Here is a 288358-nt window from a genome sequence, read left to right as displayed (position 1 = left end):
GTGATGAGTACCTTTCACGTCGAATCATAATCGAATGAAACGAAAGTGTGGAAAGGTCTAGTGTTGCGGAAAGTTTTTATTTCTTTTCTCTTCTCTCTGTTTTGGAAAACTTTATTTTAAGAAAACAGCCAATCCAGTATGGTTGGTCCATGATATGGGTCCAATAATAGTGTATTTGGATGGGGCTTGCAAAGAACTTTCCAACGATATATTATAAGCCCAATTCCGATGAATATTGAGGAAGTTATGACCAATTTACCAAACTGGGCCCGGTTTGAGCTTTATGTACGGCCCAATGATCTAGGGGAGGGCCTAATATGATTTATCATTCCTAATGCAATTAGGAATGGTTTTAGTCTTCTAGAATCTTCTAGAAGGTTCTTTTCATTCCTAATTCAATTAGCATTGATAAGTTGACTTTGTTGACTTTTCAGAGTTTTAATCAAAATCAAATAGCATTTTTGAAGAAATTATATTATTTTATCCTCCAGTACGGTAAATTTATCAGATTTTTGGAAACGCGTCGAAATCAAGCTTGGCGTCCAACCCCAGGCCTTGGCGCCTGGAACCAGGCTTGGCGCCAGACGCTAGCCATTGGCGCCTGGCGTTAGCTAGCCAGGGTTGGCGCCAGCTCTGTTTCCTGAGCGTCAGACTCTGTTTTGTTAAATTATCTTTTTTTTGTTGATTTTCTCTATAAATATCGTATTTAAAACTCCGTTTTCATGGATCATCTACATCTATCATTCACCAATTCTCCTCATTCATGAGTTCTCATCTACAATCAGTTTTTAATTAGCATTCTTTAATCTTTCATCTCTGTCTTTCTTCTTCTAAACCTTGTTTTCATACAAAATTTCGCATTCACAAGATCTAGAAACACCTAGCCATATTCGAAGTTGCCTTCGCCCTAGACGTGAAAGGTTTTAATTTTTGAGGGTTTGGTCCCAAATCTCTATTTCAATTATTTAATTTAATTGTTTTGTTTATTATTTTCCTTGAAGTTACTGACGTGTGTATTTTGTTATTAGAAAGAGGTACGAGGCATCAAAGTAAGTGCTTTAATGGTTTTAATTGATGTTATGATGTAGAAATCATGTTTATATTGTTATTATGATATTCCTAGTATCATGTCTAGGGTATTTTTAATATTAAATATGATTGTTATGATGCTTCCTATATTCTTCCTAATATTTATGATTGTTAGTATCATGTTAGGGTTAAAGGTTTGATTTTTATTGCTTAGTGACATGCTAGGGTTTGTTATTAATCTTGTTAGTATCATGCCTAGGATCTTGCTATTTTTATTATGCTTTAAAATTAACATGAACATGATTATGATTATAATTGTTATAATTTATGATGATTATGAATATTATTATTATTTTGATGATGATTATAATTTTATTATCATTATTATTATTATTATGTTGCTTGATTATTTATATTTATTGCTTGATCACATCTTTATGCATGTTTAAAGGGAATTTGGTACTTGTAATCACGCTTAATAAGATAATTAATAATCTTGTTAGGGTTAATATGATTATAATTCAAGTGATCGCCAATAATAGTTTGTTTGTGCATTAATATTCAACCAACATAGATAAACAGGTTTAGGGTTAATCCTATTGCTTGCATGTTAATCAGAAAGCGCACATGAATACGATCAGAATAAAGTAGAGGCCTATTATTAGGGCAGGTTCAATCTCTTTTATGTTGGATTTGTACCTTCATCCCCGGACCCTTATTTGGTTCATGACCTTATGGAGTTGACGATCTCTTGGATCGTTAAGGGGTGTAACCTTCATTCTATGAACGGTTTACAAGTTCCTTAAAAAACTTGTTGGCGACTCTTTTGCTCTATCTTCTTCCCTTTTGGACGCCACCGTACTTTAGTGTATGATCATAGTGGGGTTCGAGCTAGTGGGATTAAAGGCTTGAATTATTCCCTACAGATTGATAATTATGTTTTAAAGAGTTTGAAATTGAATAAAACTACTCCTTTTAAGAATCCTTGTTTTGTACGAAGTGGAATATATATTCAGATTTTATTTTCGTGCCTCATAATATTTATCCAAATTTTATATGGTTGGATAGATCTTGAAATTATATTTCCAATGATATATTATAATATTAAATCCGAGTTATAACGAAAAAGATATGAATGAGACATGAAACTTTATCCAAAATTGACACCCTTCCACTACTTTGGCCATAATTTTTTTTCTACAAAATATTTTAATCTGATTCTAATTGGGTTGGAAAGTAGACTTTAAGAGCTTTCCAACGACATATTATATGCCTTATTTGGACTTCCGGATCAAAAGATATGATAAAAACAAAAACGCATTAAAAACAGGCTTGGCGCCAGCCATTGGCGCCTGGTGCTAGCCATTGGCGCCTGTCGCCAATGGCCAATGTCTGGCGCCAACCTCTTTTTGTGTGCGCCAGACTCTGTTTTGTTTATTTTATCTTTTTGGCTGATTTTCTCTATAAATAACGTATTAAAAACTCCGTTTTCATTCACCTACAATTAGTTTTCATTCGCAATCATTAATTCTCTAATTCTCTCTTAATCATTCACCAATCCTCATCAAGTTTTCTTGATTATTTCATCTCTCTCTCTCTTCCTTTTCTAAACTTTGTTTTCTCATACAAAATTCCGCATTCATTAGATCTAGAAACACCTAGCCATATTTGAAGTTGCCTTTGCCCTAGACGTGAAAGGTTTAATTTCTGAGGGTTTGGTCCCAAATCTCTCTTTCAATTATTTAATTTAATTGTTTGATTTATTATTTTCCTTGAAGTTACTAATGTGTGTATTTTGTTATTAAAAAGAGGTACGAAGCATCAAAGTAAGTACTTTTATTGGTTTTTATTGATATTATGATGTAGAAATCATGTTTATATTGTTATTATGATATTTCTAGTATCATGTCTAGGGTAATTTTAATATTAAATATGATTGCTATGATGCCTTTTATTCTCTTCCTAATATTTATGATTGTTAGTATCATGTTAGGGTTAAAGACTTGATTTTTATTGCTTAGCGACATGCTAGGGTTTGTTATTAATCTTGTTAGTATCATGCCTAGGATCTTGCTATTTTTATTATGCTTTAATATTAACATGAACATGATTATGATTATAATTGTTATAATTTATGATGATTATGAATATTATTATTATTATTATTATTATTATTATTATTATTATTATTATTATTATTATTATTATTATTATTATTATTATTATTATTATTATTATTATTATTATTATTATTATTATTATTTTTATAATGATTATTTTATTTATGATTATTATTGTTTTGATTATGATTATAATTTTATGATGATTATTATTATTATCATGATTATTATTATGTTGCTTGATGCTTATTATTTATTGCTTGATCACACCTTTTATTGCATGTTTAAAGGGAATTTGTACTTGTAATCATGCTTAATAAGATAATTAATAATCTTGTTAGGTTAACTTTGATTATAATTTCAAGTGATCGCCAATAATAGATTTATTTGTGCATTAAATTCAACAAACATAGATAAACAGGTTTAGGGTTAATCCTATTGATTGCATGTTAATCAGAAAGCGCACATGAATACGATCAGAATAAAGTAGAGGCCTATTATTAGGGCAGGTTCAATCTCTTTTAGGTTGGATTTGTACCATCATCCCCGAACCCTTATTTGGTTCACGACCTTATGGAGTTGACGATCTCTTGGATCGTTAAGGGGTGTAACCTTCATCCTATGAACGGTTTACAAGTTCCTAAAACTTGTTGGCGACTCTTTTGCTCTATATTCTTCCCTTTTGGACGCCACCGTACTTTAGTGTATGATCACAGTGGGGTTCAAGCTAGTGGGATTAAAGCTTGAAATTATTCCCTACACCTACTGACTTAATTGTTCTTGAAAACCCCTTACATCAGGTTAATTTATTTATTTTCTTTATTTTATGAATATTATTATAATTATTTTATAAAAATTAATTTATAATAATAAATTATAGGTTGTAGATATTCCTTCTAGCTCAAAGGATTCTGATCAAAGTGTTCTAAATGAGGTTGATCAGGTATTTACAAAATTTTTAATAGATGCATTTTGTACTTTCCATTTTATATGTACATTTTTAACATTTTCAAAAATTACTGGCAAAAGCTCTCTTCAATCCAATATATCTGTTGATCTAGATATTTCTGCTATTGCTAAGGTAATATCATCTTATTTGTTCATTTTGTTTTTAGAAATTGAACATTTAATTGTCTCATAATGTTTAATTTTCTTGTGTAGGAAAAGGATTCACATATATCTACAAATGTTCAAAAAGGGTTCATTTTGGTTCTGTGAATGATAATGTGCTAGTAGAGCTCCAAGAGTTCTAATACGTTCTTCTATTCTTCCTTCTATGCAAAAGAATGTTCAAGCCAATGCTAGTGGATATACATCTACAAATGTTTCGAAAAGGGTGCGTGTTGGTTCTTTGAATGATCATTACGCTGTTAGGGCTTCAACAGTTCCAATACATTCTACTGTTCTTCCTTCTACTCAAAAGAATGTTCAAGCTAGTGCTACTTCTTCAAGGGCTAATAATGAGAGTGCTTCTAATGTTACAAGAAATGATGATGTTGGTTCTGGACAGTTTTCTACCAAGTATGATAGATTTTTAGCTTTTTTTTTATACTAATGTAGCTAAGAGATTAGCTAATAGTGGTAAATAAGAGAGCTTATCAGTATTTCATACTTGTTTTAAGAATTATATTGTCAGATTATACATCTTTTTTACACCATTATTGATATTAGAATGTGTTTCTACCAAATATTATAAACAATTCCATTTTTTTATATATATATATTTTGAAAATATGTTCTTTTTATTATTTATATATGTATGTGTTCATATTTGATCATTTATCATAGTATTATATATGATTTTATCAACACATGCAACTTTTTATGATATATGATCATTTTGTATTTGTACATTTAATGGTCATATAAATGATCATATTTTAATTTGAACATTTATTCTTAAATAAATGAACATTTTATATGTAATTTTTTTATACATGAAATTGATTTAAAAAAAAATCTAAATACAAGCTTTTTAAAATAATAATGCTGATATGTAAATAAAATTGTCTAAATATGAAATATTGTTTATACTTGAAATTGTCTTTATATGAAATATGACTATATTACTACTATTTTTCCAACTTTCTTGCTTTTCTTCTGTTAATCCTAGACTCAGTGTTTTCTTCAAAAAGCATCAGTTCTGCTGTGTATTGCATCCTCAGTTTCCTTATTTGGTTCAGCTGCGAATAAGAATGAATTATAAGTTAAGAACAAGTATATGTTATATAAATGAACATTACATGTTATATAATTGAACATTTGATATACTTACGTTGTTTGCTTCAAATCACAAATCCATTCTTCATTAGGATCAGCAGTGAAAGTTTCCATATGCTTCATGATGTAGACTCCACAGTTTGTGTAGTCGGCATTGCTGCGCCATTTCATTTTTTCCAATACAATTTGATAATCTTCAATGAAACTTGCATCCTCATAACCAATGTGTTTCATGTATGCAACCAATCCTTTTAGCTGTTTTGAACATTTATCAATCAATAAGTGAATATTTATTGATCAGAAAATGAACATTTAAATTATATATAATAAAAATTAGTCATTTATCAAAATGATTGAATAATATTTTAACTTACAATCATTTTTGGTTGGTCAAGATATTTTTGAGGTACTGATACATGTTGTGGTAGCTTTCTATTGTCGATGATATGGATGGTATCCTTCATATGATTGATGCACAACACGAAAAAATGATTGGCAGTTGCTACTGAAAAAAATAACTGAACAAATAATATATTGTTATTGAACATTTAATTTATTAGAATTGAACATGTTATAATATATGTATTGATGTTACTTGTTTGTATCCAACAATGCTTTTGATTTTGTACATCTTCAATTCATTGTTTATTCTTTCTATGAATTCCTTACATCTTTTTCCATTGTTGACCCCTCTCTGCAGACATTATTTGTGCACATAATTTGCTGCATTTTTAAACATGTAAACATTAATTAATAAAACCTTTGTTGAGTAATAAATATCTAAAATAATTGAAATAAACTTACATGTGGCATTGTTGAGAAATATATCTTGTTTTTTGTGTTCTTATGATTTAGAATTGTTGCCCATGAATCTATGACACAATTCATAACTTGTACATCATCTCCAAGTGTTTTCATTTCTGCTCTATTTATGTTATTTAATCCATCATGATATAAAAGTGCACTGCAAATGAACATTAAGCAATGTGTAAATGAGTAATTTCTCAAAAACTTATAAAAGTTTATGTATTATGAATAAGTTACCTTTCATCTTCTCCACTATAAGCAAAGTCACATACAAGTTGATTCATTTTTTGCTCATCTTTAAAAAGATCTTTGTATTTGACCATATATGGAGATCTAAATGCAAGAGGAAGAGTTTGGGATTGACGCTGTGGCCTCTTTGATGAACTGAACATATTATGAACCAAATATTATCATATATGTATGTACAAATGAACATTTAAAATAATTAGAAAATTAAGGATTGTAATTTATACATGTCATCTATCTTCTTTTCTGGTTGTGTTTCATTTGACTTCTCGATGACTTTTTTTATATTTTCTTCCCTGAACAAAAAGTAATTTATATATGAACATATTGGTTTCCACAAATGTTCATTTATTTGTTGAGCAAGATATGTAATATCTTTACCTTTTGCCATCTGAGGAAGATGAATCTTTCTTCTTTTTCTTCATTGTCAAAATTTTCTTCTGTATCTCCACTGTTAGATTTTTCATTTGTTTTCTGAAAAATCAAATCAAGTTAGTAACATAATGTTATGTTTATATTTTAACAACAAAATTATTAATAGAAATAGTTTACACCACACAAAAACTAATTAATATTACAATAACATGTTGAAATTCATAAATTACATAACCCTTAATTATTCTTGATTTAATAAAACATTCTTCAAAGTTACATAAACCTTTATTGTTTTTTTGACACAACAAAATAAACTACATTATTACTAATAATACATAGGACATCACTAATTGCTGGGGGTTTTGTTTATTACCCTTGTTCCTGTTCACTTTCCTTGTTCCTCATAACTTCACTAGCTGCTGGAGTTTTTTTTTTTTTTTTTTTGTGAATTGTCTTCTCCAACTTGTACAGAACCAGAGGCTTGATTTTCAGTGCTCTTTGGATTTGCCAATTCTGCAGTTTTTAAAATGAACATTAACAAATATAAAAACATGAACATTATCAAATATGAATATGAACATTATACATAATAATTATGAACATTTTTTTCACCTATAGGAGGAGATTTTCCAGTAGGATTTTGATCTTCTACAGAAGCAGAAGCTTCAGCTGCAATAACACCCATTGTTGTAGATATTGGATTTGTTGTATCTGATTTCATTTTTTTTACAAAAACAATTGTTAGTTAAACATATCATTAAATATATTGAGTATCATATTTAAACATTTTTATTTTGTTCTTACCAATTTGTGGAGATGGAGGAGTAAGTCCCAAACTGAATGCTTTGTTGATGTTGAACTCCTCCTTTCTCTGTTTTCCTTTTTTGTTTTTCTCCATATCAGCTGCTTTAAAAAATTCCCTTTCAGCTTTTGCAATTGCATTAAAGAAATCTTCGGAGCCATAGATTTCTTCATCTTGGCTTAAGATTGATGGTTCTCTTGCCACTTTCCCCATACCTCTACAACTTTCTTTACCAAGTCATTTTCAGGGAATATTTCCTTAGCTTTCAACAGTTTGCTTGATAGTTTTGACAAGGAACGACCAGTTTCAATCACCACATCAATGAAATCATTCATAAAAATCTATATTATAGATAAATTGTTAGATTTTAACCAATATATTTCATATCAAAGAAATGAATATTTATGTATTTCAAAGTGTTCATTTTACATACCTCAGGACTGATTTCAGCTTCTTCAACAATTCTAGGAAGTATCTTCCCTTTACCAAGTCCCAATTCCAATTCATTTTTTATTCTTTCAAGAACCATGTCCCGTTTCCAAACAGAAATAATTGGAATTGTTCTTGGTGGCTTTTTCCCCAATCTCTGGACTCTATCAAAATAGAACAGCTACAAAAGAAATAAAATTATTAATTATCAGATTATATATGATCAAAATTATATATGATCAATTATAAAACATATTTGATCAATTACCAAATAATAAATGAATATTTTATTTGATCAATTATCAACATATATATTTGAACAATTATTATAACAAATTTGAACAATAATTAAAAAATGAACATTATTATTCATACCATTAGAAATTGTAGGGGTCCTTTGTAGAATCCCTTGCTTGACTGTTTTCTCTAATCAACATGGTTCTTCATCAGTGAATCAAACACATATTGACACCAATTCAAGTTTTTAATATTTTCCTTGTGCATTGTTGAATAGAGAAACTTGTAATGGCATCGATTATTTTGTATGCACTTTATCAATGCATTCACTGCCACCACCAAAAAGTTTGTAATGAAATCTTCATTGTTAGGTCTGTTTTTCTCAAACTTTTTGTCAATGTATTTTGCCACAATTTGGCTTACGGAAGGAATTTTTCCATTCCATTTTCCTCTCCACTTCTTCATAAAACCTTCAAATTCCTCACTTGCTTTTTCTGATTTTGCTTCAACAATGGGTATTTCTCCCATTGGTAGACCATAAACTACTCTAACATCCTCTACTTCCACTTCAATCAAATGCTTTTTTGGAAGTTCAAAAGTTTGTCTGTTTTCTTCAAAACTGTTCAAAATCCAATAACAGAAACTTTTGATCCAATTGAGGTAACTGGATTTCAAGCAGGGCTCCTAATCCAATCTCCTGTATCTCTAATTTCTGTTCTGCACTCATTTGCTTTATCCATTGCATCAACTTCACATGCCCCCCTCTTGTTGATGCTTTATCTTCTTGAAACTGTTCTTCATCAATTTCTTCAACTTCATCTGCCTCAATTATTTCAGTTTTTGCTTTCCTTTTTTTCTTATCTTCACCTTCTGACTTACACACAACCAACTCTTGCACCTTCTTCTCAGCCTTTGGCTTCACCACGTTCTCCTCCTTCTTTGCTTTTTTCTTCTTTGGATTAATTTCAACCTCCTCCTCCTCCTCCTCCTCCAATTCATCATCTTCCTCACTAACAGGTTCTTTTTCAGCTTTATAGACAGATTCTTCACTGTCATCACCACTGTCAGAAGGATCTTGAGATGGTTCATCAGATGGCACTTCTTGAATTTTTTTTCTTTTTCCAACATTTTTCTTGGCAGCTGAAAATTAACATGAATATAAAAGTCATCATATATGATTATCCATGTATTTAAATGAAATTTAATCAAATGACAAAATGAACAATATAGTTTTTATATATGATCATTCTATACATTGAAATTGAACTTTTATCACAAATCATTGTATACCTGCTTTTCTTTTGCCAGCAACCTTAAAAGTTTTCTGCAATTGTCCTGCAGGTCTCTTTTTTCCACCTATATAATTTTAAAGTTTATATATTACATACAAATATTAAATTAATTAAAACATAACAAACTTTTAATCAATTGAACATTTACCCTTTTTTCCTTGTTGCTCCACAACTTTCTCAGCAGGAGCACCAACCATTTTTCTAATAGGTGCTTGAACATATTCAGCAGGGGCACCTGCCATTTGTTTTATTGGAGTAGGTGCTGCAGATTTCCTTGGAGAAATTCTTCTTTCCACACCTTTTTTTGTGGATACTTTTGCAGGATCAGCAGTTGCCTCCTTTTGGCCTTCATTAGCAGATTCATCTAACAAAACATCTATTGTGTTTTTAAACTTTTTGTTAGTAAAGATAAATATTTTCTATTCAACATTAAATCAAAAGTATTATGTTTACCTTGGCTTCTTGTAACTCTTATACTTGGCACTATAGGTGTTTTATTTTTGTTTTTTCTTACTAATGTTTTGTATCTTGTTTTCCTTTGGCTTGATTGTTCACTCTTTTGAGATGATGGAGCTGGATCATCATTTACACGTGCACTATCCAAATCCTCAGATATTAGATCAGTCTCATCCTCAATTTCATAATAATCATATGCCATTTCTGCTGCATATTAAATGATCAAATGATAAATTGTAAATGATCATTTATGGAAAAGAATGTAAAATGTTTATTATTTACAATATAAATGAACATTTTACCTTTAGTTTCTTTCTGGGTTGCCTTTGGCATATCTTCCTTTTTCCCTGCTATACATATTTTTATCATTGAAATAAATTAACTTTCTCGAACATTATATATTATGCAGATCCAAAATGAACTTTGTATGTAATAAATATGTACATTTTAAAATTTTACCTTTCAAATCTGTTGTCTTTTGAGAAGCATCTTTCACAGATTTCTCTATAGGGATTTTCTCATTTTCTGGCCCTCTATTCCCTTCTCCTAGTATAAGAATTATATTAGGGAAATTTGAAATTTATGCAGATTAAAAATGAACATTAAATATAATGCAGATTAAAAATGAACATTTTATCTAATAATTAAATATGTACATTTTACATTTTTTACCTTTTTGCTCATCTGACTTTTGAAAAACATTTTCCACGGTATTCTTTTCAGTGTTTTTGTCTATTTCTTGCCTCTTTTCCTCTTGTGCTTCTAAGAGAATTATTTCAGTTAAAATTGAAATTGATTAATCTTGTTGAACATTACAATAATTTATCATATATATCAAAAATGAACATTTTATGAAATAAATATGTACATTTTAACTTTTTACCTTTCAGCTCTTTCTTTTCAGGGCTTTTTTCTTTTTCAGGAATATTCTTCTTTACAGAATCTTTTTTCTTATGTTTTTCTTTACCTGCAAACTGAATATGATTATTACAACTGATATATATAAACATTAAACAAAATGTTCAATATATGTGAACATTTACCTTTGTTAAATTTCTTGTACAACTCTTCCCTTCTTTTGAGATTTTTCATGATTCTCAGTGTTGATTCATTGTATTTCCTGTAATTCTGAGATAGTGTTATGAAATTTTTTTTATATAACATTATTTATTTTATTTTATTTAGTTATTCAAATTTGAACATACTTTGGGTTTTCTTCTATGTCTATATGTACTTGTTGCATCTTCTCCTTTAAAGTTATTATTTTTGGCTTCTTTTGATCATCATTTTTGGTTTTTCTGATAATTTATTAAAAACATACATGAATATATAATTTTGACTAATTAATTATAAAATGAACATTTAGTCTATAAAAAATGAACATAAAGTCTATATAAAATGAACATTTAATATTTCTTACTTTGGTCCAGTAGTTATCTTTTTTGTATTGCTTTTCCCCTCTGATTCAACTCCTTTTACCTTGCTGAAATCAATATTAGGTAATACTTTTAATTAAAAAAGCACATAAATGGTACACAAAATGGACATTTATCTATGATAAAATGAACATTTTTTATTAATACCTTTGATCAACATTATCTTTGTCCTTTCCAGATGGAATTGTATCCTGTTTTTGCTCCACATTTTTATCACTGAATATTGAATATGTTTATTAATTCTAATTTGTTAAAAAAAAATGAACAAGTATCATATGTAAAATGAATATTTTTTAATACAAAAGTTAGCATTAGCATACCATTGATCCCTACTCTCTTGTGCAGATTGATTTCCAATCTCATTTTGAGTAGCAGAGACATTCTCACTTTGTTCACTAAAAAAATTAGGATTATTTTATATAATATGACATTGAAGTATAAATAATTTATACTATGAAGTAGAGCACTAGTTATTTTGGTATAAAGTTTTTATACCTCATTTTTTGATTTGTCTCTGGTGGTCTTGATTTTGACATAATAAATTTCACTCGAACCCTTTTTTTTTCACTAAAATATTAAGAATTACCTAATAAGTTTGATATATATACACAATGTAGAATTATTGCATATAAAAACAACTATTTAATACATATAAACTTACTTGTTTAGAGTGTATCTTTGATAACTACTACCAAATTCATTTTGTTCAATAACTTTCTTTAGAGTTAATGGTTTAGATTTTCCATCTCTAAATTGAAGCAAGTGTATCACTCTAAACGGTACATCACTACAATATAAATTAATTACATCGTATTAGTTTGAATGCATACAACTGAAATGATTATTATCATATTTCTATATGTGCATGGAGTTTCAATTAAATGTGCATTTAAGCCCCAATGAATATTCAAAGAACAAATATAAATCAAACGATATCTATAAATGAACATTATGAGTATCAAATATGATCATATACGATTATATGATTATATAACTAAGATCATGATAACATTATAAATAATCAAATCCAAATAACATATTAAACAATTATAAAACCATATGATCAGATGCAAATAGTATATTCAAAATGAACATAATATATTATGTAAATGATTATATACCTTGGTATTGGAGACATTTTTAGATCTGTACCACTTGACTTTTCAATATCTTTTAAAAGTTCAGGATCTACAATTGGACTTTTTTCGCGCTTTTTTCCAATTTATCTACTCTTGACTGAAGCGGTATTTAATCATCATCTCTGTTTTGTTTAATTAATTGTTAAAATCGCACTATAATTGCAAGGAGTTTAACAAAAATTATTGTTCACACATAAAATCGCAAGAAATTGAACTAAATTAGGGTTCATACATATCTTCAGTATTTTTCTCCGAATTACTCAGTTCTAAAGTGTTCTTCTGCAAAATGTTCTTCTCTGAAATGTTCTTCTGCAAACTCACACTACAATCGCAATAAATTGAACATAAATTAGGTTTAATACTTAAATCGCACTATAATCGCAAGAAAATGAACAAAATTAACAATATTACTTACTCTTGTTCCGATTTTGCAGTTTCAACTTCAGTGTTCTTCTGTGAAGTCTCCTTTTGCGAAATTACACTTCAATCGCAAGAAATTGAACCAAAAATTAGGTTTCATATCCAAAATCGTACTACAATTGCAAAAATAAATGAACAAAATTAACAAAATTACTTACTCTTTTGCTAAATCTTGTTCCGATTTTGCTTTTTTACCTTGAATTTCAGACATTTGTACTAATTTTCAAGTAATTTTTAACAATTTTTTGCTGTAAGTGCTTCAATTTTTTTGAATTTTATGAGAGAGAAAATGGAAGAATGTTTGAGAGGAATGTTTTAGAGAGAGAAAATGCTGGGTTTTTTTTTTTTTTTTAAATATATATGGAAGGGGTAGGGGCGGTTACTGTGCGGTTAGTATTTTACTGCGGTTAGTGTGGGGTTATTGGGGTTAGTGGTTACTGTGGGTTAGTGGAGTGATACGCAGCGTTTAAGGGGGGGGGGGTGTAGGTAGTGGAAGCTACACTAGGGGGTACGTGTTAAGAATTAGTAATGAGGAAGTTATAGCCAAAATACTAAACTGGGCCCGTATTGGTTTTTATATGCGGCCCAATGATCTAGAGGAGGGTCTATTATTAATTATCATTCCTAAAGCTATTAGGATTGATTATAGTCTTCTAGAATAATCTAGAAGGTTCTTTAAAATCCTAATGGATTTAGGATTGATAATTATGTTTTAAAGAGTTTGAAATTGAATAAAACTACTCCTTTTTAGAATCCTTGTTTTGTATGAAGTGGAATATATTCAGAATTTATTTTCGTGCATCATAATCTTTATCCAAATATTATATGGTTTGACAGATCTTGAAATTATCTTTCCAATGATATATTATAATATTAAATCCGAGTAATAACGAAAAAGATATGAATGGAATATGAAACTCTATCCAAAACTGACACCCTTCTACTATTTCGGTCATATCTTTTTATCTACAAAATATTTTAATCTAATTATAATTGGCTTAGAAATTAGACTTCAATAGATTTCCAACGACATATTATATGCCTTATTTGGACTTTCGGATCAAAAGATATGATAAAAACAAAACGCGTGAAATTGATTATTAGCACCTGACGCCAACCATTAGCGCCCGACGCCAAGCATTAGCGCCTGACGCCAAGGCTTGGCGCCTGGCGCTAACCTTCAGCGCCTGGCGCTAATCGTGTTTTATTCTCGTTGAAACTTTGATTCGTTTTTTTATCCATCCGATTGATTTTCTCTATAAATAGCCTCTTAAAATTCTGTTTTCAATCATCAATTCTCATCAATCCTTCTCATCTAATTCTCATCAACTCTCATCAAGAAATTCTTAATTTCTCTCTCTTTTTCTCTCTTTCTAAACCTAGAAAACCCTTTTACAAACACAATTCCTCATACATTAGCACTAGACACACCTAGCCAAGTTCGAAGTTGCCTTCGCCCTAGACGTGAAAGGTTTGATATTTCTGAGGGTTTGGTCCCAAGTCTCTATTTCAATTATTTAGTTTAATTGTTTGTTTATTATTTTCCTTGAAGTTACTAACGCGTGTATTTTGTTATTAGAAAGAGATACGAGGCATCCAAGTAAGTGCTTTAATTGATTTATTGATATTATGATTTAGAAATCATGTCTAGATTATTATTATTATGATTCCTAGTGTCATGTTATGGTGTTTTGATTTTCCTAGTATCATGTTTAGGGTAACAACTATAATTTCTATTATCAAATATGACAATTGTGTTTCCTATGATGCTTCCTATTTCTTCCTAATATTCATGTTAGTATCATGTTAGGGTTAAAGCTTTGATTTTTATTGCTTAGTGACATGCTAGAGTTTGTTATTAATCTTGTTAGTATCATGCCTAGGATCTTGCTATTATTATGCTTTAACATGAACATGATTATGATAATTATGATTATTATTATTTCGATGATGATTAAAGTTATTATAATTATTATTTTGATTTATTGTTTCTTGATATATATTTATTGTTATTGCTTGATCACACCTTTTATGCATGTTTAAAGGGAATTGGTACTTGTAATCATGCAATAATCTTATTTAGGGTTAATTTGATTATAATTCAAGTGATCGCCAATAATAGTTTATTTGTGCATTAATATTCAACCAACATAGATAAACGGGTTTAGGGTTAATCCTATTGATTGCATGTTAGTCAGAAAGCGCACATGAATACGATCAGAATAAAGTAGAGGCCTGTATTAGGGAAAGTTCAATCTCTTTTAGGTTGAATTTTTACCTTCATCCCCGAACTACCAGTCATGGTTCCAGACCTATTGGAGTTGACGATCTCATGGATCTTTAAGGGGTGTAACCTTCACCCTGTGAATGGTTTACAAGTTCCTAAAACTTGTTGGCGACTCTTTTGCTCTATCTTCTTTCCCTTTGGACGCCACCGTACTTTAGTGTATGATCACAGTGGGGTTCAAGTTAGGGATAATGCTTGAAATATTCCCTACAGCATCGAACGGGTTTCCCCCTAACCTGCTCCAATAAAGGAGTATTAACACGGGAGCTAACTGTGCCTGTATAAAAGAACCACTCGTCAGTGGCGGAATTCTTGCTCATAATAAAAAGGAATGTACAGTGTCCTGTAATCCCATTAGAAGTTATGGTTAAATATAAAACCCAATAACTCCCCCACCATATGTTCATACTCAAGGTATATACGTTTCAAGAGTTTTGCTGCGTAATCTCTTTCACTTTACATTATTTACATTTTTTTAGACTTTGTGATGACTCTCAAACCATAAGTCCATAACACAATCAATCATTATAAATCATTCAAGCAATATAACATACCAATTTAATTCTTGAATAATTAGTGACCATATAAATATAATGTTGAATCCTTTTTAAACTACCTCGGTGTTAAATAACACCTTTAACGCATAATGAGCCACAAATCTTATCTCTCGGTGTTTAACACACCTTAAGTGCACTTAGGCACCAAAATATAATTTAATTATCGTGTACATAGACACTTAAATAGCTCCTTTCTCATGCTTATAGTATCAATAAAAATTATATGAACCATAATAAAATTCCCTTTCACTACTCCAAACCAAATTAATTAAACATTTAGTTTAATTAAAAAAGTTCTCAATCATGCCAATAATAAAAGTGTGGTTCATAAACATGCTAACATAATTAATTCCATCAACAATTCACCACCAATAATTCATACTACATAAATCAATCACCAACATCAATCCAATCAACAAATTCCAATCAACACCTATCATGATACTACTTTGCAATTAATTAATCAAAGCCTAGCATGCTTTTATACACTTAAATAATTACCTAGTATGCGAACGTACCTCGGATATAATCTCAAAATCGCCACGACTAAATGAAAACACTCACTTGGAAGTCTTCTACAACCCAAAATTACAAAGAGCTAGACATTAATACCTATTCAATATGAATTTCCAGCAATATATAAACTTTTTAAATCACTTATAAATCCTGTAAAACAAGCTTAAAATTAATTTAAAACCCCTGCTTTTATTCCCAATTAATGGGTTATTAAAGATCCTTTTAGGAAACATATAATTCTAACTTTCATATAAAAATTCCAACTTTTTTTTTTTTGTGTGTTTAGAGAGCTACAAGGGTGAGTGATGAGAATCGATCCCTTAATGATCATCTAGATCGAAAGGGGGGCTCTAACAAACCACTCATGTGTATCTCTAGCAAACCACTCAATAAAATCCCAACAAAAAGATTCTTCACTACATATAGACTCAACAATAAACCTGGTTTCTTCATTTAGACCCTTATAAATCACTAAGCACAAATCCCATTCTTCAATTCCATGATTAGGACCAACAAAGTCACCAAGCCTATAACAATATCTCCAAAACACCTCATTCTCATATTGTGAAAAATATAAAATAGCCATTAAAATAAATCCACAAAAGAGCAAGAAAACCTGCAAACACAAGAATTAGTAGAAGAAAAAACAGAAAGAAAAAATATATACAGATTAATCTCACCAAATAAGAAGCTAAATAAATTAAGACTTCTCCCCGGCAATGGTGCCAAAATTTGGTAGGTTGTCGTATACCTGTTAAAATTAAATTCCTAACAAAATCAACTAACAATGTAGTAGGGCAAGTAGGGTCGAATCCACAGGGATATGGTATTCTATCTGACTTCTAAGAAATTGGAGAAACTAAAGTTATTGTCGTATTATTTCTAATTATTTTACTCATGAATTGACTAGTAGCTAGCCATTGTAATTAGAAACAATTGTGTAAGTTGTACTGCAACCGTGCAAGTGCAAGCGGTTATATAGGAGAAAGCAGACGTTTGAGAGAAAAAAAGGAAAAAAAACGATGGAATAAAAAGATAGTCTAAATTAAAGTAAGAATAAAAAAACAATTAAAAGGCCTAGGGTTATGGTTAACCATGCTTATAATTATAAATCTATCAAAATATATATGAATAACAATTCAATTAATCAATAATCTAGATCAGTGGCTAAAGCCTATGGTCGGGTCTTAATGCTCCCAATTCAACATGTGCAGTTTGGTCGCTAACATAATCAAAATTGCTAATTGTAGGTAAGCCTCTAAAATTAAGAGCTTTTGATTCAAACTCTTATTAACAATAATTAATCAAACAATTGATCAGGTTGCAAGATTAACAATATAACACTATCAATTAGAGAAATTAATACTTAAAATATCAATAACATCAGTCAAGATTCATCATATAAACATGGATTCCCAAACCCTAGCAATAAAACTATTCAAACATAAAATAAATAATTAAACTAACTCTAAGGAATAAAACATAATTAAAAGAAAGAAACATAAATAAAAGGAAAAATCGATTCTAATAATCCCACCTTTGATTGGTTCGCCATTAATAATCCTACCTTTTGATTCTTATTTAATAATCCCACCTTTGGGGGACATCTTCTTTTAATGGTCCCTAACTTGTTGATAACCGGTGTAATAGATTAACATGCCACATGTTACTTTGTGATTTGCCGAAATTTTTTTATATAATTTTTTTTAAAAAGTAAATATAATTTTTTTTATCACCCTTATCCTGCTTCTTTATCCTTTTCCCCTCCTTCCTCCATACTTTTCGGTTAAGCAGCCGCAGCCCAATACTCCCCCTGCAACTAGTCACACCACCCTCGAAACACTAAAATCCAGCCACACCCACCCTTATAACAGCCTACCTTAGCCACGCCCACCCGGAAACACCGTACCTCAACCTATTCCCACCCTAAAGAGATTCATTTCAGCCCTCCCACCCCCCAAAACGCCCAGCCCCAACCTTCCATAATCCCTGAAAAACTCCAGCCCATCCCTTCCCACCTTGAAACACCCCACCCTAACAACGGCGCGTCTAGGGTCTATAAATTGGAGCATCAATTGAAGTTGTTGGTGTCAAATTGCTAGATTAGAGGCCAAAATTATGCCTTTTGGTGGCCGAATTGTTGATTACGGGTGGTTTGAAGGCCAAATTGTTGTCAATTGGAGGTGGATTGGAGTGCAAGGACTATGAAATGGATGAGTTGCGTCGTAGTTGTTGCGTTGTTGAGTTGGTGGCGTGATTGTAGGTGTGGATGTTAGTAGTGAAAAGGTGGTGTGGATGTTGGTGGCGTGATTGGTGATGAGTAAGTTGGGAATAACGAAGGCAAGGGGATTACATGGTGTAAGGGTATTAATTGGGACAATTGATGTTGATGGTGCCTGGTGGTTGGAAATGAAGGGGGATGGTGGTTGGGGAAAGGAGGGCTGGTGTGAAAGGAATGGTGTCCTTCGAACAAGTGTACTATTCCGTTAGTAGGTTCAGAATTATTAGAAAGCTAATATATATTCAGTGAGGTCAAGTGATCGGAATGCCTAGGTGGAGGCCGCTTCCGATCAGTAATATTAATGAATAATTAATATTACAGCTTAATCTTGACTGAACCCTTCGGGTCACACCCAAGCATTCAACAAACCGAACCGACGAATTAATTCGGAAGGAATTAATGAGTCGACCGAGTATATTTATTTAGACGTCGGAAATTCAAGCTTAGAGCGTCGAAATCGAGCGTCGGAAGTCGAGTCGAAAAATAGTGAAAGACGAGACGAAAAATAGTAATAAATCAACAAAAGACCAAAATACCCCTAGCATCGGAATGCCCAAGCACACCGAGTGCTAAGGACGTATGGCCTAGCATGGTGGCTAGCATGCGCACCAAGACGAGCCTAGGCTGGCTGGTGCGTGCTAGCGCACCCATGCTAGCATCGCAAAGCTAGGCGCTGCCTAGTGCGTGCTAGCATGCTAGGCACAACCTTATGCGCGCAATGGCTAGCAAGCCATGCCGCAACAAGCTGCATCAGCTAGCACGTTAGGCGCGCCAGCTCGCCACAGCTAGTAGCAGCATGGCTAGGCCATTGCTTGCTGCCTAGCAGCGCTGGCCAAGGCACAAGGCCAGCAGCAGCCCGCACAAGCATGTTAGGCTTGCTGGCCAGCAGCGCTTGGCAGCCCGCATGCGATTGCTGGGCCTGCTGGGCTTGCTGGGCGTGGCTGCCACGGACAGAAGCACATGGCAGCCCACCTTGGCTGCCTTGGTGCCCAAGGGTGGGTGCCATGTGGCTAGTGGTCCTTGAGTGTGTGTGGAGTGAGGTGGCCGGTTATGGGAGAGGGAGTGGGGAGCAAGTTTGGTCCCCCCCCTTCTCCAAGTGGTCCTCACCTAACTACTCACATGAGCTTGCCACTTATTAATTTATTACTAGCTTGATTATTAATTTTATTTTAGCTTTAAAATAAAATGGAAAAATCATACTATCCCACATTGATGGGAGAGTAAATGATACTCCCATCATTTCCTATAAATGCCCAAGTATGGGCATTGGGAATGATGCTTGAGTAAGAGTTGAAAAAGGCATCACAATTAGTGAAAACCTTTGAACTCAATATAATTACTCGGGTTTTATTGGTCGGGTCTTGCTAACCCCAAGACATTGGACCTAGTCGGTTTTGTTGGTGCGGGTGGACTTCGTTGGAGGTCTCCGTGTGAGCGGGACTTGAAGCTTTCAAGTAAGAGCTCATTTTGGAGCGAAGCACGCGTCAAAGGTAATTAGCTTATCTTAATCTCGTGATTAATTTAATTATGTTTATGGTTTTATTTTTTGCGAGTGCGGTCTTGTTTTTGGGTTTGTTTCCGCGGTGAGTCGGACTCACCAAACCCCAACAGCGGTATCGGAGCCTCGCTCGTTTATTTTTAAAATCATAATTTTTTTTTTCAAGGTGTTTTTATGGCTTAATTTTTCTGGTTTTAAGTTGCTAATTAGATTAGTAACTCGTTTTTCCAATTTTTACCTCGTATTCGAGCTGTCTTCAGCTCCCGAACCCAGATTTCGACCTAAAAATAGTGAATTTTTGGTGGAAAAGGCGTTCTGGAAATGGTTTTACCCTTTCAGGCCTCTGTTTTTAGCCAAAAAACGACCAGAAATGCATTTTTCGAGGGATTTTTCGTTTTGACGAAAAATTTTAAGTCTTTCTAACCTTGAAATTTGATTTCATATTTATGGTGGTTATGTATTTGGTTCTTTCCTTAATTTATATGCAATTTTAGACCACTTTAAGCATGATTACTTGGTAGTAATTGGTGCTTGAAAGTTTGGTTTTATTTTTCACATAATTGCAAATTGATTGCATTAAGTGTGAAATTGTTATTCTTTGTTGCTTCCAAGTACTAAAGATTCAATCTTTATTTATGATAAGTGATTGAAACTTTGAGTTACTAAATTCCATGAATTTTGGTTAAACTTTGTTGATTTAATCATTTTTTAGTTGATTGGAATCATAAAGTTTAAAACTTGTGATTGAAATTGGTTTATCTTCATATTGGAAGATATAATTTTTCATGAAGTCACAAGTATTAAAGTTGGAGTCTTTATTGAACTTATGTTCATTTTTCCAACTCCCTTTTATTTTGTCCAAATCTCAAGATTAATTTAAAGTGATTAAATTAATAGTGAGAATTGCCCTAATTTATTTTATTACACCAAGTTAAACCAATTTTATTAAAGAATGGTTCTTGGAAATAAATTTAGTTAATTGCATTTGGATGAATTATTTAAGTTGGACTTGTTATTTTTCATTTTTCCTCAAAATTGATTCTAAAATTAATTTAGAATTGATTTATAATGTCACACACAAAAATCGATAATTTTCGAAGCATTAGCACGCAACACGAGGCCTAAGAGCCCCGAGCTAGCTCTCGGCCAGCTGGGCTGCTCACGCAACCCATATGTGGCTTCCGAGGCTGCTGGGCACTTCGTTCTTAGGTGCTTGGTGCTGTGCGTGTGTGTGTGCGAGGAAGGGCGTGGGCTGCTACTCGCTGCCAGCAGCATAGCGCGCCAGCCAGCAGCAAGCAACAGCATGGCGCAGCAGCAGCATAATGCTGTGCGCGCTGCTACGCTTGGCTGGGCTGGGCGTAGCGCATGCGAGCACAAGCAGCCCACATGCATGCTTGGTGTTGTGGGGGTGCGCATGGGCATACTACGTGCTTGTTGTACGGTACGTACAATCCCATAATTGGCACAATAACCCCGGGTTATTAAGGCGATGCTATTTTAAAGTTAATTTTAGCGTTGCTTAATATGTAAGTAAAGGTAATTTTTGGACTCCAAGTCTTAGTGCTAGGCACTTAGACATTTTGGAATACGTATTTTGCTTAAATTGTTGTTTTAATTATTTTAATTATTTTGTTTATTAAATTAAAATTTTTGGAGGCTAGGCCTCGGGTTTTGAGCGACATTTGCAAAATTAATTTTGGCAAATATTTGGGTTCACCGACTTAATTAATTGGATTAGTTAAGTTGGATGCGGAATTTAGTGGGAGCGTCTCTAAGTTATTACCATAACCGGTTAAAACAACTTTGACTAGTTTAATTAGGCGTGTTAATTGGATTAACCACCTAGATTAGTTACTAGTTCTCGCGCGTTTTATGCATTGTTACTTGTTTATCGTTGTAAAATGCATGGGCCATTCACAGATAGTGAATGGATGAATGGAATGTAAAATTCTCTCACAGGTTTTATGAAATGGCAACTAGTGGGGCCCGATTAGGATAGAAAATACGGACTGTGATCCGTGATGTATTTTTGTAAATCTAAATACGGTCTGCGAACCGTTGAGTATTTTTGTACCTTAATATTTAGATTAGTCCTAATCATAGATACTAGCAATTGTAATATTTTGGTCAAGTCTTGAAGACGGGGTTCTTAGAAGACAAAGCCATGAAGTTGCAAATGAAGACCTTTTGAAGACTTGAAGATCTCAAGGGGTCATGCTAGTTGCCAAATGCATCTCTATTTATGTTTTCGATATATATTTATGTTTATATATATGAATTATATGTTAGATGCATGTTTAGGATTTCGAATGTTGAGATGATTAATTAAGTTCACTTAAATCAACCAACATAGAAACCCTAGGTCCCTAAAATATTGAGTAAAACTTGCCATTCAAAAACACACTTACCAACCGAACGAGGGTAGTTGTGGGCTACGCCAAAGCGAGGCATCACTACTTCTCCAAGGAATGTAAGGCATACCGGGTATGCAAGGTGGTTTTGGTTATACTCAACGATATGAGTGATGGAGTCCTAACATGTCGTGGCAAAGTGAATAACTTGTTTAGAGAGCATTGGATGCGACGATTTATTCAACCAAGAGTGGCTTGGAGCCATTAGCAAAGCGTTGCTTACCTTAGGAGATTGAGTGTTAAGACAAGACAAAGCATGCTTAACCACTCTTTGTTTCTTTGGATCTTGGAATCGACTTGTTCTCACCTAAAATGGGGACAATCTTTAATGTGTGAATAAGACGTTTTAAATAAGTTTGATTAAAATGCATGAATTCAATCTTATTTAAGTATAATGAATGGTTTTTTATTTCAAATTCTTTCAATTGTAGAATCATGTCTTCAACTAATGTCAACGACCTTATGCTCCCGGAATTGCCCGAAAAGTTGCCAATTTCTCTGAACTTGGTAAACTTTAAGGAATGGGAAGAGGAACTCCGAAAGACCCTCCGAAATTGCTACCTAGAGCACATTTTGGACACTCAAATCCCGAGTTTCTACTCAAAGGGGATTATGAGTGATGAGGCACATAAGGTATGGAGTGTGGATTGTAAAAGAGTTTCCAGACTCATGGCAAACTCCATCCCGGTACAATGGAAGGGGAAGTTCTCCAACTATTTTCCGGACATGATGCTCAAAGCTCTAGAAGATGTAGTCAATTAGAGAGTCACCAAAAGTACCAGAGGCAACTATGATGGACTTGTGGAAGATGTGACTAGGTCACTCTCGAACAAGAGGATGAAGCCACCGCAAGATGGGTGTCTCACGAAAGAGAGACAAGAAGTATGGGCTAAGGTCTATAATGCAAGACTTAGACCCGGGATGCCACTTCAAGCTCATGTGCTCAACATGACAAGGCTATTCACCCATCTGGAGCTAATTGGCAAACCAGTGGACGATGAGCAAGCGGCTCTCATGCTACTAAGCTCACTCCATTCGGGGTATGTTGCATTAAAGATGCGACTTACGGCCAAGCGGAACAAACTGTCCTTGACGGAAGTTGTTCAAGAGCTCCATAAAACCTATTCTTACAAGAAGGCTAAGGTTGCTCTGAGACCAAAGAAGGAGTTCAAGAACAAAGCTAAGATGCGCTGCTTCTATTGTAGTAGACCCGGACACTACAAAAGAGAATGTAGCATGTATCTAGAAGATGAGGCGAAAAGAAAAGTAACCTCAATCTCAGGTATCATCTTTACACTTGAACATAAGCCATTTATAAGGTATTAGATACCGGAAAATTGGCTCACTATATGCTCCTGTTTCAGGAACAAAGTGAGCGGTGCTTTTCAAGTGGATATGAGTACACAAGTGGAAGAAGAAGATAATCTTTCAAAGAAAGCTTGTAATCTCATATTTTGTCTAGATTTAAAACTTGTTTAGTTTTATCTACCATATTTTGATCTTGTGGCGTTGGACGTCATTTTGAACTTGATCACAAGACATATCATCTTGTTTATATTTATGGAATGACACGTTTGTGTCTTTGGACAAATTGTTTATAATGATACCAAAAGAGCTAAGACCATAGAGTCAAATCAGACTTACTTGTGGCATTGTCGTCTTGGCCACATCAACATCAAACGCATCAAGAAACTTCTACAAGAAGGTGTTCTTGACTCTTTCGATTTAGAATCGTTTGAGAATTGCAAGGGATGTCTATTAGGCAAGATGATTAAACATCCATTCTCCAAGTTGGGAGAAAGGGCAAGTGACTTATTGGGTCTTATACATACCGATGTATGTGGACCAATGAGCTCAACCACAAGAAATGGACATCGATATTTCATCACTTTCACAGACGACTATAGTAGATATGGCTATGTCTACCTCATGTCGCATAAATCTGAATCATTTGAAAAGTTCAAAGAATTTCAGAGTGAAGTTGAAAATCAGCTTGGCAAGAAAATCAAAGCCCTTCGATCGGATCGAGGTGGTGAATACTTGAGCCAAGAATTCGATGACCATCTGAAAGAAAAGGGTATACTTTCAGAATTGACACCTCCAGGAACTCCTCAATGGAACGGAGTATCCGAAAGGAGAAATCGGACCTTGTTAGACATGGTACGATCAACAATGGGTCATAGTGATCTTCCTATCTCTTTCTGGGGACACGCACTTCTAACTGCGGCACTAACACTGAACCGTGCTCCATCAAAAGCTATAGAAAAGACTCCATATGAATTATGGACGAAGAAACCTCCCAGGTTATCTTTTCTAAAGATATGGGTATGCGAAGCATATGTCAAGAAATTGATTTCTGACAAACTTCATCCCAAATCTGACAAGGTTTACTTTATGGGCTACCCAAAAGAAACCAAAGGGTATTACTTCTACAACAAATCGGAGAACAAAGTGTTTGTTGCTCGCGATGGTGTCTTTTTGGAGAAGGAGCACTTTTCCAAAATGACAAGTGGGAGGAAAATTGAACTCGGCGAAGTTCGTGAGGATGAGCAACAAAATCATAATGACAGTCAAAGTGCTCAAACAGCAACTGTTGACGCAGGTCAAAATGATCAAAATGTGCAAAGTCGAACCGACAATGCAAATGCTCAATCCATTACCCTACGTAGGTCTCAGAGGCCGAGATCTCAACCTGATAGATATCTTGTTTTAGTATTAACCGAGAATCAGGACATCCTGATTATGGATGGAGATGAACCGGAAACCTACAAGCAAGCGATGGCAAGCACCGACTCTGCTAAATGGCAAGAGGCCATGAGATCTGAAATGGATTCCATGTTTGAAAATCAAGTCTGGGACTTGGTTGACTTACCCGAAGGTTATACACCTATCGGATGTAAGTGGATTTTCAAGTTGAAAACCGACAAAGATGGAAATGTATTCATTTACAAAGCTAGATTGGTGGCAAAAGGTTACAGACAAGTTCATGGTATTGATTACGATGAAACCTTTTCACCAGTCGCAATGCTTAAATCCGTTCGGATCCTCCTAGCGATTGCTGAATATTACAATTATAAAATATGGAAGATGGACGTCAAAACCACCTTCCTTAATGGTTATTTGGAAGAAACTGTGTATATGACACATCCTGAAGGTTTTGTCGACCAAAGCAATGCTAGGAAAGTTTGTAAGCTTAAGAAGTCCATTTATGGACTAAAGCAAGCAAGCAGAAGTTGGAATCTGCGATTCGATGAAGCCATCAGTAAGTTTGGTTTTATCAAGAATCCAGATGAATCTTGTGTTTACAAGAAGGTTAGTGGGAGTGACATCGCCTTCCTAGTCTTATATGTCGATGACATATTGCTCATTGGAAACAACATTCCGTTGTTAGAGTCTGTAAAGGCCTGGCTTGGAAAGTGCTTCTCAATGAAAGACTTGGGAGAGGCTCAGTACATACTAGGCATCAAGATCTATAGGGATAGATCGAAAAGGATGATTGGATTGAGTCAGAGTACTTATATTGATAAGTTACTTGCTCGATTTGGCATGGAGGAGGCCAAGAGAGGTCACCTGCCAATGTCACATGGCATAACCCTAAGCAAGAAGCAGTGTCCAGAGACACTTGATGAGCGGGTAAGAATGAATCAGATTCCATATGCTTCGCTTATTGGATCTATCATGTATGCCATGATATGTACTAGGCCAGATGTATCATATGCCTTGAGTGCTACGAGCCGTTACCAATCAGACCCAGGAGAGGCGCATTGGACTGCGGCCAAAAATATCCTAAAGTACCTGAAAAGGAACAAGGATAAATTCCTGGTGTATGGTGGTGCAGAGGATTTAGTTGTGGAAGGCTATACCGACGCAAGCTTCCAGACAGACAGAGACGATTTCAAATCGCAATCTGGATATGTGTTCTGTCTAAATGGAGGGGCGTTTAGTTGGAAGAGCGCAAAGCAGAGTACAACTGCAGATTCTACAACTGAAGCCGAATACTTAGTAGCTGCTGAAGCAGCTAAGGAGGCTGTTTGGATTCGTAAGTTCGTTGGTGAACTTGATGTTGTACCCTCTATAAAGGGTCCAATAGCCCTCTATTGTGACAACAATGGAGCTATTGCTCAGGCCAGAGAGCCTAGGGAACATCAGAAGGTCAAACATGTCAAGCGGCAATTTCACATGATTCAAGAATGGAAATCAGAGGGTGAAATAAGAATTTGCAAAGTTGGAACGGATGACAATGTAGCCGATCCACTTACTAAACCTTTGCCTCAAGTGAAGCACAACAAGCACGTTGAGGCAATGGGATTCAAGCATGTAGGATACTGGCTTTGATTTCCTTGTTTAGTGTTTTAGTTAATTTTGAGAAAAATTAATGTAAGACGCTAAGGAAAACCATTCAAGTTTTGGAGTAATATAAAATTTCATGCAATATTTTATTACTCCGTTATGCTATTTAATTGTGGTTTAGGATTAAATAATGAGTCTATTCGATTCTGAGAATATTAAAAATAGGGTATCAAGACCAGTCTTGGTAAGGAAACACCTATTAAGTGAACATTGAATATTATAATCGAAAATTATCCCTAATCAAGGTCATTTAAACGATGGACGATTAATGACCGATTGAGATTAGTGTGTAGTTTGATTTATAGCACCGTTTCATGTGCTACAAGGACATGATTGTCATAAATCATTTGCACAGGTATTGGTTTAGAACCATACTGGATCGACCTATGAGAATACTTTAAGAAATTAAAAATTTGTCATAAGTATACTTCTCATTATGGCTATCGGAACCTATTTCCTCGACCATGAGTATTGTGAGTTCTCTTGTTTGAGTACTAGTTCGCTTTGATGTTGTCAAACGTTTGCCGTAATAGGGGATTATAACGGCAACACTCGGGCGACTAGGTCCTCTCAGTAAGAGGAGCTACATTACAAGACTGGGAATGTCCCCCTACTAAAATAGGGAAGATGTCTTTGTTGTATACCAGGCCTCTCGTAGAGCGAGACTGTAAAATGCATGGTCGTGCTCGGATGGATTTTAGAAATCATCTGTTTATTGACAGTCGGACTCGGAATCGGGAAACACTTCTGGACGTAATAAGGATGACAAAATAAATCTTACCTTATAGTTCATGAAGAGACATTAAGCGACATAGGAAAAAGGCTGTACACAAAATTCGCACTTGTCCGGAAGGACAAGTGGGAGATTGAAAGGAATGGTGTCCTTCGATCAAGTGTACTATTTCGTTAGTGGGTTCAGAATTATTAGAAAGCTAATATATATTCAGTGAGGTCAAGTGATCGGAATGCCTGGGTGGAGGCCGCTTCCGATCAGTAATATTAATGAATAATTAATATTATAGCTTAATCTTGACTGAACCCTTCGGGTCACACCCAAGCATTTAACAAACCAAACCGACGAATTAATTCGGAAGGAATTAATGAGTCGACCGAGTAATATTTATTTAGACGTCGGAAATTTGAGCTTAGAGCGTCGAAATCGAGCGTCGGAAGTCGAGTCAAAAAATAGTGAAAGACGAGACGAGAAATAGTAATAAATCAACAAAAGACCAAAATACCCCTAGCATCGGAATGCCCAAGCAAACCGAGTGCTAAGGGCGTATGGCCTAGCATGGTGGCTAGCATGCGCACCAAGCCGAGCCTAGGCTGGCTGGTGCGTGCTAGCAAACCCATGCTAGCATCGAAAGGCTAGGCGCTGCCTAGTGCGTGCTAGGCACAGCCTTGTGCGCGCAATGGCTAGCAAGCCATTCCACAACAAGCTGCAGCAGCTAGCACGCTAGGCGCGCCAGCTCGCCACAGCTAGCAGCAGCATGGCTAGGCCATTGCTTGCTGCCTAGCAGCGCTGGCCAAGGCACAAGGCCAGCAGCAGCCCGCACAAGCATGCTGGGCTTGCTGGCCAGCAGCGCCTGGCAGCCCGCATGCAATTGCTGGGCCTGCTGGGCTTGCTGGGCGTGGCTGCCACGGACAGCAGCACATGGCTGCCCTCCTTGGTTGCCTTGGTGCCCAAGGGTGGGTGCCATGTGGCTAGTGGTCCTTGAGTGTGTGTGGAGTGAGGTGGTCGGTTATGGGAGAGGGAGTGCGGAGCAAGTTTGGTCCCCCCCTTCTCCAAGTGGTCCTCACCTAACCACTCACATGAGCTTGCCACTTGTTGATTTATTACTAGCTTGATTATTAATTTTATTTTAGCTTTAAAATAAAATGGAAAAATCATACTATCCCACATTGATGGGAGAGTAAATGATACTCCCATCATTTCCTATAAATACCCAAGTATGGGCATTGGGAATGATGCTTGAGTAAAAGTTGAAAAAGGCATCACAATTAGTGAAAACCTTTGAACTCAATATAATTACTCGGGTTTTATTGGTCGGGTCTTGCTCACCCCAAGACATTGGACCTAGTCGGTTTTGTTGGTGCGGGTGGACTTCGTTGGAGGTCTCCGTGTGAGCGGGACTTGAAGCTTTCAAGTAAGAGCTCATTTTGGAGCGAAGCACGCGTCAAAGGTAATTAGCTTATCTTAATCTCGTGATTAATTTAATTATGTTTATGGTTTTATTTTTTGCGAGTGCGGTCTTGTTTTTGGGTATGTTTCCGCGGTGAGTCGGACTCACCAAACCCCAACATGGTGTGTGGCTAAGATAATAAAAAAAAAATTAAAAAAAAAACTTACCCAAAGAATAAGTTACCGGTCATAAGGGACCATTAGAAGAAGATGTCCCTCAAAGGTGGGATTATTAGATAATAATCAAAAGGTGGGATTATTGATGGCGAACCGGCTAAAGGTGGGATTATTAAAATCAATTTTTCCTAAATAAAATGCAAAATTTGAGTTTATAAATTCCAACTTTGGGTGGTTTACTTTGAAAAATCCCAACTATGTATTATCCCTAAAATATCCCAACTTTGATACCCATCTTCTTTTAAAGATCTCTGATGACCGGTTACCTGACGAGAAGGTTAACTCATTTTTTCTAAAAAAAAAAATGCCACTTGTAAGAATTTTAGAGGTCCAAAAAATAAAATTAATTGTTTTTTAAAAAAAATCTGATTTATTCAAAAATTAAAAAAAAAACAATCCAGCCCCCACCACATCCTGGAAAACACCTCACCCCATCCTAACCTGCCAGAAAATTGCCCCTCATCCCCAAAAACCACTCCCTGTCGCTGCAAAACGGCGCCCATCCTTCCCCCACCCCCGATAATCCCCCCTTGTCGCCGGGATCTGACGTAAAACCCTCCCCCACCCTCGCGAAACCCTCTCACCCTAAACCGTAAAACCCCCTCCCAAAATCCCCACCCTCGAAATCGCCCCGTGGATTATTGAAATAATAAATCCAAGAATCATCCATGGAAGAATCCATGGAGATGCCTTCCATGAGAAACTAGGTTTCCAAAGAAAACAATAACGAGCGTAAAAGTAACAAGTTTGGTAACCTGTTGGGATCTTTAAAAGAAAATGGGTATCAAAGTTAGGATTTTTGAGGGATAATGCATAGTTGGGATTTTCCATAGTAAATCTCCCAAAGTTGGGATTTATAAACTCAATTTTTCCTAAATAAAATACCTCAATGAATTGAAATAATAAATCCAAGAATCATCCATGGAAGAATCCATGGAGATGTCTTCCATGAGCAACTAGGTTTCCAAAGAAAACAATAACGAACGTAAAAGTAGCATAAAGGAAAAATAATATCCCTTGAGATATTTATAAACTTCCTAAATTCTAATATAAAAATAATTAATTAAATAAATAAGAAATTATATACATAAGTTGCAATACTATTGGACGATAGAAGCTGACGTGGCACGAATAAGATCAATGGAATCGAGGGCCGAGTGAAAATGTGCGGTGATGAAGCCTTGTGGTCATGGGCTGGTTGTGCACTCGCCATATCCTGCGGGCACAGGCTAGGCTGCAGCCTAGCAGTAGCTACGGAGCTTTGATTAGACACGGGGTATGGTTGCAGGCTATATAGCTCGGATTAAAACAACAATAACTTCTTGTCTAGAAGGCTTCTTGGGGAGTGTGACCTATCACTACAAATATATTCAAGCTACTTTCCAACGCAATTTGAATCTCTTCAATTTGTTATGTAGAACTTAAGTTATGATCAAAAGAGTGAGCAAGGGTTAGTTAGGACACTTCATAAACCATTGCTTTTCTTCGTTTCAAACTCAAATTAAATTTTGAAAAGTGAATAACGATACTTGTGGATTCTATATTGTAGGGAATAATTTCAAGTGTTAACCCCTAGCTTGAACCCCACTGTGATCATACACTAAAGTACGGTGGCGTCCAAAAGGGAAGAAGATAGAGCAAAAGAGTCGCCAACAAGTTTTAGGAACTTGTAAACCGTTCACAGGGTGAAGGTTACACCCCTTAACGATCCAAGAGATCGTCAACTCCATAAGGTCTTGAACCAAATAAGGGTTCGGGGATGAAGGTACAAATCCAACCTAAAAGAGATTGAACCTGCCCTAATAATAGGCCTCTACTTTATTCAGATCGTATTCATGTGCGCTTTCTAACTAACATGCAATCAATAGGATTAACCCTAAACCTGTTTATCTATGTTGGTTGAATATTAATGCACAAATAAATCTATTATTGGCGATCACCTGAAATTATAATCAAATTAACCCTAAACAAGATTATTAATTATCTTATTAAGCATGATTACAATTACCAAATTCCCTTTAAACATGCATAAAAAGGTGATCAAGCAATAACAATAAATATAAAGCAACATAATAATAATAATCAAAATAAAATTATAAAAATCATAATAATTAAAATTATAATAATCATAATAATAATCATCATCATAAAATCATCATCAAAATAATAATAATAATATTCATAATCATCATAAATTATAACAATTATAATCATAATCATGTTCATGTTAAAGCATAAAAATAGCAAGATCCTAGGCATGATACTAACAAGATTAATAACAAACCCTAGCATGTCACTAAGCAATAAAAATCAAATCTTTAACTCTAACATGATACTAACGATCATAAATATTAGGAAGAACATAGGAAGCATCGTAACAATCATATTTACCTACTTTATAAAAAGTAGAATCTTGCTCTTATGAATAGTGTTGTGACAATTATAACCCCAAAAATGTATATTTACGCATTTGTCCCCATTTAATATTACAAGATTTTTTTTAATTCGATATATTTTCTCTCTGTTATTACGTACTTTTTCATCTTCCCATTCAATCGGTTGAATTATTGGTTTCAAGTTTCAACCACAAAGTCACTGACAATCTTCAAAGGTATTTTTCAATTTTAATTTCAACCCTAAAAATGTATATTTACGCATTTGTCCCCATTTAATATTACAAGATTTTTTTTAATACGATATATTTTCTCTCTGTTATTACGTACTTTTTCATCTTCCCATTCAATCGGTTGAATTATTGGTTTCAAGTTTCAACCACAAAGTCACTGACAATCTTTAAAGGTATTTTTCAATTTTAATTTCAATTGTTTTATAAGGTTTTGATTGATTTTAGATTTTAAGGTATTATCCTTATTTAATTTTAGGGTCTGGTATTCATCTATTTTCCCTAAATTTGATTATCTATTTTCCCTAAATTTGATTAAATTTTGTAAGAAAAAAATAGTAGATAATTGAAGTAAATAGAGAACCAGAAACACTATAAGCGAGGGAAATATACCAACTTCCGAGCACTACCCCATGGAAGCCCTTCATGCTCTTTCTATTCTTTCAATTTGATCATTTCATGAATATTTGTCAGTGACTTTGTGGTTTGTCCAGTTAAGCGCTACCACAAATCCGATCAAAAGGTACTTTAATTTTTCCCCTATACGATTTTTAGGATTTTTATTTATGATCTTTAGATTGTACTTTGGTTTTGATTTTGGGGATTATAGAATTTTACAAAGGTGACTTTCATCATTGCTATTAGATTCGTTGTTATGAGATGCGAAGGACATCTAAATTTCGATTAGAATTTTGGGATTAAGAGCGTAAAATGAGAGTCCACAACTTTAAAAGATGCAATTTTTCAAGGTACATGTTTTTTATAGGGAGTAGAATTCCTTTGTGCTTAGGCTCTGGATGCATATGCTATATTTGAAGGAAAGGAGGTGTGAATAGTTCTCTTATCAATCCTAACCTACCTTAAAGGTTTATTGTTACTTGTTAGAAGAGAAGATACCACTTTTCTGGTGAGATTCTGATATGATGCATCCTAATAATGCTATATGCGCTGCATCTAATGAGTATCGGCTTACTGATTTACTGTATTTCTTTGTATTGTTGAGTTGAATTAAGTTGAGCTCAAGCTTGGCTGCATTGGCTAACTCAGCTCTTCTTTCATTGGGTTTAATTACAGAGTATTAAAAAATAAAAAATAAAGCCCCTGGACCAATATACAAAGAGGAAAAAAAAAAAAAAGCTACTCCGTATTTTATTATTTTGGATTTTTACATTAGGTTCAAGCTACCAAAATTTACATTAGATGATCATATTAGACTTAACAGCAATACTAAGTATAAAACTATAAATGTAAGTTGCATTGGACTTGAGCAACGCAAAATCCAAACTCAAAACTAAAATTTAACACCTAAGAGTCCTAAGTCCTAACTACTCATAGGGTACCCAAGAACAAGTTGATGCGAAATTTCATTATTCCTCTGTTTGTTTCTCTTTGTTTTTCAGCTTGTAATATGTATCAAAATTTTATTCTAGAGAATCATCTAGACTCTATAAGAAAAGCATGTAAATGCTATTTTTTACTCTTTAAAATACATAAGAAAAGGTTAAGGATGATTTTAAACTTAATAGTCGATTATTACTCTTTCTAAAGGTTCATTGTATTAAATCTTACCAGTTTCAAAATATTTAAAGATTATATAAGACATTTTACGTGCAAAATGCTTACTAATCATAACTATGTACAAGCTAAAATCTTAAGTATAAAGACAAGCCTTGAATTGATAACTTCTCCGCATTGGCTAGCCATGTCGTGCGCATCGCGCGTGTTGGCCACCCTAGTAATATTAAAATTACCCTAGACATGATACTAGGAAAATCAAAACGCCATAACATAACATTAGGAATCATAATAACAACCTAAGCATGATTTCTATATCATAATATCAATAAATCAATTAAAGCACTTACTTGGATGCCTCGTATCTCTTTTTAATAACAAAAAACACACGTTAGTAACTTCAAGGAAAATAATAATCAAAACAATTAAATTAAATAATTGAAATAGAGATTTGGGACCAAGCCCTCAGAAATTAAACCTTTCACGTCTAGGGCGAAGGCAACTTCGAATATGGCTAGGTGTTTCTAGATCTTGTGAATGCGGAATTTTGTATGTGAAAAGCAATTTTTAGAAGAGAGAGAGAAAAGAGAGAAAGAGATGAATGAAGCATTAAGGAAATCTTGATGAGAATTAGCGAATGATTAAAGAGAATGAAAGAGAAAGATGAATGAAGGAATTAAAAGAGAATGAGAATTGAAAACTGATTGTAGGTGATTATAATTGAAAACTGGTTGTTGATGAATGAAAACGGAGTTTTTAATACGTTATTTATAGAGAAATCAGCCAATAAGATAAAATTACAAAACAGAGCATCTGGCGCACGAAAAACAGAGCTGGCGCCAACCCTGGCTAATTGGCGCCAGGCGCCAACACTAGCGCCAGGCGCCAATGCCTAGAGTCAGGCGCCCAGCCTGTTTTTGACGCGTTTTCGAAAATCAGATAAGTTTGCCGTACTGGAGGATAAAATCGTATATTTTCCTCAAAAATGCTATTTGATTTTAATTAAAACTCTGAAAAGTCAACAAAAGTCAATTTATCAATGCTAATTGAATTAGGAATGAAAAGAACCTTCTAGAAGAATCTAGAAGACTAAAACCATTCCTAATTGCATTAGGAATGATAAATCATATTAGGCCCTCCCCTAGATCATTGGGCCGCATATAAGGTTCAAACCGGGCCCAGTTTAGTAAATTGGCCATAACTTCCTCAATATTCATCGGAATTGGGCTTATAATATATCGTTGGAAAGCTCTTATCAAGCCCCATCCAACTACACTACTATTGGACCCATATCATGGACCAACCAAACTGTATTGGCTGTTTTCTTAAAAAAAAGTTTTCAAAAACAGAGAGAAGAGAAAAGAAATTAAAACTATCCGCAACACTAGACTTTCCACACTTTCACTTCATTCGATTATGATTCGACGCGAAAGGTACTCATCATCGGGTTTGGTTTGGGGAGACACAAATGGGTGTCTATAGAAGCCCCCACTTTGACTGAGTTTGGAGAAACGCAAGTTTCGAAAACAAAAGTCAAAGTAGCGATAGGGACGGAGAATGATTCAGAACGTTCTGCGATCCTAAATCACTCTTGTAACGCCGATACTTGCAAACTAGCGTTAGTTAAACAGATAAAAGAGTTAAGAAACGCGTATCTTGCACCGTCGAGCACACATCTCTAAAAGTAACCGATTGTTTTGATGACCTCCTATAAGCTAGAGAATGTCATCCCGCTTGAAAACCGCTACGCCCGTAACTGCTTCCAAATTAGAATATTGCTTCGCCTGAAACGATCCTCCTCCTCTTTGATAATATTCCACATCCAAGGGAATACTATCAAAGATTGCTTCTCTTGAAACAATCCTCATCCGCATTGATAATATTCCACGTCTAAGGGAATACTATCGAATATTGCTTCTCTTGAAACAATCCTCAGTTGTTTGTGACAACTCTCCACAATCTAGAGAACGCCACCTTGCTGTTTTGATGTTCACTCGTCTCTGAACAAAGAGATTCTTTTTGATATGTTCACTCGTCTCTGAACAAAGAGCTTCTGAATGATATGCCTCCAATTTCCGCTGTGATAGTCTTCGAAAAGATCACTGCTTTTTAATCCTTAATGCTGCTACGTCAGTACGTCGACGCTTTGTTGCTTGTGAACCAGTATGTCGACAATCCTCTTTTATTTGGGAATAGTTGCCAACACAACTGTTCGGGTGTACTCCGATGGGAATATCTGAACCACTGACAGCACTGCTGGAGTCTCGGGCTGCCTCCTAGGGCTTCGGGCTGCCTGCTGGGACCTCGGGCTGAACCTCGGGAAACTCCGTCAGCACCACTGGAGGACCTACAAGAGAGAGAACGTAAACTGCCCTCGGGGGTGGTTTCGAGGAACCCCCCTCCGATGGCTAAGTAAGTGTTTGCCTTTTGGGAGAGTATAAAGCTTAATATGCTTAAAGCGAGAGAGAGAGAGAGATTGATCAACCCCCTTTATGTGGCATATGTGGGGGTATTTATAGTGTATGATAACCCTAATTTCAGTGGTCAGCCTGTGGCCGACTTACTCTGCCAGGCTGGCAGCCGGGAGTTTGTGACCGACTTACTCTAGTTGGGCTGGTGGCTGGGAGCCTGGAGCCTGGAGCCGACTCACCCTGGTCGGGCTGGCAGCTGGGAGCCGGGAGCCTGGAGCCGACTTACCCTGGTCGGGCTGGCAACCGGGAGCCGGGAGCCTGGAGTAGACTCAACGGGCTCAAAATGGTACTCGAGGTGCGTCATCCCTAGAGGGGCTGAGAGCGGGAGGTAGTTCAGCAGGAACTATACTATACAACTAGCCCCCTAGAGATGATATGAGGTGACTCATGCCAACTTTCTTGGTCGTCCTTCATCCCTTGAGTGAGGCCGGAAGTGAAGGAACAACTCAGCAGGAGTTATCCCGTATAACTAGCCCCCCAAGCGGTGGTATGAGGTTACTCATGCCAGCTCTTTTGAGGTTGTAACCTTATCGGTAATTACGCAATAGGTTGTCTGACTGAGGACCTCCCATACAACTAGCCCCCCAAGTCTTAGGAGTGCTTCCGCGGTTCTAAGACTTGGAGAGATGTGTTGCCAAATGATAAAGTTGTCGTTTTTCACGCAAAGAACAGTAATTAGGAGCTTAAGCGAGGAATTTCTGTTACTCCCGTTGAAAACCGAGAAGTTACAGCCTGAATCAAGGAGCTTTGATTACTCTCACTCAATTTGGAGAAGTTATGGGCTTGGGCAAGGAATTTCAATTACTCCTGCTGAAGTTTGAGAATTTCAAGGAATTTTGATTACTCCTCGCTACACGCTGAAAAATTACGAGCTGAGCTTAGGCGAGGAATTTTGATTTCTCCCCGCTGAATGCTGATAAATTTCGAGCTGAACTTAGGCGAGGAATTTTGATCACTCCCCGCTGAATGCTGAAAAATTACGAGCTGAACTTGAGCGAGAAATTTTTATCTCTCCCCGCTGAATGCTGAAAAATTACGAGGTGAACTTAGGCGAGGAATTTTGATCACTCCCTGCTGAATGCTGAAAAATTTCAAGCTGAACTTAGGCGAGAAATTTTTATCTTTCCCCGCTGAATGCTGAAAAATTTCAAGCTGAACTTAGGCGAGAAATTTTTATCTTTCCCCGCTGAATGCTGAAAAATTTCGAGCTGAACTTAGGCGAGGAATTTTGATCACTCCCCGCTGAATGCTGAAAAATTTCGAGCTGAACTTAGGCGAGGAATTTTGATCACTCCCCGCTGAATGCTGAAAAATTACGAGCTGAACTTGAGCGAGAAATTTTTATCTCTCCTCGCTGAATGCTGAAAAATTTCGAGCTGAACTTAGGCGAGGAATTTGGATCACTCCCCGCTGAATGCTGAAAAATTACGAGCTGAACTTGAGCGAAAAATTTTTATCTCTTCCCGCTGAATGCTGAAAAATTTCGAGCTGAACTTAGGCGAGGAATTTTGATCACTCCCCGCTGAATGCAGAAAAATTACGAGCTGAACTTGAGCGAGAAATTTTTATCTCTCCCCGCTGAATGCTGAAAAATTTCGAGGTGAACTTAGGCGAGGAATTTTGATCACTCCCCGCTGAATGCTGAAAAATTTCAAGCTGAACTTAGGCGAGAAATTTTTATCTTTCCCCGCTGAATGCTGAAAAATTTCAAGCTGAACTTAGGCGAGGAATTTTTATCACTCCCCGCTGAATGCTGAAAAATTTCGAGCTGAACTTAGGCGAGGAATTTTGATCACTCCCCGCTGAATGCTGAAAAATTACGAGCTGAACTTGAGCGAGAAATTTTTATCTCTCCTCGCTGAATGCTGAAAAATTTCGAGCTGAACTTAGGCGAGGAATTTTGATCACTCCCCGCTGAATGCTGAAAAATTTCGAGCTGAACTTAGGCGAGGAATTTTGAATACTCCCCGCTGAATGCTGAAAAATTTCGAGCTGAACTTAGGCGAGGAATTTTGAATACTCCTCGCTGAATGCTGAAAAATTTCGAGCATAACTTAGGCGAGGAATTTTGATCTTTCCCCACTGAATGCTGAAAAATTACGAGCTGAACTTAGGCGAGGAATTTTGATCACTCCCCGCTGGATGCTGAAAAATTTCGAGCTGAACTTAGTCGAGGAATTTTGATCACTCCCCGCTGAATGCTGAAAAATTACGAGCTGAACTTGAGCGAGAAATTTTTATCTCTCCTCGCTGAATGCTGAAAAATTTCGAGCTGAACTTAGGCGAGGAATTTTGATCACTCCCCGCTGAATGCTGAAAAATTTCGAGCTGAACTTAGGCGAGGAATTTTGAATACTCCCCGCTGAATGCTGAAAAATTTCGAGCTGAACTAAGGCGAGGAATTTTGAATACTCCCCGCTGAATGCTGAAAAATTTCGAGCATAACTTAGGCGAGGAATTTTGATCTTTCCCCGCTGAATGCTGAAAAATTACGAGCTGAACTTAGGCGAGGAATTTTGATCACTCCCCGCTGGATGCTGAAAAATTTCGAGCTGAACTTAGGCGAGGAATTTTTATCACTCCCCGCTGAATGCTTAAAAATTACGAGCTGAACTTTAGCGAGAAATTTTTCTCTCTCCCCGTTGAATGCTGAAAAATTTCAAGATGAACTTAGGCGAGGAATTTTGATCACTCCCCGCTGAATGCTGAAAAATTTCGAGCTGAACTTAGGCGAGGAATTTTGATCACTCCTCGCTGAATGCTAAAAAAATTTTGAGCTGAACTTAGGCGAGGAATTTTGATCTTTCCCCGCTGAATGATGAAAAATTTCGAGCTGAACTTAGGCGAGGAATTTTGATCACTCCCTGCTGAATGCTGAAAAATTTCGAGCTGAACTTAGGCGAGGAATTTTAATCACTCCCCGCTGAATGCTGAAAAATTACGAGCTGAACTTGAGCGAGGAATTTTTATCATTCCCCGCTACGTGCTGAAAAATTTCGAGGAATTTTGTTTTGGCCATGAGTTTTTGCTTGCGCTCCTTACTTAATTTATGTAAGGGCTTATGCAATGGTCTTCTTTCAGCTTTTTTTGGTTGTGACCTTTTGCTTATGCTCCTTACTTAATTTATGTAAGGGCTTATGCAATGGTCTTCTTTCAGCTTGTTTTGGTTGTGACCTTTTGCTTGTGCTCCTTACTTAATTTATGTAAGGGCTTATGCAATGGTCTTCTTTCAGCTTGTTTTGGTTGTGACCTTTTGCTTGTGCTCCTTACTTAATTTATGTAAGGGCTTATGCAATGGTCTTCCTTCAGCTTGTTGGCTGACATGCTGAGGAATCGAGTGGAGCAGAACCAAGAGTGCCTTGGTGCCATTCAACTCTATCCTTTTTGCTTGCAAGAGTGTCAAAGAGAAGTACCTAAGAGATCCTTGGTACCCCTCACTGATTCTCTGCGATGCGTGACCGAACAGCTATCCTCCTGCTCGCACTTAGTTTAGGGAGCGAACTTTGAACTAGAGCTGACGAGACTAACAAGACATGACAACAGGACATGACCCAGACACGAAAAATCGAGTTAATTTAAAACATAGGTATGAATTGACACAGCACTATTGTCAGCTCTAGAATATTCGTATCGTCCTCTTTATAGAAGCGAGAACAGTGAGGAATTGTTGCTGCTTGTTGTTGTAGATTTCAATCTCTCAGTTGGACCTGGTTAAGACCAAGTCCTGGCTGCTGCTTTCAATATGATCTGGTTAAGACCATGTCTTGGCTGAATTTTGATATCCTCATGCTGGACATGGTTAAGACCAAGTCTTGGACGCTTTCTTCATTTTTAGCCTCATATTGAGGTGGAAATTCTTTGGATCCCCAAATGAGTAAGAATTGATATCATGTTTCTCACTTTGATCTATAGGGTTCCATATCAATTGTCACTTGACTTGGTGCTCTTTTCTGCACTATGTCACCAGTAATCCTTTATGTCTGTTATACACAAATATTTGGCATAAAATAGCATTAGTGCAAATAAATTATAGAGAAGTCAATGAGCTCCTCTTTGAAGGAACTTTTAAGGGAAGAAGTAGTTTTATATAGCTTAAGCTATTCTTTTTTTGAAGCAGAAGCAGTGTTTGGGGCAGGATCGCTTGTTGTGAGAACCGGATTTGTTAGTGATATGACTCCGAGGGGGTCATCCCACATTACAGAACCCCCAAATAATGGAGCATTGTAGAGTTGATCCCTTGCATCTAGCCCCCTTAAGTCTTAGAGGTGCTACAGCGGTTCTAAGACTTAAAGGAGACTGATGATTCACGGCAGCCTTGAGGTACATTATGCTCTTCTTGTTAGTGCTGAGTTAGATGGCTTGGTGTACTTGGAAAACTCTGACTACATTGCTGAAAACTTCAGCTTTTGCTGAAAAGTCTAATTGGCTTACTGAAGATTTTAACTTTCTGGCTGAGACACCAATTTGCTCTGCTAAGATTTTGATTTTTCTACTGAAAAATCTGAACTTTTTTGATGATAATCTTACTCTCTTGCTACAGCATCGGAATATTCCGCTCGCTGAAAAAATTCTGACTTTTGCTGAAAATTTCGATTTCCCTGCTGAAGTTTTTAATTTTTCTACTGAAAAAATCTAGTTGACTTGCTGAAAAATCTGATTCTTCTTGCTGAGGAACTTTATTTCCTTGCAAAAATTTCATTTCTTCTTCTGAGAAGCCTACAACCTCGCTGAAATTCTCATTTTTCTGCTGGAAATGCGGACTCCTGCTGAAATTTTGCAAGGATATAGATTTTTCTTCTTGAAAATCTTGTTGTTTTTTGAAACATTTGATTATCCTGCTTGCTAAAAAGTTCTGATTTTTGCTGGAAACTTCAATTTTCTTGCTGAAACTCTGACTGACTTGATAAAAAAAATCAGATTTCCCTTGTTGAGAAACCTTATTGCTTTGCCAAAATCTTGAATTGTCTTCTGGGAAAGCTTTCTACCTCGCTGAAATTTTTACTTTCCTACTAAAAAATTGAGTGCTACTGCTTAGAATTTGTGAGAATATTGATTTTTCTTCTGAAAAATCTTACTATCTTACTGAAATTTCTGATTTCTTCTGCTGACAAAACTTGCTGCACTACAAAAATTCTGAATTTTCTTTCGAGGAAGCTTACTACCACTCTGAAAATTCAGAAGAAATCTGCTTGCCCTGCTAAAAAATTCGGATTTTTGGATTGAAACTTCTGTCTATTCCTCAAGAAATTCTGATTAGACTGCTGAAAAGTCTTATTGCTTCGAGAGACTTCTAATTTTCTACTGAACACTCTAACTATTCCCCCTCTTTGCTATGCTCTGATTGCTTTCCCTTTGATTTAAGTGTGTATTATTCATTTCATCAGAGCTTGATAATTGCAGACTTACTCGTCATTGTTGATGATTTCTTGAGTGTTCTCAAGGTGCCAAAGATGCTTCCTGTTCTTGTATCTTCTTTTCGTCGTCTTGTACGCTTCGTTGAGGATTTGCTTATCAATTGAGCTGCTGCTCTTCTTAAGTGTTTTTTTTTACCTACATGCTGCTCATAGATTTGGTGGTTTAGGCTAAGCTTGTTCAATTTGCGTTCCGAATCGCATTGCTATTGAAGATTAGTCCGGCTGTGCTTTTCTTCATAGACTACTTCTTGAGCTGGCGCTTCAGTTAGCCTATTACTCCATGCGTGGAGTGTTTTCACAAGTTGCGCCTGAGCTTTTAGATTTTTGCCAGCAGATGCCATGCACTAAGCTTGCTGCTGCGGTTCTAAGCTGATCTGAAATCTTCATCAAACTTGTTGTATAGAAGAATTTGACTTCGAACTTACTGTCACTACTCCAATTCTTGAATTGTGTAATCCTCTGTGCTTTTCATCCTTTCCATTAAGTCGATCAGAATAGAGCAGGTGTCTTTGCTTTCTCTGTCCTCACGATTATGACATCTTAAGAGGTCAAGTATCGCTTTGATATTCTATCAGGCACAAATATATTTTTTCTTCTGCAAAAATAGTTGTTGAAAGAGCTGTTTAGAATTTATTGACAGGGGAAAATTCCCTTATTCTGATAGGACACAACTAGCATTAAAATCTGCTAAGCCTCTTTACCAACGAGATGTAGCTGCTAGCTTTCGGGTCTGCAGGCCTCACTAATCACCCTTTGCTATTGCAGCTGATCGTAGAAGGGTGGCAGAGCTTATTCACTTTCAGAAATCGAGCAGGACGTCTTGCCTTGTTGTGATTTTAATATGTATGAGAACTTTGCCATGCCAATTGTGATTTATTCTAAACCTTGCAACAACTCTTTCACTCCTTAGTTGATGGGTACTCTTGTAACCATAGCATGTAAGGTGCCTTTGAAGGGATTTTCATCAACCTCCTTTGCTGAAATTTGCAACCATTAAGTGTGAACCCGATGATGCTCAGATATTAAGTAGTGATTCTATACATTCTCCCCTAAAAATGTTATAGAATGTTAAGTTTAAGTGAGAATGTAGACAGAAGAAGAAGACAGTCGAGTTGCTTATAAGCTTCAGCTAAGTTGAACTCTTTTACTCCCCGAGCTGTTGTGTGCTTGGTCAAGAAAATGCATCACTATACACTTGTTTTTTGACACATGCCGCATAGCGACTCCATCAGATACCTGTTGAAGGTCTTGAAACATTTTTCAAACCTTTAGATCCAAAATTACTCTTGCCTTCCCATCTTTATATTGCTGACAGGACGACTAAGTAGCTTGTATTACTAGACTATTTGAAGGTTTTCCGGCAGATTATTTTTTGAGTTTTGACCCTCTGCATTGTGATCTTATTGTACTCATAACCACTGCTCATTATAAAACTTGTGTCATATGATCATGTGCTTAGGAGGATTTTCATGAAACTCACGAGTAGCTAGAGGTAGGAAGATGCCACTTTAATAAATAATAATCCTCCTCAAACTCCGTGCTTCAAACATAACATAGCCCGCTTCTGCTGATTTAAAATTGCAATTCCACTAAGAATAGAGTCATGCTTTCAAAAATGAGTTGATGATTACGGTAGAAAAATAGGAAGTAATTCCGCCCATTCTCCCTCAAAAATGCAATGAATTTTTTATTTTGAGTGAGAATGCAGCCACAAGAATATACCAAGATCGCCTGCGATTTTTGGCTAAATTGAACTTTTTACCCTCGAAGTTGCTGCGTGCCTGACCATCAACCATATGGCGGCTTGCATCTTGCGGGTTGAAAGCTTCCAACTGCTCGTATGCAGCTGCTAGCGTCAGTGGTTGTGAAGCTCTTCCATCTGCACAAGTTTGCTGTCTGAGCATACCTGTACTCTGGTTAACATTGAAGTAATGCTATGCGAGACCTCATTAGCAAGTTTTACATTTGTACTTCAGTGTTCCAGCTACTTGTCGAACAGAACAAAAATAGTGAAAGATGCGCTGCTGCAACTTATTTTCATCATGCTGCTCCCAAGCTCTGAGCCTAATATGGCAAACCTTGCACTCGCTTATAACAACAGTAGTGGTTTCATTCATCGACCGTTGTAGTAATAAGTTATATCACTCAATGGAGCTGCTATTTCCCAGCTTAATGCGGTTTAGCTTTTACTGCAATTGCTTCTCTTTATTACCCTTCTCTTTCTAAACTTCATCCTTAGGAGCTTGGTATAGAATTAACTCAAAAATTTGTAATCAAAGTTTGATTTTGGCATCAAATAAGCTCTGAGCACTAAGTTTCTTTAATAATTTTTCTCCTTGTTGCTCTGTTTCATTCTGGACTTTTCACTTATTCTAAACTCTTATGCAATTAGCTTTCACGTTCCGGACTAAGCGTAAAATTGGCTCTGAATTTCTTGGAGAAGCAAACGACATGGTAGAACGATTGTGCAATTGCTATCATCTTAGCTAATAATCTTTGGTTTCCGAAATGGTAGGAGCTTCGAAGTACACATAGCTTTTTGATCGTTTGTGAAGATCTTCCAGGGGAAATTTCCCTTACTCCAATAAGATATAGCAAGCACCATGATTGGCCAGGAAACTCTACTACAGAGCTTTAGCTGCGAGCTTTAGAGTTCGCAAGCTTTGCTCATTTAAAGAATCGCAGCTACAGTATCAATGTTGCTTTCAGAATACTCGATGAAGGCACGAATTTGAGATATAACATAATAGACCCTTTACTTTGCAATTGACCGTGCAGCATTATCATATCGATTGCATCCCGCCACTCAGCATTCGTTTTTACCAATAACAAAAGCTATAGACAGTGACTTGTAATGTAACATTCTACCTTTCACTAAGTCCGGCAGTGGTATAATGCTTTATGTCAAGCTATTAGTCCGACTTATCACTTACATTGTCCAGAAAGTTCATGAGTAATGCTAATTTCTAACACCCAGCTTCGAAAATATCTCTTGGGCGTTTTATCAAACACCTACTATGCAAATCCCATTTTCGCCTATTTTCAGTAAATTTTTATAAATGTTTCTCTTCTTAACATCGAGCTCTAATTTACTTAATTATAATTTTGCCATAGACTATTTATCCATGCTTCTCAAAAAATAATCATTCCCCAAGCTCAATGCAAAGAAGATGCAAAACTAATATGCCCAACGTTAAAGTCATTCATGCCATTTAAAACTAATAATTCTTAGTCAGGTAATTCTACAAATTTGCAGGATTGGATTTTGAATATTTCATGGCTTTGACCATTTTTCCACATTTCTCAGTGGATTAATGCAACAGGCTTAATGCCTAAATTTGTGCTTCTATGAAAAATATTAAATAATAGTATATGAGATGAAGAATGTTGCCTGATTGCAGAGTTGGTGATGGGTCTTGAGACCACTCAATATTAGAACTAATCACACTTAATCGTGGAGAAACAGAGACGCCCAGATTTAGCTCTTCTAGTAGCTTGACTTGCCTTCCATGGCTTTGCACTAGTACTTTTGTGCTAGATCCGAAGTACACCCGAAACAACAACTGTTGTATTATGTATGACAATCCGATTTAGGGAAAGTTGCCATGATGAAGCGACAATCCGTACCTCGGAAAATTTGCCAAAGTCCAATCTTTCGAAAAGTTGCCAATGCTTCGTAACAATCTTTCATAAGAACTTTGCTACGATCGACAATCCACATCTTGGAAGATAACTCTTGAAAGCAATCCACCTTAGAAATTTGCCAACGCTATGCGACAATCCTTTTAGGAAAATATTGCCACACTTGACAATCCGCGTCTTGGAACATTTGCAAAAAAGAGTTGACCGACAATCCACTTCGGGAAAATTTGCCACTTGCTGAAATGAATGACAATCCATGTTGAGGAACCTTTACCGATATTTATGATGAATAGAAACCTACAACAATCCTTTGGGAAATTTTTCCATAGGGAACTGGGTGTATGACAATCCAATCTCGGAAAACTTGCCAGCAATCTATGAATGTATGACAATCCGAACTTGGAAAAACTTGCCAAACAAAGAAGGAGCACGACAATCCACGCTTGGAAACCTTGCCAGAGATGGCAATCCAATCTTGGAAAACTTGCCAATGAGTCGATGAATGTATGACAATCCGAACTTGGAAAAACATGCCAACAAAGAGGGAGCACGACAATCCACGCTTGGAAACCTTGCAAGAGATGACAATCCAATCTTGGAAAAAATTGTCGTTTAAGAAGATGTACGACAATCCATTTTTGGAAATATTGTCAGTTGGGGATGACAATCCAAATTGTCGTTTAGGAAGAATGTGCGACAATCCATATTTAGAAATATTGTCGTTTAAGTGTTTGCTTTTGAACCGATTGTAATGAGCCAGTGTTTTAGGCGCTCAAGCTAAGTGAGATGATCTTTCGTCAGGTCGATCACTTATTGCAATTGTAATCAAACCGACTACTTAATCATGTCAAATTGCTTATAGGGGCTAACTGGCGTACCAAGGAACCCAAAATTGTTGTATAAGGTCGAAATCACCTTTCTGAGAGGCTTCGAGCTCTGTCGTTGCTGAGATATTTTTGGCGCTAGGAATTGGAGTAGGGTCCTCCCTATTCTGCTGCACCTGTATTTATTTTAGACTATAGAACTTTGCCAATCTCTTTAATTATCTTAAGGTTGACCTAAGGTTTAATGTTGCTTGACTTATCGACTTGACATGACTCAAGGCATAATCTTGACTCGCTGTGATTGACTCGACTTGAAGTGAAATGACTCATGTGTGCATTTTATTGTGATCGTGCGACTCGAATAATGCAAAAAGGCAAAAATTTGCATCATTTTTGTGGAGGGTACCGACTTTCTCCCGAAAAAGAAAGACGCGAAAAAAAAAGAATCAAAATGTTTGAAGGTGCATGTTGAATAAGCTTAGTCAAATGTTGTTTGATACTATCTCTCAAGGTGCAAGGATTAATCCATCCTAGGCTATCTCAATGGTTGACTCAATGATGAAAAAATTTGGGTAACTTAGGCACGGAGGCTAAGCACTTCATACTTCGTGATGCAATGACAATTATGATTGATGAGCGATTTTGATATGACAAGGCATGCTTCAACGTTGTGTTAAGATTTCATGACAAAGGTTTCCTAAAGGAAGTATATTTAGTCATGTATTTGTGATGTGTTGAAAGTGATACTAAGGTTAGGCCGTAAGAGCTAAGTGTGTGGAAAGATATTATTTTTAGAAGAGTCAAATGATGGTGACTCTTAGGTTAGGTAAGTTAATGATATAAGGATCAAGCCCCCAAGTCTAGCTCTAAGTGAATAGGGATAAGCATAGAAAATCCCTTGATATGATCATGGTGCAAGTGTGTGAATGTGAATGTAAATGCATGTTTATTACGGCCGCACCTCGATGTGAGGTTGCCTACGTATCCGTTAGGGATCAGGCCGAACGTAGCTCTAGCCGAACCTCGCACAAGTATGTGTTTACCTCAAAAAGGTCTTTTTAAGGGTTGTAACGTGGTTAGGCTAAAGGTTATAGAAGAAGAGGATAAAAGGCTCAAGACCCTCGATAAGCCCCCAAGGTGTACAACTTTGCTTTTGAATCTTTATATTTTTTTGCTTGAGGTTTTACTCTTTTTTAGTTCTCTTTTATATTTTTCTTTAGCATTTATTTTATTTTTATGAGTGTGGGCAATCCCGATCATGCGGTATATCACTCACTTGGCATTCATGTTTCTCAGGCACGGTACCGAGCACTCGATAAGAGACGCAAACTGAGACGTGTTCATATCAAAGACATGTTCATATCAAAGACATTGGAACACTTGCCCTTTTGTACACTTTTATTATTTTTTGCTTATTTTTTGCTATTTTAATCTTTTGAATCACTCAAGCTTTTATTCTTTGAAAAATTGCATAAGTTACACACCATCCCATCCCAAGGTTAGGTAGATGTAGGTTGAAAAATGAAAGGTCTATCGTTAGACGAGGCTCAAAGTGGTTTATGAAGAAAGGATGTATAATTGAAGGGTGAAAGGAGATATGATGTGGCTACAAGGGGTGCCTCAAATCATTGGTATACCTTGTGCTTAATTCGACATGGATTTTTTTTTTTAATATATTTAATGTAATATAATGAAATGATCATATATAAGGAAATAAATGCTCATTTTATTAAAAAGGGGAAAAGGAAAAAAAAACTACAAAATTAATCTAAAGGAAAAGAAAAGGTGCCTATGCTAGACTTATTGGGGAAAGGAAAAAATGAAAAAGAAATAGAAAAAGAGGTCATGAAATCTTGTCGTTGAAGCTCGCCTCTGTCTTGTGTCATTAGCTTCATCATCACCCAGTCTTCTCGCTAGCTAGAGGCAACGGGATCTTGTTTGCTTCTATGAGATCTTGAATGAGATTTTGAAACCTGTAGCATTCATCAGTGGTATGAACGTTTCCTCGATGGTACTTGCAATAGGAGTTCGGATTCCATCTCGAAGATCGATTTTCTGGTGTTGGATCCTCGGTGGGGCCAATAGGTTTGATTAATCCTCGATCGTAAAGACGGTCGAACGCAGCATCGTAGGTCATTCCAATGGGTGTGAACTCTCTCCTGGGTTTCCTTTTAGATCCTTGATTTTCCATGGCTAAGACACCATTATGGTCAAAGGTACTAACATTATTACTAGAGTGGGCGTTTTTGGACGAAGAAGGATTGTCGTTCTTCTTTCCTTTCCAGCCACCGTGGTTACTATTGTTAGTAGCTTTTTGCATTGCGAGGTCATCTTTGATTTCAATTCCGATGTCATAAACGGCCTTGAAAGTATTCAGATTGTGTTGATATTTTAAATGCTTCGAATACTTCTCTTGGAGATTCTTGATAAACATCCTCACAAATTCTTTTTCAGTGGGGACCTCAATCATCTTGGCGAAAGTTTCCCTCCACTTATTAAAGAAAGAAATAAAACCTTCATTCTCTTTTTGTCTTAGCATCTCAAGTTGTCTATGATCGGTTTCAACTTGAATATTGCACTTGTACCTATCGATGAAAGCGTTTACTATCGATTCCCAGGTAGAGGTTTTCTCTTTGTCAAGGGAGAAGTACCATTGCTGACAAACGGTTTCAAGGGTCAGTGAGAATAGAGAGGGAAAAACCTTCTTATCGATACCCTTAATGTTCATTATAGTTTCGAAAGCTCTTAGATGAAAGTAAGTGTTATCTGTTGCCTTGAATTTAGGGATGTCAGTGGCGTTAAACTTATTCGGAAGAAGTTCCTTGTCCAACGAGACCCCTTGTGAACTCATGCCTTGAAATTTATAGTCACTAGATAGTTTTCTCAAACTTTCTTGCATGAGGTTCATTTGTTGTTGCTTCACGGGATCATCGATCTTGAGTGTGAGGAGTTTCAGTGTCTCAGTCACGGTATCCAATTGGTTCCTAAGCTCATTGACTTCTTCTTGACTTGCCATTATCTTTTTAGCCTTCCTCTTTTGACGAATCGGTTTATCAAAAAGTGAGACTTGAATAAAGAGGTTGTCCTTGATTAATCGTCCTTCTCTCCTCGACCAAGTACTGTGAAAAAGGAATTTGGGGATATTCATTGTTAATTATTTGACTCAAACTTTATTCAATATGCAATGGATGGAAGAAGTGAATAAAGATGGAATAGAATGTGAAGAAAAATGATGTAGATGGAGGGATATGGAGAATTAGAAATAGGATGTACCCCCCACTCAAATGACGGAAAGACCGACTCATGCAAGAACCTAAGACATGGTCACGGTGATGTACTCAAAGTGTGTGCTAAGACTAGTGAGTGTAGGTGATATGTGAAGACTCGTGTCATGACCATGTGGCTAGACTATGTGACTAGACTCAATTAATGACTCGACAAGGTGTTATTGACAGCGAAAATTAACCGAATTATTTAGCGAACTGGTTAAGTAGACCCTAGGTGATGACTTGACCAATAATCCAAACTGTCTGCCAAACGACATAACTGGGGCTGCACTGTGTAGCTTGGCGCCAGACGACAGAGCTGTCGCCAAGCGCCACACTCCACAGAGTGGCGCTAAAGCTCAGATTTTGGCGCCAATGGTGGAGCTTCAATCTGAGACTGTTTTCCGTGTTATTAGTCAACTGGGGTATGCCTAAAGTCGTACTAGGTCAATTCCGATTAAAATATTAGACTTTATTTACTCAAATTAATTAATTAATTAGGCAAAGTTCTTTAAGTAATTATTTTATTTAATCTTAACACAAGTCAAACAAACAGTTAAGAGAAACATAGAATATATGCACAACAAATAATGCACAATTAGTCAAGTAGGCACAATATGATGCAATGAGTTTGCAACCTAACCATGGCTCTAGTTCTCTAAAGCTCGGGATATGGTTTAGTCAATAGAGGGTCCATGGTTAATTGTCCGGACGCACCGCGCGGAAGCCTAACCGTGAAGGGTTGGCGCAAGTGGATGGGACACCGCGAGTTTTAGAAAAAACTCGCTTCCATGGTTTGGTGAATTCAACATTCTCGGATGTACCCTTTGTTGCACGGAGCGTTCAATCGGGTAGATGGAGCATGAATTCCCAGAGGGTTATGTCCATATTTAGAACACATATGGGTTTCAGAAAAGTGAGAAAAAATTCAATCAAGAAGTAGGATCAAGCAAACAATACGAAAAACTGGTCGAAATTAGAACGCATATTTATGGCTCGGTAATGGGGGAGGTTGGCGCCAGCAATCAGAGACTGGAGCCAGTTTTTAACTGTAGCGCCTGGCGCCAATGCTAGCGTCTGGCGCTACGGATAAAAGTCTGGCGCCAAGCTCTGGCCTCTGGCGCTACTTCCCACATGCCTCAACAGCTGTCTGTGCTCGATAAAATTTTCCAGTTTCGCACGGTGTTATTTCGGTCCTAGTTGTGAAAGATATTTCTCAAATTTCCTACGTGTAAAATCCTATGTTTTTAACTCATTACGGATGGTCTTTCCAATGAGATCTTTTTTATGCATATGACAATAATGTTAATCAAAATTACGTACATGAAGTACTTAGAACGTTTCGAGTCTCATCCACTCATTCTAAATCATTGCCGAAACAAATTCAGGAATTAAAATAGAAATCCTCCCCAGCGGAGTCGCCAAAAACTGTAGGGAATAATTTCAAGCGTTAACCCCTAGCTTGAACCCCACTGTGATCATACACTAAAGTACGGTGGCGTCCAAAAGGGAAGAAGATAGAGCAAAAGAGTCGCCAAAAAGTTTTAGGAACTTGTAAACCGTTCACAGGGTGAAGGTTACACCCCTTAACGATCCAAGAGATCGTCAAATCCATAAGGTCTTGAACCAAATAAGGGTTCGGGGATGAGGGTACAAATCTAACCTAAAAGAGATTGTACCTGCCCTAATAATAGGCCTCTACTTTATTCAGATCGTATTCATGTGCGCTTTCTAATTAACATGCAATCAGTAGGATTAACCCTAAACCTGTTTATCTATGTTGGTTGAATATTAATGCACAAATAAATCTATTATTGGCGATCACCTGAAATTATAATCAAATTAACCCTAAACAAGATTACTAATTATCTTATTAAGCATGATTACAATTACCAAATTCCCTTTAAACATGCATAAAAAGGTGATCAAGCAATAACAATAAATATAAAGCAACATAATAATAATAACAAAAATAAAATTATAACAATCATAATAATCAAAATTATAATAATCATCATCATAAAATCATCATCAAAATAATAATAATAATAATATTCATAATCATCATAAATTATAACAATTATAATCATAATCATGTTCATGTTAAAGCATAAAAATAGCAAGATCCTAGGCATGATACTAACAAGATTAATAACAAACCCTAGCATGTCACTAAGCAATAAAAATCAAATCTTTAACCCTAACATGATACTAACGATCATAAATATTAGGAAGAACATAGAAAGAATCCTAACAATCATATTTAATATTAAAATTACCCTAGACATGATACTAGGAAAATCAAAACGCCCTAATATAACATTAGGAATCATAATAACAACCTAAGCATGATTTCTATATCATAATATCAATAAATCAATTAAAGCACTTACTTGGATGCCTCGTACCTCTTTCTAATAACAAAATACACACGTTATTAATTTCAAGGAAAATAATAATCAAAACAATTAAATTAAATAATTGAAATAGAGATTTGGGACCAAACCCTCATAAATTAAAACCTTTCGCGTCTAGGGCGAAGGCAACTTCGAATATGGCTAGGTGTTTCTAGATCTTGTGAATGCGGAATTTTGTATGTGAAAAGCAATTTTTAGAAGAGAGAGAAAAAAGAGAGAAAGAGATGAATGAAGGATTAAGGAAATCTTGATGAGAATTACTGAATGATTAAAGAGAATGAAAGAGAAAGATGAATGAACGAAATAAAAGAGAATGAGAATTGAAAACTGATCGTAGGTGATTATAATTGAAAATTGGTTGTTGATGAATGAAAACGGAGTTTTTAATACGTTATTTATAGAGAAATCAGCCAATAAGATAAAATTACAAAACAGAGCATCTAGCGCACGAAAAACAGAGCTGGCGCCAACCCTGGTTAATTGGCGCTAGGCGCCAACACTAGCGCCAAGCGCCAATGGCTGGCGCCAGGCGCCAGGCCTAGCTCCAGGCGCCAATGCCTGGAGTCAGGCGCAAAGCCTGTTTTTGACGCGTTTTCGAAAATCATATAAGTTTGACATACTGGAGGATAAAATCGTATATTTTCCTCAAAAATGCTATTTGATTTTAATTAAAACTCTGAAAAGTCAACAAAAGTCAATTTATCAATGTTAATTGAATTAGGAATGAAAAGAACCTTCTAGAAAAATCTAGAAGACTAAAACCATTCCTAATTGCATTAGGAATGATAAATCATATTAGGCCCTCCCCTAGATCATTGGGCCGCATATAAGTTTCAAACCGGACCCAGTTTAATAAATTGGCCATAACTTCCTCAATATTCATCGGAATTGGGCTTATAATATATCGTTGGAAAGCTCTTGTCAAGCCCCATCCAACTACACTACTATTGGACCCATATCATGGACCAACCAAACTGGATTGGCTGTTTTCTTAAAATAAGTTTTCAAAAACAAAGAGAAGAGAAAAGAAATTAAAACTATCCGCAACACTAGACTTTACACACTTTCACTTCATTCGATTATGATTCGACGCAAAAGGTACTCATCACCGGGTTTGGTTTTGGGGAGACACAATTGGGTGTCTACATATATATATTCATTTCCCATGCATAAAATCCTTAGAGCCAACAGCCACGAGCATAAATCCCTCGATTAATGAACTCAAACCATTGACTTTCATTCAAATATCTTCTGAATCATCTCCAAACACTTCAAAAGTGTCCAAATGACTATGAAATTACCTGAAACATAATGAAAAACACAAGCGAAGTCTAATAAAACCTTAAACGGACAATTTATGCAATTGAGACCTAAAAATCAACGAAAAACTAAAAAAACAATTATAAACGTGCCCATAAATCCTTTATAAATGTGATTCATCAGAACTCAAGGCATTGTTTCATTTTGAAACCGTAGACCAGTAACTTATGGTGACCAGCTTTCACTTTTCTTCATTTCTTACTGGAACTCACAGTCCAAGTTCTTGTGGAACTTGTTGTCATCTTCTCTATTCCTTGTTGGAACTCGTAGTCCATGCTGCTATTATGCCGCCCCTGTGATAAATTTTGGGTGAAGTGAGAATGGAATGACTTAATTATTATTCCAATGTGTAAAATATTTATACAAAACCTACAACATAAGATATTAAACAATCTTCCTAAAAGATATACTACATTAACTATATATCCTAAATATATAGTCACTATATATTTACTTTAACATAAATAAACCTAAACATATTATTCTCCTAATAAGATCAATACAAAACATATATCACACATATATTTTTCAATAATATTGATTGTCTCATATCTTTTACACCCTCTCGCAATCATAATGGCAGTAACACGAACATTGTGATTGAAAATTATTCACTTTGTCGAAGTTGAGATGCCTAATTTGGTGATGTCGCCTTCATTTTTTTTCTTTTGAACAATAAGAACGTTCAGCTTTTTGAACCCATCAATCGTCAAACAAGCAAGAACATCATTCTTTTTGAACCTGCAAAAATAGCATTACAACGAGAACGTCTCTTTTTCTTGAACTCGTCATATGTTTGCCCTATCTTCTCAAGGTACAATGTCATGTCCTCTCAAGGTACAAGGAAACCAATATGCACTACTACAAAATTGGCCAAAGAAACCATATCAAATTGGCCAAAGAGACTACCTTAGGGGTGGTCTCTAGCTCACAGGTCTCTTTATGGTCTCTACTTTTAAAAAGAGAGACTGATTATTTAAAATAGATATTCTCAATTTTTTATAAATTTAAGACCACTTATTAAAGATAGATGGTCTCAATTTTTTAAAATTCGAGACCACTTATTTAAGATAGATGGTCTCAGTTTTTTAAAAAGTGAGACCACCTATTTCAAATAGGTGGTCTCTTTCATGTTTTTTTTTAAAAAAAAAAATCCCAACCCCCCCGCCTGCACCCACCTCAATCGAAACCCACCCCAACAAACTGCACCCACCTCAACGCCCCTCACCCACGCCCACCTGTACCCACCTCGACCGAAACCCACCCCAACAACCTGTACCCACCCTCGATGCCCCTAACCCACGCCCACCTGCACCCTCATCAACCGAAACCCACCTCGATTGAAACCCACCCCAACAACCTGCACCCACCTTGACGCCCCTAACCCACGCCCACTTGCACCCACTTCGACCCACACCTACCCTCACCAAGACCCAAATAGCCCACTCCACCCACCCAAATCCCACACAATCACCACCTAATCTAACCACTCCATCCACGGCCTCCCACAACCACCACCCACGACAACATCATACAAAATAAAAAACAAAAACTTAAAAATTACAAAATTACCAACAAATATATCTCTAAAATAAAACAATTCAAATTCAAATGTTTACAGCAATTATACATAGAAATCTAAAATTTTGAATATAAATTATAACACAATCTGTAGGCGTCGCTCGAAGTGCGCCTACGTTAAAGCATGTGTGAATATACTTGGCACTCATAGGAACTGGGAATTGACATAATACGATTAGAGACAAGGAAAGTAAGGAGCCGCCAACAAGTTTTTAAGGAACTTGTAAACCGTTCACGGATCATAAAAGGCAACCACGAAGAAGGGACAACAATAGGCAACAACGATTGACCCGTGAAGGTTACACCACATTCATAATCCATGAAATTACTAACTCCATATGGTTCGGAACCACGAAAGGAGGATCGGGGATGATGGTACGAAGTGAGTCATGGAGTCACATTCGCCCGTATTGGCCTCTACTTGATTCTTATAGTGAAAAGTGATTCCTGCGATCTCAAAGGCATGCAAATAAAATATTCAATTTGCTCCAAATTATTATTAAGCTAAATTGGTTGAATATTAATGCAACATATAATTCTAAAATTTTAGTGATCACTTTAATTAACAACAAGATTAAAAAGGAACCTAAACCTGTTGTCCAAATTATCTTATTAGACGTGATTTTCAATTACATATTCCCTTTAACATGTAATATGGTGATCATAAAATATAATAGAATAAACATTAATATTGGAAGCAATTCAACAATAAATTGTTAGTCAAATCAAATGTAAAATGACCTAATCACGATACTAGTAATAATAAAATAAAATAAGAATAATTGAATTAATTAATTACACACATTCTGCGCATTCCTTTAAATTGCTTTCACGCCTTGGTTTAAGGACGGAACCTCGGGTTAAGTATGGACTCCTTGGAGCGCTTAGGGGAATTATTATGGAAGAATAAGGAGGCAAGATATTAGGTTGAAGAGGAAGAAGAGAATGGTTTTTGATGTAAGGTGAGAGAGAATGATTATTGGTGCCCCGAACTATAGAGAGGAGGGGGGTATTTATAGGGAAAATGAGTAGGGAACACACGGAACCCTAAAATAATGGATAAAAACCCTAAAAACCCTACCGTGACACGGGGGAAACTTGTGTGACGCGGGGAACTGTTGTGTGACGTGGGGGGTTTTCGCGTGAAAAAATAACACGGATAAAACACGGGAAATACGAAACCCAAAAAGGAGGATAAAAACCCTAAAAAAGGTTACCGCTACACGGTAGATTCTACCGCGACACGGCAGATTCTACCGTGTCACGGTGGAATAAGCATGCAAAAATGGCGCGGAAAAGCACCGTGTCACGGTATGTGTACCACGACACGGTACATACTGCCGTGACACGGTAAAAAAGCCCTGTGCCACGTCACTCTCTCCCGCGACGTGGCAGTTATGCTGTTTGCGCGGTAGTTCCTGTTTTTAACCCGTTTTTAAAATCATCATAACTTTTGATCCGAAACTCGGAATAAGGCATATAATACATCATTGGAAAGCTTATCAAGTCTAATTTCCAACCCAATTGGAATTATTTTTAGATTTTAAGATATGGCCATTTTAGTGGAAGGGTGTCTGTTTTGGGTCGAGTTTAATGTTTTGCTCATATCTTTTTCGTTATAGCTCGGAATTGGGCTTATGATATATCGTTGGAAAGCTTATTTCAAGGCCTATTCAACCAAATAATAATTGTATCAAAATTACAAGACCAAAAAAAATCAGTTTCTCTCGGTTTTGCGATGTGGACACGAAAAGTGGATAACAAGCTATGGTTTAGGGAAATGAGCAAGTAAATGGATTAGTTCATGAAATATATTGGATAGAACATGGATTTAAGAACTCCAAAGATTAAATACTCAACCTGACCAATAATGGCGGTGAAAGGTGTTCATCATAGGGTTTGGTTTTGGGGAGACATTTTTAGGTGTCTACAGAAGCTCCCACTTTGACTGAGTATGTAGAAACGTCAGTTTCGAAAACGATAGTCAAAGTAGTCGATAGGGACGGAGAATTATTTAAGACGTTCTGCGATCCTAAATCACTCTGTATACGCCGATACCTGCAGAAAAATGTTAGTTCCACAGATAAAAGAGTAAAGGAATAGAATGCTTATCTGACACCAGTGTATCGGTGAAAAATGAGTTTGGTAGCTTCCTATGCTTGAAGGAATCCACCGAATGACGTTTTGTTGAAATACTTTTCATGACTGGGGAAAGTCGACTGATGAGTTTGGTAGTTTTCTATGCTTGAAGAAATCTACCAGATGATACTTTCCATGCTTGAGGAAAGCCGACATATGAATTTGGCGGTTTTCTATGCTTGAAGAAATCCACCGGATAATACTTTCCATGCTTGAGGAAATTCGACAGATGATGAGATTGCAAGTCTCTGTGTATTGAGAACCTTGCGTCGTGAAATGATGGTGGTTTGATTGTCCCCGAACGTGGGTTGTAGTTGGTTCGCTTGTCCCCGAACGTGGGCTGTAGATGGTCCTCTTGTCCCCAGTCGTGGGCTGTAGATGGTCCGCTTGTCCCCGTACGTGGGCTGTAAATAGTCCACTTGTCCCCGGACGTGGGCTGTAGATGGTCCGCTTTTCCCCGGACGTGGGCTGTAAATGGTCCGCTTGACCCCGGACGTGGGCTGTAGATGGTCCGCTTGTCCCTAGACGTGAGCTGTAGATGAGACCTGCAAAATAAAATTTGCCAAGGGACTCGTATATACTGTGATTGACTTGACCAACTAACTTGACATGACATGACATGTGTATGACTTGTGATTGTGTGTGTCTTGAGTGAGTGTGTGAAATGACAAAAGAAATTAAAAATGGCAAAAAATTTCTGTCATTTTTGTCATGAGTGGAGGGAACCGACTTTCTCCCAAAAAAGAAAGATGTGAAAAATGAATTTTTGTTTTTAAACTTCCCCAAAATAAAAGTCATGATAAAAAAGGGAAGAAGTTTTGAACTTCCTTGTTGAGCAAGACGAAATGAATCACATGGATTTTCTTCTTGTCATATTGAACTGCTAGTCTTGTATGCATGATGCATGTTCTTAGGCTAGGAGGCTAAGGACAATTACGTCATGTGACACGATAGGTGAATGAACTTAGGTCATGAAGCTAAGCATCATATATGCATGGTGTAAAGAAACGATCTTGAACGTTACTTAGGTCTGGAAGCTAAGCACATATATATAGACGAAGTGATCGATGAGTATCGCATAACATAGGTCAAGGTGCTAAGCACGATATGTGATGTATGAAACAATGAACATTGTTTAGGTCTAGAAGCTAAGCAAGTATACAATGTCTCTTTTGATGTTGTCTTGAAAGATGACAAAACATGCACAACGTTGAAGTAAGATTTCATGATAGAGGGTTCCTAGAAGGAAAGGTGATATGTATGTGTGAGTGAAGTGTGTGAATGTGATACTAAGGCTGGCTGCAAGGGTTATGGTGATGGAAATATATGTGAGAAGAGTCAAAGATGATGACTTTTTAGGCTAGGTAGGCTAAATGATGTGGGTTCAAGCCCCCAAGTCTAGCTCTAGATTTATAGGGTCATAGGGATAAGCATTGGGTATTCTTTGACTCAATCATGCATATGAATGTGACCGCACCTCGATGTGAGGTTGCCTACGTATCCGTTAAGAATCAGGCCGAACATAGCTCTAACTAAACTTTACACAAGTGTATGTACACCTCAAAGAGGTCTTTCAAGGGTTGTAATATGATTAAGTTGATGGTTTAAGGAAGAAAGGGGTAAAAGGCTCAAGACCCGAGAGAATCCCCAAGATGTGTAATTTTGAATTTGAAAATTTTTTTTTCAATTTTTTTTTTTTTTTTGAATTTCTTTTTTTGTTTTATTCTTTTGAATCAATGTAGGCAATCTCAAATGATGCGGTCCATCACTCACTTAGCATTCATGTTTCTCAGGCACGGTACCAAGCACTCAATGAGAGACACAATTTGAGACGTGTTCATATCAAAGACATTGGAACACTTGCCTTTAGACATTGTTTTATTGTTGCTTTGCTACTTTTTTTTACTTGATTTTTAAATTTTATACATTTACACATCTACCAATCCCAAGGTTAAGTGAATGTGGTTTGAAGAAATGAAGGTCAAACGTTAGACGAGGCTCAAAGTGGTTGATGAAGAAATGGAATGTGATTGAACGGGTAACAGGGAATGACAGAGTTGCAAAGGCGCCTCAAATCATTAGTGTACCTTGTGTTTAGTTCGGCAATTGATTTTTTTTTTTTAGTATGAGTGAATGAAAAATGTTATGGTCAAGATGTAAAGGAAATTGCTCATTTTATTAACGGAATAAAGGTGAACGAAACACATGAAACATATAAAAAATTGAAATGGAAAACCTATGCTAGACATGATTGGGGGAATGGAGATGAATGATAAATAAATCATGAAATCTTGCACAAAGGATCTGCTGTGCGCCTTGTGTTCATTACTTCTTGCCGCCAGGAGGGACAAGAAGTTTGTTTGCATCCACCAAGTCTTGAATGACTTCCTTCAAATTCCAACATTGCTCTGTAGTGTGGCCCCTTCCTTGATGGTACTTGCAATGGGCATTGGGATTCCATTTGGCGCTCCTTTCTTCAGGTTTTGGCTCTGGAAATGGCCCAATAGGTGTGATCAAGTCTTGACCGTAAAGGCGATCAAAGGCCGCATCATAAGTCATTCCTAAAGAAGTGTAAGTTATTTTCTTCTTGGGCAATGAAGTATCAAGAGCTAACACTTCATTGAGATCAACTTGGCTTATATTGTTGGTAGTATTTTCGTGCTTAGAAGACAAAGAAGAAGGATGGTCGTTCTTCTTGTTTTTCCGAGCGTTATTATTGTTACTGCCATCAGTCTTTATTAGATCATCCTTGATATTGATGTCAATGTCATATACAGCTTCAAAAGTGTTCAAAGGAAGAAATTTGAGATGTTGCTTGTATTTGTGAGTCAAATTTTGGATGAAGAAGAGAATCATCTCTTTTTCTTTGGGAGGATCTACCAAGAGTGCAGCTGTTTCCCTCCACCTGTTTAGAATAGCAGTGAAGCCTTCATTCTCTTTCTGTTTGAGAATGGAGAGTTCACGTTCAGAAGTTTTACTTTGAATGTTACACTTGTAACGGTTCATGAAACTATCGATGACATCTTTCCAAGTCGCAGTACGCTTGGCATCTAGGGAATAAAACCATTGTTTGCAAGCATGTTCTAAGGAGAGAGGGAACATCGTAGGGAAGAGTGTTACGTCCAATCCCTTAAGAGCCATGGTTGCAGAGAACGCCTTCAAATGGAATATTCAAATGTCAGTAGGCTTGAATTTTGGAATATCAGCAGTGGAGAACTTTTCAGGGAGTCTGTCCTTCACATCCAAAGGAGTGGGAGGCCGTTCCACATAGGTGAAATCCTCATAAATCTTGCTCATTTGTTCTTTGATCTTGTCCATTGCAGCCGCAGTAACGTTATTTTGCTTTACTGTATTGACTCTGGTAGTGAGTGCTTGTAACATGTTAGACATTGTCTCAATGGACTTGTTAATGTTCTCAATATCTTCTTTAGTGGCCATTGGGACAAACTGCAAGTAGTTTGAAGGTGATGAGTGACGTGGAGATGTCAAAGTTCTCTTTAAACGCCTCTTAGGTCTAAGAGGTTGATGTAGTAATGACTCGAACCGTACCAATCTACCCCTGCTCCTTGACCAAGTGCTATGAAATAAAAAAAAAAACCACACTTAATTGTTTGATACATTGCTCAAGATGGGAAAAAAATTCATTTGAAAATAGGTGAGAATAACTCCGATCCACTCATATTTTATTATGACGGAAATGGGGGTGCATGAACCTAGTATACAATCATAAACGACATGGTGTATGACTCGAGTAAAAAAAATAAAGAAAGTGTATGGACTATACTTGACTCGTGAGTGATTAAGTGATGTTATAAGACTCGTGGTATGATCGTATGGCTAGACATGTGAACAGTAACAAAAATGACTGACGCGAGGACCAAATTTACACGGAAGACTAAAAAAAAAAGCTGACTGGACTTATTTCCTAGGCACCGTGACACGGCAAGCTATACCGTTGTCGTGTCACGGTACAAGCTGCCGTGACGCGGTGATCATTTCCAGTTTTTTTTTTTTTTTTTTTTTTTGGAAATCCACCGTGCCACGGTGGAAACTGCCGTGACACGATGAACTTTCCCGTGCCACGGTGGATGCTGACGTGGCACGAGAATTTTTTTTTGATGGAAATCCACCGTGACATGGTGAACTTTCCCGTGGCACGGTGAATGTTGACGTGGCACGATAATTTTTTTTTTTGCGCTAATTACTAAGTGAGTATGGTCCATTGGCAATCGTTAGTCATAAAATAATCCACCATAGACAAAGAAAGATCGTTAAGGTTAGGATCAAAACGACCAAACATAAAACACGTAGGCACAATGATGCAAAGAATAGTTCGCAACCTAAGGTCAAGTTCTATGTTTGACTATGGTCAGGTTTATTTGGAGTTAATAGGGTACCATGGTTAAGAGTTTGGACGCGTCAGCAAGGCAGCCTCCCTTGAGGGTGTATGCCAACAGGCGGCTCCGCGAGTTCGTGATGAAATCGAACTCAACTCCATGGTTTGGGTGGATTTAATAGCTCGGATGAACCCTTATTGCCATGGGTTGATAGAGTTTAAATCCCCCGGGGCTAAGACGCATGTAGAACACACACGTTTTTTTAGAAAAATCGAAGGAAGTTGACTGTGAGAAGAGAAAACAAGCCACCGGACTGATTTTAAGACTGGCGTGATACGGCAGAGAGCACCGTTCCACGGTGCTGCACACCGTCAGACGATGTACTGCACCGTATCACGACAGATTTCGCCGTGGTACGACAGTCAGAAAATCTGACTGGTGCCCTGTTTTCCTTCGTACGCAATCAAGTTATTCAATTTTTCCTACGGGACAGACCTAAATGCGACGTTAAAACGTCTATGCTTATGCAACAATGCCAAATTAATCACAGGAATATTTTTCAAGAATATTTCAAGTCTCATCCACTCATCTTAATTAAATACCGATCACTCAAATCGATAAATAACCAAGAATCCTCCCCAGTGGAGTCGCCAAATTGTAGGCGTCGCTCGAAGTGCGCCTACGTCAAAGCATGTGTGAATATGTTTGGCACTCATAGGAAGTGGGAATTGACATAATACGATTAGGGACAAGGAAAGTAGGGAGCCGCCAACAAGTTTTTAAGGAACTTGTAAACCGTTCACGGATCATAAAAGGCAACCACGAATAAGGGACAACGACAGGCAACAACGATTGACCCGTGAAGGTTACACCCCATTCATAATCCATGAGTACTAACTCCATATGGTTCGGAACCACAAAAGGAGGATCGGGGATGATGGTACGAAGTGAGTCATGGAGTCACATTCGCCGTATTAGCCTCTACTCGATTCTTCTAGTGAAAAATGATTTCTGCGATCTCAAAGGCATGCAAATAAAATATTCAATTTGCTCCAAATTATTATTAAGCTAAATTGGTTGAATATTAATGAAACATATAATTCTAAAATATTAGTGATCACTTTAATTAACAACAAGATTAAAAAGGAACCTAAACCGGTTGTCCAAATTATCTTATTAGACATGATTTTCAATTACATATTCCCTTTAACATGCAATATGGTGATTATAAAATATGATATAATAAACATTAATATTGGACGCAATTCAACAATAAATTGTTAGTAAAATCAAATGTAAAATGACCTAATCACGATAATAGCAATATTAAAATAAAATAAGAGTAATTGAATTTAATAATTACTCACATTCTGCGCGTTCCTTTAAATTGCTTTCACGCCTTGGTTTAAGGACGGAACCTCGGGTTAAGTATGGATTCCTTGGAGCGCTTAGGGGAATTATTATGGAAGAATAAGGAGGCTAGAAATTAATTTGAAGAGGGAGAAGAGAATGATTTTTTATGTAAGGTGAGAGAAAATGATTATTGGTGCCCCGAACTGTAGAGGGGGGCGGGTATTTATAGGGAAAATGAGTAGGGAACACACGGAACCCTAAAAAAATGGATAAAAACCCTAAAAACCCTACCGTGACACGGCAGATTCCACCACGACACGGTAGAACCTACTGTGACACGGGGGAAACTTGTGTGACGCGGGGAACTGTTGTGTGACGCGGGGGGTTTGTGCGTGAAAAAATAACGCGGATAAAACAAGGGAAATGCGGAACCCTAAAAAGAGGATAAAAACCTTAAAAAAGGTTACCGCTATACAGTAGATTCTACCGCGACACGACAGATTCTACCTTGTCCCGGTGGAATAAGCATGCGGAAAAGCACCGTGTCACGGTATGTGTACCACGACACGGTACAGACTGTCGTGACAGAGTACAAATGAAGGAGTTGTGTCTTCGATAAGTGCAATTACTAGATATATCAAGGATCACTATTATGGAGATAATAAGTTTGTAATCTTGGGGCGTCATCATCCGTTGCTAGACTATGAGAGATGATCTTTGGGCTAGTCAAATAGTCCAAAGCCCGCTAGAATGGATCCTATGAGGTCACACACAAGGGTATTGGGTTAAGCAAGTTAGAGGCCCATTAATGGGCCTCATGAGCAATTAACTAATCATGAAATGGATTGGGCTAGCATAGTTAGATTGGAATTAAGTTTTGGGCTTTTGACATGGGCTCTTATTTAGAGATGAGATCTATAAATAAGATCCATGCCTAGAGTTGCATGCAAGCAAGCAAGAAGTCATAATTCACACACAGTGTATTTTGACATCAAGGCAACCAATCCCAAAGACCCTAATTCCTCTCTCTATCTCACGGCTATCTCTCTCCTCCCCTCGTTCGTACGGCCGGCCACCTTGGTGGCGCGTGTGGTGGTTCGTGGTGGTTTATGGTGGTTCGTTGCTCGCACTTCTCCATAGAAGGTCAATTGAAGGGTTCAATTGCAACTAACTAGCATTAGTGGAGGTCTTAATCTGTGCCCGTGGACCAAGTAGAGAAATCACGCTTGAGGTTCTTTATCTCCCATTGTTCTTGCTCGATCGCACGTGGAATCACGCTTCAAAGGTACGATTATATGTTCTTTATGTGTTATGCATTAGATCTTGGGATTAGGTACTGTATGAATATGATTCATGTTATTTCCGCTGCGTAGTACCTATAATTCCCTACAGTGGTATCAGTTAGCCTATTGCATTTACGCATATTGACTATAATTCTTTGATAGTCCACAATTTTAATTCAATTAAGAGGGAGATTAATTTAATTATGGTTCAATTATTATATTTAATGTGATTAAACTTTTGGAATCAATTAAATGTGATTTAATTATGCTCAAAATAGCCATGAAGAAACCGAATTTTAGCCCTAATATGTTCGAAATTTTCGAACACCCTAACCCTAAATTTCGAATTTTTCGAAAATCCTAGCCCTAAAATATGACTTTTGTGCTTGATTTTGATTTAATTCGATTTATTTTATGATTCATAATTTTAATCGGATTGATTTATGCATAAAAGCGTTTTGTGTATGATCATCAATTTAATTTTAAAAGTTAGAATTAAATTGGGATTAATTTTATGAAGAACCCTAATTTTAAGATTGAATGTGATTTAATTTTAATCTTTTGGACTGATTTAATTTAATTATGATAAACGTTATTTTAATTAAATTAAAACACAAAAAAAAATTGTTTTAGGTGGTCGGCAACCGCTGCTGGGTGGCGCAGCCACGGCGGATGTCGACCAGGTGGCAGTCCGAGAGGGAGGGAGGAAGGGCAGGCAATCTCGGGCGGCTGTGGGTAGCAGCGTGCAAGCGTTGCACGGCTGCTGCCACGACTGCCAGAGCAGCTGCCCGCTGCTGCCTTGCGGCAGTGGCTGCTGTTATGGCAGCCAGCCACCGTGGCTAGCTTCGGCTAGCCAACCACGGTGGCCGGCGGTGGTGGCTTGCAGTATTTTTTCAAAAAAAAAATAATTATCTTATTTTTAAAATTATTTCAAGATAATTGTGAATTATTTTGGGATAACATCAGTTTTATTTTGGATGGGATAAAATATTTTGAAAATATGATCTTTTATCTTGAAAGATAAAATCGATTTTATTTGGATAAAACCTTTTATTTTAGGATAAAATCAAATATTCAAAAGTTGTTATATTTGATATTATCCATATTTAAAGTTATTAAATTGGTAATTATCCTAATTAAAGTGGTTAATTATGGATAAGATTGACTAGGATATTCTGAGCATATTCCAAAAGGATAATAATTGATTTAAATAATGTTATTATCCCATAATTATTTTTGGATAATAATTGTTTAAAATTTTGTGATTGGCTAGTAATTAGGATAGAATTTCCTAACATTGTTAGGATAATCTTTGAGGATAAATATGATTTATCTTTTAAGATTAAAATAATATTTGATTCTATCTCATGACTAATTTAGAATATATGATATTTTATTGATGGTCATGAATAATATATGATATTATCTAATTGCATTAATTAAAATATGAGATATTTTGGTGCCATGTTTCCTTAATTATGTACATTCGATGTTGTAGTTTAGGAAAGCATGATGAGTGATTTATTATGTGGCAATTTTATAATATATGATGTTATTTATTGTTATATAATGACTAGTATGGCCCAGTAGATTACTAAATACGATCTGCGCATCGTGATGTATTTTTGTAATCTTAGTACGGTCTACGTACCGATAAAGTATTTTTGTAATTTTATTTCATTTTATTTAAGTAGTAGATAGAATATAGTAAAATTACAGGTTGCAGTTAATCCAAGAAGCCCATGAAGTGAAGGCCTAAAGGAGCAAGGTGGATGAGATCCATGAAGGTTCAAGTGGGAGCTTTTTGCTTTATTAGTTTCTTAGGATTAGGGGCCATGCTATGTCTTGTTTATGCATTCAGTATTTTATGCATGTTAGATTTTATTGATGTTTTGTGATGATGCGCTAGAGTTCACTATTTAATCACAACATAATGAATCTAGGTCCCAGAAATATTGAGGTAGCTTTTCCAATCAAAAACCCGATGAAACCTTCGATATTTATGATGGGTCATGCCAAAGCAGGGTGTCATATTATATCTTAGGGGAGTGGGGGTAAAACAAATTTTACACTTTTGATTGGCTATACTCAACAAGGTTACCTAAAGAGTTTAGAACCTTGAAGCTAAGGGTAATTATTAAACATGTGATGGATAATTATTCAACCAAGAATTACAAAGAGTTGTAATCAGTAAAGAGTTTACTCACCTTGAAAATGTAATAGTTGATGGTAGGGCCAAAGTCCGGTCAATTATTGAACAAATAAAGGATCTTGGAATCATTCTATTCAATAGGGATCAATTAAATTGAATGAATGTTTTAAAGTTACCAGTTTTATAATCGCTTATGGTACTTTAAATTTTTTATTAAACATAATTGAATTTTGCATTTACTTTTAAGTAATATGTCGTTCTAATTTTATTATTATATATAATCTCCTCGATTGAAAATAAAGTTGAGAAACGTTCTCAAAAGGTTAAAAGATAATCCATAAACCTATATTCCAATTTTGCTAAGATGGATCTAAAAAGCAAGTTTTAGAAACCCATGTCATATGTCTGAAGTTGGCTTTATTCAAAATGTTTGAGTAAATTACCAACACATCTTCATTTTGACAAGTGTTTCAAGGGATATAATGAGATGGGAGGCACAAACCCTCTAAAAGACAAGTATAAAAGTCCAATAACATCTCTTATCTTCAATATGATTGAATATAAGAAAGTGATTGGAAATCTCTATGATCAAAAGTTGATCAAATGACGCTATTCTTCATCCACTTTATATAAGAATTAAATAATTGATTAAACTCTATTATAAATAATGATTGAATAGACTTAGCAAAATCATGAAAAGCGCTTAAAGTAGTTAAGCAAAGCATCATTTTGAACCTAAGAGAAGTGTTCTAAGTGGCTCAAATGGGAAAGGTTTAGGAATATATGAGGATTGCATTAAGAAGTTATAGGTCAAGAAATGGAAACAAGTTGCTACTTTTCAAACCTAGAACTACTTACATGCTAAAAGTTGTTATGAATAACAAATGTTTCAAATTAAATGGACCAATTCCAATTGATTAGAAACTACCTCATATAGTTGGAAGGTAAAAGAATGGAAATGTTCCAATTTAAGAAGTGTATTATAGAAATTGATTTAGCACATTGATACTTCTTGGACATATGATGTCTTGTTTAGTTCTCTCATTGAGAATGAGGTTGAACTAAATGAAGAAGTATGGCTAAAGGAGAAATAAATCTACAAGTTTAGAAGCAAATGTTGCTACTTCACAAGTAGAATCTACAAGTTTGGAAGCAAAAGTTGAAACTTTACAAGTAGAACCTATATTTCACCTTACCTTGTTATTGGCTAGAATTAAATAAATGTTGTTCAATTTTGCCATTATCAAAACACCATTCAATGTTAGTAAAGACTAAACATCGAAGATTCAAAAAACGTGGAATAAATGTTATTCTATGCTTTATTGAGTCCTTATGTGTTTTGAGATTGCTAAATAGGTTCAAAGTTCTATATGATAGAAAAATTAAACCATTTCTATATATAAATTGTCTCTAAAATGTCAAAAAATTCGAATGAAAATGAACATTGCATGCGAAAGATCCAAAGGGATGGACTTTCAATATCATTGGATTATGAATCCATTGATATATGTAAATATCATTCTAATTTGAAAGTATTGACAAAGTCACCATTTAGAGAAATGATGATGAGAACTCAAGGTCGAATACATATCGATGTAAGAAAACCAAAGGTTCAAAGGCTAGAGACGGACAATGAAACTTCATTTGTGATATGATCACATGTGCTTAGTTGAAGCATAAGAGTGAAATTTTGAAAATTTCAAAATGTTCGGTATGAAGTTCAGTATCAACTTGACAAGATAATAATTGCATTACAATATGATTGTAATTGTGAAAATTTAAGTCAAGACATATACTTGGCAACACATTCAAAATATTGCGATATGATCGTAATAATGAAAATTTAAGCCAAGACCTTGATGAACATCCAAGAGCTGTGAAATCGTTTTACGACAAACTCCAAAAGAAAACCTTGTGAAGTGTTTATGAAGGGAGCTATCAATCTATATAAGATATATTTTGATAATGGATGAAAATTACCTATCTTCCAACCATTGTTCAAGGGATATACTTTTAAGATAAGCTACAAAACTAAACAAAGATACATAAGTCAAATCAAATTGCAGCAAAGGTTTCATATGTGATATGGATAAGAAGAGTTCTTATAAAGTCTTTCTACAAAACAAGGAATAAAAGTTGTATTAAATCGTTTAATGCACGATCAATTCCTACATAGAGCACGGGGTACTACTACACAAATCATACTTAGCACAAAATGTTTGTTGCTCAAGTAGGTGCCCTTTTGGAAATTATTCCAAAAGGTCAAGTGGGAGTAGTGTAAATCTTGACAGAGTTCGAGAAAAGCAACAAACAAACATGGTTCAAACCATGATTGGTTCACCCTATGCTAAAAAGTGCCTCCTCAAAAAGGCAAGTGGGAGTATAAGATTCTTGAAAAGTTCGAGAGCCTTGAAAGAGTTCAAGAAAAGTGATTTCGAAAATCTTGAAGAAATTTGAGAAGTTATCGAATCAAAGCAACAATATGAGCATGATTCACCTCATGTTACAAGTGACAACGCTTGGTCTCATTAAGTGTAATGGGAATAATAACCATGTGTCGAAGGTAGTACATTCCAAGTGCACATCCTCAATTGTTGTTTCTCATTGAAAGCTAAATAAAGTTGTTGTATGAGTTTCAATTGTTACATAAAAACCCACAATGATGACTAGCATATGTAAAACTTAGTCAAAGAAATATAACTTCATAATGATTAAGAGTTCTAAAATATTCATTTTGGAACATGATGATTATGCAAGTAACAAAGATGATTTGACAAGTTATAACTTCAAGTGGTTTAAAAAACCAGGAAATCTGAAATAGATTCTAAGTTTGTAAGCAAGTGGATGACACTTGAATAATTTGCCTAATTGGGTGAGACCCATTATAAGCAAAACAGACAAGAAAGAAAAATGTTTTCTAACTAAAGCAAAGACTTATTAAAGGATTCAACTAATTCGTAGTATGACTATGACTACGATGAAAACTTTATATTAGTCATGTTGCAAAGATCTATTAAAGATATTTTAGTGATTACTACCTTATGAGATTTGGTAGATGGATTTCAAAACGCTTTCTTGAAATTGTTCATGAAAGAAGATTTGTATATGATACAATCAAAAGTTTGAAGATCCAATAATCCTAGGGATGCATAGCATCATGGAGTTAGTGTTCTTAATTTTGTGAGTAAATCAAATCGTTTAATGTTCTCGTAAAATGAAGAAAAGGTCTTGTGTGTACAAGATGTTTAGTGGGAGCTATGAAGTCTTCTTGGTCTAGTACAAAGAGAAATTATTCATTTCTTAAAGGGTCAAATGATGGCTAATGCATTTTGTATGAAAATCTTGAAGAAAAATGACGAGTACATTTGGGATTCAAAATCTATAGAGATAGGTTTTGATGGATGTTTGAGCTTGGTTAAGAAACTTATATTGATATGATTCTTATAAAGTTCAACGTTATATTGAAAGGAGTTTCAATCCCATGTAACATGGCACATTGCTTATGATTCATTACTTTGAGAAAGGTTGATGAAATTAAGGTCTTGAGTAATGATCCTTATGCAGTTTACAAAGGATGCATCATGCATGTCATGGACTATACTCGTCTATTTGATTCACATGTTTTAAGAACAAGTGATGATAGATTTCAATTGAAATCCAATGTTACGTTGGAATACAAATTAGAAATTTCTAAGTTCCTTGTGAAAGGACGAAGGAAAATTCTTAGTGTATGGAGATGAAAATGATTATAAAATTTAGAAATTGCAAAATTCATGTTTATGAGAATGTCTCATGAACTCTACTTTCTAAACCCCTTCCATTTCCAAAGCATGAGAAACATGCTAATGAAATTGGATTGAGGCAAATGATGTAATTAGAAGTTGTACTTGTTTTTGGAGAAAAACAAGTTACATATGTAATACATTCATTCGCAGAATTATGTTTATCAATTGAAACAAAGTTTCAATCTTATTTAATTGTGGTTTAAAGATTAAATAAAATGTCCAAAATAATTATGAATTGATGGGCTTATCAGGTTGATGACCTGGTGAATGAAATCCCACAGGTGAACTAAATTCATATATTATTTAAGTTCCTAGTTCGGAATCATTAAACTGGACATAAATGATTTCAATTTATGGACTAGTATGTAAGATTGATTGGATAGTGCAGTTTCATGGGCTATAGGAGCATAGTGATGATGCTCGGTCAATCACATGGATATGCATGAATGATGCATGATCGAACTATTGACCTACTTTGAAGTTCAAGTATAGAACTTCCGGATATATTAGTGGATTCCTTTGACATGAGTGGAACATTGATTTCATTCAATGGATGTTATGGCTGTGGTACACTCAAACGTCTGCCCGTACCTAGAGATTATAAAGGGTGTTTCCCGGTTATTTCAGAAGTTGAGTGGGAGCTATGGTTGCCACAAGATTGGATAGAGTCTACCTATTTAATTAGGAATGTGTCTTGGCCCCTTGAAGAGGGAGAATTTAGAAAATGCATGGCCGTGCTCAAATGGATTACATAGTAACCATTTGTTTTGTAACTCTCACTCAGTTTTCAAGAAAAGATTTGTAGACTAATATGATCACGACATGAGATGCAATCATATTATCAAATCGACACACATTGACTTAAGGAATTTGAATATTGCGCACTTGTCTCAGACAAGTGGGAGATTGAAGGAGTTGTGTCTTCGATAAGTGCAATTACTAGATATATCAAGGATGACTATTATGGAGATAATAAGTTTGTTATCTTGGGGCGTCATCATCCGTTGCTAGACTATGAGAGATGATCTTTGGGCTAGTCAAATAGTCCAAAACCCGCTAGAATGGATCCTATGAGGTCACACACAAGGGTATTGGGTTAAGCAAGTTAGAGGCCCATTAATGGGCCTCATGAGCAATTAACTAATCATGAAATGGATTGGGCTAGCATAGTTAGATTGGAATTAAGTTTTGGGCTTTTGACATGGGCTCTTATTTAGAGATGAGATCTATAAATAAGATCCATGCCTAGGGTTGCATGCAAGCAAGCAAGAAGTCATAATTCACACACAGTGTATTTTGACATCAAGGCAACCAATCCCAAAGACCCTAATTCCTCTCTCTATCTCACGGCTATCTCTCTCCTCCCCTCGTTCGTACGGCCGGCCACCTTGGTGGCGCGTGTGGTGGTTCGTGGTGGTTTATGGTGGTTCGTTGCTCGCACTTCTCCATAAAAGGTCAATTGAAGGGTTCAATTGCAACTAACTAGCATTAGTGGAGGTCTTAATCTGTGCCCGTGGACCAAGTAGAGGAATCACGCTTGAGGTTCTTTATCTCCCATTGTTCTTGCTCGATCGCACGTGGAATCACGCTTCAAAGGTACGATTATATGTTCTTTATGTGTTATGCATTAGATCTTGGGATTAAGTACTGTATGAATATGATTCATGTTATTTCCGCTGCGTAGTACCTATAATTCCCTACAACAAAGCCCCGTGCCATGTCACTCTCTTTCGCGACGCGGCAGTTATGCTGTTTGTGCCATAGTTCCAGTTTTTAACCTGTTTTTAAATTCATCATAACTTTTGATTCGTAACTTGGAATAAGGAATATAATATATCATTGGAAATATTATCAACTCTACTTTCCAACCCAATTAGAATCAGGTCAAAATTATTTGTAGATTTTAAGATATGTTCGTTTTAGTGGAAGGGTGTCGGTTTTGGGCCGAGTTTAGTGTTTTGCTTATATCTTTTTCGTTATAGCTTGATATTGGGCTTAAGATATATGGTTGGAAAGCTTATTTCAAGGCCTATTCAACCAAATAATAATTGGATCAAAATTACAAGACCAAAAAAATCAGTTTCTCTCGGTTTTGCGATGTGGACACAAAAAGTGGATAACAAGCTATGGTTTACGGAAATAAGCTAGGAAATGGATTAGTTCGTGAAATATATTGGATAGAACATGGATTTAATAACTAAAAAGATTAAATACTCAACCCGACCAATAATGGCGGTGAAAGGAGTTCATCCTCGGGTTTGGTTTTGGGGAGACATTTTTAGGTGTCTACACAATCATATAAAAAATTATAAAATTTAATTACAAACATATCAAAAGAATAATCATACTTCAGAAATCAAAGCAAAATATACCTAGATCTATTGTTTAATCTAAACTAAAATAAGATCTGATATTAAAAAAACTTAGGGTCGGGGTAAATAAAGGCCAGGCTGCGACGGTTGTGTGTTGAAGGTCGGTGTGCAGTTTGCAGTGCTCGACGTGAGTAAAGAAGGATATTGAACATGAGAGAAAAGAGAGGAAAAAGGATAGGATCAGGATGAAAGAGGAGAGAGGAAAAAGATGAGAGAGAAATAATTTGGGGGGGGGGGGGGGGCGGCTGAGCATATAGAAGATTAGAGTTTTAGGTGTTAGGGTGGTGGGCTTCACAATAAATAGATAAGATCAAAAGTTTTACTTTTTTTTTTTTGAAAGAAAGTTTTACTCCGTATTTATTCACTGTTATTAATTAAAAAGAAGGGGAAACCATTTCTCTTAAATACATGTTCTCTCTTTTTTTTTATTTTTTTAATTAAAAAAAAAATACAGAGACCATTTATTTTAAATAAATGATCTCTCTATTTATTTAATTAATAAAAAGAGAGACCACTTTTCCTAAACAAATGGTTTCTCTCTTTATTGATTCATTTAGTTAAAAAAAAGAGAGACCACTTATCTTATATAAATGGTCTCTGGTACATTTCATCTCCCTAGTATAGTACCTTAGAGACCAATTATTTTAAATATGTGGTCTCTTGATACAAAGAGACCAAATATTTAATTAAATGGTCTCTTACTTGTGGTCTCTTTGGCCAATTTTGTAGTAGTGATGCTTGTCTTGTCTTTCAAGGTAAAACATCTTGTCGTTTCAAGGTACAAGGAGAACCAAACCTTGTGTCACGGCATAAGGAGAACCCATATAGAAAACCCTGTCTCATAGCACAAGGAAAACCAATATATAAACCCTGTCTTACGGTAAACGATATATCATATTTCACGACGTAGTAGAGCCAAAATAGTTTTTTTTTTATATAAAAATATTGGGAAAATCATTTATGGCCTGGGCGGCTTTTCTTCATCTCTATAGAGATGTATATTACGGAAGAAATCTCACTCACATACTTCAACAAAATCACATACCATCACATATAGGGGTGAGCAAAAATTCCGGGTACCCAGAATTGGAACCGGAACCGGTTAGGAACCGACGGGTCCAGAACTGGAATTGGAACTGGTGGTTCCAATTCCGGGTAATAAATTAAGGACCCGTTATAACCAATTCCAATTCCAATTCTCAACTTTTTTGGAACCGAAACCGGAACCGGTTGGGTACCCGGTTACCTAATATATGCTAAACTAAATTAATTTTAAATAATAAAAATATGTTGAATGTATCTAATTTGTAAATTAAAAAAGTATTATTAATACCTAACATAAAGACAAATAGCTTAATGCATACATTAATATAAGTATTAAACGCTAAAAATGAAGATAACTAAAATAAGAATTATAATTTGTATTATATTTTAACAATTACATACATAAGTGGGTACCCGAAACCGGAACCGGTACCCGGTGGTTCCAATACCAATTCCTAAATTTTAGGACCCGATTGAACCAATTCAAATTCCGGATTCGAATTTTAGGACCTGGTTCCAACCAATTCCAAGTCCGGGTCCTAAAATTTTGACCGGGTACCCGGTTTGCTCACCCTATTCACATATTCGTATATGATTGATTAATCAAGTGTACCAACCAAAAAACTTGCACAACGTGGTTTTTTTTTTTTTTTTTTTTTTTTTTTTTTTAATGCATTTTTGGCTAAAAGTTTATCCCATTGGTGGGTTTAATTGTGTACGTTCCTGTTATGGACCACTCCTAAAGAACCTTCCAGCTTCTCATTTGAGAACTTCCTTCCAACTTCTCGTTTGAGAACTTCCTTTTGAAACTCATCTTCTTCTAAGATAATTGCTTGTTTTCAGTACTTTGAGTCAACTCCGTTTCAAGCTTCTCTTCAACTCCTTGAGTTTACTTTACCTTTGAATAGTTAAACACTAAGGAGCTCATAAATTGAAGTTAGCTTGTCATCAAGGTCAAGACGAATAAAATTAATTAATTCAAACTCAACAAAAACCACCCAAAGACCAAAAAAAAAGGAGGAAAATTTGTCAAAAATAACACCACCTTTCACTGATCTTCCAAGAATAGCACCACCTTTTCATTATTCCAGAATAACATCACCTTTCACATGCATTTGCCAAAAATAAAACAAAAAACCGGTAACCTGTTTTATAGGTTACATTTGACACATGTCACATATGTGATTGGTTAATTTTTTTATTTTTTTTAATTTAACTAATTTTCTAAAATATAATGAATAATAAAAAAACAAAACTTAAATTAAAAAACTGAAAAAAAAAAAAAAAAAAAAAAAGAAAACCCCTCCCCCTTAACGACAGCAACCCCACAGCCACCCCGCCAGGGCTGCCACCACGCGGCGACCAGAGCTCCGTAACCGGCTGTACCAGCCTGACCACCCAGCCACTCCGCTTCCCCTGAACCACCTTCCTCCACGCTAAAACCCTTCTCCCTCCCCTAGGAAACCCCGTTACCCTCACCAACCACCGGCCAGGCCAAACCCCTTCCCCTATGCCGGCGAACCCATTCCTCCCCTCCACCAGCCGTCTCCACCTTCCCCTTTCACTAGAGCTTTGTACGTACTCGACGCCTCGGCGGTACCAACCCGACCACCCAGCCCCTCCTCCCCTTCCCCTAAACCACCTTCCTCCACCCTAAAACCATTCTCCCTCCCCTCGAAAACCCCCCTCCTCTCACCGGTTGCCGGACAAACCGCCTCCCCTGTACCGGCGAACCCATTTCGCCCCTCCATCGGTCGTCTCCACCTCTTTCTCCTTTGAACCACCATCCAAAAACCTTAAAACCCCAAATCGATCAAGTGGTTTTAGGGGTTTCGACTTTCTGATGGTGGATTTTATAGTGCAGACGACCGGCGAAAAGGCTAAGCCGGCACGGGGAAGGGTTTTCAGGCGCCGTGGTGGTGGCAACCCTGGCAGGTGACGATGGCGAGGGATTTTCCTTTTTTTTTGTTTTTTTTTTCAATTTTAAGTTTTATTTATTTTTTTATTTTAAGGATTTTTTTAAAAAAAAATTGTTAAAAAAATTAACCAGTGATAGAGTGACACGTGTCTAAGGTAACCTTTTAAATAGGTTACCAACCGGTCATGTTTTATTTTTGGCAGATGTGTATCAAAGGTGGTGTTATTGTGGAATAATCAAAAGGTGGTGTTATTTAGGGAAGACCGCTTAAAGGTGGTGTTATTTTTGACAAATTTTCCAAAAAAAAAAAAAAAACCAACCAACACCATGAAAACCACCACCCTCCTTTTAGAGTGAGATGAAAAATATTTGTTCATAACCACGACTTAACATGGTCAAATATACCATAAAAACTCTAAATTAAAAGTGTTGATGATGGTTTTGATCTCTAAAATTTTCATAAGAATAATGTTGGAAAATTTGAGAGGTTGATGCTAAGGAAAACGAATGTTTATTTAGAAAGAAGGAAAAGAGGAAGATAACAAAGAAAGAGGGAGGAGAAGACATTGTTCTTAAAGTAAAAAGAGAAGGTATTGCGTCAGTCTGGACTAACGAAATGCATATTTTTTGATATTCTCAATTAGCGGGATGATATCCTCTATTGACTATATGATATCCTTTATTGGCTGGATGATATCATTTATTGACTATATGATATTCTTTATTGGCTGGATGATATTTCTATTGGATGGATGATATCCTCTATTGGTTGGATGATATCCTTTATTGGCTGGATGATATATTCTATTGGCTTGATGATATCATATAACCAATAGAGGATATCATCCAACCACTAAAGGATATCATAGACACAATCATAAATGATATCATATATCCAATAGAGGACATCATCCAGCCAATAAAGGATATTAAAGACACAATCATAAATGATATTATATAGCCAATAGAGGATATCATCCAACCAATAAAGGATATCATAGACACAATCACAAATGATATCATATAGCATCTAACTTATAAATGATATTAGCCAAGAAATAAATGATATCATCTATACAATTAACCATGTCATATATATCCACTTAATCATAGATTCATGATACCATTTGCATTTTTACCTCCACACATGACAACATATCACTTGGCTGCAATTGAACCTCATCTCTGCCATTAAATTAAACCTCATCTCACCTCCGCCACAACTGCCACGTGGACGGGAGGAGAACAGGAGAAGTTCGCGAAAGAGAATAACCACAACGAAGGACCTCTTAGCAATTGAAACAACAAACTCATTTATTTGAAGCAATGAAGGACGTTGACGGAGAAGATTGCCATTAACAAACGAAGGACGTCGACGAATATATCATTAACCAGCAAACTCTAGCAATTGAAGCAGCGAACTCCAACAATTGAAGCAACAAACTTCAGCAATTGAAGCAGCTATTAAACCAGCAAACTCCCCTGCGACCTCAATAAAGGTTAATGTTGGAGGATGCAAAAGGAAATTTGCCGAATCCGTAAATTGCGAACTCCACAACTGCAATTGCACCACCAAATCGCAGGAGAGAGATAGAGAAGGGAAAAGAAGGAGAGAGAAAGAGAAGTAGGAAAGCCGCACACCACCAAAACGCTGCCGCACGAAACTATAGGTGGACTGACAAAACTATTGGTCAGGCTTGACTAACCCAATAGTTTATGAAGTAAAAATAGGTAAATTGTAGACGACCAATATATTCCTAATAAAACTCAATCAAATCAAAGACGTTTACTACTTCTATATTTATTCGATTTAGCTCAAGTCAAAATTGACTTTGATCACATTCATGCTTATTGGCATTAATTTTGTTACACTTTTTCATCAAAATCGATCATTTCATTTAGTTTTTTTTTTCATAATAAGGCAAATTTGTTAGAATCTGTAACCAAAACTTCTAATTTCAAATATAGTACGGGTCTTTCAAACTCTAACAAATAACTCAAGTTTTACCAAATTTATAGATTCTAATTCCGTATTTTAAAAAACGCAACAAACAAAAAGGAACAAAGGTCGCAAAGCAACCCTGAAAACATCAAATAACGGTGAACGGGCCCCGCACGCCCTCACTTTCCTAGAACCCCACTACTTGTTCAAACTTAAAAACACCAAAGCCTCAGCACGTGCATTACCCCCCGTAATTTGGGGATAATACTTCCCCCTTTCAATGGCGTTTTCGTAAATACTCCCCAACTCCAACCCCATTTCCTAAACCCTACTCATTTTTTACCTCTATCCTTCCCTCACTTTCTCTCCCCGCACAAAACCACACTTTCTCTCTCCTCAATCAATCCTTTCTCTCTCTAGAATCCAAAATACCACCCCCGGTTTTCCGATTAGAAAAGTGGTTTTCCGGCCACAGGTAAAATGACGGGAACAAGGATGCCGACATGGAGAGAAAGAGAAAATAATAAGAAGAGAGAAAGACGACGTCGTGCGATTGCTGCTAAGATCTACTCAGGCCTTCGTATGTACGGTAATTATAAACTCCCTAAACATTGTGATAATAATGAAGTTCTTAAAGCTCTTGCGAGAGAAGCTGGTTGGGTTGTCGAAGAAGACGGTACTACTTATCGCAAGGTAATCCTTTTTTTTGTTTTTTTTTTTTTTTTTTTTTTTTTTTTTTTTTGGTGGTAGATTTTGTGTTAATTTAATGTTCTGGTCTCCGGAAAATCGTGAATTTTTCCGGGTTTAATTGAACCCACTTGTTTTTATCTCAAAAAAATATGTAAATTCATGGATTAGTTGAAACTAATGAACCCATACTTGATCCGTCCCCTAGAATGTAAAATTCCGGGTTTAATTCAGCTGAAACTATTGAACCCATACTTGATCCACCCCTGGTTCGTGTCTTTATCAAACATTTTAGCCGGGGCGGAAAATGCAGAATTCGCAAAGTTTGATCTGAATTGATAATCTTGATTTTATTTGGTTGATGATCAATTTTCTGGTAAAATCTTTTATTGTTTTGGTTAAAAGTGATGGAATTTGAGGTGGGAAATAGCGTACGGAAGAAGGTGGATGAGTACAGAGCAATGTCATGCTTCTGGAAGACTCTGCACTTCTGTAGTCGTATTACCCAGCAATGGATCTAAATTTTCAGGAGAGAGATTATTTGGTGTCATTATTCTGACATAATTACCCTTGAATTTACCGTTAAATAAGCTTTAAATGTCGTGTAGTTTTGTGTATGATTGTCAAGGGTAGAATTGTCATGTTAAGTAAAATTCCGCCATTGCTGACGAAAAAAAAGGCAGATAGCGAATCAGAAACTGATGGTAATTTATTCTATAATTCAGAGTCGTAACAAACAGTCTGTTAGTCTTATGTGAACTTTGTCCTTCTGTCTTCATTATTTTCTCGGGATTCCAAATTTTTTTATTATTTTTTCATTTTTTATGTTGTCGATAATTTGCCATTTTGCCAACAGAATTACAAATGTCTTACTCGGTATTATTTAAAAAAGGAAAAAAATATGCAGCCTGCATATAAGAAATTAAAAATAAAAAAAAAATCAATAATAAATAAATATTTATTACACCAATTTACTTGTGAATTGTTAATAAATTCTCAATTTAATATTTTCTGCGTCTCTTATACAAATCTTTTTGTAGCATTTATTACTCACATAATAAAAGAAAGAAGCTTTGTATTAAGGGACGGAGGGAGTAATGGAGTAAAAATAAGGTTGCATATAACATTACTCTTATAAAAATAACAATGGGAAACTTGTTATTGTACTGATGCACTAATCGTTTGATTTTATTATGTTTAATAATTAAGTACTCGTATGTTTTAAAATTGGAAAATGTTAAACATAACCCTTAGGGCTACATATAAGCATTATATTTACACTTGAAAATTGTAAAAAGTTAAAAAATCATCAAAATATAAACATTAATAATACTGATTTACGCGTGTTTCAGTCTTAAATTTCTAATTTTATACATTTTTCAAAAGTATATTTAATGCTTATATTTAGGCCCTGTTTAGTAGTTAGCTTATTGAGGGTATATTAGCTTATTTGACTAACTTTAGCTGATTGACTAGTCAAACAAGCTAATACAAGTGTTTGGTACTAAGCTTATTGAAAGAGCTTATTTCACTAAATAAGCTCTTTTTGAAAAAGCTCATTTTAGGAGCTTTTTCAATTAGCTTATTCATTAATTATTGTGAAATTACACTTATAAACTCATTTAATTTAAAATTCTATCTAAACTACCTACCCCACAATTAGCTTATTGGTCATTTCACATACTCATTCACCTTTAAGCTATCAGCTATTTACCAAACACTTTTATATAATCAGTTAATACAATAAGTTAGTCAAATCATTTAATAAAATCAGCTAGTCAAAATCAACTAACTCAATCAGCTTCAGCTTTCAGCTTTCTCCCAAACAGGGCCTTAGTCCTTAGGGCTACATATAACATTATTCTTTAAAATTAAGTTTAATAAATATTTATTGATATCCGGCAATATTTAAATATGTTGATTTCTTGGATCAATACTTTATCCGTCTTTAACTGTTATTCTTACTTGATTTTGATTTTATATGTGAGAAATATAGAGAGAGTGTGTCCATTTGAAAAATAATTACTTTATTTATTGATTACATGATAATGTATGACGGATAATATTCTACCTTCCAATACTTGTAATTATCTTTTGTGGTTGATTCCGTAACAAATGTAATATAATGTAATCCCCCGTCCTTTTATTAGAATTTCATTTCTCTTTATTATATGAATAATAAATATAAGAAGTGAAATTCTAATAAAAGGACAAAGAGAGTATCTCGTACGGAGTATAATACATGCAGTTAGTTAACTCTTCACTTGTACTAGCAAAATGAGTCCAAATAAGGTGTAATCCTATCGCCCCTTATATTTCATTTCCGTAACTTAACTCCGCTAGTGATGTACTCTCTTCGTCCCTATGTTTTTATTTCCATATATATAATGCCTTATTATATCATTGTGATTGTGGTCGTTCTTAAAAGATTATCTTATACCAAAAATATCGATAATAGACCATAATTAGTTAACTCCTTAATCAATGTAAGGTGGGGGTAAAATGGAGAAATGAAGTGCATTGGGAGGGTAAAATTTAAGGTAAAAAAGCGAGATTCCCGGGAAAAAACTTTAGGAAACACGAGCATGGGCATGCGTGGAGGAGAGAGAAAGAGAGTATTGTGGGGTTGATAGGGAACGTGACTCGTGATGACACACCTGTGGGCAGTGGGACCCACTTTTATATTGTGCTTGTTTTATTTCTCTTTTTGTTCGTTTTGGTCAAGGTGAGGGTCCCATTTTGCTTTATTTTTCTTGGATTAGTTTTATTTAATTGGTGAAAATATTGGGGTTATGTTTTCATTATTTTATGTTATCACTAATAATAATGATAATAATCTATGAAATTATGAAACCGTGTGCCAATTAGTATAAGCTGGACTATTATGCCGTGTCTATTACGTTTTGAGGTGGTAAACGAGTTTTGTACAAGTTGATTTTTGACTTTTTGGGGGTTTGGATGTTTAGTCTGAAATTAAATGAAGCAATTTTAACTGAATTCAAATGAACTGTGCTGGTATCGTGATATGGTACTCCTTCCGTTCTTTTGTGTTTGTCCTATTTTGAATATTCTATTTTGGGATGAAGAAAATTTGACGCTCATTGATATATTGAAAAAAAAAAAAAAGAAATGCTTTTGCGGGATCTGGTAGATTTGTCTCAATGTTTGGTATCGAAGTACTCTATATTAATTTGTCAAAAAGATTTAATTATACGTAGTTAAGGATATAGGTATTTTTTTTCATAGATATTCATTGAAAATCGTGAAAGAAAAAGTCAAATGAGAAGAAGATCAAATAAATTAAGGAGTAGAGTTGAGAATATAGAGTGTAGAGCAAAATTAGAACTTGTTTTTACTAATTCTACTCTTGTTTTTTAAGGGCTATGTTTAGCAATTTAACCATGAACTAGACATAGGCCACATAGCTCATGGTTGAAATAGTGGTTGGAATGTCTTTTGATTTGGAGTAAGTGGTACGTGATGATATTAACTAGATTAGTTGGTATAGTTTCAAGGGGAGGGGACGGAGATGGAGACTTGATTGAAATTGCATTTCAAGGTAAAGTTAGGATGATGAAATCTACGATAGTTTGTTAGAATAATACATGATAAAATATCGATGTCCATTTGCTATGTGTGGCTAAGGTCAAGGAAGTAGGAACACGAGGGGAAAATGAAGGTGGTGGGACAATGGGGCTACAACCCCATTTTGGAGGTTTTGGACCATGGAGGAGACAACTCGAGTGTAGAGGCCCACACGGGTCCTATACATGGGATTATGATGTTTATAGGTTAAGAGACAAAAGCTCATGGTCAATATTTGGTCATAATTTTGAATGGTCTGGCACCTTCTGCTTTCTTTTGTGAACATTTATCTAAAGAGGAATTGAATTGTCAAAGGATCTAAACACAATGAATAATCTATTTGCCTTTCCCATCATGAGTAAATTCAATTCCTAACCATGATGATTTTGCAAGGCATGAACAGTGAATCCCAACCTAATTAATTATGCCGAAAAGAGATCTCTCTTTATTATGTTCCGTGTGTGAGCCCGGTTGTGTAAATATACAATTTGACCTCTGTAGCACACACATTTGCACCTACACTTGAGAACATGATGACCTGTGAATAATTGCACCTGTATCTGAGAACATGCTCTCTAGCTAACAAACTGCGATGTCATCTGGTGTAGGATGTTTCTCAAAAAGTACCTAATAACCTAAAGTTGGGTATGTAAGTTCTCCGATCTGACTGATACACAGCAGACTGTAATCCTTTATTTCAATCTATGTTTTACTGGAGTATGTGATGTTCTGTGATGTATGAGAATTGTGCTCCTACCCCTGCTGCCACTTTTTATTCCTGTTGTTTTTTTGCTCATAAAGGGCATTTGTTTTGCAGGGATGCAGACCCTTGGAGTCCATGGATATTATTGGTGGCTCTGCATCAGTAAGTCCATGCTCATCATACCCAGTCAGTCCTCGAGCTGGTGCATCCTATAACCCAAGTCCTGCTTCCTCCTCTTTCCCGAGTCCTGCTCGTTCATACTTTGCTCCTAATGCCAATGGCACTGCTGATCCTAATTCCCTCATTCCATGGCTGAAAAACCTGTCTTCGTCTGGATCTTCATCTGCATCTCCAAAGCTTCCTTATTTGTATGGCCCTGGAGGCTCAATAAGTGCCCCTGTGACACCTCCATTGAGCTCACCGACCTGCAGAACTCCTAGAACCAAGACTAATGACTGGGATGATAATAATGTTGCCCCACCATGGGCCAATCCACAGAATTACTCTTTACCTTCTTCGACACCGCATAGCCCTGGCCGCCAAAACTTTCCTGAACCTGGATGGCTTGCAAATATCCAAATTCCAAATGGTGCGCCCACATCTCCAACATTTAGTCTTGTATCCTCCAACCCATTTGTCTCAAGAGATATGGTGATGGCTGCAGACGGGGGTTCAAGGATGTGGACCCCAGGTCAGAGTGGGACGTGCTCACCTATTGTTGCTACTGGCTCTGATCGTACAGCAGATGTTCCTATGCCAGACGGAATGACAGCTGAGTTTGCATTCGGTAATGGAATGACAGGAGGCTTGGTTAAGGCGTGGGAAGGAGAGATCATTCATGAAGACTGTGTACCTGATGATCTTGAACTCACTCTTGGAAGCTCAAGAACAAGGTGATCACATTGTACAAACAGACTAGTTCTGCGACATATTTAGAGTCAGGAGGTCATCTGCTTCCGCGTTCCCTGTCCAAGAGTGCCTAAAATTTGTCCCCTGTGTTCAGTTGGTTGCATTTTCTGGGATGACAAATGATTTGGTTTACTGGAAAAAAGCCGGAATTTCTCCCTGCTACCTTGAGGAGAAGATGAGCAGGGTGAACATGGATAGTTTTGTAATGCGGGTGGTTTATTTAATTCGTTTATTTTTCCTTTTTAGACCTGGTTTATTTTCCAAAATTTGGGGAAAAAGGGAAAAGAAAAAAATCACAATACCTATAGGCTATACAGCATTATTAATTTTGATTTGTTTGAAGACTGGATTTGTGATTTATAAGCTATTAATACCAGATTAGAGATTGGTTTGTGTAGTCCTGAATTGCTAGAGCTCCTTTTGCATTCTTCATATCTGTGACTTCAGGCTGCTATGGCCTTCTTTACAGCATCGTTTTACAAACAACCTTCGCATCCAAGCAAACAACCTTCGCATCCAAGCAAACATGATAGATTATACTCCCTCTGTTATTAAATAATTTAACGCTCTTGCTTAAGATCATTTTGAAGGAACAGCTATGATTACAACCCTTTTTTTTTTTTTTTTAACAAGAATAGGTACTTATTAAAATGGAAAATATATAGTAATTATGAAAATAAAAAAGTTTGGTACTGGTGTTGTATTATTGTCTATAAATCATCATTACTGTTCGAAAAATTATAATAACCACTCGTACAATTAAATATGATTAAAATGAATTCACATTAGTAAGCACTTGAGCAATCTCTATGTACATGGAGTTGCTTATGCTTCAATATGACTCGAAAAGTCGAAAGGCTCGATTAATCTCTTCTTTTGAATCATCAACATTTATAATCACCCTTATTAGATAGACTACTCTCATTGCCATAATATCATCCAAACGAATATTTATGAAGTGAATGCACTTGATTAGTAGTTGAGATCATATGTCCCATCTATGTCTCGGCAATCATCTAACGCCCTCGTGTTTTCTGATTTTGACACATCAACAAACTTAATAAGAAAAACATTTTTAGTAATGAAAATTGGTGTGTTAAACAGATGATGTGGCAAAATTAGAGGATAAAACATACGATTTGACATAGAATGAGACAGATGATCCAGCACACCGAGTGATTAATAGCCAGGTTTCTGATACAGATCTGCCACAGCTTGATAGAGAATAGATGCAGCAGGAGGACTGGGCAATGAACCCAGCAAAATATCCGAAGCACTGATAAACTGACTCACATAAAATCGAGTATTTTCCCTTGTCCTAGTGGTAAAAATATTTCCATCCAGTAAACAACCGAGAAATGCACCTGAACAAAGATTTTATAAACAGACGAATACAACAGGACCTGACTACAGGAGCCAAAAAACATAAAACAGAAACTTGTTTCCAGATAGGTTCGAAAAACTACAAATGTTGAATATGTTAGAAAAATAATGGTTAGACCATGTTAAGTTTTCATTAATGAACGAGGAATGATGTAAATCTGCATCAAGCATATTTTGCACAGTTCCTAGCAATCAGCTTGATGGGTTTTTACCCACAAGGCATATTTTGCACATATAAAAGCTTTAATTAGTTGGCCATGCTGGCACGCTACCTGTTGGAGTTTATGATGGTCAAACATATTTTGACTTAGTTTGTTAGTTGCTTCCTTCGCTCAAATTAAGTTTGTTAATCATGTAATTAGTTTGGAGAGTATAAATAGGTTGTATATCGTATTAGTTCATTCTTAACACAACAATATAAAAAATAGAGTGCATCTAGGCGCATAGGGCCTATGTATTTGACATACACATAGGAAGGCAATCTGGAGTTCGGTGGTACATTTTCTCTTTTATTTTAGTATAGTGGTACATTTTTGTGTACTACTATACATGTATAATGTACCATCAAAGTATAAGTTATTTGAATAGTATTTTTTATGTACTATTATGCAAGTAGTGGTACATTTTGTCATCATATTTTTCACCTTCAGATTCCAATTATTTACAATAATGTCATCCTATTTGCATCCTTAATACATAGGGACTATGCGCCTAGAGTTTTCCTAAAAAATACACATTTTACTCTTTCTTCCTCATCTCTCTCTACTGACCAAAACTCAAGCTCTACATTAATGGCTTCTCTCTCTCTCTTCTCTTTTCTTCCTCCATAAATTCACAAATTTATTATGGTATCAGAGCCTTGGGTTGTGTTGTGATCTGGGCCAATATCATGGACAACTCAAATTAGAAGTAACCATTGAGGCTGATTTTTTATACCCGGTTTTTTGAACTTGAGGCTGATTTTTTTTCATTCTCATCCATATTTTCGAACTCCCTTACCTTCTCTCTCTAACTTTCCCCTTTTCCCTCAAACCCTAACCTTCAAACTCATCAAAACCCATCAAATCTCACTCAAATTTCTTCATTATACCATCACAAAACATTAAATTCATTACTTCACCTTTCTCCATCAACAAAGGTCCGAATTTTTCGTGGTTTTTCATGGGTAAATCTTGAAGCTTGCATGGGATTCTGGTTCTTGAGGCTAGTTGGAGTTGATGTTAGGTATAATTTATTGGTATAATCACCTCATCTCTAGTTTTATTTGAATTTAGAGCATTGCTTTTGTGATTAAATTTGTTATATATATGTGGATTTATTTGGTGAACTTTGATGTGCGAATGGTAGTTTGTGTTAAAATTTGTTGATTATTCTTGGTTAATTGTTATTTGTTGGTTGAAATTTGTGATTGTTGGTGGTTTGTCTTGGTTGATTTGTGTTCTTTGGTGGATTGTGGAGTTTGTGGATTGTGAAAGTTTGGTGTAGTAAGCAGGATTGTTGCTTGCTATTGGAGTTGTGCTACTAGAATCTTGGTGATTGTGAATATGGTGGGTGGTTCTAAGAAGAGAAAGAGTGGGAAAGAGCTTTAACGATTCTCTTCTCAAACCCCTCAAAACACCGAACAACCACCACCACCTTTGCCACCACTAAAATTCAATAACAAACACCACAAGCCCATACATGAAAACTTGCTATCCCAAAAAATCCTACCCACCAAGCTAAGAACTACCACAAAGCCACAACAACCAAGCTTGGCATAGATGATTAGATGAGGATTGTTGGTTCTTATTCAACCATTTAAGGTTAGGTTCCTCTATGAATAAAGCATAGCGAACCTATAGAGAGCCTACCCTTGAATTTCTAGCCTTATTTAAATGCCATGGTGTGGTACCTGGTTTTTAGTGGACAGAAATTAGTCTATAAAAGGTTCCACTTAGGTGTCTGATAAGACTTATAAACAAAACTTAGAGTCGCCACCTTATTTTTATCCGAATAAGGACGGATTTTAGAACAGTCAATTTTAAGAAATTAAAACTTAATAAAAATCAACTGCTAACTCCATAATAGGAAATAAGGCACAGGGTTCGGGGTTTAGGTTAAGAGAATCGAACGTCTGGAACTCGTCTTCTCTTCCGTTCTATGGAACGGGCTCTTACTATTGCGTTGTCAAAAATCAAGTTTTAAGACATATTAAGCACATAAAAAAAAAATAATTAATACAAGGTAGGTTTGAGCACCAAAGTTGCACTACGTACCGATCATAGTGAGATTTTGAATTCACTCACGGATCAAAACCTTCGTAGTTCGGACAAATGTCATGTTTTAAATAACCAATTCAATTGGGTTTTTAATTTGGGTTGTTGACATAAACGTCATTTTTGTAAGTGGGATTTTAGTGATCTTTGACGGATTCACTCATAAAAGTAAAATGAACCACCTTGGTTGAGGAAAATCACCCCGATTAGTGATCACCAAAGATGTCTTTTGAATAAGACAATTCAACAAATGCGTCCCAATTGACGACTTTTTAGTGGGTCAAGGTATTTTTTGGAGCAAAACTGTAAGGGTTCACTATATAATCTCACTTTGGGTTTAAATTCACTCAAGGATAATTTTTGTAAAGTTTTAAGGGTTATGTGTTTGGCTTAATGGCATTGGCCAAGTAAAACACGACACCTGTCAAGGCCTTACTTCTAAATAAAAGGCAACAATAAACTATTTAATCATATCTTATTGTCAATTAATCCATCGGGTAATTATAATGGGATGTAAGCTTATTTTCATGGAGATGGATAATTGTTACAACCTTATATGACTAAATAATTAATCTTAACCTCATGTTTGGAAATGAGGCCATAACCTCATATTAACTATTATTACCTAAAAAAAACAAACAATCAAAGTTATGATTCATTCTTGTTCACAAAAGGGTTTGAAATAAGAAGGTTCACAAAATTATAAAAGAAAATAATGCTTGTTAAAACTTTTATTTCTAAAGTCTTAAAAGAAAATTAAAGTCCTTAAGACATCATTTATTTCAAAAGGTATCTTAAAAACTAAGATTAAAGATTTTTTTTTTAAAAAAAAATATTTAGAATTAAAGACTCTTATTTCTGAAGTCATCTTTAAAATAAGATTAAAGTTCCTTAAAATAACACTTATAATTAAGGCTTGTTAAAACTCTTATTTCTAAAATCATTTTTAAAATAATATTAAAAACATTTTTATTAAAACTTCATAAGTTAAGAAGTAAATATATAATATAGTGTAATATAGGTTTCATACCACCATTAATAAAAATTTTAAAAAGCAATTAAGAGAAAATCGTGCATATTTCATCTTTTTGATAGCTTGAACTTAAAAAATCATTAAAAATCATAGAAAAATCGAAAAAATTATTGTGAGATATGGTTGGAAAGCTCTTGAAAAGTTCTATTACTCAAGCTAAAGAACTGGAACTGATTCTGGTCGTAAATGTTCTTTCATAGGCCATCTTTGGGATGTGGTAAGTAATTCCTTACTCTTGAACATCCTCTACGTAAACTCTTAATTCATTAGGTCTTTAAGCTCACTTTAAGAAATAAATCATTCTAAAAAATATGCTTTAGGCAGGCACATGAATGTATTGACCTTTCATATTTAAAATGCATTAGAAATAGATGCAATGCAAAATGCAATTACCCCCCTCTTTTGTAACCTATCACCTCACCAATAGGCTTGGCTTTCTAATGTGGAGTAATGAAAGATTTAGGGCTAATTTAGAACCTAATATCGTCATTACCCCTGTTGGTAACACCACATGAAAACAAACACATTAGTTAGCATAATAATAATAATTAAGGAAATTAAGAAAGGAATAAACATAATACCTTGAACTAGATGTAGCAATATTTTTGGATAACCCTTCTTACTTATCAAGAATGAAAAGATGATTACTCCTTAGTTAAAGTGTAATAAAGAGACTAAGTGATTTTTTTTTTTGGAATTTTGAGATATTAAAAGAAATTAATGCAAAATAAAGCTAAAGAACCTTTTTTTTATGATTTTTTTTTTTTTTACTATAGAAAATAATCTTGAAAAATAAAACTAAATCTTAAGAAATAATTTTTTTTTTTTGGTTTTTTTAATATAGACTAGGATACTCAAGTAATTAAACTAGTGTTTTTAACAAAGATAATAATAACAACAATACTTGAACTTGAAATATTTTTTGTATTTTTTTATAGGAATTAAAGATAATAACAATACTTAAATAAAAAAAAATAGAAGTAGCAACTTAATTGTAAGATGCTTTTAATAAGCTAATAACTTAAAAATAAAGCTAAATTAGAGAGATTTTAACTAAAACAAAGATTAGAAGATAAATTTTTAAAGAGAATTTTTAGGGAGAGAAGTTGTAAGAATTTTTTGATGTGTTTCAAAACTTGAGAATTAGGGGGGTATTTATAGGAAAATAAAGGGGTTAATTTGTAAAAAAAAAAAGTAAATAAGTTAAAATTCAAGGATTACTTTGGTAAATATCAAGATTTTGGTAATAATGTGAATCTTGATATTAAATTATCTTGTTTTACATGTAACAAACTTGCTAATCTGTTTTGTAACGCTTAAACTGGTAAAATAAAGAAAATCGTAATAAAATCAACTCTAATATTCACATAATAAAAAGGTTCTAAAATGCCAGGGTATATATATATATAAAAAAATATGTATGACCAAGTCGTGTCATAACTCAAAAAAAAAAAAAAAAAAAAATTATACTCACATGGTATACAATAAAAGAGTGCCTAAATTTAACTAGTCACTATTATACTCACCAAGGTGTTAAAACTCCGTGAGGAGGTGGATCCAGATCCATATCCTGCTCTTTCATAGCGAGGATGGTAAGAATGGGACTCGTATTCCTTTGTTTATAGCAACCTTGTGGGGGCTCGGGAAGTCAAGGAATGCGAGATGTTTCAAGAATGCAAATGGGAATGCAAGGTTGGTTGCAGAATTCACTAGCCAAGCAATGGAAGACCATGAGGTCTTTACCCATAAGGATAACCATGACAGGGACAACATGGGGATAAGGAATGAGGACCCTACCATTCCCCCAGGGTTCAATCATGTGCAGTTAAGAAGTGACAAGACTGGTTATAATGATTTCATAGTGGAGGTGGATGGGTCCTGGGTTAAAAAGACCTCAAAAGCAGGGGTTGGATGGGCAGTGGTAGGGAATAACTCGGCTAACTTGATGAATGAATGAGGTCTTAGTGGAGCAGCTTCATCAACACTACAATGTGAAGCATGGGCATGCCTGGAAGCAATGAAATGGACAAGAGCAAAGGGGGGAAATGATATTCTTTTGCTTTCTGACTCCATCTCCCTACTTAATAACTTACAGGATAACATGTGTAAGGATGTTAAGATTACCTGGTTGGTTAGGGAGATTAAGGAAATAGGGGCAACATTCCGAAGATGTGCAATCTTAAAGGTCCCGAGAGAACAGGTGAAGAGGGCAGACGACATAGCTAGGAAATGCCGTCTTACCTTGTCTAGCTTATATTAGTTTTTAGCTCCTTTGCTTTTGTCAAAAAAAAAAAAAAAAAAAAAAAAGGTGTTAAAAAAACACTTATAAAAAGTTAGCTCTGAGATGTCAGCTCTAAAAGATACACAAAGACATTAGGTTACAATACTAAAAGGGTTGGACAAAATATCTCAGAGTTAGTAAAAAAAAAAAAAAAAAAGAGAAATAACCCCTACTCTTATTAGATAGTACATATAAATTTACCCAAGAACATCTGAACATATGACAAAACCTTATACATACGAGTATTTCAAATAATAACCCTTACTAAAAAAAGTGGATCATATAAAACCATAAGATTGACATGGTCAACGTGAAAATACATCATACAATACTAAGTCATACAACATAAATTTAAGGTGGTCAAGAGTAAAATATATTCCCTTAACCGAATGACCTTAAAAAAAAGTGAACTCTTATCTTACTTTACTCTACTAAAACGCAAATTTATATTTATCATAGTCGTAAAAAAAACAAAGACAAAAGATACAAAACTAGATCAAAACAACAGGAAAACAAATAAAACAGAAGCCAAATGTATGTCGGCAAAGTAAATTTTCATAACGAAAATTACTATTTGGAATAGTGCCAAATAGTGTTTGCATAATGTCAAATAGTGTTTCGAATAGTAAAATACAATACATGACGCGTATAAAATCCTGTTGTCCCAATTAGCGTCGGATAAATATTGATACAATTGATCCAAATTGAAATTTATTGGATACCATTAACCGCGGGGGATAAAAAAAAAAGTAACGTTAATTCACTATTGACAATTGCTCATCAAAAATTGACAAAGGAACACACAAACTAGACTGAAATAAGCAAGTTATACAGAAATATAAAAGATAAAAAAAAAGACACTGAGCAACGTACAAATGATGAATGATTGAAAAGGAAGAAAAAGACAAAAAAAAAAAAAAAAGTTGCAAAATGCATGTATGATGTCTCCACTTCATATATGTTAGTAGTGATTAAAACCATGCATTGGTATGGTGATCCGCAAAATGCGCCGCCAATACAATAAATCCTAACTGAAATCAAGATAAATACTCCACTGTCTGTACTCACCGAAATACAGACCGTATTATTTCTATACGCGTAACATTCTAACCATCAAATTCCCACTGTCCCGCAAATCGCTCACGTCTATATATCTATCATGCTAGATAAATGTTGGTACAATTGGCCCGAATTAAAATTAATCGGATTCAATATAAATTGAGGGAAAATAAAAATAAAAAGGTAGTATTATCTTAGCTCATACCTCATAATGGTAAAAAGTGTTAATTCAAGGAGGTCCCTTTAGGACTACAACATGTAGTACCCATTTAGATGTGGGAATGTTTGTCACTTCCCTATATTGGTTGGACATGAGTCTTTAGAGTAATGGACTTTATAGCTTAGGTAAATTGGTCATATAATAGGGTAGTGCACAAATCACAAAAAAAAAAATACTAGATAAAATAAAAAGCACCCTAACGGTCTAAGTGAACATATTAATATACTTACTATACTCTAAAGGGTTAAACGATACTTGTTTATAAGTAAAATGACATATTCCCATAACGAGACAAAAAAGTTGTACTTTATACTATACGATTATTATACAAATACGTACAAAAATACGATTATTATACAAAAATACTTACTTTTTACTATAAAAAGAAATTACCCTTATCCAAAATCTCCACTCACCACTTAATTCTTATCTTCTTCCATCTTCCTCCTTACCCGAAAAAATCAAACAAAAACCACCATTAAACTCAACCACCATGTTTCAAGAAAACCAGGAAGATCAGCCTGTCTTCACCTTTGAGGAAGACATGAGGATGATAAGGGTGTATTTCATGTACATTGTGGGGCTAGTGGTCCTCCTAATGGATGTATTAATTTACTTGTTAATCCATAGGTAAAAACCCGAAAATTACTTCGGTGGAGCAGGGTAGAAATGTATGTAGTGTCAGTTGTACTTCAATATTTTGTAATTTAGTAATTTAGAAGTACAAATTGTAACATGTATTTTGGAAATTATGAATAAAAATCATTATTATTACTTGTTTCCTTCGTTTTATGTAATAAAACAAACGTCATTAAGTTTATAAAAATAATTAGCAAAATAATAATTATTATTTGAAAAAAAACAATAATTATAGTAATGAAAAAATAATTAATAGTGATAATTAAAAAGGTAGGATCAAAATTTGGTGTCTACAGATTGCCCCACATTGATTGAGTTTAAATAGAACGATAATCAATGTTTGAGAAAAGACACAAAATTTTGATGTATGTTAAAAAAAGAAATCCTAATTGATCTTCATTTAAACATTGACCTGAGTGCAGTTGAAAAACTGGCTACAAAATAGAGTGAAATTCTCACTCAATTGCAACACAAATGTTGGCTTGGGTGCAGTTGAAAAACTAGCTGAAAAATAAAGTGAAATTCTCACTCAATTGCAACACAAATGTTGGCTTAGGTGCAGTTGAAAAACTGGCTGAAAAATAGAGTGAAGTTCTCACTCAATTGCAACACAAATGTTGGCTTAGGTGCAATTGAAAAACTGGCTGAAAGAGAAAGAAAAAAAAAATAGAGTGAAATTCTCACTCAGTTGCAACACAAATGTTGGCTTGGGTGTAGATGAAAAACTGGTTTAACCTTGCAGAAGATTAAAATTTCGATTTGCACGAGCTTGAAGAAAAAATAACAATCATTCTTGAAAAAAAAAAACACAATTTTTGGATTTCGGATGCAAAAACAGCAGGTGGTTTATTGAGTTTTCGGAAAAGTAAACTCCTTCGGCCTTTTCTCCCTGGCTCTATTACCACCATCACTCCTATAAAAAATAAGTGGTATTCATTCCTTTCTACACCAAATCAACTCCCTTCTTCTTCTTTCAAGCTTTTCAAGTCTTATATATTCTCTCCTCAAATTTCTAAGAAAAAATGAATGCCATGTTTCAAGAATTCAATGAAATCAGTGGAGCTAGAAAGCTCCAACTAAAAGGGGTGATAGAAAAAATTTCTCCACCTCGTCTTTCCTCTTATACAAGTGTCTTTACTAGAACCATCATCCCTCTCCTAGTTATTCAACCTCGGTATGATATGATTCATGCTGCTGTTGAATTTTGGGATGAAGAACGCCATGTTTTTCGTTTTGGAGAGACGGAAATGACTCCTCTTTTAGAAGAAGTGGAGGGTTTACCAGGTCTTTATAAAGAAGGTCGTGTGATTACATCTGCTGACCCAAGGGTAACCAATGCAGCCATGAGGGATTTGCTAGGCATACCATTAAATATGGAAAGCAATTATCGCCTGCTTGACAGCTTAATGTTAGAGAATTTCCTTGAAACCTTCTCTTTATCTCATTGGGAATCTGCCAACAATGAGGATTTCAAAAGGTGCCAAGAGAGAGCTTGCATCCTTTTATTGCTCGACCTTGTTTTGCTCAAAGAATCATTATTTTCCTGTCATGTTCGTTGCCTTTCTTTGCTGTCACAGATTGAGTCAGGGAACCGTTTAGGGCCTCTTATCCTAGGGGAACTTATGATGGGGCTTGACCATCTGAAACAAAATCCAGGTGGTTTTGTTAAAGGGTGTCCAATTGTGCTTCAACTTTGGTTATGCGAGAAATTCAAGCTATCTAGACCACCTTTTCGAACTCCCTACCAAACCCGACATATTCGGGAGAGAGGCTTTTTTCCTATATTTCGTCAATGTTGCAATCACGGTGGATGGGTAGACTTCTTTGCCGTAGCTGATGTGGAATGGATCATTTCATTTCTCAACATAAATTCCATAACAATTGGCACTAGCAGGCGCAGAGGTGTTCAACTTCCAGGATTGTGTCGCGTCACATTCTATCTTCCTTGGAGATGCTTGAGACAAGCGGGCCAACTCCAACGACTCATAGAGCTCCATGAGCTCCCAGTGGTACCTTGTACCACTTATGAAATTTGTAGTGTGGAAGCTCTTAGGGTGTCATCCCGTGTATGGCAATTTGCACGAATGCTTCTAGCACTTTCAGTCCTCGAAGATGATGTTCCAACCGCGTCCTATACAACATGGTTGTTGGAGGACCTCGAGGGTGATGCTTGAATAAATCCTTAGAGGGATTTCGTTATTTGTACTTCATAATTTGTATTTTGTGTTTCCCTTGCTTATGTATTTTCAATTCTAAAAGAAGAAATCGTATCCGAAGACATTGGTCTCTTGGGTATGGTGTATGTGGTTGTTGTTTCCATGTTTAAAAATGGATGTAATCTTGCCAAAAACTGAGAGAGTTTGTGTTATGATCAAATAATAAAAAAAAATGTTTGTTGTAATCATATTTTGTTAAGTATTGCCTTGATCATGATCTTTTAATAATAATGAATATTTCTACATGACCCTTAAGCATGCTATGCAAACATGAATGAAATCTAAACTTTAACATGATACACATAACTATCTAGAGCTAGTAGGAGATTTACGTTTTTTTTTTTTGTTTTTTTGCGAATCCCATAAATACAACAGCGTTCTAATCAAGCATAATACTTTTTTAACTGATCAAGGTTGGTGAAATGAACAAATTCATTTCCATCAAGATCCATCAATTTTACTGCTCCTGCTGGTGTAAGATGTTTGACCAGGAAGGGACCAGACCAGTTGGGCTTGAACTTTCCACGTGGATCATGAATCGGTGCTCGATTTTCCTTAAGTACCAAATCTCCCTCTTGGATATTCCTTTCCCTGACCTTTATATTAAATGCCCGAGCAATGCGTCTTTGATAAATTTGAATGTTGTGAAGGGCTTGTAACCTTCGTTCACTTGCCAAAGAAAGTTCATCATATCGTTCTTTAAACCATTGTTCTTCAGATATCTCGCTTTCATTCATTACGCGAAGAGATTGAATCTCCGTTTCGATTGGAAGAAGCGGATCCATTCCATATACCAAAGAATATGGAGTAGTCCCAGTTGGTGTTAGAATGGAAATTCTGTATCCCCAAAGTGCGTAGGGAAGTTTATCGGGCTATTCTCGAGCCCTATCTGTCATCTTGGCGATTATCGTCTTGATGGTTTTGTTAGCTGCTTCAACAGCTCCATTGGTTTGAGGACGATATGGTGATGATTGGTGAAGTTTGATTTTGTATTTCTCAAGGGTTTCTTTGAGATGGCCTTCAAATTGCGAACCATTGTCGGAAATAATTTCAAAAGGTACCCCATACCGACATATAATGTTATTGATTACAAATTTTGAAACTTGTTTTGCCCCTAGTTTCGAATATGATGACGCCTCTACCCATTTGAAAAATAATCGACAGCAACCAATATATATTGATGCCCGTTCGAAGCTTTCGGATGTATTTGCCCAATGATATATATGCCCCAGCTAGAAAAAGGCCATGGAGAAGTAAAATTATTCAGGCTAACTGGCGGCATATGATTAAGGTTTGCAAATAGCTGACATCTTTTGCATGTTCGTACGAAATGGATGCAATCACTTTCCAAAGTGGTCCAATAATACCCTGCTCGCAGAATCTTCCGAGCAAGCATTCGTCCATTCATGTGAGGCCCACATTATCCCCCATGTACCTCTTCCATGATCCTTCGTGTCTGCTCCCCATCGATGCATAATTGCAAATTTCCATCGAAACTCTTATGATACAACAAACCTTTCAATATTGTGAAATGAGAAGCTAGCCTTCGAATAGCCAATTGATCCTTCTTGTGACTTCCTTCAGGATATTCTCCGTTGATTAAATACTTCTTAACATCAGTATACCAAGCATCCTCATCATCTTCTTGGATTAATAAAGCAATTGTTGGTTTAAAATTAACCACTGGAATTTCTTTTTCTACAATTGTTACCGATTGTACCTTCACATCATCGTCCCAAGTTAAATTTACCGCCAGATTTGCCAAAGCATCGGTGAAACTGTTTTGTTCGCGAGGGAGATGTTTGAACTCTATTTCTTCAAAGAATGGGATAAATTGTTGAAGATACTCCGTGTACATTTTCAACCTTTCGTCCCGAACTTTCCAAGCTCCAATAGTCTGGGAAATTATGAGATAAGAATCACCGTATACTGTGAGATTTTTTGCACCTGCTGCTAATTCCGCTTTGATTCCATAGATGCAGGCTTCATATTCAATCGCGTTATTCGTCGTTGGGAAACTAAGCTTCACAGCAAAAGGAATATGTACTCCATAAGGATCGATCAATAATACCCCTGCACCATTTCCCCTTCTATTTGAGGCTCCGTCGAAATACATCTTCCATTGTGACGTACTAAGACAGAAAATATGTTCATTTGGAAAATCATCATCAAATTCATCACCCGATATAGGTCCATCAGCCACAGCTTCAGATATAGCCCTCCCTTTGACAGACTTTTGATTCACGCACTGAATGTCAAATTCTAACAATATCGCATGCCACCTTGCTATTCTTTCACTCAAGATTGGCTTCTAAAAAATGTACTTGATTGGATCTAACCTCGAAACCAGATAAGTAGTATGTGCTTGCAAATAATGTCGAAGCTTCTTTGTCGCGTAAATAAGGGCAATGCAAGCTCTTTCTAAAGGAGTGTATCTAGTTTCATACTCAAGGAACTTTTTACTGAGGTAGTAGATAGCTATTTCCTTCCTTGTACCCTCTTGGTATTGTGCCAAAAGAGCTCCCATGGCTGTTTCCGTAATAGTAAGATATAATATCAAGGGCTGCCCTGGTTTCGGCGGCATTAAAATCGGAGGATTGGAGAGGTATTCTTTCATTGAATCAAATGAGGCTTGACATTCGTCATTCCATTTTGTAGGAACATTTTTCTTAAGTAACTTGAATATAAGTTCACACCGGGTTGTCAATTGCGATATGAACCTACTAATATATTGAATTCTACCAAGAAATCCCCGAATCTCCTTTTCCGTCCTTGGCGGAGGAAGCTCTTGTATGGCCTTTACCTTGTCAGAATCAACCTTAATTCCGTCTTGACTTACGACGAAGCCTAGAAGTTTTCCCGAAGTTACTCCAAATACACATTTCTGAGGATTCAATCTCAGATTGTATTTTCTAATTCTATCGAAGAATGACTTTAAAGCATCAAGGTGCGTTTCACGATCATGACTTTTGACAATCATGTCATCAACATAAACCTCCACAATATCGTGGATGAGGTCATGCAAAATCGTCGTTGCAGCCCGTTGATAGGTTGCCCCGACATTCTTTAATCCAAAGGGCATTGCTCTATAACAAAAGGTTCCCCATGGGGTAATAAAAGAAGTTTTGGACATGTCCTCTTCTGACATAAGCACCTGATTATATCTCGAGAATCCGTCCATGAATGAGAACATGGCGTGTCCAGCAGTGTTATCAACCAGAACATCAATGTGGGGCAAAGGAAAATAGTCTTTTGGTGATGCTGAATTTAAATCCCTAAAATCAATGCACACTCTGACCCTTCCATCTTTTTTGGGTACTACCACCACATTCGCCAGCCATTCCAGATGCTTAATTGGTTTGATGAAGTTGGCATCAAGCTGCTTTTGAATTTCCTCCTTAACTTTGAGACTAACTTCCGGTTTCATTCTACGAAGCTTTTGTTGCTTTGGCTTGCTATCGGGATAGAGTGGTATACGATGTTCAGCAATGCTACGATCGACACCGGGCATATCAGCATAAGACCATGCAAACACATCCACATATTCTTTAAGTAAAATAATAAATGCGTTTTGTTCATCAAGGGAAAGGGAGGATCCTATCTTGACTTCTTTTACATCATTATCCGTACCTATGTTTACAGTTATAGACTCTTCCATGGGTGTCACACATGATTTAGGTTCATTGAAAAGTTCATTATTAGAAAATGCTTCATGATCAAGATCAATTTCTTGTACACAAATATGTTTACAAGTAATTTTATCGATATCTTCATGATATGGGATATCAGGCAGTGTATGGATAGATGATTGGCTAGATGATGAGCTATCGATTTCATAACCGTTTGAGATAGAGGATTGAAAAGGATATAGTTTAGGGAAAAAAGGGAATTGTTCTCGAGTTTCGGATCGGATATTGTAACACCCCCAAATCTCCCTCTACGTAAATACTATATTTATACGTATACAAATACCGTAGAGATAGACTTAGGCGTATTACCGCCACGTGAAAACGTAAGGCTTAATTAATTACTCAAATTGCAGCGGAAAAATAACTAACTTTTATTAATAATATGAATAACCATAATAACTGTTTCAAAATAAACCAATAAAAACTTGTCCATACATAAATAAAATTAATTCCTATCTATGTGATCCCAATCCCGACTCTAGTATGCGTACGAACAACTTCACACCTGAAATCAAGACTGCTTACCAAAATGGTAAACAGGGCGAACCAAAACAAAAAGGAAAACAGATTAGCAAAAACGCTAAGTACGTATAAGTGCAAGGCATGTAAATACTTTTATTAGGCAAACATGCTTTCGAAATAACCATTTAAATTTAAACCTGTCACGAGTCACTTTCCAAAATTAAACTTTCCAAAAAATAATTAAACCTTCCAAGGGTAGTAATATCCATCAATAAAAGCTTTCCAAACCAATAGATTTCTAATTTATAAACTTCTCAATTTTTGATATATTTCTAAACCAATTTTCCTCACCTAAGTGTGCACACCCCCCAAGCAAGTTATACTATACTCGAGGAAAGACCAGATCATACAAAGCTCATGGTCTTACTTAACCAGTCCTGGGTAGAGGGACAATTAAAATATCAAATACTCAGGCTCATAATGAGCTACAAATTAATTAAACCAAGTGATTTATAAATCAAACAACTTTTATTAAATCGATCAACACTTTTAGAGATCAAACCTTCAAATCATAAAATTATATACTTTAACTTGTCATGAAAATTGTTAAATTAAATATTCATACGCAACATTTATTCAACCAATCATTAAAACAAACATTATACAAAACACGCATTCAAATTGTATCAAGGACCTAGCCACCTATACGTACCTTGATCCTTTCTTAGCTATACACACCAAAAGAACCTCAAGAATCTTGGTCGAACTCACCCTACAAATAAATATAACCTTAATCAAAATAAGGTTAACAAACAATTAAAAACCCCCCAACTATATGTACATGAACCTTTTAATTAATTTCTCATAAACATCATAAAAATATGATTTTATGCAATTAAAACTACTCATAATAATTTTTATAAATCCCCCATAATAAAATAATAATAATTGAATAAGAGAAGAGAAGAAGAAAAAATAAGAAACCAAGGAAAAGAGAAGAATTGGATTTGCGTAAGAAATAATAGGCAGAACTTGCAGAGGCTATAACTCCTTTAATATAGCTCGGAATTGGGTGATTCTTGAGCCTAACCTCAAGGACTTTTCGAGAGGAACAACTTTCTGTGAAATTTCCATACCCCAAAAACTAAGCAGAAGTGCCCGAAAATTGGCTTCAAAGATAAACGGCATGATTTGTGTAAAATTGAGGAGAAGAAAAGAAGAGAATTGGTGTGAAGAATGTGAGAGGTATGAAGGGGTATTTATAGGCTAGGGTGTAGAAAGGATAGAGTTTAAGGTGTGATATGATTACTAGAAAATGTGATAAGTTTTTGGGGTTGTTAAGTTACTTGAATCAAATTAAGTCTAGATTAATAGTTGGTTTAAAAGATAAGAAAATTTAAATGGATATACATATGGTTGGGAGAAGAAAGATAGGAACAAAATGAGATAATGAAGAAGAAAATTAGAGGATAATTTAAAATATAATAATTAACAAACTAAAGTGATAACAATCAATAATAATAAAATAATTGAATAAATAAATATTTTAGATAATATCAAAATTAGTTAAATACATAATGTATATTAAATATTTCTCTTGAAATAGTTAGTAAAATATGGACCGACCTTAAAAAGATAATTAAACCTATATTATTAATTTAGAAATCCGAAAATAATTAATTATTCAAATGATTAAATACTTATATTTGGCGCTAAAATTCAAATATTATTTTGGCCCCAAATAATGAAATTACTAAAATACCCTTTTTTATAAAATAATTCTTACTTAATTAATTTTAAAATACGTATGAAAATACGGGGTATTACAGATATTGTTTTCAACTTCTGTTTTTATTGGAGTAATAAGCGTAATGGGATCCAATCGGACTTCATAATCAGAAATTGAAGAAAACAAGCCTCTTAGAACTCCTTGCTTTAGATGGTCAGCCCAATCAAAATCTTTCTTAGATACTGGTTTCTTATCAAACCATTTCTTAATAAATTCTTCATTCCTTGCTTCTGCAAAGAAAATTTCTAACCCAGGGAGAATTTTCTCTTTATCCAAGTCATACCAAGGTTTAGGAAACTCATAAAATGGCTCAGTGTCATTTTGCAACACAAATTGCCCATTCAAAGTGAGAGACTTTTTTTTCATAACCTTAGAACCCATGTTCTCATCGAAGCCCAAACCATGACGATTTCGCTTATCGATTATTGGGATTGGGTGCCTCATTCCTTCACCGTTTCATCCTAAACCAGCTCCTGGAACATAACCCATTTTCAACATCAATTGAAGTCCTCTAGTAAGTGTTTGGGGTATTGGATCTTGGATTTCTTGAATGGAATCCGAGGGTAGAGTAGATTTTCGAGTTTTGTTGGTCATGGGTTGGCAAAGGATACCTAAACATTACATACCGAAGATTAGGATTTCCCCCCCTTTTTTTTTTGAAAATAATAAAAAAAAGTAAACGATAAATGCAAAAATGCATGCGAAAGAAAAAAAAAAAAGATTTTGGTAAAAATTAAAGGACGTCTATTAAGTTAGATAAGTTAGTGGGGTGTTCATTCCCAAAAAAAAAAAACTTTTTAATTATTTCGGGTCGCGCCATAAGGCTGCCTACGTATCTCCAGATAGATTTTTTTTTTTGTATTTTCACATATTTTTTTTTCCTTTTTTTTTGGAGAATCAGACCCGTCGTAGTTCAAAACGGAAGAAGGAGGTTTTTTTTTTTTGAAACAGCAGCACTCGATCAGAGTTGCCTACGTACCCCAATAACAATGTGCGTGCAAGTACAATTTTGTGTATGATCATGAAATAGTGCTTTAGGGGATCAAGCTGTACGTAGTTCTTTGTACCAAAAGAAAACATAAGGAGGAGAAAAAAAAATGCTTGGTTTACAGTGCTCATACTACCCCTTTTATTCATCCTTCTTGATGGAGGATAAGATAGAGGTCACCATGTCATTGTAGATGCTTCATTTCCCATGTATAGATTCCTTAGGCTTTAAGGTTTTCAACAGTATTTCTCGTAGTCCGAGTAGTGACGAGCAATCAAAAGAGTGGGATCATCTTCGTGTGTCCAAAGAGAAAGGGAATTTATGGACACTTTATGATTCGGGCAGGAAATTCCAGTTGTGCGCTTTATACACCAACGGAGGGCGTGACATTCGTTAGTATCATGGCCATGTAACTGATGATAGTGACAATATTTGTTGAGATTTGGTCCAACCGGATCAGCTCCTGCTCGACGAGGTAGTGGCTTGATACGACCTTCTTCAAGTAGTTGAAGGAACAAATCAGCTTGAGAGGCCCGTGGCTGTGCCGGGCTTGTCTCTGGTACGCTAGACTGAGGATGGGCCGGAGTGATGATCCCACGATCAATAAGATCTTGGATTGCACATTTAAGGTCGTAACAAGTATCGGTTCTATGCCCATATAGATGACAATAACTGCAATATTGTCTCATATCGGTCCCATGTGGTGGTAACGAATACACATAGCTTTTTGCCCGAAGAATACCCTTTTTGCTCAAACGATCGTACACCACACTCAATGGTTCGTCGATTCGAGTGAATATCCTCCTGTTAGCTCTTTCACCTTGAGGGTGCACCGTAGGCCTTCTTTCCTGTAGTCGATAGGCATCAATTTCGTAACCATGTCTCTCCATGTGCGAGAGATCGGCTTATTTGATGGAGACCATATGTTGATAATAAAAATCATTTAACTTTCTTAGCAATATCAACATAAACTCCCGATCAATTATGGGAAAACGAAGTCGAGCCCGAATGTAAGAACATCTTGAAAAGAGATGTGAAAATGATTCCCGGTCACTTTGCTCCATATTCACTAGCTTCAGTTTTTCGGTGTTAGTCTGTCGAAATTCAAATGCCCAGTCACTGAATGCTTGAGCTATTTCTCCCCAAGAGCCTTTACTCGTTACCCCTGAGGTATAATACAAGGATAACGCGGGTCCACCCAGACTTCTATTAAACAACATAGGAAAATGTTCTTCTGGAACATTTAAAGGGTATAAGGTATTCACAAAGTTGTATAAATGGAGAATGGGATCTCCTAACCCATTGAACTTCTCAAACTGAGGAAGATTAAGATAACGATCTACATGCCTGTAGTTAGGGAAAAGAATCAACTCCTCCGGGTATACCAACCTTCTATAACACAGGACATCAAAATCCAAATCAAAATCCTCGGCCCTAGACCTCTTCCGAGATCCCTCATCATTTTTAAAGGAATTACTTGTCCAAGATTCTCCTCTAAAACAAGGATCGCTGTCTTTTGGAGTTTTAGGCTCCTCTTCTACCCCATCTTCATTGGACCAGTTTGTTCCATGTCTAGCTCCTTGAGGATTAACCTCAGAATCATTGTCATTTTCTTGAAGCTCTTCTTCTAGATCTTCCTCAGTTTCCTCTTTCGGATCTTCCTCAGTTTCTTCGTCTTCCTCTAAGTCCTCTTCCGGATCTTCCTCCGTTTCTTCTTTTTCTTTCCATGAGCTACTTGAATCAAATCCAATATTATGAATAGTGAATCCGTCTAATCGACTACCCTCTTCTTCATCTAAATGGAGCACTGATTTTCCAACACTAGAAACATTCATAACTTCTGGATTACCCACAAGTGTCACTACACCATGATCTGTGAGCAGCTTCACCTTTTGGTGTAAGGTAGAGGCTACCGCCCTATTCTCATGAAGCCAAGGTCTACCGAGCAAAAGGTTAAAGCACGCTTCAATATCAATTACCACAAATTCAACATTTCTAGCCACTGGTCCATATTCCAAAAGTAACTCAATTGACCCCAAAACGTCCCTTTTGGCATTGTCATAAGCCCTAACAACCTGTCTTGAAGGTGTCAAATCTTTTTTTTTGATAACCGAGCTTCGTCATAACTCGATAAGGACATACGTTGATGGCAGAACCATTGTCAATAAGTACCCGGGGTATTGTCCACCCATGACATTTCACAGTTATGTGCAAAGAGTTGTTATGGTTGACACTTTCTGGGAGATCATCGTCGGTAAACATTAAAGTGCGGTTGGCTCCATGAATAAGTCCTACCATTTGATCCGGTGTTATGGATGCATCAATTGAAACCTCATTGAGATGTCTCAGAACAGCGACTCGATGAGGTTGAGAATGAGTCAGTAACTTCCATATAGAAACATTTGCATTAACCTCCTTCATGCGCTTAATAGCATCATCTTCTTCCTTATTCACCTCTACTAATTCCCTGTCTTTTTCTTTCCTTCTCAGGGCTTCCACAGGGTTCTCATCTTCAAGATATGAAGGTTTAAAATGACGACCTGCACGAGTCAAATGGGCCACATGTAGATCTTCATCATCACTAAGATCATAAAGATAGATCGGACATTGGAAATTACTAGGGGTACTAAGGTATGCCCCAACATTTTTCTCAGCCATTGACAACAACGAGAGAGCATCCTCTTCATCATCTATTAGGCAAAATGCCCCATCATATCCTCTAGTGGCGCAGACATTGGAGAACGAATCTCTATTAAAGATGACATCCAAACCTTTGCATGGCACAAGCTTGACCTTTTGCTGAGTGGAGTGATCATACACAACACACACATAATTTCCGGATAATGGCATCTCATACATTTGAGGGGTATTTCGAACCATTAGTAATGTTGGATCAATCTGGTTATTGGTAGTGGATATGGTGTTTATAGAGACAGGAGGCTTATGATTGGGGAGAGGATTATTAGTGATGCTTGGTTGTGTATTTTTAAATTTATCAGAGGGTGCCCCAACTGAAAGCCTTCCTCCATCTACTAGATCTTGAATACGGTGCTTGAATGCTGTGCAATTTTCAATGTCATGCCCAGGCCCTTGATGGAATTCATAGTGTTGGTTTGGGTTGTAACTGGGAGGAGGGTTTCTTTGGGGTGGCCTTGGGTTTAAAGGTTGAACAAGGTTGGCCTTTTTTAGTTTGGAGAAAGCTTGAGCATAGGTCATGTTCAAAGGAGAAAAATTCCTCTGCGTCCTGAGTTGGAATGCTGGCGCGACGCCGATATTGTGTATCAAGTTTGTTGGTTTTGAGGGTATTGAGTCGTTGTTATTGGTTTTCCTATTCCCCCAAAACTTAGGATTGTAAGAGGTGTTACTGATGCTCCCTTCATCCTTTTTGATATCTCCCTTTTTTATGGCATCCTCTACCAAAGTTCCTGTTGATATGAGGACTTTAAATGACGGAAAATACTGGAAAGCCATTTGTCCTTGATAGACGGGAAGAAGATTCTTCACTATCATCTGTAATTGTTCTTCCTCGTTTGGCCTATTCACCATCTTTGCAGCCTTGTTTCTCCATCTAGTAATGAAGGCGGAAAACGTCTCATTAGGATTTTGTGCAGTTGTCTCCAAATCCCTCCTTGTCACATCGATCTCTTCATTATATTTGTATTGGCTAAAAAATTCTCGCACAATATCGGCCCACGAAGTTTTCTTTGAATTTTCCAGATTAAGAAACCAATGAGCGGCAGCCCCATCTAAATATTGCTGAAACAATTGCGCCATTAAAGGTTCATCAACACCCCAAGGAATCATAGCCCCTACGTATAATTTTAAGAAATTGGTGGGACTTCCTGTACCATCAAATCTCGTGAGATTCAGCATCTTAAACCCAGGTGGCAGTCGTGCTTTCGGAAATAAGGTGAGACCATGAATATCTAACCAAGGTTCTGCTTTGGTCATACCCTTCAGTACTTCCTTGAGCCTGAGAATATCTTCCTCAATTTTGGTAGGAGCTTCTCTATCACCATTTCCATCATCCAAATGCAATGGTGAAGCTACCTCTGAATCATGGTGAGGAGGAGGAGCACTTGCACTCTGTCTTAACAAACTCTGTATTGTTTGTTCCATAGTATCTTGACGATCAAGGATAGCTCGCATCATTCCTCGAAGATCATTGGATGGATCAGGGTTTAGCGAACTTTCATGGCCAGGAATCTCGGACATTTTGCTTGGTGGTGGAGAATGAATTTCCCTTGGTGTCGAATGACCCGGTGAGAAGGCTACTGAATCGGATTGTAAACTGTGAAAAGAGGTTTGCCGGACAAGCCTAGATCCTGTGCGGGTCCAGGTGGATTTCCTGGGTAAAAAGGGAACATTACAAAAAAAAAAACTTCTTCAACAAGCTAAAAAAAAGAATAATAAAAGATTTTTTTTAAAGAAAAATGAACACCCCTTTTTTTTTAAAAAAAATAGTTTTTTTTTTTTCCAAAAATAAAATAAAATAAAAAATATTGGACCCTACTATGAAGATTCCTTGCGTGTTGAACACACCATTGGTTATTGGCTTATAAAAAAACTAAAACTTGAACAAGGATTATTCACCCAAACTTCTTCTCTCTCTAAAATCTCAAGTGTTTTCTTTTGAGATTTTGCTTACTTTGCTTAAATTTAAGTTATGGATCCTAATGCCTCACGCGTTAGAGATTTAATTCACTTATTCTCTGACACTTCGCGCTCCTCCCTCCAAGAGTTACGAGAAAGAGAACGCAACGAGATTCTTAGTTCAATACGGCCAGAAGATCATCCATCTCAATTTTTTAGGGAAAACCTCTCTCTCCCTTATGATCAAAATTCTACAGCTATCCCACCTTCAGTTCCTCAAGTGAAACTTACACTAGTGACTGGTCCACCCCAGGTATTCGAGATAAATAACTCTCCAGAGTCACTTTCATTATTTGTGGCAGATACAATGGTGCTAGCTATGTCTCTATTTCTTCGTTTCTCTGAAGACTCGTTTTACCCTATCATAGCTACTATAAGCCAACAAAACCTCCCATTCGCTAGCCAACTCGTAGAGAGTCTGAACCTGCCATCACATTTCCCTTTTAATCTTCCCATGTACTCATCTCTCAGGTTACTGTTTTGGGATGCTCGTGGGTACTGTACGAGTCAAATATTACATAATATCTCCCTATTACACAAAACCCATATTCCTACTTGTTTGGTCTTACTCATCTCTAATTTGTCGATTGGCAAGGAGGTCTCTGAAAACATAGATGTAACAAGGTCTTGTATTCTAGCAGGGTATAATTCTCTCCCATCAACTCTATTCCTATGGAGTGACACGTGTTTCCTTTCACTCACTCGATTGTCTGAAGGATCAATAGCCATATCGGCTTACAATACCCCTCGCAGTATTTATTCTGGGACTTCCTCGCGCCAAGGGAGAGGCCCACCCCAAAGCTCAGTTAATCATCCCTGGTTGGGTGTATCAGACTTCATAACCTACAATCACTTAACAATGATGATGGGTGGTCCTTCAAACTATCGAGAATCTAAGGAGAATTTTCTTCAAAAACTACCTCCGCGTCATAGGCGTTACGTGTCTCGTCTCCCTGAGACTTTATGGTCAATAGGTTAAAGGAGTCTCTTCATAATAATATATAGATTAACTAAGGCATTGTCGACTACTCCTTGGTCACAAGAAGATCCTCATACTCTATCTCTAGCAGCCTTATCGGATGGCTTAGATGGATGTAGAGGTGGGTATATATTGCGAGAGCCCGGGCATGTTTGGAAGTTTGGTTTTGGTTCATGGCTTAAAGGACCTAGCTTTTCCTTTTTCTCGCTTTGTTTACTTCAAAATGGATTGCAAAAGGATCGCTCTCTAGAGGTGAAACAATTAGAAGTAGTGATGGACGTTAACCGCTTCATCTCATCTCTCTCTAGGCTTGATGTCTACCCAACAAATACCGAGCAAAAGTTATGCGAAATACTACTCCTAATGCACTCTCGTGGTTGGGAAGTTAGTATTCGACATTCCCCTCAAGACATGCTTCGAGGAGTCTGTCTTATGGTTGATCATTGCCAAGGGTTTACTTGGGGTCAAACAGAGGTGTTCGAAGCTCCCCCGTCTCCTAAGATTCAGTTAGGGCCTTTTTGACTTTTGCATTATGTATTTTTTTTATTTACTGTTATGGTTATATCACTATGTAAATATGAATTAATGTTCTTTTTCGTCTATTTTCCACCTCATGATGAAGGAAAGCAAAATAAATAAATAAATCAATAAATAAATAAGTGAATCCTGCAGCAATAGCAAACTGTTAGTGGCCGGGCCCGAAGGTTGCCTACGTATTCCTGAGTGCGGAAATGTGCTGAGTGTAATGTGATTCTGGAAATCAGGCATATCGTAGTTCGACACAATAAGGAAACCAACTTTTAAATTTTTGTGACTGCACTCAAAGCGAACTGCCTACGTACCCTGTTACAAGATTTTTTTTCATTTTTTTTAATTTTAATTTTTTTTCTAGGGATCAAGTCGCTCGTAGTTCGCAACAAAAAAAACTTTTACAAAAATAACTTTAATGAAAATGACACTACCATGCATCTATTTCCCCAGTCAAAAGTCGCTTCTCCCAAGCAGCTTTCCGTTTAGCAACATAGAAAGGGTTATCTTCTTTGTCCAAGATCCATGATGCCCATGCTTTACATACTACTGTGCACGATTCCATTGTAAAAAGGTTGATGTTGTCGAGGAAGACGTAGGGTTCCATGATTTCTCGAAGAGATGCCACTTTATTTGCAGATGTTTCAACCCCCTCATAAGGAACTGCTATATCTTGGTCGTAAAGCCAATTAAACCTTCTTCGGATATCATCGGCCTTTGCCTTATTAGGCATCCAATTTGGCTTGTCCCGATCATTCTCCGGAATAGGAAAATATATTGTTCTTTTTGCAAAGGGTGGACGCCTTATTACTTCAACAACTTCACTATTTTCTATGCAATAACCTGCTGTGCTTATGGTGTTTATCCAACCACCATACGGTGACGAGCTTTCTCCTTCAAAGGCTCCCCTGCTATAGTCACCACATATAGTGATGATGCCCCATGACGCTCTCATTCTTAATTTTTGATGTAAGCTAGACGAGACTGCTTTACACCCGTGCAACCATGGTCTCCCTAGCAACAAGTTGCATGAGAGTTGAAAATCGACTACCATAAACTCTATGCTGAACAGAGTGTTCTCATGTACCAAAGGTAAGACTATAGAGCCCGTCACTTCCTTGGGTAATTGGTCAAAACCTCTGAGAAGAATGGAGCGGTAAGTGATATGTAAATCGTTGTACCCTATCTCGTACAAGTATTCTCGGGAACAAAGATTAACATCAGATCCGGTGTCAACCAAAATGTGATTAATATAACTTGCACCGTGTCGAAGAGTGATATGCAGTGGTTCATTATGATAGTGATTAGGAGGTAAATAGCTATCTGTAAAGGTGAGTCCATGATCAATATCGTGATGTTCGACATTTTTCCCTTTTCGTGAGGAAGAGTGAAAAGCGTCTAAGGTTTTGAATACGTTTTGAGAATACATTGATTCATGGATAGGCACATCATATAATAATTCTAGGCTAGTTTAACGAGAATGGGGGGCAGTGTTTTCTTGGCGAGAGGCCTTGGATTGTTCTATAGTGGAAACTTTTGGATGTGGGCTTTTATCATTTGGAGATTCAGGCCTTAAATTTAAACTCTTAGAGCCATCATGGAAGGTCAAGGATTCACGAAGTCGGGTCGGCGTCTTTTGGGATTGAACTAACATAAGGGGATGAAATTAGTAAATCCAAGGCTGACCGAGTTTGATATCATAGGGAACTAGTATATCACAAATTATGAAACTTGTGGTGAAACTTACACCTTTGTATTTAACAATTACATCAATTTTACCACATACATTTTCATATAAAACGTTGTTACAAAAATCATCTATTGTTACAGGTTTAAGTTCTTCTTCCTCGAATTCCCAATCAACAAATGTATGGTACGGGCATATATTAATGGAAGATTCTTCATTAATGTGAACATGATAATACTTGATGTTATGACATATCATTGCATGATCCAGTGAGTCATTTATAAAACCCTTTCTAATCAAATCGTCTTTGACCTGGTGCGGATCAAGTTTGAAGATTTCCTTCAAATCTCTAAAAGGGGTTGAGGCGTTTATGATTGTTCTTTTGAGATAATCACTAAAAGCCCCACGATACATTGAGGAATTTGATAGTAAATCCCATAATGATTTTTCACAATTCTCCTTCTTTGGTTTCGAAGTCGAACCTTCCCCAAGGCTCACCATATTACACACCGTGGTTGCCGTGTGCGGTAGGAATGCATCCCCATGAATGGTTATTACGCCGCCCGGGGTTGAAAATCTGACTTTCTGATGGAGTTCAGAGCCAATTGCCCCTATGTGTTGTAACCATGATTTTCCCAGGGTAAAGGTGAGGCTTTCCGGGTCATCGATTACTTGAAACTCAGCATTACAAACCCAATCATTATATCCTAATGGTAAGGTGATTTCTCCAATTGCCCGCATGAGAGTGCGATCGCTTGTTCTAACCACCTTCTTTGAGGGTCTTAAAGGAGCGTCTTCACACCCTAATTTCTTGAGAATCTTTTTGCTGCAGATGTTGAATGTGGACTCTCTATTTACCGAAATTCCTGAGACCTTGTAACAATCCGATACCAAGGTAATGGACAAGGGCCGGTCATTACTGTAGTCATTCGGCAAATCTGCATCGGTAAATCATAGAGTAGGTGGAGTCCACGATCTTGGAATTGGAATTTTCCCATCATCAATGAGTTGTTGGACTGCATGTCTCAGATCACTACAAACATTTGTATTGTGTCCGTAGTCATGACAATAGTTACAATACTTTCCCATATCAGCCCCAGGAGACGGCATAGTGTAGTTATTGTGTTTTGACTTGAGGAAACCCCGTAACTTCAGCCGATGATATATAGAACTTAGTGATTCACACCTCCTAGAGTAAATCTGGCGGATGGAACCCCAACGTTGTCCTCCAATACACATTTGTGCTCCTGTATCCATATCTCGGTCTCTGAACAACAAGTAAACTGCAATTTCAAGAACATGGTTAAGAAAACCTTCAAGGTGTTGAGGGGTATAAGACTTTCCTTTGAAAAGAACATTAACTCATATATTAAATCATCAATAGTGATTAAACCATTCTTTAAGTTGAAAAGGTTTTAGAGGGAGATTTTGGCATTGCTTAAAATGCACCACATGTGGTGTTAGTAGTCTTAGAAAGTTAAACTCTCTTGAAATCATATGAGGGAAGGTCTAAGGATAACTCTTAGTTTATTATCGGGTCCATAAGTAAGCTTTCTAAAAAAAGTTTCACTTAAAACAAGTTTTTGTCGAAAAAAGAAAAACTTTCATGACAACACGAATGAATCATTAACACAAATGACTGTAGAGACTTCATGTATGTATTGATGCACATGTTTCTTAATCTAAAGGTCAATCCATTTTTAGGAAATTATTAACCAAGTGGCCTCGTATCACTTCCAACTGTGAACACCAAGGTTGGTCGTTCCTAATAGAGCCGATTGCAGTAGCGCACGGATGTAGGTTTACGCCCTTAATTCATTAATTTTGTTGTCTAAATCCGACCTTACCAATAGGCAGAGGTGCCGGCCTAAAAAAAGAAAAAAAAAATGAATGCTTATGCTCATGACAATTGATGAAGGATGAATGACCACATGCGTACACTTAAACAAATTAACAACGCAAATTCAGGTTTAAACCACTACACATTTATACAAAAAAAATTCCCTAGTGGAGTCGCCAGACTGTGGTACCTGGTTTTTAGTGGACAGAAATTAGTCTATAAAAGGTTCCACTTAGGTGTCTGATAAGACTTATAAACAAAACTTAGAGTCGCCACCTTATTTTTATCCGAATAAGGACGGATTTTAGAACAGTCAATTTTAAGAAATTAAAACTTAATAAAAATCAACTGCTAACTCCATAATAGGAAATAAGGCACAGGGTTCGGGGTTTAGGTTAAGAGAATCGAACGTCTGGAACTTGTCTTCTCTTCCGTTCTATGGAACGGGCTCTTACTATTGCGTTGTCAAAAATCAAGTTTTAAGACATATTAACCACATAAAAAAAAAAATTAATACAAGGTAGGTTTGAGCACCAAAGTTGCACTACGTACCGATCATAGTGAGATTTTGAATTCACTCACGGATTAAAACCTTCGTAGTTCGGACAAATGTCATGTTTTAAATAACCAATTCCATTTGGTTTTTAATTTGGGTTGTTGACATAAACGTCATTTTTGTAAGTGGGATTTTAGTGATCTTTGACGGATTCACTCATAAAAGTAAAATGAACCACCTTGGTTGAGAAAATCACCTCGATTAGTGATCACCAAAGATGTCTTTTGAATAAGACAATTCAACAAATGCGTCCCAATTGACGACTTTTTAGTGGGTTAAGGTATTTTTTGGAGCAAAACTGTAAGGGTTCACTATATAATCTCACTTTGGGTTTAAATTCACTCAAGGATAATTTTTGTAAAGTTTTAAGGGTTATGTGTTTAGGCTTAATGGCATTGGCCAAGTAAAACACGACACCTGTCAAGGCCTTACTTCCAAATAAAAGGGAACAATAAACTATTTAATCATATCTTATTGTCAATTAATCCATCGGGTAATTATAATGGGATGTAAGCTTATTTTCATGGAGATGGATAATTGTTACAACCTTATATGACTAAATAATTAATCTTAACCTCATGTTTGGAAATGAGGCCATAACCTCATATTAACTATTATTACCTAAAAAAAACAAACAATCAAAGTTATGATTCATTCTTGTTCACAAAAGGGTTTGAAATAAGAAGGTTCACAAAATTATAAAAGAAAATAATGCTTGTTAAAACTTTTATTTCTAAAGTCTTAAAAGAAAATTAAAGTCCTTAAGACATCATTTATTTCAAAAGGTATCTTAAAAACTAAGATTAAAGATTTAAAAAAAAAACAATATTTAGAATTAAAGACTCTTATTTCTGAAGTCGTCTTTAAGATAAGATTAAAGTTCCTTAAAATAACACTTATAATTAAGGCTTGTTAAAACTCTTATTTCTAAAATCATTTTTAAAATAAGATTAAAAACATTTTTATTAAAACTTCATAAGTTAATAAGTAAATATATAATATAGTGTAATATAGGTTTCATACCACCATTAATAAAAATTTTAAAAAGCAATTAAGAGAAAAACGTGCATATTTCATCTTTTTGATAGCTTGAACTAAAAAAATCATTAAAAATCATAGAAAAATCGAAAAAATTATTGTGAGATATGGTTGGAAAGATCTTGAAAAGTTCTATTACTCGAGCTAAAGAACTGGAACTGATTCTGGTCGTAAAGGTTCTTTCATAGGCCATCTTTGGAACGAGGTAAGTAATTCCTTACTCTTGAACATCCTCTACGTAAACTCTTAATTCATTAGGTCTTTAAGCTCACTTTAAGAAATAAATCATTTTAAAAAATATGCTTTAGGCAGACACATGAATGTATTGACCTTTCATATTTAAAATGCATTAGAAAGAGATGCAATGCAAAATGCAATTACCCCCCTCTTTTGTAACCTATCACCTCACCAATAGGCTTGGCTTTCAAATGTGGAGTAATGAAAGATTTAGGGCTAATTTAGAACCTAATATCGTCATTACCCCTATTGGTAACACTAAATGAAAACAAACACATTAGTTAGCATAATAATAATAATTAAGGAAATTAAGAAAGGAATAAAAATAATACCTTGAACTAGATGTAGCAATATTTTTGGATAACCTTTCTTACTTATCAAGAATGATAAGATGATTATTCCTTAGTTAAAGTGTAATAAAGAGACTAAGTGATTTTTTTTTGGAATTTTGAGATATTAAAAGAAATTAATGCAAAATAAAGCTAAAGAACCTTTTTTTTATGATTTTATTTTTTTACTATAGAAAATAATCTTGAAAAATAAAACTAAATCTTAAGAAAGAAATTTTTTTTTGGTTTTTTTAATATAGACTAGGATACTCGAGTAATTAAACTAGTGTTTTTAACAAAGATAATAATAACAACAAACTTGAACTTGAAATATTTTTTGTATTTTTTTATAGGAATTAAAGATAATAACAATACTTAAATAAAAAAAAATAGAAGTAGCAATTTAATTATAAGATGCTTTTAATAAGCTAATAACTTAAAAATAAAGCTAAATTAGAGAGATTTTAACTAAAACAAAGATTAGAAGATAAATTTTTAGAGAGAATTTATAAGGAGAGAAGTTGTAAGAATTTTTTGATGTGTTTCAAAACTTGAGAATTAGGGGGGTATTTATAGGAAAACAAAGGGGTTAATTTGTAAAAAAAAGTAAATAAGTTAAAATTCAAGGATTACTTTGGTAAATATCAAGATTTTGGTAATAATGTGAATCTTGATATTAAATTCTCTTATTTTACATGTAACAAACTTGCTAATCTATTTTGCAACGCTTAAACTGGTAAAATAAAGAAAACCGTAATAAAATCAACTCTAATATTCACATAATAAAAAGGTTCTAAAATGCCATGGTATATATATATATAAAAAAAAATATGTATGACCAAGTCGTGTCATAACTCAAAAAAAAAAAATAATAATACTCACATGGTATACAATAAAAGAGTGCCTAAATTTAACTAGTCACTATTATACTCACCAAGGTGTTAAAACAACACTTATAAAAAGTTAGCTCTTAGATGTCAGCTCTAAAAGATACACAAAGACATTAGGTTACAATACTAAAAGGGTTGGACAAAATATCTCAGAGTTAGTAAAAAAAAAAAAAAAAAGAGAAATAACCCCTACTCTTATTAGATAGTACATATAAATTTACCCAAGAACATCTGAACATACGACAAAACCTTATACATACGAGTATTTCAAATAATAACCCTTACTAAAAAAATGTGGATCATATAAAACCATAAGATTGACATGGTCAATGTGAAAATACATCATACAATACTAAGTCATACAACATAAATTTAAGGTGGTCAAGAGTAAAATATATTCCCTTAACCGAATGACCTTAAAAAAAAGTGAACTCTTATCTTACTTTACTCTACTAAAACGCAAATTTATATTTATCATAGTCGTAAAAAAAACCAAAGACAAAAGATATAAAACTAGATCAAAACAACAGGAAAACAAATAAAATAGAAGCCAAATATATGTCGGCAAAGTAATTTTTCATAACAGAAATTACTATTTGGAATAGTGTCAAATAGTGTTTGCATAATGTCAAATAGTGTTTCGAATAGTAAAATACAATACATGACGCGTATGAAATCCTGCTGTCCCAATTAGCGTCGGATAAATATTGATATAATTGATCCAAATTGAAATTTATTGGATACCACATTAACCGCGGGGGATAAAAAAAAAGTAACGTTAATTCACTATTGACAATTGCTCATCAAAAATTGACAAAGGAACACACAAACTAGACTGAAATAAGCAAGTTATACAGAAATATAAAAGAAAAAAAAAAAGGACACCGAGCAACGTACAAATGATGAATGATGAATGATTGAAAAGGAAGAAAAAGACAAAAAAAAAAAAGTTGCAAAATGCATGTCTGATGTCTCCACTTCATATATGTCAGTAGTGATTAAAACCATGCATTGGTATGGTGATCCGCAAAATGCGCCGCCAATACAATAAATCCTAACTGAAATCAAGATAAATACTCCACTGTCTGTACTCACCGAAATACAGACCGTATTATTTCTATACGCGTAACATTCTAACCATCAAATTCCCACTGTCCCGCAAATCGCTCACGTCTATATATCTATCATGCTAGATAAATGTTGGTACAATTGGCCCGAATTGAAATTAATCGGATTCAATATAAATTGAGGGAAAATAAAAATAAAAAGGTAGTATTATCTTAGCTCATACCTCATAATGGTAAAAAGTGTTAATTCAAGGAGGTCCCTTTAAGACTACAACATGTAGTACCCATTTAGATGTGGGAATGTTTGTCACTTCCCTATATTGGTTGGACATGAGTCTTTAGATTAATGGACTTTATAGCTTAGGTAAATTGGTTATATAATAGGGTAGTGTACAAATCACAAAAAAAATACTAGATAAAATAAAAAGCACCCTAACGGTCTAAGTGAACATATTAATATACTTACTATACTCTAAAGGGTTAAACGATACTTGTTTATAAGGAAAATGACATATTCCCCTAACGAGACAAAAAATTGTACTTTATACTATACGATTATTATACAAATACGTACAAAAATACAATTATTATACAAAAATACTTACTTTTTACTATAAAAAGAAATTACCCTTATCCAAAATCTCCACTCACCACTTAATTCTTATCTTCTTCCATCTTCATCCTTACCCGAAAAAATCAAACAAAAACCACCATTAAACTCAACCACCATGTTTCAAGAAAACCAGGAAGATCAGCCTGTCTTCACCTTTGAGGAAGACATGAGGATGATAAGGGTGTATTCATGTACATTGTGGGGCTAGTGGTCCTCCTAATGGCTGTATTAATTTACTTGTTAATCGATAGGTAAAAACCCGAAAATTACTTCGGTGGAGCAGGGTAGAAATATATGTAGTGTCAGTTGTACTTCAATATTTTGTAATTTAGTAATTTAGAAGTACAAAGTGTAACATGTATTTTGGAAATTATGAATAAAAATCATTATTATTACTCGTTTCCTTCGTTTTATGTAATAAAACAAACGTCATTAAGTTTATAAAAATAATTAGCAAAATAATAATTATTATTTGCAAAAAAAACAATAATTATAGTAATACAAAAATAATTAATAGTGATAATTAAAAAGGTAGGATCAAAATTTGGTGTCTACACATGACACTAGTGACAAAGACCTTGCCATCTCCTTCCAACTTTTCAACAAGAAAGAAACCACGAATCTTCGTTAATTCAATCAACACCTCAATATTAACCTCGATGCCAATCTTTTCTTTCCCGAACATGAAGGTTTACATGACTATAACCCCTTACATATTGGAATTTCATCTCAAGAATGGATAACTTCAATGCTAAGTAATCCTTAGTTTGCCAAATCATGCACCTCGTCCTTTGACTTTTACACTGAATTCTTGGGTATATGGTTTTTAATAAGCAAGACTTTTTTTTTTTTTTTTTTGACAGCAGAGAAAAAGGGACTTAATCCCCACATTTGCTAATACTAAGATAGTGAAATAAAGGAATAAGGTTTTGGATACTGTTGAGCAGATCCCTGGTATGATATGCCCTGCTAAGTCACCCTGCACCCATTTGGCCAGCCTGATGTCTGGAGCAAAAAATTTTAAGTGCCACTGCCGCTTATCCAAAGCCATTCTGGTTCCTTCCAGCATCGAACCAACCATGTTGCTCACTCTATCAATATCATGATGCGAAGCCTCTCCCTGGTACACATTGCCATCAGTATAGGTAAGATCCCAGAGCCATAGATTGTTGGTGTTCCTGTATCTTACTTTCCTCAAGCCAAGGGTGGCATTCGTGCAATTGCTGCTCCCTGCAATTAGCTGCACAATATCATAATGGCCAAGCAACTTGTTATTTACAGCACTATCTTCAAAGCCTGGGGGCAGTCCTGATTAGAGCCAAGTGTATCAGCATACACTTCAAAATGGTTAGTAATCCTGTAAGCTTTCACTTTCAGTTCCATACTCTTAATAGTTGACCAAGCATTCTGCTTGTTTTTCTTGAAAATTAGGTTGTTCCTTGCCTCCCGAATGCTTTCCAGACCTGCAGCAAAAAGAGAATAACTCTCTCCCAATCCTCTCTTATTGTCACATAACAATCTTTGCCAATTATAGACCCAATCAGCTATAGGAATGTTATCTTGGTAATTAACATTGAGCCCCAAGGAGCAACCCTTCCAAACGTGACTAGCAAAAGTGCAATCTCGAAAAAGGTGTTCAAGTGTTTCCAAGCTAGACTTCTCACGCTCTTCCTTATTGAAACATAACACACAGTGATGATTAGAGCCAAGTCCTCTTCTCTTTCTTTCACTCCTTGTAGGAAGAGCCCCTTTTAGGATTTTCCACAGAAAAGTCTTTTGCCTAGGATTTCCAATAAACTCTAAAAAAGCTTCCAGTTGACGTTGCTATCTTCATAGTGTTGATCATGTAATTGATTACCATTGAACAGGAACATGTATCCACTCCTTACATAGTAACAACCCTGCCTATCACCATTCCAGACTATTAAATCTTCATGACCAATCTCTATTAGGTGGATGGAAGTGATTTTCTTAACTGTCTCTTCATTTAAAAGCAAATTACATCCATCCAAATTCCACTCTCCATTACAGTTAAGAAGAGAAAATATAGTTGCATTAGTTGAAGCAGTATGACCATTCCAACTAGGCACCTTGCCATAGATCCAGGGGTGGTGAATTTTAGCTATGCACCCATCCCCTACAGACCACGAGAAGCCCTTTTGCAACATTTGTAAGCCCCATTTGATGCCCATCCAACCCCACGAGCCAAAACTCCTGTTACTCCATCTATTCTCAAAAAGAGTTGTCCTGTTGATCCCATATTTAGCACTAAAAATCTTACTTACCACGGAGTCAGTATTCATAATTATACGCCAACCTTGTTTTGCTAATAGAGCTTGGTTGGAAAACCAAGCATCTAGGATAACAAGACCCCCATTCTTCTTAGGGGCTGTGAGGTGATTCTAGCTCTTCCAATAAACCCCTTTACAGTCCTTATTACCCATCCACTAGAATTTGGCAATGATACTATTTATTTTCTTGAGTATCCCCATAGGGCATTTGAAGACTGAAAGGACATAAGTCCCTAGACTGGAAAGGATATATTTAATAAGAGTGAGTCTTCCTACAGAGGAAAGAAAAAGAGAGTTCCAAGCATTTAGTCGTTCTTTCACTCTGTCAACCATGAAATCGAAGATTTCCTTTTTTGTAGTTCCAAAATCAGCCAGGATACCCAGGTAAATTCTAAAATTATTGCTTCTACTAATGCCTAAAATATTGCTAAAATTGTTGATATCCTCCTCTGAATTTGGGCTAGCAAGAAGCACTGATTTTCTTTGGCTAATAACCTGACTAGAAGCCTTGCAGTAAATATCAAGGGCATTTTTAAGAGCTCTCACATTGTTTTTTTTCCCATGAAGGAAGAACACCGAGTCATCAGCAAAAAAGAGATGGCTGATGTTAGGAGTTCTTTAGGCCACTTTTAAGCATACATGTTCCCAAGCTGTTCATTACTTCTAATTAGGACCGACAAAGCTTCCATGCAAAGGATAAATAAGTAAGGTGATAGGGGATCACCTTGACGAAGGCCACATTACATATTGGGTTAAAAGGTTTTTGAGTGCAGCCATTAAGAATTACAGATAAGGAGACAGAACTAACACACTTCATAATAGTCTTAACCATCAAATTAGGGACCCCAAAGTTGTACAACACACTTTCTAAAATATCCCACTTAATTATATCGTACGCTTTGCTCATGTCCGTTTTAATGGAAATTTTCCCCTTTACTCCTTTCTTAGTTTTCCTAATGTTTTCAAGAAGTTCATGAGCAAGAAGGATGTTATCCGAGATAGCTCTACCCGGGATAAAAGCATTTTGAAAGTGGATAACCAAGTCATTAATCACCCTCCTAAGTCAATTAGTGATGCACTTGGAAATAATCTTGTAAATGACATTGCATAAACCAATAGGCCTTAGCTTATCCATAGACTCCGGATTCTCACATTTAGGAATGAGAGCGATGTTAGTGAAATTAAACTCTCTTAGAAGGTTTCCTGTGGTTAAGGCCGATTAAATGGCTTCGATAACATCATCTTGAATCCAGCTCCAATTTTCCTGGTAAAAGTCAGCTGGTATCCCGTTGGGTCCTAGAGCCTTCCATGGTTTCATAGCAAAAAGTGCATTCCTAATCTCCCTTATTGAGTATGGTCTTAAAAGCCAGTCCCTCTGATCCTCTGAGAGGTAGGTAGTGATTCCCCTTGCGGCTTTTGCAATTTCAGCCTCTCTGTTTGTGGAGTGAGGTTGGATGTTGCTCTCATAAAGCTTTTTAAAATAATCCACAACAATTTCCGCGATTTTCCCCTCCTCTATCAACCAATCCCCATTTTCGTCTTTAGTAGCTTCTGATTTATTTCTTGTCTTTCTCCTTTTAACAAAGTTGAAAAAATACCTAGACCAGGTATCCCTTGCAAATTCCAATTTAATTTTGCCCTTTGCCTCCAGTAAAAAGCCATGTTTCTTGCATATTCCTCCATCTTCTTGCTAACTCGCATGAAGTCCTCTGCTTCTCCTTCGTTCTCCAGAAGCAGTTATGCTTCAAGGAGGTCCTTTTCAAAATTGTCCCATTCTCCATCCCACTCGCATATTTTATCAATTCTCTATTTTTTAATTTCCAACTTGGCATGTTGAGTACGCCTTGCTAATTTGTACATCGGTGAACCATTCTACTCCTTGTTCCAATTCACACGCACTACCTCAATGCAACATAATTTAGACTCCATCTCTCTAGTTTATATGCACTCTTCTTTTTGGTAGGCAGTTGTTGAGTTTGGAAGACGATCATGGAATGATCAAAAAATTGAATTGGTTGATGACTAATGATCGAATGGGGGAAAAGATTTAGCCACCTTGTGTTTGTATATCCTTTATCAAGCCTTTCCAATACCAATTTATCTCCCTGTCTACCATTTGACCAAGTATACCTAGGTCCTTGGAAGATAATATCATGAAAATTATTTCTAGTCTTCCATTCATTTAAAACGTTGACTCCCTTAATATTTGAGGAGTGTTGACCCGTTTTGTCAAGGTGAGAGTCCACTTGATTGAAGTCCCCAACAATTGCAATTGGAAGATCAAGGGAGGGATTTGTCCATTGATTAAGACAATCCTAAACCCCACCTCGTTGTGAAGTACAAGGTTCCCCATACACCAAAATCAATATCCATTTTCCATTAATAACATCGTTAACGTTTACAACAAGGAAATTGACACAAGTAAAGACTACTTCAAAAAGGGACTTATTTTTCCAACCCAGCCAAAGACCCCCACTTAAGCCCCTAGGATTGATACCTTTAAAATAATTAGGGGTTTTCTATGCTATACCCCTAAGATGAGTTTCTAAGGTGTACCCATGCTTTTTCAAGTTTCTAAGCCGTGCCCTTCAACTTCTTATCAATACTAAAATGTACCCTTATTAGTTATTTTAAAGTTAATTGAGAGTGTGATTTCGTGGCTTTAGTTTTCGTTATTAGGGTTGTTGTGGTTAAGATTTCTTTCTCGCATCATTTTCTTACCTTTTATCATCTTTTTATTAAATTTATAGTTAACTTTAGGTGATGTGAATGTCCCAAGGAGGGTACCATTCATTAATGGTAGTGAGTTGAGGGGCACAACTTAGAAATTTGAAAAATCATGGGTACACCTTAGAAACTCGACTACCTTAGGGGCATAGCTTAGAAAAACCCAAATAATTAAAACCTAAACTTCTTAAACGATTAAAAACTAAAACCGAGCTACTTTTAGTTTTCGCAAATAAAATCCGGACCAAAAGACCTAACAAGCCTTTTAAGTTTTGGAATTATCGGTGTAGTTGGGCTTTGAATACCCCAACAATTCCACAAAAGACCAATCACTGAGACGGAGTTGGTTGAATTGCGTCAACCACCGCAACCCCATCACCTGCAAAAGTGAGCGTAAGACAAGCATCAAAAGAGAGAAAAGGACCTGACCCAAACCCAGTCTTGGAAGTAGACGGGCCCGCAGACGATCCTCCATCATCAAGTCCTTTCCCTTTTTTCTTCTTTCTGGTCAAAAGAGAATCAGCATCATCTTCAGTCTTGTCTATAAATTAAAGAGAGACGAGGTCTAGGTCTGAAATTGCTTTTTTTTAGAGGGCCATTTGCTTGTTTAAAGAGCCTCTTCTCTTCCCCTTTCTTAAAACGCCTGTTCTTCACCCTCCTCCCCCTTCTATCCTTCTCACTCCATCTGGTAAAAGAGACCGCGCTGTCAGACATGGTTTCTGATGGAGAGTGAGAGTCAATCCCCCTGATCCCAAAAATAGCAACCTCCAACTGTTCAATTTGGGGGTGAGATTAAATTGACAGATTTGCTTGAGCATCAATGCTGTTCTCCTCTATTTGATTGTCTTTATTAACATCAATCTAGAACTCCCCTTCCCATGGGTTCAAAGGGTCTTCTGAAATCTGGCCATTTGGAAAAGCGTCGTTGTAGACACCCAAATGTGTCTCCCCAAAACCAAACCCAGTGATGAGTACCTTTCACGTCGAATCATAATCGAATGAAACGAAAGTGTGGAAAGGTCTAGTGTTGCGGAAAGTTTTATTTCTTTTCTTTTCTCTTCTCCCTGTTTTTGAAAACTTTATTTTAAGAAAACAGCCAATCCAGTTTGGTTGGTCCATGATATGGGTCCAATAGTGGTGTAGTTGGATGGGGTTTGCAAAGACCTTTCTAACGATATATTATAAGCCCGATTCCGATGAATATTGAGGAATTTATGGCCAATTTACTAAACTGGGCCCGGTTTGAGTTTTAAGTACGGCCCAATGATCTAGGGGAGGGCCTAATATGATTTATCAATCCTAATGTAATTAGGAATGGTTTTGGTCTTCTAGAACATTCTAGAAGGTCTTATCATTCTTAATTCAATTAGGATTCTTCAGAGTTTTAATTAGATCAAATAGCATTTTCGACTGAAATTATATTATTTTATCTTCCAGTACGGGAAATTTATCAGATTTTCGAAAACGCGTTGAAAGCCGGTTTGGCGTCCAACCCCAGGCCTTGGCGCCTGGAATCAGGATTGGCGCCAGACGCCAGCATTGGCGCCTGGCGCTAGCCACTGGTCCTGGCGCCAATGAGCCAGGGCTGGCGCCAAGTTAGTTTTATGGTCTTCAGACTATGTTTTGATAAATTATCTTTTTTGGATGATTTTCTATATAAATATCGTATCAAAAACTCTGTTTTCATTCACGGATTGTCCATATTCATTCATCTACAATTATCATTCATCAATTTTCAATAACATTCATGCATTCTTTCTTCTTTGCTTTTTAATACAAAATTCCGCATTCACAAGATCTAGAAACACCTAGCCATATTCGAAGTTGCCTTCGCCCTAGACGTGAAAGGTTTTAATTTCTGAGGGTTTGGTCCCAAATCTCTCTTTCAATTATTATTTAATTGTTTTGATTGTTATTTTTCCTTGAAGTTATTAACGTGTGTATTTTGTTATTAGAAAGAGGTACGAGGCATCCAAGTAAGTACTTTATTGGTTTTTATTGATATTATGATATAGATATCATGTTTACATTGTTGTTATGATTCCTAGTATCATGTCTAGGGTAATTTTAATATTAAATATGATTGCTATGATGCCTTTTATTCTCTTCCTAATATTTATTCATGTTAGTATCATGTTAGGGCTAAAGATTTGATTTTTATTGCTTAGTGACATGCTAGGGTTTGTTATTAATCTTGTTAGTATCATGCCTAGGATCTTGCTACTATTATTATGCTTTAATATTAACATGAACATGATTATGATTATAATTGTTATAATGATTATTTTATTTATGATTATTATTGTTTTGATAATGATTATTTTCTTTTATAATGATTATTTATGATGATATTTATTATTTATTACGTTGCTTGATGATTTATTTATTTATTGCTTGATCACCTTTATTGTGTATTTAAAGGGAATTGGTATTTGCAATCACGCTTAATAAGATATTAATAATCTTGTTTAGGGTTAATTGTGATTATAATTTCAAGTGATCGCCAATAATAGTTTATTTGTGCATTAAATTCAACCAACATAGATTAAACAGGTTTAGGGTTAATCCTATTGATTGTATGTTAGTCACAAAGCGCACATGAATACGAGCAGAATATAGTAGAGGTCTATTATTAGGGCATGTTCAATCTCTTTTAGGTTGGATTTGTACCATCATCCCCGAACCCTTATTTGGTTCATGACCTTATGGAGTTGACGATCTCTTGGATCGTTAAGGGGCGTAACCTTCACCTCGTGAACGGTTTACAAGTTCCTAAAAAACTTGTTGGCGACTCTTTTGCTCTATCTTCTTCCCTTTTGGACGCCACCGTACTTTAGTGTATGATCACAGTGGGGTTCAAGCTAGTGGGATTTTAAAGGCTTGAAACTATTCCCTACAGTTTTTGGCGACTCCACTAGGGAGGATTTCTTTTTTAATTCTTGAATTTGTTTCGGCAATGATTTAGAATGAGTGGATGAGACTCGAAAAGTTCTAAGTATTTCATGTGCGTAATTTTGATTAACTTTGTGTCATATGCATAAAAAGGTTCTCATTGGAAAGACCATCCGTATTGAGTAAAAAAACATAGGATTTTTACACGTAGGAAATTTGAGAAATGTCTTTCACAACTAGGACTGAAATAACACCACGCGAAACTGGATGATTTTATTGAGCACAGAAAGCTGCTGAGGCATGTGGGAAGTAGCGTCAGGGGCCAGAGCTTGGCGCCATACTTTTAGCCGTAGCGCCAGACGCTAATATTGGCGCCAGACGCTACAGTTAAAAGTTGGCGCCAGTCTCTGTTTGCTGGCGCCAATTTCCCCCAATACCGAGCCAGAAATATGCGTTCTAATTTCGACCGATTTTTCGTATTGTTTGCTCGATCCTACTTCTTGATTGAATTTTTTCTCACTTTTCTGAAACCCATATGTGTTCTACATATGGACATAACCCTCTGGGAATTCATGCTCTATCTACCCGATTGAACGCTCCTGGCAACAAAGGGTACATCTGAGAGGTTGAATTCACCAAACCATGGAAGTGAGTTTTTTCTAAAAACTCGCGGTGTTCTATCCACACGCGTTAACCCTTCACGGTTAGGCTTCTACGCGGTGCATCTGGACAATTAACCATGGACCCTATTTGACTAAACCATATCCCGAACTTTAGAGAACTAGAGCCATGGTTAGGTTGCGAACTCATTGCATCATATTGTGCCTACTTGACTAATTGTGCATTATTTGTTGTGCATATATGTTCTATGTTCCTCTTAACCGTTTGTTGATTTGTGTTGAGACTAAAATTAGTGACTTAAAGAACTTTGCCTATTTAATTAATTAATTAATTAATTTGAGTCAATAAAGTCTATTTTCTTTAATTGGAATTGACCTAGTACGACTTTAGGCATACCCCAGTTGGCTAATAATACCGAAAACAGTCCCGGACCGAAGCTCCAATATTGGTGCCAAAATCTGAGCTGTAGCGCCACTGTATGGTGTGTAGCGCCAAACATTTACTAAAAAGTCTGGCGCCAACCACCATATTGTGACGCCAGTCCTGTCGCTTGGTCGACAGTTCGGATTATTTGTCGAGTCATCACCTGGGGTCTAATTAACCAGTTTGCTAATTAATTCGGTTAATTTTCGCTGTCAATAACACCTTGTCGAGTCATTAATCGAGTCTTGGTCACATAGTCTAGCCACATGGTCATGACACGAGTCTTAACGCACCATCTACACTCACTAGTCTTAGCACACACTTTAAGTATACATCACCATGGCCATGTCTTAGGTTCATGCATGAGTCGGTTTTTCCGTCATTTGAGTTGGGGTACATTCTATTCCTAAATCTTCATATCCCTCCACCTCCATCTTTCTTCTTCATATTCTATTCCAATCTTTCTTCAATTCCTCCATCCATTACATGTTGAATAAAGTTTGAGTCAAATAATTAAAAATAAGTATCCCCAATTTCCTTTCCCCCAGTACTTGGTCGAGGAGAGAAGGGTGATTAATCAAGGACAACCTCTTTATTCAAGTCTCTCTTTTTGATAAACCGATTCGTCAAAAGAGGAAGGCTAAGAAGATAATGGCAACTCAAGAAGAAATCAATGAGCTTAGGAATCAATTGGTTACCATGACTGAAACACTGAAGCTACTCACCCTCAAGGTTGATGATCCCGTGAAGCAACAACAGATGGACCTCATGCAAGAGAGCCTAAGCAAGTTTTCTAGCGATTACAAGTTTCAAGAGCTTACATCACAAGGGGTCTCGGTGGACAAAGATCTTATTCCGCACAAGTTCAATGCCAACGACATCCCAAAATTCAAGGCAACAGATAATCCTTACTTCCATCTAAAAGCTTTCGAAACTATAATGACCATTAAGAGTATCTATAAGAAGGTGTTCCCCTCTCTGTTCCCACTATCTCTTGAAACCGTTTGCCAACAATGGTTCTTCTCCCTTGACAAGGAGAAAACCTCTACCTGGGAATCGATAGTAAACGCTTTCGTTGATAGGTACAAGTGCAATATTCAAGTTGAAACCGATCATAGACAACTTGAGATGCTAAGACAAAAAGAGAATGAAGGCTTTACTTCTTTCTTTAATAAATGGAGGGAAACTTCCGCTAAGATGATTGAAGTCCCCACCGAAAAGGAATCTGTGAGGATGTTTATCAAGAATCTCCAAGAAAAGTATTTGAAGCACTTAAAATATCAACACAATTTGAATACTTTCAAGGTCGTTTATGACATCGGAATTGAAATCGAAGATGACTTCGCAAAGCAAAAAGCTACTAATAATAGCAACCACGGTGGCTGGAAAGAAAAGAAGAACGACAATCCTTCTTCTTCCGAAAACGCCCACTCTAGTAACAATGTTAGTACCTTTGTTCTCAGTGAAGTTTTAGCCATAGATAACCAACGATCTAAGAAGCAACTAAGGAAAGACTTCACCCCCATTGGGATGAGCTACGATACTGCCTTCGATCGACTCCATGCCAAAGGACTCATTACTCCCATTGGACCTATTCAAGATCCCGCACCTGAAAAGAGATTGCCTAGTTGGAATCCAGACGAATACTGCAAGTATCATCAAGGTAGGGGTCATACTACTGAGAGCTGTTGGAAGCTAAAGGAGGATATCCAACATTTGATTGATAATAACAAGCTTCCCATGCCTCCAGTTAACAAGAAGAGCGAGTGATGATAAAGGAAACAACACAAGACAAGAGGCGAGCTCCAACGAAAAGATTTCATGACCTCTTTTTCTATTTTTCATTTTTTCCTTTCCTCAATAAGTCTAGAATAGGTACCTTTCTTTTCCCTTAGATTAATTTTTGTAGATTCTTTATTTATTTTCTTTTAATAAAAATGAGCATTTATTTCCTTGTATATGATCATCACATTTGTAGACACCTAAAAATGTCTCCCCAAAACCAAGCCCGATGATAAATAACCTTTCACCGCCACTGTTGGTCGGGTTTAGTATTTAATCTCGAGAGTGCTTAAAAAATCGTATTTTATTAAATTCATATTTTTGAAAGATCCATGAATCAGTCTTGGTGTTTGGTAAAAGCATAGTTTTAATTTGTTAATTAATTTTAAGCCCAAACCTTTTTTATTTTATTATTATTATTTTTGGCCCAAATATTTTATTTATTATTTTCTTATTTTAGCCCGAATATTAAAAGTCAGAAAAAAGCCCGTAATCATCAATCGGCACTCAAAAAGCCGAATGAAATTAGGGTTTAAAATGAATTTAGACGGAAAAGTGAACTGGAATTGACCGTGTCACGGTCAAGCTTGACCGTGTCACGGGAACACTTCCCGTCTGACGGTGGGACTTCCCATGACACGGGAGGTCTGCCGTGACACGGGGAGTTCCGTGTCCTTTCCGCGTAAACCCTTAACGCGTTTTCCGTTCCGTTTTCTGGAAATTTCCCGCGACACTCCAAAGACTGACCGTGTCACGGGAACTTGTACCGTTTGACGGTACAGTCTAACCGTGTCACGGTACAGTCTGACCGTGTCACGGGATATTTTTTTAGGGTTTTTTATCATTTTAGGGTTCCGTGTGCTCCCTCAGCACATTTCCCTATAAATACCCCCTCATTTCTGATGAACAGGGGCAACCAGAATTCTATGATTCTTATTTTTCCTCTCCTCTATGCTCTTAACCTAAACACTAGCCTACCCTTTTCACTTCAAAATTCCCTCTTCAAGCATTCAAAGGAGTCCATATTTTACTCGAGGTTCTGTCCTTAAACCAAGGCGTGAAAGGTAGAATCGTTTGAGGGTTTGGCCCCAAAATTAACCTTGTTTTTATTTAATTTAATTTAATTGTTGTTTTATTATTTCCTTGAAGTTACTAACTTGTTTTATTATTTTGTAGTTGCAAGCAAACAGATTCAAAGTAAGAGTTATGCTCCTTTTATTATTTTTCTAACAATTTTTCTGTTGTTAGAATTATGATTAAATTGATTCTTTTTATGTTTATATTGATTCTATTATATTTATTGATCACAATATTGCATGTTAAAGGGAATATGTAATTGAAAATCACGACTAATAAGATAATTTGGACAACCGGTTTAGGTTCCTTTTTAATCTTGTTATTTAATCAAGTGATCACAAATATTTTAGAATTATGTGTGCATTAATTTTGAACCAATTTAGTTAAATAATAGTTTGGAGCAAATTGAATTATTGTTTGTATGCCTTTGAGATCACAGGAATGCTTTTCACTATAAGAATCGAGTAGAGGCCAATACGGGCGAATGTGATCCCATGACTCACTTCGTACCATCATCCCCGATCCTCCTTTCGTGGTTCCGAACCATATGGAGTTAGTAATCTCATGGATTATGAATGGGGTGTAACCTTCACGGGTCAATCGTTGTTGCCTATCGTTGTCCCTTATCGTGGTTGCCTTTTTATGATCCGTGGACGGTTTACAAGTTCCTTAAAAACTTGTTGGCGGCTCCCTACTTTCCTTGTCCCTAATAGTATACGTCAATTCCCACTTCCTATGAGTGCCAGGCATATTCACACATGCTTTTAACGTAGGCGCACTTCGAGCGACGCCTACAATTTAGTGTCCCGTGACACGGGATACTAGTCCCGTCAGACGGGAATCCCTGACCGTGTCACGGGAACCTTCTGACGTGGCGCGGCAAATCCGAGTCTGGTCAGGGAATATTCCTTGCTTTTTGACCAGTTTGGCTGACTTTCCGGGTTTATTGGGAGATTATTTTTTTCGCTACAGTTACGCGGAAAACCCCAACTGATGTTTAAGGGGGACTAAAATTACCATTTTACCCCTGGCAAGCGTCAAAGCCTATTTTGCGGCATTTTAAACATTTAATATGGTCGGATAATCGGTTTCAAATTGTGAATCACTTATAGCCCATGTTCGGGGATAATCAAACCACCATACATTTATCAATTTTCAGCAACCGTCGGTTTTCCTCAGGCTTGGAAAGCGTTATCGGTGGATTTTTCTTCAAGTATAGAAAACCGCCAAGTCGGCTTTCCTCAGGCATGGAAAGCATCATCCGTGGATTTTTCTTCAAGTATAGAAAACCACGAAATTCCTTTGTCGGCTTTCCTCAAGTATGGAAGGCATTATCGGTGGAATTCTTCAAGCATAGAATGACACCAAATTCGTTTGTCGACTTTCCTCAGGCATGGAAAGTATTATCCGGTAGCTTTCTTCAGGCTTAGAAAGGTACCAAACTCTTCAGTCGGCTTTCCTCAAGCATGGAAAGCGTTTCAACCAATGTCGCTCGGTAGATTCCTTCAAGTATAGGAAAATACCAAACTCGTTTGTCACCGACACACTGGTGCCAGATATGTATTCTATCTCTTTACTCTTTTATCTGTAGAACTAACATTTTTCTGCAGGAATCGGCGTATACAGAGTGATTTAGGATCGCAGAACGTCTTAAATCATTCTCCGTCCCTATCGGCTACTTTGACTATCGTTTTCGAAACTGACGTTTCTACAAACTCAGTCAAAGTGGGGGCTTCTGTAGACACCTAAAAATGTCTCCCCAAAACCAAGCCCGATGATAAATAACCTTTCACCGCCACTGTTGGTCGGGTTTAGTATTTAATCTCGAGAGTGCTTAAAAAATCGTATTTTATTAAATTCATATTTTTGAAAGATCCATGAATCAGTCTTGGTGTTTGGTAAAAGCATAGTTTTAATTTGTTAATTAATTTTAAGCCCAAACCTTTTTTATTTTATTATTATTATTTTTGGCCCAAATATTTTATTTATTATTTTCTTATTTTAGCCCGAATATTAAAAGTCAGAAAAAAGCCCGTAATCATCAATCGGCACTCAAAAAGCCGAATGAAATTAGGGTTTAAAATGAATTTAGACGGAAAAGTGAACTGGAATTGACCGTGTCACGGTCAAGCTTGACCGTGTCACGGGAACACTTCCCGTCTGACGGTGGGACTTCCCATGACACGGGAGGTCTGCCGTGACACGGGGAGTTCCGTGTCCTTTCCGCGTAAACCCTTAACGCGTTTTCCGTTCCGTTTTCTGGAAATTTCCCGCGACACTCCAAAGACTGACCGTGTCACGGGAACTTGTACCGTTTGACGGTACAGTCTAACCGTGTCACGGTACAGTCTGACCGTGTCACGGGATATTTTTTTAGGGTTTTTTTATCATTTTAGGGTTTCGTGTGCTCCCTCAGCACATTTCCCTATAAATACCCCCTCATTTCTGATGAACAGGGGCAACCAGAATTCTATGATTCTTATTTTTCCTCTCCTCTATGCTCTTAACCTAAACACTAGCCTACCCTTTTCACTTCAAAATTCCCTCTTCAAGCATTCAAAGGAGTCCATATTTTACTCGAGGTTCTGTCCTTAAACCAAGGCGTGAAAGGTAGAATCGTTTGAGGGTTTGGCCCCAAAATTAACCTTGTTTTTATTTAATTTAATTTAATTGTTGTTTTATTATTTCCTTGAAGTTACTAACTTGTTTTATTATTTTGTAGTTGCAAGCAAACAGATTCAAAGTAAGAGTTATGCTCCTTTTATTATTTTTCTAACAATTTTTCTGTTGTTAGAATTATGATTAAATTGATTCTTTTTATGTTTATATTGATTCTATTATATTTATTGATCACAATATTGCATGTTAAAGGGAATATGTAATTGAAAATCACGACTAATAAGATAATTTGGACAACCGGTTTAGGTTCCTTTTTAATCTTGTTATTTAATCAAGTGATCACAAATATTTTAGAATTATGTGTGCATTAATTTTGAACCAATTTAGTTAAATAATAGTTTGGAGCAAATTGAATTATTGTTTGTATGCCTTTGAGATCACAGGAATGCTTTTCACTATAAGAATCGAGTAGAGGCCAATACGGGCGAATGTGACTCCATGACTCACTTCGTACCATCATCCCCGATCCTCCTTTCGTGGTTCCGAACCATATGGAGTTAGTAATCTCATGGATTATGAATGGGGTGTAACCTTCACGGGTCAATCGTTGTTGCCTATCGTTGTCCCTTATCGTGGTTGCCTTTTTATGATCCGTGGACGGTTTACAAGTTCCTTAAAAACTTGTTGGCGGCTCCCTACTTTCCTTGTCCCTAATAGTATACGTCAATTCCCACTTCCTATGAGTGCCAGGCATATTCACACATGCTTTTAACGTAGGCGCACTTCGAGCGACGCCTACAACATTGCATTGCAAAAAATAAAAAAAATAAAAAAAAAAGAAGAAAAAAAATCCATGTCGAACTGAGCACAAGGTATACCAATGATTTGAGGCACCCCTTGTAGCCACATCATATCTCCTTTCACCTTTCAAATTTACAATCCTTTCTTCATAAACCACTTTGAGCCTTGTCTAATGATAGACCTTTCTTTTTTTCAACCTACATCTATCTAATCTTGGGATGGGATGGTGTGCAACTTATGCAATTTTCAAAGAACAAAGCTTGAGTGATTTCAGAAAATCAAAATAGCAAAAATAAGCAAAAGCAAAAAAATAAATAAAAGTGTACAAAAGGGTAAGTGTTCCAATGTCTTTGATATGAAAATATCTTCGATAAGAACACGTCTCAGATTGCGTCTCTTATCGAGTGCTCGGTACCGTGCCTGAGAAACATGAATGCCAAGTGAGTGATAGACCGCATGATCGGGATTGCCCACACTTATTAAAATAAAATAAATGCTAAAGCAAAAGATAAAAGAGAGCTAAAAAAGAGTAGAAACTCAAGCATAAAAATACAAATATTCAAAAGCAAGGTTGCACACCTTGGGGGCTTATCTAGGGTCTTGAGCCTTTATCCCCTTCTTCTGTAAACCTTTAGCCTAACCACGTTACAACCCTTAAAAGACCTTTTTGAGGTATACACACTTGTGCGAGGTTCGGCTAGAGCTACGTTCGGCCTGATTCCTAACGGATACGTAGGCAACCTCCCATTGAGGTGCGGCCGTAATAAACATGCATTCATATTCACATTCACACACTTTCACCATGATCATATCAAGGGATCTCCTATGCTCATCCCTTTTCACTTAGAGCTAGATTTGGGGGCTTGATCCCTACATCATTAGCTTACCTAGCCTAAGAGTCACCACCATTTGACTCTTTTAACAAATAATATTTTTCCACATACTTAGCTCTTGCGGCCTAACTTTAGTGTCACTATCACACACTGCACATATACATGACCAAATATACTTCCCTTAGGAACCCTTTGTCATGAAATCTTAATACAACGCTGAAGCATGCCTTGTCATATCAAAATCGCTCATCAATCGTAATCATCATTGCATCATGAAGTATGAAGTGCTTAGCCTCCGTGCCTAAGTTACCCAAATACTTTCATCATGGAGTCATCAGTTGAGATAGCCTAGGATGAATTAATCCTTGAACCTTGAGAGATAGTATCAAACAGCATTTGACTAAGCTCATTCAACATGCATCTTCAAACTTTTGATTTTCTTTTTCGCGTCCTTCTTTTTCGGGAGAAAGTCGGTACCCTCCACAATTGACGGAAAATTTTTTCTTTTTTGCATTTTCGAGTCGCACGATCACATTACAATGCACACACGAGTCATGTACACATTGAGTCATGTCGTGTCATATAACTTTGATTTGAGTCTAACACATGTCGAGTCAACCTTGAGTCAGTCAACATATCGAGTCAAGTTTATGCCTTGAGTCGTGTCAAGTCGATGAGTCAAGCAACGTTAAGCCTTAGGTCAACCCTAAGATGGTTAAATAAATTGGCAAAGTTCTATAGTAAAAAATAAGTACAGGTGCAGCAGAACAGGGAAGACCCTACTCCAGCGCCTGGCGCTAAATCTTTTCAGCAACGACAGAGCTCGAAGCCTCCCAGAAAGGTGATTTCGACTTCATGCAGCAATTTCGGGTTCCTTGGTACGCCAGTTAGCCCCTATAAGCAATTTGACATGATTAAGTAGTCAGTTGGATTACAATTGCAATAAGTGATCGACCTGATGAAAGATCGTCTCACTTAGCTTAAAGCGCCTAGGCATTGGCTCAAAAGCAAAAGCACCGACATACAGGTTCAAAGCAAAAGAGCGCCGACATACAGGCATAGCAAAAGCAAAGTTCGAGCGAGCTTTAAAGATCGACAAGTGTTGGTCTTCGGTAATTTTCTTTGGAATATTATCGCAACAACTGAGGATGACTTCAAGTAAAGTTATTTTTGACGGCATTCGCTAAGATTGTAGAGGTTGTCACCCAAGACTTGAGAAGATAGCACGAGATGGGCGGTCTTCGACGACATTCGCTAAGATTGTGGAGGTTGTCACCCAAGATTTGAGAAGATGGCACGAGATGGGCGGTCTTCGACGGCATTCGCTAAGATTGTGGAGGTTGTCACCTAAGATTTTAGAAGATAGAATGAGATGGGAAGTCTTTGACGACTTTTGCTATGATTGGAAAAGTTGTCACTATGATTCAAGAAAAGGCTCAAGATGTAGCAACATTGATCGACGGCGTTCCCTAGATTGTGGAAGATCGTCAAAACAAAGAGCAAGATGGCGTTCCATAGATTGTGGAAAGTTGTCACAAACAACTGAAGGTAATTTCAGGGCGAAATTGTCTTCGATCATAATTCCTGAGGCATGGAAGATGATCGTAATGCGGATGAGAATTATTTCAAGAGAAATAATTTTCGATGATATTCCCTTGGACGTGGAATATTATCACAGCGGAGAAGGTAGTTTCAGGCGAAGAAATCTTCTAATTTGGAAGCAGTTACAAGGCGTAGCGGTTTTCAAGCGGGATGGCATTCTCTAGCTTGCAGGAGGTCATCAAAACAGCAGCAACAATCGGTTACTTTCAGAGCCGTGTGCTCGACGGTGCAAGATACACGTTTCTTACTCTCTTATTTGTTTAACTAATGCTAGTTTTGCAGGTATCGGTGTTACAAGATTGATTTAGGATCGCAGAACGTTCTGAATCATTCTCCGTCCCTATCGTTACTTTGGCTTTCGTTTTCGAAACTTGCGTTTCTCCAAACTCAGTCAAAGTGGGGGCTTCTGTAGACACCCAAATGTGTCTCCCCAAAACCAAACCCAGTGATGAGTACCTTTCACGTCGAATCATAATCGAATGAAACGAAAGTGTGGAAAGGTCTAGTGTTGCGGAAAGTTTTATTTCTTTTCTTTTCTCTTCTCCCTGTTTTTGAAAACTTTATTTTAAGAAAACAGCCAATCCAGTTTGGTTGGTCCATGATATGGGTCCAATAGTGGTGTAGTTGGATGGGGTTTGCAAAGACCTTTCTAACGATATATTATAAGCCCAATTCCGATGAATATTGAGGAATTTATGGCCAATTTACTAAACTGGGCCCTGTTTGAGTTTTAAGTACGGCCCAATGATCTAGGGGAGGGCCTAATATGATTTATCATTCCTAATGTAATTAGGAATGGTTTTGGTCTTCTAGAACATTCTAGAAGGTCTTATCATTCTTAATTCAATTAGGATTCTTCAGAGTTTTAATTAGATCAAATAGCATTTTCGACTGAAATTATATTATTTTATCTTCCAGTACGGGAAATTTATCAGATTTTCGAAAACGCGTTGAAAGCCGGTTTGGCATCCAACCCCAGGCCTTGGCGCCTGGAATCAGGATTGGCGCCAGACGCCAGCATTGGCGCCTAGCGCTAGCCACTGGTCCTGGCGCCAAGTTAGTTTTGTGGTCTTCAGACTCTGTTTTGATAAATTATCTTTTTTGGATGATTTTCTCTATAAATATCGTATCAAAAACTCCGTTTTCATTCACGGATTGTCCATATTCATTAATCTACAATTATCATTCATCAATTTTCAATAACATTCATGCATTCTTTCTTCTTTGCTTTTTAATACAAAATTCCGCATTCACAAGATCTAGAAACACCTAGCCATATTCGAAGTTGCCTTCGCCCTAGACGTGAAAGGTTTTAATTTCTGAGGGTTTGGTCCCAAATCTCTCTTTCAATTATTATTTAATTGTTTTGATTGTTATTTTTCCTTGAAGTTATTAACGTGTGTATTTTGTTATTAGAAAGAGGTACGAGGCATCCAAGTAAGTACTTTATTGGTTTTTATTGATATTATGATGTAGATATCATGTTTACATTGTTGTTATGATTCCTAGTATCATGTCTAGGGTAATTTTAATATTAAATATGATTGCTATGATGCCTTTTATTCTCTTCCTAATATTTATTCATGTTAGTATCATGTTAGGGCTAAAGATTTGATTTTTATTGCTTAGTGACATGCTAGGCTTTGTTATTAATCTTGTTAGTATCATGCCTAGGATCTTGCTATTATTATTATGCTTTAATATTAACATGAACATGATTATGATTATAATTGTTATAATGATTATTTTATTTATGATTATTATTGTTTTTATAATGATTATTTTCTTTTATAATTATTATTTATGATGATATTTATTATTTATTACGTTGCTTGATGATTTATTTATTTATTGCTTGATCATCTTTATTGTGTATTTAAAGGGAATTGGTATTTGCAATCACGCTTAATAAGATATTAATAATCTTGTTTAGGGTTAATTGTGATTATAATTTCAAGTGATCGCCAATAATAGTTTATTTGTGCATTAAATTCAACCAACATAGATTAAACAGGTTTAGGGTTAATCCTATTGATTGTATGTTAGTCAGAAAGCGCACATGAATACGAGAAGAATAAAGTAGAGGCCTATTATTAGGGCAGGTTCAATCTCTTTTAGGTTGGATTTGTACCATCATCCCCGAACCCTTATTTGGTTCATGACCTTATGGAGTTGACGATCTCTTGGATCGTTAAGGGGTGTAACCTTCATCTCGTGAACGGTTTACAAGTTCCTATAAAACTTGTTGGCGACTCTTTTGCTCTATCTTCTTCCCTTTTGGACGCCACCGTACTTTAGTGTATGATCACAGTGGGGTTCAAGCTAGTGGGATTTTAAAGGCTTGAAACTATTCCCTACAGTCGTCTTCATCTTCTCCTTGAAAATCCATTGGCTTATACACCGATAAGTCGGGTTCCTTGATCTCCACCGCCCTTAGGCTGTTCTGCGCATCGAATTCTACAAAAAAACGTTGGTTATTGCCCGAGTTGCCCAACCGTCTATCAGCTATTCCATCATTCAATTCCACCCTTGATTATATCGTCGAGCTCATAAGCACATCAAAACGAATCCGTTCAATTTCTGGTCCATACTGAGGTACTGCAGCTGTCGTATAGGCCGCCGGAGCAACCGGATCCACTTTACCTTGGCCTTGATCTGCCGCCGTCGCGTCCAGGTAAGGGTCGCCTCCCATGGAATTAATTTGCTGGTTTGCAACGGGAGCTGTTATCTCTCCTTGCTCTTCCTGCAACCCTTCACCACCCTGTTCCACCTCCATAGCTGCCGGGGCGTTTTGAGGGTTTGGTTGGAATAATCCCCCAGGCCCCAGCTTCTCCCACCACTAGGCCCCTGAAAGGAGCTCTCATTCTGTTGAAAACTTGCCCTGGCTGGACTGTCCTTCCCCCATTCTGAATACCCAAATCGAAGTCCACCAGAATATCAGATGCTCTGAATTAGGTGATTGAGGTCTGTCAGGTTCCTCAATTAGCCGTGCCCTGGTGGTGATGGTGCGTTCCGACGAGGGGGTAACCCTCATATCTAAGCTTAACATTGAGAACCCCTCGTCCATCTCCATGGTTGGAATACCTCGAGAAAGATACTCCATCATCTTGTGATCAATGTCTTGTTTAATTAGGTCCTCATGTCTCATGCACCTCGTGTACTTGTGCCCGATTCTGCCACACCTAGTACAATATTTAAACAAATGTTCATACCTCAACTGAATCAGATGATTGAATCATCGTCTAGCTTTAGAAAAAACCCCGGGATGAGTGGTTCTCCTAAGTTTAGCAAGACATTAATCCGGAGGTAGTCATTTCTGGGCACAAAGTTAGGTTCAAGGTTGATTTCAAAAGGCATGCCTAGCATTTCCCGTCTAGTTTCAGCCATGTGTGAGTTAAGATAGTCACATGGCAAGCCACAGATTCTTACCCAAAATTTCGCCCTCCTAAATCTCACAGTTAATGGCATTTGGTTAGGCCACCATGGGGAGAACACCATTAACGCTCCATCGAAGCAAGCTTTTGTCATAGCAAGCATTTCCCTCTTTTCTTCATCATGTGAGCAATTGAAGACGTATTGAAAACCTCAATGAGCCTCTTTTTCGCCATCTAGAATTGATGAATTGACTAATTGAGTGTACGCTTAGGCTACGGTAATCCATGAGGTAGCCATACACGCAATGTTGCCAGAAAGCCCTGCTCCCTTGACTCTGTAGGACTCTAAAGCTCAATTATGTTAAAAAGGTAAACGACATGACGAAGACAAACAGAATAAAGAGGAAAGGGAGGAAACGACGCTTAACAAGGGGGTAAAGATTATTAACACTGTTAATTTAATAATGATTGCACTTAGTAAAGCTATTGGCCTTTTATGAAGGCACCAAAGAGAGATGCCACTTGGGAGCTCGTGGTGAAGAATAGCTAGGAAAAGAAAAGTCGTAGGCACAACTTACCACAAAAAGGAAATGATGAGTTGATGGTAATTAGATGAAAATAATTCGGTGGCCACCACCACTAAAGAAACTTTTTTGGATAAACTCTAATTCTAGAGTAAGAAGCTCTCTTCTTAGAGAGAGAAAGCTATTTTTTTGTTGACATATTAACAAGCCATATCAACATTCCAATAAGCAAGACTTGGGTAAGATAACAGCGGAGGAAATCTGGGTTTTGTGGCTTGCTATTCAGCCGGATTTGGACCATAGAGAGAATTTTTGTTATCTTTTCACTAACTGTATTGAGGCTATTCTTACGGGGACAAAGACGAGGCCAATTCATTGTGAGGGTATGGCACAAGGTTCGCGGAATAGTTGGATCATTTGGATAAGTTACTTTCTTGCACCCCTGTAGGGAAGAGTGATGGAAGTTATACTTGGTTTGATATTAAGCCTTTGAAAGCCATGAAATTTATTGCGAATATGGAGGATAAAGGAAGGACATGTAGCTTGCTTGTCTCCCTTGAGAATCAATGTTTCCTCCCCAATCCAGAGTTCACTTTCTTCACTAGGGAAGGAGTTAATCACACATGGTGGGTGAGGAAGGTTACGGGCGTCCTCCCTCAAGCAAGAATGGAGGTAGATGGAGATGATGAAGAGGATGGTAATCAAGAGGTGGAGATGGTCCCTCCTATTCAACAACAACAACATCATCAAGGAAGAAGAAGAGGGCAACATCAACAACAACAATATGACTACCAATAAGAGATGGCGGCTATGAGCATCAATCTAGTCGAGTTAATTAGCATGTTTGATTGTGCGGAAGTGAATAAAATGTGTTAATTTCTCCTAATTTAGCTCTTGATCATTTATGCACATTTGGTTGGTTGAATTCATCAATATGCCTCGATTCCCCAATCCCTAGTGCTTTTATCACTTGATTTTATTTATCTTGTGTTACTTAATCTTCTCTTCCAACTTTTTATATATCCGACCTAGTTGTTTAATTGACTTAAATCATTGACCCTTAGTCCTTGTGGTTTGATCTTTTGCTTGCCCCTATACTTGTTTTAGGGTAGTAAAATGTTTATAAATAATGTTTGATTAGGAGGAGATAGTTCACGACCTATATTCCTACCTCTTATCAAAATGAATTCAAAAATTAAGGTCGCCAATTTTAACTAAAGTATAGATTTTCCTAATTTCTAGGGTTCTTCCAATTTCATTCTTTATTGTTTGAATTTGAACAATTAGCCCCAAATTGTAAAAGTTTTTCTTGTTCAACCTTCCTTATTTGAGAATTTACAGCTGTTTGCCGTTTTTTTTTTTTTTGTGGTTTTATGGATATTTCTTAAAGATTTTTTATCGATTTATGGGGTTTCATGTTATGGATTTAGAGATGTTTATAGATTAAAAATTGTCTCGGATTCAAGGTTCTAGGTTTTTCCGCCAAAATTACTGCCCGTGAACTTTGGTTTCTATGTTCTTGTTAAGCCCTGTTGTTGGTAGCCACCACCGTCATCATTGCGAGTTGCTGGCATGGTTGCTGTTAATGTTTGGGCCTTCTTTTCTTCAATGGTGATTGAAGGAAATTGGGTGTCTGGTTCTGCAGGGAATAAATTTCAAGCCTTAATCCCACTAGCTTGAACCCCACTGTGATCATACACTAAAGTATGGTGGCGTCCAAAAAGGGAAGAAGATAGAGCAAAAGAGTCGCCAACAAGTTTTAGGAACTTGTAAACCGTTCATAGGATGAAGGTTACACCCCTTAACGATCCAAGAGATCGTCAACTCCATAAGGTCTAGAACCAAATAAGGGTTCGGGGATGAAGGTACAAATCCAACCTAAAAGAGATCGAACCTGCCCTAATAATAGGCCTCTACTTTATTTTGATCGTATTCATGTGCGCTTTTTGATTAACATGCAATCAATAGATTAACCCTAAACATGTTCAATCTATGTTGGTTGAATATTATGCACAAACAAACTATTATTGGCGATCACTTGAATTATAATCACAATTAACCCTAACAAGATTATTAATATCTTATTAAGCGTGATTACAAGTACCAAATTCCCTTTAAACATGCATAAAAGGTGATCAAGCAATAAATATAAATATCAAGCAACATAATAAATAATCGAGCATTAGAATAAACATGAATAATAATAATCATCATCAAAATAATAATAATAATAATAATAATAATAATAATAATAATAATAATAATAATAATAATAATAATAATAATAATAATAATAATAATAATAATAATAATAATAATAATAATAATAATAATAATAATAATAATAATATTCATAATCATCATCAATTATAACAATTATAATAATTATCAGGTTCATGTTAATATTAAAGCATAATAAAAATAGTAAGATCCTAGGCATGATACTAACAAGATTAATAACAAACCCTAGCATGTCACTAAGCAATAAAAATCAAATCTTTAGCCCTAACATGATACTAACAATCATATATAAGTATTAGGAAGAACATAGGAAGCATCGTAACAATCATATTTAATATTAAAAATACCCTAGACATGATACTAGGAATATCATAACAACAATGTAAACATGATTTCTACATCATAAATCAATTCAAACCATTAAATTACTTACTTTGATGCCTCGTACCTCTTTCTAATAACAAAATACACACGTTAGTAACTTCAAGGAAAATAATAAACAAACAACTAAATTAAATAATTGAAATAGAGATTTGGGACCAAACCCTCATAAATTAAACCTTTCACGTCTAGGGCGAAGGCAACTTCGAATATGGCTAGGTGTTTCTAGATCTTGCGAATGCGGAATTTTGTATGTAAAAGACAAGGTTTAGAAAAAGAGAAAGAAAGAAAGAGATGAATGAAAGAATGCTAATTAAAACTAATTGTAGATGAATACTTGTGAATGAAGAGAATTGGTGAAAATTGGAGTTTTTAATACGATATTTATAGAGAAAATTAGCCAAAAAGATAAAATAAACAAAACAGAGTCTGACGCACAAAAAACAGAGCTGGCGCCACCCTAGGCTAACTGGCGCCAGGCACCAACACTAGCGCCAGGCCTGGTTCCAGGCGCCAAGGCCTAGGGTCAGGCGCCAAGCCTGATTTTAACGCGTTTTCGAAAACCAAATAAATTTACCGTACTGGAGGATAAAATCATATAATTTCCTCAAAAATTCTATTTGATTTCAATTAAAACTCTGAAAAGTCAAAAAGTCAATTTATCAATGCTAATTGAATAAGGAATGAAAAATACCTTCTAGAAGATTCTAGAAGACTAAACCATTCCTAATTGCATTAGAAATGATAAATCATATTAGGCCCTCCCCAAGATCATTGGGCCGCATATAAGGCTCAAACCAGACCCAGTTTAGTAAATTGGCCATAATTTCCTCAATATTCATCGGAATTGGGCTTTTAATATATCGTTGGAAAGCTCTTTGCAAGCCCCATCCAACTACACTATTATTGGACCCATATCATGGACCAACCAAACTGGATTGGCTGTTTTCTTAAAATAAGTTTTCAAAAACAGAGAGAAGAGAAAAGAAATTAAAACTTTCCGCAACACTAGACTTTCCACACTTTCACCTCATTCGATTATGATTCGACGTGTAAGGCACTCATCACTGGGTTTGGTTTTGGGGAGACACAAATGGGTGTCTACAGAAGCCCCCACTTTGACTGAGTTTGGATAAACGCAAGTTTCGAAAACAAAAGTCAAAGTAGCGATAGGGACGGAGAATGATTTAAAACGTTCTGCGATCCTAAATCACTCTTGTAACGCCGATACCTGCAAACTATCGTTAGTTAAACAGATAAAAGAGTTAAGAAACACGTATCTTGCACCGTCGAGCACACGCCTCTGAAAGTAACCGATTTGTTTTGATGACCTCCTACAAGCTAGAGAATGTCATCCCGCTTGAAAACTGCTACGCCCGTAACTGCTTCCAAATCAGAAGATTGCTTCGCCTGAAACGATCCTCCTCCGCTATGATAGTATTCCACGTCCAAGGGAATACCATTGAAGATTATTTCTCTCAAAACAATCCTCATCCGCATTGATAATATTCCACGTCCAAGGGAATACTATCGAATGTTATTTCTCTTGAAACAATCCTCATCCGCATTGATAATATTCTACGTCCAAGGGAATACTATCGAAGATTATTTCTCTTGAAACAATCTCCATCCGCATTATGACCATCTTCCATGCCTAAAGGAATATGATCGAAGATAACTTCGCCCGAAATTACTTCCAGTTGTTTGTGACAACTTTCCGCAAGCTAGGGAATGTCGTCGAAGATATCCTCACTTGAAGTCATCCTCATTTGATGTGATAATTTTCCAAAGGAAATTACCGAAGATTCACGCCTGTCGATCTTTAAAAGTTCGCCTGAACTTTGCTTACGCTATGCCAGTACATCGGCGCTTATGTTCCTGTATGTCGGTGCTCTCTTGCTTTTGAACCTATATGTCGGTGCTTTTTGTTAATAAGACAATGCTTAGGCGCTTTAAGCTAAGTGAGACGATCTCTTATCAGGTCGATCACTTTATGTAATCAAGCCGATTACTAAATCATGTCAACTTGCTTAAGGGGGCTAACTGGCGTACCAAGAAACCCAAAAATATGTTGCAGAAGGGTAGAACAACTTCAACAGGTGGCTGGGTGCTCTGGCGCCGCTGAAAAACCATCAGCGCCACCTATTTAGCTTTAGTGCCAGGCGCTGATATTGGCGCCAGGCGCCAAGCCTAATTTTTGACGCCAATTCATAGGGCTTGGCGCCAGCACAGGGATTTCCTTAAATACCCCTTTCCGCTTCATTTTGATGGCTGCTCGTCGCGATTTTGCTCGAAAAAAGTCCGAAAACTTCAATTGCTCGGTTCTTGCTCGTTTCTCAACCGAATTCGCTCAAATTTGTTGCAAATCAAAGCTCTTTTCATCTATTTTCCCGATCTATGTAAGTTTTCTTCAAACCCACATCAGTTTTTATGAATTCTTGGCATGTTTATTCACGAATTTCATAAAAATTCGAAACTTATAATGCTCAATTTGCTTTATTTGTCAAGTTTTATGCCATGAAATTGCTTTATTATGTTTGTATATTGCCTTGGGAGTAATTTGAGACTTGTTTGACTCAATTTGGTAAAGAAATGAGCAATTTGCCATTGTTGGACCTCTTAAGGTCGTGAAGAACAATGTGGCTTGTTCTTGATGTTTTTGGCTAGCAATTCTTGTTCAATTTGTCACAATAATCACTGTAGTTTTGCAAGAAATTGTTTGATTGCTTGAAAAATGCTGTTATGCTCAATTCGAATTTGTACTCTGTTTTAGTACTACGTACTCTATTTTTGCGAACATAGTATCATGCGGCTAGGCGAACCTTAGATACTATAGAACCTTAATTTATGATAATTTTTCACAATGTAGCATGGCTAGACAACGAGGCTCGGGTTCACGGTCCCGAAACACTAGATGGGAGCATGAGCCCGTGGAGGATGACGCCGAGCCGTCCACTTCGCTTGGTCGACTTCCGGAGTGGGATGAGCGGACCCTGTTCTTCGCCCCCATCCACCACATTTCTGAGAGGGTGAGACAGAGCATCGCGTCCGGGAGGACGCGGCATCACGGCTCCGGCTGTGATGGTTTAGGCGATTTGTACAGGATGTACATCGCCAGGGATCTTGAGACGAGGCTCATATGGGAGTCGTGCTAACTAGCTACTCTATTCGAGACCTCCGAGGCTATGGTTGCCTCAAGCGAGGGTCACCATGTAGTGCGCGCTTTGGTGGAGTTCTTCTAGGACACCACCAACACCTTTCATTTCCCCTGGGGCGAGATGATGGTCACCCCTACGGACTTCAGTCTCATCACATGACTGGAGTTCACTTCCGTGCCACTGCTGTTTGACTGTGGAATCGACGTCTTCTCTTCGAAGGTCGAGGAGTTGTTGGGGCCGATCACTATTCGGGCCCGAGCTGGGGTCGAGACGACTCAGTTTAGCGCTAGGGGAATTCGCCGCTCGACACTGGCAGCGGCTCTTGATGATGATGCGACCACCCGAGAGAAGCGGGTGCACATCTTTGCGCTTATGTTGTTGTCAGGGACATTCTCCCCTGACAAAGGTAGTAGGGCGTTGCTTTACTATCTTCCTGCTGTCCGTGATCTTCACCGGATTGGGACATATGACTGGGCCAGCGTGGCCTATGCTGACTTCGTTTGCGCGCTGAGGGACTCGTGTCGACACTGGTCCTTTGGGACGAACGTCTCTTTGTCTGCCTTTTGGAAGGTCGTAGAGGTAAACATTATTCCCTATAAAGTTTAGCTCTACATATTAGTTAGCATTTACTCACACTTTTAACTCCTTGTAGATCTGGTTCTACGAGTACTTTCCTTCTGCTGCGCCGGCGAGACCATCACCGCGAGGATTTCCAGTGAGCGCCTCTTGGGGCGGTCATCATGTGGATATGTCTACTACGCATGTCCGGAACTAGATCATCTCGGTACGACTTTTATTGTTTATTTTGCCTTTCCGCGGTGCTTTAGACATATTCTTGCCTGATTGGTGCTCTTTATAGGGGCCTGAGGTGGTATACCGGCCGTGGAGCGGTTGGACAGCCCCAGGGTTAGCCGCACAGTATTCTGCTGAGCATCGCTATTTTCTGGGGACTTATAGAGCGATCGCGTACTAAGGAGAGAGGGTTGCCAGACAGCATTCTTCTGATGTCTTCGTCGTTCCTACTGCTCCACCACGTCATATGTTCGACGAGGCGCGGTTGTCGAGCATGTCTGAGGGAGCTGGTACCCCTTGGCGATCCCATGTGATCCTCGGGCGGTGTTATGTTGAGGAGCTACTACCTTTGTTAGCTCCAGCCCCCGTATCGGCTGAGGATGTGAGGGTAAGATTTTTTTTTTCAGCTTTTACTTTCCATTAAGTAGCCCCCAAGTAATGTTTTACTGATTTTTTCCTTGTTTTATCACGACGGTGCTGCTGAGTTCGTGCCACCCCGTATGTCCATCAACTACCAGGGGATGTACGGGCCGATCGAGGAGATGATTCCTCCGGCTCCCGAGGGCGAGCGCTTCGTGGAGCGGTCGATTCCTCGCCACCAGACTCGAGTGAGGCTAGTTTTTTTTTTTAGAATTTTGTGTTCATATATCATGCATATTTACTGACTTATTTTTCTGACAGTTTTCACGCGAGGTGGTTTCGGCGATGGCACGATGCATAGATGCTTTCCAGAGCCAGCTCGTCCGGATGAGGAATGCGGCCACTTGCCGTCGGGATGACGTTATCCGAGAGGTAGCCTTTCTTTACTCATTATTTTTGCATTGTTGCTTCAATTTCACCTTGTTTCTGATTTCATTCTTTTTGCAGGGCCAACCTATTGCTTCTCACACCCGCACGAGACCTGAGGGGCGGAGGGATCTAGCGAGGTCTAGCTCGAGACGTCGTCGCACTTCGTCAGGGGGTAGAGGTTGTCGCTCTGAGGCTGCTCGTGCTGACGTTGCGGAGGGCTCGGGATCTTCTTCTGAGGGTGCTCACGCTGCACCGGTAGGAGAGGCTACCTCGGCTTTCAGAGGTGGTGGGATGTACGAGATATGCTCGTCAACGCAGCAGCCTCCGCGGCCTCAGCCTCAGGTTGATCCTGGCTGGAGTGGTCTCGCATTGAGTCTTCCTCCCCCTACGTAGACTGGAGCTGGAGCTGGAGCTGGTGGAGAGGTGACTCCTCGTACGGCGCATTTTTATGATATGATGGGCATACGTCCTCCGGCGCCGTAGTTTGTTCCTGTGTATATTTTATTTTGACTTTTCATAGAACTTTGCCTTAGACTCATTATTTATAGACATATTTTGTATATTTATGTTATTATGAGTTTATTTGATTGTTATTATTATGTGTATGTTAGTGTGTGCAAGAAAAGTGTGACAAAAATATTTTGCGCAAAAATTCCGTCATTTTTATTATTGATGGAGGGTATCCTACTCTCTCCCCCAAAAAAGAAAAAATAAAAAAGGAAAAAAATCAAACAAAATGTCAGGTGTTTGGAATTTAATTTAAATAAAGTCCAAAAAGAGTAATATAATTAAAAATAATAGCTATTTTAATTAATTAAGAAAAAGGATAAAAAAAGATGTTTAGAAAAATAAACGGAGCCATAAAGTCATTAACCGACTCAAGTTTAATATGAAAAACGCAAGTTAAGCACGCGCGGCTGATGTGGAAACTTGGCGCCAGCTGGCGCCACAATATAGCGCGTGGCGCCAGGCGCTACACTTGGCGTGTAGCGCCAAGCTCTGGCGGCTGGCGCCAATTGACGCCGATGCCGTATATGATTAAAACTCCTCGCAATTTGTGTATAAATAGCCCCCTGCCAAGCCGATTCTTCTCATAATTCCAGCGAATAAAATAATTTTCTGCTTTAGAAAAAATAGTAATCATGTCTTTAGTCACCAAAACCTTCACCTTATACACTCATGAATGGTGTCGATCTCTTAATGCTAGAGACAGAAAAGAATTAGATTTATTTCACTTGGGGGTAATTTATGGCATCAAAAGGGTAGATCTTGACCTAGGTTTCATACATACCGCTTTAGAATTTTGGAATGTTGATACTCATTGTTTCAGAATAGGGTATGATGAGATTAGCCCTTTGCCAGAGGAATTTGGTGCTATTTTAGGCTTCCCTGCAATAGACCTCATAGTAATCCCTAGAGTAGATGCATACTATTATAAGAATTTTGAGCGCTTCTTTAATTTAAAAGAAAGGGATTTATCAAAAATAGTGGATGGCAACATAGTTAAGTTGAAAGAATTCGCACGCCATTATTTTGATAAACCTCTTTCTGAATCTTTTCATATATATCGAAGAAGGGCGTTCTTATTTTGCATGCTTAACCAATTTTTTCTTAGTAGTGGTAAAAATAATGAAGGTCAATCAATTATAACCACTGTACTAGAACAAATTGAATTAGGGAGAAATCCAATGCCATTAATAGTTGGAGAGACTATGATTAGTCTAGATGAATTGAAAAGGGACCAAAAAGCACCTTTTCGCGGCTCTCCAATTTTATTACAGGTAGAAAAATAATATTTTTAATTACAGAAATCAAAAAATATATTTTTGTATTGTAATAATAATTTATTTGCATTGCAATGTTTTACAGATGTGGCTAATGGAAAGGCTAGGATTAATTAGCCCTCCGGACGATATTGAGAAGTATACTCCCAATTGCTTTGTGAGAAGGAAGAAACGATTCCCTAAGATTGGGCGCCAAGGGTGGAGAAAAGTCTTCGAATCACGTGATTTTGCTATCAAGTGGGTCGTCCCATGGTGGAAAATAAAAAGGATGGTTGGTGTTAACAAGCAACCTTTCTGCCGTCTTCCAAGCTTGTCTCGTGTGACTTATTATTATCCTTGCAGGGTAAAAAGACAATACGGCTTGCTTCAGAATATTCCTTCCGGGGATCTTCGTCCTCCCTTTGAGTACCCTATTTCTCAAGAAGTAGACAGATTTGATGCTTACTGGGGTGCTAGACCTTTATGGGAAGTGATTACCCAAAAGGTTCCTCCTTCCTTTCCCAATGATGTGAAGAAGTGGTTGTTGAAGAAACCTTTGAAGGATTCAAATAAAAATCAGGGTAAAACTGATGTGAAGAGTCGTCTGGGTGACAGGGTGATTCCTGCCAAGGAACGCCTAGGTGCAAGAATTGAATTTAAAACACCTGCAATGCCTAGGAAGAAAAATGCTACCAAAGATAAAGGGAAAGGGAAAGCTAACACCACAGATAAAAAGGCTTGGGTGGAAAAGAAGCATGGGGTGTTAGCTGAAGGGGAGACTATCTACTCTAAAATTGAATGTAGATCCTCTAAAGGGGGCCTACTAGCTAAGGTTATGGATGAAGAGGAGGAAGCAGACAAAAATTGGAAAAGGGCTAGAAAGGAAAAGAAAGATTAGGAGCATTGCTTATCCTTCAATTTATTAGACTTAGTTTGTTGTTTTTTTATTTAAAGTTAATTTATGTCAGCTTTATTTAAATTCCATCAATAATGTAATTTTATTTTATTAATGAAATTTCAGCTTTTAATTAAATTTTTTACTTTAAATTTATTTTATTAAAGCAATGAAAACCGAAAAAAAAATTAATTTTCAAGAAATTCTTCGAGTACGGAAAACGAAAATTTTCCGAAAAATACCGAAATTCTCCTAGAGTTTGTTTTGAGATTGGCGCCACTTATTGGCATTTGGCGCCTGTCATTTAAGTCTGGCGCCAAGCGCCAATTTCATCGGCTGGCGCTGATGACTTCTGGCTGGCGCCAAGCTCTTCTTTGCGACGCCGATAATTCGCCGATCTTCTGTTGAATTTTTAATTAATTCTGGGACGCGGAGAGGTCGAAAAATAAAGTGGCCGCACCCGTAAAGGGTTGCCTACGTATCCTTTCATAAGGAATCAGGCCGAACGTAGCTCTCTTGAGTATCTTACTCAAGTACTTATGGGTAGTATTACTTAAGTTGGTCAAGATTTGTCATGTTTGAGAATTCATTGCCATCCATAGCAGTTAGTTTTGCTGCACCTCCTGACAGGATTATTTTGACAATGTAGGGTCCAGACCAATTAGGTCTAAATTTACCCCTTAGGTCTAAAACATTTTTCCTTAGTGCTTTTAACACCAAGTCTCCTACTTTGATATTTCTTGTCTTGACCTTCTTATTAAAATTCCTAGCCATACGATTTTGGTAACACTGAGTGTGATGTAGAGCTTCTAGTCGTTTTTCGTCGAGTAGAATCAATTCTTCGTATCTTGCCCTAGTCCATTCAACTTCATCGAGTTTACTCTCTAACGCGATGCGTAGAGATGGTATTTCTAGTTCGACATGTTGTACGGCATCCATTCCATATACCAAAGAAAATGGCGTATTTCCTGTTGATGTATGGATTGACGTGCGGTAACCCCACAATGCGAAGTGAAGTTTGTCGGGCCAATCCTTATAATTTTCCGTCATTTTCTCGATGATAGTCTTTAAATTTTTATTAGCTGCCTCGACTGCTCCATTTGCTTGAGGTCTATAAGGGAAGAATGATGATGTTGAATGTCGTATTTTTGTAGCAATTCTTCACATACGGCTTGAAAGTGAGTTCCATTGTAACTTATCATTTCATGTGGGACTCCGTATCGGCAAATAATATTTCTCTCGATAAAGAGTGCTACATGTTTTGCAGTGAGTTTAGCGTACGATTGTGCTTCGACCCACTTTGTGAAGTAATCAATTGCTACTAGAATAAATTCATGGCCTCCCGTTCCTGGGGGGAGTGATTTTGCCAATGATGTCAATTCCCCAAGTAGAGAACGACCATGGCGATGTGTAAGTATAGAGCAAAGATGGAGGGACATGTTGTAAATTAGCGTAAATTTGGCATTTATGGCATCTTTTTACATATTGATGGCAATCCCTATTCATTGTAGTCCAATAATATCCTTCTCGCATTATTTTCTAGACTAACATTTTGCCATTTATATGAGTGCCACAGATTCCTTCGTGGACTATTCTCATTGCTCTTTGTGCATCCATCTTTCCTACGCATAAGAGAGCTCGACCTTTAGGTACCCTTTTATGTAGCTCGTTGTTTATGAGTACGTATTGGGAAGCCAAAAGCCTCAATGCTCGTTTTGCTCTTTTGTCAGCATGAGGAGGGTATTCTCCATTGGTGACATAATTGAGTATGTCTGTGTACCACGGTTCTTCTTCTTCTTCTTCTTCTTCTTCGCCTTGGACTAATTCGTCGTCTTCTATAGCCTGGATGTATGCTGGTTTGTGCCTTTTTTCTATAGCTAGAGGCATTTGCTCGATTTTCGTGGGAATCCTAACCATTAAGGCTAATCTTGCCAAAGCATCGCCAAATTGGTTTTTCTCTCTAGGTAGATACGTATATTCTACCTTGTCTAATTGATCAGTAAGCATTTCCATGTAGGTTTGATAAGGGGCTAGACTTTCGCTCCTTACCTTCCACATTTTAGATATCTAATTGATGATCAAAGAAGAGTCTCCGAATATCCTCAACTTCTTTACTCCCAATGCCAAAGCTGTTTCAAGGCCTACCACGCATGCTTCATATTCAGCAGCATTGTTGGTAACGTCGAAATCAAGCTTTATTGAGATTGGAACGTGCTCTTCTTTAGGTGATACTAGTAGTACTCCACCGCCACATCTCTTTTTGTTTGAGGCTCCGTCGAAATACAAAGTCCAAGTATCATCTTCAGTAACCATTAGGTCTTCATCTGGAAATTCATTGTCCTGTATTGGCGTCGAGTCTTTTATCGGAAAATCTGCTAGAAAGTCTGACACCGCGGATCCTTTAATAGCTTTTTGTGGCATAAACCTTACATCGAACTGGGCTAGATTGACTATCCATCTTGATATGCGTCCATTGAGTGTAGATTTCTCGAATAGATACTTGAGTGGATCTAATCGGGAGACCACGAAAACGGTATGCACCAACATGTAATGTCTTAACTTAGTTGTGGCCCACACCAAGGCGAGGCACAATTTCTCGAGCGGTGTATAGCGTGCTTCGTATTCGAGCATCTTTTTACTTAGGTAATAGATTGCGTTCTCTTTGCCTTCTACTTCTTGTGCTAGCATGGCTCCCATTGTCTCTTTTGTAACCGTCAAATATAACCTAAGAGGTATTCCGGGAAGTGCTGGTGCTAGTACGGGAGGATTTGCGAGATAGGCTTTGACATTTTCAAAGGCTTTTTAACACTCGTCATCCCATATTACTGGTACATTCTTTTTGAGCTTCTTGAAGATTGGTTCACATATTGTCGTCAGCTTTGATATGAACCTACTTATGTATTGCAACCGGCCAATAAATCCTCGAATCTGTTTCTCAGTCTTGGGCGGTGGCATTGACATGATTGCTTTAATCTTGGTTGGGTCTAACTCTATTCCTCTAGAGCTTATGAGATATCCCAAAAGCTTGCCTGAGGTGACTCCAAAAGCACATTTTTATGGATTCAACCTCATGTTATATTTTCTTAGCCTTTCGAAAAATTTCCTTAAGGCTAGTTGATGTCCTGGACGGTCTTTTGATTTTAAAATCATGTCGTCGACATATACTTCGACTTCTTTATGCATCATGTCATGGAGTAAGGTAATCGCTGCACGTTGGTAAGTGGCACCCGCGTTTTTCAATCCGAATGGCATTACCGTGTAGCAGTAAGTGCCCCATTGCGTTATAAAAGTTGTTTTCTCCATGTCTTCTTCTGCCATGAGAATCTGATTGTAACCTGCGTACCCATCCATGAACGAGAGAAGCGCGTGATTTGTCGTGTTATCTACCAAAATGTCGATGTGTGGCAAAGGGAAGTCGTCCTTTGGACTTGCCTTATTTAGATCTCGATAGTCGACACACATCCTTACCCTTCCGTCTTTCTTCGGAACTGGGACGACATTGGCGACCCATTCGGGGTATTTGGACACCTTGATGAAACCTGCAGTTATCTGTTTTTGAACTTCTTCTTTTATTTTAAGGGCTACGTCGGGTTTCATTCGACGTAACTTTTGTTTTACAGGTTTCATTCCTGGAATTAGTGGTATAGTGTGTTGAGCTATTTCTCTATTAATGCCTGGCATATCTTCATATGACCAAGCAAATACATCGATAAATTCTTTAAGTAAGTTAATTAAATCAGTTCTTTCTTGTTTATTCAATGTTAATCCGATACTCTTTTATGAGTTGAATCATTCGATATATCAACTGTTTCAGTCTCTTCAATTACCGGTGTTTTCTTTTCGAGTGTTTCCATTGCTTTAATAATTTCTTTGTCTTTTTCATTGTTAGTTAAGCAATGCTTGTCATCTTGGGTTAGAGAAGAACACGAGAAGTAAGGAGAATGAGAAATATTATTGTACTCTGAGATCATTACATCAAAGAGTGATATGTCCTCAGGGACTGGATCACTAACTATCCTAGGAGAAGCAATAGTAGGGGGAGGTGTTACTACTAAAGACTTAGAAGATTCTAAAGGGAAAGACTCTGACTCGGACTCGGACTCTGACTCAGACGACTCGTCAAACATCGGTCCTTGCCCTGTCGTGACGGATATCTTCCTTCTACTTGGAGTAGTCACCTTGATAGTCTTGCGCCACCCTTGTAGTGATCCTTCAGCTGGAATAATTAGCTTCGAGGGATCGAAGCTTTCTCTTTGTAGGATTGTTTGAATGAGCGAGGAGTTATCCTCTTTATAGGTGGGCCCATTCTTTTCTCGCCCAAACAGTAATCCCATGACGTTAAAGTCAAAGCATGGGGGTGGTTTCTCCTTGTGGACGGGAGTTGGGATTTCGTCAGCGAAATAGAAATCCAAGAAAATCTCGAATCCCGGTTGTCGTATGCCGTTTACAACAAATGGCTCGGGAAATTCATGACATGGATAGTCCTCTCCTTCTTTTATGAACTGACCATTAAGCGTAAGGGGGTACTGATCCATTGGAATTGCTTTCTTTTGAATGCGAGCGTCCCTACGTGCTCTCGACTTTTCCTGGGCTCGCTTGAGATCTTTCCGAGTCGGTTCGAAACCAAGTCCGAAAGTGTCTAACTTAGGGAGGCCAGGTAACTCCAGCGGTTTTGTCGTTCCTTTCTTCTTCCCTAGGGTCATCCCAGGAAAGTGTCCTTGTTTCTTCAGCATGGCATTGACAATCATGTTTGAATGGGGGTCATGGAAAAGAGGGGTTTTTTCATCCTCCTGGATTAACGAGACTTCTTCGTTAAATCCCTATAGGTCTTCATCATCCTCGTCGTGTTCCACATTAATAATTGGAATTTCTATAGATTTGATTCTCATTGGCGAAGCATCAATGGTGATTGGAACTCCTCCAACTGTAGCTTTCACTTGTTGGTGGAGAGATTAAGGGACGACCTTTAGATCATGAAGCCAAGGGCGTCCCAACAGTAAGTTGAATGAAGCTTTGATGTCTACTACTTGGAAAATGGTAGCATGTTCTATTGCTCCTGCCGTTACATATAGGGTAATCTTGCCAAGAGCTTGACGACGAGTATTGTCGTAGGCCCTTATTCCTTGTGTAGACGGAGTTAAATCTTCGTCCCTTATACCAAGCATCCTTGCGGTTCTAAGTGGACAAACGTTGATGGCTGATCCATTGTCTACGAGAGTCATAGGAATATTCATCCTCTTGCAAACTACTGTGAGGTTTAATGCCTTGTAGTGTTTGTCACCTTCTGGAGGTAAATCTTTGTCAGAGAAGGTGATCAGATTAATCAGGCTTGGAAGGTCACTTGTGAGGAAGTTGGCTAGTCCCTCAGGAGTAGTGTCAGAGTCTATCCCGATTTTGTCCAAGGCATTAATTACAACCAACCCATGTTCTCGAGATGTTGCCAGAAGTTTCCATACATTCATCTCAACTTTTGTCTTCTTAAACTGCTTAACAATGTCATTGTCTTCAATGATAGGTATGGTAACTTGTTGTGTGGTTGGTATAGGTTGTTTTGAAACGGGAGGTTGCATTCTCCCAGATCTTGTGAGGACGTCTATCGATGAGTCTTCTTTAGCCCAAATGTCATCTGTGGTGTATGACACAGAAGGCGGAAGTTCTACTAAGTCCTTTAGATAGACATCTTCTTCATCACTGTCCCAAACTCCATTAATGGTTGCGTCTTCTTCTTGTCGGAATTGGACTAGTTTCTTTTCATCAATCATTTTCTGTACCAAATCCTTGAATTTGAAACAATTTTCTATAGTGTGACCCCCTGATTGATGATACTGACAGTAATACCTATATGTCCGTTTCAATTATTCGAATGGTCTCGGTTCGAGAGGTTTGATCTCGCCACTCTCGGAGAGCATTTCGAACATTTGCGCATATGGGATCCCAATTAGAGTGTAGATTCTATTGCTCTTCTTGGTCTCTCAGTGACTTGTAAGGGAAAATACTTTGCCTCATAAGTCGTTCTCACTGGTGTGGATTCTCTTTTAGGTTCATCTTTCGGAAGTGGAAGCTCATCATATTTCTTATGGAGTTCATTCATAACTTTGAGAGCTTCACGTAGTAATTGCGATACCTCCCTCATAGACAGAGTGAGAAATTGTATATCATCTTTATTCGCCGGTTCTGGAAGGTTATCCTTGACATCGAAAAAGATCACCTCTTCTTTTTATATGGCACTGATTTCTTTGACAGGTCTAATGAGAGAAGAGGGGTCAACCTCGTTTTCCTCATCGGAGATATCCAGGGTATGAGCTAGAGGTGCATTGTCAATGCTTGGCTTCTTACTGGCAGGGGGCAACGGCAGTTTGTTGTTGTCGATCAAGTCTTGGATACCTTCCTTAAGCTTCCAACAGTTTTCAGTAAGATGGCCCCTACCTTGGTGATACTTGCAGTGTGCATTGGGGTTCCAATTGGTTGACCTCTTCTCAACTGGTGGGTCCTCAAATGGTCCAATAGGAGTTATAAGACCCTTTGCATTTAATCGGTCAAACGCGGTGTCATAACTCATGCCAATAGGAGTGAAGTTCCTCCTAAATGGTTTCTTCTGTCCTTGATTGTTCATAGCAAGGACTTCTCCTAAATTAAAGGTGCTCACATTGTTTGAGTGGGCGGTTTTGGAAGAAAAAGGATTGTCGTTCTTCTTTCCTTTCCAGCCACTGTTGGAGGTATTGTTGGCAGCTTTTAATTTAGCCAAGTCATCTTCAATATTGATCCCAATGTCATAAACGGCCTTGAAAGTATGGAGATTATTTTGATATTTGAGATGCTTGGAATATTTTTCTTGGAGATTTTTTATGAACAGTCTCACAGATTCTTTTTCACTTGGCACCTCAATCATCTTAGCTGAGGTTTCTCTCCACTTGTTAAAGAAAGAGGTGAAGCCTTCATTCTCTTTCTGTTTGAGGATTTCAAGTTCCCTATAATCAGTCTCGACTTGAATATTGCACTTGTACCTATCAACGAAAGCGTTTGCTATTGACTCCTAGGTAGAGGTCTTTTCTTTCTCGAGAGAAAAGAACCATTGTTGGCAAACGGTCTCGAGAGATAGTGAGAACAGAGAGGGAAGACTTTCTTATCGATACCCTTAATACTCATTATGGTTTCGAATGCTCTTAAATGAAAGTATGGGTTATCAGTTGCTCTGAATTTTGGGATGTCGTTGGCGTTGAACTTCTGCGGAAGATGATCTTTGTCCACCGAGACCCCTTGTGATGTAAGCTCTTGAAACTTGTAGTCGCTAGACAATTTGCTTAAACTCTCTTGCATGAGGTCCATTTGTTGTTTCTTCACGGGATCATCGATCCTAAGTGCGAGAAGCTTCAGTGTCTCAGTCACAGTAGCCAGTTGGTTCTTAAGATCATTGACTTCTTCTTGTGTTGCCATTATAACCTTAGCTTTCCTCTTACGAGCTATGGGTTTGTCGAAAAGTTGGACTTGTACGAAGAGGTTGTCTTTGATTAATCGTCCTTCTTTTCTTGACCACGCGCTGTAAATTAAGCCATTTTGCGTTTTAATTATTCGACTCGAATCAACTTGACTTTACGGTTTATTTTAAGGAAAAAAGAAAAGAAAAGAAAAGGGTGCATATGTTTTGCAAAAATAATGTACATATTTTTAGGGAACTAAGTATAGTTTTTTTTATATATATATATTTTTTTATTGGAGGATTAATATCCGACTTACCCCCCTAAAAAAATGACGGAAAAAACGCGCACACAAGACTCTCTTAATCATGGTCAAAGTATGTGTATTGGTGTGTGCTTTGAGTGTAAGTGACATGCTTGGACTCTTGTGTAAGACCATGGGACTTAGTGCCTAAACTCGATCATTGACTTAATTAAATACTATTGACAGAAAAATTAACCGAATTAAACAGAAGAATGATTAATTAGACCCTAGGTGATGACTCGACCAATAATCCGAACTGTCGGCCAAGCAACAGGACTGGCGTCGCACTGTGAAGCTTGGAACCAGACGACAGAGGTGTCGTCAGGTGCTACACTCCATATTGTGGCGCTACAGCTCAGACCTTGGCGCCAGTACTGGAGCTCCGTTCTGGGATTGTTTTCGGTGTTATTAGTCAGTTGGGGTATGCCTAAAGTCGTATTAGGTTAATTCCGATTTAGAAATTAGACTTTATTGACTTAAATTAATTAATTAATTAATTAATTAATTAGGCAAATTTCTTTAAGTCATTAATTTATGTAGTCTCAACACAAGTCAACAAATGGTTAATTAAGAGAAACATAGAATATATATGCACAACAAATAATGCACAATTAGTCAAGTAGGCACAATATGATGCAATGCGTTTGCAACCTAACCATGGCTCTAGTTCTCTAAAGTTCGGGATATGGTTTAGTCAATAGAGGGTCCATGGTTAATTGTCCACATGCACCGCGCGGAAGCCTAACCGTGCAGGGTTGGCGTGAGTGGATGGGACACCGCGAGTTTTAGAAAAAACTCGCTTCCATGGTTTGGTGAATTCAACATCTCGGATGTACCCTTTGTTGCACAGAGCGTTCAATAAGGTAGATGGAGCATGAATTCCTAGAGGGTTATGTCCATATGTAGAACACATATGGGTTTCAGAAAAGTGAGAAAAATTTCAATCAGGAAGTAGGATCGAGCAAATAATACGAAAAACCGGTCGAAATTAGAACGCATATTTCTGGCTCGGTATTGGGGAAAATTGGCGCCACCAATCAGAGACTGGCGCCAGATTTTAACTGTAGCGCCTGGCGCCAATACTGGCGTCTGCCGCTACGGCTAAAATTATGGCGCCAAGCTCTGGCCCCTGACGCTACTTCCCACATGCCTCAGCAGATTTCTGTGCTCGATAAAATTTTCCAGTTTCGCACGGTGTTATTTCGGTCCTAGTTGTGAAAGATATTTCTCAAATTTCCTACGTGTAAAATCCTATGTTTTTAACTCATTACGGATGGTCTTTCCAATGAGATCTTTTTTATGCATATGAAAATAATGTTAATCAAAATTACGCACATGAAATACTTAGAACTTTTCGAGTCTAATCCACTCATTCTAAATCATTGCCGAAACAAATTCAGGAATTAAAATAGAAATCCTCCCCAACGGAGTCGCCAAAAACTATAGGGAATAAATTGCAAGCCTTAATCCCACTAGCTTGAACCCCACTGTGATCATACACTAAAGTACGGTGGCGTCCAAAAGGGAAGAAGATAGAGAAAAAGAGTCGCCAATAAGTTTTAGGAACTTGTAAACCGTTCATAGGATGAAGGTTACACCCCTTAACGATCCAAGAGATCGTCAACTCCATAAGGTCTAGAACCAAATAAGGATTCGGGGATGAAGGTACAAATCCAACCTAAAAGAGATCGAACCTGCCCTAATAATAGGCCTCTACTTTATTCTGATCGTATTCATGTGCGCTTTCTGATTAACATGCAATCAATAGATTAACCCTAAACCTGTTCAATCTATGTTGGTTGAATATTATGCACAAACAAACTATTATTGGCGATCACTTGAATTATAATCACAATTAACCCTAACAAGATTATTAATATCTTATTAAGCGTGATTACAAGTACCAAATTCCCTTTAAACATGCATAAAAGGTGATCAAGCAATAAATATAAATATCAAGCAACATAATAAATAATCGAGCATTAGAATAAACATGAATAATAATAATCATCATCAAAATAATAATAATAATAATAATAATAATAATAATAATAATAATAATAATAATAATAATAATAATAATAATAATAATAATAATAATAATAATATTCATAATCATCATCAATTATAACAATTATAATAATTATCAGGTTCATGTTAATATTAAAGCTGAATAAAAATAGTAAGATCCTAGGCATGATACTAAAAAGATTAATAACAAACCCTAGCATGTCACTAAGCAATAAAAATCAAATCTTTAGCCCTAACATGATACTAACAATCATAAGTATTAGGAAGAACATAGGAAGCATCATAACAATCATATTTAATATTAAAAATACCCTAGACATGATACTAGGAATATCATATCAACAATGTAAACATGATTTCTACATCATAAATCAATTAAAACCATTAAATTACTTGTTAATTGAGATGAACACTACAAGAGGGGGGGTGAATTGTAATTGAGTTCCTATTAGTAATTTTGCAAATATAAAACAGAACAAAATAGGAACTTGCGATGCACACAGAGTTTACGAGGAAACCTTCTAGTGCCCAACTAGAAGTAAAACCTCGACCCTACCTTAGGGATTTCAAACACAAATAATTCCACTATAATAAAGCAAACACCAAGTTACAACCTACTATAATTCAGCCACTACTCTCAAGTTCCAGAATGAACTTGCTACAGAACAACACCTTGTTCTACCCAGTTTGAGTCCCACACTCAAACTCACTCGTACTCCCTAAGTACAGATCTTCCCCCTTCTCACCAGAAGCTCTCTCTGTATGCAATGATAAAAATACTCTTACCCTAATAAACCCGAAACCAAATACAAGAATTAACACCTAGTATATGATCGGCAAGCTATGCATGAAACTCGAAACTAATATGACAGTATGATAAGCTTGGCAAACTTACGCAACTATAGCTCTGTAAATTCTTCACGCATAAAACTCACAAAAACCTAGGCTCATATTATTCTCTACTATTTATACGAGTATTACCTGTATAAACAGTAGGTTTACATAAAGATAAATAAGTAAAACTTAACTTATCTTAAAACACGGTTTTTTAATTAAATCCTTTGAAGAAAATCTTTTCAGAAAATAAGATAGAAATATTGAACATAATATCTTTTTAACAAACTGATTTTAAAAGATAAATATTTAAAGAAAATCTTTTTCCGATTTCTATCTTTTATCTTTTCCGATTTTAATTTATTTGCCAAGCTAACTGTCACGCTTCTAATAAGTTTCATGCATATCCTACTCAACATATTTAACAATGAATCTAGAAGATAAAATCTTAACTAAAACATTGCTGCGCTGTACTCTTGTTCTGGTAGATTTACTTGGACTCCACGCTTACTAAGTTCCTCCAAAGATCTTAGCTAGCAATCTTCAAGTTCCTGTGAAGGAACGTTCCTGTGAGGGAACTCAGTTCCTGTTAGGGAACTCTTCTTTTATATTGAATAACTTTCTTGATAAAGAACTCCTTCAAGTCTTCTTAGCTTTAGTTACTTCCTCCATCTCCAAGATCAATTTCACCTAGACTGCACAAACACTTGAAAAGTCTTTATGAGATGAGTTTGCTGTAACTTAAGTTCCTCATCATCAAAACCTTTAAACATCAACAATTTCCCCCTTTTTGATGATGACAAACTTAAGCAAACTCTTGAGAAAGTTAAAACAAAATAAAAGGTCGTTTTTTGTATTTTAATTTTATTGACAGAAAATAAACACACAACAGAAATAAAACAAAAACAAAAAGTAAGCTAAGTAGACTAAAAGTAAACTAAACTGAGAAAGTTATGATACTTTCTCAACTGGAACCCAGAACAACTTCAACCTTCATGTTTGCTTCTTCTTTTCCCCCTTTTGGCATTATCAAAAAGTCCTGTATTTTCAAGTGTATTAAACATCCACCAACAGCCCCACAAGCAATTCATCGAGTGTGGGAAACTAAAGGCAGCGCTGCTAAACAACCTCAAGTAAGATCTACTCTTCAGCATAAGTGTTCGAAATATACACAACACACAAGTATAAGCAAGAGTTCCAACTTTTCATTAAAAATATTTAACATCCAGATGAACAATTTTAAAAATTTACAATCAAAATCAATTGTTCAAATACTTAAAAACAAAAATTAAATATGTTCATAACTAAGACAGGGAAAGAAAAAGCTAGGCTGATTTTGAGATGGGGTAGGCTGAATTTGAGATGGGGTAGGCCAGGTTTCAAGAAACTCCAGAATCTTGTTGAAGTCCTCCTTTGTTTGCTTTGCAGAGGCCTCCAACTTTTCTTCAACTCCCTTGAGCTTCACTAGGAACTCCTCCTTCTATTCCTGTAGAGCCTTGTGAAGTTCTATCTCCTGGAACTCCTTCTGTTCTTGAAGGTCCTTGGTCTGTTTGAGCATCATTCTCTTGAGTTCCTTTAACTCCTTCCCCTGCTCCTGGACCAATTTTTCAAGTGTCAGCACATGAAGTTTACCAGCAGAGTCCTTCATTTGACTCTCTACCCTCTCCATTCTGTCAGCCAACTCAGCAACTTGCCCTTCAAGGATATTCTCCTCGACATCCAATTCCAGTGGTTGTTCCATGCTAGTTTGAGGAACACCACTGGAAGAAATCCTCCTACTTTTCCTTACAGGCTTCTCTGACATAGCCTTTTCCTTCCTCTTCTCCCTCGCTTATTTCTTCTTCTTCTCTGTTCTCCTCTGTTGTCTCTTCTGGGTTCTTCTCTTTCGCAAATTCATCAACTTTCTCAATTTGCTCTTCCAGAGACTTCACACTTTGTTTTCTTTCCTTCCACTCCTTTAATTTTTGAAGAACATTCGAGACAGAGAAATCCCCTTGATCGATTGTACTCTCTACTTCTTTTGGTTTTGGAGGAGATTTCTTAGGGTTTTTAGAAGGTGTTTGAGAGGTAGAAGATGCTTTGTAGTTTACCATGGTTAAGGGAGATGATTCTTCCTGAATTGAGTTTTCTGGACTTTGGGATTCTTCAGAGGAAACAAACTCAGCAATGATCACCATTGAAACTTAAGGAAGGGTTTTAAAGGGGTTATCAAAGTCTTACTGAGAGGGAGTAAATTTGATGTGACAGTGAGGTGAAAGAAGTGGGTGAAAATTTACTTTTATTATAAATGAAGCGGTGTGAGGGAATTTAGGATGTTTTCACTGTTTAGTTATTAATTGAACAAATTCAATTAATTTTTCAAAATTTAAACACTGGACGAATCTTTCAAAAATTTTAAATTTCCAAATTCAATTAATCTTGAATGAAGTTTCTATAAAACACAATTGGAACACGCTTTCAACATGTATGCAGTGTACAAATTTAATAACTTAAGCCGTTGAGCAATTTAATGAACTTACCTTTGGCAGTTAACAACGGTGACACTTTAGCTATGTTTATCACACCAAGTTTGTGGTAGAAGTTCTTTTTGCTCTATTTACAATATTTTTGACTTTGCCATATCTTGGAACTTCAGAGGCTAGTACTTCAGCTTGATCATTCCAAGTTCCAGTCTCAATTTCTCAAATCTTTCTCTGTTCAAGGGCTTGGTTAGAATATCAGCAATTTGATTTTCAGTTTGGCAAAATTCTAACTTAATATTCCCTTGCTCCACATTATCTTTAAGAAAGTGATGCCTAATGTGGATATGTTTTACCTTTGAGTGTTGAACTGGATCTTTAGAAATACATATAGCACTTGTATTATCACAATAAATAGGCACACAATAAAAAATAATACCAAAATCTCTGACTTGTTGTTTTATCCATAAGACTTGTGAGCAACATGCTGCTGCAGCTACATACTCAGCTTCTGCTGTAGATAAAGCAACTGTGTTTTGCTTCTTGGAACCCCAAGAAACTAAACAAGGTCCTAAAAACTGTACCATACCTGAAGTGCTTTTCCTGTTGTCACCTGCATAGTCAGCATCTGTAAAACTATTCAAATTAAAAGAATCACTTCTAGGATAGAAGAGACTCAAATCGTCAGTTCCTTTCAGGTATCTAAGGATTCTTTTTACTGCTGTCAAGTGAGACTCCTTTGGATTTGCTTGAAACCTGGCACACAGACCTACACTAAAATATATGTCAGGTCTACTAGCTGTTAGATAAAGTAGTGAGCCTATCATACCTCGATACATAGATTGATCAATGCAAGTTCCAGATGGATCCTCATCCAATCTAGTAGCAATTCCCATAGGAGTATTGTTGGTTTTGGCATTTTCCAACTTGTATTTCTTGATCAGTTCCTTAATATATTTTTGCTGATGAATCATAATTCCCTCTTCAGTTTGCTTAATTTGCAAACCAAGAAAGAAATTTAATTCTCCAGTCATGCTCATTTCAAATTCTCCACTCATAAGGTCAGCAAAATACTTGCACAGAGATTCGTTAGTTGCACCAAATAAAATATCATCAACATAAATTTGTACAACTAAGATATCAGTTCCATTTGACTTTAAAAACAATGTTTTATCAATTTTGCCACGTTTAAAACCATTAGCCAAAAGGAACTTAGATAATCTTTCATACCATGCTCTAGGAGCTTGCTTTAACCCATAAAGAGCCTTGTCAAGCTTATAGACATGGTTTGGGAACTCTGGATTTTCAAATCCAGGAGGCTGTTCCACATAGACTTCCTCATTTAAGTATCCATTTAAGAATGCACATTTGACATCCATCTGGTACAGCCTAAAACCCATATAAGCAGCAAAAGCAATAAGTAAACGAATAGCTTCTAACCTGGCTACAGGTGCAAATGTTTCTTCATAGTCAATTCCTTCTTGCTGGTTGAAACCTTGTACAACTAGTCTAGCTTTGTTCCTGACAATAATACCATGTTCATCTAGTTTGTTTCTGAATACCCATTTTAGTCCAATTGACTTCTTGTCTTTAGGTCTAGGTTCCAGATGCCAAACTTTATTTCTTTCAAATTCATTTATTTCAGCTTGCATAGCATTAATCCAGTCTGCGTCAGTTAAAGCCTCAACATAATTGTTAGGTTCCATGGAAGAAACTAATAAACAAACAACTAAATTAAATTAACTATCATTTTCTTCTCTTTTTCAGCTTCTAAACACATTCTCTTCCGCATTCATTCTCTTCTTATTTTTCCATTTACATTGGAGCTATAGTGTATTTCTATATTGTTGGATATTAGCTCAATTGTTAAATTTGGACAATAAAATAAGAATCTGCATTGTTGATGGTGTTTCTGGTTGGAGATCTATGGTGATTGTGTAGTATTCTGGTATGAGCTTGTATGTATGAAGTGTGACGGCATGTATGACTTAGAGATCCTTGTTGAGTGTTTATATATGATTGTGGGAGGTATTTTGGAGACTCAAGACAACATACAACAGTAGCTATCTGGTGATTTTTGGTTTGACTGGTAGTTTCTGAGATTGGTGTTTTAATTTGGTATGCAACAACATAGATTAATAGTTCAACAAGTTAAGTTAATGGTGATCATGTGGATGCCTTTTTCATACTACATAAATATGAATGAACTTCAAACTGGAATGGTTTTTGTAACCATTCCAGTTTGAGGGGGAATGTTAGACATTGAGAATATTGTGTAATTGTCTGCTTGCATATGATATAATCATCACATGTGAGAGTTTGGAGCTTTGAGCACAAATTTAACACTATCTTGAACTTATAACCATAATAATTTTCTACATTTAGTAATAGGAAAAATTAACACAAATAATCCGAACTTTTCGTGATCTTCCAACAATAAGTCAAACTTTGATTTATTCGAAAAAAAAAAGCACAACTTTACTACTACCATTCTATTACTGGATAAATGAAAATTTTAACCGGATGATGGAGATCAACTTTCTTATGTGGCATGGGCAGTTGATGTGTTGGAGGTTTTTTTATTATTTATTATTTATTTTTTAAATTTGATCTTTTAGCTAGTTAACCTTTTTTATTTGTTTTTTTTTTCTTTTTTTTTCATTTTAACGGTCCATTTCTTTCTTTTGTTCCTCTATTTCTTTACATTCTTAACCTCAACTTTCAAGATAATTTTTTTATTTTTATTTTTAATTTTTATAAAGAACATGGCTGGATGTGGAACAATCTCAAATGTGTGTGGCTCATCCGCAAATTTGTCAAAGGCTAATTACCCACAATTGAAATGTAGGTGTGGGAATGATATGGTGGTCAGTGAAAAATTCACTAATTATGTGTAATGTAGTATTCTGTACTTGCTTTATTGATGAATTCCCATAATTTCATAGTTAAAATGGAGGAAAATTTGATAATTACCACCAACTATTGTTGCCAAAATTGAAAATACCACCTCAAGTTTTTTTTTTAAATTTTACCACCTAGTTTTTTCTAAAAGTTTTCAAATTCCCACCTTTTTGCCGCATGACGTCATCATGGGACCCACACTTTCGTTTTCCCTCATTCTTCCCTCGATTTCCCCTATTCTTCTACTCCCTTCTTTCAATTTCATCTCTCAAATTTGATTTCAAATACAAAAATTTCGCAAATTAGGTTATAATTTCTACAATCTAACCTACAACGAATTGAATTGAGTAGTTTAATTAGGGTTTGGGTAATCAATTTGGGGGTTTTGCTGAATTCGAAAAATTAGGGTTTATGAATTCATTAATTGGATGAATAAGTGGACAATTAAACATGTAATTGGGGTAAAAACATAATTTAAATGGGCAATTAAACATGTAATTCATAAAATGTTAGTGTTTTCGCCCCAATTACATGTAAAATTAGGGTTTATGAATTCATTAATCACCACTACAATGTTAGTGTTTTCGCCCCAATTACATGTTTAAATTATGTTTTTTTCCCAATTACATGTTTAATTGTCCAATTAATCAACTCATAAACCCTAATTTTTTGAATTGAGCAAAAACCCCCAAATTGATTACCCAAACCCTAATTAAACTACTTAATTCAGTTCATTGTAGGTTAGATTGTAGCAATTATAACCTAATTTGCGAAATTTTTTTATTTAAAATCAAATTTAAAGATGAATTTGGAAGGAAATCGCAGGAAGAAAGAGGGAAATCGAGGGAAGAGAGAGGGAAACGAAAGTGTGGGCCCATGCTGACGTCATGTTACACAAAAGGTGGGAATTTGAAAACTTTTGGAAAAAACTAGGTGGTAAAATTTAAAAAAAAAAAAAAACTTGAGGTGGTATTTTCAATTTTGACAACAATAGTTGGTGGTAATTATCAAATTTTCCTAAAATGGAGCAAGGAATTGTAGTATGTTGATGTGAATTTCTGGTGTTTGTGTGTTGCTAAATGTACGAGAGCCAATATACAACAATATTTTACTTCTAACTAATAAAAACGGGGACACTACAACATTTTATCAACTAACATACGACTATAGCATAAACAAACATAACTTTTCATGTCATGTATTACAAAGAACCATGCTTGGCATAGATGGCATAAATTAGCCAAATTAAACAATTTTATAATGGTTTAAGTGACACTCCGTCCATTTTTAAATACTTGTTCCATTTCTCCATGCGTGGAGTTTTAAGAGAATTTGGAGTATGTAATAAAACATGGAGGTAGTTTGGTGGTTGAAAAAAATAAAAAATGGTAAAAAAAAAAAAAAAAAAAAAAAAACGAAAGTACTTGAGAAATTGGAGGAGAAAGAGTATGAAATTTTTTAAAAAAAAATGATTTATGTTGTGTCTACTAGTTGAGAGAAAGAAATTAAATATTATAAACGCTTTCCAAATAAGAAAATGGAACAAGTATTTAAAAACAGAGGGGGTACTACAAAAGTTCAACATTTTGTTAAAAAAATTACATAAATTCAAAATAAGTTTGTAGGGGTTATCATTACATAACAATCATTAAGTTCATAAAAATATGGTCGTCAGGGAGGCCTGAGGGTAGGCCCCGAATGCAGCCGCCTAAGGCCCACACCAAAAGGGGGCCCACAAATTTTAAAAAAAAATCAGCTTCAATACTTATAGAAAGCTACTCCGTACTTTTACTTGTTAAAAAAAAAAAGACAGCCAGTTTTAAAAAGATAATTATTGCCTTTTTTTAGCAATTAACATTAAATTAGTATATTAATTAGCTGTCAATTTAGGTGGAGATTACAAGGAAACGCTTCACTTCTTCTTCTATCTACTGTCTTTTATGAGAATTTTCTCCAGAATTTTTAATCTTTCCAAATACACCGTTTCAGATTTATTCCATTACCGAAATTCAAGACTTTTAATTTTGGCTAATTAATATTATGGCAACGGTTAAAATATTAAACAAGGTAATAGCAATAAAAATAATTCATCTATCACCAAATATTCAACTCTCATCTTCTTATTATTGGTTGTTTATGATGAATTTTATGGCATCATTGGCAAATTGATCTTTTTCTTTGGTTACCGATTGGGCAAAGGTATACAATTATACAATTCTTCCTTTGTTTGTTTTTTATTTAACAAATTTGTCATGTTTCAAACTTCTAATTTCTATTTTGAAATGTAACAGGTTATCAATCAGTTAAATTGTGTATTTAAAAATTGTGGAAATTTGAGATTGCTGCCAATTACATATTGTAGGCGTCGTTCGAAGTGCGCCTACGTTAAAGCATGTTGTGAATATGCTTGGCACTCATAGGAAGTGGGAATTGACATAATACGATTAGGGACAAGGAAACTAGGGAGCCTCCAACAAATTTTTAAGGAACTTGTAAACCGTTCACGGATCATAAAAGGCAACCACGATAAAGGGCTAGGACAACGATAGGCAACAACGATTGACCCATGAAGGTTACACCCCATTCATAATCCATGAGATTACTAACTCCATATGGTTTGGAACCACAAAAGGAGGGTCGGGGATGATGGTACGAAGTGAGTCATGGAGTCAAATTCGCCCGTATTGGCTTCTACTCGATTCTTATAGTGAAAAGTGATTCTTGCGATCTCAAAGGCATGCAAACAAAATATTCAATTTGCTCCAAACTATTATTAAGCTAAATTGGTTGAATATTAATGCAACATATAATTCTAAAATATTTGTGATCACTTGATTAAACAATAAGATTAAAAAGGAACCTAAACCGGTTGTCCTAATTATCTTATTAGGCTTGCTTTTCAATTACATATTCCCTTTAACATGCAATATGGTGATCAATAAAAATAATAGAATAAACATTAATATTGGAAGCAATTCAACAATAATAGCGTTAGCCAAATCAAATAATAAAATAACCTAATCATGATGCTAGCAATATTAAAATAAAATAAGAGTAATTAAATTAATTAATTACTCACATTCTGTGTGTTCCTTTAAATTGCTACATCATGAATAAACTGTTAGTAACTTCAATAAAAAATATAAGTCAAATGAAAATTAAATTAAATAAAAAGTAGAGTTGATTTGGTCCAAACCCTCAGTTATTTGTACCTTTCACGCCTTGGTTTAAGGACGGAACCTCGGGTTAAGTATAGACTCCTTGGAGTGCTTAGGGGAAGAATGATGTAATTAGGAATATAGGTTTGAGGCTTAGAATATGAGTGAAAGAGAAGAGAATGATTTTTGGTGTAAAAGAGAGAAAGAGAGAAGGATTTGGTGCCCCGAACTGCAGAAATGAGGGTCTTATTTATAGGGAAAATGAGTAGAGGGAACATACGGAACCCTAAAAAGATAAAAAAACCCTAAAAAATAACACTGCGACATGGCGGAGAACACTGTGACACGGTTCAAGGCACCGTCATACGGGGCACACTCTCATGACACGATGGAAAACAGTGCGACGCGGGAAATATTTGACCTACAAAAAGTGAAAATGCGTGAAGGGTTTACGCGGAAAAGACACGAGAAAATTCCGTGACACGGCACACGTACCGTGCCACGGAAGTGTCCACCATGGCACGGTACATTACACCGTGTCACGGAATGGGAAAACGCGAAAATTACATAGAAAAAGCACCGTGTCACGGTGTTCAGTACCGTGTCACGGCACCAGGTACCGTGTCACGGCAACATGTACCGTGCCACGGTGGAATTTGACGCGAAAAAGATTTGAAAATATCACCGTGACACGATTTTAAGTACCGTGACATGGTGCCAGGCACCGTCATACGGGGCACAATCCCGTGACACGGTGCTTTTGCACTGTGCACGGTGATTCCACTTTTTTACCCGTTTTTAAAATCATCATAACTTTTGATCCATAACTTGGAATAAGGCATAAAATATATAATTGGAAAGCTTATCAAGTATAATTTCCAACCCAATTAGAATCAGGTCAAAATTATTTGTAGATTTTAAGATATGTCGTTTTAGTGGAAGGGTGTCGGTTTTGGGCCGAGTTTAGTGTATTGCTCATACCTTCTTCGTTATAGCTCGGAATTGGGATTATGATATATGGTTGGAAAGCTTATTTTAATGCCCATCCAACCAAATAATAATTGGATCAAAATTATATAGCCATAAAATTAGTTCAGCTCGGTTTTGTGATGTGGATATGAAAAGTGGAAAATATGTTATGGTTTAGGGAAATGAGCTAGAAAATGGATTGGTTTATGAAATGTATTGGATATAACATGGATTTAAGCACTCCAAAGATTAAATACTAAAACCGACCAATAATTTCGGTGAAAGGTGTTCATCATCGGGTCTGGTTTTGGGGAGACATTTTTAGGTGTCTACATATATGCTCACTTCAGATTCTACAATTTTTCTACACAAATCTATATTTTATAGTTGCTATTGTTCTTAATCTAGCTCTTTTTTTTAATATATGATATGTTTCCTAAAAAGCATTTATCTGGCAGTCAAAAACAAAATAAAAGAAGAAGAGATGAGGAGTTAGTAAAATCACAACATGTAGCTCTTGATAAATTTGTTGTTGAAAATATAGCTCAGTCCAATGAAAATATTGATCAGTTAAATGACAATATTGATCATAAGAATGATGACTTTAATGAGGTTAATAATGATGATTCGAGTGTTCCTACTGACATGCCTAACACTTCTAATCTTGATAATTTTGGTGTTGATAATAATGAACAAGAAATTCCTTATATTGATATTTATGATCCAAGAAATTAGGAGAATCTTAACACCAAATCAAAGGATATTTTAGTTAAAAAGGGGCCTATTAGATATATGAATGTTGAATTTCCTCTGGACAAAAATTTTAGGCATTTTTCATATTCCTGTTATTCCTGAAGATTAAGCAATGGTGAGATTAATGATAGAGAATGGTTAGTTTATTGCAAAGCTAATGATAAAGCATATTGTTTTTGTTGTAAGTTGTTTAAATCTTCTAGTAACTTAAGATTGCTAGCGAATGATGGTTTAAATGATTGGAAACATATTAGTTAGAGACTCAAACAACATGAAAATGGTATTAAGCGTATGACTAAGATGAATACTTGGAATGAATTGAGAATGAGATTGGATAAAAATGAAACAAGATCATGTGAAATGTCTTGGAAACAAGTTCTACGTAGGATATTTTCGGTTACGAAGAAATTATAAAAGAAAAGGAGCGTTGGAGACAAGTTCTATGTAGGATATTTTCGGTTGTGAAATGTCTTGCTAAGAATAATCTTGACTTTAGAGGAACAAATGAAAAATTATATCAAAATAGCTATGGCAATTTCCTTAAATTGATTGAAATGATTGAAGATTTGATTTAATAATGCAAAATCATGTGAAACGCATTCAAGATCGGGAAATTAATTATCATTATCTTGGACATAAAATTCAAAATGAGTTTATTTCTTTTTTGTCCCAAAGTGTTAAAAAGTCTATTATTAATATCATCAAAGAAGCAAAATATTTTTCTGTAATTCTTGGCACCCCTGATGTGATCATATGGTAATGGTTCCAGTATGATAGGAAATCATCAAGGTGTTCAAAAGGTTCTTGAAATTAATCCTAGAGCATTATACATGCCATGTGCTTGTCATAGTCTTAATTTAACTTTTGGTGATATGGCTCATTCTTGTGTTAAGGCTATTTCCTTTTTTGGAGTGATACAACGCTTATATTCACTCTTTTTGGGATTTACAAAAAGATGGAAAATTTTACTTGGTAATGTTCACGGCTTAACAATGAAATATTTGACTAATACTCGTTGGGAAAGTCGAATTAAGAGTGTTAAATCTATAAGATTTCAATGTCCTCAAATAAGATTGTTATTGTCAGAATTATATGATTCTTGTGATAATGATGCAAAGACAAAAAGTGAGGTAAAGAGTTTATTTAATGCAATTGGAAGTTTTGAGTTTTTGCTAGGTATGGTTATTTGGTATGATATTTTGTTTGCTATAAATATGATTAGCAAAAAAATTGCAATCTAAGAATATGTGCATTAATGGTACAATAAAACATGTGGAAGTTGTTTTTTCTTATTTTGAAAAATATCGAGAAGAAGGTTTTACAAAAAGTATGATACTTGCAAAAAGTATTGCATTTGAAATGGATGTTGAACCCATCTTTCTAACAAAACGTACTAAGATAAGAAAAAAACATTTTGGAGAGAACAATGAGGATCAAGATGAAAATATGTCACCCGATGAATCATTTAGAGTACATTATTTTCTTGTTGTTGTTGATAAGGCAATTACATCCTTGGAAAAAAGATTTGAGGAATTGAAGACATTTGAAAGGATTTTTGGTTTTTATATGATTCAAGAAAGTTAAAGTCATATGATGATGATGAGTTAAAAGAATGGTGTGTTAGATTTCACACTACCTTTTCTCATGGCAATTTATCGGATGTTGATGTAGATGATTTGTTCTCTGAATTAAAGGTGTTACAATTTAGTTTGCCAAACGAATTCATGTCTGCCATTGATATTTTTAAATTTATTAAACTTGCAGACTATTATCCAAACGTGTCCATTGCATATCGAGTTCTATTAACGATGCCTATGACCATGGCAAATGCGAAAAGAAATTTTTCAAAATTGAAGTTGATCAACACTTACTTGAGGTCATCAATGTCACAAGAAAGGTTGAATGGTTTGGCAACATTGTCAATTGAGGCGGATATGCTAGAAAACATCGATGTTGATGTAATTATAAATGATTTTGCATCAAAAAATGCTAGAAGAAATCGGCTTTTATGATTTTTAAGGAGGGAGAAATTTAATTTTAAAATTATGCAAAGTCATTATTGTGTAACGAGACTTACTATTTAAATAATATAAGTTATTTTCATTGTATTTTTATTTAAATCTATTGCGTATAAAAAAATTGTTTATGTAGGGGGCCCTCTTCTTACATTATGCCTAGGGCCCATAAATTCCCAGGAAATGGATTATTCGTGAAATTAAACATTTACTAAGATTTGTGAACGGATGAAGCTTGGCTTGATTGTGGCCCAAATGTTGATGTATCGATCACAAAAGGAAATGGACCGTTGAAATGGAACAAAAAGAGAAAAAATAAAGAAATAAATTTTTTTTAATAAAATCCCCGACGTACTGTCTACGTCATCTTTTGTTTAAAAGAGGTTCAACTAAAAGAAATTTTTTTTAAAAAAAAATACAATAAAAAAACCTCCAACTCATCAACTACCCATGCCACATAAGCAAGTTAATCTCCATCAGCTGATTAAAATTTTCATTTACCTAATAATAGCATGGTAGTAGTAAAGTTGGGTTTTTTTTTTTTAATAAATCAAAGTTCGACTTATTAATGGAAGATCACGAAATGTTCAGATTATTCATATTAATTTTTCTTTAACAATAAAAATACTCCGTAAGATTTGACCTAGATATCCGATACTGTGTACAGATAAAACACAAATGAAACAGTAAAACTAATTTAAGCTCGTAAGGTGAAGGGAAAATGATCTCGATATTAGGAGTAAGCCTATAGGAGCATGTACAATGATGGTCATGAGATATGGTACACAAATGAGAATTAGATATTTGTCTGGAGTTTAATTCTAGTTGATTAGGTGGTAGTATGAGACTATTTATTTTGAAGTTGAAGGTAACAAATTCTTCAAGCATATCTGTTTCTCAAGATGTGCTACATGTCTAGCAAGTTTCTTAGTTAACTAGATATAACCTACCAATAAAATCCTCTAGCCCAACCCCCCCTACATTCCCAATCAAAGAAAATCAAAAGCTTGCCATCGAAATGAGAGCTAGAAGCACTAACTACAACTCCATCTCTTGATAACAACATATTATGAATATGTGGCATACACAAACAATACATCCATAATAATCTTTAAGAACAATCTCATGCTTTAAGAATATTAACCAAAAGTACCTTTGTTGAAACTATAGGTATAACAAGCACTGTAGCCACCAATGCCAGCCCGAACATCAGCCCCAAGGGTCCTTCCAGCAATGCCTATAGCTCCACTCATTCCAGATCCGACTGAAATATGCCCACTGCCACTAAATGTGAAAATCAAATGTTCATAGCACAATTATGAAATTTGTCAATTCACCTCCAGCCTGAATAGTACAATAAAGGATAATCCACTATTAATAAAGGAAAAGCATTGTGACCTGATTTACAAAATTCAAGCCATAACTGGTCCTACTAAAACTACCTAAGTGCATCAAAAGTCCATAATGTATTTTTTTTTACAAACCATCATACAATCATTTCCGTGTTGTTCACCAGAGTTAGAATTCAAACACTGCAATTACACCTTCATTTACCGATTTTTTTTTTTTTATATATCTATGGAAATATTAAGCTTACAACCAAGGTGTGCTCAAAGTTTGAATATCAATTAGATCTTTTTCTTTTTTTTAAATCAACCTCTCTACATAAGCAATAAGAAGTAAGAAAGCAAGGCAAAATATAAGATCAACAACATGCTAATATCAAGATAAGATGCTAACCTGAGCTCCCCAACTTACACCAAATGATGACATTGCTGATGGAGGAGACCATGAACTATCTTCCCTACGTGCAACTACAAGTCATGTACCAATGTTGTAGCTCATCATGACCCCAACTTTCACAACAGTAAGTATTGCCAGGCCTTTTGCTTGCTTCAAGATGACACTTGGAATTGCCTTCTCTACTTTTAATGCACCCACCTAAGCAGCGATGTCATGAATGTGGTTTAGCGTGATGGAGTTAGGAGATGTATGTACTTAATTATCCAATAAATATATTAAGTACAGTTATATAATATATGTTACTCAGAGGATATCACACAGATGAAAGTTGGGCAGGTAGGTAGTAATAGATTAAGTGGAAGCCCCACTTAGGCTGTCATACGCCATAACATAAATAGTATTAAACTACTCCATCCATTTGGGACCCATGATTCTTGAGGCAAGTTTTGCTATTTATTAGTAGTATTCTTTACATATTGAGAGCAAATTGCAAGAGAAATGATATCACGAACAAATTTTTTGATATGAATCTGGTGGCATTAAAGAAAATCTCAAATATATACAATAAAAATGAACTATCTAGTGTGTTTATAATCTTTACTTACAGTATAACTTGCATAAGATATGATACTTCGAAGAACTCACAGTAGTAAAATCATGCACAGGGCTAATTATCAAGCCCTCACTTAGGTGTCTTAGTACAAATGATAGTTAATCTACTCCATCCATTTTATTCTATAAGGAATGCGCAGTTTTTCAAGCTTGAACTTTGACAATTGATCAATCTTAATGAATATAGAAAATCTGAAGGAAATAATCTTATGAAAGTAATTTTAAAAATAAATTTAATGGAATAATAAGAAACTATAAAAGGATGTACATGCCTTGATCAAGAAACATATCAAGATGGAACTGTATGCATTAAGTACTTTAATAACACACTCAGAAATGAACGATTACCTTACTACAGTACCCACGAATTGTGTTTGTTGCCTTATTTATCTCATGTTCCATTGAATCACCCCAAGGAAAATTCAACCATGACCTCAGGATACTAAGGTCTATCACATCATGGATTGGCAACTGAGCAACACGACTTACGTGATCCATCAAATATGGTTTAACTAATTCTAGGCGCACCCAGCATACATCACAGACACGTTGTGATTAAGGAAGATGGAACCTTACAGGTAACATGCTCCTACCTTTAGTGCAATCACCACAAAAAACGCCTCCACAAAACCGGCAATGATGCCTTGAACACATGATTAGTTGAAACCTTAGACCACACAACATAGCAAAAGCAGCACTATCAGGCAACCACTTAGGAGGGTCCATCTCTATTATTTTATTTATGACAACAAGATTAGCCTTTGTAAGGGTCGCAGCTACATCTTTCCATGCTTGCTCCAGTAGTGGCCAAAAGTTGAACCTCTACAAGCCACTAGACGCCGAAGAGCCAACCTTTTCTCTCCTAGCATAATAGTTCAACAACCACATCCCATATTGTCAAGTGTTTATCATCTCCCAACCAAAATTCTTTCTCCTGATAGTAGCCTCCATTTTAGGGTAATCCATGCATCCACTCTTCATGCTTGACTTTTGACATTGGGTTATTGAAATAAGGATCCACTCTCCAGTTTCTTCAACAAGTGCGGCATCATAGTCGAAGTACTTTTGCTGTTTTAAGTGACAATGATCATCTTCAGTAAGAATGACAAGCATATAGTCAATGTGATCAACTATAGCAGTGTATACTTTGTTCAGAATGGACACGGGGCTTGTTTGAGGTATACATATAACTTTTACCTTTACAATCAATAATTTTTTAATTACTACATAAGTTTTTGCTAATTTAAACTACATCTATTCACTACATTAAGCAAGAACATTCAATAATGCATCATATGATGGCAAATAAGTCACATAAACAAGGATGAGCACACGTGTATATCATTTGTTTGAAAAAATTACTTGCCACATCAGTAAGCACCTACACACCCATTCCCCTAGTTACAACCTCTACATTTTAATGATAAGGACGTTTTGTCGTTGCATTCGTATAAAATCCCCAAAATCCCTCAAATCATTACCTATGTAAGATGGAATCTTCAGTTCAACTAAAGTATTTGTGTTACATACCCAATACTATGATTACCTTGGACCAAGAAAAAATAAAATTTTATAAAATGCACAATTTGATACTTCAAAACATACTCATGTCAATTTTGAGTAACACAGACTATAAGCCAAGTCTGAGTAACAAGCTGAATTACCCAATTCCAAAGAGCACAATCAGTACATTGTGAATTGCATATTTGTACATCATCTCAAAGGAATATCACACTGCCAACGAACAAACAGAAGAACATAATAATTAAACCTTAGCTACAGTTTCTACTTGCTACTGTTCACATTATCCAGTCCTACAAAATGTTAATAGTCTCTGTCCTCAAATGGCTATTGCCGATTTCTCTTCTCAATTCACTTACCAAGCTTGCTAACATCACTTGTCTACTGCTCGCGCTTATTATCCAATGCTCACCCTTTTCTCCACAAGGTATCCCCTCCCATTATGCCACAGACCTAATAAACACCCTAACCTAAGGGCAACACCCCAACCCGGCCCCGAATCCTGTCCACCTCATCCTATTGGCAAATCTATGGAGCACCGTCAAGGGAAACCCCCACCTACCCATCTCCATCTCCGGCCCCGATTCTTCCACGGGCCACCTCTTCCTATTGACAAACCTATGGAGCACACTAATGGGAAGCCTCCCACACCAAGTTTTATTTCTTCTTGCAATAATCCAATTGATCAGAATTGAATTTTAGCCTTGCTATACTAGAAGCTTATAACTTTATGTTAAGTTCCATTAATTGAGCATCAGTTTGCAAAGATACACGCCTTAATTCCTTAAATATACAGATCATGATCATATTTTCAACAACTTATTTTGATTTTGACAATGATATATTATTCATCCAAATATTATGTAGGACAATTAACCATTTGTAATAGGCAATTTATTAAATATTTTGGCAACTTTACAATCTAGCAAATACAAACAGACCAGTAATTAGGAAAAACATACGAAAACTATACTAAATATTCATATTAAAACAAAAAAAAAAAGTTCAAACAATTCTAAAGCAGAATTACAGAAACAAAAGGCATGGTATATGATAAATTTATCGTACCTTTTTAAATTCCAAAAGATGGGTTTTTGAATTATCCGGTTGAGGACATTTGGGGTTTTTGTTACCGTTGTAATCCATGATTCAATTGCATTTGTTTAATTATTTACTCAACACAATCGCCACAACAGGACACGCAGTAAAAAATAATAAAAATTAAAATACACAAGTTCTAAATGCAGTCCAAAATAACCTAAATGCATAATTTACTTAAATATTTAAAAGACAATATTACCCTTTTTTTTTATGATTCCTAGTATCCCACCCAATTTCGTTTTAAATTTATTAACCCCAATTTCTCTAATTTTCTATGCATTGTATGTCACTGTATCGAAGAAATAACATTTTATACTTGTTGGCGCTGCCATTTTTACCTGCACCTCCTATTCCCCATTAATCCAACTCTTCAGTCTCTCTTGATAATAATAATTATAATAACAATAATAATTTAAGCTCTAAAAAATCCAACACCTTTTACCTCCCGAGAGAATTTCTAAATTTTCAATACCCATTATCGACCCCCCAAATTCATTCTAATACCTCCAATCAACCTCTGGAAATATATTTTGGCACCTTTTATCACCCCCTGGAAATATATTACGGTGCCCTTAATCAACTCCCGAAAATATATTCCGGTAGCCCAAATCAACCCCCAGAAATATGTTCCGATACCCCTAATCAACTCCCGAAAATATATTCCGGTAGCCTTTGTCAACCCCCCCTCCCCCCCAAAAAAAAAAAACATAAATTCAGCAGTATGTAGTCGGCAGTCCTCATTTCCTGTAAAATTTACTCCAGCATTTGACCTTAAGATTCAACAATTTCTAGCATAGTAGAACCAAGTGTGATTATATCTATACAGTTTTTTTTTTTTTTTGGAAACGTTAAGGGTGATTGCATAACTTATAATAGGACAAAAAATAATTTAGATTAAAATAGGGTAAAATTGGAAATATAAGTTGTGAGTTATTTAAAACTATTCTGCATGTAGGTAAATTGTTACCTGCATTTAGTACCACCCTAATATGAAGAAAAGTTGTGGCTTGGTTGTCATAAACTTGGAATATCCTTATCTAAAGCCAAATCAAAAAAACATGGAAAAGAAATAAAGTGGCAAACTTGTAATTTAATTGTTTAGCTCAATGTAGAGACATAAGGCCAGAAATAATTTAATTGTTTAGCTCAATGTAGAGACATAAGGCTAGAAATGTTAATGGTGTTTGCAGTTTTAGTAGAGGCAATCCTAAATTTTAGACTTGGCGTTTTTTAAAATCAAATCTCATTTCTAAATCCACAAATGACAGCTTTGTCAGGCCAAACCGCCAAAGTGGACTATTTGAACTTTTCGGGCCAAATTTAGGTTTTTAACTAAAATAATAATAAAAATAAAAAAATCAGCTTGCCAAAATCCGTCCCTTTTCCGTGTTGGGTCGTAGTTGATCACCTCTAGTTTTACCCAAACTATTAGAGAGAGAGATTGCTATATATACCAGGGTGTACCGTACACCCATGAGTATTTTGTTCTCATTTTTATTGTTTTTCATTTAGTTTGCCTTTTTCGCTTATCATCATGGTGATAAAATGGGCTTGTTTATCCGAATCAGATTCATACCTTATAGAAATTTTAAGATAACTCTATTGAATAGTGCTTGGATATTTATAACCACTAAAAAATTTATTTATTTATTTACCCTCACTAATGTTAATTGGCCTTTTTTTTAACTCTTAGCAATAGTTTGTGGACATTTATATATACTCCTAAAAATATTTGTTTATACATTTTCCATCATTGGTGCTGCCAACAGCTAAATTTGTGATTAGGTTTAGCTGAAAGAGATCCCGGCTATAGGTAGTTATGGGTGTGCATCGCGCGTGTTAACCTTCCTAGTATAATAATAATACTAGATGAAAGCCCGTACGATGCACGATTTTTCCTCTAAGGTTTTAATTATTTGATTTATTGTATTTAATAATTTCAGACAAAATAACAAAAGTTTAATTTTAATTTTTTATTCATTATAATTGAATTTATTATATATAAATAAATTGTAAATATGATATTTCATCTATTTTTTTTCAAACAAATTAATTCATTAATAAAAAACCATCTGGCATCTACAAAGAAATCTAAAAAATACATAAAATTGAATCAAACTACTAAACTAGGGTTTCCTTCATCAAAGCTACGATCGTTGAAAAGATCTTGCATTGTAGTACATCTCACGCACTCATCGCTGGAATATACAGCCTTTTTGGAGACACGGTCTAATGATTTGTTGTAGCCGTAAGGATGATTTTCATTTGATTTGCTTGAAGGCATTTGAAAACTTGACAGTTGTTGTGATCCCGAATAAATCTTTACCAACGAATTGACAATAGGGCAAAAGATGATTTCCTTTTTGATAAACCCTAACACACAAACAAACTCTAAATGCAAATAAACAACTAAACTAACAAAAACTAACGACTCCACCATAGGGAGACGGGCGAATATCAACATTAGTGTAGATTTATTGAAACCTAAATTGCAAAACTAAAGAAATTAAGTGAAAAGGGGCGGAAATAGTCTAATTTCCGACTTAAAAGGCTAAGATTTTAGAGAAACCCTAGAAAAGAGGAGAAGAGAAGAGGAGAGGCGAGAGAATTTTTAATCTATATATTTCATCTATTACATACTTATATAAAATGTTTAATGTAAAACGATAGATTTTTAATTTTTTGAATAATTTAAATCCTAAATCATTATTTGTTGTTTTTTGTATACCATATCTTTTATTTCGTAGATTCACCAACTACAGTGAAATGTTAGCAAAAATAAAATTATATTTTCCATGTGATGTATGTTAATTCTGCAATAATCCTAAATCATTATTGACCAGCACTTTTGCCAACACAAAAATTTGACCAATAATATCGTTAATAAGTGTAGACACCCATTTGTGTCTCCCCAAAACCAAACCCAGTGATGAGTACCTTTCACGTCGAATCATAATCGAATGAAGTGAAAGTGTGGAAAGTTTAGTGTTGCGGAAAGTTTTAATTTCTTTTCTCTTCTCTCTGTTTTTGAAAACCTATTTTAAGAAAACAGTCAATCCAGTTTGGTTGGTCCATGATATGGGTCCAATAATAGTGTAGTTGGATGGGGCTTGAAAAGAGCTTTCCAACGATATATTATAAGCCCAATTCCGATGAACATTGAGGAAGTTATGGCCAAATTGCTAAACTGGGCCCGTTTTGAGCCTTATGTGCGGCCCAATGATCTAGAGGAGGGCCTAATATAGATTTATCATTCCTAATGCAATTAGGAATGGTTTTAGTCTTCTAGATTCTTCTAGAAGGTTCTTTTCATTCCTAATTCAATTAGCATTGATAAATTGACTTTTGTTGACTTTTTAGAGTTTTAATCAAAATCAAAGAACGTTTTTGTGGAAAATACGATTTTATCCTCCTGTACGGCAATTTCTATCTGATTTTAAGAAAACGCGTGAATTTCCGAGTCAGCACCAAACGCCAGCTGTAGCGCCTGACGCTATGCTTGGCGCCTGACGCTAGCCTTAGCGTCTGGCGCTAAGGTCAGCGTTTGGCGCTAACTTGGTTTTTTGCGTCAGAACTCTGTTTTGATGTTTTATCTTTTTGGCTGATTTTCTCTATAAATAACGTCCTAAAAATTCCGTTTTGACTCACCAATTCTCTCTCTTTCTAGACCAACTCTCTTCAAGATTTTCTTGATTACTTTTTCTCTCTCTCTTTTCTAAACTAGTTTTTTCACAAATACAAAATTCCGCATACATTAGACTTAGATACACCTAGCCATATTCGAAGTTGCCTTCGCCCTAGACGTGAATGGTTTAATTTATGAGGGTTTGGTCCCAAATCTCTCTTTCAATTATTTAATTTAATTGTTTTAATTATTATTTTCCTTGAAGTTACTAACGTGTGTATTTTGTTATTAGAAAGAGGTACGAGGCATCCAAGTAAGTACTTTAATGGTTTAATTGATATTATAATATAGAAATCATGTCTAGGTTGTTATTGTGATTCCTAGTATTATGTTAGGATGCTTGATGTTTAGAATGACAACAATAAATTCCTAGTATCATGTTTAGGGTAAAGAATATAATGTCAATTATGATTTCTATGATGCTTCCTATGTTCTTCCTAATATTTATGTTTGTTAGTATCATGTTAGGGTTAAAGCTTTGATCTTTATTGTTTAGTGACATGCTAGGGTTTGTTATTAATCTTGTTAGTATCATGCCTAGGATCTTGCTATTATTATTATGCTTTAACATGAGTCATGATTATTTTTATAATTGTTTTGATTATTATTAATATTTATAATGATATATTATTATATTGATTATGATTATGTTGCTTGATATATTTATTTTTATTGCTTGATCACGCCTTTTATGCATGTTTAAAGGGAATTTGTACCTGTAATCACGCTTAATAAGATAATTAATAATCTCGTTTAGGGTTAATTTTGATTATAATTCAAGTGATCGCCAATAATAGATTTATTTGTGCATTAATATTCAACCAACATAGATAAACATGTTTATGATAAACCTATTGATTGCATGTTAGTCAGAAAGCGCACATGAATACGATCAGAATAAAGTAGAGGCCTATTATTAGGGCAGGTTCAATCTCTTTTAGGTTGGATTTGTACCTTCATCCTCGAACCCTATTTGGTTCAAGACCTTATGGAGTTGACGATCTCTTTGATCGTTAATTAAGGGGTGTAACCTTCACCTCGTGAACGGTTTACAAGTTCCTAAAAAAACTTGTTGGCGACTCTTTTACTCTAGCTTCCTTTCCTTTGGACGCCACCGTACTTTAGTGTATGATCACAGTGGGGTTCAAGCTAGGGGTTAACGGTTGAAATATTCCCTACAATAAGCAATAAGTATAAATTATAAAAGTTGATATAAAAAATGAAAAATGCATGTTAATAATCTCCCTTTGCCCAATTTATTTTGAATAATCCTAACATTTAATTATTCTGCAATAATTCAAACTTTTATATGCGTTTTCTCTATTTCTTCAATCCCGTAAACCAATAACCTAATTAAACTGTATGTTAAATTTTTTTTTAAAAAAAATAAATTATAGTTGTCACGTGACATATGTTTATTGGTTCAAAAAAAAATTAAATAAACAAAATAAATAATAAAATAAACAGAAAAAAGAAATAAAATAAAATAAAACCCCAATCTAACAGCCACCACCAAAGCCGATGACCACTTCTACCCCTTCTTTTCCCCAACCTCGAAAATCGCTGATGTTGTGCATTAAAAGGGAGGGAGGATCGGTTTCAAAGGTGGAGGAGGATTGATTTAAAAATATTTTTTTACAAAATTATTAGTTTTATGATAAAATTGAATTATATGATTGATCAATAAGTATTCTCATTATTTCGGATAAGTAAATATCAAATTTTGGGTCATCACTAAGGGGTTTTGTGCGATCGATCACCCTACACACGCTCAAAACCATCACTGAATGTATAATCATAGCATGGTGCAAGGATAAGAATTACCCCTCTAACAGCTACTTCCTATGTTCTTTTTTACTTGAGCCGCTTTGGCTTTTACACTCTTCACCACCCCTCTATTATCCATCTTTTGAAATAATACGTACAGAAAAATATAATGATAAGAAATATTGTTAAAATCGACCAAATAAGTACTATCATAATACAAATTCTTAAATGAACCTGGTTCACACTAATTTATTGTGGACCACAAACATTAGAGAAACTATGGTTGTTTTATTAATAAAAAAAAAAATCACTATAATAAAATGAAGGTTACTATGTTTAAAATAAAAGTCATTTTGGTAATATATAAGCTATAAGAGGTTAATTTTTTTAATGAAATATTTATAAGGTCAATATTAATAATAAAGGTCACTATGTTAAAATTAGATTCATAACGTCGTACTTCAAGTTCACAATAGTATTAAACATTATACAACTTTTAATAAAGGTTACTATGTTAAAAATAAGGTTACTATGTTAAAAATAAAGGTCACTATGTTCAATATAATGTCAGTTGCGTGTGTATAAACCTCGGGTCCACAATAATATTATTGTGAACCAGGTCTATATAGGAAATTTTGTCGGGAAAAATCATTTTAAACAACTTTTTGTTGGAAAAAAATCTTATAAATTTTTTTTTGACAACTAGAAACCAGATTGTAATTTTTTTTTATTGAGGACAACCTGAAATCTCTAGTCACTCAATTAACCTCTAATTTCCCATTAATTCTTCTAATTACTCATAACTCTCACTAATTAAACTATGTATACTTTGATCTTACCAAGAGATTCTTCTATCTCACGAGTATTTGAGAGCGTTGAAGCTTTCTTCTTCTCCAGAGTTTTCTTGGTCATCAATACGACTTGTCTTTAATAGAAGCTGCCCCTTGCTCTCTTTCCCTACCTTTTTTGGAGTCCGGGAAAGGAGCGGGGGTAGAAACAAGCGATCGGGATCATGAAATCCAATGAGAAGAGGCCAATTTTCCATTTTGGATTATGAAATCAGAAGGTGCACATACTAGGTAAACCCTTAACCCCTTCCCGCAGGGCGAGGGCCTCTTCTCCTCCTTCACCACCTCCGCCATTTCCAACTCTTCAAAGTTCCCCCAAAGATCAATCCTTCCGGGGGGCACGCATGCAAAACACCACGAAAGACGAACTTTAAGGTAGCACTCACCGAAGAAATCCAGATTAGAGAGAGGTTGCAGCAAATAAACACCACTGCCGCTCGTTTTTCTTCTAGACGAATACGATATTGCGATCTTTTCCCGGAAGGAACTGGATCCTCCCCCAAAAAGGGGGGCGGCTGTGGTCGAACGGTTTTCGATGGTCACTTATGAGTTTTCCAAAACTTGTTTATTTATAAATTAAAAAAAAAAAACCAAACAAAAACCACCCTCACTACCACCAGCCAGCCACCCTCTCCTTCTCCCCCTCTTGTGGCAGCAGCCCCCTCCCTCATCTCCAGCCGCCACCTAGAACCCCCACTCCCGTCGACCAACCTCCACCGTCGAACCGACCCCCTCCCTTTCCCTTTTACCCTCGCCGCGATCACCCTACTAAATCCTAACCCAAAATTTCCACCCAAAGAAACCCCTAACACTAGATCTTCTTCTCCTACGGTCAATTATCTCTCGTTCTCTCTCTTAATCTTGATTTGCTGATTAGTTGTAGTTGTGATGGCATTGTTGAGTTTTACTACCTTTTTGGTTGATTGAATTGACAATTGATTGAATTTTTGTTGATTATTTTAGTGGAGAAAGTCAATGAGGAATCCGCAGGATAATATGTTGTCAGTTCGGGCGGTGAAATCTAATGGTAGACCATCAACATCTGTCGAACTGTTGCCGCACCGAAAACGATACTTGTATTAGCACAAGCACTGGTACTAGCATCAATACCCGCAATAACGAAGCTACCACCAATCCTACATGGACAATATGGTGGGAATTAGTTTTAAACCCGATGCAAATAGAGAACTATTTTATCTCTAAGCAATTTTGTGGGAAATTGTTCAATTATTAATAGTTAAAAAACTATATTAATAAGCATAATTAATGAAACAAGACAAGTCAAAAAGAAAGAAGGGAGTAGTTCACTACATTATCAAATTAAGGCCGTTTTCCGTTATTAATTTCGTTCCAATTAAGCATAATCCTCCAAACTGAAATTCAAAAAGCTCCCTACAACTCTACAACACAAACAAATATACAAAATCCCCATATACCAAAATCTCTCTCCAGTCTCTACTTCAATGGCAGCTACTAGAACCTCCTTTCCGTCAACCCTCACTCTTCTCTTCTTCCTCCTCTTACTCTCCACTACTTCATGCTCTTCCATGGCAGTAAGGTCATCAAGAAACTTACAAGCAGCTTCAAATCAGAAGCAGCAAACAAGAAATACCCAGAAAAATCAGATCCCAAATTGCGGCGAAATCGTCGACAATTCTCGCTGCACTTCCAATCCTAAATGTCGATGGTGTCGCAGCGATGTGCTTGATTCTATGTGTACTACTAAGCCTGAAGCTTGGCGCCTTCCTTCCCAGATCTTCACTTGCGATTGAGCTTATTACATTCATTTTCTCTCTCTTTTGACCTGTTATTGACCGATTTATTGAAAGTCTTTTGGGGTTAAGGGATTGAAGTTTTTTTGTTTTGCGTTTTCAAAGTTGACATTATTTTGTGTTGTATGTCAAAGTCAACTAGCTTATTTGATTAAAGTCTTAAGGAGTGATACTCTAGATCATATTCCATCAAGTGATTATTACCTTTGTGGCTTTTGTTGTGTTTGGTGTTCAATGAATTTGCTGCAGTTGGAGCAGCTATTAATAGGAATTATTATTCGGCAATTCAATGTAAAGATTTGTAATGAATTTGCATATTTTGTTGGTTGAATTAATGGATAAACTTTGGATTATATATGTAATTTTTGGATGCATTATTATGAATCGGTTAAGGTTGAATCCAAAATCAATTGTGTCAATTTGTTGATGTATACATACAATATTACAATGATACAGTTGTTTTTGGATTATTTTAATTTTAGGAAGTTAGATATGCTTTACTAAATAAGGATGGTGATGTAGGACTTTTGCACTTAGTGACTTTACCCAAAAACATAATTCTATTTATTAACTTGTTATTTAGAGATGGCTGAAAGATATTATAGGTGCAGAGTACCAATCAACATTGTACAACTAGCTGTAACATGTCATTGGAGGAAGTAGAAATGGAGGAATGTTATGCAAATGCATAGCATTGATTAAAATATTCAAAAATACATGGTAGAGAGAGAAAATAGGAGAGAGATAGGAAGAGAGAGGTTTGTAGGTGGACTCCACCTATATTTTTGTCGGATTGTATGACGTGATAGGGAACCACATGCTGATTGTTCCACTTAAAGTTTGTATAGTACTCCGTACCATTGAATTCTCAGTGGTACTATTTATGCATAAATTTAGTACATCTGAATGCATATATAATACCATTATGTGTATATGTAGTATCACTGTATATTCAATGGTACCATTTGATCATCTAATGATATCAGAATATGCATTCGTTTGTACATGTGTATAATTACATGAATTCCCCTCGTTATGCATTTCTACATGCCTAACAATCTAACATTCCTTCTTTTAAAATGAGAAAATACAAGTTTATCAATATGATAAACAAATTTTGTTTATCAAATGACAAAATTGTAAATTAATCAACAACTTTTATTAAATATGGGTCCCACTGTTGTTGATATATTTACGAAAATACCATGACAACTAGACATTTATGTTGTTTTATAGTATACCATTTTGACATTCCATAAATAAATTTTGTTTTTCAAATTGATTAATTGGGACTTACTCCTTTAAAATTCCTCATTCACTTGCTCTTTTGTTGGAAATAACAAAGCACGTGCATGAGAATATTAGAGAGGTTATGCTATATGCCTATATGGCTATATATAACCCGTTGTGCCATAGATACCTTGTTTTCGATTGTGCATAGGCAACTAACATTTACCCCCCCTTTTTTTTTTTTGAAGGGCAACTAACATTTACTTTTTGTTACTTCATTTCTACTCTACTAGCAACTTCATTTTTACCACCTCTTATTCCTTCGCTAACTGAAAATCCTAGCCCTTGATAATGTTATTGACAGCGCTATAGTTCCATATGGCACTCCCCCACTTCCTCAAAAACTACTTCAATACATTTTAAATTTTTTAGCATCCTAAATTACATGATATCAAATATAGAGAAAATTCAATTTATAATCTTAAGTTTCACCTTCAAGTCTCCAACTACCTAATAGCTACTATTTGCTTAGAAATACCCTTCTAATGTTGAGGAAATTCCATAACTCATTTCACTGTTTAAGGGCTTGTTCTGATTGACTAATTGAACTTAGCTAAACTAAACTGAACTAAACTGAACTGAACTTATTAGAGCTAAACTGAACTGAGCAAGCTCTAAGTCACACTGTTAAAAACTCATATGATTTACTTGTTCTAAATTCATTAATGAATATATTTCACAAATTTCATTTTCACAGAAGGAGTGTGCACGTAGTATCATCAAAGATTGAATCATGTCCTATCATAAATAATCCTAAAAATATCACTTTTTATATCAATATAGAAAAGAGGAAGTCCCACTTAATCACACAAATATATTTTCCGATATTGATTACATATCATATCTCTAACCATAGTCATTAGGAAGATTTTTAATAACATACTCCTCCACAGTAACATCAAATGGAGAGCTAAAATGCTACAGAATACAAACTATTGAAACGAATCAAACGATACTCATTTGTTATGTGATAGTTATGTACCACTGAAGGTCTAAATATGAAGGAAGAGTTAGTCTTGATTCTCACTCTATCATAAAAAGAAACTAAAAGAATAAAGGAAAAGTGAAAGAATATAAAGCTCCAAAAAATAATGGCTGAATATAAAGCACATTCAAGGATTCAAATAATAAAATGGTGGGAAATAACAATGCAAAAAGAGTTAAAAACTGTGATTTCATTTCTTGTTGAACCTCATTACATCATATTTCTCTTCATCTTTAACATTGCTAATTGAACGAAATATGTTCAATGAAAATTAACCTAAAAATTCCCAAATCAAATCTGAAAAACAAAGCACCAAAAAAAAAAAAAAAAAAAAAATCAATCCAATAAATCTTGTTGAAGATTATCATGAGCAAACAACTTGACAGCATCCCTGATATCCTTAACACCATCACAAGCATCGAAAAATCGAATCAATTTACTAAGCTCATTATCCTGTAAATCATCAATAAAAGGCTTAATTTGAATTGCATTTTCCGGCTGAAAAGAAAATGAATTCGGATTATCATCAATAATTGCAACCTTCCATAAATCTCTCCCCATTTGAGCCAAATCTTTAACATATTTCCCATCCAATTCTCTACAAGAATCGCGGTATAGCCGATGATTAATCACCCTGTTCTTATCCAAGTTATCGAGCACAAGCGAGGCGTACTCCCTTAATCCTGCTGTAAAAATCACAATCTCAAACTTCTTTGATAAAAATTCTAGAAACTCATCAACCCCAGGTCGTTTAATGACATAAAAATCCATCGTTTCGCCTTCGATTTTCGGGCGAACCACGAAATCGAAGGGTTTAGAGGGTAAATCAGCAGAAGAATGGATTAGGGTTTCATCAAGATCAAGAAAAATGGTGGGTTTTTCAGGGTTTTCAGAGGGTGGAAGAGCAAAAAACAGAGGTTTAGCGATTTTGGTTTCTGGGGTTTTTTCAGGGAAAAGAAAATCAAAATCAGCGTTTTTCTTGAGCTTTTTGAAGCCTTGTTTCTTAGGACTGCGTTTTGGGGTGGCGATTTTGACGAGCTTTGAGAAGATTTTTACGAGGCGGCGGCGGCAGCTGAAGAATGATTCATTAATTGTGGCGATTACAACGGAGGAAGAGGGGGATTTCACCGGAGTTTTTTTCCGGCGAGAGTTTCTCCGGCAATCTTTGATTGATTTTGTTGGGGTTTTTTTGATAATTCTTGACACCATTTTTGGAGAATTTGAGGTTTTTTTTAGACAGAGAATTATATGGGGTAGAGAGAGAAAGAGGGGTTTTGGGATTATGAGGAAGACAGAGAAGAAACAGGGTGTTTTTTTAACGGTTAAAGAGGATTTTAAAATTTTGAGATTTGAATTTTTTGTTTGGTTCGGGTGGTAACGGTCATAAAAATGGTGGTTTGGGAACATGATTTTGGTTCGGGAGTTAAACGAACCTGTATTATATATTTATATGATATGGATAACTGCTGGATTTTGATTGCTAGAATGATTTGCTCGCTTTGATGGTGGGGATGAAAAGAAAAAGGAGCAAAAGATTTGGTTTCATTCCCTTTTTTATGGATTTGATATTTCTAAATGAAGAAAAAAGTATATTTAAATGTCTGGTTAGCAAATTTTGAGGATGATTAGATAAATGATTTGGATATACATAAATGTAGTTTAGTTTGAAAAAGATTCGTGAGTTGGTAGTGATAATCGATTACAACAATAACTTTGAATAGATAGAGAAATAATTAAATCATATACGGTTTTTGTAACCAATTGGATGTTGGTGTAGTGGTGATTGGGACTACGCTTGGTAGGGAGGACCTGTGTTCGATCCCCCGCAACAACAATTGGGAGGGGACTAGAACCTAACCACCCAGAACTGATCCCCGAATAAAAAAAAAAAACATACGGAGTATTAAACTATTAATCAAGAAGATTTGTTTGATTTTGGTAAGGAGAAATATTTTAGTTCATACTTCGTAGTATGTGATCATTTAATTTATTCATTTATATTGACTTTAAAATAAAAAAAATTATTTATTTATTTATTTATTTTTTTGGGTGTTCTACCTAGTTTAAACTTTAGGTTAATTCGGATTTGAGAATTAGTTTTGGGTGATTAGTTTCCAATCCCCTCCCAATTGTTGTTGAGGGAGATTGAATATGTGTCCTCCTGATCACCACTATCACTGGTGGATCCACGTTTATGCCCGGGGGGGCACGTGCTACCCCCCCCCCCCCCCCCCCAAAAAAAAAAAAAAAAAGAAAAAAAATTTGTTTTTTTGGTGTTTATATAAAAAATATAATCTGTATTAAGTACTATTACCTTTAGCGTTGCTTTAGTGGTGAGGAGTTGTCAGGTGAATTGTGTTGGGATGAGAAGTCATGGGTTCGAGACCCCTTAACATTTTTTTGCTTTAAACCCAAATAAATTACTATCCTCATTTTTTTTTGCTTTAAACCCAAATAAATTACTATCTTTCCATAATTAATTTATTTTTCAGTTTTCACACTTTTTATAAACAATCCTTATTTATATAAAATACTCTCTCCGTTATATTCAATGACATTCTCCCCATTTTCATTACATAATATTTAATGCATATATTTGGTCATTACTATATCTTGTTTATATTAGTATGAAAATGAATATAAAAATATCATACTCCATGTGTGTTTAAGTAAATGAAATGTTTTGACTCTTTGCAAAATTTATCTAATTCTATTTGACTAATGTTTGTGATTTATGCATAAGAATAAATTTAGTCATGTGGGTACTTGTTGTAATCGTCTCAAAGAAAATTTTAATAATATTCAATTGTTATAATTTATACTATTAAAGATATTTTGAGTCAAAGTTTTACATTAGCATACGTGCACAAGAAAAAAATTTACACCAAATTAAGTTTTCCATATAAATTCATAAGAAACTTTAATTTAACGTATACAAAATTTTAAATAAATAGGTGGAACCGTGGAAAGTTTATATAGTATTATCAATATCGAGAATATTAATTATTTGTAAAAAAAAAAAAATAACCTTGTCAGTATATATGTTTGAATTTAATTGTTAATTATTATACGACTACACAACGTATTATATCCCGCGTAGTTTGTTGGCTGATTATATTATGCTACGTTCCAACAACGTTATATTCTTTTTTTTTTTTTTTTTTTTTTAATTGTCCAGTGCTACCCCTGGTTAGAATTCCTGGATCCGCCACTGACCACTATACCGACACTCAATTGGTTGTGATCATTTAAATTTTAGTAAAGTTGTTTCCTCGAAAAAAAAAACGATTTTTTCACTATATACTCCAGGAGTTTTTTTTATTTATTCACCATATACCCATAAAATTTTTCAAATTCACCATATACTCCTAAGTTATTACAAAAATTTACCATATACCCTTAATGAAAATAAGATGAGTGGAATTTGGTTAATTATATATCTAAACCACCTTAGATCTCTTTCCTCATCCCAAAACTACTCCTCACTTTTCTCCAGCCTCCGAAACCACTCCAAATCTCCATAACCATGTTCATATAATTGATTTTGAGGATGAGAAAAGGAAGCTTAGGGTAGTTTGCAAGGTGGGAAAAAAGAATATAGGTGGTTTCGGGGGTAGGGGAATCTATTTAGAGTGGTTTCGATTCATAATTAATTCTAAGGATTGACAAAATTAACAATCATTAGTCATAAAGGGTATATGGTGTATTTTTGTGAAATCTCGAGGGTATATAATGAATTTCAAAATTTTAAGGGGTATACGGTGAACAAACGAAAAACTAAGGGGCATATGATGAAAAAAGGGTTTGCTAACGCAACATATATTTACTTGATGCAACCCCTTTTTTCTCTTATTTTTTCAATCCTAAAAGAACTTTGAAATTTAACTTCCCTCCTCTTTCACCTGAATATAAAATCTAAATAAAACCTTTAATTAGAGTTATTATATTACCAAAATGGTCAATTTAAAATACTTATTATGATTGCAATAGATAATAATATTAACTTGAAAGATATTTGAAACTGATCTAATTTTCCGCTTTTTTGATCTATTTCATGTAATACGAGTGAAACAGACTAATCTATATTCGGCTTCAGTGAACAAAATTCGTGTATCTATATTTGGTTTGCAATTTTTTTTTTTTTTTTGAGGGAGAGGGGCAAAGCCCCTAAATGAAGAACAAAAACACTAGCAAACTAGAAAGAAAAAAACCACAAACTAAACAAACTAAAAACAAATTACTACAACAAGAAATTAAGCCGTTGTAGGGAATAATTTCAAGCGTTAACCCCCTAGCTTGAACCCCACTGTGACCATACACTAAAGTAAGGTGGCGTCCAAAAGGGAAGAAGATAGAGCAAAAGAGTCGCCAACAAGTTTTAGGAACTCGTAAACCGTTCACAGGGTAAAGGTTACACCTCTTAACGATCCGAGAGATCGTCAACTCCATAAGGTCTTGAACCAAATAGGGTTCGGGGATGAAGGTACAAATCCAACCTAAAAGAGATTGAACCCGCCCTAATAATAGACCTCTACTTTATTCTAATCGTATTCATGTGCGCTTTTTGACTAACATGCAATCAATAGGATTAACCCTAAACATGTTTATCTATGTTGGTTGAATTTAATGCACAAATAAATCTATTATTGGCGATCACTTGAATTATAACCATATTAACCCTAACAAGATTATTAATTATCTTATTAAGCGTAATTACAAGTACCAATTCCCTTTAAACATGCATAAAAGGCGTGATCAAGCAATAACAATAAATATCAAGCAACATAATAACAATAAAAATAATAAAATTATAATCATAACAATCATAATTAAAAATAATCATCATAACAATAATTATAACAATTATAATCATAAATCATAAAAAATAATCATAATAATGTTAAAGCATAATAATAGTAAGATCCTAGGCATGATACTAACAAGATTAATAACAAACCCTAACATGTCACTAAGTAAATAAAAATCAAATCTTTAACCCTAACATGATACTAACAATCATAAATATTAGGAAGAACATAAGAAGCATCGTAACAATCATATTTGATATTAAATTTACCCTAGACATGATACTAGGAATCATAATAACAATCTAAGCATGATTTCTATATCATAACATCAATAAAAACCATTAAAGTACTTACTTTGATGCCTCGTACCTCTTTCTAATAACAAAATACACACGTTAGTAACTTCAAGGATAATAATTAAATCAAAAATTAAATTAAATAATTGAAATAGAGATTTGGGACCAAACCCTCAGAAATTAAACCTTTCACGTCTAGGGCGAAGGCAACTTCGAATATGGCTAGGTGTATCTAGATCTAATGAATGCGGAATTTTTATATTTGAGAGAAGCTAGTTTAGAAAAGAGAGAGAGAGAGAGAGAGAGAGAGAGAGAGAGAGAGAGAGTAATCAAGAGAATCTTGATGAGAGTTGGTGAATCAAAACGGAGTTTTTACGACGTTATTTATAAAGAAAATCAGCAAAAAAGATAAAATATCAAAACAGAGTTCCGGTGCAAACAAAACTGAATTAGCGCCAACGCTGGCCATTGGCGCCAGGCGCCAACGTTAGCGCCAGGCGCCAATGCTGGCGCCAGGCGCTACAGCTGGCGTTTGGCGCTGATTTAGAATATCACGCGTTTTCTTAAAATCAGATAAAAATTGCCGTTCAGGAGGATAAAATCGTATTTTCCTCAAAAATGCTCTTTGATTTTAATTAAAACTCTGAAAAGTCAACAAAAGTCAATTTATCAATGCTAATTTAATTAGGAATGAAAAGAACCTTCTAGAAGAATCTAGAAGACTAAAACCATTCCTTATTGCATTAGGAATGATAAATCTATATTAGGCCCTCCCCTAGATCATTGGGCCGCATATAAGGCTCAAACCGGGCCCAGTTTAGTAAATTGGCCATAACTTCCTCAATATTCATCGGAATTGGGCTTATAATATCGTTGGAAAGCTCTTGTCAAGCCCCATCCAACTACACTACTATTGGACCCATATCATGGACCAACCAAACTGGATTGGCTGTTTCCTTAAAATAAGTTTTCAAAAACAGAGAGAAGAGAAAAGAATTAAAACTATCCTCAACTAACACTAAAATTTCCACACTTTCACTTCATTCGATTATGATTCGACGTGAAAGGTACTCATCATTGGGTTCGGTTTTGGGGAGACACAAATGGGTGTCTACAGCCGCCATAGCCAAAACCTTCCTTGCTCCAATTAAATAGCACGAAGATGTGAAGGGCCGCCTCATAAAGATTTAGTCGAGACTCTAACTCCACTCCCGCATTTGTAAGCCAATCAACAGCTTCATTGGCTTCACGATAACAATGGTGAATTGTTATTCTCCAACCAACTCTGCCAATCATAATCTTGCACTTACGAATGATGTGAAAAAAAAAGGAGAACTAAGGACAGTAGGATTTGTTAACAGCTTCACAACTAACTTCGAATCCAAGGTAAGCTGGACTTTCTTGTGTCCCGCATTCCACTCAACAGCCAAGCCCCACATAACACCCAACAACTCAACCTTCGTGGAAGAACACAACCCACATCTTGTAGCAAAAACTCTGAGGAGCACACCCATGTGACCCCTGATCATCCCACATCACCTATCAGCATCTGGGTTTCCCTTAGACGCCCCATCCATGTTAAGCATAACCTAATCCATTATAGGAGGAATCCATTGTACATAAATAACCTCCTTCCCTCTCTTTCTTTTACCAGTTAGCATATCCTCATGTTTCATAGCGTCTTGGATAAATTTCATCCTTACCATAATAAAACTATTAGGGTTAAAAGGCATGTCCACCTCTCTACCAAAGCATTTGTTGTTTCTCCACCTCCTTAGCCACCAAAGAGTTACTACAAAAACTACATGCCAGTCTTCCACCCAAGTTAGATTTTCGGATTTTCAGATTATGTTCAATCCACTTAGTAAGCGGTTTTCCAAAAATATCCTCATTGTTCCGCCAAGGGTATTTTTTCCCACATCACAATCGCTATAGGGAAACTCCTAAAGATGTGCTCAACATTTCCTTCAATTTCTCCACAAATAAAACACCTCAGATTATCAGTTAAGTGCCTCAAAAGTCGGTTGGAATTTGTAATCAGGTGGTCTTTCAAAAGTAGCCATAAGAAAAATTTGATCCTCCGTGGGTTACGAATTCGCCAAAGCTAACTCCGGAAACCCAAAGGTTCATCTACTTCATCTCCGCTAATAATCTTAAAAGCCGACTTTATTGTAAATCCACCTAAAGCTTCGTCATTCCAAAAACTTGATCAATTGCCTCTTCATCTTCTTGCAATTCAAAAGAGTCAATAATCTGGAAGATGTCAGGTGGAAGATCATCATCTAAATACTTATCTAGCTTAGATTTGGCATCCACATCATCTTTTGTAGCTTTAAATTTCTTGTATCTAGCCCTTATTATTCCCTTATTTCCTATACTAGGCTCACCATCTACTCCACTAGAATTTGAACCCCACTCTGAGTATTAGTTGAATTAGTTGTCACTTGTGAGCCCTTGTACTCATAATACATATCCTTAAAGGTTTTCTTGACTCTGTTGCATACACTTAAAGCTACATCATTCTCATACATTTGACAAATCCCATACTTCACACAATCCCATTTGTAACGAGGATTAAGTATAGTAGAGATAAACAGCATTACATTCAGCTTTTTAGGATCACCCCAATATTTTTCACACTTTTCTTTCATTTTCATAGCCATATTCTTAAAATTATCATCTGAACTAGCACACCATTCCTTTAAAAGACAATCCACATAAGAAACCTCATGAAAATAAGCATTAGAAGTCACATATAATGAGCCAGAAACACGAATAGTCAAATTATAAAAAACTTTCAACAATATTATAGGTTCTGAACATGATCCCAATCATCCGACCTAGGTTTCCCTAACCCCTTTCCATAACCATCCATATCCCATAAATCATCATTATAATGTGGGTCTTCATCATAATATCTCTCAAAAGCATTTACATATTTCACAACAGTGTCTAACATCAAATAAGTCGAATTTCACCGAGTTGGAACATCAAGACACAACATACTTTGAGTTGAAATTTTCTTTTCCATGACACATTTTTTAAACCTTTCAACTCTATTGCAAGATGACCTAACAAACCTTATTGCATTTTGAACACAATGTACAGAATCATTCACCATTTTTAAACCATCATTCACAACCAAATTCATTATGTGAGCAATCCATCGTACATGGAAAAAGTTCTCCTCTCAAAACACTTGTCCCCCAATTGTTTATTCTTTTTTTTCAAATAAAGAATAGCTGTATCGTTAGAGCTTGCGTTATGAACTGTAATAGTCATGACATTTTCAATACCCCATGCAAGCAAGCATTTCTCAATTGCCTTACCAATTACTTCCCCTTTATGACTTGATATTTGACAAAAATTTAATATTCTTTTGCTTAGTTTCAGTCATTATCAATAAAGTGGGCAGTTAGACACATATAATTGATTTTTTTCAAGGAAGTCCATGTGTTAGTTGTAAGACATACTCTTCTACAATCGGTCTTTAAAAAAATCTTCAATTTTAATCTTTCATCCATAAATAACTCATAGCAATCCCTAGAAACAGTAAATCTTGAAGGCGCATGAAATTTGTTCGACAACTGTGAGCAAAAGTATTTAAATCCTTGCCCTTCAACAAATCTAAATGGCAGCTCATCTACAATTATCATATAAGCTAGTGCTTTTCTACACTTATCATAATTAAAAATCCAATTTTTCACATTTCCCTCAAGCTCTTTATCTTCATTTATAGAAGATTGGAAAGATAATTGAGTTTGCTTAGGCCCTGGATCAGTATGTATGTTGTTTGGATTTTTTAAACATTTCTTCAAGTGTGATCTATAAATACTTGTGCCATTACCTTTAGGTACACATTTGTAAGACATACCACAATATTTGCACTTACACTTTCCTTGCCCATGTTTAGTGTATTTGATGAAGTGATCCCATATGTCTGACCTTTGTTTAGTAGCCTTTCTCTTTTGTTTAGGTTGTGGCATATCCTCTTTCTCAAGAAATCCTTCCTCATTATCATCTTCAGTAAGGGGAGTCTCCACAGAACTTGGACTACCTTCTGCACTAGACATCTAGATGTCAAAATATTAAAAATAAATAACTTGGAAGCAAAATCATTAAACATGATTTAATATTGTAGAAAAATGCTAATAAATTGAGGAAGTAATAACTTACTTTTCAAGACCCTGTACTCGACTCCGTTGTATGAGATGAACAAACTAGACCAAAAAAATTAAATTAATTAGTTGCACAAAATTTATAATTAAAGAGACTATACACAAATTACTTACATAAAATTTAATTGTGACTTGTAAATTTGAGAAGTTATAAATAAAAAAAAAATAAAAAAAAAAACTTGATACTATGTATAAAGCGAACACTTATAACAAATTGATCATGTAAAACACAAGATTTACACATGAATATGATAGATTTCTAAACAAGATTTAAATTTTCTAAAAAAGTACTAGTTAATTAAAATTTCTTCGTGAATCTTGTAGTGGAGGCGAGCAATTAGCAATTACGTTGTATGTGGTGGTCGATTGTTGTAGACACCTAAAAATGTCTCCCCAAACCCGATGATGAACAACATTTCGCCGCAATTATTGGTCGGGTTGAGTATTTAACCTTTAGAGTGCTTAATCCATATTTCTATTCAATACATTTCTGTAGGGAATAGTTTCAAGCCTTTAAAATCCCACTAGCTCGAACCCTACTGTGATCATACACTAAAGTACGGTGGCGTCCAAAAGGGAAGAAGATAGAGCAAAAGAGTCGCCAACAAGTTTTTAAGGAACTTGTAAATCGTCACGAGGTGAAGGTTACACCCCTTAACGATCCAAGAGATCGTCAACTCCATAAGGTCATGAACCAAATAAGGGTTCGGGGATGATGGTACAAATCCAACCTAAAAGAGATTGAACCTGCCCTAATAATAGGCCTCTACTTTATTCTGCTCGTATTCATGTGCGCTTTCTGATTAACATACAATCAATAGGTTTAACCCTAAACCTGTTTAATCTATGTTGGTTGAATTTAATGCACAAATAAACTATTATTGGCGATCACTTGAAATTATAATCACAATTAACCCTAAACAAGATTATTAATTATCTTATTAAGCGTGATTGCAAATACCAATTCCCTTTAACATGCAATAAAAGGTGATCAAGCAATAAATAAATATCAAGAAACATAATAAATAATCAATATCATGAATAATAATAATATCAATAATCATAATCAATAATAATCATCATCAATAATCATAAAATTATAACAATTATTATCATAATCATATTCATGTTAAAGCATAGCAAGATCCTAGGCATGATACTAACATGATTAATAACAAACCCTAGCATGATACTAACAATCATAAATATTAGGAAGAAAATAGGAAGCATCACAGGAATCATATTTAATATTAAAAATACCCTAGACATGACACTAGGAATATCATAACAACAATGTAGACATGATATCTACATCATAATATCAATTAATCAATTAAAGTACTTACTTGGATGCCTCGTACCTCTTTCTAATAACAAAATACACGCGTTAGTAACTTCAAGGAAAATAATAATCAAAGCAATTAAATTAAATAATTGAAATAGAGATTTGGGACCAAACCCTCAGAAATTAAAACCTTTCACGTCTAGGGCGAAGGCAACTTCGAATATGGCTAGGTGTTTCTAGATCTTGCGAATGCGGAATTTTGTATTAAAAAAGCAAAGTTAGAAAAGAATACTAAAGAATTAATGTTAGCTTGAGAATGAAAAGAATTGGTGAACGATCGGTGTAGATGATAATTGATGCTTGTTGATGAATGAAAACGGAGTTTTTGATACGATATTTATAGAGAAAATCATCCAAAAAAAGATAATTTATCAAAACAGAGTCTGAAGACCACAAAAACACATTGGCGCCAGCCCTGGCTCATTGGCGCCAAGACCAGTGGCTAGCGCCAGGCGCCAAGGCCTGGGGTTGGACGCCAATTCGGAATTCAACGCGTTTTCGAAAATCTGATAATTTTACCGTACTAGAAGATAAAATAATATAATTTCAGTCGAAAATGCTATTTGATCTAATTAAAACTCTGAAGAGTCCTAATTGAATTAAGAATGATAAGAACCTTCTAGAATTTTCTAGAAGACTAAAACCATTCCTAATTGCATTAGGAATGATAAATCATATTAGGCCCTCCCCTAGATCATTGGGCCGTACTTAAAGCTCAAACCGGGCCCAGTTTAGTAAATTGGCCATAACTTCCTCAATATTCATCGGAATTGGGCTTATAATATATCGTTAGAAAGGTCTTTGCAAGCCCCATCCAACTACACCACTATTGGACCCATATCATGGACCAACCAAACTGGATTGGCTATTTTCTTAAAATAAAGTTTTCAAAAACAGAGAGAAGAGAAAAGAAATAAAACTTTCCGCAACACTAGACCTTTCCACACTTTCGTTTCATTCGATTATGATTCAACGTGAAAGGCACTCATCACTGGGTTTGGTTTTGGGGAGACACAAATGGGTGTCTACAATTTCATAAACCAATCCAATTCCTAGCTCATTTCCCTAAAACAAAACTTACTTTTCACTTTTCGTGTCCACATCACAAAACTGAGAGAAATTGATTTTTTGGCCCTATAATTTTGATCCAATTATTATTTGGTTGGATATTACTTTTAAAAAGATTTCCAACAATATATCATACGACCAATTCCGATTTAAAACGAAGAAGATATGAGCAAAGTACTAAAATCGGCCCAAAACCGACACCCTTTCACTAAAACGGCCATATAATAAAACTACAAATGATTCTGACCTGATTTTAATTGGGTTGGAAAGTAGACTTGATAAATTTCCAACAATATATTATATGCCTTATTCTAAGTTGCGGATCAAAAGTTATCATAGTTTTAAAACCGCGTAAAAAACTGGAATTACCGCGCACAGAGTAAAAACGCCGCGTCGCGGAAAAATCTTACGTGGCACGGTGCCTGGTGCCGTGAAATAGTAATTTTCAACGTGTCACGGTTCTTTTTCCATTTTTTCCGTGTTTTCTCACGCGCTTATGAATCTGGACGTGATTTGGGCAGAGTGCACACCGCGACACGACATTGTGTACCGTGCCACGGTGGACTTGACCGTGTCACGGTGCCCACATTAGGGTTTTTCTACGGCTCTATCTCTTCTAGGGTTTCGTGCATCCCCCTATTCGTCTCTTCTATAATTACAAACTTGATTTCTACAGTTTGGGGGCACCAAAAATCATTCTCTCTCTCTCTACACAGAATCATTCTCTTCTCCCTCTTTAGCCTAAACACTAGCCTCCATATTCTTCCCCATTCTTTCCTTAAGAACTTTAAGGAGTCCATACTTAACCCGAGGTTCTGTCCTTAAACCAAGGCGTAAAAGATATAATTAACTAAGGGTTTGGATTAAATCAACTCTACTTTTAATTTAATTTAATTTCAATTTGGTTTAGATTTTTATTGAAGTTACTAAAAATTTATTCATGATGTAGCAATTTTAAGGAACGCGCGTAATGTGAGTAATTAATTATGTTAATTACTTATTTTATTTCTATATTGCTAGTATCATGATTAGGTTAATTTATATTTGATTTGACTAACAATTTATTAATAAATTGCTTCCAATATTAATGTTTATTCTTATGTAATTATTGATCACCATATTGCATGTGTAAAGGGAATATGTAATTGATAATCACGCCTAATAAGATAATTTGGACAACCGGTTTAGGTTTCTTTTTATCTTGTTGTTTAATAAAGTGATCACAAATATGTTAGAATTATGTGTTGCATTAATGTTCAACCAATTTGGTATAATAATAGTTTGGAGCGAATTGAATCTTTGTTTGTGTGCCTTTGAGATTGCAGAAATACTTTTCACTATAAGAATCGAGTAGAGGCCAATACGAGAGAATGTGACTTCATGACTCACTTCATACCATCATCCCTGATCCTCCTTTCGTGGTTCCGAACCATATGGAGTTAGTAATCTCATGGATTATGAATGGGGTGTAACCTTCACGGGTCAATCGTTGTTGCCTATCATTGTCCCTTTATTCGTGGTTGCCTTAAATGATCCGTGAACGGTTTACAAGTTCCTTAAAAACTTGTTGGCCGCTCCCTACTTTCCTTGTCCATAATCGTTGTCCCTAATCGTATATGTTAATTCCCACTTCCTAAGAGTGCCAAGCATATTCACACATGCTTAACGTAGGTGCATTTTGAACGATGCCTACAATTGTTTGAATTTCAATGGTCTTAATCTCTTAAAAAATTAATATTTGAAGGAGAACGAGAAGTATAAATTTTCAAATTGATACAGAGAGGAAGAAAAATGAGGGAGAGGAGGGATAGATGAGAATTAGAGATGAAAGATGTCAGCTAGATGGCTACTAGGTATTGCAAAATAAAATTAGTAACCCTAAAATTTTTTAGGATCTTTTATTTTTATATTTGTTTATAAAAATATATATTATAACATTGATTTTACGGTTATGGTCTAAACCGCAAACCGCATTACATTGCTGTTTGCGGTACGGGTTGGTTTGAAATTTTTTGAAACCGCAAAATCGCGGTTTGGTCAAATTTGAAAATTGCCATGCAATTTTCAAACCACAAACTGCACCAAATTGCCAAATTTCGGTTTGGTGCGGTTTAGACCGCACTCTACACAACCCTAATATTACTATCCCAAACCTCTTTCACTCACAAATCATTAGATTCTATGGGTGGTTCAATAGTAGCATAAGCCATTAAACGCATTTATGTTGCCCAAGGGTGATGCTAAAAGGAGGTACCATTGCCATTACCTACTTCTTTACTCATAATCAGACATAAAACCGCATAATCTCACTCATAAGCAAACTTAAAATTGCATGAAAAAATCAAATAAAATCAATATAAGATGATGAACTCATAAACTCATGAAAACAAAACACACTCATACAAACAAACTTAAATCAGATTAAAAGAAGTAAATTGAAGAACTTAAATCACAAACAAGTAAACACAATAACGCATAAAAACAAAACCAATGTTGAGATGAAATTGAGAATTAAAATGCATAAAAACAAAGCAAAAATAAGTAAAGAAAATGAGTTAACTAGTAAATTACGTTTGAGAATGTTGAGATGAAGATTCTCGAGCTTCAATCAAAAATTTTCATGGAAAAAGAAGAAGAGAAGAGAGAGGAAAGAGAGAGAAGAGAGAAAGAGAATGAATGATGAATGAAAGAGAGGAAGTAGCGTGCTAGCTTAGTAAGAAAGAGTAGGGTTTTTCCTTTTGTCATTAGATGATTTGGGCCTGGCCCATATTTAAAAATTAGGGTGAAAAATTAAGGCTGGTAAACAAGTTTAGGCGGGTTAGGTTAAGGTTGACCCGACTTGAAATTGACCCATTTAATTAAACAGGTTTAGGCGGGTTGGTTTCGGGCTGAGGTTTCCAACCTTAACCCACCCCATTTAACTTCAGGTCAGGTTCGGGTTGACAAATTACATAGTGGAGGATAAGCTGGCAGCATGCTTGTGAAATGGACATTTGGTGTTTGACTCAAATTGGAACCCGAACTCACTTGACATGAATCCCGAACCCCTACACACAAAACCGAAGGAAGGAATTGGGATAAATAAAATAAAATAAATAAAATGGAAATAAATAAAATAAAATAGAAAATAAGAGAAATAAACTAAAACTAATAAAAATATAAAACTATACAAGTAAACAAAATAAAATAAAATAACAAAATAAACTTAAAACTAATAAAATCATGAAAAGAACTAAAACGTGCCAAAATAATGAAATAAACAAGAAACGTTATTAAAGAGAAAACAAGAGAATAAAAGGAAAAAATACGAGAAAACAAGCATGAAAATAACCTAAACACTACCCCTAGGAGTGACATAAATGTCACTCATCAAATTCTCCCAAGCTAAACCTTTGCTCGTCCTCGAGCAAAGTTAAATTAAACCCAAGGAAAGATGATGACATTATTCAAGCAATGAAAGAAACAAGAAGAACTAGAGAAGATGGGAATATACACTAACTCACTTTCGTAGGAATCACGGTCAATTTTAGCAACTAAAGACAAGCCATTTAAACCCCTAGATTGCCCTAGAGGACGAGTGATGCTCTCGTGAGGGTTTCCTAAGAGCTTAACCCACAACTCTTGACAAAAACCAAGGCAAGGAAACAAAAGGAAAAGAAAAAAAAACATGAAAAGAAAAGGAAAAACACAAGTTCATATATGGACAAGAGATAGGGACAAGTACTAATGAATGCAAACCTTTCTAAATGGACAAATGTATGCACGTTCCAAGATGTCAACGGTTGATTGAAACATAACACATGCTAAGCATAGAGAACTACTTAGGACTCAATCCATCATAGCCACATCCAATCGGGCCACGTTCTCTCCACTAGCTTCAAATCAACCCTTAAGCTAGTTTCTCAAGATTCCTCAAAGGAATCAGAAAAAGATGAAGAAATGAAAAACTTTGAGAAGGTAATCCCAACGTCTCAACTATGCACACTCTTTCCATAGGTTTGAAGTCTATCTCCCTCCACCGTTATTTTGACCTAACCCACTAGAGTCTAAGGGTCTTTTTATTGGTTGTAACGTAAGGCTAAGGGTTAAGGCGGGGTAAAAATTTGAAATTTTGTGATATTTCCTAAGTGAAGCAAAAAGTGCGACCGACACTCAAAAACAACTCAAGAAGTCACTAAATATCAAACAAAAATACCAATAATGCCACTCCCCCAAGCTTATTCAACACCAACACACAATATATACTAAACGAAGGAACCATCCCCCCCAAGCTTGAACAAAGCACTGTCCTCAATGCTTAAACTAGGGAAGAAAACGAAACCAACTAATATGTTTTTTGTTGTTTTTGTCTCTTTTCCATTTTTTTTCTTTCTTTTTTTTTTGAAACTTTTATTCGATGTCCTTGCCTCTTTTTTTTTTTTTTTTTTTTTTTTTTTTTTTTTTTTAACTATGGAAAGTACTTGTTTATGATCAACATTCTCAATACTCAAACCTCACATGCCAATGCTTCACTAACTAAAAGGGTTGGTAAACATAGGCCATTAGGTTTGTAACGTGGTTTAAACAAGAGCGGGAAACATAAGGCTCAAATTGGTTAGCAAGTAGGTGGATACAAAATAGAAAATCAAATCTGTAACAAAACAAAAAGAAAATAAAGAAAAATGAGAAAGGGTGCCCTTTTCCTTCCCTAGAGTGCTTCGGTCACGATCTTGGGAGCTATAAGTCAAAACAAGGATTAAGATATGCATAGCTAAGGATCCAAATGCGCCACTCAACAAAGTGATGAAGGCTAGAACAATGTTACCTCACAAGGGATTATAATTAAGAAAACACCAAGGGTGCCAAATCCACTATAGAGAGAAACACCATCTTACCACATACCCGTGAACTAAGGCTTCATGGTTTCCTAAAAGTTTTTAACCCGGCTACATTAGCATATAGTGTCCTAGAGTCAACCAATGACATTCTCAAATCGTGCACACATTTACCACTTAGGAAGGAAGACATTCAAAAGTATACAAATCCAAAAGATATAATGCCCAAAATAAGAACAAACAAAACACATTTTTGCTAAACTTGCCTTGAAGTAAACAAAAATCTTTTTGGATTTTTCAAAATCAAGAAAAACGTGGAAATGCAAATACTCATTAGCATGGCATATAAGAATCAACATCCCACCAAACATGATAGAATACCCTCCCCCAAGCTTGAATGAGGCAACATGCTCAAACATAGACCAAATAATCCATAGGAGGGGAAAAAGAAGAGATCAAACCAACAAACCAATACATGTCCAACAAGGCATCAACCATTAGAGAAAGAGCAAGGAAAGATATTACCAGATATTAGGTGGGTGTAAATACCCGCAAATGACCCAAATAAACCTTTCAAAACTAAATTCCTCTAGAATCGAATCTCGCCTTCCGTATAATAGCAATTGTGGTGTCAATCTTCCTTGATTCTTGATCCAAACCAATGCACCAAAGTATATCAATTCATGTACCTAGCAAAAGGCACACAAACATTTCCATGAGAGAAAATCTATTCTAAAAAGAAAAGAAAATGAAAGCAATAAAACATGGATTACTTCCCAATAAAGTCTTGCTTAATGTCCAAGCAAGACCAATCTAGTAAATAACCCGACAAAGAACGCAAAAGCTTGTCATATGCACCGGCAAACATATCAAGAAATAGAGTATACACGATGCTCATATAACAAGCAAACATAAATTACAAGGAGACTTTATGCTTGGGAGAAGGGAGAAAAGAAAAAGTAAAAGAATCAAAAGAAAAATCAATAAAATAAGAATTAGAAAAATCAAAACTAGCATTAGGAAGAGAAAAGGGAGGAACAAACTCATTTTGTTGCATTTTTGGAGGTGTAATCACATCATTGAGTTCAAAAGAGGTATAATGGGGAGCTAAAGAGATTAGGGGCCCCTCAATTGGTGGAACTTTGAGGATATATGGAAGTGAGATGGGACAAGAAGGAATGTTGGTAAGCTTCCTAGAAAATTGGGTGTAGGTTTAAAAACTTGGAATGGGTACCACACTCACAACTTCAATCACACCACCTTGCATTGAAACACAAGTCTTTTCCTCCAAAGAATTCCCTTCTAACACATCTTCACTAACTTCAAAGAGTTTAAAAATGTCCTCAACCACCAATTGGGATTCTTCACTCTCAACAAGAGCATGGTTTTCATTCTCAATATTCCCCACATTAACATGATCAAAATTTAGTATCTCATCATCACCAAAACCCATCTTTTCTCATAACAACCTCAAATTAGTTTTTAGTTCCACCAAAATGGGATCTTCAATGGGTTGCAAAGAGTGTTGAGGTTCAAGTTGGATAAAGGGGGTGGTTTTCAAAATTTCATCAAATGTAGTATCTTCCATACACCCTCTATTGCTTTCAAAATCATCATCATAATCATCCTCAACCATGCACTCAAAAGCCCAATTAGGTTTACCCATATGGGAGGGGCGAGAAGAAGGAAGGGCATTTATTTGTGATTGAGCTAGGTGGGAAATTTGGCTTTTAAGCGCCTCCATCCTAGCTTTTATCTCCTTGTTCAACTGTTCTTCCTTTCTCTTTATCATCATTTCCCTTCTCATCAACTCGTTAAGCTTCTCCATCAACTCTCCTTCCTCTCTATGTCCCATTGAATCACCCTCACAAAAATATTCTCTAGATACATAGGGAAACTCATTTGGAATCATACTAGAACAAGAAGAGGTAAAGGGAAGATCAAGCAAGTGAGGATTAGGGGTATGAGGAGCATCATTAATATCCATGCGAACATTTGAAGAATATTGAGAAAAAGCGTGAACATTATCAACATTGGGATGCATCTCATCACAATTAGCATACAAGGGAGAGAGATTGGCATCATGTATTATGGGTTCATCTTGGGGAAAAAAAGATTCATCATTAGAAATCATGCAAGAATTAGAATAATCATCACAATTTGCATAAGTATCTTGTTCATAACTACCCCTAGCAAACCACATATGGAAATCCCAAGCCTCATCCGAAAATTTGGCTCGAAATTCACCATTACACATTTTTCAATCAACCCTCTAGTATACTCATTTAAACCCCAATAAATGACTCCACAAGCCTCCCACAAGGAACAACCATGGAGATTAGAGAAGTCTTCAAACCTATTAAAGTAGACCCAAAAGGGTTCATATTCAAATTGAGGCAAAGAGGAACAAGACATCTCATTTTGGACAAATTGATCCATGACTCAATGAAGACAAACAACAAGAAACCAAACAAGAAAGCTAAAGATATATACACAAACAAAAAGAAAGACAAGAATAAAAACAAACCAAAAGAAAATTATACACAATGGACTAGTCTCAATAAGATAAGCACAACGGTAATGGAAGCCGTTCCCCAGCAACAACACCAATTTGACAAGTGAATAAATGCGTCATCAAATGTCTATCCAATTTGACAAGGGAATAAATGCGTCATCAAATGTCTATCCCTAGATCAAATACAATTTATACAACCTAAACAAACCTAATACGAGTATAAGGCAAGCATAGGGGCCGAACCACAGGGAACGAGTAAACACTACCAAATGTTATCAACAACTAAGCTAGTCCAGAATAGGAGGTAAGTAAACTAAAATCTAAAGATTCTAAAACAATAAATAAAGCACTAAGGGAAATGGTTTAGGTATAGCATTCACTTGAACATAAACAAAGACATAGAAGTTGAATTAATCATGAACTAAACATGCATGAATATCGATATAAAGGATCGAATCTAGCCGCCTTTCGGGGTCAATTGGCTTCTCCTAACATAGCCTCTATGCTTCCACATTAGAACCATATACTAGGAGGTGCTATCAAATAACGATCGATACAAATGAACTTAGCTAAGTCAACTTCCGTTTCATGTTAGCAAAGATTCACTCCCAATCAACTAGAAACATGTATTTTGCAAGTAGATTGAATAATATCAAACATATAAAGACTTTAATCACAAATAAATCAATTCCAAACCCTAGAACATGCTCAAGGTCCAACTACACCACAACCATCCCCTTAATGGGGAAATTACTCACTAATCATGACAATAACAAGATTAATTAATAAATAATCAAGAATCAACATGATTAACAAGCAATAATAACAACTAAAACAATAATCAAAATAAAGCAAATAAAATAAAGGAGATAGAGTTAGAGATTCTCATTGATTGAGATGAAAGTCTACAAACAAGATGATCAATCTTCTTCTTCAAAATCCAAGCTCAACAATGGTGAAACCCTCACTTTCTCTTTCTAAACTACTCTAATCCTAACCTAAACCTAGAGAGAGAAGCTCTCCTAAAACTAATTAAGAAAATATAATAATAATTATGGAATATATCAAATTACCCCAAAAAAAATGGGTATTTATACAAAGCTAGGAAAAATAGACTAAATAAAAGAAAGGGAAATAAAATAAGTAAAACTAAAAAAAAGAAAATAAAAATAAACAAAAGAAAACTAAAGAAAGAAAAATAAAAGGAAAAAGAAATTAAAAATAACAAAACCCAAAATTTCCACCTAAAACCACCAGACCCAACTTTATCTTCTTCTATTTTTGGATGCTCTGAACTCCGTTGAAGCACATCACCATCACACCGTCTGATTTCCTTCATCAACCATCATCAACAATAGTAATCTTCAATCACAACCTCTGATCATCATCTTCAATCATTATACATCAAATCAAGGCCGTTTATCTTCATAAATAATCACGAGCAGAGCTCGTGAAATAGTTCAATCGAACCTCGGGTAGGTTCGACCGAACTACGGGGTTGGTTCGGTTGAACCATGGGTGTGTTAGGCCGCTCCTCTTCAAATAAGAAAACATTGAAAGTTTCTGACTCTTTTGACACTTTTTGGCATTTCGATCGAACTCCTATGCGGTTTGCCCGAACTTGATTAAAATTGGAATTTACTCTGATATTTGCTTAATTGAGGGGCCGAATTGCGGCAGGCGCGGAGATTGATGGTGGCTGGTTAGAATAGGGGAGTTGCGGCTGCAGGGAATTGAGAGGTGGAGCTGCTGTAATTGACGTTGGGTTGGAGGTGAAGTGGGTGTTGGTTGAATACGGCTGTAAGGTAGAGTTGTGAGCTGATGCGGGCTGCTTGCGGTGTTGCTGTGCGGTGGCTGGGTGGTTGTTGAGATGCGGGTGTTGTTGTGGCTGTGATAGGTGGGTGCGTTTGATGGTGATTTTGGTGGGTGGTGGAAGGTGGAGCAGGGCTGCTAGATGCGTGAGAGAAGTACAGGGGCTTCTCTGTGGTTTCGGTGGTGAGTGGAGGCAGAGGTGAAGGTGAGGTGCGGTTGGAATGTTGAGTGGGTTGTCGCTGCTAATTGCGTGGGCTGCAGGGGAGGCTGGAATTGAGTGGCTGCGGTGGTCGATTTGGGATTGTGGTGGCAAGTTTATTACAGGGGATAATTGGGTGTTGTAATGGTGAAGGATAAGGTGAAGTGTGGTTGAGGATAAGTTGGCAGCATGCTTGTGAAATGGGCATTTGGCGTTTGACTCAAATTAGAACCTGAACTCACTTGACATGAATCCCGAACCCCTACACACAAAACCGAAGGAAGGAATTGGGATAAATAAAATAAAATAAATAAAAAGGAAATAAATGAAATAAAATATAAAATAAGAGAAATAAATTAGAACTAATAAAAATATAAAACTATACAAGTAAATAAAATAAAGTAAAATAACAAAATAAACTTAAAACTAATAAAATCATGAAAAGAACTAAAACGTGCCAAAATAATGAAATAAACAAGAAACGCTATTAAAGAGAAAACAAGAGAATAAAAGGGAAATACGAGAAAACAAGCATGAAAATAACCTAAACACTAACCCTAAGAGTGACACAAATGTCACTCATCAACATGGCATAACACTAAGCAAGAAGGAGTGTCCAAAGACACCTGATGAGCGGGAAAGGATGAATCAGGTTCCATATGCTTCGCTTATTGGATCGATCATGTATGTCATGATATGTACTAGGCTAGATGTGTCGTATGCCTTGAGCGCTACGAGCCAATACCAATCAGATCCAGGAGAGGCGCACTGGACTACGGCAAAAAATATCCTAAAGTACCTAAAAAGGAACAAGGATAAATTCCTGGTCTATGGTGGCAGAGATGAATTAGTTGTTGAAGGTTATACCGACGCAAGCTTCCAGACAGAAAAAGACGGCTTCAAGTCACAATCTGGGTACATATTATGTCTCAATAGAGGAACGTTTAGTTGGAAGAGTGCTAAGCAAAGCACAAAGGCAGATTCTAAAACTGAAGCCAAATACTTGGCAGCATCTGAGGTAGCTAAGGAGGCAGTTTGGATTCGCAAGTTCATTGGTGAACTTGGTGTTGTACCCTCCATCGAGGGACCAAAAGACCTCTATTGTGACAGCAATAGAGCTATTGCTCAGGCTAGGGAGCCAAAAGAACATCAGAAGGTCAAACATGTCAAGCGGCGGTTTCACATGATTCGAGAATGGAAATCAGAAGGTGAAATCAGAATTTTTAAAGTTGGAATGGATGAAAATGTAGCCAATCCACTAACTAAACCTTTGCCTCAAGTAAAGCACAACAAGCACGTTGAGGCAATGGGAATCAGGCACATTAAAGATTGGCTTTGATTTCCTTATTTTAGTGTTTTAGTTAACTTTGGACAATTTTAATGTTAAGCACTATGATGAACCATTCAGTTTTTGGAGTAATTAAATTTTTCATGCGATTTAAATCACTCCGTTCACTATTTAATTGTGGTTTAGAATTAAATAATGAGTCCATTCGATTCTTGGAATATTCAAAATAGGGTATCAAGACCAGTCTTGGTAAGGAAACACCTATTAAGTAAACGTTGAATATATAATAAAAAATTATCCCTAATCGAGGTCATTTAAACTATGGACGATTAAGGACCAGTTGAGAGTAGTGTGTAGTTTTATTTATAGCACTGTTTCTTGTGCTACAAGGACATGATCGTCATGAATCATTTGCACAGGTATTGGTTTAGAAGCGTACTGGATCGACCTAGGAGAATACTTTAAGAGATTAAACAATCGTCATAAGTATATTTCTCATTATTGCTATTGGAACCTTTTCCCTCGACCATGAGTATTGTGAGCTTTCTTGTTTGAGTACTAGTCCACTTTAATGATTGTCAAAAGTTTGCCGTAATAAGGGATTATAACGGCATCACTCGGGCGGCTAGGTCCTTTTATTAAGAGAAGCTACATTCAAGACTGGAAATGTCCCCCTACAAAAATAGGGAAGATGTCTTTGTTGTTTACAAGGCCTCTCGTAGAGCGAGATTGTAAAAATGCATGGCCGTGCTCGGATGGATTTTAGATCATTTGTTTATTGACAGTCGGACTCGGAATCGAGAAACACTTCTGGACGTTATAAGGATGACAAATTAATCTTATGTTATAGTCATGAAGAGGCATTAAGCGACATAGGAAAAGGGCTATACACTAAAAGCACACTTGTCCGGAAGAACAAGTGGGAGATTGAAAGGAATAGTGTCCTTTGAACAAGTGTATTATTCTGATAATGTCTTTAGAATTATTAATTAGAAAGCTAATATATTCAGTAAGGTCAAGTGATCAGAATGCCTGGGTGGAGGCCGCTTCCAATCGGTAATATTAATGCATAATTAATATTACATCTTAATCTCGACTGTACCCTTCGGGTCACAACCAAGAAATCAACGAGCCGAAGCGACGAATTAATTCGAAAGGAATTAATGAGTCGACCGAGTAATATTTATTTAGATGTTGGAAATTCAAGCTTAGAGCGTCAAAACCGAGCGTCGGAAGTCGAGTTAAAAATAAGAAAAGACGAGACGCGCAAATAGTAATAAATAAACATATTTCCCAAAATACCCATAGCATCGGAGTGCCCCGAGCAATCCGAGTGCTAGGGGCATAAAGCATAGCATGGTGGCTAGCATGCGCACCAAGCCGAGCCTAGGTTGGCTGGTGCGTGCTAGCGCACCATTTCTAGCTGCCAAGGGCCAGCCTTGGCACCTAGGGGCAGCAAGCAGTAGCATCCCGCACTCGGAGTGCGCGACATGCTAGCCGCAAGCAGCAGCAGCCCGCACTTGGAGTGCGCAACTTGCTAGCCGCAAGCAGCAGTAGCCCGCAACTCTATGGTGCGGGTAGTTGGGTCGAGTGCGCGGGTAGCTGGGCCGTGTGCAAGGGAGGAGTAAATGGGAGCCTTGAAAGGGAGGACATGTGGTTCATGGAGAGGGAGAGAGTGATGAGCAAGTTTGGTCCCCCCCTCTCCAAGTGGTGCTCACTTACTCTCTCATGAATAGTTAACACTTGTTGATTTTATTACTAGCTTGCTTAAATAACTTTATTTTACCTTTAAAATAAAATTTGAAAATCTCACTATCCCACATTGGTGGGAGAGACAAGCATACTCTCATCATTTCCTATAAATACCAAAGTAAGGGCATTGAAAATGCTGCTTGAGTAAGAGTTGGAAAGGGATCACAAGTAAGTGAAAACCCTTGAACTCAAGAGTTGGAAAAGGTATCACATTTAGTGAAAGCCTTTGACCTCAATTACTTGGGTTTATCGGTCGGGTCTTGCTAATCCCAAGACATTGGACCTTGTCGGTGATCGTTGTTGCGGGTGGATTATCGTCGGAGGCTTCGTAATTTCGAAGCTAGCTTTCAAGTAAGAGCCCAAGCGGTCGGGCAAAGCACGCTATCGTTTTATCTTAATCTTGTGATTAATTTTATCATGTTTATGGTTTTATTTATTGCGAGTACGGTCTTGTTTTTGGGTTTGTTTCCGCGGTGAGTCGGACTCACCAAACCTCAACAATCTTAAATTAAAAACAACGAAATACTGGAAAATTAGCTTGAAATACCGGAAAATAATTTCAGATTTTAAATTAACTAAAAAATTAGCTAAAAATTCAACGAAATACCGGAAATTAAAGCGAGATTTGACTTGAGAAGCACTGAACCCTAACGCCTTCTTCATTCTCGTCGCTCGTTGTTGTTGTGGTGAGGCGTGAGAAAGGAAAGACCATGAAAGTCGATTAATTTGGGGATAAAAAGTGAATAAATAAATCAAATAAAATCCAGAAAAACCCACATTCATATCAAAAATCCCAAAACAACCCCAGAAAAAAATAGAGATTGGATTAAAGAGGATAAAACATTCATATAAAAAACCTAGCAAAATTAGCTTCAAAAACGCCGCCATTGATGAGATAAGAAAGAGAAGGGAGGCTGAGAAAGGAGATGAGAGAATAAAGAGAAGGAGGTCGAGGGGGAGAGAGGAGAGAGAAGAAATGAGGGGAAAGAAAGGAGAGAGAGCGTGAAAATGAGGGGAAATGGGGGAGAGGAGAGAGGAGAAAAAAGAAGAGGCTCGCATGAGAATGTGAGATGGGGTTCAAATTTCTTAGGGTTTTTTTTAGCAAATGGCAAGCGGTTCAATGTTCAAACCGCTTGCCATTTAAAATTTTGCAAGCGATTCACCAAAAACCGCTTGCCATTTACAATTTTGCAAGCGATTCACTTAAAATCGCTTGCCATTTACGTATTTCAGTTTGGTTTTTTTATTTTTTTATTTTATTTTTTTTAAGGTGTTTTTGGAAGCAGAATTCAATAACCGCTTGCCTTTTGGGGCTTCCCATTTACTTTTTTCTACTAGTGAAATACCCTAAACCTTGATTCAATTTCTTTCAAAATCATTTTAGGAAGGACCAAAATTTGTGCCCAATAGGTTTGAACACCAAAGGGAACACTTTTCACAAGTTACAGCCTGCTAGCATATGAAAGATGCCTAGTTGTCCATCTAGCAGTCACCTTGTCAACCAAAGGTTTACACTGAGCTATAGTCAACTTTTAAGAAGAGAAGGGCACCCTAAGGTATCTAAAAGGGATAAAAACCAGATTCAACACCAATTAAAGATCTAAGAGCAGCTTGCTCATCATCAAGAATACCTCCAAAATACACTTCACTTTTGTCCAGATTAGCAAAAAGCCCTAAAGCTTCAGAGAACTTGGTAAAAGCCTGGAAGAGAAGAGTTACTGAACCAGTATCTACCAAAGAACATCAGAAGATCATCAGCAAACATTAAATAATCGAGTTAGCTTCAATTTCTCACATCTAGGTTGATATTTTAAATCAGGGTTTTGGTGCAACTCAAAGATACATCTAAAGAGGTACTCTATTGTTATTGCAAAAAGGAAAAGAGAGATAGGGTATCCCTGTCTAAGATCTTTCCTGGCTAGGAATGGTTTAGCAGGAATACCATTGATCATAATTGAGAAAGAAACTGAAGATAAGCACCCTATGATCGGAATATTATACGGATTAGAGGTATGCTAACTTTGAACCATCAGAATATTCAAAGTTAAAACAAATTATGTCGTCACTAATTGTTTTTCCTTTTTTTTTACAATCGATTAGAATCGTAAAAATCTATAATATCAAAGTTCAACTTTTTTTTTTCTTTTACTTGAGTTAGACATATATATTGAATAAGTGGTCAAACATGGTTTTTTAAGATTGTGAAAAACAAATGTTGCAAAATATAAGAGACGAAAGGAGTGTAATAATAAAATAGCTTAGCCATTGTAATAACTGAATCTATCACTAGCTCATCTTGTGTGCGGTAGTCACACCATGTGACCACTTATAAAATAACAAAGTAACCCCTAAAACAGTGATCAAGTAACCCTTGTAACACTGATCGAATAACCCCTATAACACTGACAAATTAACCCTTATAGTAACACTAACAAAATAACCCCTGAACACTAACCGAGTAACCCCTAAAACACCAACCAAGTAATCCCTATGATGGCTAGTCACACCGTGTGGCCAGCCACATATAATAATTTGTGCTCAATCATAATTTTGCATTATTATTAATGTTATTTTCTACCCCAATAGTTTAATATTTTACTTTGAATACGCTCAAGTATGGTGGAAAAAAAATACATATATGAACTACTACTCAATTTATTAGAATATACTACCTCTGTTAAATGTTATGTGCAACTTTGAAATATTTTATATCTCACAAATAATACCCCAAAGTTGCACATAACATTTAACGGAGGTAGTATATATTTTACCTATACAATTGGCATCCACAAGACTTGCAATCACCTACCACTTCCCAAAGAGGAAAGCAACTGTGAGTCGTACGAATTAGATTCGATGCCACTGCTACAACCACAGTACTCGTCTGATCTTGGAATTTCGACGAGCAAAGATTCACAATCTTTTCGAACTAATCCATCATCGTTCCATGGATGGGGATCATGGGATCCCTTTCTTTTTATAGTTTCTATTTCCATTGCAACTTCCTTCATGGTAGGCCTTTCCTCTCCTTTCAACATCAAGCACCATTTAGCTAGATTAGCCAATTGTTGTATGTCTTCAATTGTTCCCTCACTCATTATGTTAATGTCAATAATGTCAAACAAACGACCTTCTTTTAACTTGACGAGGAAATGCATAGCGAGACATTTCTCGGCTTCGAGCCTATCATTAGAAATTACCTTTTTTCTTGTCAATAGCTCCACCAAAACAACCCCAAAACTATAAACATCACTCTTATCAGTTAGTTCACTAGTTTGCAAATATTCAGGATCCAAGTATCCTTGAGTTCCAAGCACCATTGTAGCGAATTGACTCTGGTCCGGTGGATTCAATCTTGAAGCTCCAAAATCGGTTACCTTAGCAGTGTAACTTTTATCTAAGAGTATGTTCATCGATTTCATATCTCTATGAATTATCGGGGTTAAGATTGTATTGTGTAGATATGATAGCACATTGGCAACCTCAGATGCAATCTTCAAACGCACATGCCATTTAAGAATGGATGCTTTCACTACATCATGTAAGTGATCATATAATGTCCCATTGTTGATAAACTCGTACACCAATAGTGGTACTTCACTCTCTAGACAACAACCTAGTAACCTGACCACATTTCTGTTATTGATTTTTGATAGAATAAAAACTTCATTGATAAATTGCTCAACTTGATTTGGATCCACCTTCAGAGATTTTTTTATTGCCACAATTTGATTATTAGGCAAAATACCCTTGTAAACAACTCCAAAACCGCCTCGTCCAATTATGTTTTCATCACTATAATTGTCGCAGGCAATTTCAAGATCTTCTACTGTAAAAATCTTCAATATATCAACTTGTCGTCCAGAAAGCTTTTCATGTAGAAGCAAACCACCATTCTGCCGAAAAAAACTTTCTCGCATTTTTCTGACTTTTCTTTTCTCTTGTTTATAGTGCATGAGAAACCCACAAAGGAGCAAAATTATGATGCCACCACAAACACCTACAATAATTTACCACCAACATCATTAATAAAAATTAGCAAATTGCAATACGTTGTACGATTAACAAAAGCTTTAAAAAACCTCATATGTAGAATTATTGTACAACAATGTATAGTAGAATAATGGAGTAGCAAAGAGAACAAAAATTATAATGCACATATTTATGGATTACCTAGTACTTTATTTTTCTATTATAAGTGCAACACTTTAAGCGACATTGAATTATATGCAGTGGATTTTAAATTGTTAAAATATTAAGTAAGCGAAATTTGTTGAGACTTTAAAAAGTGATAGTAGGTGTATAGTTTAGGTAAAAGTAAGAGATACGAGAGGGAAAGAAAATATATCCTTTTTTTTTTTTTTTTTTAAGTCATTGTACTAGTCATATCTGTCTTGAAACTTTTTATTTATTTATTATCTTCTGACTTTTGCTTTATTCTTGTATGGTAAAGAAAATATTTGGTTTTATCACTTCTTACTTCACTGTGTTGTCTACATATAATACTATATTTCCTTCATTTTAATTGCAACAAACATTATTGGTACACACTTTAAAGTACGGAGTAGCTTTTATGCAATTCAAATGAGCAATTTAATCAGAATAATTTATACACATAATCCCTAGCTAGCCCTTCTCTAATCTTGTTGCTTAAATTATTTTGATAAATTAAAGTCGCTCATTTACCTATGGTAATCAACTCCTAAAAAGCATGACATGAATTAAGGTATAATGGAACCTATCAATAAACAAGCAAGAAACCGTGTGATAGTTGTTTGAGGAGGACTGATTGATCTGATTTAAGACCTATGGAGCATATAGCAATGGAGTTATAAACTAGCTTATTTTCAAGTCAGTTTAATTCCATAAGTTCAGTTAAGATCGAACAGTTCAACTCTTAATTTACTTCTCTCATAAGATATTCAGTTCACTTTGATCTCAATTCACTAAATCAGAACATACCCTAAAAGTTGTCATAAGATGAGTATCAACCTTATAATTTATAATCAATCACATATGTGCTTAATTGACAAATTAAAGATTTTTTTTTTTTTAAAAAAAAAGAGTTTTTGCCAACAACTACCATTTATATGATCACTTTTGAGAACAAATACAATTTAGGGCCTGTTCTCTTCTGCTTATTTTCAGTCCAGTTCAGTTCAGCTCCAATAAATTCAGTTCAGTTCAACTCCAATAAGTTTCAGTTTAGTTCAATTTAGTTCTTATCTTAATTTCCTTCTTTCATAAAATATTCAGTTCAATTCACCAGCTCCAATAAATTCAGTTCAGTTAAGCTCCAATAAGTTCAGTTCAGTTCAGTCAATCAGAACAGACCCATAATTTATTTTTGAAAAAACTACCACAAAAATACAAAAAGTTTGAGTAGTACTACCACATTTATTGTTTTCGACAAGAATCTCCATTTTGGGCACATACTTTATAAAACTTGCCTCTACAAAACCCAAATTAAATGACAACATTGCTCTACATTAACTCTAAATTGGATAATACACTTCAATTGCCCCAACTTCTCCAATTTTGTAAAGCTCTTAATTCAATTTTTTGACCTTATAAACCCTGATTTTAAGATTTAATTGAGAAATTAAATCAAGTATAATGCGAAATTAAAGATAATTGACTTATAATGTGTTTGATTATAGAAATCTCTTGTTATTAGTACCACAATTGATTGAAATTTTATAAACTAGGCTCTCTCAATCGGAAATTTTTGCCGAAAAATTAAACGTGGCAGTGTTATTCAAAGTTTTTGTGACTGTGGTAGTATTTTTAAAAGAAAATTTTAAATGATAGTTGTTCTAAAAAATGGTCAATTAAATGGTAATTGTTGACAAAATTTCCTAAAAAAAAAAATTAAAATATAGATATAAAACAAGAAATTTTGGACAAAATCTTTTATGAGCAGTATATATATATATATATATATATATATATATATATGTTCCATACCTGCAGTAGCCAAAACTGGTATGAGCCACGGCTTTCTGTTAGAGACGCAAGGATCGGTTTTGGTCCCATTCCCGAGGTGCCCCCTTGGACATTTGCAATAATAACTTCCGATTGTGTTGACACAATACTCTGCTTTTTCGCAATCATTCACTCCCTTGCACTCGTCAATGTCTAATGAAATGCAAATCCAAACACCCATTATACATTGTACGTAAATTGGAGTAACATACTTGTAGCTAAGAAATTTTTCTTTCTTGGTCATGATTGATTTAATTCACAACAAGATGTTATAAAATTGTATATAAACTATATAGTCTTGAGTTAGTGAATTGGGGAAGTCTTAAGTACATACCCCGTATGTATGATGCAGGGTATGTAAGTCATTTTTTTTGTCTTAATGAGACTATCAAATATCTAATTACAGTACCATTGAAATATATATTCTAGTAGAACAAATAGAGTTTTTTTTAACATGCACTGGTAATTTTTAATACGTAATAGTACACAAAATATATATTTGATAGTGCCACATTAAGGCTTCAATGGTACTACATATATTTTTAATACAGAGTAGTATGCAAAATTTAACATTAAAATTTAATTTTTTCAGAGAATGACCAAAATACCTCATGCTAAATGATGTTCATACAGCACAGGTATATATCCAGAATCTCCCAAGTAAATTGGTAGCAAAAAAATTAAAAAGTGAAATAGACAATTTTTATAATACCTGTGCACCCACGAGGAAGGTAAGGATTTCCAGAATAACCATCTTTGCAGTTGCAACGATACCCCAATTCGTGGTCCGGATCAATGCAATATGTGTTTTCCTTGCACAAGCAGCTTCTTTTTGCTTTTGCCACAGAGCACTTTTCATGTCCAATGGTCCAATTGAATACTACAGGTAACATCAAGTGTTTGTAGTACTCCATATCTTTACCTAAATATATTTTGTTAAATGTAAATGCATCTTTTGCCACTGGAAATGCAGCATTGCATGGGTTAAATCTATATACATAACTATGGTTGTAATAACTATGTGCTACCACGGTGGCGTTGTTAACTCCACTGGGAATAGAAGCTTGACAACAACCAACACCGGAGCATTCCTCATCAACCACATCTTGTGGCTCCGCGCAAATGGTCATGCACCCGGTATTATATTTCTTGCCACCTCTATAACCAGTAAACCAGGCATAGGTGTCACACCCTATAGCAATTAATGTATTTTTAGTACTAGATAAGGTAAATGACACCAGGTTAAACCAAGGCGACGTACCATTAACACGCCCACTTTGGTTGTAACAATCGTAAGAAGCATAAAATTTGGAGCGGATGTCTCCTTCTATCACCGAAATGTTAAGTAACTCAAAACTTGAACCAAAAATTGGTGTTTGAGGGGTTTCAGAAAGATTACATTTAATTTTGAAGGAAGATGATCTTTCATTATTTGGTGGTTTATAGTAACAACCTTCTTCAATGCCAAAGGGGTAAGGAATGCTCAAATTTCCACACTTATCAGAACAGTGTGGAGCGATTACAAGGGGTGACACTACTTCCTCGCCGGTGATGAGTGGTGTCAACACCCAACACACGCACAAAGAGAGTAGAAAAGCATAGCTTGAACAACCCATCTTTATTACAATGGAATTTTTGGAGCTAGTTTAGATACTTTTAATGGGTAGACGACAGTAGACAGGATAGAATAATACGGAGTATTTTGTTTTGTTATATATGCATGGCTTGTTTTCACAGGAGTATTCAGCCTATATAAAGAATTCCCAAACTTAACAACAACCTATAATACAAAAAACATAAAAATATCTACCCCATCAAACATGTTAATCGTGGTCCTCCTTTACAAGGTACAATCAATCAACTTTGTATGACTAGTTTACTTTGACATTTCTAATGCAATTGGACCCCATATGTATGCACAAGTTTAGACCTCTATAATACGAGTAGATTACTAACATAAGGTATGAGTAGAGGATTGAGTGTTTTGTATTGTTAATGATTTGTTTTAACAAGAGTATTCAGATATAAGGAGTTCTCAAATTTAACAACAGCCTATGTAATACAAAAAATACATAAAAATATACCCCACCCATATTAAACAAGTTATTCGTTGATTTTGAAGTTACAAGTTCGAGTTCCACCAACTACATTTGCTTAAGAATTGGGGGATTTCTTTACCTCCCCCTTCTACTCTCAAAATTTGACCTGTAAAATTGGGCTAGCTTAATCTGTGAGAGGTGTCAGTTCAGTAGGGTTTTTCCATCTTTCTTTAATAATAATAATAATAATAATAATAATAATAATAGGGTTTTTCTACATGGTACCCTTGAGTTATTGGGTTTTCTATATTGTACCCTTTTAAATCCAAATTTCTATAAGGAGCCCTTGAGTTTTTGGGTTTTCTACATGGTACCCTTGAGTTGTAAAATAAATGACTCTAACTTAATTTGACTCAAACCGACACCATCTAAATGATCTATTTAACATTTCTATATTTATATTAGATGGAGGAATCACCAATCTTCATTATTCGCTATTTAGTGGAACTTTTATACGTAGTATGATTGTTTGATATGGAAGATAAGAACTTTTTTTTGCTCCTACTTTAACTAAAAGAGCTTGTTTAGAGGGGACTCAAATTGTTAGTCCTTTTTTTTTGCAATAAACATGCTAGTTGTGTCTTTGAGGGTGGTAAATAAGTCGTTTAGATGGTGTTGGTTTGACTCATATTAATTTAGAGTCATTTATATTACTACTCAATGGTACCATATAGAAAAAATCCAAAAACTCAAGAGTATAATGTAAAATAAACTAATAACTCAAGGTCACCTTGTACAAATTTAAATTTAGGAGAGTACAAGGTAGAAAACTCAAAAACTCAAGGATACCATGTTGAAAAACCCATAATAACAATAATAATAATATTCTTTAATCGTTATCCTCCTTTAACATGGTACAATAGTTAATCACAACTTTTACAAAAATGACTAGTTTACTTTGACATTTCTAAAGCAATTACTATACCCCATATACACGTACAAATACTCTATAATACAACTAAATTACATTGAAAATTCTAAAGCAATGAGACCCTATGTATACTCTTTCCAAGCCAGCTCCAATACGGCAATAAGGTCTTATTCAAGCTCGTACGATGTCGATAGGTTGACGTAGACTTTAAACCATCATTCATTGTCTTTGAAATGTTGAGTTGTGCGAAAGACAGAGTATAATAACCGAAATTAACAAGAAAATGCACCATTTAATTATTGTACTACTCCTTTGAATGACCAGTTGACCACCGAAGACGTAGCGACCTTGACATAGTTGACCCTTTTTTTTTGGTTGCGTGAAGAAATGCAACATCTAATACTCCTTTTGTTTTTTTAAAATGTACTCCCTTATTGATAGTTCCTTATGAGCAATTTTTACGGGAATTAATAAACATAAATAAGAAATAGTAAAGTATATATTAAAAAGGTAAATTTACATTGGATATGCAAAAAAGCAGAGATATAAAGTAATAAAAGTACATAGAAAAAACAATTTACATGGGAAATTTAAATTTGCACAAATATTGTTGCAAATTGGAGAAAATTTTACTAAAATGTTACTCCTTCCGTGTTTTAATAAGTGTTACAATTTGATCAACACATAGTTTTAGACAATTTAATTGACTTGAATATAATAAGAGGTAAGTGGGGTAGTTGGAGTATTAAAAAATTGTAAAAGAGAGATAGTGGGGTTAATAGGTTACTGTAAAGTAATGAATGGTGAGAGAAATTATATTTTAAAAAAAGTAGTACTCCGTAGTGAATTTGGATAGGGACCATGAGAGGAGAGAGATATAATATTTAAAGGTAGTTTTTTGCCAAAAAAAAGAATTGTTACACTTATTAAAACACGAACAGATTTGGAAAGTGTAACTAGGGCTGTTCATCGGTCCAAGACCGTACCGACCCGGATTGGACCGAAAATTAGAATTTTAAGAGCCGAAGACCGGATCGATTAAGCTAGGACCTAATTTGGACCGGACCGAAAGAATCGGTCAAAAACCTGGACCGAACCGCTTTGGACGGATTTAAGAATTATTTTAAAAGAATACTAAACTTTAATAAAGTTATGAAAAACACGAAAAAAGTAAAGGAAAAACTATATTTTAATGTCATTTTTACGTCTTTTTTGTATGTTTAGTACAAAAAAACTTATAAAGTTCAAGTTTTCTAAACTTATTAAGGATAATTTTAACCATTATTTAAGGTTTTAGCATATTTTTAATAAAGAAATCGGTCCGGTCCAAGACCGGTTTTTATTGGGTTTTGGACCAGACCGGACCAAAGACCGGAAAAATGAATTTCAAGACCTGAAGACCAGATCGAATTATTCGGTTCGGTCCGAGGTGGTCTGGTCCATTTTTTCGTTTCGAACCGATTTATGAACACCCATAATTGTAACACTTATTAAAACATTGAGGGAGTAATAATAATAATTGTTGCTGGAAAAAACAAATGGGGTGAACATTTTGGGACTAAAATTTGACCAAGAGAGACTATCAATAAAGGACAGAGGGAGTATCACTTAGCTTTGTTCACTTCACCTTACAAAAATACTATTAAGTAAAAATAATTTCATTTTAGTAAAAATAATTTCAGTTCATTATAAATAAGTTCGGTTCAGTAAAAATAATTTCATTTTAGTAAAAATAAGTTTAGTTCAGCAAAAATAATTTTAATTCAGTAAAAATAAGTTTAGTTTAGAAAAATTCAGTAGCTATAAAGTAGACATATTTAATAAAAATAATTTCTGTTCAGCAAAAATAATTTCAGTTCAGTAAAATTAAATTCAATTCAGCAAAAATAATTTTTGTTCATTAAAAATAATCAGTCAAGTAAAAATAGTTTATGTCCAGCAAAAATAATTCCAGTTCAATAAAAATAATTTCAGTTCAGCAAAAATAAGGTGAAGTGAACGGGGCCTAACGGATATTAATTTTATTGTACTGAAATTATTTTGCTGAACTAAAATTATTTTTAAGAATTTCTATTACATCTCTTCTTAAAAGTTACTAAATTTTACTGAACTCAACTTATTTTTACTAAACTGAACTGATTTTTACTGAATTGAACTTATTTTTACTAAACTGAAATTATTTTTACTTAATATTATTTTTTTTTAAGGTGAAGTGAACTTTATAACCTAGATAAACCAATTATGTTTATCAAATGACATTTTCGTAAATAAGTTGCATTGAAAATTGTGTATTTTGATTAAAAAATATATATTTTTACCGTTTGTGGGCCACTATGACAAGTTGGACAGATTTTTGAAGTTCACACCGTTAAATCACCGTTTGCTACTGTTCATCATCATCTTCTTCCTCCCACCTTCTTCTTCTTCATGTTCATCTTCTTCCTCTTTTTCATATTATTTCTTCCAACCCACCTTAATCTTCTTCCTCCAAACTTTGCCCACTTTAACCTTCTCTTTCAACTCTGTTCAACTTCAATGAATTAAAACCCTAATAATAACAAAAGGAGAAATTAATGGCATGGTTAACCTTAAAAGGGTAGCTGAGTTTTCCTTCCTCCATTAAATTCAACTTCCCACCATGACGAGGGAACGAGACTAGGTCGTTGAAACTAACCTTTCCCAGGTCAAACAAAATATATAATTATTCAACACACCCTTATACAAGTATAGAGGTAAGTCGAGGGTCAAACCACTAGGAATGGGTGCGGTCTCTATTGCCAAGGTCAAGTTATTCCGAAATGGTGAAGTAAAGGTGTGTTATGCTAGGACAACTAAACAAACGAGTATGAAATCAAATATATACAACACTAGGGTTTAGGATCCACATATACTTGAAATGGGTTCAACCAATCGGGATTGGAATTGACTAAGTCAAGTGATGCGAGGAAAAATCAATCATGCAATCAAGAGAGTATGATAAGCTATTCTCCTAGAGGTCAAACTAGCGTCAACTACGAGAGACTCTAGCTAGGATCTTCACAAACCAACTCAATCGACAAATGCAAGCCACAAATCAATTGTCCGTATCAATGTGAACTTACAATGCAATCTAGTGCAACAATCAAAGTTATCTACTCTTTAATCAATCACACACATGCACATAATCAATCAACCAATTTAATCACATCATCAACTCCATCAATTTCCCCCAATTATCATCAATCCATTACTCATATATGCTTCACCATCACCCTAGCAAGTAAACTTCTCACAATCCATGGAAATCAAGATCAAAACAAATCTAAACAGCAAATTCATCATCATCATATTAATCAAACTAAAATCAATCACAAATCAATCAAAAATCAATCAAACTTGAACAATAGTCAACAAAACAATTGAGATCAAAAGCTAAAGATTGCATTAAAGTAAAATAAATCCTTACAAACTTGCTTCAAATCAATAGGAAAATGCTTAAAATCATCAAACATCAATCATCAACCATCAACCATGAATTTCTCTCTCTAAAAACTTCTCTAATAATATCTAAAAAATTATTCTCCCAAATATCTTCTCTCTCTAAAAATAAAAGGAAAAACTATATAGGAAAATTACAAAATGAAGTTAGTTAGATCGTCCAAAAGAAACCCGAAAAGGCGCGGTCGCAACAAAAAGGAAGCGCGGCAGCGGAGAAATGGGTACGGAAACAGAGACCCAGAAGGGCGCACTCGCGCCAGAAAGAGGCGCGCCCACACATGGAGCAGGGCAGCTTCCTTCTCTCTCGATCTTGCTCTTCCTCGTGCGCTCCACTTGATGATGATGATGAACACTGAAGGTGGCAGTCTTCAAATAGCTCTGACGGTGGGTTCAACACCAAGAATGGTGCCCCCACCGCTTGCAAGCACGAACTAGAAGACTTGGCACTTAAACTCCTTCACTCTTGAGCTTCAAATGGAAGGCCCGAGGCATCTCTAATGATGTAAAACTTAGGAAGGAAACTCGGGAATCCATGGATAACGATCATAACCTGAAAAATGAACGAAAACAAACAAATAAAAGAGAAAATAGCAAAATAAATCAAGAAATGCATAAAAATAGAAAACCAACTAAGAAAAGCGCAAACTAAAGAAATAAGGAATAAACTAAGGAACTAAAGAAAAGAGCTATAAAATAGCATGAATTTCACCCTAAAAAGAACCAAATATGTGTCATAAATGACACTCATCACACCACCATCACCGACGGTTAAACGAAAACCCAAATAACAAAGTGAAAATAATGGGCATGGTTAACCCTAAAAGGTAGGTAAGCTTTTCTCCCTCCGTTGATTTCGACTTGTTCGATGTCATATAGTGAAAAAGTGTATATTCCACCATTGAAATTGAAGGTTGAAGGAGGAGAGAGAAAACAACTAAAGGTTGAAGGAGGAAAGAGAAAATCAGAAAATACCAAAAGGTTGATAGAGGATAGAGAAAACAGTATGTAACCAAAGATAGATATAATTTACATATACACCCCTTGATAAACAAGGTTATAAACTTGTATTTTCTCTTATTATTTTTGGATGGTTTTTTCACTTTATACTTCGTATCATACTTTATTAACTCTCTCTCTCTTTCTCTTTCTCTTCCTAAAAACTTTTGTGAAAATATTTTGTCATTTCTCTCTCTTTTATACTCCTTAATATCTCTCACATGATATTACGGTCCACATTATACATTTATTGAAATAAGTTAATAACCATTCACTTATCCACATGCACAATATAATATTGAAGCAAAAAAAACTATCCTAAAACACCGTATAAGGCCTTGTGTATGTCTTCACTAAAATAGAACTTAATAAAAATATATCAGTTTAGTTAAAAAAAAATATCCAGTTTTGTATAAAAAATTATTTTAGTTAGCAAAACCTAGTAACTTTAAAAATGACACATAATAAAAAAATAAAAAAGTAGTGAAAATAGTATCATTTCAGTAAAAATAATTTCAATCTAGTAAAATAATTTAACTTTATCAAAAAAATTTCATTTAAATAAAAATTATTTAATTTAGGTTCAGTAAAAATAAACTACAAAGAATATAGCCTAAATCCAAGTGATGCATTAAAAAAACAAAGGAAAATATGGTTATATGCAAATAATTTAACTATAATTCATTTTGATAAGTTAGGTTATACAATACATGTTAATGTAGTTGTTAATAATGTCTAGAGGTGGTCAATTTAGCTAGCCGGATTGAGTTTAGGTTGACATACTACAGGTTGAGTTTATTCGGGTCAAGGTTACTCTTTTAATAACTCACCTCAGAATGTGTCGGGTCACATCTGGGCTGGGGTCAATTTAGGGTCAAAATCTGTCGAGTTTGTGTTGGGTTTGGGTCAAGTGAACTCCAAATCGGTTCATATTCGAGTTGAATACATTCAAATCACTGTCTAAACGACTTGTTATGACCGGGTTAATTTTGGATTAGATTACGTTGGGTCAGGTTGATTTCGATTGAAACGGTTGATTTTGGTTCGGTTAAGTTGAATTTGATTAAGATAAGGTTGATTCAATATTTGATCAAATTGATTCAACTTTTCGTTTTTGGTTCAAATTCAATATTTATATAAGATAATATTAAACTACAAAAATTATTGAGCTATTACCTTATTATTATAGGGTCAATATCATTTATGTCATTTTTCATATTGCGTTATTAATAATTATGGGGTGCTAGTTTTTTCATTCGGTCAGTTTTTGTGTCATTTTAATCTTTAATTAAATCGAATTATTGATGACTTATATCACCTACATAAGGGAGACAATAAGTAATGAATTAGTGACATGTCAATAGATGATAGCCACATATGGTGATATATATAGACACAAAAGAATTTATCTTTTTAAGGTTATTCTTACTTTTCAATTGTATGATCGTATAAGATATTAGTTAGAGTTCTTAGAATTTCTATTTCTAAATATGTGTTAAGAGCTTGACATTGTATGTACATATTGAATTATTGATACATTGGTAGTCACACCAACATCTATATGTTAAATCTATAGTTTGGAATTATGAAACTATAAGTATGTAGCACAAGCTCTACTACTCTTTTCAGTCGATAAACAATCAAACACATGTTATTTTTTATTTTAATTTTTTTTTTAAAAAAAACAAATAAAACCTAACTTAGAATAATCCAACCTTTGCTATTTTACTTCATTCTCCCAAAATAATCCCACATTTTATTATTCTAAATTAATCCAACCTTTTACCCTATCTTCCCATAACAAACCTAAATGACTACATATTACCTAAACAACACATTTACTTTATTTTACGTTTTGACCAAACTTGACCACCTAAAATTTTTTTTAAAAAAGAAAATATCTTTGTTCTTTCTTTCACTTCACTCCACTATCACCTCTCATAGGGAACAACTAAATAAGGGAACTTGGTAAAGGGCAAAAAGGGAATTACACTAATCCTTAAGAAACGGTAAATCAGGCAATTCAATTTTCATTCTTATTCTTAGGAAGTTTTTCTTAACACAAAATGAAGCATGCATTACTTGGGCAAAGCCCTCAAAACTATTATATCCAAATGTACAAAGTATTGCTGAGATGCAAAATGCATTCTCTGAACAAAGTCCAGACACCATACCATACTACATTACATATTAAAAAGTTTTTTAAACAGCCCACTAGAGAAAGATACAAGTCCTTGCAAAAACTAAGTGGGTTGAGAAAGAGCCTTGAGATCCGCATCATAAGTAGCTGCAACACTCATTGGACACACAAAATGATCAACGTGACCTACACTCACGTCCATAGCATATTTGGCCAGATAGTGTGCTAGGCTATTCAGCTCCCTGGGAACTGTGCTGAAGATGACAGTAATTTCTCTATTGTTGAGAAGTCTGGTAACATCAATGACAACAGCTGTAATTAAGTTCATGGTGCATATAATCACCTTCTCTGTTGAGTAAAGTCCTGATAGCCTCTACATCAGTTTCCACTTCCAGAAATTGAAGGGGCATTGCTCTTGCAGCCTCTACATCAGTTTCCACTTCCAGAAATTGAAGGGGCATTGCTCTTGCATAATTCAGCTCCTCCCTTAAAGCATACAATTATGAACCTAAAGCATTAGGAGCATTGTACTTAACCAAAATGACATTCCCCTTTGACATCTCTAAATCTCAAGGAAGTTAGGAGTAGTTAAAGGAGAAGTTCTCAACCTCAAGTATCTTTAGTCCTTGAGGACTCAAAGGAATTTATGGGCCCCACTTGTGTAAAACACTCAATGATAACTAAAAAGCCTTATAAAAAAATCAATGTTTAAAATAAGAAAGACAATATTGTGGGGTCCTTTTGTCTGAAATTCGTTGTTAATTCTGCAAAAATTCATTGATCACAGGAATTATCTTATTATTCCCCCTAATTCACAACATTATTATTTCTAGATATTTATTCTATTTTGCACACAATAAAAATCCGCAAAAGAATTTGTTTTCCCATTCCTTCTAATTCATTGTCATGAGTTTTGTAAATTAATGAGATATTAGGGACCTAATATCTAGCTCATTCTTGTTGTTACCTAGGTATTACATCAACTAGCATTCTATAGTTCGCTGGAAGCAACGGTGCAAAGTTCGCTGGGATGCTTTTGGTGAGTCTCACTCTAGTCTTTTATTTTGTTCAGTCGAGGCTCGTCGTCGACGGAACAAAATTTTGTGTTTGAAAAATGAGCATGATGAATGGATTTCTGATCAAGTTGGGATTTCTTCTATCTTGGAAAACCATTTTATTGAACTGTATAACTGTCGGGGGCTTAATTCTCCTGTTTCTTACTGTATCTGGGATGATTTGGATCTTCCCACTCTTTCAGAGCCTGATTTTCAGTTTCTCATGACGCATTTTTCTGCCAATGAAATTAAAGAGGCTATGTTTCTGTAGGGAATAAATTTCAAGCTTTTAAATCCCACTAGCTCGAACCCCACTGTGATCATACACTAAAGTACGGTGGCGTCCAAAAGGGAAGAAGATAGAGCAAAAGAGTCGCCAACAAGTTTTTAAGGAACTTGTAAACCGTTCATAGGATGAAGGTTACACCCTTTAACGATCCAAGAGATCGTCAACTCCATAAGGTCTTGAACCAAATAAGGGTTCGGGGATGAAGGTACAAATCCAACCTAAAAGAGATTGAACCTGCCCTAATAATAGGCCTCTACTTTATTCTGATCGTATTCATGTGCGCTTTCTGATTAACATGCAATCAATAGGTTTACCCTAAACCTGTTTAATCTATGTTGGTTGAATTTAATGCACAAATAAATCTATTATTGGCGATCACTTGAAATTATAATCACATTAATCCTAAACAAGATTATTAAATATCTTATTAAGCGTGATTACAAGTACAGATTCCCTTTAAACATGCATAAAAGATGATCAAGCAATAAATAAATAAGCATCAAGCAACATAATAAATAATCATGATAATAATAAATTATAATAATGATAATATCATCATAAATAAAATAATCATCATCAAAATAATAATAATAACAATAATATTCATAATCATCATAAATTATAACAATTATAATCATAATCATGTTCATGTTAATATTAAAGCATAATAATAGCAAGATCCTAGGCATGATACTAACAAGATTAATAACAAACCCTAGCATGTCACTAAGCAATAAAAATCAAATCTTTAATCCTAACATGATAATTGTTTCGGGCATTTTTTGGATAACCCGAAAGGGGGGTATGGATTCCCGCGGGAGACAGATCCGGGATGCAACACTCGTACGGCCGAACACCTGCAAAACAACGGAACTCCGGTTTACCGGAGTTCCGCCTCCGACGATCAAGTTATTGACCGGAAAACGGAATTTTAGAGAGAGAAAGTAGAGAGAAGTGAGAGCATATTTTGGGCATTGTGCTTTTGGGAATTGTGTGTTCTCCCTTTCCATCATGAAATGATGGGGTATTTATAGAGAAGTGGGAGATCATGCTCCTAGGGTTTCATAACCTAGGAAAATTAGCTGCCCTATACGTGGTTGACACGTGTATTAGGGTTTCCTTTATGCTAGGCATGTTTCCTTAATGGGCTTTGAGCCCTTCATTTTCTTATATCTCTCTTTAGGCCACGTTTCATGCTCTTATTGGCCTTTATTTAGCTGAGCAGGATGCCACGTGTCGGCTTATAATCGGGCCACTTGTTGGCCTCTCATTTGTCTATAAAAAGGGGGTAAAAATACCCCGAAACATAAGCCCCTCGAGAGGGGTGATTTCTCTTCTCAAGAGGGATTATACCTCTCGAAAATGAATTTATAACTTCTTTGAATTCGACATCTTGTCTAGTTCAAATAAAAAAGGTTTGATTAACTTGGAAAATTTTTATACCTTGGCCGGTATGATATTTTCTAAGTTAATCAATCATAATAATGATTGCCCTTGAACTAGACAAATGTCGATCATTATGCTTTTAAGCCCCACTTTGATAGTCTTGCGTCTAATGAGTTACTTAAAGTACCTTTCTTACAAGGTTTGATTAGTTATTAAGCTTTTTCAATTCCTCTCATTCATGAGGTTTGCCCTATTTGGTCTATCCTTTTTAAGGATTATTTTGGACCTAGGCTTAGACATTTTTTCTTTAATGGCCAATTAGGCTTAGATGTCTCTTTTGCATATATTCGGCATATAGTCTAAAAGCTTTCAATTAACTTAGACTAGGAAATGCCGAGAAACATTTAACACTTGCCGAGGGGCTTTGCCTCGTGTCTGTGCCGAATTAGATATAGCATTTTCCGAGATTCTTAGTCTCGTCTCTATGCCAGGGGGGATGGTTTTTCCTTTATATTTTCCAGGCGTCCAATGATTTCTTTGTTGTTAGGACTGACCTTTGAGAGAGCCAATTCTCAATAACTTCAAGGTCATATTAACGAGAAGTTTCGTCCTATGCCCTTATCACTTATGACTCAATTGGACTCGGACATAGTTGGGGCGAAAGACTTCGGAATTCAATTTTGGCGCATAGGCTTAGAATTCCTGCATTTTGGAGTACCTTTGAGATTTCTATTCGACAATTCTGCCGCCTACAATCCTTGTACTCTGGGATTTTAAGCTATACAATGTGTTTTGCCGAGTAAATCTTCGGGATTATACTCGATGTTTTACCATCGTATTGGAAATTATAGCTGGCAAAGTTGTCGTATGTATCTTCCATCTTGGCTTTCTCCTTGCATTGCATTGCATTGGAGCTCGGCATTTGTGCCATTTTGCTCTTTTATATGGTAAGTCTTACTCAGACTTGGAAGGGTGCCGTATGAACAGCTCAGCCTCTTCTAGAGTTTTGTGTACTTGTTCAGATGAAGGAGCCATTCAATGTACACTCGGACCATATAAAGATCTGTACATTGCCCTATTAAGGGAGACTTATCTGAAGGTATTAATACATTTATTGGGCCAAAGCCTTATACTAAGAGGGGACATTTGTCCCTAATTTCATGAAGTGGTTACTCAATAAGGAATGTTTGGACCTTAGTCTCTCTTTATTTCCCCAAGGGGGTGGCTTGTGTTTCAAAGACTTGAATAAAATGTGACGGCTAACACTTAGTATAGTAATTAGGCCGTTCAAAAACTAGAAGAAACTTGTCCTATCTTATCTTTGATGGCTTTCTTCTATATTGTAACGATACCCGACCTTGAAGCTATCTTGTGAGCAATGAATGCTTGTATAAAGGGTCGGACACTAAGTAGGCATCTTGACTTCATGGAGGGCCTTATTGCATTAGGATTTATAAGCTTGCTGCCGTTTGCGGTCTTTAGTAATAAGTCGAGGCCTGATGGTCTTCATCCACTTGGCTTCTCACAAGTGCCGCTCATTTTTCTAAAGGAAGGTTGTTCGCTTATTAGCTGGTCGGCACTTTGACTCTTCCAACTTGTCTTCTCAAAGGAGGATTATCGTTTGCTCAAGCTAGGCCTTTTGGCTCAGCTCGATCAGTTGCTTTGCTATCCTTTGCATACTAGCCCCCATCCATTAGGAATTTATGCTTGGTTAGTCTCATGTCCGCTTGATTATTCTCGGACAGGCCTGATATTGGTGCTCAGTTTCACTTTGTTGCTGGACGACTCTCTAGTGGCCCATCTTTAGATATTGGCTAGGACCTTAATGCCTTGCCCTTGATTGATGTTGCTAGATACTTGATGCCATTCGGTTGGAGCATACTAAGTCTGGGTGACTCTTTTGATGCCCCTTGTACCAGCCTTGGGACTCTACATTTGGAATCTTGGCACGAGTGTCACCTAGCCCCTGCTCATTGGGTGCTAGCCGCTTAGCTACTGCCCTTGCCCTTGCTAAAGGCTCTTTTGCTTATCATTGGCCGTTATTCGACCATCTTTAGCAATTCCACTTGGACAATGGTTAGCTTGAATGCTTTGATTCTATATTCAACTCTTGAATGTCGAGCCAATTATCATAGTCGACACTTCACCAAGTTCAGATGTGAACCGAACTGTTTGTGCTGATTAAATTCCTTTGCAAAGGCCGCCTAGAAATGAGAAGGAGGCTCCTTTGTTTAATAGCAGCTCGGACACCTAGCTCGGACTTTGTACTAGTCCGCCTGAAATCGGAAAGGAGGTCCCTTGCTCAACAGCAACTCGGACACCTATCCATAGCTGACTATGGATAGCTGTCCGCCTGAAATAGGAAATGAGGTCCTTTGCTCGATAACAACTCGGACAGCTATCCATGGCTGACTTATAACATGTCCGCCCGAAATTGGTTAGGAGGTCCCTCGCTAAGTAGCAACTCGGACACTTATCCATGCCAGAACATCCGTTCACTCGGCCAGGAAGCTCGGACAATAAATAATTTTTTTTTTTTTTTGAATCAATATCTAATGATTAATCAATCAATCAATCAATCATAATAATGATCAATCACTATTAGTACAACTCTACTAGTTGGCATACAAATGTTTGCCAATTTTCTTCATGCCGTATCTAATTCAGCACATGCCTGTGTAAATGTGAGCAGCAATTGCTTCCAATATTTCTCCAGGAGTACATATTGATGAAGCTTTTATTAATAAGCTCCTTTATAGATGCACTTAATAACTTTGCTAATTACAAGGCACATACCACGACACTTGGCTTAGTGCTCTTTATTGCTCTATGGACAATTTCCACTCATCATATGTATACTCGGCCATCTGCTATTTTTTACTTGGTAAAAAATTATGGCCGCACCAAATTGGGAATTCAATGCTTCTCTAATGTGCAACTCGGCCTGCTGTGGTGCAATTGCTGCCGCATAAAAGCAAGAACTTGGTGTTTATCTGATGGGCTACTCGTACACCCTGCCCCATGCTGGCCGACTATCTATACTAGGAGGGGTGTCGTTTGCCATTTAGCTCGGCATATACTCAACTCGGCCACGCTTCTGTCCGCATGAAAGTAAAGAGATGGTGGCCCTTTGATATGCAACTCGGCCTCGCTAGGCGGCTGATCCAGGCAGCTAATACGGGCAGCTGGCCGCATGAAAATAGGAACATAGAGGGGTAGTTTGAGGGCAACACGGCCAAGCTGCAGCTCGGCCAACTTCCTTGCCTTTTTACACGGGCACCATTCAATTTTTTTTATCTTTTTTGCCTTGAAAAAATGTTTGAAGGCCATTTTCGGGCCCTAAATGAACTCGGATGGCTAAAAAAGCCTGTCAATCACGGCATAGCCGTGGGTTTGACTTATTGGCCCCTTTCCATTTCCGAAAAGGTATTTTATGAAGCGTTCTGACACCGTGAGCCCGACTAGTAGAAATCATTTCCCTTATTTTGGACGATTTTCTTCGTCATCAAGTGGATGAAGGACGAGCTTCTATCTTACCTGTCCGACTGAATTTCATTACATTACCCCTTACTCAAAGGCAAGTTGGACACCTAACTTCATTACACTCCCGTCCGACCACCTATTCTTGCGAGGACCATCTTCAAGCTTTTACTCGGCCTCTTGGGTAGCTCGGACAGGTTGCTTGGCCGCACTAAAGTGCAAGGGAGGTTCCTTGCTAACAGGCAGGACGGACACTTACCAAAGGGCCGACCTGCTATGCATGGGAAGGCATGCTTTCCTTTTTTCACTCGGACAAGGCATTCGGACAGGGCATTCGGACAAGCAGTTGGCCGCGCAGAATAGGGGACATGGTGCTTCTCTATAAGGCAGGTCGGACACTCTTTGAAGGCCGACCAGGCACGCTTGCGAAGGAGGGCTTTCTCATTTTGCTTGGTCAAGCAACTCGGACAGATTAAGGATCGAAGCTTGGCCATGTTGCTGCTGAGTTTGGTCGGCCAGATTGATGCTCGGTCAGGTAGCTGCTCGGTCAGTTAGCTGCTCGGTCAGGCTGCATGGTAGGCAACCTATGCCTTGGCCGTGTTGCTATGCTTGGATTGGTGAGGTTCTGGATTTCACTCGGACAAGCAGCTTGGAACTTATTGTTGGCCGCCTAAAATCAAGATCATGATGTGCCTTTGGCTTGCAACTCGGTCAGGATGCCTTGGCCGAGTTGTTATGGGCCGAGTTGCTATGCTTGGAAGGGTATACTTCGCCTCCTCACTCGGCCACGGTGCTAGGCTACTCGGCCAAGCAGCTCGGTTATACTCGCTCTTATCTCAGTCAGGGCCGACCTGCTATGCTTGTGATGCCTATCATCATCTTCTTACTCAGCCAGAGGTTGTTCGACCACCATTGTTATTCAGCCAACTTCATGGCCGTCTTGCTAAGCTCTAAACCACCAATGTTTGCATTTTACTCGGCCATAATGTTGCTTCTATTTGCCGAATATAGAATTATTGTTCATATAAGCACTTTTTCTCGACTTTGGCTTGGCATATAACCAATTTGCTAAGCTTTGCAGCTCATCGGCAATTTTACTTGTACGAGCACAGTAATGAATACTCGTCTTTTAGACCAACAATTTTTCATAATTGGTTGGGCTGCTTGTGAAGTTGCCGCTTAGGAACTTGTATCCACCATCTTAACCAACACTCTATATATATAAAAGAGGGGGACGATTGTCCTTTACTTGCCTATGCAAATGATATGCATGTCAGCTACTTTTATACACATTTTTTTTATTATATATATATATATATATATATATATATATATTTTTTTTTTTTCATATATATATATACTTTTGTATACATATTTTATATATTTATTTATTTACTTATTACTTTTTTTTTTTATAGTATTGAGTCGTCCTTTGACGCTATCTCTCGGGCGTACTCATGAAATTTCAAGTATTTTCTCAACTTGCAAATTTCTAAGGGCTTGTACGCCTAGGAGTGTCCTTGCCTTATTTAGGTAAAAATTACCTTAGGCAATTTTTTAGGACTTCCTAATGTTCATCCGTCCATTATAAGGTCGGATGGACTTATCGACCGTGTGGTCTTCATGGCCGAGTAATTTTATCTAGGGAATGCCCCTGCTTGACATTCTACTCGGCCTGTACGAGTAGCTATGCTTGTGTAAACAAGATTTTCAATTTGACTCGTACAGGCTACTTGGTTGCCCTGTACGGGTAGCTATGCTTGTGTAAGCAAACTTTTCAATTTTGCTCGTACAGGCTGTCTGGCTGCCCTGTACGAGTAAGTATGCTTGTGTCCACGAGCTTCTTGCTTTTCCTCGGACGCTTTTCCTCATCCATTTAACAAGTCGTTTGACTAGCTTGCGGGCACACATCAAATAATGTAGCTCGAAGAAAATTTGATTTTTTTTTTTTTTTTATAATCAATCATAATAATGATCACGACTTTGGGTTTTAGTATTGCCCAAGTCTTATCTTCATACAAGAGTTTGTCTCATTCTCTTAAGAATGATCTAGAAGAATTACAACTTTGCCCTCACATTGGGTTACATTTGTAACGAAGAGTTCTATTTCTAGAAAAGGTGTTCGATTATGGCTAAGTGCCATTCCAGATGTGCCTCCCCACAGACGGCGCCAAATGTTTCGGGCATTTTTTGGATAACCCGAAAGGGGGGTATGGATTCCCGCGGGAGACAGATCCGGGATGCAACACTCGTACGGCCGAACACCTGCAAAACAACGGAACTCCGGTTTACCGGAGTTTCGCCTCCGACGATCAAGTTAGTGACCGGAAAACGGAATTTTAGAGAGAGAAAGTAGAGAGAAGTGAGAGCATATTTTGGGCATTGTGCCTTTGGGAATTGTGTGTTCTCCCTTTCTATCATGAAATGATGGGGTATTTATAGAGAAGTGGGAGATCATGCTCCTAGGGTTTCATAACCTAGGAAGATTGGCTTCCCTATACGTGGTTGACACGTGTATTAGGGTTTCCTTCATGCTAGGCATGTTTCCTTAATGGGCTTTGAGCCCTTCATTTTCTTATATCTCTCTTTAGGCCACGTGTCATGCTCTTATTGGCCTTTATTTAGCTGAGCAGGATGCCACGTGTCGGCTTATAATCGGGCCACTTGTTGGCCTCTCATTTGTCTATAAAAAGGGGGTAAAAATACCCCGAAACAATAATAACATCAATAAATATTAGGAAGAACATAAGAAGCATCATAACAATCATATTTAATATTAAAATTACCCTAGACATGATACTAGGAATATCATAATAACAATATAAACATGATGTCTACATCATAACATCAATAAATCAATAAAGGTACTTACTTTGATGCCTCGTACCACTTTCTAATAACAAAATACACACATTAGTAACTTCAAGGAAAATAATAATCAAACAATTAAATTAAATAATTGAAATAGAGATTTGGGACCAAACCCTCAGAAATTAAACCTTTCACGTCTAGGGCGAAGGCAACTTCGAATATGGCTAGGTGTTTCTAGATCTTTTGAATGCGGAATTTTGTATGAGAAAAACAAAGTTTAGAATGAATTGAATGTTTTAAGAGAGATGAATGATTTAGAGAATGCTAAAGAATTAATGATTGTTGATGAATGAATGTAGATGATGATAATTGGTGAATGAAAACGGAGTTTTTAATACGATATTTATAGAGAAAGTCGGCCAAAAAAGATAAATTAACAAAACAGAGTCTGACGCTCAGAAAACAGAGCTGGCGCCAACCCTGGCTAGCTGGCGCCAGGCACCAACACTAGCGCTAAGCGCCAATGGCTAGCGCCAGGCGCCAAGCCTGATTCCAACGCGTTTTCAAAAATCCGATAAGTTTACTGTACTGGAGGATAAAATAATATAATTTCCTCGAAAATGCTATTTGATTTTGATTAAAATTCTGAAAAGTCAACAAAAGTCAATTTATCAATGCAAATTGAATTAGGAATGAAAAGAACCTTCTAGAAGAATCTAGAAGACTAAAACCATTCCTAATTGCATTAGGAATGATAAATCATATTAGGCCCTCCCCTAGATCATTGGGCCGTACATAAAGCTCAAACCGGGCCCAGTTTAGTAAATTGGCCATAACTTCCTCAATATTCATAGGAATTGGGCTTATAATATATCGTTGGAAAGGTCTTTGCAAGCCCCATCCAACTACACTACTATTGGACCCATATCATGGACCAACCAAACTGGATTGGCTGTTTTCTTAAAATAAGTTTTCAAAAACAGAGAGAAGAGAAAAGAAATAAAAACTTTCCGCAACACTAGACCTTTCCACACTTTCGTTTCATTCGATTACGATTCGAAGTGAAAGGTACTCATCACTGGGTTTGGTTTTGGGGAGACACAAATAGGTGTCTACAGTTTCATATTGGGAGTGATAAATCCCCGGGTCCAGATGGTTTTACTTTGGCTTTCTTCATGCAGCACTGGGAAATAGTTGGTCCTCAGATCACGGAAGCAGTTCAGTTCTTCTTTGTTCATGGTTACCTACTTTGAGAGTGGAATCGTACCTTCTTGGTGCTTCTCCCAAAGGTGGACCATCCTGAGTTAGCTTCCCAATTTCGCCCGATAGGCTTATGTAATGTGGTATATAAATGCATTGCCAAATGCCTTACTCATCGGCTTCGAAAGGTATTACCCTCTCTCATATCTGATACTTAGAATGCTTTTGTTCCGGGTCGATTAATGGTAGATAATGGTTTGCTGGCCCATGAATTACTTTCTTACATGTCTAATTCGTGTTCTAAAAAGTATTCTGCTGCCTTAAAGTTAGATATGAATAAGGCTTATAACAGGGTTGATTGGGAATTTCTCTGGGATGTTCTTCGAAGATTTGGTTTCCCTCCTTACTGGGTTCATATTTTGCAACAATGTGTTACCACGGTTTCCTATCAGCTCTTGGTCAATGGTTCTCCCTCGCCACCTTTTATTCCTAAATGTGGGCTGAGGCAAGGGGATCCTCTATCTCCTTACCTTTTTGTGTTGTGTATGGAAGTTCTATCTTTGATGTTACGCCGTGATGAACAACGGGGCTTGTTCAGGGGTATTCGTATTGCTCGTCGGGCTCCTTCTATTTCGCATCTCTTCTTTGCTGATGATGCACTGCTTTTCTTTCATGTATCTCCTGAGGCCTGTGATAATGTGATTTCGGTCGTCAATGAATTTTGTTCGATCTCCGGTCAAATGATCAATATTCAGAAATCTTTTGTTAGATTTAGTTCTAACACTCCGGATGATTATCGAGATTACCTTTCGAACAGCCTTAAAATGAAGGCTCGCCCTTCCATTGGGAATTATTTAGGGCTCCCTGTGGATATGGGACGGAGTAAATGCAAAGAGTTTCAGTTCGTGATTGATAGGCTGGTTCAGCGGCTTTCCGTGTTTTCTTCTCTCAGGCTTTTGGCTGCTGCTAAGTTGATTGTTATCAACTCTGTCTTTATTGCTTCTTTTAACCATATTCTCTCGGTTTTCAAATTACCTTCTACGATTTGTGATAAAATCAACTCTCTTTTATTACGGTTTTGGTGGAAGTCTGGGGAAACGTCTAAGGGGCTGGCCTTGGCTCCTGCTGCTGCTGTTTATCTCCCAAAAGGATTGGGGGGGTCTTGGAATCCACCACATTCAGTCCTTTAATGTTGCTCTGCTAGCTAAGCAAGCTTGGAGATTGAGACATAATCCTCAACTCTTAGCTTCTCGTGTTCTTACAGCTAAATACCCTGCGCTTCTTCAACATAAGTGAAAGTGCAGCTGGTACTCAAGAAGGGGGGGGGGGGTTGAATTGAGTACAGGGCAGTGTTAAGAATTATTGGATTTTCTTCTCTATTTATGTAGGGGGACCAGGTGATGAACTGGTCCTGCAGCGGAAACAGAAAATTCAATAAATAATCAACACAAAGATTTAACGAGGTTCAGCTCAACTCTGAGCCTACGTCCTCCACTACCCTAATTACTTTTATTAATCAACTCTGAAAAACAAAAGCAATTACAAATGATCACACTCGTGATCCCCACACCTAACTCTAGGTGTCACTTCGCACTTGAACTCACAAGCACTTGCACTCACACTCGTAAATGCTACCCAATCACTAACCTCTTAGTGATTCAATACAAACCCTTTGTTTCCCTCTAAATGCTTCCTACTCAAAGCTTACAAGAGATAATTACAAAACAATCCTTACTGTGTGCATAAATAGTTTGTAAGAGATGAACTAACTATTTCCCTTAGAGTGTATTTCGAGCTTTCAAAGATAGAGAAGTTTTTCAGAAAAGCTAACTCGAAATTCTGATCAAGTTTATGCTTTTATAAGGTTGGGAGATGAATTCTTTCGTGATCTTTTCAGATCATAACTTAGGTAAATAGAATATCTTTTATTTTGTAAATAAGAGATATTCTAAGATATTATTCTACTTTCCATAAATGGGTATAATAATATATTCTAAGTTATATGCGAAATAATTCATCTCCAACTCTGCATAAACTGAATCAATTAGTTTAGTAAATATTCTCTAAGGATAGGAAATATATATTCTAGAAAATATTTACTGAACTAATGTCCAGGTTCATGAAACAAGCTACGAAGCAGCTGTTTCCCAACCTGTTAGTGTCCTAGAGATCAGGTCAACTTTTCCTGATCTCTACAACACTAAATATTCTAAGTAAGGGATACAGATAGCTCACGTACAAACATCCATGCACACTTAACATTATAAAGACTACAAAGATCAACTATCCTAATCTGAGAGACTTCATAATCTTCAAGTCTTGACGGCCTTCCTTGATAGAACATTCTGATACAGATTTCTTGAATGCTTTGATTCAAAAGAACTTCATATTGCCTCAAGTACTTGGGATAGCTGTTCCTGTTCAAAATGTCAGTTGATATAATATAAAACCAACAAGAACCATCTAGTCAGCTGTTTGTCATCACTCAAAACCTTAAGTGACTCAACAAATTCCCCCTTTTTGATGATGACAAACACTTTGAAGTTTCCTGCACCTGCACGTTAGTGAGAAACAGCAAAGTAAAGAAAGTTCTAATCTACACTTAAGAAGACAAGACTTTCTACTAGACTTTCTACACAGGGGATATCTTGTGTAAAAGACTTATGACACTGATGACTGACCAGGATAGCCATCTTCATTTAAAAGAAACAACTTGTTTTTGGATTTTTGGAAAAAGACACTGAAACAGTTAGTTAATCTAACTGTTTTCTCTATTTTAACTTGTTTTTGTGATTATCTGACTCAAGGAAATAAAAGACTCAATCTAATTGTCTAACAAGGCCTTTTCAGAAACTTCAACCTGCTTTTCCCCCTTTTGGCATCATTAAAAAGCATTCAAAAAATAGAATTGCACACCAAAATATCGCAAGTAAGCCAAAAATCAGTAGTTTCAACCACTGATCAATCTCAATGCTGTAGGGTAGCACAAACAGGTTATTCAATCACATGAAACAGAAAAAGCTTAAAACTGTTCAGGATTACACACCAGAAGGTTAGAAACATAATAGAAACCACACTGCATGAAAAACAGTCTAGCAGAGTGGGGGAACAGCAAATATTATGGCAGTTAATGGAAGGGGAGGGGGAGACTGAAGTGATCATTCATCATCATCTTCATCCTCTTCTTCATCCTCTGGGTTGATCTCCTCCTCGAAGTCAGAACCTTCCTCAGCTGTCTTTTCTTCTTCCTTCTTCTCCTTTTCCTCTGTCTCTTCTTCTTCTTCCTCATCAGATTCATTTTCCTCTTCTTCAGAACCTTCTCCTTTTTCAGCATCAGGACCCTTCTCACTGGAGGATTCCTCATCATCCGTCTCAATGATCCTACAGTGTGTAGAGTCAAACTGCATCCCAGACTCTGGGGGCAACAGGTGATCAATCACCCTGCAAATAGTGAGGAATTTCCTGTTGTTCATAAGCTTATCAAGCTTCCTTTCTTCTTCAGCCTGCACTAGACTGGCAGCCAACTTTATGATCCTCTCATCCTGCCTTTCCAACTTGGCAAGAAGCATTGCCACATCCTCAGGAGTGATTTCCTCCTGGTTCCCTGCATCCCTTGGGCTACTTTCTTGACCTACAAAAGTCAGCCTCTTTCCAGAGTAGTCAATCTTCTTCTGAGTGAGTATTTTCTTGGAGAACAACTGAAGACTCACCACCTCACCAGAAAAAGAAAACTTGGGATTCTGCTCCTTGATGATTTTGCAGATAAAAGAACCATAAGGCAGGGAGTTGTGGGATGAAGCATGGCAGTACAACATGTGCTCCATCATTAGAGCAGGCAGATTAACCTTAACCTTTGTCAGGATCAGATAGATCAGGACCATGTCCATGATCCTAACAGTACCTCTGCCTTGACCCTTGGGCAGAAAGACCTTCAAACACATGGAGTGCAGAACCAACATAATTGCCTCCCTAAAGTCACTAGGGGAACCAGCTTCTTCCTTCTTTCCAAACAAAAACTGAGTAACCTCCTCAGGTGTTACTCCTCCCATTAGGGGCCACCCATCACTGCTATATCTACCAAAACCATCTCTAGGTATACCCAGCAACTCAGATAAAACAGACTCAGAAACATGTACAATACTACCAGAAACAGTTGATGCCACAGACATATCAATGTTTTGCTTTAGATTAACAAAGAACTGACGAACAGGACCAACAAAAGCATCATTTAAATCATTAAACAGAGACATCCATCCTTGGAACTCAAGAAGTTCCTTAACTTGACTCAAAGCAGGAATATCAAAATATTCATTCTCAACACCACAACCAGATAACACAGTCCTAGAACTTAAAGAAGTTGCACCAGTACTGGGGTTAACAGGTTGTTTACCTTTAGCAGCCTTGGAGATACGGGAAACAGATGATGTTGCTTTCCTTTTCTCTCCTCTCTTAGGCTCAGATGGTGTAGTCTCCTTCTCTTCTGAGCCCTTAATGACCTTTGAAGCAGCCCTAGTCTGCCTTTTCCTTACAGAGCCAGTAGTGGTACCAGCAACCACCTTGGTCACCACTACATCTAGATCCTCCTCCATCTTCTTGTCCTCCTTCTCCTCATCCAATCCTTCATCAGCCACTTCCTCTAACTGTTTTTCAAGTTTCTTGGCTATCTTTTTAACAGGTTCCCCCTCAGAAGGTGATTTGGGGTTTGAAGAAACGGTTTCAGTTATTTGAGTGAGGGTTTCGATGGATTTCTCTTTTGGGGCCTTTTTGGATTTGGATTTTTGTGGAGAAGGGTTTAAAGTTTTAGTCTTTGATGGTGAAGCAGGTTTTTCCTTCAAGACATTCTCTTTTGAAGGAGTTTGTCTCAAGGGAACGGCCTTGATGGGTTCAGTTTCAGAGGGGTTGATTTCTGGTGTTGCTTGTGAAGGAGTCTGCTCAGAGACGTTCATAAGAACATCCTTGATTGTTTCTTGAGATTTTGACGAGGGGGAACTAGCCAAACTTGCTTTGGAACCTCCTTTCCTTCCTCCTTTCCTTCCAGTTCCAGCCTTTCTCACCATTGTTGCTTGTCTAAGCTTCGAAGAATTGATCTTGTGTAGAGAGAGAAGTTGAGAATTTTTGATGAATGATGAATAATCACGGAGCAAGGAAAGGGAAGCAAATATATAGCAAGAGGAATTATAGAGACAATCAGAAATAAAATCAGAGGATCAGAAGATATTTGGAAGTTATTTTAATTTGGAAATAACTTCCATAAATGAACAACTGCCCATAATTGCAACTGTCAGAACAAATTGCCGTTGGAGGAAAATAACTGCCATATTTTAAAGATTTTAAAATCAAATAAGAATATAAAAAATATTTTCTCACGGTTTAATTTGAAATTAATTTCAAAATTAATCCGTTTGTATTTGCTGCTGTTTCCTCTGCTGGTAGGGTTACTGAAACAGTTGCTTATCTGTTCAATATGGCCTTCAATCCTGAAAGTGATTAGCTGCAATATTGCTCACATAGAGATAAGCAATTAACATTGAGATAATAGACAGATTGCAAAGGTATGATGCACGCACACATTTAAAGAATACTTAATTAGCCAATCATTGGGGAAAAACAGCTGAGAGAGGTCTCTTAGTTTGACCTAGTCAGACCTAACATGACTCTAAACTTGCAGAAAGACTCTTTACCCAATGGCTTAGTGAAGATATCTGCAATTTGTTCTTCACTGTTGCAAAAACTCAGCTCTACAAGACCTTTCTCAACATTATCTCTTAGGAAATGATGTCTTATCTCAATATGCTTTGTCCTGGAATGCTGCACAGGATTCTTAGAAATGTTAATAGCACTTGTATTATCACATAAAATAGGTACATTTTCATAGAAAATACCAAAATCTTTCAACTGGTTCCTTATCCACAACAGCTGGGAGCAGCAAGCTGCAGCAGCTATGTATTCAGATTCTGCTGTGGATAAAGCAACAGAATTTTGTTTCTTTGATCCCCATGAAATCAAGCAGGGACCTAAGAAATGTGCCATACCAGATGTGCTCTTTCTGTCTACTAGGAATCCAGCATAATCTGCATCTGTGTATCCTAATAGTTCAATTGAACCACCTTTGGGGTACCACAAGTACAGATCATCTGTTCCTACTAAGTATCTAAATATTCTCTTGACAGCCTTTAGGTGAGATTCTTTGGGATTGCTTTGAAAACGTGCACACAATCCCACAGAAAACACTATATCTGGCCTACTAGCTGTCAAGTAGAGAAGAGAACCAATCATACCTCTAAACAGTGTAGCTTCCACACTCTCTCCTTTATCATCACTGTCTAGCTTTGCATTTGTAGGTATTGGAGTTGCATATGATTTACTGTCTTGCAATCCATACTTCTTGATTAGTTCCTTTAGATACTTCTGTTGATGTATCATGATCCCATCAACTGTTTGCTTGATCTGCAATCCTAGGAAGAATCCTAGTTCTCCCATCATGCTCATCTCAAATTCACTTTGCATCAGATCTGCAAACTCACTACACAAAATTTGATTAGTAGCACCAAATATTATATCATCTACATATATCTGTACTACAATCAAATCAAAATTCCTGGTTTTGATAAAGAGGGTCTTATCAACCGTTCCTCTTCTATAGTCATGTTCCATCAGAAAGTTGGACAGCCTTTCATACCAAGCTCTAGGAGCTTGTTTAAGACCATAGAGCGCCTTGTCCAGCTTATATACATGATTTGGGAATTGACTATCAGCAAAGCCAGGGGGCTGCTCAACATATACTTCTTCTTTCAAATAACCATTAAGAAATGCTGTCTTAACATCCATTTGAAAGAGCTTAATGTTCTTATGAGCAGCAAAGGCAATCAAGATCCTTATTGCCTCAAGTCTAGCTACTGGGGCAAAGGTTTCATCATAATCAATGCCTTCTTGCTGATTATAACCTTGCACGACTAGTCTAGCTTTGTTTCTGACTATAGTACCCAGATCATCCAATTTGTTTCTGAAGACCCACCTGGTACCTATGACTGACCTGTTCTCAGGTCTTGGCTCAAGATGCCACACTTTATTTCTTTCAAATTGATTTAATTCATCTTGCATAGCCAAAACCTAATCAGGATCTTTTAAAGCCATCTTGTAGTCAGTTGGTTCTATATTAGATAAAAATGAGAAAAATGCACAAAAGTTTTCATAAACTGCTCTCCTAGTCTGAATGCCTTTACTGATATCACTCAGAATTTGTTCAGTAGGATGAGAAGATTTATATTTAAAAATGCTAGATCTAGGTGCATTCTCATTTAATCCATCAGAACCATCATGCATCCCTGGTTCATTTGTGCCATCGAATTGGTTTTGCACAGATGGACCAGTATGCTGAGATGTTCCCCCTACCTCCCTTACTTGGGTGGAAAACTTGTCCTGAAAGTTTTCTGTTCCCCCTGAGGTGTTGCTTTCTCCATTTACTTGGGGGCCTTCATCTCCATCCTCATGAGTATCCACTTGTTGAGGATCTCCTTCATTGTGACCAAGTCCTTCACCAGCAGCATCTGGTGAACCAGTATGTGAACCTGGTTTTTCTAAGGAAACATCAGTTGATTCTCCTGTAAAATACAAAAGTCCTATCTCATCTAAGTCATCAACCTGCACATTCTCACAACACATATTAAATTCATCAAAGACTACATGAACACTTTCTTCAACACACAAAGTTTTCTTATTGAATACTTTATATGCCTTACTGTGAGAAGAATAACCAAGGAAAACAGCTTCATCACTTCTTGGATCAAATTTATCCAAGTTGTTCTTACCATTATTATGCACATAACACTTACAACCAAAGGTTCTGAAGTATGCTATGTTTGGTTTCCTTCCTCTAAGAAGTTCGTATGGAGTCTTCTTCATTTGAGGCCTTAACATCAACCTATTTAACATGTGACAAGCTGTATTTACAGCTTCTGCCCAAAAAGACTTGGGGAGACAACTCTCAATGAGCATTGTTCTTGCCATTTCTTCCAAAGTCCTGTTCTTCCTCTCAACTACTCCATTTTGTTGAGGAGTTCTTGGGGCAGAGAAATTGTGAGAAACTCCATGTTCCCTGCAGAACTCTATGAAGCTAGAGTTATCAAACTCTGATCCATGATCAGATCTTATGGCACCCAGTTGATGATTGATCTTGTTCTGAACCTGCTTTACTAATACAATAAACTCATCAAAAGTTTCATCTTTAGAAGACAGAAATAGAGTCCATGTGTATCTGGAATAATCATCAACAATGACACACACATATCTAGAACCATTTCTACTTTGGACTCTCATGGGTCCACATAAATCAATATGAATAAGTTCTAGAGGTCTGCTGGTACTGATAGTTTTCTTTGGCTTAAAAAAGGATTTGACCTGTTTCCCTTTAGCACATTCTTCACAAACTCTATCTGCTTCAAACTTGATGTTAGGCAAGCCTATCACCAATTCTTGAGACCTGAGTTTGTTAAGAAGTCTAAAGCTGACATGTCCCATCCTTTTATGCCAAAGCCACTGGTCCCTATCAGAAACAGCACTCAAACAGATGGACTTGTTCTCAGGGATTTGGTTTAAATAAGTAATGTAAACGTTTTCATGTCTGAATCCCTGGCAGACAAGTTCATTTGTTTGCAAATTCACTATGTGACAAAGGTTGTCTTTGAACTCAACTTTATTACCTTTATCACATAATTGTGAAATACTCAAGAGATTATGTTGTAAACCATCAACATAATATACATCACTAATAGCATGGGAAAGTGACTTACCAACCTTACCAATTCCAAGAATGGTACCTTTGCTGTTATCACCAAAAGTCACCTTTCCCCCTTCATGAGCTGTAAGTGAGAGAAACTGTTTCCTATCCCCTGACATGTGTCTTGAGCAGCCACTGTCCAAATACCAGTAGGTATTGTCTCTCACTTCAGCCTGCACAGGAAAAATTTAAACATTAGCTTTAGGAACCCAAATCTTTTTGGGTCCCTTTCCAACAACAGATTCAAGCACGTCTTTTCTAACCCAAATCTGTTTAACATTTTTCTCATTTTTATCCAATCTACTTTTCCTGTCTTTACACTCATATTTCTTATGGCCATTCTTGCCACAATGATAGCACACATGCATGTCTTTTGCTAAGACATACTTACCTTTCTTATACTCCTGTAACCATGTAGTATCTCTGGGAGACCAGTTCCTCCTGTTCCCCTTCCCAGTATAACCAAGTCCCCTTCTACCACTGTTTCCAGCAGTTAAGGTTAACTGGTTCAATGAGTTCTGGGATTGGAGGACTTTATCCATTCTCTTCTTAAATTCTATGAACTCTCTATCCTTTAAATTCATTTTCTCATGCAGGGATAAATTCTGGTCAACAACTATCTCAAAGTCAAGCTTAGCTCTTTCAAGCTCAGCTTGCAATTTTGAAATACTTGAATCATGCAAAACTACAGGATCACATGAATTAGTCTTTCTAAGCTGGGCTAACTCAACCTGCAAGCTACAAATTTTAGCTTCACATTCATCATGCATATTACTAGAAACAGTTTCAGAACCAGTACTTTTGCTGTCCTTAACTAGGACATATGCTTTATATAGTTTCTCTACATCATCAACTAACAAGTTGAATCCTTCTAACAGTTTAGACCTATTCAGAGCACTTGCCCTAGATTTTATACTATCAAAGTCGTACAAGTCATCATCACTATAATCAAGCACGTTAATGACACAACTTGTAAACTGTTTCTCACATTCATCATCACTGTCATCACATAAACCCATATCAGATTTTATTCTCTGAATTTCAAGTTTGCTTTGATCTAAAGCAATCTCTAGTTCAGCTACTTCCTGCTTCAAGTTAGCACAGACACTTTCCAACAAATCACAACTTGAATTAGCAATATCATATTCTTTAGACTTTTCTTTAAACTTTCTCTTAAAATCATGATAAGCAATTCCAAGTTCTAAACATTGATCTAAAGCACTACTAGCACATTCCATCAAGTTTTCTCTATCATAAAAGAGCATATCCTTTTTGATCTGATCAATGTTTACCTGATGTTGATCCAAGGGGTGCTTCTTTGCCATGAGGCAGTGGACATCTGAGCTGGTTCCTCTGCTGTACCTGGTATCTTCTTCTGAACTTTGATTTAGTATTGCTGTCATACATACATCTGACTGACTTGAATCATCTCCCTCTTCATCACTGTCTGTATCTCCCCAGACAGCAGCAACCATGGCCTTTTTGTAGGCCATCTTGTCTGCTTCCTTGGACTGGTTGTCCTTCCATTGAGGACAATTCTTCACAAGGTGTCCCTTCTCACCACACTTAAAGCATCCTGTTGCAGAGAAATTGTTAGATTTTTTATTTGATGCATTATTAAACTTACCCTTGATGAATTTTCCCTTCTGGTTTCTGAAACTTCTTTCAAACCTTCTAGCCATCATTCCTATTTCATCATCCTCATCTTCGACTGTTCCCTTTAGTGCAATTCCTTTTGCTGGTACCTTCTCTGACTTAGATCCAACCAGCATTTCATGGGTCATGAGGGAACCTATCAGCTGTTCAACTGATAGAATTGAAAGATCCTTTGCCTCATAAATGGCTGTAACCTTGGGAGTCCATTCACCTGTCAAACTTCTCAAAATCTTTCTAACAAGATCTTCATCAGTAAAGCTTTTACCAAGAGATTTTAAATCATTTACAATAGTCATGAATCTACCAAAACAAGTATTAATATCTTCATCCTTAAACATATTAAAAGATTCATATTTTGACATAAGTAAATCAATTTTAGACCTTTTTACCTCACTGGTACCCTCAAAGGCAAGTTCAAGGGTATCCCAGATCTCCTTGGCAGTGGTGCATGCTGAGATCCTGTTTGTCTCATTCTCAGCAATGGCCTGTTGCAGTATTGACATAGCCTTAGCATTTTTCTCCAGCTTTTTGTAATCAGTGGAGATGTATTCATCTTCAGTCTTTGGGACTAGCTTCCCTTCTGGATCAGACTTCTCAATGGTCAAGGGACCATTCTTAACAACCAACCAGCATTCATAATCAATGCCAATGATGATATTCTTGATTCTGTTCTTCCACCATGCATAGTTCTTCCCATTGAACTTTGGTGTCTTGTTGTCATATCCCATAGCATTCATTTCCTGAGTACTCATGATCTACTTCTCTAGGTGTTACCCTTACAAGAAGCCGAGGCTCTGATACCAATTGAAAGTGCAGCTGGTACTCAAGAAGGGGGGGGGGGTTGAATTGAGTACAGGGCAGTGTTAAGAATTATTGGATTTTCTTCTCTATTTATGTAGGGGGACCAGGTGATGAACTGGTCCTGCAGCGGAAACAGAAAATTCAATAAATAATCAACACAAAGATTTAACGAGGTTCAGCTCAACTCTGAGCCTACGTCCTCCACTACCCTAATTACTTTTATTAATCAACTCTGAAAAACAAAAGCAATTACAAATGATCACACTCGTGATCCCCACACCTAACTCTAGGTGTCACTTCGCACTTGAACTCACAAGCACTTGCACTCACACTCGTAAATGCTACCCAATCACTAACCTCTTAGTGATTCAATACAAACCCTTTGTTTCCCTCTAAATGCTTCCTACTCAAAGCTTACAAGAGATAATTACAAAACAATCCTTACTGTGTGCATAAATAGTTTGTAAGAGATGAACTAACTATTTCCCTTAGAGTGTATTTCGAGCTTTCAAAGATAGAGAAGTTTTTCAGAAAAGCTAACTCGAAATTCTGATCAAGTTTATGCTTTTATAAGGTTGGGAGATGAATTCTTTCGTGATCTTTTCAGATCATAACTTAGGTAAATAGAATATCTTTTATTTTGTAAATAAGAGATATTCTAAGATATTATTCTACTTTCCATAAATGGGTAGAATAATATATTCTAAGTTATATGCGAAATAATTCATCTCCAACTCTGCATAAACTGAATCAATTAGTTTAGTAAATATTCTCTAAGGATAGGAAATATATATTCCAGAAAATATTTACTGAACTAATGTCCAGGTTCATGAAACAAGCTACGAAGCAGCTGTTTCCCAACCTGTTAGTGTCCTAGAGATCAGGTCAACTTTTCCTGATCTCTACAACACTAAATATTCTAAGTAAGGGATACAGATAGCTCACGTACAAACATCCATGCACACTTAACATTATAAAGACTACAAAGATCAACTATCCTAATCTGAGAGACTTCATAATCTTCAAGTCTTGACGGCCTTCCTTGATAGAACATTCTGATACAGATTTCTTGAATGCTTTGATTCAAAAGAACTTCATATTGCCTCAAGTACTTGGGATAGCTGTTCCTGTTCAAAATGTCAGTTGATATAATATAAAACCAACAAGAACCAGCTAGTCAGCTGTTTGTCATCACTCAAAACCTTAAGTGACTCAACAATAAGTCACATATTTCTGGTTCCCGTCCTTTGTGGGGAAGCCGTAGACTTCTTCAGGGGATCTTTGCTCTTTCAGAGGCTGTTACTTGGAAGATTGGGTCAGGAAAGAATGTCAGCATCTTAGATGATAATTGGTTGCCCAACGTTAAGGTGGGTTTTAAGGATTCGATTCCTTCTCAGGCGAGACCCATGTATGTTTCGGAGCTTTTATCTGCCAACTCAACTTCTTGGGATCCATCTAAGGTTCGATCTCTTTTTCCTCAGTTTGTGGCTATGTCTATTCTGAGTCTGGAGTGTCCTTTTAAGGCAGTTGATGATTTTGTTTATTGGAAATACACACGGGATGGCAAGTTCTCTACAAAGTCAGCTTATTTACATATTTTATCTCAACATGTGAACCCTCTTGTCTCTTTTATTCCTCCTTCCTGGTGGAAACGTCTTTGGGGTTTACCTATTCTTCCAAAATGGAAGATGTTAGCTTGGAAGATTGTTCTTGATGCTCTCCCTTCTATGGCGGTTCTCTCTTGCAAAGGTATTCCTGTGAATTTGACTTGTATATTCTACCATAGTCATGTGGAAGACAAGAATCATTTGTTTCGTGACTGCTCTTTTATTGGTTGTTTATGGTTCTCTATTGACTGGGGACCTTTTCCTACACCTGATCATCATTTGCCTTTTCTAGACTGGTTTACGGGTATTATTTCTGGTCTTAGTTCAGGGAAATACTGGTCCATTTTGGATTATTTCTTTGGGGTGTGCTGGGCTATTTGGTTAACCAGAAATAATGTTAGATTTCGTTCGACAGTTTATTCTCCCAATTCCATTTTAGAATTGGCGTCAGATTGGTGTCTTAGGAGTCAGAATGCTCGTACCCTTACCTTTACACAAATTGACAAGCCTCTGGGGTTTCCTTCTCAGCCTACTACATTTGCTCTTTGTGGCAAGCTGGATGATATCTGTGATACTCTTATGCTGTTTGATGGAGTTTGGGACAAGGAGTCTCATGAGGCGGGTATTGGTTGGTTGTTTTGTAACGCCGAGTTGCAGCATCCATTGGGAGGTGGAGCTAAAGCTTGTGTGGTTGGGTCGGCTCTCCATTCTAAACTTCTAGCCTGTTTGTATGGTCTTCAACAAGCTCGTTCACGGGGTCTTACTAAGCTTCTTCTCCTTACTGACTGTTCTATTATTTCTACTTTGCTTTTGTGCAAAGAATCGGTGGATATGTCAGTGTGCTGGACTGTTCAGGACATCCGTAACATCTTGTCGGGTTTTACTACTTGTCTCATTAGAAAGGTTCCTAGGTCGGCTATTACGGAAGCTCATTCCTTGGCTGGAGCGACTCGTCGTAGAGATCTTCTTCTTTTTTCTTTTTAATTTTTTTCTGTGTTCTCTTTGTCAAAAAAAAAAAAAAAAAAAAAAAAAAAAAACTAGCATTCTATAATTTATGTTCACTTGTGTTTTTACTAGTATCTTAGTTGTTATGTTTGGTTGTTGGTATTACTTACTGTTTTGTAACTATATCCGTTAGTATAAGGGCTTGTTTGGTTCATCTTATTTTTGCTTATCTAAACTTATATGATATGGTCTGATATGATCTTATTTGATATGATCTGATCTAAAATGATCTGGTTGATCTGATTTGATAGGATTATCTGATTTGACCAAACTTTGACCATATGTGTACGATAATCTATAAAAGTATATCAAGTGGGATCTTGTTAGATTCGTTATAATATGTATTTTAATAATATGTAATTTTCACAATTTTTTTCATTACGAATTAAAGCTAATTAGCAATAAATAATTGCACATAAAACGATGATTTGATTTGAACTTATTTTTTCTTATCTGATTTGATTTGAACTTATTTTTTTCGATCAAATTGGAACTTATTTTTTCTGAAATAAGTTAAATAAGTTCAACTAAACAAGGCCTAATCATCTTTGTTAACAATACGACTATACTTATTAATATTTATGTTGGTATGATTACTTACTATTGGTATATCTATCTATGTTAATAATATCAATAAATACCCGTCAAAAAAATAAAAATAATATCAATAAATAGATTAACATGTACGTTGATATGGGTTTACATAAATGCTTAATTCAATTAATTAGTATCATCTAATGTTAAAACCTCCGTGTATTCTATGCAGCCACTTTGCGCATATCTTTCAAGATTTGGAGAATGCAAACCTTTGATTATCCACCCTTTGTCATTCCACTACTTGTAATAGACTGTAATACTCTCCTCCGTTTTTTTTAAAAACTAAATTTACTAATTCATCCGTTTTTTTATAAGCTAGAGTTCCAGGCCATTTTTGGAAATCTCTTACAATTAAATAATAAATCTTTACCCACTTATGTCCCCACTCTTTCTTACTGTAATGATCGTTTTTTCAGTTCTCCAATGGTCCCCACTCCCTCTCACACCAATTTAATTTTCAATAAAATAATTAACATATGTACCCCACTAACATCTTATTTTATTAAACCACCTAAAATTCAATGCAATCTCATCTCAATCATATTAAAAAAAAAATGGAGGAGTAGTTAAGTAAATTTTATGCTTTTGGAATTATTTTGTAAGACTTTTTATGCTCTCTTGATTATGTTATTGTTTAAGACTTAGCCCCGTTCACTTTACCTTATTTTTGCTAAATCGAAATTATTTTTATTGAACTGAAATTAATTTTGCAGAACTTATATTATTTTTACTGAACTAAAATTAATTTTACTGAACTGAAATTATTTTTGCTGAACTGAATTTTTTTTTTTTACTGATTTTCTATTATATTTCTTCTTTAAGTTTACTGATTTTTACAGAACTGAAATTATTTTTACTGAACTGAAATTATTTTTGCTGAACTAAAATTATTTTTGCTAAACTGAACTAATTTTTACTGAAATGAAATTAATTTTAATGAAATGAAATTATTTTTACTGAGTATTATTTTTTTAAGGTGAAATGAACAGGGCTTTATTATAATATTGTAGAAGACTTATTATGTTATTGTGTAACACTTGTTAATTTGTTATGTTGTCTTGATTTTTATAAGAATTATTGTTGTAGTGGCTTACACTAATTTTGTTCAACAATTGTACTACTCTGTCCTTGGTGGTATGGTATGAAAACCTATCTGATTGGTATGGTATCATGTCCCTGTTGGTATATATTCAGGGGCGGATCTATTAAGGTGCACAATGAGTCATGTGACTCACCAGAAAAAAAAAAATCTAAGAGACCGCCTATTACAGATAGGCGGTCTCTTTGTTGCTTCTATTTGAGATTAGCCTACTGTCAGTTTTTTAAATATCAAAGAGACCGCCTATTAAAATATCAGATAGGCGGTCTCTTTGTTGCTTATATTTGAGATTAGCCTTCTGTCAGTTTTTTAAAACGGCTATTTCACCAAATGCCATTGAGTACTTTAAAAATTCACCAAATGCCATCGGACTTTTCAGAATTCACCAAATGCCACTGAGTTTTTAAAAAATTCACCGAGTGCCATTAATGACTAACGACAGTTAACTCCATTAGTCATTAAGGCTAATTATGCCACGTGGTGCCTTATGATTGGTTGCTTATTAAATTAGTAAATTAATTACATAATAAAAAACTTTAAAAAAAAAACAAAACACCCACCATGACCCAGCCCCAACCACCGTCTGTCACTACCACCACCATATCTCCGCCTCCAGCCAGTCCCCACTGCGGCGCAACCCAGCCCTGAACAACCGCACCGGCGACGACGCAACCCAGCCTAGCTAACCCGCGCCAACGACGCAACCCAGCCTAGCCAACCCACGCCGACGACGTAACCCAGCCTTACCAACCCACGCCGACGACGCAACCCAGCCGCGATTCACAAACTCTCCCTCGACAATCCCTCCCCTCCCCGCCGCCGATGACCAAACTCCCCCCCCCCACGCCGGAGAACCCAAATCAGTTCATCCCCTCCGAGCTCCACCCTTTCAACCATCATGCCGGATCCCTAAATTAAAAACCCCAAAAATCGAAATCTAGGGTTTCGACACCTTATTAAACCCCCAATATCGATTTCCCTTAATTCGAAGCCCCTTCCTCGCTCCGGCGAACTCAAACCAGCCCTTCCCCTCCCATCTCCACCCCCTGAACCACCTCACTTAAACCCCAAAATCGAAAACCTTAAAATCGAAATTTAGGGTTTCGATTTTAGAGATTTCAATTTTGGGGTTTTAGGGTGTTGAGGATGGTGGTTTAAGGGGGGGAAGTGGATGGAGATGGTAGGGGTAGGGGGAAGGGGAAGGGTGGCCACCGACACCAAAGAGGATGTTGGTCGTCGGTGGGGGTGGGGGCAAGGGGTTGGGCTGGCGTAGGGGCGGTGGTGCCGTGGTGCGGTGGGAAGAGTGGCTGTGGTTTAGTTTTTTTTTTTTTGTTTCTGATATTATTATTTTTTTTTTTTGAAAACTTCTGATTTTAATTTTTCTTTGATAAATAAAATAATAATAATAAAGTGAACCAATTAGAATATACCACGTGGCATAATTAGCCTTAATGACCAACGGAGTTAACTGACGTTAGTCATTAATGGCACTCGGTGAATTTTTTAAAAACTCAGTGGCATTTGGTGAATTCTGAAAAGTCCGATGGCATTTAGTGAATTTTTAAATTGGTGAAATAGCCGTTTTAAAAATCAAAGAGACCCCCTATTAAAATATCAGATAGGCGATCTCTTTGTTGCTGCTATTGCCACCACGTCATTAAAGACCTGTTATCTAGATAACAGGTCTCTTTTTGTCAGCCATTGAATTAGAATGATTTTTTGCGCTGATTTCATATTTCATTAAAGAGACCTGTTATATTTAATAACCGGTCTATTAAGTTATCTAACTTTTTTTTTTTAATAATTCTTGTTTTTAAGTAAAAAATCATAAAGTTAGTTTAATGTAATAGTTTTGTAGTATGTATTTTATATCCTATTTTTGGATTGAAATCATTTTGGTAAAATATAATTTTTTTTATATAATTTTTTGATTGAAACAAGTGATCAATTATTGATGGTTACTCATAAGTTCGAAAATCCTGGAACCGCCACTGTATATATTCCAACTTGCATGGTAGATAAGACATACCAATGGAAAGTACTGCCCAAACTTTAAAAATAAGACATTAAATAATTGCATTAAAACCTTTATCAATATTGAAGGAGTTATGCATGTCTTCGATAAGTGCAATTACAAGATATATCAAGGAGCACGGTTATGGAGATAATTAGTTCATTCTATATGGTCTTCAATGTTTGGTGCTAGATATAACAGTTGATCTTTGGGCTAGCTAAATGGCCCAAAACCTTATAGAGTGGATCCTACAAGTTCACACATAAGACTATTGGGTTAAACAAGTTAGAGACCCAATAATGGGCCTCATGAGTTTATGACATACCATGTTGATAGTTGGGCTTCGATAGTTAGAAGAGTCTAATGGGTTTTGGACTTGACATGGTTTTATTTCTAGATATGATCCATAAATATAAACCATGCCTAAGGTTGCATGACACAACAATTGACATACAGTGAATTGTCACACAAGCAACCAATCTTCCCAAAACCCTAACTCTCTCTCTCTCCACTCGGCTCTCTCTCTCTCCTCCCTGTCCGTACGACCCTCTTCCTTGGGTGGCTCGTGTGTGGCGCATGGGTGGTGTTGCGGTGTGCTCGTGGCTCAAATCTCCGTAGAAGGTTGATTGAAGTGTTCGGTCACAACTAACTATCTAGCATTAGTGGAGGTTTAATCCGTGCTTGTGGACTTAGTAGAGGAATCACACGTGGGGTTCTTGTTCTCCTTATTGTTCTTGCTCGATCACTTGTGGAATCACGCTTCAAAGGTATAATTCTTACTTCTTTATGTGTTATGCATGAGATCCTTGGTTTAGGTGCTTTATGAATGTGATTCATGTCTATTCCGCAATTTAGTACCTATACTCTCCTACAGTGGTATCAGTTAGCCTCTTGTAATTACATATATTGAGTATTAATTCTTTGATAATCCACAATTTTAATTCAATTAGGAGGGAGAATAATTTAATTATGGGTCAATTATTATATTAAATGTGATTTAATAATATAGAATCATTAAAAGTTGTTTAATTTGCTCCAAAATTGATCCGAAAATTGCCCTATATTGCTAAAAAATATTCGAACCCCCCACCCTAATTTTCGAAAATTTTGAAATCATAAACCCTAATTTGTGAAATTTTTGTTTTGGCTTTGATTTAATTCGATAGTTATGTGTTTAAGAAATTTAATCCATTTGATTTCATGTTGAATTATGAATTTTCATGATCAAATTATTTAATTTAAAAGTTAAATTGAATTGGGGATTAAATTCATGAAGAACCCTAATTTTGAAATTGAATATGATTTAATTTTAAAATTAAAAGGACCACATTAATTTAATTTTAATAAAATGTTTTGTTTCAATTAAAAATAAAAAAAAAAAAAAGAAAAAGGGTTTTTAGGTGCGGCAGCCGCGGCTGGGTGGCTTAGCCACGGCAACTGTCGCACCGGTGGTGGTCTAGGAGGGAGGGCGGGCTGGGCAGGAAGTCGAACAGGAGCAGAGCACAGCAGTGCAACACCAGTTGCGTGTGCTGCTGCTGCTGTTCTTGCGTCGCTGCAGGGCAACGTACATCGCAAGGTGTACGGCCACCGTGGCCTGCTCCGGCTAGCCACACCACGGTGGCTGGCACGTATTTCATAAAAAATTTAATTTAATTTTTTTTTGGATAAAAATTCAGTTTTCAAAATTAAAAATTAAAAGATAATTTTTTATTTTGAAAAGATAATTGACAAAGTTAAAGTTGTTAATTTTGTTAAGATTGGATAATTAAGGAGCAAAATATTCTATATATTTGGATAATAATTGATTAAATAATGTGATTATCCCATAATTATTTTAGGATATTAATTGATTTAAAATATGTGATTGGCAAGTAATTAGGATAGAATCTCCTAAATTAGTTAGGATAATCATGGAAATTAAATATGATTTATCTTCCATAATTAAAATAAGATCTGATTCTTTCTCATACCTAAATTAAAATATATGACATTTTATAATTGGTCATGAATAATATATGATATTATCTAATTACAGTAATTAATTATAATATGAGATATTTAGGAGCCATGTTTCCTTAATTGTGAACATTCGATGTTGTAGTTTAGGAAAGCATGATGAGTGAATTTTATATGGCATTTTATAATATATGATGTTATTTATTGCTATATAGACTAGTATGGCCCATATATTCTAAATACGATCTGCGCATCGTGACGTATTTTTGTAGTCTAAATACGGTCTGCGTATCGTTAAGTATTTTTGTAATTTATTTTATTTTATTTAAGTTGTAGATAGAATAGAATAATATTACAAGTTGCAGTTAATCCAAGAAGTCCATGGAGTGAAGGCCAAAGGAGCAAGATGGATGAGATCCATGAAGGTTCAAGTGAGAGCTTTTTGCTTTATTAGTTTTCTTAGGATTAAGGGGCCATACTATGTCATGTTTTATTTATGCATTAGTAGATTATGCATGTTAGTTATTATTTATGTTGCTTGATGATGCGCTTGAAGGAGTTATGTCTTCGTCATGTGCAATTAATAGATATGTAAATGGATCAAATGATGGATATAATTAAGTTCGTACATTTGGGTCGTCGTTTTGCCATAGCTAGAGGTACTAACGATCTTTGAACTAGTAAAATAGCCCAAAGCCCAATTGGATGGATCCTATAAGGTCACACAAAGGGGCTTAATCGAGCATTAATTAGAGGATGAGGCCCATCATGGGCCTCATCACTCTAGGTGGCCGGCTATATTGAGTGGATAAGAGAGTTTTGGGCTTCGTGCCCTAGTCTAATTATAATGAGATTGTAAATAGACTAGGTGCCTAGGTTTGCATGAATGCAATTAACTGATCATTTTGATCAAACCCTAATTAGCAAACACAAGGCCCAACCTTCTCATATTCCTCTCTTTCTCACGGCTCTCTCCTCCTCCTCACGCCAGTGGTGGTTCGTTGTGGTGGTGGTGGTTCGTGCGGTGGTCGGTTGTCGTAAAGGCGGTGATCGCGGTTTTCCTCAATCACTCGACCAATCTACTATTGGTGGACGGCTCGTTCGAATCTCGTGGACTAATTAGAGGAGCAACGCTTGAGGCTCTATTATCTCTCTGATTTGCCTGTTGAATAACTTCGTGGAATTCACGCATCAAAGGTATGATTATGTGTCTTGTGTGTTATGCATGTGATCTTGGGATTGGTACTTTATTGAATATGATTCATGTTAATTCCGCTGCGTAGTACCTATAAACTCCTACAGTGGTATCAGAGCCTCTTTCATGAACGCGCTTGATCATAATAATACAATTATTTGATGTCCATGTTAATTTTATAATCAATTAAGAGGGAGAAATTAATTTAATTATGGTTCAATTATTATTTTAATGTGATTAAACTTTTGGTATCGATGCTCAAAATAGCCATGAAGAGACTGAAATTTAGCCCTAAATTGTTCGAAACTTTCGAACACCCTAACCTTAATTTTGAATTTTTCGAAAATCCTAGCCCTAAAACATAATTTTTCTGCTTGATTTTGATTTAATTCGATTTATTTTATGATTCATAATTTTAATCGGATTGATTTATGCATAAAAGTTTTTGTGTATGATCATCGATTTAATATTAAAATTTAGAACTAAATTGGGATTAATTTTATGAAGAACCCTAATTTTAAGATTGAATGTTGACTTAATTTTAATTTTTGGACTGATTTAATTTAATTTTAATAAAAGTTATTTTAATTAAATTAAAAATACAAAAAAAACAAATAATTTTAAGGCAGAAGCCACGACTGGGTGGCGCAGCCACGGTGGCTGCCGCTGCCGCTAGTCCAAGAGGGAGGGAAGGGGAGGGCGAAGGTCGGAGGGTAGCTCTGGGAAGCAGCGTGCAAGTGTTGCACGGCATCTGCCACGGCTGCCAGAGCTGCTGCCCGCTGCTGCCTTGCGGTAGTGGTTGTTGTTGTGGCAGCCAGCCACCGTGGCTAGCTTCGGCTAGCCAACCACGGTGGCCAACAGTGGTGGCTCACGTTTTTTCAAAAAAAAATTATTATTATTTTATTTTAAAATTATTTCAAGATAAATATGATTTATTTTGGATAAGATAAATATTTTGAAAATATGATATTTTATTTTAAAAGATAAAATCGGTTTTATTTGGATAAAATCTTTTATTTTAGAATAAAATCAAATATTCAAAAGTTGTTATATTTTATATTATCCATATTTAAAGTTGTTAACTTGGTAATTATCCTAATTAAAGTGGTTAATTTTGGATAAGATTGACTAGGATATTCTGAGCATATTTCAAAAGGATAATAATTGATTTAAATAATGTGATTATCCCATAATTAGATTAGGATATAATTGATTTTAAAATTATTTGATTGGCTAGTAATTAGGATAGAATCTCCTAAATTTGTTAGGATAATCATGGAAGATCAAATATGATTTATCTTTCTTGATTAAAAATATGATTTGATTCTATCTCATGACTAAATTATATATATGATATTTTATAAATGGTCATGAATAATATATGATGTTATCTAATTATGATTAAAATATGAGATATTTTAGGAAATGCATTGATTTTATTATGAACATTCGATGTTGTAGTTTAGACAAGCATGTTGAGTGATTTATTATTTTGGCACTTTTATAATATATGATATTATGTATGCTAGTATTGCCCATAGATTCTTAAATACGATATGCGCATCGTGATGTATTTTTGTAATCTAAATACGGTCTGCGTACCGTTAAGTATTTTTGTAACTTATATTTAAAGTAAATAGAATAGTTATTTAAATAGTGTTAGTCCAAAGAAGCCTATGAAGTGAAGGCCCAAAGGAGCAAGGTGGATGGAGATCCATGATGATTCAAGTGGGAGCATTTTCATTTCTAGTTTTCTTAGGACTAAGGGGTCATACTATGTCATGCTTTATTTTATTGCATTAGTAGATTATGCATGTTAGATTCTATTTATGTTGATTGATGATGCGCTAGAGTTCATTAAATTCTCACAACATAATAAATCTAGGTCCCGGTAATATTGAGGCAGCTTTTCCAATTAAAAACCCGATGAAACCTTTGATATTTTATGATGTGTCATGCCTAAGGTGGGTGTCATATTATATCTTTGGGAAGTTGGGGTAAATCACATTTTACACTTTTAATTGGTTATACTCAACAAGGTTACCTAAAGGGTTTAGAACCTTGAAGTTAAGGGTAATAATTAAGCATGTGATGATTAATTATTCAACCAAGAGTTACAAGAGTTGTAATAAGTACAGAGTTTACTCACCTTGAAAATGTAAAGGTTGATGCTAGGGCCTCAATCCGGCCAATTATTGCACAAATAAAGGATCTTGGAATCACTTAAAATTCAATTGGGATCATTTAATTATTGAATAAAGTGTTTTAAAGTTACCAAATGAATGCGTTTGTGGTACTTTAATAATTAAATTTAACATAATTATTAAACTTTGCCTTATTTAGACATATATGGGTAGCCGTAACAATATGACAGTAATTCTTAACCTCCAACAATGAAAACAAGGCTTAACTTTCTCAACTTCAACGATTGGGAAAGCGAACTTAGAAGTGTTCTAAGGAACGAAAATCTTGAATTTCGTTTAGACTTACTAATCGAGGGCAGATTTAGTCCAGGCATGACTCTTGAGAAGCATTTGAGAAATGTTTCAGATTGTGAGAGAATTGCGCATATGATGTTGTCTTCTATACCAGAGGATTGGTCTAGAAGATACATGAACTATGAACTTCATCTCTTATTCAAGTGCTTACGTGATGTTTGCTATGGAATTCTGAATTCCCATGTTGATGGAGAAATGGATGAAAACATCAAGGGAAATCATTAATATGGTTCCCAAGAATGACGACTCCTAGACTGGAAGTATTAGGTTTGAAACCTACAAGCTCAATGGCGAGATAATTTCAAGAAAACTCTTGTCAGGCCAGTCAGTACATATTTATGTGGATATGATGGTTGAACTATTTGACCACATGAGTATGTTAGGGAGACCATATGAAGATCATCAGGTTCATGATATAATTCTGCATTCTCTACATGATGGTTTTGACCTCGAGAAACTTTGTCAAGATGATGAGGATTCTGCAGTCAAACTTATTGATTTACTCAAGAATCATGCACAGGATTACCTGAAAGGAGAATAAGCCAATGCTTGAACAAGGATGTCCCCACTTTGATGAGGTGACAGGTAAGAGTTACCTAATACTTATGTTATAAACATTTTAACTTTCACTTAGGTATGTGATACCAAGTTGCAGTACTTAACATTAAGATGTTGCGCAGGAACTGCAAACAAGTGACGCTAGTAAGGAAATTGAGCTTGAAGGTGCACTAGAAGTGTTTGAGTGACCTGAGATAGCTTCATAGTTTTAAATTTTGATTAGTTTATTATGACTTTAGACAATTTTCAGTTTTGATGAGACAATATTTCGGTTTTCTTGTTTTGAATACTGAATTTGGTTTACTTGGCTAGGACAAGTGTTGATCCATGACCAAGGTAATAAATTGTTTTCATTTTGCTAGATATGAGTTAATTTTGTTTTATAACATTGATATAAGTAGATCACAAAAGTAAAATTTAGATGATTCAAAGTACACTTACTTATAACAAGTAAGGTTAGGTCACATTAACCATTTGCACATCCACAGTTATGGATGGACTCTTATTCTTATATGATTATGAATCACTTGAGAATTAGAAGTCATGCTTGATAAAAGTTAAAACGACCAAGTTGCCTTTTAGTAGAAAGGGTAAAAGAAGCTAAAATGACCTTTTGGAACTAATACATATGATGTGTTTGGACTAATAAGTTCAAAATTAGCAAAGAGATTTAACTACTTCATTGCTTTAACTAGCGATCTAAGTAAATATATCGATAATCACTTAATGAAGTAAAGCTTGGAAACATTGAAATGTTCAAAATTTTCAAAATGAAATGTAAAATCAGTTTGAGAAAAACAATTTAACAGCACAATATGATTGTTGTGATAAATATTTAACTCAAAAGGAATGATCATCTAAAGGGAATTGTTGAATTATTAATTCACAATCAAGAAATATTATAATTAAAGTGTATGTTTATGAAGAAGGAATCAAACTTTGCTTGCCATTGTTCGATCCAAGATTTAATGATTTACAAATATTGTTTTGAGGATATGCATTACAACAACAATTGCGAATATACTAAACAAGAAACTTAACCAAAGTAGTAGAAAAGATGTCATAAGAGTAATGATTTGGAAATGTTCCAAAAGTTATCTTTTCTAAACAGGATTAAGGGTTATGAAATCAATGTTTACAAAGATAACATAATACACCCTAAATCTGAAAAATAGTTCTTCATGGATTTTCTCATGGAAACTAAAAGGTATTATTTCACAATCGCGCAGAAACAAAGTGTTTGTTGCTCGCGATAATGTCTTTATAGAAGAATGTCTTCCTACAAAGCCAAGTGGATGGGAGTAAAGTTAGATCTCGGTGAGATCCGAGACGAGCAACAAATGGATGTGGATAACACTACATCAGATACGAAGGCATATGAAATCAGCTAATTTGATAAACCATGTTTCGAAGCAAGCTAATTCCACTAGCGAGGCTTCTATTGTCCCACTTGAATGAAAGGCTTCAAAGAGTTGAAGAGAATAATTCTATTGTAGCTCATACCTATCGTAGGTTACTTGGGATCAAAACAAACAGTTTGTTGAAATTATGAGAAAAGGTGGATTCTAAAATTTTCTTATTACAACGGTTATAATCCATGGCCTACAAGCAAGCTTTGGATAAGTGCCAACTCAGGAAATGGCTTAAAGCCATGAAATCCAGTATGGACTCCATGTTTGTAAAGATGTGTTAGTCCATAATAGTCTTACAAATAGGGTCAAACCTATTAGTTGGGTAAGCCTATTCGAATTATTCTAGTTATGGATATCAAAATCACCTTCATGAAATGTTCTTGATGGATGGTATATATGTATATGATACATCCTAAGAATTTGAAATCTAGAAATTCCTAGAAAGTATTGCAAACTTCAGAATTTTGTTTATGGATTGAAGTAAGCATCAGGGAGTTGGAACATTGGTTTTGATTAGGAAATCAAACAGTTTGATTTCTTTAGTAGAACGAAAAAGGAATCTTGTAGAGACAAGAAGTTTAGTGGGAGTAATTGATCTTTCATAGTCTAGTATGTAGTTGACATACAGTTCATATGAAATGATATATCAATGCTTGAATAAGTTAAGCAGTGATTAGAAAGGTTGTTTCAATATGATAGACTTAGGAGATGTTGAGTACATATTGGGAATTAAGATCCATGAAGTGAATCTTGAAGAATGATGGGAATAATGAATCGAGAGACTTATATTGATATGGATCTTGACAAGTTCATGAAGCAAGACTCTAAGAGAGGATGTCTTCCCATGTCTCATGGTATTACACTCAGTAAAACTCAGTGCCTCAAAAGCTAATAGAGTTGAGTTGTATGGATAATGTACCTCATGATTTTGCAAAAGGGTCCATTACTTGTGCCATGAAATGTACAAAGTAAGATGTTGCATATGACTTGTGCATATGTAGCAAGTTTCAAGCAAATTCAGAATAAGCATACGGAGAATTACCAAGGACAAGTCCTTGAGTACTTGAGAAGCACTAAAAGGAATTCTTCTAGATATTATGTTAAAAGGTAATTTAAGCAAGTTGTCAAAAGGTTACACGAATGAAAGTTTTCCAAACAGGCAAGATGATTCTAGATGGTGATCTAAATGCATGTTTGTGTCTGGATGGAGAAGGACAGTGAGCTTGAAGAGTTCGAAGCAGAGCAATGTTGCATACTAAATGTCAGAATATGTGTATTAAACTATATTAAGATAGTTAGAGAGGAAGTTTGGATTAGAATGTCATGTGACTAACAGGTCATCTTTGCCCAAGAACAAAGGAGCCAAAGTCACATCACAAATCCAAACAAAAGGATATGAGATATCACCTCAACTATGAGATCATTGACCAGCGGAAGGTCATGTTCAGCAAAGTTTTATTATAAGTGAGTAATCACTAAACCCCTTCCATGGACTAAGGTATGAGAGTCATATTAAAGTCTTAGGATTGAAGCAAGTTATGTAATTTAAGTTGTATATGTTTTGAGAAAACATATTACATGAGAAATGCATCATTTTGCAGAATTATGTTTAAAATAGAAATTAATATTTCTCTTATTTAATTATGGTTTTGGAAATTAAATAAAATGTCCAAAATAATTATGAATTGATGGGCTCATCAGGTTGATGACCTGGTGAATTGAAACCCCACAGGTGAACAAAATTCATATATTATTTAAGTTCCTAGTTTGAGATCATTAAAGTGGACATAAATGATTTGAATAAATGGACTAGCATGTAAGATTGATTGGATAGCGCAGTTTCATGTGATATAGGGGCATAGTGATGCTCGGTCAATCACTTGGATATGCATGAATGATGCACGATCGAACTATTGATATACTTTGAAGTTCAAGTATAGAGCTTCTGTATATATTAGTGGATTCCTTTGACATGAGTGGAACATTGATTTCATTCAATGGATGTTGTGACTGTGGTACACTCAAATGTCTAGCCGTAACTGGAGATTATAAAGGGTGTTTCCTGGTTATTTCAGAAGTTAAGTGGGAGGCTTGTTGCCACAAGATTGGATAGAGTCTACCTATTAAATTAGGAAATGTGTCATGGCCGCTTAAATAGGGAGAATTCAGAAAATATGTGGCCGCGTTCAAATGCATTACACAGTAATCATTTGGTTTTGTAATTCTAACTCTGATTTCAAAAAACGATTTGTAGATTAATATGATCTCGACATGTGATACAATCATATTATCAAATCGACACATATATTGACTTAAGGAATTTGAATATTGCAACCTTGTCTCAGACAAGTGGGAGATTGAATGAGTTATCTCTTCGTCATGTGCAATTACTAGATATATAAATGGATCAAATTATGGAGATAATTAAGTTCGTACATATGGGTCGTCGTTTTTCCATAGCTAGAGGTACCAACGATCTTTGGACTAGTAAAATAGCCCAAAGCCCAATTGGACGAATCCTATAAGGTCACACAAAGGGGCTTGATCGAGCATTAGAGGACGAGGCCCATCATGGGCCTCATCACTCTAGGTGGCCGACCATATGGAGTGGATAAGAGAGTTTTGGGCTTCGTGCCCTAGTCTAATTATAATGAGATTATAAATAGACTAGGTGCCTAGGTTTGCATGAATGCCATTAACTGATCATTTTGATCAAACCCTAATTAGCAAACACGAGGCCCAACCTTCTCATATTCCTCTCTCTCTCACGATTCTCTCCTCCTCCTCATGCCGGTGGTAGTTCGTGGTGGTGGTGGTGGTTCGTGCTGTGGTCGGTTGTCCGTAAAGGTGGTGATCGTGGTTTTTTCCTCAATCAATCGACCAATCTAGTATTGGTGGACGACTCGTTCGAATCTCGTGGACTATGTAGAGGAGCAATGCTTGGGGCTCTATTATCTCTCTGATTTGCATGTCGAATAGCTTCGTGGAATTTACGCATCAAAGGTATGATTATGTGTCTTGTGTGTTATGCATGTGATCTTGGGATTGGTACTTGATTGAATATGATACATGTTAATTCCGCTGCGTAGTACCTATAAACTCCTACAGCGCTAGAGTTCACTAAATAATCACAACATAATAAATCTAGGTCCCGGTAATTTTGAGGTTGCTTTTTCAATTAAAAACCCGATGAAACCTTTGATATTTATGATGGGTCATGCCTCAGCTGGGTGTCATATTATATCTTTGGGGAGTGGGGGTAAATCACGTTTTACAATTTTAATTGGTTATATTCAACAAGGTTACCTAAAAGGTTTAGAACCTTGAAGTTAAGGGTAATAATTAAGCATGTGATGATTAATTATTCAACCAAGAGTTACAAGAGTTGTAATAAGTACAGAGTTTACTCACCTTGAAAATGTAAAGGTTGATGCTAGGGCCTCAATCCGGCCAATTATTGCACAAATAAAGGATCTTGGAATCACTTAAAATTCAATTGGGATCAATTAAATTGAATAAATGCTTTAAAGTTACCAGTTTTAAAATCAGTTATGGTACTTTAAATTTATTAAACATAATTATTGAATTTTGCCTCGTTTTTATTTGTAGATGAATAACTTATACGACAACAATGTTTTACCAACGAAACTTTATTTAAGGCCGAATCTCAGAAACGAGCTGAGAAAACTTCTCACAAGCAATAGGCTTGAATCTCGTTTATATATGCCTGTTGAGAGCGAGTATACTAAGGGTTATGAAGCTAAAAGGCATGCTGAAACTATTTCGGATACAGAGAAAATCAGGAGACTCATTTTAGAATCTATTCCAAGTTGTTGGAAAAGAAGATTCATGCACTATGAACTAACCAACTTGCATAAATGTCTTCGTGCTATCTGTCAAGGTGGCATTGGGGCATTAGGAAGTGGAGGCTTCAAAGATCATAATGTAAGAGAGGTCCTTAATTTGATCCCTCAGATTTACTATTCCTTAACTGACAACATTAGGTATGAGGCTACAATGTTCATTGTAAGATAATGGCTAAGAAACTCATGCCTGGTCAGTCAGTAAAGGCCCATGTCAATGAATTGATTGAATTGTTCAATCAGATGGATGTCCTTGGGAAATTAATTTATGATGACTCTGCACATGATATTATCTTGTTCTCACTCCACGATGGTTTTGATATAGTCAAGCTCACTCATAATGATGAGGGCTCGTCGGTGACGTTGTTCAACCTTTTACTCAACCATGCTGAGGAATTCTCGAAAAGGAAAGGAAGCGAATGCTTCTTTTGTGGTAGTTGGCTATGCCATACACCAGGGTGTCCCCATCATACACCAGTGAAAAAAGAAGGTAAGGAGTTATTTGATGTTTTTGTTGTAGAAATTAATCTTACTTCATCTTCCACTTGGGTATTCAATACTGGTTGTGGTGCTCACATCGTTAATAACGTGCAGGGCTTGAGAGAAAGTAAGAAGTTAGCGAAAGGGGAGTAACGCTTCGAGTGGGAAATGGAGAAAATTTGCTGCGCTTGCTAATGGAAGTTATCACTTGAAACTTCCCTCTGGACTTATTTTGGTGCTTAATAACTGTGATTATGTACCAACAATTACTAAAAACATTATTTCAGTTCCTGTTTTAGATTCTGAAGGATTTTCATTTGAAATAAGAGACAAATGTTGTTTTATTTCTAAAGAAAATATGTTATATGCTAACGCAAAGTTAATTAATGGTTTGTATGTCTTTGAATATACAACTCATGTCTACAACATAGATCATAAAAAGCAAAGAACAGATGGTTCAAACCCAACTTACCTATGGCATCGTAGACTTGGTCACATTAACCAAAAGCGCATCCAGAAATTACATAACGATGGACTCCTTTAATTTCTTCTTTTGATTATGAATCATTTGAAAATTGTCAGTCATGCTTGCTTGGAAAAATGACTAAGTCACCCTTCACGGGTATAGGTGAAAGAGCTAGTGACCATTTGGGACTTATATATACAGATGTGTGTGGACCAATGAGTTCAAAAGCAAGGGGTGGATTTAATTACTTCATTACTTTTACTGATGATTTAAGTAGATTTGGTTACATTTACTTAATGAAGAACAAGTCGGAAGCCTTTGAAAAGTTCAAAGAATTCCAGAATGAAGTACAAAATCAACTTGGGAAAACAATTAAAGCACCGAGATCTAATCGTGGTGGTGAATATTTGACTCAAGAATTTAATGAACATCTAATAAATTGTGGAATAGTTTCACAACTCCTCAAAGAACGCCACAGTTGAATGGTGTGTAAGAAAGGTTAACTCCTCATAATGGAACTTACTAGATATGGTTCGGTCCATGATGAGCTTTACTGATCTTCACATATTGTTCTAGGGATATGCATTAGAAGCAGCTGCGAGAATACTAAATAGAAGCCCGTCCAAAGCAGTTGAAAAGACTCTATATGAGATGTGGAATGGAAGAGCTCCAAAGTTGTCTTTTCTCAAGATTTGGGGATGTGAAGCCTATGTAAAACGTTTGCAAGGTGATAAAGTACACCCTAAATCAGACAAATGTTTCTTTGTGGGTTATCCAAAACAAATAAAGGGGTATTACTTATACAATCGCGAAGATAACAAAGTGTTTGTTTCTCGCGATGGTGTCTTTCTAGAAAAGGAATTCCTCTCTAGAAAGCCAAGTGGGAGTAAAGTGGTTCTCGAAGAAATTCGAGACGAGCAACAAATGGATGTGGATAAAACCACATCAGAGGCGAGGGCGCATGATTCGATTAATCATGCGTCGGAGCAAGCTAATTCAACTAGCAAGACTCCTATCGTCCCACTTGAATCTAATTCATGCGAAAATATTCAAGGTGTAAAAGAGAATATTTCTATTGTTGCTCCTACCCCACGTAGGTCAGCCAGAATCGGAAACAAACAATTTCTTGAGGTTCTGATAACTGAGGATTCTGAAATCTTCTTATTGGAGAATGAGGAACCTACAACCTAGCTACAAACAAGCTTTGGCGAGCCCTAACTCAGATAAATGGGTTGAGGCCATGAAATCTAAAATGGAAATCGATGTCTGAAAATGAAGTGTGGACCCTAGTTGACTTGCCTAATGGGGTAAAACCTATTGGTTGCAAGTGGGTTTACAAGATTAAAACAGACAAGGATGGAAATGCCTACATGCATAAAGCAAGACTGTTACAAAAGGGTATAGACAGATTCATGGTATTGACTATGATGAAACCTTTTCCCCAGTAGCTATGCTTAAGTCCATTCGGATCCTTCTAGTGATTGCTTCATCTTTTGATTACGAAATTTGGCATATGGATGTCAAAACCGCCTTCTTGAATGGGTTCTTGACGGATGAAGTGTATATGATACAACTTGAGGGTTTTGAAGATCCAGAAAATCTTAGAAAGGTATGCAAATTTCAAAAATCCATTTATGGATTGAAGCAAGCATCCAAGAGTTGGAATCTTTGTTTTGATAAAGCAATCAAACAGTTTGATTTTCTCAAAAGTGAAGAGAAACCTTGTGTATACAAGAAGTCTAGTGGGAGCAGAATTGTTTTCTTAGTCTTGTATGTAGATGACATACTACTCATAGGGAATGACATACTAATGCTTGAGTCAGTGAAGGAATGGTTGAAGAGTTGTTTCTCCATGAATGACTTAGGTGAGGCTGAATACATATTGGGGATCAAGATCCATCAAGACAGATCTTGAAGGATGATTGGATTAAGTTAAGAGACTTATATTGATAAGGTTCCTGATAGGTTTTCCATGAAAGACTCAAAGAGAGGATTTCCCCCTATGTCTCATGGCACTGCACTCAGTAAATTAAATCTCGCGGAAGAGATGAGACGTATGATTGATAAACCTTATGCTTCGACAATAGGATTAATCATGTATGCCATGATATGTACAAGGCTGGATGTTGCATATGCTCTAAGTATGTGTATCAGGTTTCAGGCAAATCCAGGAGAAACACATTAGACAGCTGCTAAGAACATCCTTAAGTACTTGAGAAGGACTAAAGGAATGTTTCTAGTATATGGTGGCGAAAATGAGTTGGTTGTCAAAGGTTATACAGATGCGAGTTTCAAAACAGACAGAGATGATTTCAGATCACAATTTGGGTACATTTTCTGTCTGAATGGAGGAGCAGTGAGCTGGAAGAGTTCAAAGTAAAGCACTGTCGCAGACTCTACGACAGAATCAGAGTATTTAGCTGCTATTGAAGCAGCTAAGGAAGCAGTTTGGATTAAGAAGTTCCTAACCGAGCTGGATATCATACTAAGTGTTCAAAAGGGAATCGAGCTGTATTGTGATAACAGTGGCACCATTGCTCAATCAAAGAGCCTAGGTCACACTTCAAATCCAAACATATAGAGAGGAAGTATCACCTCATTCGAGAGATCGTTGACAGAGGAGATGTCAAGATGTGTAAAATTCATACAGATGGGAATATTGCTGATGCACTTACTAAACCCCTTCCATTTCTAAAGCATGAGAAACATGCTAATGAATTCGGATTGAGGAAAATGGTGTAATTAGGAGTTGTATTTGTTTTTGGAGAAAAATTAGTTACATATGTAATACATTCATTTGCAGAATTATGTTTAATCAGAAATTTTATTATTTATCTTATTTAATTATGGTTTTCGATGTTAAATAAAATGTCCAAAATAATTATGGATTGATGGGCTCATTAGGTTGATGACCTGGTGAATGAAACCTCACAGGTGAACAAAATCCATATATTATTTCAGTTCCTAGTTCAGAATCATTAAACTGGACATAAATGATTTCTTAAATTGGACTAGCATGTAAGATTGATTGGATAGTGCAGTTTCATGGGCTATAGGAGCATAGTGATGATGCTCGGTCAATCACATGAATATGCATGGATGATGCATGATCGAACTATAGACCTACTTTGAAGTTCAAGTATAGAACTTCTGGATATATTAGTGGATTCCTTTGACATGAGTGGAACACTGATTCCATTCAGTGATTGATTTAACTGTGGTACACTCAAACGTCTAGCCGTAACTGGGGATTATAAAGGGTGTTTCCCGGTTGCTTCATGAGTTGAGTAGGAGCTTTGGTTGCCATAAAATTAGATTGAGTCTACCTATTTAATTAGGAATGTGTCTTGGCCCCTTGAAGAGGGAGAATTCAGAAAATGCATGGTCGTGCTCAAATGCATTGCATAGTAATCATTTGTTCTGTGAATCTAACTCAGTATTTCAAGAAAAGATTTGTAGACTAATATGATCACGACATGAGATGCAATCATATTATCAAATCGACACACATTGACTTAAATCATTTAAAAGAAAAGAAGGTAAATAAAAAATTCAAACAAATAGCTCTTGATAAGGACCTTCACAAACGGTCAAAAGCAAGTGAATGAACACTTTTCTATATGATAGGGGTATGCATGCTTCAAGATATCCACGGTTGATTGAAACATAAGGTATGCTAAGAGTAGAGAACTAATGAGGCGCAATCCACTTTCATCCCAACCAATCTAACCGCGTTCTCCTAATGGCTTCAAATCTTCCCTTAGTAAGCGTCTCTATGGTTCCTCGAAGGAACCAGAAAAGAATAAAATTTGAGGGTTCTTGATATCTTGACCTTGCATCCCTTTTCCTTAGGCTTTAACTCATAATGCCCTCCCTCGGTATGTGACTCAACTACTAGGTCGAAAGGACTTTCCCAAAGGTTGTATTGTAAGGGCAAAAGGTTAGGGGTAGGCCTAAAATTTAGAATTTGGTGGTACATCTAGGTTATGAAGCAAATATTGGCCAAACCTCGACACCAAAACCAAGAAGTCACCAAATAAAAACAAATTAATACCCCAAGCTTATTTCGAGCTATATCCACAAGCATATATACAAAAAGCGTAAACGCTTCTCCCCCAAGCTAAAAGGAAGCATTGTCCTCAATTCTTGAAAAGGGAAAAGAATCACATCAATATATTTTTGAATTTTCTCATTTTAACCTTTTTTTTTTTTTTTTTTTTTTTTGTAATTTTCATTTTTTCAAAGCAATTGTCCTCGCCTCTTTTAACTTTGGACGGCTTATTCAATTTTGCATTTTTCCTTGCCTTTTTTTAACTTTGGACGGCTTTTTCATTATTCACTTGCCATTATTCACAATATATACAAAAGACGAGCTTGCTTACAAATAAAACCAATATCCGACCTTTTAGACCACAAACTCCAAAAACATGACCATTTGCTTCACAAAAACATAAAATGGAACAAAAAGAAACAAAAGGCTCAAAGTTCTAAAGATGTGGCTTGAAAAGAAGGGGAAAAACTCAAATGGTTAGCAAGAAGGCAAATGTAAACCCAATGAACTAAAAAGAAAGAAGAAAATCCTAGAAGGTTCGGTCTCGTGTTTGACACTACTACAAAACTTGGAAAAGTGACCCCCAATTAAAGACCCATTATTTAACCAACGGGTCTGTTTGATAAAAGAGATCTTATATTAATTGTAACGGGTCTCTTACATGTATTAATGACAAAATAAGAGAGATAAAATACTTGTTGTAAAACTTAACGGGTCTCTTCATTATGTTAGGTCCCACATATTTGCCGTTTAGAAAGATAAGAGACCCGTTCTCATTATTAACGGGTCTTTTACCTTTGTTCCTTGCAAGCTTGCAGCAATTGTGTCCTTAAATTGTTTTTTTATTTTTTTTTATTTTCATAGTGCCTCTATTTAATTCGTACTTGTAGACACCCATTTGTGTCTCCCCAAAACCAAACCCAGTGATGAGTACCTTTCACGTCTAATCATAATCGAATGAAACGAAAGTGTGGAAAGGTCTAGTGTTGCGGAAAGTTTTTTATTTCTTTTCTCTTCTCTATGTTTTTGAAAACTTTATTTTAAGAAAACAGACAATCCAGTTTGGTTGGTCCATGATATGGGTCCAATAGTAGTGTAGATTGATGGGGCTTGAAAAGACCTTTCCAACGATATATTATAAGCCCAATTCCGATGAATAATGAGGAAGTTATGGCCAAAATACTAAACTGGGCCCAAACCGGATTTTACCTACGACCCAATGATCATGAGGAGGGTCCAAAGGTTTAATCCTATTCCTAAACTAATTAGGATTGATTAGAGTCTTCTATAAGTTTCTAAAATATCTTAATTATCCTTTTTTGAAAAGATAAGATTAAGGAATTTGATTTAAATATAAACTTTCCTTTTTTATAAAACTTTCCTTTTTTAAAGTCCTAATTCTATTCGGATTTAAACTTGTTCAAAGACAGTCAGATATTATTTTCGTGCCTCATATTTTTTATCCAAATTTTATATGGTTGGATAGATCTTGAAATTATCTTTCCATTGATATATTATAATATTACATCCGAGCTATAACGAAAAAGATATGAATAAGATATCAAACTCTATCCAAAACTGACACCATCTCACTATTTCGTTCATATCTTTTATTCTACAACATATTTTAATCTGATTCTAATTTGGTTAGAAAGTAGACTTCAAGATCTTTCCAACGACATCTTATTCATCTTATTCCGATTCCTGGATCAAAAGATATGATAAAAACAAAATCCGCAAAAACTGCTGTCTACGAGTTTTATTTCGATTCGAATTTGGATTCTTTTCTTAATTCTTCGACCCTCTTTTTTCCTATAAATAGAGGTCATATCTCCCCTTTTTCAATCATCAACTCTCATCAAGATTTTCTTGATTATTCTCTCTCTCTCTCTTTTTCTAAACTAGCCTTTTCTCAAATACAAAATTCCGCATTCACAAGATCTAGAAACACCTAGCCGAATTCGAAGTTGCCTTCGCCCTAGACGTGAAAGGTTTTAATTTCTGAGGGCTTGGTCCCAAATCTCTCTTTCAATTATTTAATTTAATTGTTTTGATTATTATTTTCCTTGAAGTTACTAACGTGTGTATTTTGTTATTAGAAAGAGGTACGAGGCATCCAAGTAAGTATTTTAATTGATTAATTTATTTATGATGTAGAAATCATGTTTATATTGTTATTATGATGTTCCTAGTATCATGTCTAGGTTAATATTAATATTAAATATGATTGCTATGATGCCTTTTATTCTCTTCCTAATATTTATTCATGTTAGTATCATGTTAGGGCTAAATCTTTGATTTTTATTGCTTAGTGACATGCTAGGGTTTGTTATTAATCTTGTTAGTATCATGCCTAAGATCTTACTATTATTATTATGCTTTAATATTAACATGAATATGATTATGATTATAATTGTTATAATGATTATGAATATTATTATTTTGATGATTATTTTATTTATGATAATTATTTCAATTAATATTAATATGATGATTATTTTCTTTTATGATTATTATCATGATTATTTCAATTATAATTTATTTTTATGATGATGATTATTTATTATGTTGCTTGATGATTTATTCTTTATTGCTTGATCACACCTTTTATGCATGTTAAAGGGAATTGGTACTTGTAATCATGCTTAATAAGATAATTAATAATCTTGTTTAGGGTTAATTGTGATTATAATTTCAAGTGATCGCCAATAATAGTATATTTGTGCATTATATTCAACCAACATAGATAAACAGGTTTAGGGTTAACCTATTGATTGTATGTTAGTCAGAAAGCGCACATGAATACGAGCAGAATAAAGTAGAGGCCTATTATTAGGGCAGGTTCAATCTCTTTTAGGTTGGATTTGTACCTTCATCCCCGAACCCTATTTTGGTTCATGACCTTATGGAGTTGACGATCTCTTGGATCGTTAAGGGGTGTAACCTTCACCTCATGAACGGTTTACAAGTTCCTTAAAAACTTGTTGGCGACTCTTTTGCTCTATCTTCTTCCCTTTTGGACGCCACCGTACTTTAGTGTATGATCACAGTGGGGTTCAAGCTAGTGGGATTTTAAAGGCTTGAAATTATTCCCTACAGTACTCAGTTTATTTTTTATTTAATTGTTTTAATCATTGTGTCCTTAAATTCATTCACTTACGTACTACTCTAGTAGCTATTGATCTTTAATTTGCATTCTCTTTCTTTAAAACCCAAACCCCAAATTAAAACCCTACCTCAACTCATTCTCTCTTTGAATCAGTCGCCGTCACTCCTAGATGGATATTTCTTTCTCTTCAATATGCATATACATATATGGAAGAAAAACCACGCCAAGAAGCCGGATCTCCGTCACCGGCGCCGAGAATTCCCATCGCATCCTCCATAAAATTCGACGATTCTCCGACGACAGAACCACCAGCTATTCGCTGCCGAAACCAAAAGCTTAAATCCACAACACTTCATCACCAGCGCCTCCGAAGTGCCACGCTCGTGAGAAAGCCGCCTCAGTAGCAGCCGCCGCTTCCGGTGGATTCTTCTCTCTCCTTTCTCCGATCCACAACGGTCTGATAACCATACCTCGGCATTTGTCTGATAACAATTCCGCCATCTAATCTGCTCTTAGTGCTATGAAAGATGAGAATTCTATGGCTGTCGTGAATGATTCGGCGGTTGCTTGGGGAGGTGAAGAAGCGAAATCAGCTAAGGAAGAATTTGAGAAACTTCAGGCTTTGATTGATGTTGAGTTTGATGAGATTCGAATGCGTGATTCGAGTGTTCATGTTTTTGTTGCTGCTAATTAGTTTTTAAGGTAATTTGTGCCTTTAATATGGGTTTTCTTTTCTTGATTTTTTTAGATGGTGAAAAATATTAAAGTTGTAAATTATACTATTAGATCTGATCTCGAAGGCTTTGTATAATTATACACCCTAGTTTAATTTGAAGATAAATTTGCATTAGTCTATGGTCTTCATTGTCGTCGATGCTTTGTTGAAAAATTTCTATGGTTAATTGGATTTTAATTGAGAATAGCCTTCAATTACATTTATGATTTGTAGGGAATAATTTCAAGCTTTAATCCCACTAGCTTGAACCCCACTGTGATCATACACTAAAGTACGGTGGCGTCCAAAAGGGAAGAAGATAGAGCAAAAGAGTCGCCAACAAGTTTTAGGAACTTGTAAACCATTCACAAGGTGAAGGTTACAACCCTTAACGATCCAAGAGATCGTCAACTCCATATGGTCTAGAACCAAATAAGGGTTAGGGGATGAAAGTACAAATCCAACCTAAAAGAGATTGAACCTGCCCTAATAATAGGCCTCTACTTTATTCTAATCGTATTCATGTGCGCTTTCTGATTAACATGCAATCAATAGGATTAACCCTAAACCTGTTTATCTATGTTGGTTGAATATAATGCATAAACAAATCTATTATTGGCGATCACTTGAATTATAATCATATTAACCTTAACCAAGATTATTAATTATCTTATTAAGAATGATTACAAGTACAAATTCCCTTTAAACATGCATAAAAGGCGTGATCAAGCAATAAAAATAAATATCAAGCAACATAATAATAATAATAACGATAATAATAATTATAATAATCATAATCATAATCATCATAATAATAATAATAATATTCATAACCATCATAAATTATAATAACAATTATAATCATAATCATGTTCATGTTAATATAAAAGCATAATAAAAATAGCAAGATCCTAGGCATGATACTAACAAGATTAATAACAAACCCTAGCATGTCACTAAGCAATAAAAATCAAATCTTTAACCCTAACATGATACTAGCAATCATAAATATTAGAATACATAGGAAGCATCATAGCAATCATATTAAATATTAAAATTACCCTAGACATGATACTAGAAATATCATAATAACCATATAAACATGATTTCTACATCATAATATCAATAAAAATCATTAAAGCACTTACTTTGATGCTTCGTACCTCTTTCTAATAACAAAATACACACGTTAGTAACTTCAAGAAAAAAAATAATAAAAATAACAATTAAATTAAATAATTGAAATAGAGATTTGGGACCAAACCCTCAGAAATTAAACCTTTCACGTCTAGGGCGAAGGCAACTTCGAATATGGCTAGGTGTTTCTAGATCTTGTGAATGCGGAATTTTGTATGAAAAAACAAAGTTTAAAGAAAGAAAGATAAAATAATTAAGAATACTTGATGAAAATTAGTGAATGATTAAGAGAGAATTTGAGAATTAAAGATTGCGAATGAAAACTGATTGTAGGTGAATGTAGATGATCTAAAACGGAGTTTTTAATACGATATTTTTATAGAGAAAAACAGCCAAAAAGACAAAATAAACAAAACAGAGTCTGACGCACAAAAAACAGAGTTGGCGCAAACCATGGCTAACTGGCGCCAGGCACCAACACTGGCGCCAGGCGCCAATGGCTAGCACAAGGTGCCAGACATGGTTCCAGGCGCCAAAGCCTGGGGTCAGGCGCCAAGCCTATTTTCAACGCGTTTTTGAAAATCAGATAAGTTTGCCGTACTGGAGGATAAAATCATATAATTTCCTCGAAAATGCTATTTGATTTTGATTAAAACTCTGAAAAGTCAAAAGTCAATTTATCAATGCTAATTGAATTAGGAATGAAAAGAACCTTCTAGAAGAATCTAGAAGAATAAAACCATTCCTAATTGCATTAGGAATGGTAAATCATATTAGGCCCTCCCCAAGATCATTGGGCCGCACATAAAGCTCAAACCGAGCCCAGTTTAATAAATTGGCCATAACTTCCTCAATATTCATCGGAATTGAGATTATAATATATCGTTGGAAAGGTCTTTGCAAGCCCCATCCAACTAAACTACTATTGGACCCATATCATGGACCAACCAAAACTGGATTGGCTATTTTCTTAAAATAAGTTTTCAAAAACAGAGAGGAGAGAAAAGAAATTAAAACTATCCGCAACATTAAACCTTCCACACTTTCACTCCATTCGATTATGATTCGACGTGAAAGGTACTCATCACTGGGTTTGGTTTTGGGGAGACACAAATGGGTGTCTACATGATTGCAATTTTTTTGTGCTTTCATGAAAACAATTGAATGTATGTGTTTTCAAATAATTGTTCTAGCGTAGAATGTTTCTTAATTATAATGATGAATTTTTGATTTTTGTTTTGTCAAATTTGCTTCATTCATCATATCGCACTTTATTCTCAAGGAAGATAGGAAATGGAGTACTCAACCCTTTTGTACGGGTCTCTTTGTTCTCATAAACAAACCCCCCTATTGAACGGGTCTCTTTATCAAAGAGACCCCTGAGATAGAGACCCGTGATGAAGAGGTCGTCTCTCAGGCATATTTCAACAGATCTCTTTGGCCATTTTTGTAGTAGTGTGAGAATTATGAGTCAAGATTCAAGATTAGGTATGCAAAGGTCAAGGATCCACGCTGCACAATCAAAATATGATGAAGGCTTGAAAAAGAAAAATCCTCACACGGTTGTAGAAAAAACTTACTACAGTTATCAAATCCACTGCACCAAAGGAAGTAACTCCGTCTTACCACAAACCAAAAGAATTCGGCTTCAAGGCCCCAAAAGGTCTAAACCGCTACCTTAGCATACCCTATCCTAGAGTCAACCGTGAATACTCTCAAAGCATGCACACCGATAAAACATAGGAAAGCATACATTCTAAGGAAAAATTCCGAATTGTAAAATGTCAAAATATAAGAGCTAAACAAGCAAAAAGAAAAGTATAGCCTAAAAAATGCAAAAAAAAAAAAAAAAAAAAAATTTAAAATCAAAGAAAGAAAAGGACCCCAAACACGCTAGGTGTTACAAGGCAAACATCCTTAGACGATAAACTCATCCTAAAATTAATCCTAAGCTAAGCATCCAATAAAAGTAAAGAAATAAAGGTGAAAAGATAAAATAAGAAGGGTCTCACCGAGTGTCCAAGCTATGCTACAATAACCAAGGTGAAAGAATAACCACATTCATGAAGCTCCAAAAACCATAGCACGAGCAAAACAAGATGAGAAAAAGAGAGAGACTATATACAAAAATGAAATTGTTAGTAACTTCAAAACAAAAGCAAACAAAAGAAAACTTACTAGAAAACTATGTACAAAAACCTAGAAAAACCATCATCATCATCTTCATTGTTAAAAATCCCAAAACATCATCATCAAAATCAAAATAACATAACAAACAACATACCAACTAGACTACCAAAACCGAAGGAAGAAAACCCACCAAAACCTTTTCGAACATAACCCCATAAGTCCAAGGTGCCTCCCCCTAAACCTACCATAAACACCCTTTTCAGCTCCCCCTCACAAAATAAGTGCATCGACCGCGATGCATACAAGCAAGGGAAACTATAGGGGAGGTATCAAAAAGGGGAAATAAGCAACCCAAGGGGGACTAATGGCCACTAGGGCCGGCACCACAATCACCTGCATCCCAATCATAAGAGAAACCCGATGGGGGGCCATAGGGATCCCAACCACCGGTAAAACCGGGTGGCCACCCATAATGACCTTTGAAAAGGTCAAGTTGGGATGCGGTCAACTGGTTATATGGCTCGGGGTGAGTTGGGTGAACATAGGGGTAGTTGGGATCACCCCTATAGTCACTCCCTCTCGAAACCCGGTAGTCATAATGACCGGACTAATTGGGGAATTCGCGCCTAGGCTTATCGGGTTTGAGACCCCTTGCCAATAAGGGTACGTAGGGAGGTTGTCACCACCCCAAGATGGCACGGGCCCTAGTTGGGCCGGCACATACGGGTAGTTAACTAGAGGAGTGACCTCCCCCCTACATACACTAGCATCATACAAGGCGCTAGTATGAATAGATTAGTTTTGGTTGCCGTCATACATACCTTGCATGCGCTCCATTTTCTCTTGCATGGTCATCATCTCCCAAAGATAGGGATCTTGTGGAAGTCATGTTGTTATCGTTGTTGTCTTCTTCCTCGTCTTTGTTGATAGAATTGTTGTTGATGTTGTTGTTGTTGTTGTTGTTATTGTTCTTCCTCTCCACCACCATTATCACCATCATCATCCTCATTCACATCCGCATCCTCCTCCAGATCAACTACCACTTGCCCCCTATTCTTAGGGATAATCCAAGCATTCTTAGCCTCCCTATGAATAGAAGTTGCGGCCGGGTTTGAAAGCAAACAATAGTGCTCATTTCGCACTAACCAAGAATAGACATTGGCGTTCCTAGTACTAGTGATGAAGCGTAATGTGTTGAGTTGCTTCAAAGTCTAGTAACACGCCTTCACTCCCTACAACAGGAGTGCAAGACCTCAAGAACCCCTCTTGTTTGAAATGAGTAACCAACCTTGTAACCAATCCTCCACAATGAATCTCTCCGGTTTTGGTCCCACTAATTATATAGCGCCTTGCAACACTCCATAAAAATGTACCCAAAATTCTCCCTAGGCCCAAAATCCGACTTGGTAGCCATCTAAAGAACCATAATCTCTTCCCTTCCCAAGGTCTTGCTTGTTAAAAACGGCATAACCAAGAACCCTATGAAGAATCCTAAGGGCCGGGTGAATAAATTCACTAGCAAGCGACATCTTGGAGTTAAACGTTCTCTTATTAGCAGTGGTTCTCCACCATGAAACCTCATTATAAGCAGCCGGGTCGGAAAGGAGTGGCTCAAAAATATCGGCATGAGGATTGAAACCAAGGGATTAATTGAATTCGTGGAGGATTAATGTACACTTGACATTGAACAATTGGAAAGAGATGAGAAAATCAGTATTCCCCACCCTATTATATTCAAATGTAGAGAAAAACTCAATGGCGGGTTCCAAATATGTTCTAGGACAAGATTTGACAAACTCGTCCAAATGGAGGTTTCGGAGAAAGATGTCAAGATCGGAATCAATTCCTAACTTGACCATGTCGGCATGATGATAATTGCGGGTTGGCCTAAACTTTCGGGTTTTCATTTTGTTGTAGATTGGAGCTTGTTTAGACTGGTTATAAAATTTGAGAGGGGGTAGAGGTGGAGGTGGGGTAATATCTTCAGGAGTGGAGTTTTGAGGAGGTTGGCTATGGGAAGATTGGCCATGAGAATATTGGCCTTGAGAAGATTGACTAGGAGATTGGTGAGAATGATTCTTGCTACTCTTGCTCTTTCTAAACAAATCCATAATCACCAAATCAAACAACAACAAAAACTCAAAGGAATTCACACCAAAAACTACTCAACACAAATACTACCACAAACACTTCACACAACTTCACAACACCACCAAACACTACAAAGTACCTATTTCAAACAAGACAACAACCAAAATCCAAACAACAACCAGTAAAATTAACAATCAATATAAAAAATAAGCTCAAATCACTCAAAACAATCCCAAAATCACCATACAATTAACCATAATCATCATATTCATACTTTGGGAATATTTCAAGCATTACCCCAAACTTGAACCCCACTGTAATGTGATCATACACTTAATTACGGTGGCGTCCAAAGGGAAGGAAGCTAGAGCAAAAGAGTCGCCAACAAGTTTTAGGTACTTGTAAATTGTTCACAGGGTGAAGGTTACACCTCTTAGCGATCCAGGAGATCGTTAACTCCAATAGGTCTGCAACCATAACTTGTGATCGGGGATGAGGGTACGAATCAAATCTGAAAGAGAAAGAACTCGCCCTATAAAATAGGCCTCTACTTTATTCTTATCGTATTCATGTGCGCTTTCTGACTAACATACAATCAATAGGTTTATCCTAAACCACTTTAATCTATGTTGGTTGAATATTAATGCACAAATAAATCTGTTATTGGCGATCACTTGAATTATAATCAAATTAACCTTAAACAAGATTATTAATTATCTTATTAAGCGTGATTTCAAGTACAAATTCCCTTTAAACATGCATAAAAGGTGTGATCAAGCAATAACAATAAATATAATTAAGTAACATAATAATTATCATAATAATAAAAATCATAATTAAAATAATCATAACCATAATCATATCAACGCTAAAGCATAATAATAGAAAGATCCTAGGCATGATACTAACAAGATTAATAACAAACCCTAGAATGTCACTAAACAATAAAGATCAAAGCTTTAACCCTAAAATGATACTAACATGATATTAGGAAAGAAAATAGGAAGCATCATAATTGATATAAGAAACTTAATCATTACCCTAAACATGATACTAGGAAGCAATAAAACATCCTAACATGATACTAGGAATCAAAATAACATAATCTAAGCATGATTTCTATATAGAATGATCAATAAAACAATTAAATTACTTACTTCGATGCCTCTTATCTCTTTCTAATAACAAAATACAAACGTTAGTAAGTTCAAGGAAAATAATAAGCAAAACAATTAAATTAAATAATTGAAAGAGAGATTTGGGACCAAACCCTTAGAAATATCAAACCTTTCACGTCTAGGGCAAAGGAAACTTTGAACTTGGCTAGGTGTGTCTAGTGCTAAAGTATGAGTAATTGTGTTTGTAAAAGTCTAGGCTAGAAAGAGGGTGAGAGAGAATAAGCTTTAGCTTAGGGAGATAGAAAAATTAGAGAATTCTGGTTGAGAGTTGAAAAAACTGAGGTCCAAGGACCCTATTTAAAAGAAAGTAGTCCGGAATTGTTAGAAAAGAATCAGAGTTCAAAAAGGAATAAAACTACTTTCTGTCGCCAACGACAGAGCTCGTCGCCAGGCACTGCACTGCAGCGCCAGGCGACAAACTTGTCGTTTGGCAATGCAAGACATTTTTTTTCGAATTTTGTTTTTATCATATCTTTTGATCCAGAAATCCAAATAAGTCATATAATATGTCGTTGGAAATCTATTGAAGTCTACTTTCTAACCCAATTTAAATCAGATAAAAATATTTTGTAGATAAAAAGATATGACCAAAATAGTGGAAGGATGTCAGTTTTGGATAGAGTTTTGTATTCTTTTCATATCTTTTTCGTTATAGCTCAGAAGGTATATCCAACCATATAAGATTTGGATAAAGATTATGAGGCACAAAAATAATGTTTGACTTTCTTTGAACATCTTTAAATTTGAATAGAATTAGGAAATAAAAAGGAAAGTTTTATTCAATTTCAAACTCTTTGATTTTATCTTTTCAAAAAGGATAATTAAGATCTTTTAGAAACTTATGGAAGTTTCTAATTAATCCTAATTAGTTTAAGAATAGGATTAAACCCTTGAACCCTCCACATGATCATTGGGCCATAGGTAAAATACGGTTTGGGCCCAGTTTAGTATTTTGGCCATAACTTCCTCGTTATTCATCGGAATTGGGCTTATAATATATCGTTGGAAAGGTATTTTCAAGCCCCATCCAATTAAACTATTATTGGACCCATATCATGGACCAAACTAAACTGAAATTTACGTTTTTCATAAATAGGGTAAGAAAAGAAATATTTTCAAAAACGAAAAGAAGAGATATATTAATAAAATCATTCTCATCACTAGACTTTTCACACTTTTTCTTTGTTCGATAATCAATGACATGAAAGGTATTCATCACTAGGTTTTGTTTGGGGGAGACACAAATGGGTATCTACAAAAGCCTTCACTTTGACTGAGTTTGGAGAAACGCAAGTTTCGAAAACAAAAGTCAAAGTGACGATAGGGACGGAGAATGATTCATAACGTTCTGTGATCCTAAATCATTCTTGTAACGCCGATACCTGCAAACTAGTGTTAGTTAAAACGGATAAAAGAGTTAAAAACGCGTATCTTGCACCGTCGAGCACACGTCTTTAGAGGTAGTCGATTTTTGCTGCATTTTTGTTGTGACAACCTTCTACAAGCTAGGGAACGCCATCTCGATGTTTTGATGTTCACATGTCTTTGAACAATGGAGCTTTTTTATATGTCCACGCGTCTTTGAACAAAGAGCTTCTTTTTTGTTTGACGATCTTCCTCAAGCTAGGAGATACCTCTTGAAGACTGCTACACTTGTAACTGCCTCCAATTTCCGCTGTGATAGTCTTCTGCAAGCCAGAGAATACTATCGAAGATTGCTTCGCCTGAAACGACCTTCTACCGCCTTGTGACCATCTTCCGCAAGCCAGGGAATATGATCAAAGATTGCTCCGCCTGAAGCCATCCTCAGTTGTTGCGATAATATTCCAAAGAAAATTATCGAAGATCAACGCTTCTTGATCCTTAATGCAGCTTGAATTTTGCTGTTGATGCTTTGGGTGATGGCGATCCTCTGTTCTTTGGGAATAGTTTCCAAACAACTCTTGTATGATGTATGACAATCCAATTTAGGGAAAGTTGTCAATGCCACGTAACAATCCATCCTTGGAAATGTTGCTACGATGAAGCGACAATCCGTATCTTGGAATATGTGCCAAAATCCAATTTTGAGAAAAATTGCCAATGTTTCGTAACAATCTGTCCTAAGAACTTTGCTACGATCGACAATCCACATCTTGGAATATAACTCTTGAATACAATCCACCTTGGAAATTTGCCAATGCTATGCGACAATCCTTTTAGGAAAATGTTGCCAAATTTACAATCCACATCTTAGAACTTTTGTAAAAAAGATTCGATCACCAATCCACTTCGTGAAAATTTGCCACTTACTAAAATGAATGACAATCAACATTGAGGAACCTTTGCCGAAATATTAAGATGAATAGAGACCCGCGACAATCCTTTGGGAAATTTTGCTATAGGGAACTATGTGTATGACAATCCAATATCGGAAAACTTACCAGCGATGACAATCCGAACTTGGAAAAAATTGTCAAACAGAGCAGGAGCACGACAATCCAATCTTGGAAAAATTGTCGTTTAAGAAGCATGTGCGACAATCAATATTTGGAAATATTGTCGGTTGGGGATGATAATCCAATCTTGGACAAATTGTCGTATAAGTGCTTGCTTTTGAACCCGATGCCTTGGTGCTTATAATGAGCCAATGCTTAGGCGCTTAAGCTAAGTGAGACGATCGTCGTTAGGGCAATCACTTATTGCGATTGTAATCGAGCCGACTACTAATCATGTCGATTTGCTTATGGGGGCTAACTGGCGTACCAAGGAACCCAATCAATTAATATGACCGTTGTCAGGCCGATCGACAATCAAATATGATTGCAATCAAGCTGACTCTAGTTGATTTGCTAACTTGTTTGCGTCCCTTTGCTTCAAACCTTTTGTAAAGCTTACCCGTCTTTCTGGGACTTAATTTACCTGCTTTTACATTTTGGACTATAAGACTTTTCTCATGTAGTTAGGGTTGACCTAAGACTTAGTGTTGCTTGACTCATTGACTTGACATGACTCAAGGTATAAATTGAATTAATGATGACTCACTTTGTGTGACTTGTGTGTGCATATATAGTGTTGAATCATGAAGCTCGATATATATGTACATGACTCGAAATGCAGAAAAACAAAAATTTCCATCATTTTTGTGGAGGGTACCGACTTTCTCCCAAAAAAGAAGAACACAAAAAGAAGAAGTGTTTGATGGTGCATGTTGAATGAGCTTAATCTGTTAACGTTGTATCTCTTAGTACAAGGATTGTAACATCTTAGACTATCTAGTTGACTTGATAATGAAAGTATTTTGGTTACTTAGACGCGGAGGCTAAAGTACTTAATACTTTGTGATGCAATGATGATTGATGTTGATATGACAAGGCATGCTTCAATGTTGTGTTAAGATTTCATGACAAAGGGTTTCTAAGGGAAGTATATTTGGTCATGTATCTGTGATGTGTGTGAAAGTGACACTAAATCTAGGCTGCAAGGGCTAAGTGTGTGGGAAGATATTATTTCATGAAGAGTGAAATGATGGTGACTCTTTAGGCTAGGTAAGCTAATAATGTAGGGATCAAGCCCCCAAGTCTAGCTCTAATTGAAAAGGTTGAGCATTGGAAATTCCTAGATATGATCAATTATGAACGTAAATATGGATGCATTTTTGTTACGTCCGCACCTCGATGTGAGGTTGCCTACGTATCCGTTAAGAATCAGGCCGAACATAGCTATAGCTGAATCTCGCACAAGTATGTATACCTCAGAAAGGTCTTTTGGAGGGTTGCAACGTGGTTAGGCTAAAGGTTTGAAGAAGAAGGGGATAAAGGCTTAAGACCCTCGATAAGCCCCCAAGGTGTGCAACCTTGCTTTTGAATCTTTATATTTTTATGCTGGAGGCTTTTAGCTCCTTTTTGGCTCTCTTTTCTTTTTTTCGTTTATATTTTGCTCTTTCTTTTTCTTTTGCATTTATTTTATTTTTATAAGTGTGGGTAATCCCGATCATGCGGTCTATCACTCACTTGGCATTCATGTTTCTCAGGCACAATACCGAGCACTCGATAAGAAACGCAATCCGAGACGTGTTCTTATCAAAGATATTTTCATATCAAAGACATTGGAACACTTACCCTTTGTTACACTTTTATTTTTGCTTATTTTTATAAATTTTAATCTTTTGAATTTCTCAAGCTTTCATATTTGGAACTTGCATGAGCCGCACACCATCCCATCCAAAGGTTAGGTAGATGTAGGTTGAAGAAAGAAAGGTCAATCGTTAGATGAGGCTCAAAGTGGTTTATAAAGACATGATATATTTGAAAGGGTAAAGATGATATTATAGGCTACAAGGGGTGCCTCAAATCACTAGTATACCTTGTGCTTAGTTCAACATGATTTTTTTTAAATGCGATGTAACATGATGATCGTATGCAAGGAAATAAATGCTCATTTTATTAGAAGAGAAAAAGAAAAAACCTACAAAGTAAATCTAAGGAAAATAAAAAAGGTGCTTATGCTAGACTTATTAGGGAAAAGAAGAATGAAAAATAAATAGAAAAAAGGTCATGAAATCTTGTCTTTGAATCTCGCTTCGTGTCTTGTGTTGTTTGCTTTATCATCACCCAGTCTTCTTGCTAGCTAGAGGCAATGAGATCTTGTTTGCTTCTATGAGATCTTGAATGAGATTTTGAAACCTGTAGCATTCATTCGTGGTATGCCCGTTTCCTTGATTGTATTTGCAATAAGAGTTGGGATTCCATCTCGAAGATCAATTTTCTAGCGTTGGATCTTTAGTAGGGCCGATAGGTTTGATTAATCCTTGACCATAGAGACGATCGAAAACAACGTCATAGGTCATTCCAATGGGTGTGAGCTCTCTTTTGGGTTTCTTTTTAGATCCTTTATTATCCAAGGCTAAGACTTCATTGTGGTCAAAGGTACTAACATTGTTACTAGAGTGGGTGTTTTTGGAAGAAGAAGGATTGTCGTTCTCTTTCCTTTCCATCCACTATGGTTACTATTGTTAGTAGCTTTTTGCTTTGCGAGGTCATCTTCGATTTCAATACCAATGTCATAGACGGCCTTGAAAGTATTCAAATTATGTTGATATTTTAAATGCTTCAAATACTTCTCTTGGAGATTCTTGATAAACATCCTTACAGATTCTTTTTCGGTGGGCACCTCAATCATTTTAGCGGAAGTTTCCCTCCACTTATTAAAGAAAGAAGTAAAGCCTTCATTCCCTTTTTGTCTTAGCATCTCAAGTTGTCTATAGTCGGTTTCGACTTGAAAATTACACTTTTATCTGTCAATGAAAGCGTTTTTTATTCCATCCTAAGTAGAGGTTTTCTCTTTATTAAGAGAAAAGAACCAATGTTAACAAACGGTTTCTAAAGACATTGAGAATAAAGAGTGAAAAATATTCTTATCAATCCCCTTAATGTTCATTATAGTTTCAAAGAACCTTAAGTCAAAGTAAGGATTGTCCGTTGGGTGGAACTCAGGGATGTCATTGGCATTAAAATTCTGCGGAAGAAGCTCCTTGTTCATCGAGAACCCTTGTGAGCTAATGGCCTAGAATCTATAGTCATTGGATATTTTGCTCAAGCTTTCTTGAATGAGCTCCATTTGTTGTTGTTTCACAAGGTCATTGATTTGAAGGGTTAAACCCTTTAACACCTTAGTCACATTAGCCATTTGCTTCTTAAGCTCATTGACTTCTTCTTTACTTACCATTATCTTCTTAGCTTTTCTTTTTCGACCGACTGGTTTATCAAAAAGTTGAACTTGAACGAAGGTGTTGTCCTTTATTAATTTCCCTTCTCTCCTTGATTAAGTACTGTGGAAAGGGAAATTAGGGATAAATTTTTTATTATTTATTTTGACTCAAGCTCTATTCAACATGGAAGAGAATGTGGAAGAGAATGGGAATAAATTGGACCCCCCACTCGAATGACGGAAAATGACTCATGCATGAACCTAAGACATGGTCATGGTGACATATACAAAGTGTGTATTAAGACTAGTGAGTGTAAGTGACATATTCAGACTTGTGTCATGACCATGCGACTAGACTCGAACAATGACTAAGTTAAGACCTCATGTATGTGCTCTAAACTGGACAGGTTGTAGTATTTTAGTCATACATTTTTATCTGTGACTCTGATTGAGACGAAACCAACTCCAAATTAAATATAAAACTCAGGGCTACAGATCCATAAAGTTGTACAACTCGTAACTCTTTCTAGAACTCCGACTATGACCAAACAGGTTGACGCTTGTGCAGTATACGGGAATAAAAATCCGGGTTGACTCAAAGGAACTACGACTCGATTTTAGACATATTTATTAGCTCAAATTAATTAATCAGTTAATTAAGTAAAGTCCTTTAGTACTTAGTTAGTTTATTTAGACTTAATCACAAGTCAAACAAACGGTTAGAAAAAACACATAGAGTATGCACAACAAATAATGCACAAGTAGTCAAGTAAGCATAATATGATGCAATGAGTTTGCAACCTAACCATGTCTCTAGTCTCTTAATTTTGGGATATGGTTTAGTCAAAGAGTGTCCATGGTTATGAGTCCGAATGCACCGAGCGGAAGCCTTACCTTTGGAAGGGTTGGCACGTGTGGATGGGACCCCGCTAGTTAAACTCGCTTCCATGGTTTGGTAAATTCAACATTCTCGGATGTACCCTTCGTTGCCAGGAGGGTTTGATTAGGTAGATGGAGAATGAATTCCCATAGGGTGATGTCTATATGTAGAACACATATGGGTTTTAGAAAAGAGAGAAAAACTCAATCAGGAAATAGAATCGAGCCAACAGTGCTAGAACCAGTAAAACAAGAAGGCAAAGTTCTGGCTCGGTATTCGAAGAACTTGGCGCCAAACATCAGAGTCTGTCACTAGGAAATAGCTCTGTTGCCAGACGATAAGCTTGTTGCCCGGCGATGAGGCCATTTTTTAGGCGACGCACTCTGTTTTCTAGATGCTAGTTCCTACATGCCTCGGCAACTTTCTATGTTCTTAGAATTTTCCAGTTTTCGCAGTAATATTTCGATTCTAGTTGTGAAAGATATTCCTCAAATTTCCTACGTGTAAAAATCCTATGTTTTTTTACTCATTACGGATGGTCTTTCCAATGAGAACCTTTTTTATGCTTATGCTAATAATGTGAATCAAAATTACGCACATGAAATACTTAGAAATTTTCGAGTCTCATCCACTCATTCGAAATCATTGCCAAAATAAATTTCAGGAATTAAAATAGAAATCCTCCCTAGTGGAGTCACCAAAAAACTATAAGGAATATTTCAAGCATTACCCCAAACTTGAACCCCACTGTACATTGATCATACACTTAATCCCGGTGGCGTCCAAAGGGAAGGAAGATAGAGAAAAAGAGTCGCCAACAAGTTTTAGGAACTTTTAAACTGTTCACAGGGTGAAGGTTACACCCCTTAACGATCCAGGAGATCGTTAACTCCAATAGGTCTGGAACCATGAATTGTGTTCGGGGATGAGGGTTTGAATCCAATCTAAAAGAGAAAGAACTCGCCCTATAAAATAGGCCTCTACTTTATTCTACTCGTATTCATTTGCGCTCTCTGACTAACATACAATCAATAGGTTTATCCTAAACCTGTTTAATCTATGTTGGTTGAATATTAATGCACAAATAAATCTATTGTTGGCGATCACTTGAATTATAATCAAATTAACCTTAAACAAGATTATTAATTATCTTATTAAGCGTGATTTCAAGTAGAAATTCCCTTTAAACATGTATAAAAGGTGTGATCAAGCAATAACAATAAATATAATCAAGCAACATAATAATTATCATAATAATAACTATCACAATTAAAATAATCATAACCATAATCATATCAACGCTAAAGCATAATAATAGCAAGATCCTAGGCATGATACTAAAAAGATTAATAACAAACCCTAGCATGTCACTAAACAGTAATGATCAAAGCTTTAACCCTAATATGATACTAACATGATATTAGGAATGAAAATAGGAAGCATCATAATTGATACAAGAAACTTAATCATTACCCTAAACATGATACTAAGAAGCAATAAAATATCCTAACATGATACTAGAAATCAAAATAAAATAATCTAAGCATGATTTCTATATCAAAAGATCAATAAAACAATTAAACTACTTAGTTCGATGTCTCGTATCTCTTTCTAATAACAAAATACACATGTTAGTAAATAAAGGAAAATAATAAACAAAACAATTAAATTAAATAATTGAAAGAGAGATTTGGGACCAAACCCTGAGAAATATCAAACCTTTCACGTCTAGGGAAAAGGCAACTTCAAACTTGGCTAGGTATGTCTAGTGCTAATGTATGAGGAATTGTGTTTGTAAAAGGCTAGGCTAGAAAGAGGAAGAAAGAGAATAAGCTTTAGCTTAAAGAGAGAGAAAAATTATAGAATTCTAGTTGAGAGTTGAAAAATGGAGGTCCAGGGACCCTATTTATAAGAAAATAGTCCGGAATTGATAGAAAAGAATAAAAGTTTGAAAAGGAATAAAACTACCCTCTGTCGCCAACGACAGAGCTCGTCGCCAGGCGACGAACTTGTCGTTTGGCGGTGCAAGACAGTTTTTGGCATATTTTGTTTTTATCATATCTTTTGACCCAGAAGTCCAAATAAGTCATGTAATATGTCGTTGGAAAGCTCTCGAAATCTACTTTCTAACCCTATTAGAATCACATTAAAATCTTTTGTAAATAAAACGATATGGCCGAAATAGTGGAAGGATGTCTGTTTTGGATAGAGTTTCGTATTCTTTTCATATCTTTTTCGTTATAGCTCGAAATTAATATTATAATATATCATTGGAAAGATAATTTCAAGATCTATCCAACCATATAAGATTTTGATAAATATTATGAGGCAAAAAAATAATATCTGGCTGTCTTTGAACATCTTTAAATTCAAATAGAATTAGGAAAAAAAAGGAAAGTTTTATTCAATTTCAAACTCTTTGATTTTATCTTTTCAAAAAGGATAATTAAGATCTTTTAGAAACTAATGAAAATTTCTAATTAATCCTAATTACTTTAGGAATAGGATTAAACCTTTGGACCGTCCACATTATCATTGGGCCGTAGGTAAAATTCAATTTGGGCCCAGTTTAGTATTTTAGCCTTAACTTCCTCATTATTCATCAAAATTCGGCTTATAATATATCGTTGGAAAGGTCTTTTCAAGCCCCATCCAAATACACTATTATTGGACCCATATCATGCACCAAACTAAATTAGAATGCAAGTTTTTCATAAATAGGGTAAGAAAAGAAATATTTTCAAAAATATAAAGAAGAGATATTTTAATAAAAACATTCTCATCACTAGACTTTTCACACTTTC

At 36.1% G+C, this 288358-nt stretch overlaps 3 protein-coding genes and 1 pseudogene across 4 annotated transcripts; 1 reads left to right on the top strand and 3 right to left on the bottom strand.

Moving 5' to 3' along the window:
- The first annotated feature begins 77002 nt into the window (after window positions 1–77002).
- LOC145636187 (BES1/BZR1 homolog protein 3-like) lies at window positions 77003–82946 on the top strand. The gene is made up of 2 exons (XM_081687673.1): window positions 77003–77358; window positions 81755–82946. Exons 1-2 carry the CDS (start codon window positions 77146–77148, stop codon window positions 82535–82537), a joined length of 996 nt encoding a protein of 331 aa, XP_081543799.1. The 5' UTR covers window positions 77003–77145; the 3' UTR covers window positions 82538–82946.
- A 782-nt stretch (window positions 82947–83728) lies between these two features.
- LOC145637092 (uncharacterized) lies at window positions 83729–182230 on the bottom strand (annotated as a pseudogene).
- A 2673-nt stretch (window positions 182231–184903) lies between these two features.
- LOC145635053 (uncharacterized) lies at window positions 184904–186021 on the bottom strand. The gene has a single exon (XM_081686349.1). The coding sequence runs from the start codon at window positions 185935–185937 to the stop codon at window positions 185065–185067; it is 873 nt and encodes a 290-aa protein (XP_081542475.1). The 5' UTR covers window positions 185938–186021; the 3' UTR covers window positions 184904–185064.
- A 25033-nt stretch (window positions 186022–211054) lies between these two features.
- Window positions 211055–216494, bottom strand: LOC145636186 (wall-associated receptor kinase 5-like). Of its 2 annotated transcripts, XM_081687672.1 has the most exons (4): window positions 215501–216494; window positions 214771–214941; window positions 211575–212803; window positions 211055–211475 (listed from the first exon to the last, which is right to left on the bottom strand). In XM_081687672.1, the coding sequence occupies exons 1-3, from the start codon at window positions 216402–216404 to the stop codon at window positions 211605–211607; spliced, it is 2274 nt and encodes a 757-aa protein (XP_081543798.1). In that variant the 5' UTR covers window positions 216405–216494; the 3' UTR covers window positions 211055–211475; window positions 211575–211604. The 2 variants fall into 2 exon arrangements, with proteins under 2 accessions (XP_081543798.1, XP_081543796.1); XM_081687670.1 differs by lacking the exon at window positions 211055–211475 and having other exon boundaries at window positions 211512–212803.
- Window positions 216495–288358: the final 71864 nt, after the last annotated feature.

The sequence above is a fragment of the Chenopodium album genome, chromosome 6 (genome assembly GCF_948465745.1).
Source record: "Chenopodium album chromosome 6, dcCheAlbu1.1, whole genome shotgun sequence".
Taxonomy (NCBI): Eukaryota; Viridiplantae; Streptophyta; class Magnoliopsida; order Caryophyllales; family Amaranthaceae; genus Chenopodium; species Chenopodium album.
The sequence above is the reverse complement of the archived record's forward strand: the minus strand, read 5'-3'. Positions and strand labels throughout refer to the sequence as shown.

What these genes read in the sequence shown, in the direction of transcription:
- LOC145636187 (XM_081687673.1), top strand. Translation starts at nt 77,146, where the DNA reads ATGACGGGAACAAGGATGCCGACATGGAGAGAAAGAGAAAATAATAAG. An exon ending in ACGGTACTACTTATCGCAAG is followed by an intron (nt 77,359 to 81,754) that starts GTAATCCTTTTT and finishes TTTGTTTTGCAG; the next exon opens with GGATGCAGACCCTTGGAGTC.
- LOC145635053 (XM_081686349.1), bottom strand. Translation starts at nt 185,937, where the DNA reads ATGGTGTCAAGAATTATCAAAAAAACCCCAACAAAATCAATCAAAGAT.
- LOC145636186 (XM_081687672.1), bottom strand. Translation starts at nt 216,404, where the DNA reads ATGGGTTGTTCAAGCTATGCTTTTCTACTCTCTTTGTGCGTGTGTTGG. An exon ending in CCTTCCTCGTGGGTGCACAG is followed by an intron (nt 214,942 to 215,500) that starts GTATTATAAAAA and finishes GCATTTCATTAG; the next exon opens with ACATTGACGAGTGCAAGGGA. An exon ending in ACCAGTTTTGGCTACTGCAG is followed by an intron (nt 212,804 to 214,770) that starts GTATGGAACATA and finishes AAATTATTGTAG; the next exon opens with GTGTTTGTGGTGGCATCATA.